The sequence below is a fragment of the Mustela putorius genome, unplaced genomic scaffold (genome assembly GCF_011764305.1).
Source record: "Mustela putorius furo isolate JIRA1106 unplaced genomic scaffold, ASM1176430v1.1 tig00000151_pilon_pilon_pilon, whole genome shotgun sequence".
Classification (NCBI taxonomy): domain Eukaryota; kingdom Metazoa; phylum Chordata; class Mammalia; order Carnivora; family Mustelidae; genus Mustela; species Mustela putorius.
Window position 1 is genome coordinate 10,775,246 of NW_025421296.1, and position 212,049 is coordinate 10,987,294.

Genomic DNA, 212,049 nt, shown 5'->3' on the forward strand with positions numbered 1-212,049 from the left:
GGATGCACAGGATAATCCCGGCAGCCAGGCATTTTTGCCCTCAATTTCCTCCCACGGAAAGAACCCAAGTTCGTTCTAGAAACGGATTAGATGGATCTGCCGCTCTGGGAAGCCAGAAGGCGAAATATCCCGAAAATGTGTTTCAGGCTATGAAAAAGGTGTGAAACAACACGACCAGGTGGTCAGTCCTTTTCCCCAGTATCTACGTGAGTTAAACTCAGAGTAAGTTACCCACCTGCTCATAGAAAGAGTGCTTCGGTTTGTATAGGAAGCAACATGTGCAGTGTTAAAAACTACACGAGTCTTTGCAGAGGCCAGGGGTAGGTGCATCAGGAAGAGGAGTTTCTCGGGTTTTAGGTCAGAGTCTCCCTGTCATCTCTCGCAGGTGGCCAGAGGACCTTGGTAACTGCAGGGGCGGGGACGCCGCCTCCGGGGCTCTAAGTCCTCCCAGCCGAAAGGGGGCACCCACAGCCACGCCTTTCCCGCCAACTCCACGAGTGCTCCAGCCCCGACTCGCGCGGCCGCCTCTGGAGCCCTCAGGACAATTCCTCTTCCGGGGCAGCGCGGAGGCGCGTGCGGGACCCGGATGCAGACGGGAGAGCAGCTATATAAGCGCCACGCAGGCCTTACGGCTTTCTCTTTGAGGAAGACGCGGTCGCAGGTTCGGCGGTCCTTTGGTGGCCCTGCTTCTGCTCCTGACTCACCGCTGTTCGCTCTCACCGAGGAACAAGTCGGTCAGGAAGCCGCGCCGCAGCCATGGTGAGGCGGGAACCGGCACCGCGCGGTTGGGGACGCGGAGGGACACGGTCCCTTCTGGGGACTGATTCCGGGATGGGAGGAAGCGGTGGGAATACGATCCTCACTTACTCTGTGGAGGAGGTTGTGAGATGGGAAGGAGCCTGGGAAGTCCCTTAAAGTCGTTTCCAGGCTTTTAAAGGAATCTGTTTCCGTTTGTGTAATGATAGGCTTTTAAAGACACCGGGAAGACACCCGTGGAACCGGAGGTGGCGATTCACCGAATTAGAATAACTCTCACCAGCCGCAACGTAAAATCTTTGGAAAAGGGTCAGTATGGTATTTTCATGGTGAGACCTTTGGGCAAAAAGTAGAATGAATTTGTTTTTGTTGCTGTACAGGATTGATTCAGGAGTCAAGTGACAAGTTTCTTAACTTAGAAAAGGCAAAGAAGGGTCTATCCTTATCTGTTAACTGTGTTTTTTAAATCCTTGTTGGCGATGAGGAGACAACTACTGTGTTGAACGATGATGACAGTTTTATACGCTATTCTGAGCCAGCATCAGCTAAAATTACTAACGCTTTGACTCTTTTGAAAGAACTGAAAAGATGCTTTTATTTCTCTGTAGTATGTGCTGATTTGATCAGGGGCGCCAAGGAAAAGAATCTGAAAGTGAAAGGACCAGTTCGGATGCCTACCAAGGTGAAGTAAATCAGGGGAGAGGGGGGAACACGACTAAAGAAAAATTGTTGGTAAAATTTGGTTCATGTCCAGTGCCCAGTTTTCACAGCTTTGCTGCTCGTTTTCTTGGGTGGGGTAAGGTGCTTTTATAAGGGCATTGTCTTGGCTGAGGAAAACTAATTTGCGGTCATAAATTGATGGTGATTTCGGTAAAAAGGAATGATGCTCTGGGAAGTATTTACAAATGAAATAAGCAGTGGTTTTGTAGGTGTCCTAGGGATAAGCATAAAACCATAAATGCTTGGTTTCCTTTGTCTTTTGTTGCAGACTCTGAGAATCACTACAAGAAAAACTCCTTGTGGTGAAGGCTCTAAGACTTGGGATCGGTTTCAAATGAGGATCCACAAGCGGCTCATTGATTTGCACAGTCCTTCTGAGATTGTTAAGCAGATTACATCCATCAGTATTGAGCCAGGAGTTGAGGTTGAAGTCACCATTGCAGATGCTTAAATCAACCTTTTTAATAAATTGATAATCTGTTGTTAAGGCTTGTTGACTTTTTTCCTAAATACCAACGTATTTTAGGAGTACAGAGTTGTACTAAAAAATCCTTGTCCACGTTTTGAGTACTCAAAATTAGGTTAATATTCTAGGGATGGGTGGTCTATCCTGTTTTCATTGTATCTCTTAAGAGGCCACTAAAGCAGTCGGTGCTTGACATCACCTGAAAACTAAGTTGTATTAATTAAATACATGGAGACCTTAGCATTGATGAATGTATGCAATGTGGTGGTTCATAACTGGCTGCATATTAGAGCTTTTCCAAGACATTTGGGTTTTAATTCCAAAAATTCTAATTTTAAGTAGATACAGGGTGCTTTTGTGGGCAGGTAACTAACATGGGAAATACTAAGTTCTGCCAACTAATACACCCTTTCTCTTAACATTATTACACTAGAGTAAACTCAGCAAATTGTTAAATATTTTGGAAATATTGACCTTTATATTAAGCAGTTTTGCAGAGAAGTGGTTTAATTTTAGATTAACAGATCAAAAAAAGACCCAGTATTTAGGTTATATTTATAGAACTGTATATACAGGCCTTGGAGTTTCTTTTAATGTGGAGCTATACTAATGTGTAGTTTATATATAAACATTTAATAGATGTATGTTAAGAGAAAAGCGTGTCATTAGTAGAGCAAATTTATTTAGGCGGACCCCTATGACACCGTAATGGATAACATTGTTTAGCTATTAGACTCTATGCCTTTTTTTTATTTTTAAAAATTTAGAGAGCAAGACTGCTTGGGGGGCAGGGTAGTGGGAGAATCCCAAGCAGACCCCACTGAATGTGGAGTCTTACAGGGCTTAATATCACAACCCCAAGATCTTGACCTGAGGAAAATCAAGAGTCAGATGTTCAATTGCCTGAGTCACCTAGGCAGTCCACTGTTTATACTTTATTTTCTTAAATGCTGTTCTTGTGCAAATCTGGAAACTGGCTGAGGTTTGGCTTGCCTGATGACTGGAGCATTATTAGTAGCACAGATGAAATTTAACATCCTCTTGATGTCCCATAGAAGTATTGAAATGTTTGCTTTTTAGGTTGTATAATCCTCTGGATATCCTCAATAGGCCTAATTCTCTACTAGAGAAAATTTTGTAGAAATACTTAACAAGAAAATTTCTGCAAATTACAAAGTTGACCAGAAAAAGTCATTGTGACTAGAATTACAGTCATGAAACATGCCTTTTTCCTGGGTTTGGACTTAGATCTTCACTTCTCTGTGAACTATGTTGTCCACTATCCTCAGTTACCATGTGTATTTAAACTTTGGCTGAGATTGCTCTGTACATCCACTAGACAGCCTGCACCTCACGCAGCTCAAACCTGACATGTTTAAGATGAAAATCCTCTTCCCTCCTGCAAACTTGTTTTCTTTCTCAATCCATGGTCCACCACACAGCCACGGGGGTCACTCAAACATTGATTCCACGTCTATCTCTTCCAGTATCCAAGTCCTCTTGATTCTACTTGTTTTAGACTTCAAAAAATAATTCAGACATCAGTGATTTGAGTGGGACTGAATCTGGAAAGAACTATGCCAAGTTGATAAGCTCAAAATCCCAGGTATTTTTTTTTTTTTTACTAATTATAATTTAACGAACCAATTAGCTTGGGAAACTAAAAAGATTTTACTGTAACTGCTGAATAAACACTGCCATAGGCATAGTACTTGAGAAATTCCACAATATGAGTCTAGTTAAGGTAAGCATATAGATAAGCTGTATGAGGTAAGCAGTGATCCATTCTTAGAAGCTAGTGTTTTTGGTATACATATGAAAGAATTATTAATCAGAAGCCAGGTAATGAGCTACTAGCCTGTTTTCCAGTTTTCTAAGCTGAAGAGAGCTGTTCAGGTAGTGTTAAAATCGTTTTAAAACAAGTACCTGGTATGTGGCCCCCACATAGAAGTACTTAGAAGCTTGTTTTGATGATCCAAATGTACTCCAACACAGAAATCTGGAATACACTCAGTACCCAGAGAACTGGTTGAGAAAATGCCAGTCCTGTGAAAAAAAGGCCACTTAGGACTAAAGAATAGGGAAAGGGGTGCCTCAGTAGATCAGAAGATGTTGAACGGTTCTGTGGCCTTAATAACACTTGTGAATTTTAGCTGATATGTGCCAAAGTAATATATCAGCAATTGTAATTTTCCCCTTCAGATTGTTGGGGTTGTATTTAAACTATAGGTAATACTTAGAGCTTGTAATAAACCCGAAATATAACACTTAAAATATTAAAACTACTATTATCTTTGATTCTTCAAACATTTAAAAACTACTTGGAAACAAAAGCCCTGCAGGATCTTGGGATACATAGAAACCAACTAAAGGTAGGTTAAATAGTGCTAATGGTGCCAACGATTCAGAGTTAGAGGCCAGCTTGTATGGATTAGCGATGTAAAGAAATACTGAAAGTGGGAGGTCTCCAGTCCTCTCCATGTCTGTGCCATTTGCTGATCCCATTTCCTTACCTGACCGGGATACCAAAGTGCAAATGTGCAAGCGCTAGATACAGAGCGAACAGGCAAGAGAAGTAAAAATTCATGGCCATGCTGTCAGATCTGCTCAAAAGGTTATTTGGGTATGTGAGCTTGATACAATACTTCTTTGGGCCTCAGTTCTGTGTAAAATACTTAAAAGTATCTGAGTATATATGCGTGTCCTTTGTCTGTCTCTGGGACATACTCCTACCAAACCAAGACTGGCTTGCTAAGGGCATAGGTTTCTCACACCAGGACCTCAATTCCCACAGGGTGGGGCACACTGCTGGCCAGTGGTATTAGGTCAAATGACATTTGCAGAAGTATACATGAATCCTTGGGGGCATGGCCTTTACGTGTCCTTCACCCAAAAAGTGACCATGTAGGTCTAACTATGGCTGGAGAAACTGGCAAAGCCAAAGTTTTATCTTTTGAAAGTAAGATGAATTATTTCCTTCATCCTAGGAATAGTATATTTCACTTTTATAGCAAGTTAAACTCAGAGAAGTGAATCCTTCCATATATTTTGTTTGGTAAACTTTTTCTTTACATAGAACCCAACCTAAGAAATAGTTAACATTGTATTATTTGAAACTTCATATACATAAAAGTAATTGTAGTCTTCCTTTAGCTATATAAAATTTGTATCTTTTTAAATATAATTGAGAATATTCAACATTCTGTAAATTATTTTTATCATTAATTATGTATCTGGGAGATATTTTTATATTTGCACATACTTCATTTCTTTCAGGGAATTTTACATTATATGGATGCGCCTGAATTTAACCAGAATTTATTTAGTAATTAGTTAATTTCAAGAATGAATCATTTATTTAAGAACATTTACTATATGCAGCTCTTATTCTAGGGTAGTTAGAAGAGAGTTCAGTCATAGAATACCAATTTTCAATTTTAAGATACTAAAATTGCTGCCTTATATATTTCTGCCCATTTATATTCCTACCAGTAATGAAAGTGCAATAACATCTATCTGATAATAAATATTTTATCCCTACCCTCCATTTGTTTATTTTCTCTTTCTGGTGCTCCTATCGGTTGGATGACCTGGAGGCCCTGTATGTCTCTCAGCTTTCTTTCACATGCTCTTTTAGTCTTTTTTCATTATCAAATGTGGGATATTTCCTTGAATTTCTCATCTAGCACTTTTATTGTTAGTTTTTCATTTTGATACCCTTTTCTATTTCCAGAAAATTTCAAACATACATAGTTGTAGAAGGAATGGTATAATGAACCCACTCAACTTTAAGTTGATGTCAAACTGATGCCAGTTGACCCAATTTTCACCCTCTCCCCCAAGCAACCTTCAGATTATTTTGAAGTTAATCCCAGACATCATAATATTTCATATACAAATTTTTCAGTGTCTAAATTGAAAAGATAGGACTCTGATTTTTTTTTCAGTTTAGTAGTGTTAAATATGTTCACATTGCTGTGCAACAGATCTCCAGAAATTTTCCATCTTGTTTAATAAAATCTATATCCATTGAACAACTCCTCATTCTCCCCTCCCCCCCAGCCCTTGGCAACCACCATTCTAGTTTGTTCCTAAACCTTGACAACTTTAGGTACCTCATATAAGTGGAGTCATAGAGTATTTCTTTTTGTGACTGACTGGCTTATTTCATTCAACATGTCCTTACGCTTCATCCTCGTCCCATATAAGATTTCTTTCTTCTTGAAGTCTGAATAATATTTCATGTATATGCCACATTTATTCATTCTTTATTCATTTATCCCTCCATGAACATTTGAGTGACTTCTACCTCTTGACTATTGTGAACAATACTGCAGTGAACCACAGGAGTACTACTATCTTTCAAGACCCAACTTTCAAATTCTTTTAGGTAAACACTAAGAAGTAGGATTGCTGGATCATATGGTATAACTGTATTTTTAATTTTTTGACTTTTCCATAGTGGCAGCACCATTTTACATTCCCACAAGGATTGGTTTTTTTGTTTGTTTTTATTTTTTATTTTTTTAGACATCCTAATGGATGTGAGGCAGTATTACATTGTGTTTTGATTTGCATTTCTCTAATGATTAGTGAAGTTGAGCATCTTTTCTTAGATTTGTTAGCCATTTCTGTGTCTTTTTTTGGAGAAATATCTGTACAAGTTCTTTGCCCGTGTTTTCGTCAGGTTATTTTGTTCTTGTTGGGCAGTAGGAGTTCTTTCTATATTCTGAATATTTAACTCATTATTAGATATGTAATTTGCAAATATTTTCTCCCATTCTGTAGGTTGCTTTTTCACTGTTGATTGTTTCCTTTAATGCGCAGGCTTTTTAAAGTTTGATATAGTCCCATTTGTCTATTTTTGCTTTTGTTTCCTATGCTTTTGGTGTCCTATCCAAGAAATCATTGCCAAATCCTATGCCATGAAGATTTTCATTGGTGTTTTCTTCTGGGATTTTTGTTTTTTAGGCATTAGTTTAAGTCTGATCAATTTTGAGTTAGTTTTTTTAAAAGATTTAAGGAAATTTTTGTATATGTCTTCATTCTTTTGCATTTGATATCTAGTTTTCCCACCACCGTTTGTTAAGGAGGCTCTCCTTTCCCCCACTGAAGAGTCTTGGCACCCTGATTGAAAACCATTTGACCCAATGTGTGAGGGTCGAAGCATCTTTGCATTCCAGGAAAAAATCCCACTTTGTCATAGTGTATAATTCTTTTCATGTCCTGATGAACTTGGTTGGCTAGTATTTTGCTGAGGATTTTTGCATCAGTATTTATCAAGGATATTGGTCTATAGTTTTCTTTTTTTATTGAGGTATAATTGACCTTTAACTTGTTAAATGTGTTTCAGGTGTACCAGGTAATGATTCAATTTTGTATAGAGTCTGTAGTTTTCTTAACGGTGTTTTTGGCTTTGGTATTGGGATGATTCTGTCCTCACAGAAGGAGTCTGGAAGTGTTCACTTCTCCAGTTTTTTAGAGGAATTTAAGAAGGATTGGTGTTAATTCTTTAAATGTTTGGTAACATTCCCCAGTGAAGCAGTCTGATTCTGGGGTTTTGTTTGTTGGCAGATTTTTTATTACAGATTCAATCTCCTTACTAGTCTGTTCAAATATTTTATTTCTTCATGATTCAGTCTTAGCAGGTTGTATATTTCTAGGAATTGATCCATTTCTTATAGTTTATTCAATTTGTTGGCATATAAGTGTTAGTAGTATTCTCTTATAATCCTTTTCATTTCTGTGGGATTAGTTGTAATGTCCCATATTTCAATTCTAATTTTAGTTATTGAAGTAGTCTTTTTTTTCAAGTGATCTAGCTCAGGGTATTTCAATTTTGTTGATCATTTCAACCATCCAACTCTTAGTTTTGTGGGTTTTTTTTTTTTTCTGTTCTCTATTTTGTTTATGCTCTGATCTTTAGTATTATTTTCCTCATGCTAACTTTGAGTTTCTTCTTCTTTCTCTAGTTGATATAAAATTAGGATACTGATATGAGACTTTCTTATTTCTTAATGTAAGCATTTACACCTATAATATTCCCTGTGGTACTGCATTCACTTCATCTCATAACTTTTGGCTTACCGTTTTTCCATTCTCCTTTGTCTCACAATAGTTTGTAATTTCCCCTGTGAATTCCTCGACCAAAGAATTTGGCCAAATTGGTTTTTCTGAATTCCAGAAAGTTGTTGAACTCACAAGTCTGTTTCCATTTTCTATTTTGTTATTTATTTATTCCTTGGTTTTCCTCTATGATAATTTTAGTGAGGTCTCTAGGCAGAGTTGAAGCAACTCTCTTTGCTCAGTCTGCAATCCTGGCTGAAAGTTAACTGATTCTTAAACTTTCTTGAGCATCTATTTTATATAGATAACCCATCTAGGATAGTTCTCGTTAAAAAGAAAGAATAGCATTGTGCCGAAGGGTAGGGGCTCCTGAACCAGATCATCTGGGTTCCAAATTTGGCTGTGCTCTTTTCTAACTGAGATTTTGAGTATGTTACTTACACTCTTGTATCTTAATTTTCTCATCAGTCAAATGAGAATAAAAATAATAAATGCCTCAGAGAGTTATTGGAAGGTGAAATGAGTTAATATTTTTAATGTGCTTAGGTCAGTGCTTGGCATAACTATTTTAATATTTGGAAATTAATAAATTTGAATTTCAGAAAATGAAATGTATCTGAAAATGTGGCCCCTTGAATTTGTCTCACTCATATCTGCTGCAGAGTACCCTGAATACCATTGCATTAAAAAAATTTTTTTTTCTGCCTAGGAATCTACTAAAATTCATGGTGACCACTTTCACAGTTAAGTGGATAGTTAATACAAAGCAAATATATAAGTTTAAATGACTGTGTGTATGCCTGACAAGATACACAGACATCATAGTCACAAGTGAAATAAATTCGTAGAAAGTCCAACTCTTGCCTCAGAGGCAAGAGGAACAACTTGGCAAAAGAAACACTCAAGGAAACAGATTCCAAACATTTGTTTCCTTTTATTTTTACTAATTATTGCATTCTCACAGCAAAGCTTGAGGAGAGTAAGAACTCTACCTAGTTAAAGCCCAACCAAAAGATCATAATAAATAGTGAAAAATATAGTTCTACAACATTGCAGTATTTTTTAGAAAGAACTTTTGACATTGTTTTCCTATAAGCATTTTGACAGGTGTTTTTAATCATATAATATTCATTATTTGTTCACTTAAAATTTAGCACATTGTACATTATCAAGTCTCAAGTGTTTTCATTTCTTCAAGAGTCAACACCGTGAGCTTAAGTGTTTTCCAAAGGCAAATTCCATTAAACTTTGCTTTAAAATGAGGGAAGACCCACAAGAGCAGAAAGTATTTTTGTCTCTTAAAACTGAGAAAGAAATAAACCAGCACACTAAAACCAGTAAGCCTGATTTATCACTATTCAGTCAATAGCTGCCATAATGCCAGAAAATGAGGTGGACATATGATTCCTCTTTTTGTTTTTCTTTTGAAATAATCTCAAACCTACATAAAAGCTACAAGAACAGTACAAAGACCATTTTGTCAACCATTTGGGTAAAAGTCAACAGGACACTCCATCACCCCCAAACACTTCAATGTATTATTTCCCACACAAAACCGCATTCTCCAACACAATCATAATACACCCATCAAAATTAGGATACATTAGTTCCATCTAATCCTCATATCTCATTCAAATTTTGTCAGTTGTCCTAGTTTTACAAGGATCCAGAAGAGAATCAGGCACCCCCTTGAGTTAACAGGTCTGGTTAGTCTCATTTAGACCACGACAGTTCCTTGGTGTTCCCTTGACCTTCATGACCTTGATGTTTCTGAAAGTTACAGGTGCTGAAATTTGGATACCTTACTTACCCAACTCAGGATGCAGCACCACATGCAGAGCTGACTCTACTGAGGACCTCCCACTTGGGCTGGATGCCCTAAGTTGTGCCACTGTTGCCACTGCCACCACAGTGACATTACCTCATCCTGCTTAGACTTCAACACCCTTGCACTGGGGCCCCCACCCATGCAGGCACCCCTCTCACTCTACTGAGGCACTAGTACCCTGCACTTGGATGTCCCACCACAGATACCCACTTCACCCTGTTCAGGCACTGATACCCTGCAATGGGAGCATTGCAGCTCCCAACCCCCTGCGTGGGTGGTCTCACACAAAGGCTGAATTGCTCAGGGAGTGAGGGATAATGGGGAAAAAAAGACGACAGCTTTAGACAGTGTTAAGAAACGTTTTAGTATCTGTCTAAACATGAATTGTAGCAGACAAAAATCTGAACCAGTTGATGAGCTAAAGTCATTTTACTAAGCAGAAATCACAAATTTTAAACAAAAATCTTTTAGTTTATATCAAGAATCCCAAAGGATTGTTTTGGTATATTAACATGGATGGTTACATTTGACTACAATTATTGTAAAAACATGCAAAGAGAATTCACTCAGCCTTAAACATTTTACGTGTATACACAAAAACTGATATTCAATCTACTTTGCTCAAACTAAAAATGAAATCAATAAAAATTACTACATAAAACATTTAAATTAGTATGATATAAAATTTGGTTTATTGTTTTATAGTGACATGTTAGTGTTCTCTAGAGAAACAGAACCAATAACATATATATGTGAAATTTATTGAAATATATGAAATTTACTGTAAGGAATTGGCTCATATTATTATGAATGCCGAGAAGTCCCAAGATCTGCTGTGTGAGTCAGCAAGCACAGACCCAGGAGAGCCAATGGTTTAGTTCTAGTCTCAGTCCAAAGGCCTGAGAACCAGGAGATTCTATGGTATTAGTTCCAGTCTGTAGGCCAACAGGTTCGAAAATAGGCCAGGAAGAGGCTCAAGTCTGAAGGCAGGAAGAAGACAATGTCACTGCTCAAAAGCAGTCAAGAGGGAGGACATCCTTCTTACTCCCAGGAAGGACAGCATTTTTGTTCTATTTGGGCATTCCACTGTTTGGATGAGGCCCACATATATTGGGGTGAGGGGCAATCTGTTTTACTCAGTGTACTGATTTAAATGTTAATCTCATTCAAAAACAGCCTTGTAGGAGCTCCTGGGAGGCTCAGTGGGTTAAAGCCTCTGCTCAGGTCATGATCTCAGGGTCCTGGGATCAAGCCCTGCATTGGGCTCTCTGCTCAGCGGGGACCCTGCTTCCCCATCTCTCTCTGCCTGCCTCTCTGTCTACTTGTGATCTCTCTGTCAAATAAATAAATAAGTAAATAAATAATAAATAAAATCTTAAAAAAAAAAAAAAAAGCCTTGTAGAAGCACCCAGAATAATATTAAGCCAAATATCTGAGCCCCTCATGGTCTAGTCAAGTTGACATATGAAATTAGCCATCGCAGGGACACCTGGTTGTTTCATTCTGACTCTTGATTTCAGTTCAGTCCCAGTCTCAGGGTTGTGAGATCAAAATTAACCATTAGAAATGGCAACCTGAATGTTCCTACTGGAAGCCCTCTTTCCTACAGGAAACTGCTAGTCCATGCTAGTCCAAATGTCCAATTACCTTATCACTTCTTTTTTTCTCTTGCACCTATAACATAAAAATTTAACATCTTAACTGCTTATAAGTATGCAGCTCAGTATGTCAAATATATGCACATTGTGGTGAAGCAGAGCTCCAGAATTGTCATTTTGCAAAACTGAAATTCTACACTCCTTAAACAACTCCCCTTCCCCCTGCCCCTAACCTCTTGATCACCATGCTACTTTCTGTTTCTCAGAGTATAACAATGTCACATATCTCACAGTAGTGGAATCATAATACTATTTGTCATTTTGTGACTGGCTTATGTCACTTAACAGAATGTCCTCAAGGTCCACCCATGTTGTAGTATTTGACAGGATTTTCTTTCTTGTTAAGACTGGGTAATATTCCACTGCATACATACCACATTTTCTTTATCTGTTTATCTATTAATGGACATTTAGGTTGTTTCCACCTCTTGGCTATGAACATGCATGTTCAAAACCCTACTTTCAATTCTTTGGGGTCAATTTCCAGAAGTGGGATTGCTAGATTGTGTGGTCTATCATCACTTCTTACCCAGGCTATTGCAAGAGCCTCCCTACTTTCCCTTTGCCCCAGGCTCATTCTGTTTTTTTTTTTTTTCCATAAGTGCTAAAACTATCTTTCAAATATTTAAATCAGGTCATGTCATTTTTTTCTGTTTAAATTTCTCCAACAGAGACACCTAGTTTCTGCTTAGAATGTACAGAACTAGAAGAAGTGCCACTCCCAATCTTACAACAATAACAAAGAAAAAACCTCAAGTTCATGGCTTTTATTGAACTCACCAAGCTGCTGAGGTCTTAATGCAACCAGTTATCTAAGGAGAGACAGGCATTTTCTGGGAGAGACTAGATGCAAGCATTTGCTTATCTGGGGGAAGACACAGCTGCTAAGAAGAGTCAAATATTTTTTAATCTTTTGTTATTTATCAGTTTCAGAAAAACCTCCTTTAGGGAATATTACATTCCAAAAAATAATTTTACAGATAATTAAAATGTAATGCTTGAGTTATTTTTTAAGGTTTTATTTATTTATTTGACAGAGAGAGACAGCCAGAAAGGGAACACAAGGAAGGGAAGTGGAAGAGGAAGAAGCAGGCTTTTTTCCTTCCCGATGGAGGGCTGGATCCCAGGACCCTGGGATCATGACCTGAGCCAAAGGCAGATGCTTAACGACTGAGCCACCCAGGCACCCCTAATGCTTGAATTTCTAAAGCTTTTCTTTTATCCATTTACAATGAAACCTTTCTAAAATATGCTCTACTTTACCCCGCTTTAATAAATAGAGTATACATACCATTATCGGTCTTTTTTTAGGCTAGAGGATCACTCTGAAACCCAGGTGTTACCCTGTGCTAGAAGACCATCATGTTCTCAAGGACCATCACATCAGGAGAGGCTCTTGAGTTCATTTAAAGAGATGCTCTTCTAACTGATCTGTTCCTTCGGAAAAGTCCTTCAAGGCTGTCCTTTCCAGTGGCATAATGCCTACTGGAAAACCTTCTCTTTGGAAAGAGCAAGGCAAATGTCCAATTACCTTAGCTCTCAGATGAAAGCTACCAGTAGACCCAGTAGGAATGGAGTGGACTGGAATCTATCTAGGTCCCTGGTCAATCTTATACCCATATGATTGAACTCATCTGCCCTTTCAAGACTTTGAGAACATATCTGAGGAGTGACATGCCCACTAAACTCAAGAGAGTGTGCAAGCCTATCCAGATCTAGTTATAATGCTTTACTAGAATTCACACTTGAGTGATAATGCTCCCCACACAGTGTCCTTCACCTTCCTTTTCTTCACTGGTATATCATGGACATCATTTTAGGCATTTTATTTTTGTGTTTATGGAACTACGCTAATCTTTTTAATGATTACGTAGGATTCTGCTGTGTAGCTATACCACAATTTACTTATCTGGCATCCCTTTGATAGATACTTAGATCTTTTTATTCTAGTTTTGTTGCTGTTGTTGTTGTTGTGAACAATGCAGCACTGTATATTTTTGTACTTTTGACTTTGCATAATGTGCCATAGTGCCTTTTTGCTCATTCCCCTCTTACACAGGACATTCTTATCATCTTTGGGCATTTTCCAGAATGAAAGGTGAAAACTGTATCTTGTACGTTTGCTTTTTATTTATTCCCTTAAAGATTTCCATATATTTATGGAGTATTTTTATTTGTTTTTCCATGAAATATACATTTCCATTTGCCTCAGTAAGTATATATTTACAGTCTTAAGTGTTATAAAAGTGAGAAGCCCAGAGTGCTAAGGGCTACAGCCCCTACCCGCCAGTGGATATGTAATTTGATCCTACTCTAGAACAAATTACTCATGTCTCTATTTTCATTCCTCAATTTTTTTTTTTAAGATTTATTTGAGAGAGAGTGCATAGGCAAATAAGTGGGGCAGGGAAAGGGGAGAGGTAGAGAGAATCTCAAGTGCAGAACCTGAAGACAGGGCCCCATCTTACATCCCCAAGATCATGACCTGAGCTGAAATCAAGAGTTGGATGCTCAACCATCTGAGCCACTCAGGTGCCCCCCTTTTCAATTATTTTTTGCAGGATCAGTTAAGGGTAGCTAGAAATCTGATAGAAAAGTCATTGCCAAAAAAGTAATGAGGCACCGATGCACTGAGTAAATGTGTATTAATATCCAAGGTGACATTTCTGGATATACTGGGAAAAGAGGAAATTAGGAGATAAAAATTTCTATAACATGACATCAACTTAAGTATGAGCCTACTTAAGGAAATATTCATAGTGATTGCCTATTTCTGTTTTCTTTTTTTAAGGCAAACAATGCTTTCTTGTACACTTTCATCATTATCTATAGAAAAATAATTTTATGTCCTACACTGAAAACTTATAAAACTTTGAAAAGGTTGTGATTTTTAAATGTGAACTTCGAAGTTTTATTCTTAAAGTAATCTTTCTGCAAGTTTTTGGCAGTTGTACTATTTCTTTTAATATTTTACTTGATTCTTTGAGAGTATATTAAGAATGTGGTTCCATATGCAGAAGACAGTCAAGCTCTATGATGAAGGCAATGCTCAGTAGATCATGTTTTTCTGCGAATTTCAATATTGTTTTGATAAAATCATGGTTTCGATTCAAGGAGTATTTGTTTTATTATCTGCACAGCTCTAAGCTAGATGTTTCACCTAACTCACTTGGGAGTTTGCCAAGGACCCACTACCAATGTGAAATATAAGTAGGAATATATTACATTGAGGGCCTGGAGGTGGGGCCAAGGAGCTGCCAAGGAAGAGGAATTAAACAGGAAAAAGAGTGTTCTAGGTAGAAGGACCAGCTCATAGGTGAGAAAGAGCCTGGCATATGAAAGGGTCTGAGAGAAGTTGAGAGTAGATGAAATATCTAGCCAGGGATTCATGTGAGAAGAGAGATAGGGCTGGAGAGGTAAGACAGGTCAGGTCATGCAGGGGCTTTATTCTATGCTAAGGACTATGGACTATCTTCAGAGAAAGAAGAGAGCATAAGAGGGTTCTGGTCAGGGAAGTAAGATGATGAGATACCATATAAAAATGGATTGGAGGGGAGGAAGAAGCCCAAAGACTGGAAGACCATTTCAAGAGCCCAGATAAGACATGATTGCAACTTTAACTAAAATAGTGGAAATTGGAATGGAGAGAGTTCTATCACTGTGAGAAGTTTTCAGAAGGTAGAATCTACCACATTTGTAAATAGGGTGAACAGGAGGAAGAAGGTAAGTGAAGAGCAATGTGGAGTCTCCAGCATCAGAGAGCTGATAGAGCATTTACAAAGAATACTAGAGAAGACTTGGAGGGCTGAACTGACAGGCTTGAGGCGGCCATGTGACATCCATGTGCAGATACTGGGTAGACAGCTAGATAAAGTGGATTGGAAGATTAATAGAGAAATCTAGAGTGGAGATCAGACATGGGAGCATCAGCGCAAAGATAACTGCAGTCATAGAAACAGATAAGATAGCCCAGGGCATGTGTCAAGTGAGATAAGGTGGGCTGGATGGAACCCTGGAGATGGCAAATCCTGATCAAGAAAACCAAGGGACTGTGGAATAAGGGAAGCCAAGGAAACTGTAAGAATGAGGGAGATACCAACTGGGTCAAATAAGATACAAGTCAAATAAGATGAGTCCATTCGATTTAGCAGAAACTTACACAACAATAGCTTCAAAAAGCTAGTGGAAATGGGAGGGAGGTTGGGGGTGGAGGATGAGAAGTGGGAGGAGGGTGAGACAATAGGTGGCAGAGCACACACAAAAAATAGTTCTGGAAAGTCTGAATGTAATGGAGATAAAGGTCTAGAGGCCAGCAGCATGTGGTTGAGCAGGCTTTGTGTTCTTCAGGTGAAATTAGGTGTGTTTAAAGACCAATGGGAAGAGAGACAAGAGTTGAACACATGAGAGAAAGGGGTGGCAAGTGAAGGAGAAAGTGGTAAAGGATGAAATCATCATGGGAGCGGGCAATGGTGGGGTTCACGAGAAGGTGGGAGGGATGGAATCCAGAGACAGAGGGATTAGCTTGAGAAGAGGAGGGGCACCTTACCCTTTTCTATTGTAAGCAGAAGGAAAGAGGTAAGGACAAGGCCTATTGGCTGCTAAGGGCATTTGTTCAGTACCTGAAGTTCAGTAATTGCTCGTATGTCAATTCCTAGTGTCTCTGGGAATAACAGAAAGAGTCATGAGCACATAAGAAGGAAACTGTGGAATCTAAGACTTGAAGAGAGTGAGGAAAGTATGAGAAAGCTTTAAGGAGACCAGGAGAGAGAGAGAGAGCCTATCAGAAAAGAAGAATTTGGACTTGGTAAGGCTGATTTTGTAATGGCACCAATTCAAGCCATTTTATTACTTTTTCTGTAGTTGCATTCTCAAGATTTAGAAATGGGGAAAGCAAATGGTTGTGTTGATCCAGGATTAGGGTTTTCCAGAACACAACAATGGTGGGAGATATGACAAGAGACTGGAGAATATTATCAAGAATATTACCAATAGTAAAAACACCCCCAAAAATTCCATTAAAAAATAAGCCAAGAACTTAAATAGACATTTTTCCAAAGAATATATATAAATGATCAGCAGATATATGAAAAGATACTCAACATCCTTAATCATCTGGGAAATGTAAGTTAAAACCACAGTAAGATTTTATCTCATATCTGTTAGGATAGCTAATGATCAAAAATATCAAAGACACCAGTGTTGGTGAGAGTGTGGAGAATTGATACCTTCATGCACTATTGGTGGGAATGCAAACAGGGAAAGCCACTATGAAAAACAGTATGGAAGCATCTCAAAAACTTAAAAATAGGATTACCATATGATCCAGCAATCCCACTTCTTGATATTTATCTAAAGGAATTGAAATCAGGATCTCAAAGAGATATTGGTACTTATATGTTCATTGCAACACTGCTTGTAGTAGCCAAGATGAAGAAACATCCTAAATGTTTTTGATGATGAGTGAATGGATTTTTTAAAATGCAGTATATGTACACACAATGGAATATTATTCAGCCTTAAAAAAGAAGGAAATCCTGGGATATGTGACAACATAGATGAATCTTGAGGACGCTGTGCTGAGTGAAGTAAGCCAGTCACAGGATAAATACTGTATGATTTCACTTATCCTACACAGCCAAACTTGTTAACAGACACATGAAAAAGTGTTCAAGTTCATTAATCATCAGGGAAATGTAAATCAAAACTACAATGAGCTATCACCTCACACCTGTCAGAATGGCAAAAATCAAAAATACAAGGAACAAACAAATGTTTACAAGGATGTGGAGAAAAAGGAACCCTTGTGCAGTGTTGGTGGGAAAAGGAACTGGAGCAATCACTGTGAAAAACAGTATGGAGTTTCCTCAAAAGGTCAAAAAATGGAGCCACCTTATGATCCAGCACTCACGCTACTGGATATTTACCTAAAAAATCTACAGGAATACTAATTCAAAGGGATACCTGCACCCCTTTGTTTAAGCAGCATTATTTATAATAGGCAAGAAATGGAAGCAGCCCATTAACAACTGGATAAAGAAGATGCAGTATATAAATAATGGAATATTATTTAGCCATAAAAAGCATAAAATCTTGGCATTTACAAGGATATGGATGGAGTTAGAGAATATAATGCTAAGTAAAATAAGTCAGAGAAAGACAACATATGATTTAACTATGTGGAATTTAAGAAACAAAACAAATCAGCAAGGGAAAATAAAGAGAGAGAAAGACAAACCAAGCAACAGAATCCTAACTGTTGGAGAACAAACTGATGGTTACCAGAGGGGAGGAGGTGGGTGGGGGGGGTGAATATGTGATGGGGATTAAAGAGGGAGCTTGTGATGAGCACTGGTGATGTCTGGAAGTGGTGAATCACTATATTGTACACGTGAAACTAATATAACACCATCTTTTTTGTTTGTTTGTTCTTTAAAGATTTTATTTATTTATTTGACAGACCACAAGTAGGCAGAGGCAGGCAGAGGCAGGCAGAGAGAGGAAGGGAAGCAGTCTCCCTGCCGAGCAGAAAGCCCGATGTGGGGCTCGATCCCAGGACTCTGAGATCATGACCTGAGCTGAAGGCAGAGGCTTTAACCCACTGAGCCACCCAGGCGCCCCCACCATATGTTAACTATATTGGAATTAAAATAAAAACTTTAAAAAATTTTAAAAAGGGAAATGCAAATCAAAACCACATAAACTATCACCTAACACCTGTTAGAATGGCTGTTATCAAAAAGACAAGAAATAACAAGTGTTGGCAAGGTTGTTAGAGCAAAGGAATCCTCATACACTGTTGATGGGAATGTAAATTGGTGTAGCTATTATTCAAAAAATTAAAAAATAGAACTACCATATTACCCAGCAGTTCCACTTCTGGGTATTTATCCAAAGAGTGCAAAAACATTGAGCTGGAAATATGTGCACACCCCCTCGTTCACTGCAGCATTATCTACAATAGTCAAGACATGGGAACAGCGTAAATTTCCACTGATGGATGAAAGGATAAAGAAAATTATATATATATATATATATACACAATATGTACATTATATATATAAAATAAAATAAAAGCCATATATATATATATTCCACAATTGAATATTATTCATCCATTAAAAAGAATGAAATCTTGGCATTTGGGATAAAATGGACAGAACTTGAGGGCATTATGCTAAGTGAAATAAGTCAGACAGAGAAAGATAAATACCATATGATCTTATTTATATGTGAACATAAGAAACAAAGAAGCAATCAAAATCAAAAACCAAATCCACAGATACTGAGAATAGATTGGTGGTTGCCAGAGGCAGGGGTAGGGGGTGGGCAAAATGGATGAAGTGGTCAAAAGGTACAAACTTCCAGCTATAAAATAAACAAGTCCTGTGGATGCCATGAGCAGCATGTGACTATAGTTAACAAAACTCTATTGTATATTTGAAAGTTGCTAAGAGAGTAGAACTTTCAAGTTCACATCACAAGAAAAAAAATTCTTAACTATGTATGATGATGGATGTTAAGAAGACTGGATGTGATCAGTTTGAGATATTTACATATATTGAATAATTATGTCATACACCTGAAACTAATATAATGTTATAGGTTAATTATATGTCAGTAAAAAAAGAAAATACTTCTGGAATAAAATCGACAAATTCAATTAAACCTTACACTTCATCTGTAGAAGGACTTCTAAAATTTTGCCTTCATAAGTCACATGGTTTGCTTTTACATATGGAAAGTCACTTATCAAGTTACAAACATCCCATGTGAGGAAATAATTAGTGAAAAATCCTGTTAGAAGAATAAATGGATTTTCATATTTATAGAGGTGACAAAAGAAATAACATCTGAATAATACAGTGGTTTAAAATGGAGAAGCTAAAAAATAACAAAAATAAAGTAAATAAAATAAAAAATAAATAAAAATAAAATGGAGCGGCTAGGAACACCTGGGTGGCTCAGTCAGTGAAGCAGGGTCCCTGCTCAGTGAGGAGCCTCCTTCTCCCTTGCCGTCTCCTTTTGCAGTCCCCCCTGCTTGTGCTCTCTTAAACAAACAAACAAACAAACAGATAAATAAAATTTAAAAATGGAAACACTATTCACTCCGCTGAGCAAGAAAGGTGCTCTCTGACCCTTCTTCCTCCCCTGAAACCCTAACCTGCTCTTCTTTCCAAACCCTGGTCCCTCACCACCACCCACCTGATCTGTCTCAATAGCCACACATACAAACATACATGCTTCTCCTCTGTGGCAAGTGAGGTCTCAGCTAGGATTCAACTAGGATAGAGGGGGCGGTCTCTCCAGTAGATTATTTTCATCCACTGCTAAGATGTACCACTAAGGGGGAAAGGAGAACCCCATCCAAAGCCAGGAGCTGGTGCCAGAGAAAAATTATTTTTAAGTACAGCACGTAATTTATTGCTAAGTTTCTCAACTACCCAACTTCCTCAAACACCTGGATTGCAGTGAAAAGGGAGATTGCTACAAAAAGCTGAAGAGAAATCTCAGTAGGACATTGAGAACAAAGGGAAGCCTTGTTTCCTAAATCAGATAACCACTGGAAGTGAGGAGTGCTCCCCACTTGAGGATACAGCTGCCTTAGTGGCAAGCGAGTCCTGCCCATGTTGGTGCCTCTGACTGGCAGCAGCAGCCTTGGCTGTTGCTCAGCACCTGTGCCAAGTTCTGCAGCATCTGCTTACTCACCTGGTGGCACCAGAGGCGGGAAGAATTTGAAAGCACTGCAGGTTGTAGAACAGTTGATTGAGAAGACAAAAACATATCTATTATTTTGTTATTGTTGTTTTCATCCTATTTTTTTTTTTTCCTGGGCTGGTATATTCTAGGGAACTATGGATTATAAGAACTTCACATGCCATCCCTTCTATTTCTTTCTCCATGTCACTGCTCAAGACTTCTTGAGCTGTCATTTGGACTATTGCAGTAGCGTCCCAATTGGTCTGCCTGCCTCCCCCATTTCTAACCCACCAAATGCACCTTCACCAGATTGTCTTCCTGACAAATCAGTGTCGCCATGTCACTACATGATCAGATTAAGTACAAACAGCTCCCTGTCTCCCTGGTAATTTGGTTGCAGCCCACCTCTCCACCTTGAGCTCTGAATAAACAGCCTCTTTGCCAGTATCCTACCCCTAAGTCTCTGCCTCTTCCTCATCTGGGTGCACTATGATCCTGCCACTTCTTCAAGGTTTGTCTCAAAGAGCACCTTCTCCGTGGAGCTCTTCCCGACTCCCAGCATTGCTGTGTTCTCACCCGCTTGCGTCCCCACAGCACACTGTTCACACCTCTCCTCTGTCAGTGAGGATTTATAGAGCATCCCCTCTGTGCCAGGCAAGATTACATAGGGATGACCTCGAGGAGGTTGTGTCTAGAAAAGGAGACAGACACTGCAACAGATGTTATGTATAATGATCTTGTAACTGATGCATCAGAACTGAAACACACTTTTTTTCTTTTTTAAAGATTTTATTTGTTTGTCAGAGAGAGAGAGAGAGAGAGAGCGAGCAGCTTGGCAAGGAGCCTGAGGCAGGACTCAATCGCAGGACCCCGGGATCACCACTTGAGCTGAAGGCAGATGCCCAACTGACTGAGCCACCCAGGCACCCCTGAAACAAACTTTTATCAACACCTGGCAATACTTTCAGATAAATGGTAAATTTAGTCTGGTACTGAGTAATCTGTGTATCTCCCACACCTCCCATCACCAATTGATTGCACTTTGCCTAAGAAGGTGTCTTACTCTGTCTAGATCCAAAGAAGTAATTCATACACTCCTGGCATACAGACACTTTTTTTTCCCCCATCCAAATGAATTTCAGTTTGAAAGAAGAAGCAGAAAGTCTTGTTCATCTCCAGTCCACATCCTTCTGTCATCCTCAGTGGATCAGGCCCGGGACACCTACATTCACCTTACTCTCCCAGCAGGAGAAACAATAGAATTTGACCATTTACGGGGGTACTGAGTAGCCTCAACCCCCAACTACATCCCTGCCTAAATTTGAAAAGCCATTATCAAAATCTTCCCTGGAAACTATTTTCCCCAGTCTCCAATATCTTCAAGGTCCTTGAAATAGGAACAAGAAGCAAAACATAAAACATGGCAAACAAGAAACAAAACTAAATAATTACATCAGAGACAAAACATAACCTATTTCAATTCTAGTGCTGGCATTGAGTAAAATAAGAGGATTATAAAAAAGAATTAAAATAGTCAAGGTCATGGGAGCAAAGAATTTTGGTAGCTAGGGATGAGAGGATGGGGAAATAGAGAATTGCTAATCAATGGGTATAACGGTTCAGTTACACAAGGTAAGTAAATTCTAGATATCTGTTGTACAACATTGTGTCTATCAGTAAAAACACTGTGTTGTGCACTTTAAAATCTGTTAAGAAGGTTGATCTCATGTTAAGTGCTTTCACTATAATTTAAAGAAATTACCAAGTGCTACATTATGAAATTCACGAATGAAAGGGAAAGTGTCAAACAAAGGCAGATTCTGATAATTACATTCTGGCAGAATGAAAGAAAGTCAAAGTATGGCTGATAATCTCACAGCAGCATTCAAATTATACACACATGTACACATACACACAATGTACAGTTGAAAAGGGTACTGGACTCGATGTCAGAAGATGTGGATTCCAATTCCTGTTTGTCCCTCTTTCTTGATCTTGAGCAAGTAAACTGACCTCTGGGACTCAGATACTCTTCTGTATAAAGGTTTAGACTAAAATGAGCTTAGAAGTCCCCTTCAGCTTTGAAATTCTAGAATTCTGGGATTATATTGAAAAGAAATCATTTTCCCATGATTCTACATGGATGTGATGCTAATTTCCAGCTATGGCTATAAACCATAACTAGTAGAAATGATGTTACACTTCACAATCACTAGAGAACTTTCTGTTTAACTTTTTTTTTTTTTTAAGATTTTTATTTATTTATTTGACAGAGAGATCACAAGTAGGCAGAGAGGCAGGCAGGCGGCGGGGAGCAGGCTCCCCACCAAGCAGAGAGCCAGACTTGGGGACTCGATCCCAAAACCCTGAGATCATGACCTGAGCCCAAGGTAGAGGCTTAACCCACTGAGCCACCCAGGAGCCCCTTTCTGTTGTTTTAATTCAGACTAGGGATCTGAGAATATTGGCATGACAAGTTTAGAGAAGTATGAGGATTTTTACTTTAAAGTGGCTACAGCAAAAACTCTATTAACATTCCATAACACAAAGTTTTTTGTTTGAAAGGAGTGTTACAAAATAATAACTGCTAACTCATTTTTCATTTTTAAATAAATGCATGCAGCACTGCAAATCCAAGGAGATATGCAAAACTATAAACGTAATAAGGAGTCAGTGTGAAGAGATAAAGGGATTATTATAAACTGGTCTCCTGCCCTCTATTGTCTTTTATGTTATGACTGTGGCTGTAGGTAAGGTTACCCATATATCATAGTTTGTCTGGGACAGTCCTAGTTTACGTTTTTGTTCTTATGTAATTCAGGGTATTTCTCGCTTTTACTCTCGAAAAAGTCCCAGTTTGGATGCTAAGTTGTAAGGTCACCGTATTGTTAGTAGATTCATTTCTGCTTTGCTTAATTCCTGAAACCACTTCAAAGATATTCTTCATCTGGTTCTCAAATGTTTCTTCAGATGGGCCTTATGAAAACTGATTGCAGCCAGAAGAGTTGGTTTTCCCCTTTCTTTTTCATTTCCTCACTGCAGCATTATGAAGAGCCACATTTGTCACAGTGATTTAAATTGCTGATGTTAGAATGATTTCTCTCTGACATATAAAGAGCTCAGAAGTCATTGCTCCTTGTCTTATGACAAGAAAAAGCTGGGCAAACTAAAAATCAAGGAATTTTCTTGTACTGAGGTCACAGGGCAAACCACCTCCCCTAAATCTGGAAAGTCAATAACAGCCAGAAAGATACCTGGAGCAGGAGCTGCCAGATGCCAAGCTGGTCAGAATATTAAATAATAATTTTGGCAAATTTACTGGAGGCTGAGAATAGACTAGCAAGGCAGTGAAAAAACTCCTGGGTCTACAGTCATGGAGTGGGGCCCACACACTCACAGGCCTCTCCTCCAAGGACCCCAGCAGGTTCTCACAAACAGGATTCTAAAAAGCTCCCCAAGTGAATTATTAGGAGTAGAGAAAGAGTTGCCACAACGAAGCCCTCTCAGATTCTTCTCCTTGACAAAAGACTGACCTCCAACGGAAGGACTGACAAGAATTCTGAAACCTTATCCTCACTGAAGAAGGAAACAAGCCACTCCCACCTACTGCAGCTTTCCCGTCTCACCTAAGGAAAAACAGGCACAAAAACCCATAGTCAACAGGGCAGAGGATTTCATGGAAAGTACCTAGAGATGCTGAAGTCAAGAGAAGAACAGGGGGCAAAGAAGGGGGAGAGCTCTGCTTGGGAGAAGGGAAAGAAACACTTCTGAGTTGCTCCTGAGATGAGACAACTAAAACATGGAGACTTAATTACAGAATTAGAGAATGCCCTTTCCCCCACAGCCTTTATGATGTTATCAGCAATAGTAACTGTAGTCATAATGGATAGGAGCTTCAGGACAAAGCAGGTCAAAAGAAACCCCCAAAAGCAAGAAGGGAGAAAAAGACAAACCCACTACCAGAATGTGAAGCCTCTAGTGTTTATAGTTGAAACAAACACCAAACCCAGTCCAAATCCTAGCCAGAGTAAGATAGATTTTTACCAAAATAGCCTTTACCTCAGTTCTTATTAACAGATAATACAAATTTCAAAAAAAAAAAATTGAAGGTGTGCCAAAAGACAAGAAAAACAGGTATAGAGACAAAGCAAGTATCAGAATCAGACTCATATAGGACCAATTTTCATAAGGGTAAATAAAAATAATTATGATGAATATGTGAAATGCTCAATAGAAAAAGTAGATAACATGTATGAATGGATGGGTAATGTAAACAGAGAGATGGAAACTCTAACGAAAAATCAAAAGGAGGTGCCAGAAGTCAAAAGCACAGAAACATAAATAAAGAATGTCTTTGATGGGCTCATAGGTGGACTAGATACAGCTGAGGGAAGAATCAGTGACCTTGCAGGTAGGTCAATGAATAGTTCTTGAGCCAAAATTCAAAGGAGAAAAAAAAAAAGGATGAAAAAATCGGGCAGAACATCCAAGAACCATGGGAAAATTATAAAAGGTATAAGTAACATGCATAATTGGAATATCAGAGATAAAATTAAAGAGTGGAGTAGAAGAGATATTTGAGGGAATGTCTGACAATTTTCCAAAATTATTGACAGACACCAAACCACAAATCCAATAATTTCAGGAGACACCATGTCAGTTAAATACCAAGAAATCTACAGGAAGACATTACCATATTCAAAATGCAGAAAACAAAAAACAAAGAGAAAACTGGAAGACATCATAGTAAGGATAAACGTTTTGTTTCTGGAAGAATAAAGATAAAAATGACAGCCGAGGGACACTCTATTTTGCATTTGGATCTGACATATGCGCCGCACACAGAAGTGTTAAGGGTAAGTGAAGATAAAGACGTTTTGTGGACTTGCTCAGAGACTAATGGGCTCTGGAGGACTAATGGTGAGAAAGAACAATGGCTGGAGAAAGGTGGGCACCCAACAAATGGATGGCCTGCTGGGCTGGATGGGAACAAACTTACTTTCATGTGGAAATAGCTGGTAAAAGCAATCCCCACCTCACCACTTCCACAAACAATGATACAGATATAGAAACAGGATGGGGATCAGCACCATCATTTCTGTACTGTTTTATTGTCCTGAAATGCTATTTGACATCAGGCAGGAATCTGAGCCAGGTTAAGAGGATGTCAAAGAAGAAATATTCTCTTCTGGTGGAAGCTACATATAGAGGAAAGTTTTATGACTTAGAACCCAGGAGTTCCGAATCCTTTATAGAAGATCTGTATTTCGGTGTGCCTGGGTGGCTCAGTCATTAGGCATCTGCCTTTAGCTCAGGTCATGGTCCCAGGGTGCTGGGATCAAGCCCTGAATCAGGCTCCCTGCTCAGCAGGAAGTTTGCTTCTCCCTCTCCCACTCTCCCTGCTTGTATTCCCTTTCTTACTCTCTCTCTCTCTGTCAAATAAAATATAAAATCTTCAAAAAAACTATAGAAGGTCTGTATCCTCTGGACCGGTCCACAAATAACCATGTCATTTGTGATCCATTCCAGTGAGAATAAGAAACTAAACATTTTATATAATGGGTTGTCAAAAAGAAGATTATGTATGTTATGTACAAGGACACCGGCTGTTGCAATTAATTATTATTCCCATGAAAAATGAGTATTAACCAATGTCTTGACTCCTTACTCCTTTTCCCTTGCCTTCTCAGATCTCTCTTTTCTTGACTTGTTTGGCTTTCTCTGCCTCTCTCTTTGACAATGACTAGCTCGGCTACTCTTCGACACTGTTTCTATTTTTTTTTCCTACAATTACCCTGAAAAAAGCTCAACCTTCCTTGAATTGGATCTAAAAATTCTATCATTCATCAGTGGATCCTACTGAATTAATTTGGCCAACACATAGAGGAGCATCAGCACATACTTGCCCTGATAATCTGTAAACTTTACACATGTATAAACACTTAGCATTTTTCATTCTCTTCTTACTCTTTTGTTACTTTTCTTTAAAAGATCCCTTTTCTTTTCATTCCCATGTCGGCTTCTCCCTTTTCAAAAAAGACTGGAAAAAATTTTATAATTTGTTCTTTCTTTTTCATGAGAACATGGATCTAAAGCACTTAACATGGTACCTGACACTGAATAGATAGACAAGAAATACTGACTTTCATGTCCTTCCCTAGGAAAGATTCAAACAAACACCCTCTTGCTTTCTGGCTTTCTTTATTGATGCCTTTTTGGAAGAAGGTACATCTCTAGGAGTCTGGATGATCTGATTTTATCAAGGGAAACTTCTCTCTCCCTTTTTTTTTTAGGCCTTCATGTAGTTCTTTACCTCCAGCCCCCAGGTTGAACCCATCTCATCCCAGGGATGTTTTGTTCTTTTCTGAGGACCCAACCAGTGGTGCTGAGTATAGGACCTACACTGGCTGAGTCTGAAGAAATACTCTTGTTCAGATGACATCACTCTTCTCCTCTCCCCCAGTATCCCTTCACAGACTTAGCCCTAAGGAAGAATTTTCCTTCCACTCTTTTGGTCCAGGACAAGTCTTTGAAAAAGTGTATTATTTGAAGAAAATTCAAGCTGACATGGGATTTGGGGGAAAACAAACAAATAAACCCAATTTATGTGGTGGGATTTTATTCTCTCCCCTACCACACACACACCACAATCTCAACCTTATCATGGCTTTCAATGTTTCTTCCCACCAGTGGGAAATACTTGTGTCAGGACTCTCCCTCCTCATGCTTGGTTGGAAAGGGAGACCTTTAAAAGGCATGGTGAAGAAATGTCCAAGTTATGCTATGATAGTCCTAGAAACTCTTCTAGTTGCTTCCTTCTGACAAATATGCAAGACCCCCGTCTACTTTCTGGTGCACAGTAAGGGTCCATTACTGACCTTGCAAGATGGTCAGCTGTCAACCTGACCAGAAGGCCTTTGCAGCCACATAGGTGGAGTTGCCAGAAACCCAGGGACTACTGAGGGCAAAAGGGAACCAGGGAAGGACAGGTTAGCCCACAAGGTAATTCATCTTCTGAAAGCAAAAGTCTTTATGCCACATGATTCCATTTATATGAGATGATAGAAAGGGTGAACCTATGGTCACAGAACGTACATTGACAGTTGACTGGTACAGCGGTAGGCGCTGAGGTGCAAAGGAATGTGAGGGAACTTTCAGAGATGATAGACATGTTCTACATATTGGTTGTGGTTGTAGTTAGATGACATGTCAAAGCTCATTGAAGTGTACCTTTGAAATTACACTGCAATAAGAAGCTAATAAAAAAAATATTGTAAGATACCCTCATTTAAAATGGGTGAGAAGGCCAAGGGTACAAGCTAAACCAGTCCCCTCCATTCCTTTCTTCCCCGTATCTCCCAGGGGACCTCCTCCTTTGGAGATCCATGGTCTGGATATCCTGATTATTGTCTTGTAGAGAAGGGGCCCCACCAAGTGGTACAGATTACCTTACTTATTTTCTCTTTCTCATTCTCCTTGAGGCTCCAAGGGTACTGTGGTGGATGATGGCAGTGCATGGTGATAATGAAATAAATCTGGAGTCATGTTCAAATCTCTTCCCCTCCTAACTGGACCTTCTTGAGAACCCAGGGTAATCATGCCTAAATCCCCAGCTTCTATTTCTTCATGTCCATCTCAACAGAGGTGCTATAGCATTCCTTCTTTTCCATTATGCTGGGACTGAAGAATATGGCGTTTCCTCTGATACTGCCTGATCCTTTGTAGAAAGTGGTACCATTAGACCAGCCCCCAGGACCCTCTTCAGCCTCTAATGCCCAGCTCTTTTCTTTAAGAATGTCTTTTCAGTTTTTCAGGAAGTTCCAGAACTCACAGCATAATATATCTCTATATGGTTTTATTAATCCCAGGGACTCAGGATTAGGCTGAAATTTATAAGAGAAATTTTAAATCATTGCACAATTTAATTGCAACTTTGAAGAGATTCCTGAGGGACATTTATTTTAACTTATACTTGAAAATTTAATGAAATAACCCCTTGGTCGTTAATCTGCCTGGGTAGTTTGTGGGGAATGTGTTCACACCTGCAGTGACATATACTCCAGACTTCACTCAATTATAAATCTCTGTGACCTTTCACTGAAAGTCATTAAAATACTTTAAATCCACTCAAGCCCAAGGGATATCTTTGTAATTACAGTTATGTATACAATTTTGTGAAGTAGGTGAACAATTCTGAAGTCGATATCCAACAAACATTAAAATGGAGAAGAGGTGCATTAAAACTGAAATCCTATTTCCTTTAGCCAACAAGGAAATGCATTTATTGCCTATAGCTTTTATTTCTTTTTAAACAAATTTATAACCATTATGAAAAGACATTTCTCTAAGAAAATCCTACCAAATCCAGCATCTTTTTTGATATTGCAGGTGGGCATGGTTATTCACCGGAACCTCACGCCCTCAGAAGAAACTGAAGGGAGAGCAGGATCCCATTGGGGCTTCTGTTTGTTGAGTCAGGTTCTGGACGTAGAGGACCAGGTGCCACTGTGGCTAGACTTTGTGACTTCTTATCTCATAACGTGTGTTTCTCTCTGAAAAACTCTTAAAGTGGAAGGGGCTTATATTCATCTTTGAAGAGAACAAGAAAGCAAGAACTGAAGAGAATCCTGTTTTGGAGACAAAAATCCCAATAGATAGGGCCAGCGGTGGCCACCATTGAGACGAAAGCATCCTTGGGACCCTCAGCAAAGAAGAAAGGAGAGTATGGGAGCTGGTTTGCCTCTAAGGTAACAGAAGTAGAAAGTGACCCCCACGCCATGGCCTGAGGGTTCCTGGTTGTCCCATGGGGGAGTGGGGCAAGTCTTATGTCACTTGGTGGTAGCCCCACACAATACTTGGAATATGCCTATCGAATGCCCAGCATTTCTTTCCTTTTTTTTTTTTTTTTTTAAGATTTTATTTATTTGGCAGAGACAGAGAGAGATCACAGGTAGGCAGAGAGGAAAGGGGTGAGAAGTAGGCTCCCTGCTGAGCAGAGAGCCCAATGTGGGGCTTGATCCAAGGACCCTGAGATCATGACCTGAGCTGAAGGCAGAGGCTTAACCCACTGAGCCACCCAGGTGCCCCAAATGCGAGCATTTCTAACTTGCAAGTATTCTTAATGTTATTTTTGAGATATGAAAAATAAAATCATTATTGAGTGCTCATTCTGTGTCAGACACTGTGGTAAACATCTTCATGCATATCGACTCATTGATTCCTAAATATAGCCTCCTGAAGCAGATGGCCTTACCCTCAGTTTACAGACGGTGTTTGACTAATGAAGTCCAGTAGGAACAACTGTCATTTTGCCTTCCATTGACAGCAGGGGAGAGTCCACAGAGCCTGCAGGTCACTGCAGCTGAGCCCCCTTCCACCAGGGGCTTGTTCCCATGACTCATCCTGATGGGACAGCTCTCCTGGCTCTTTCTGGGTGCTCCTCTGCTGTCTAGGGGATAATTCTGTCTTCCTCAGCCAAGGACATATTAATGTTCATGAGAACATATCAGCACGGAAGAAAGCTATTGCTTCCCAGCACCACTAGATTCCACCCCCTCCTCATAAGGTTCTGGCTAGTGATTTATTTTGTTTTCTATTTTTGTTGGAGTTAGTGGTGGCATATCACTTCTCCTCACGGTGCTTTGTCTCTGGTAAAACTGCCTCTCCTTCACATGCCTTGGAGGCTAGTTGCCTGTTCTCCTCTCCAAGTACCAATACATTGTGCTAAGAGATCTGAAGATAAAGCTCTAAATCTGTGAAAACTATCACAGTACAGAACATTTATGATACAGACTTGTAAAGAAATGCACCATGTCCCAAGCTTTTTAGACTGATAACAATAATTCTATTCTTTGTCATGTCCTAGATTTTGAGAGGGAAAAAAAGCAACATTTGCAGAATCATAAAACCTTCCTGCCGTAAAATAAAAATCTGCCTGTCTTTGGTCATCGTAAAATGCAGGCTTTTCTTCTTCCAGAGCACAGAGGGTCATGTAAGTGATCTCTTGAAACACAGGCTAGTTTCTGTCTATGCTGAACATTTGCTCTAGTTGGTCCTTGCTCTGCTTCAGCTCATGAAGGAAAGCAACATGATAATTATCCTAGTAAGTTCATGTTGTGAAAGGGAAAATATTTCCAGAGTATCTGACATAATTGTGCCCAGTATATGTTGGCAGGAGGAAGACCTAGCCAGTTGTCCTGAGGACCTCTCCAACCTTGTGCCTGACCGCTCTGTTGTAGGTCATCTACTTCTTGTGCACATCTTTTACAGAAGTTTCCTTATTGTTTAGAGCCTCTGTTTAGAGCCCTGAGGACAAAGGCTTATGAACTGCTGCTTCTTATTCCTGAATATTCCTAGCACAGATGAGAGCCACTGTCGGATGACTGTTGACTCTGTCCCAGTCAACAGAGTCAGTTTCTGGAACTGGAACAGTTTCTCTTCCAGTGTCATCATTTCCTTAGATGATTTCTGTTTGTTTTTATCACCAGAAAAAGTACTTGGTTTTTTCTTGCTGTACCGGGGCAAACCAATTCTGTTTTATCTCCTAAGCGTCACTATTGGTAAGAGGCGACCTGGGAACAACGAAGCATGGCTGAGCCAGGACTGCTGGACGATGAAAAGGCACCTGGCTTACTCCACTTTGCAGCCATGATTCCAGGTTAGAGCTGCATAGGGCAGGTGTGGTGGTGCATGTCGGGAGGGAGTTACCTGCTCAAGGGAAGAAGGGGTAACCATTTCTGGTTACCACAATGTTTATTGTCAGAGTCAATTTTTTCCAAATTCTTGTGCTGTGGTTTATTACTACATAGTTCTCTTGAGGCTAACCCTTGTAGGAGAAAATACTCTACACCTCTCTGTTTTATGTCTTACATTTCAGACATTTTCTGTTTTCTAGCTGTTGCTGCTTTGTTTTATAGCTGGGCAGTTTGGTATTTCCAGAGCAAAGACATCAACCAATAAAATGGGGTAAATCCTCTGTAGGCACATCGTAACTCAGATATCATCATTGAAGTTGGGTAATAATTTGCTTGTTTTCAGGAAAACTTTGAAGGCCCAAACCCAAGAGAAGTTCTTATATGAAAAAGCAAACCAAAGCACTAGAAAAAAATTCTCACCTAGCTAAGTTGTTATCAGTGCTTTATGCTCTCTACTAACTATGAAGTCTGAAAAGCAAAACCCAGAACCAATCTTACCTGAGAGGTGACTTCTTCTTACAAGGACACAACTCTTAATTCAAGGGATGTTGGAGATAATTGCTTTTTGGGCCTATCTTAATTTTATTTCCATGGCTAGAAGAGAATAAGAAGCATCATTCAAATTAATAACTTGAGTGGGATTTTGCCCCCCACCTATCCTATATGCCAAGCACAGAGGAAATTAGGGGTGGAAAGTAAATTTTTGCCATTTATATAATAGACTAACTACCTCTTAGGTTATTTGCAATTGGAAGGTGCCAGTTATTTCAGCTGTGTTCCTTTCTTTTTGTGACACATTTTGAAAAATCATTCAGGCTCAAAAACAATATATACTAACTAACTAACAATATATACTAATCATTTGAGTCTTTTCACTTGAGACATTTAAGACCTTAATTGATCCCATTTTTCCTTTTTTATTGCTTATTCTTGATTAAGACATAACCTTATGAAAAACAGTCTCATTAAAACAGGCTATATTTTAGGACTTATTAAGTAAGGGGACTTGATGTAAGGGTTGGATTAAAGTTAACACAATAGGAATTTGTCACAGCTTTGTAGTTTTTAGAACTAACAGCTGGAAAGGAGATTTGTTGTTTTATAAGGCATAAGTCATTTTATAACTTTGAAACAGTGACTACATTATTAGACACTTTCATTAGTTTGTACTTCTAATAAAATCTCTTTCATACACATTATTTTTGGACTGTCTGGAAATAGCTTGTACACATTTTATAAACCAAAAGATTCAAGGCTGAAGTTGTAAATGTAACCTGGTTATTCCAGTTGGATTACTCAGGTCATTTGAGCTTATGAGCACTCTCTGCGGGTGTGTGTGGGGTATATTTCCAGTTCATTGTTCCTTTCAGCTTTGAAATAGGACTTAAGGTTAATGTATAGCCTCCCACAGAGAAAGAACCAGAACCACGATTGGTTCATTTATATAACTAAACACTAGATGGCGCTGTCCTCCGAAGGAATTAACTGGAATAGTAATTTTTTTAAAAGTCTACACTATTAGGGGTTGGTTTGTTATTTTGTTTTCCAGAAGTCAGATAAAAATATTCCCTTTCCTTTTTGTTCTTAATGAAGCTTTAACTTTATGAATAAGTATCTACACTTGAAAAAAAACATGGACTTCTTGAGCAATGGAACTCTAAGGAAGGTCTCAGGTATAGGTAAATGACAGCATGGTAACTCTTACAGCTTCACGGGACCAACAACACACTCAAGGAACTTACTTATCTTTCTGTTGCTGTTATTAACAAACTTTTAAAAAAAATTAAAAATTTTATTTACTTGAGAGAGAGCATGAGCGGGGTGAGGGGCAGAGGGAAAAGCAGAATCTCCTCTGAGTGGGGAACCAGACGTGGAGCTCTATCCCAGGACCCTTGAATCATGACCTGAGACCAAGGCAGATGCATAACTGACTGAACCACCCAGACAACCCACAAACTTCATTTGTAGAACAGTTTTAGATTTACAGAAAAATTTCGTAGTTAGTACAACAATGGGATCCCATATTCCTTGCATCCAGTTTCCCCTACTATGGTACATTAGTTACAACTAATGAATTGATATTGACATATTATTATTATTAAGCTGAGTCCGCACTTTATTCAGATTTCCTTCATTTTTACGTAACGTCCTTTTTCTGCTCCAGGATACCATGTCAGATTTAGACCTCATGTCTCCGTAGGCTCCTTGGCTGTGACAGTTTCTGCCGCTGTCTTCATTTTTGATGACCATGAAATTGTTACTGGTTGGGTATCTTATAAGATGCCCCTGCATTGGAATGTGCCCGGTGTTTCCTAAAGATTAGTTTGGGGTGATATGTGGGGGAGGAAGACCACAGATGTTAAGTGCCATTTTATCCTATCAAGGATACATACTATCAAAGAGACTAATCACTGTTGCTAATGTTGACTTTATCACCTGGCTGAGGCAGACTTGGTCAGGTTTCTTCACTCTCAAATTAACTTTTCCCTCTTCTTCTATACTGTCCTCCTTGGAAGGAAGTTGTTTTGTACAGTGGCCACTTAAAGAGTGAGGTGCGATGCCTCACCTCTTTGAAGGTGAAATATTTACATAAATTATTTGGAATTCTTCTGCATGGAAAAATTTTCTCTTCTCCACTTACTTGTTGAATTGTTTATTTAACCCAGTGTAGACTCATGAAGTTTTATTTTACCATCTGGTTTATAATCCAATATTTCTTGATTTATTTGGTTACTCAAATTGTTCCAGCTTCGATCCCTGGGAGCTCTTTCAGTTGGCTCCTGTGTCCCTTTAACATGTCCCCATTCCTGTGGGTTTTGTTTTGTTTTGTTTTAAGCAATCTGTTTGCTTTTCAATAGATTTTGTTTGGTCTACAAATAGTATTTAGCTCCATTATTCTTTGAGCATTTCTCTCTCCATTATTAAAATGATAGATGATAATGAAAATTGAGAGGTAAAAGAAAAATCAAAGCACAGTTCAATCTTTATTACTTGAGTGTGTTCCCCTGAAGAGCCTTCTTTTCCTTCTTTCTTACTTTACATACCTTTCACCATTTCTTTTATTAAAAATAGGTCTAATCATTCTTTGTAAATAATTCATCCTTAGGTTATTTCTAGTTGACAATACATTACGAACATTTTCCTGTCTTATTAATATATATCACTTAAAGTGTTCTACATAGATCAATTAACCATTCCTTTTAATTGATTAAAATTGGCTCATAAATATCCTCAGTGTATTGCATAATTCTGGATACATAGCAGGTCTTTAATACATGGGGACTGAATAGAGAGTTTAGATACTTTTAGAGAGTTTCGATACTTTTGAACTATAAATAGTGCTGAAAGGAGTGTGTTTGAGTCTACGAGTTACTTAAGTACTTTTACATATTTAAGATTTCTAGAAGTGGAGCTTAGTCCAATCATAGCATCAATATTTTTGAAGCTCTTAATTCACGACTAGATTTTGCAAATTGGGCAAATTGCATGAGGCTAATCATTGAAAGAAAGGGAAAAATATTGTCAAGACTATCCCAATAAACAAGGGGTCACTGGTTGAGAATCTCAACATAATGGGCTGACTAATGAAACAAAAGACTTATCATGTCTAGGATGTCTAATTCAGAGTCCGAGAACTGCCCTTTTCTACACATATTCTCATTGCTATGCTGAAACTCAGGGAAGTTGTGTAATCAGTTTTTTTATTTTCCAACTTTCAACAGAAGGCAGTAGGAGAGGAATCCATATCCTGGAAAGCACTGGCCACGTAACCCTCTCAGCACCCTCGTAAGTGGGCAGACCACTGAGAATTTGTATTTGTCCTTAAGGTCTCTGCTTATACACTACGGTGCTACCCACAGTGTTCATTAAGAAGTTAACAGTAGCCTGAAAACCCCAGAAAATACCAGAAGCCAGACTCTTACATTTGATCCATTAAAAGAATGAAACGAGATTTCCTTCTGTTCTTTTTAAAAAAGTTTTACAATTATTATTTTTATTCCCACAGGACAGAGTTCAGTCCTTGTTTTGCATCACTGGGTGCAATAACACGGGAGTTTCTTTGTGGGGTTGCAAGTTCAGTTTTGTTTTGTTTTGTTTTTTTAAGATCTTTTTTATTTATTTGAGAGAGAGAGACAGAGAGACTAGGGAGGAGCAGAGGGAGTGGGACAAGCTGACTCTCCACTGAGAGCAGAGCCCAATGTAGGGCTTAATCCCAGAAGCCTGAGATCATGACCTGAGCTGAAAACCAGAGAAGACACTTCACTGACTTAGTCACCTGGATGCCCCTGCACACTCAGAATTTAAACCTCCAGCCTATTGTTGAATGTTGGTTTGGGGATATGTGTCTGGTGCGGATTTCACCATTTTCAAATTCTGCTCTGTGAGGAGCCTGAGGTGCTCTCACATCTTCCTTTGCCGCGAGTTCAGTCTTCTGGACAGAGAACGTTATTTTCTAATCCACAGCATGCCTCCCAGAGGCTTGCGTATGGGGGAAATTCTCTCCTTAAACGGACTCTTTGTTACATTATTCATAAAGACGGAAAGTCTTTCTTTCTTTTAAAGATTTTATTTATCCATTTGACAGAGATCACAAGTAGGCAGAGAGGCAGGCAGAGGGAGAGGAGGAAGCAGAGAGCCCGATGTAGGGCTCCTACCGAGGACCCTGGGATCATGACCTGAGCCGAAGGCAGAGGCTTTAACCCACTGAGCCACCCAGACAACCCAAGTCTTTCTTTTTTATCTGACTCTTTGGAGTTGAAAGTTTTAAGCTGATTCATAAGTTTTTCATTCTCTTCTTTTCTTCATCTCCTCCCACAGCCTGAGCAGCTCTCTGCAATATGGTTTGGCTATTTTTAAAGCTGTTGACAGATGGGAAGCTGCTGTTGAGAGAGATAAGTGATAACAGAATCACTCTGGGTGTGTGTGTGTGTGTGTGTGTGTGTGCGCGCGCGCGCACGCGCATGTGTGTGCAATGGGGTTGAGGTGTGTGTCTAGGTGTTCTTTAATATGAACTACACTCTAGCTAGTCCAGCACCTAGCATGGCCTGTGATCGATAATATTAGTGGTTGGAATACATGGGTGAACAGCTGGTATCTTATCGTTACACATTTCCCATAGTTGAGATCAACTCCTATTTCTTATCCGCAAGTTCTGGTTTCTTTAGGGATAAACGTCATTTAAAATGACATTGACAACAAAATACCACAACAGTTGAAGATTCTGGCAAGTAATAATAGGAAAGCATTCTGTCTCTGAAATAATTTTATGTTTAAAAAAATCAAAGCTTGGCACACGTACATGTCCCTTGGAATAAAGATGCGGAGGAAGATGATCGCCCCTGATGATTACGGCCTGTGCGCGTACGCATGTGCCGGCCCCGGACCGCGGCTGCGATCTCACCGCCAACACGCTTTCCCATCCTAAAAATCAGATTACTCTGGCCTGCTGCTGCTCCACAGCTCTCCATCCAGTGCAGTTCCCCCTCTGGTGCAGCCTTCAGAAGCTTGGGATGGGGGGGTTGAGAGGAGGGAGTTGGTCCCAGGGACAGGTTCAACAAGGCCATTGCTCTGTGTGCCCGGTGGGGCGCTCCTTTGCAGCCCTGACAAGTCATTGAAGCACAGCAGCTTTTCACTGCTGATGCTCCAATTCTCGCCTCTCCTTTTACTCTCTGGCTCCCACTGTCCTTTTAAGCACCACCCAGCTGCCATTTGGAAACCACACCCTGCACCTCATGTCTCAGTAAACTCAGCTTCCAGCACGAAGTCTGTTTCTGCACAAGGGAGCCTTCCCCACCTCCCAGCCCGGGTCATCTGCTGCAGACGGGGAGGCACTTCCAAATAGTTTTCTTCCCTGATTACTTAACCACCCTGCGCACCGCACTGGGCACAGGAGGCTTGAGCAAACTAAGGCTGGGGAGGTTCAAAGGGTCTTAGGGTGGGGCAAGCCAAGGCATGGGTCAGGGAGGGGGGCCCCTGTCTAGAGCCCTGAAGCTGCATGAAGGGGCCGGAAGCAGCATGTGGGCTTTGATGCTTTCTATAAGGGAACAGGGACATCATAACTGCTCTCCGCCCTTGATGCAGCTTGATGTCATCTGGTTACCTCTTTACTTCATATTCTCCACGAACAGACTGAGTGTTGCAGTTGAATTGTGTCCCCTTCAAAGTACATTGACTATAAACTCCAGGAACTCAAAACCAGAGTGTTATTGGAGAGAAGGTCTTTACCGAAGAAATTAAGGTATGATGAGCTCATGAGGTGGGCCCTATTCCAATATAACTAGTATCTTTATAAGAATAGGAGATTAGGTCACAGACGCATGCAGAGGGAAGACTGCTTAAGGACACAGGCAGAAGGCAGGCATCTGCAAGCCAAGGAGAGGGGCCTCAGAAGGAACCAGGCCTACCAACACCTTGATCTTGGATGTTTAGCCTCCAGAATGGTGAGCCATAAATTTCTGTTGCTCAAGCCCCCAGTTGGTGGTGTTTTGTGATGGCAGCTCTCGCAGACTCATGCATACAGCTTTAACAACAGTCCTCGGTTGCTTTGCATTCTTTAGACCAGAAGCATCCCTTGGGCTGGAGCAGGAGCTCTGTCCTGGAGGTGGAGCAGAGCACAGCAGCCAGGCTCCGAGGGGCAGGTGGCTCAGAACACTGAGGGGCCTTCTCCCGGGTGAGCCAGGATGCATGGCGGCTCTGTAGGGCAGGACATCCTCTCGGCCCTCTCCTTTGCACTCACCTCAGCTCTTCTGAACCCTGCTTACTGTCTTCACCGCTCACTTGCATCAGCCAGGACATTGCACTGCTGCCTCTTCAGCTGGATTAACCAAGCCATGAGCTGGGCCCCCACCACATGCCCAGCCACTTCGCCCTCTGTCTCCGTCCCTGTTAGCTCATGGGGAACATCCTTTCACCCCCTTCTCTCTAACTCTTTGCAATCCTTTCTCCCCCACCACTTTCCGATGCAGCTGGAGTTTAAAAGGGCTCTTCTGGGCACTCGGGATGGGGTGCCAGTGGGGCACGAGTCTTGCACTCAGGGAGCTTCTGCTCTTGTTGAGACAAAAGACCTACCTGCTCTGCCCTGTTTTTTTTTTTTTTAATCTTCCTCCATTTTTAAAAAAAGATATATTTATTTATTTGAGAGAGAGAACGAGAGCGTGAGAATGTGTGAGTTGGGGGAGGCGCAGAGGGGAAGAATCTCAAGCACATTCTGCACTGAATGTGGAGCCCGACAGGGGGCTCGATCTCACATCCCTGAGCAGAAACCCAGAGTCGACGCTCAACCGACTGAGCCCCCCACCCCAACTATCTATTCAATGGCAATTGTCTCTTCATCTGTTGGCCTCACTACACTAGAGTACACTAAGTAAAAAACCTACATTTTGAAACACACTGCTGCTGGGTTTCTGGACTCTGGATGACATACCAGGTTAGCTCTACCTCTTGCCTGCAGACACTTCTTCGTCTGGTTTGCTGGCCCAGCTCTCCTCTCCCTGACTGCAGATTCTCCCTATTTGTGTTTTCCACAGTTTTCCCTTTTATCAGCCACTCTTACAACTTCACAAGACTGATACATTAATTTTCTAGGGTTGTGATAACAAGGTGCCACAGACAGGGTTTCGACAAGAGAAGTGTATCACCTCCCAGTGCTGGATGTCAGAATTCCGAGATTAAGGTGTTGGCAGGTGGGTTCCTTCAGACAGTGTGAGGGGAGGAGCTGTTCCAGGCCTCCTGGGCTTCTGGATGGTCTTCTCCCCCATGCTGCTGACATAATCCTCCCTCTATGTGTGATCTATTTCTTCCCACATCAGAAACCCAGTCTCGGGGTGCCAGGCAAGGCCCTCAGAGGGTCTGCATCCGCATTGTCTTCCAAAGCACACCAGTCACAGCCAGCGAGCTTTATTCCCCAGCACTGGGACAGCCATCCCAGCCTCCTCGTTGGTTTCCCATCCACCCGACCCCCACCGGATTTCATGCTCTGCTTTTCTGACATTGCATTTTATTTAACATCTTTTTAAAAAAAAATATTATTTATTTGAGAGAGAGAGCAGAGCAAGCAAGAGAGAACAGGAGTGCGGGGGAGGCGTAGAGGGAGAGGGACAAGCAGACTCCCTGCAGAGCAGGGAGCCTGATGAAGACGTGGGACTCAATCCCGGGACTCAGGGATCATGACCTGAGCTAAAGGCAGATGCTTAACCGACTGAGCCACCCAGGCACCCCTTTATTTAATGTCTTGATCACCAACCATCTTGATCTCATATTGTATTTTCACAAACATATCAGCTTGACTCGGTGCCTCATTCATCAAGAAATATTATATCATTTATTCCCCATAACAACCCTACACAATAAACAGAGCTGGGCTAGGAAGCCAGGCAATGTGGTTCCGCAGTCTCTGGGCCACTGGCTCCGTGCTGCTCTGCCTCCCGTGAGGCTCCCCCAAATGTGTAGGGCAGCCACAAGCATGCTCAAATAAAAGCCATACCCCTCACTTGGGATTCCGTATGTTCTCCACATTGTGGCCTCATCCTGATTCCTCAGGTTACCCAGCAGCTGAGAACCTGCATTTCCAGTGGGACTCAAAGAGTGGTCCAGACCCAGGTAGAACAGCTGCTGTTCTTGGGTCCTTCCCCGGACCTATGTAGACCCCAGAATGAGAAACCCAGGGCGGAGGGCAGTGATCTGTTATGGGGACCCTTCCAGGCGACTCTGATACAATCTCAGGTTTGAGTATCAGCTCCCTACTGTTCCCAGTCGGGGGGCTCTGTCCTTCACTGCTTCCCACGCTGCTCTAGCCTTGCCGCACCCTCTTTCTGAAACTTCTCGCCGCAGACTCCTTTCCACCTGCTAGCACCCTGCAGCACTCCCCACAAAGTCCCTCTCGGAGGCTTCTTTTCTTCACTTCCACGCCTTTTCCTGTAACCAGCTTTGCCATCTCTCCTCAGAATGATCCTCTTCCTATTCTGAACCTATTTTTCCCCCTTATGATGGTTTTCTTGCACTCCTTGTATCATCCCTGTACTTGCCCCCTTAAAGCAGCCAATCTGAGACTAACAGTCTGTGTCCCTTGCACGTCTACTACCTTCTCTGTCCTCAGGGAAGTGTTCCGTAAAGCGCTATATTGAATGACTACTATTAACCCACAGAACACCTTATTTAAAGTGAAGTATGTTGACAAAAAAGAGATGAGGAGTGATGAGCCCCTTTCAGAATGTCTTACAAAGTAGGATTCAAAATATAATTCTTAGACAGAGCAAATGTTTTAAAATGATTCCATTTTTCTCTCCCATCAAAACATCTGTGCTGTGGCTTCCCTTCCCCCGACTGCCCAAAGACTTCCACACTTGACATGCTCCCAGTTCTTTCACGCATACCCCTTCGCCCACATCAAAGTGACTTTTCCAGAGCAGTGAGGATCTGAGAATTTGCCATCAGGCGTTCAGAATATGTAATGCTTCCACATGGTCTCAGTTGTGTCTGATGAAGAAAGAACATCTTTCTTCTTTTGTTGTTGTTGGAGCCCTTTGTGAGCTCGTAACAGAACTCACTCCTGCACTGCTTAACTAGTTTAGCCACCACACCACCTTTGGTAACTCTTGTGGTCAACTAAAACCACTAGGTATTTTTCCTCACTGGAACTGCTAAGTGTCAGACCTCCCTGAGGTGAATTGGAGCAGAGATTATTTTCATGACTGTGTTGTTTCAAAGGGACTCAAAACTATGCTGCATCTTGAAACATGGCTGCATGAAATGAGCTCTGAGGACCCAGAGTCCCAAAGTCCTCCATCCAAATGGGACACACCACTGATACTCAAAGGTCCTGTGGTCTTATACATTCTTTAAGATCTCGGAGTACAGGACTATCCCCTACCTATAATTCCAAAGTCCAAACTCTGAAAACCAAATTGGTTCTTTTTGTTTTTGTTGTTTGATTTTCTTAAGAAATCATTTGATGGCAGAACTTGACCTGAAGCTATTTACAGGCTATATTCTTCCCACCTAGTGTGAGTTCAGGCATTTTTCTGCAGAAATGTTTTATTTGACTAAAGGTATTTTCTCCAATGTTCATCGAAGGTTTACTGCCAAATATTCAATATGTTTATTGCAGTAAACTTTTTAAAAAAGATTTTATTTAATTGAGAGAGCATGAGAGAGAGAGAGATATCTTGAGCAGGGGGGAGGGGTAGAGGGAGAAGCAGACTCCCCACTGAGCAGGGAGCCCAATGTGGTACTCAACCCCAGGACTCCTGGTTCATGATCTGTGCTGAAGGCAGATGCTTAACTGACTGAGCCACCCAGGTGTCCCACTGCATTAACCTTTTAAATAAAAAACAAAATCAAATTTGAAATCAGAAACACATCTTACCTTAAGGGTAGCAGATGAGGGATTAAGGACTTTTGTCCAAGCCCTACATAAGTGTGAAAAAAAACAATTTGGGTATTGTTTTTCTGTTTTGTGACATGGTATCTACTTGGAGTGCTGTAAATAAAGCCACCTTTGATTGGAGAAGTCTTGTGGTAACATTGAACACTGCCAATCCCGATTATTTCTGACTAATCTTTCCAATGACCTAGCGACGGAGGCCACCAAGAGTGCCCCTATTATTTCCACATGTAAGTGAAATCCCCAAGATCACGTCAAGGCCATCTTGGGAACCTGGTGACGCTTCTGGCACTCACTTCCACCTGAAGTATTTAGATTCATAAAAACACAGGAAATTAAATTGGAAGGCTTTCCTCTTATACATGTGTCACATTAGAACTTTCTGGAATAAAATGTTCACCCATTTAATACAACTTCATGTTATACAATGAAGCATAAATGGTATCAAAGCCTTTTTATTCTAAAGTGTAGTCTCAGGGGGCCTGGCTGGTTCAGATGGTATAGCATGCAATCTTGATCTCAGGGTCATGAGTTTGAGCTCCATACTGGGCACAGAGATTACTTAAAAAAAAAAAAAAAAGAAAAAAGAAAAGAGGAAAAAAGATATAGTCTCTATTAATTGTCTTTTTATTTTTTATTTTTAAATTATTTGACAGAGTGAGAGAGAGGGAGAGAGAGAGTGTAAGAGCACACAAGCGGGGCAAAGAGAGAGGGAGAAGCAGACTCACCACTGAGCAGGGAGCCCAAGGTGGGGCTTGATTCCAGGACTCTGGGGTCATGACCTGAGCTGAAAGGAGATGCTGAACTGATTGAGCCACCCAGGGGGCCCTATACATTGTCTTTTTTAAAACGTGTGAGTAGTGAGTTGAATTCTTGCATGACTTGATTTTTCAGCCATGAAATAGTCGTAGCACTGTTCATACCTTCAAGGGTTGTGATGTGTTTCAGGTTTTTTTAAGATTTTTTTTTTTTTTTTTTTTTTTTTTTTTTTGATTTGACAGAGAGAGAGAGATCACAAGTAGGCAGAGAGGCAGGCAGAGAGGGAGGGGGAGGCAGGCTCCCTGCTGAGCAGAGAGCCTGATGAGGGACTCGACCCGAGGATCTTGAGATCATGACCTGAGCGGAAGGCAGACGCTTAACCCACTGAGCCACCTGGCACCCCTACAGGTTGTTTTATAAAGTGCGGAAGTGCAAAAGAGCACTGAGCAAATGGTGGGTGTATAGTTGGCTTTATGTATTTATAACCACCAGTTCCATCAGGAAAAATGGCAAAGCTCTTCCCTTAACCTAGTAACTTCAGGTAGTCAAAATGTAGTTAATAGAGAACTGGAACCTCCATTCAACCAGGCAGAAGTAGAAAGCAAAGACACGGAGAGGAGAGGTGGGTGTGGTGATCACCTCTGAGTGTCTTTGGACATGGAGGGACTCATGGTTGCTGTTATGATGGTGAAGGTTGCCTGAGCTCAATGAGGGGAGGAGCATCTGCTTTACTTCCATCCAGAGTACCAGATGCTGGTGTTTCAGGGCTGACTGCTTTGCCAGAGGCTACTTCTCCAATGAGGCAGTTCCAGCAAAGGGAAAGATAAAAGGAGAGCCATCATCACAGGCAACATTGGAAAAGAGTTTATAGTTAGATTTCAGTGCCCTTAATCTGTCCCACTGTGTAAGTAAATAAATACGGTCCCTTCTTCTATTGACCTCTTTTACGTCTTGGGGACAGGAATTGAGGTTTCTGCAGTATAATATCTTCCATAGGAGAAGGCCTGGGCTTTCCCGGTGTGATTCTGACAGAACCCAGGGAGGTCTGCATAGAGGGGCTGTGGAGTGTCCCTCCTACTGAGGACACCTTGTCAAGCTTATGAGTTTTACCTCAGATTTAGTGAGCTTCATGGTTGTAAGAAAGGAAAAAGGCAACTTTTCTCCTTTTCCTTCCTCCTGCATTCTTCCACCTTCCAGTGGCAACCCAACCATCTGAGGAAAGAGAGGACTGGCCTTCCCTTGAGCAGTTAACTTTGCAATGTTGGGTCAAAGTGAGGGAGTGACTCTCAAGCCTGGGCACACAGTATATCCATGGGAAAGCTTTTTGAGTAGTGACACAAACACCTCACAGCAGAACCACAAAGGCAGGGTCTGAGAGGGTAGAGGAGCAGGCATTCTACCTTTCAACTCCCCCATAACAATCAGGGATGTGACGATATCAAGCATTCTGTACTCCACGGGAGACCCTATTGTGACACAAACACCTACCCAGCCTCTCATTCTGCCCACCAGTCATGAGGATGCTGAAATCCTCCTGATGAGGAAAGAGACTGAGCTTGCTGTCCCTTGGGTATGATGTGGCTGGAGCACATCCTGGGAGTGACGAGGCCCAAGGTGACAGAGGAAAGTCTCATAGACTTGAGAGGAAAAGCTGAATTAAAATGGCAAAAGAAAGCAGAATTCAGAGAAGAAAAACAAGGTGAAGATAAACTTACTAATTTTCTAGAGATTTCTTTTTGCCTTAGGGATTCTTTACACTCTCTCTCCACATAACATGCTGGGTCATATGCGTGATTCTGAAATGAAATGTGAGCAGGTGGGTGTGTGCAGAAGACTGACCATTGTGAATCAAGTTAGCAGCTTTGCAGACATCATATGGTGATAATATTCCATCTTCGTGAGGTGGCATTTGTGAATCAAGAACTTCAGAATATTTTAAGGAAGGGCATTTTAAAAAATGCACAGGAAAATGGGTGAAAATTTAGGGAATAGTAGAATATTTTGTCCCTTCCTCTAGGTACCCACAGCTAGGCAACACACATAAAATGAAATCCTAATGATGCCTGCTAAGCCTATTTGAAAACAAATCCTATTTGGCTCTATTAAGGGATATTCAGACTATCAACTCCTGGTTTTCACTTCTTTTCTTTCTTTCTTTCTTTCTTTCTTTCTTTCTTTCTTTCTTTCTTTCTTTTTTTTTTTTTTGATCAAAGGATGGAGGTAGAACTTATACAAGTTCTTTAAACAGTGTAACTATATGGAATCCCCTTCCATTTCCCCCCAAATGATACTCATTTTTATGATGATGACAACTGAAAATGTTAAACACAAGGAAAAAGCTCAAGATGTTATTGGGCCAGGTGTATTAAAATAAAATCGAAAAAATAGAAATATTAGGCATATACACAAGAGCGTAAGTGAAACATGAGGTGACATAGCATTTTCTATTAAAAACTTACAGTAGAAAACTTTAGTAAACAGAACCTCTCGTATCCTGTGTTACGGGGGGCTCTTTCCAGCCTCATTAGTCACTTATTCTGCTTTCATATCTTTGTATAAATAATCTCTCACATGCCTTACACAATTTAGAAAAGATTGCTGAATCACAAAAATAGACCCAAAGATCGCATTTTTACTTTTCTCAAGTACAACTAAAATTAACATTTCATCATTAAAATAACGTTCAAATCATTGGAAGCAATAAAGAAAATTCTTACATTTTTAAGGACCCAAGAGGCCCTGCAGAGATTAGAATCTTATTACTCTCCCAAAGTAAACTGTCAAGAAAGTGTCTATATAAGAAATTGTGGAATTGAAAAGGTGGACTGTTAAAGATATTCCTTCTTAGGGTAGAGCCATTCCCGAGGCCCTGGTCCCTGTCCTGAGAGATCTGGGCCAGCCCTGGCGGTCGGCAGGGTCCACGCTGGGACACACAGCAGCTCTGCATGCTCACAAGGGACATTTCTACAGGGACAGATCAGAAAGAGCATTGTGACTGTTCTGCTTCATGTGTGGGGGTCCTGAGCAGTCTCCATGGAAGGAAAATGTTTAACAGTCTCAGATTTCAGGGGAAGGGGATCTCACCGAAATCTCGGAGAGACGATTTTAAGGTTCGGACTTCACCTGCAAAATGTAACAGATTGGATTAGTAATTTTTTTTTTTAACAGATAAGCCAAAGCATAGAGAAAATGCAAAGAAGGGTCATGATTTGCATCTGGTTATTTTACTTTTATAAATGAGTTTAAGTCTGTTACTAATTGAGATTCACTGCAATGGCCTCTGAACCTTGGAGTCACATATCGAGCTGTAAACAAGAGGCCAGAGTGGGTGCATTTTGGACAGAACAAGTGTTTTCTTCTCAGAAGGCTGTCTGCAGATGTTGGTCGAGAAAACCAAGATTGCCAGCTGGGACGGGTCCAAGTGGCAATCAGTGGGCATCAGCCAATGAGAACGAGAATACTTTTCTTCCATGTGGAGAGTGTCCTTCCTGAGTAACCTAGCCTCACTTTCAGGAAGCAGGGACGGTGGATGGTCCTAGTGCGTGAGATTCTAGCGCAAACAGGGATTGTCCCGTTTTCTTTTTGTAGGAGGCAGCTGTCCCAGTGAACGGCCTTGAGTCTTCCTGTGCTTTAAGGCTGCTGCTGATACTGCCCTTCCGTGGCGGTGTAGAAATCATCCAGGACGCTCTGCAAGTAATCAAATGTTGGCCTCTCTTCTGCCTTTTCCTTCCAGCACATTTTCATGATGTCATAGAGCTCGTCTGGGCAGTTCTCCATGCGGGGCATCCTGTAGCCCTGGGATAGGGCGGTCATCACATCGGCATTAGTTCTCCCTAAAGCAAAAGAAATGTACCATTGAGAAATCTGACCCAGGGTCAGAGCGCTGCAGTGGGCTTTCTGATCCTCACATCCCGAATCTTTTTTTTTTTTTTTTTTTTTAAATTTTACTTATTTGAGAGAGAGTGAGAGTGAGCACAGAAGGAGAAGCAGACTCCCTGATGAGGGACTCAATCCCAGGACCCTGAGATCAGGGCCAAAGCTGACAGCAGACGCTTAACCAACTGAGCCACCCAGACACCCCATCTGGCATCCATTCTTGAAGCAAGCTTTAGAGGTGGTTATGGGCTGAATTGTGCCCCGCCTCCCATAAATTCATATGTTGGAGTCCTCGGAACCGTGAACTCCTCAGTTCTCAGCCTTGGAGCATGACTGCCTGTAGAGATAGGGTTTTTAAAGAGGTAATCAAGTTAAAATGAGGCCTTGAGGGTGAACCTTAACCCAATCTGACGGATGCCCATAGAAGAAGAGATTAGGACACAGAGACCTGGGATGTGTGGGCATTGTGTGGGCACCAAGGAAATGCCCGTGTGAAGACACAGACAGAAGGTGGCCATCTATAGGCCAACAAGGAGCCTCAGGAAAAGCCAAACTTGCCAACACCTTGTTGCAGATGTCTGGCCTCCAAAACTGAGAAAATTAATTTAAACTTTTCAGTCTGTGGTATTTTGTTATGACAGCCCTCACAAATGGATAGGGAGGCTAAGGAGACATCTGTGAGCAACTAAATAATGTAAATTTTAGTATGAAGGGGATCAAGACAGTATTGTTTGTCTGAGTGAGAAGAGGCCAAATGGGAAGTAGAAGACAGAGCAAGTTCGTAATGGCAGAGGCATAATGGACTTGACTGACTCTTAAATGAACTACTCAAACCCAATCCTAATCCTCAGTCTCAATTCCTTTTGTAGTATTGTTTCCAGCTTCTACCTGCAATACATATACCAAAAAATTATCTTCATATATGTTATCTCATACCAATATATATATATTTTTAAATCAGCTTCTCCCTGTAAGTTTACTAGAAGAAGTCAAAATCTTTAAATCAGCTAGTCCAATGGATTATGTCCCAATCATTAAATTGTCCCCTACAAAGTCTTCAATACAGGCGAGTCAGAGCTCACACTGATTTTGGATATGCATGTTCTCAGCACCCAGTGAGGGAAGCGGGGTGTTCATTATTCTTACTGAGCTCTACAAGAGGACTGGTAATGAAGGGCAGCTTTTAATATGGCCAAATGACTCAGGGTAGTTCAGAAGCTGAAATGTCCACCTTTGATATCAAGAACAGGTTTAAGGGAAAAAAAGATCATTTTCCTCCATGATTAAAATGGGACAGAGGAATATGCTCATTTAGTGGTTCAGCAGGACCTATCCACATCTGCATGTTTTGTGTGTTTTGTGGATACCTCGTTCTGTAGGGAAAAAGGTATTACATGCAGCGTATTTTCAGGCAGAATATGTCTGATGCCTGGCACATGGAGAATTCCATTTATCACAATCAATTTCCATTCCACAGCCATAGATTTTTACCACTGGTGGTCACTGGGAAGATTCTAAAAGAGAGCTATTTTACTAGATTTGAAACAGAGCCTTCTTTTGAATTTATCCTCTAATCTGTGTTTCTCAAATTGTGGGTCACTACCCATTTGAGATCAACAAATTGATTTTTTAGGCAGCTACAAGTATTCTTAAAAATAAATCAAAACAAAATGAAATAGCAAAGACCAGAATGCATCGCATATAGTGAGAGTTAGTGAGATTTTGTGAAACTTTTATCCTATTTGTGGAGTGGGTTTCTGTTTATTTCTTAACCATGGGGCATGATCAGTGACCTTTGAACTCCTCTGCCCTTATCTAAGCTCTCTTTTTCTAAGAACAGTGACTGAAGGCCCTGCCTACATTTAAACCCTTGAAAGAAGACCTGATTACTTCTGTCTTGGAAGAGTCCTTCTTTTTTGAAATGGAAAGTTCCAAGCACACTTGATAAATGCGGAGATCTCTTGAAAGTTGTTTACATGGTGAATTAATTTTGCTGAAGTCTTCCGAACCACAATCTTTAGATATTTGTGTAACTGGAATGTTCTAATGAAAAGACTTCAATTTATTCTCATTGCTTGAAGCCAACAGACTGATTTGCAGCCCTTTCTTCATTTGGGGTTCCAGTCTCCAGAAAGTATGTGGTTTTAGCATATTTCTGGCTCTTGCCATGAACCCTGCTCACTTGGATAAATATCAGGTGAAATCCCTCTATATGCTTTTACATGGGCACTGGGTGAAGCTCTAGGATCCTGGGAGAAGAACTAACATTCAAGATGACAGAAAATGGCAGCCTGATGGCTGCCTTCTGGAATATCTCTTTCACTTTCTGCCTGGAGAACCCCCAGCTGAGATGATTTTTCTAGCCCCACCCCGGCCTTGTCCCACTGCAGATTTCTCCTTCCTCATTCTCATATGTTTTCCCAACTCTGCAGGACTCTCCATGGTGCAGATAAAGGCCAGGTGTGCTCCATCCTGTCTGGGGGAATCTGACTTGGTAAGAGGACTAATAAGAAAGAAATTTGAATGCCTGAGTAAATAAGGCTATTAAGTGACAAGTCTTATGGAAGAAAGAAAGAGAAGGGGAGGGAGACCTCAACCAAACCCTAAGATTAAACTTGATACTTGGTCATTGCTCTGTTGCTAGATTAAAGAAAGCAAACACCCACTGGCCCATAATCGGAAAAGCAAGCAGTTTCATATTCCAGCCCCCATTCTCTCCACAAGCATTTCCTGAGCGCCTACCCTGGGACACAGGCTAACACTAAGCTCTGACAGATACAAAGACGATTAAGACTGAGCGATGTCCACAAATGGCTCACAGCCCAGTGGGGGAGATACCCCAGAAGAGGGAGGTGGGTGGGGGGCAGGAAGTGGTATCTGGAGTGGATAGGAATTAGCAGAGACTAGAAGTTGGTGATGGAGGAGGAGAAAAGTGCAGTATGGCAGAGAAGAGAAAAGAAATAGAGAGTGAGCAACTCTCCTCTGGATGGGAATCTAGCAGCTCCAGAAACAAAGTCTTTAGAGACAAGGGGCCTTTTTGTGTGTGAGAGCAAGAAGTAGGGGCTGCCATGAGACATAGTCTCCCACCTGGTAGTACTTCCAAAAAGGCGAGTTTTTCAATGTTTTGAGCACTGCCTGTGATCAAAGTAAGCATTTACAGAAGACTGAGTTCTCTGATTCCAATTTACATGTGTTACTAAGATGGTGGACATGTCTGGGAAGAAACAGCCAGAGAAGACATGAAGCTTCAGAAAATTTTGTCACTTTCAAGCCTCCTTTTTCTCTGTAAGAGCAAAGCAAAACAAACCCCCAACCACAAAGATCCCCTCTATTTTCCTCAGAAAATTCATATATGGACATTATCATAGCTTGCTTTTAAGCTAGTGAGGTAAGGATCTTTGGCCTCCCTTCCTTCCCCCCGCTTTAATTCATCCTAAAACAACGAAAACAAAAAGCAAAAACTTAAACTCCATCTTTGGTGTCATGCAGAGGTAGAAGCCGGTTGAGCCAAGAAGAGGAACATGAAACTGAAGTGCCATCAAGAGAGGAACCCCATCAACAGGCAGGATGCTTCACCCCACCCTGGGAAGGGTCCCCATGGAGCCACACCATGGAGTGAAGGGAGAGGTTGGTGGCTGCAGACAGACTGTACCCAGAACCCACCTGGCAGGTGCCCCAGGTTAATGCTGGGGAACCTGCAGGAGAAGAACCCCCCCTCCCCCGCCCCGCTCAGGAATGCCAGTGGAGGTGGAGTCAAGTGGGGGATGGAAAAAAGTCAAGTGTGCGATGGAGAAAGGCAGAACATGGAAAAAATGAGACCCTTCTAACACACACCACAACCTGAATGAACCTTGAGGACACCACCTTCAGGGACAGAAGTCAGACACAAAAGGACAAATACTGTATGATTCCACTCAGAAGAACTGCCTAGAGTTGTCAAATTCACAGACACAAAAAATAAAATAGAAGTTACCAGGGGCTGGAGGGTAAAGGAATGGGGAGTAATTGATTTATGGCTATAGTTTAAGGTTGTGATGATGAGAAAGTTGGGGAAACTAGGGGTGAGGATGGTTGTGTGCCAATGTGAGTATGTTTACTGCTACTGAACGATACACCCGAGTGATGGTACATTTTACTCTGTGTATGTTTTACAATAAAAAAAATACAATGACAACAACTAAAGACACTGACGCCCCCTCCCTAGTGCACCTCCAGAATGCTGACAGCCAGGCTCGTCCCCCACAGGCAGGACCTGGAAACGCTGACCCAGGAGGGTGCTAACAAGGAAGCCAGGGACCACCACAGACCCTCATTCCCATAAAACATCTCATCAAAGGAAGGGTGAGGAGATAAGCCTTCGAGCAGTGCTGAGGGCAGAGTGAGAGAAACAGAAGAGCTGACAGGAGACTCAGAGCGGCTTCCACCTTCCAGCATGGAACTCAGAGAACAGAAAATGGAGAAGAGGATATTTTCAAACTTCCCAGAATTCATGGCTACAGGTTTCCAAATAGAAGGGACAAAACAAGTACCCAGCCTAACATAACAACAACCAGTGAAAGTTCAGTCATAAAGAGAGATGCTGAGTTCTTCCACAGAAGAAACAGGATCCGAGACACAGCACAGGATTCAGAAGCCATCTGCTTTGGCCCAGCTGCACAAGAAGCCAGATCCAGGGCAGGAATTTGTTTAAAATTCTAGGCGAAAGGTTGGTATACTAGTATTCACAACATAAGCAAAACTGATAATGATACCTACTTAGCAATTTAATTCTATCTAGGTCGTGAGTCTCTCAAGAAAAAGTCCTATTTGGGCGAAGTCCCAAGTATGAATTAGAAGTAGAATACTAACTTTGATGCCTCAAATTTTCATGAGGACCAACTCCGAAGTCAAGTACAGCAGGAACCATGATGAACTGTCTTTAGTCATTCTGTGCTCACTTATCAATGAGAAAAAGAGAAGCCTTAAGAATAGGATTCCTCATAGTTTTGAGCCTGGGTGGGGGGAAACTAAAGATTTTAAAACTCAACAGAAAATTACTGAAATGGACTAACAGTAGTTGAAAACAAAGGGTTTGGGGCATTTGCCAAAATTATGATTGATAGGCACAGGCCTCTTTCTTAAAAATGTGTTAAGAAAAAGACTTCTCCTGAATTACATTTGGTGTGCACAGAAGCTCAGGATATTAGATGTACCTGTCTGACTAATCTCTTTCAACACAGAGGACTGCAAATGGGAAATGACACTCCTACCCTCTACTGTCCCATATTTAGTATTTGACTACTAGGATTTTGACAGGTAACTTTCACTGACAAAATTGTGTATTTTACTCTCTTATTCCCAGAAGTTTGCTCTCCATTGGAGATAGCAGTTTTGGCAACCAGCCAACATGTGTATTTGGTATACCTCTAATTGTGCCTCCATGGATATTTCTAGAATATTTCTGTTCAATTCGCCATAAATAATAATGGTTCCAATGATAATAATGGTTCCAGTGGGGGCAAGGGGAGGAGGGGTGACTGGAGATGAGGAATAAAAGGCACACCACTTCCACCATACATTTCTTTGTATCCCTTGAATTAGAACCATGGTATCATACTCTTAATGATACGTAAAATGGGAAAATTTTTTACTTAAGAGATAATAGTATAATGTTTTGAATTCTGAGCAACAAATATTAAAACAAATAACTAAAATTCCTGAAAGTAAATGCCTTTGAGGAGCATGAAGCCAGGGAGGCAATTTTTCATTAAAAGTCATTTCGTGGGACGCCTGGGTGGCTCAGTTGGTTGAGCGGCTGCCTTCGGCTCAGGTCATGATCCCAGCATCCTGGGATCGAGTCCCACATCGGGCTCCTTGCTTGGCGGGGAGCCTGCTTCTCCCTCTGTCTCTGCCTGCCATTCTGTCTGCCTGTGCTCGCTCTCTCCCCCTCTCTCTCTCTGATAAATAAATAAAATCTTTAAAAAAAAAAAAAGTCATTTCATACTACCTGATTTTTTTGAAGCATGTATATTACTTAAAGATGAACTGAAATATTTAATAAAGACATAATTTTTTAAAAATTAGAAAAAAATTAAAACTGGAAACTTCAGAAGCTTATCAAAAAGAAAATTAATAAAACCTATCATTTTATTGCCCAAGGATAGTAACATCTTGGCATATTTCATCTTTTAGTCTTTTATTTCCTTTAAAAAAGGAATGTGCACTTTATATTTGCTTTCCTTATTTCCTCTTTGTTTTGTCCTCTCCTCTCTCTTATTTCCATTATTTTGCAAAGCTAGGCATATGGTTTCTAAACCACTTAAAAAAAAAAAAAAAAACTTAACAAATCCAGCACTCTTCTGGGTAAAGAAAATATGCCCAGATAACTCAATCATCAGTGGGGTCTCTCCCACTTGTGGCTTTCTAACTGATGGACATAGCCTGTGTTGGCATCATTCACCAATTTCTGTGGGACCTGTGAATCGAATCCTTTGATATTTATGTAAGTAGGATTGTTCAGTTCTGTTTGCATCTCCTAATGCTAGAGGCTTTTCTCATGACTAGAATACATCACCAATCTAGAGCTCCCGATGGTATCTTAAAGGACAAGCTACCAGGGTAGCTAGTAGATTGTATTACTTATTATGTTATTTTAGTCACCATACAGTACATCATTAGTTTATTTTTTATTTATTTTTTTTAAAGATTTTATTTATTTATTTGACACAGAGAGAGATCACAAGTAGGCAGAGAGGCAAGCAGACAGAGAGAGGGGGAAGCAGGTTTCCCGCTGAGCAGAGAGCCTGATGTGGGGCTCAAGCTCAGGACTCTGAGGTCATGACCTGAGCCCAAGGCAGAGGCTTAACCCACTGAGCCACCCAGGTGTCCCCATCATTAGTTTTTGATGTAGTGTACCATGATTCATTGTTTACTTATAAGGCCCAGTGCTCCACGCAATACGTGCCCTTCTTAATACCCATCACTAGGCTCACTCACCCCCCCACCCCCCAAAACCCTCAGTTTGTTTCTCAGAGTCCATAGTCTCTCATGCTTCATCTCCCCCTCCGATTTCCCTCCCTTCACTTTTCCCTTCCTTCTCCTAATTGTCCTCCATGTTATTCCTTATGTTCCACAAGGAAGTGAAACCATATGATAACTGACTTTCTCTGCTTGACTTATTTCACTCAGCATAGTCTCCTCCAGTCCCATCCATGTTGATGCAAAAGTTGGGTATTCATCCTTTCTGATGCCTGAATAATCTTCCATTGTATATATGGACCACATCTTCTTTATCCATTTTATTTTATTTTATTTTTTACCATTTTTCTATTGCTTTTTTCTTTTTTTAAACAATTTTTTTTTACCCTAACATTTTAAAATCCTGGACATTGAGCACAGTGGATGAGAATAAGGTTTTTGGGAGGCATAAGGGCCTGGGGTTCAGAAGCAGCTCTGCCAGGAGCTAGTGGTTTTCAGTTCTGGTCAAGAGTCTCCTTCTCTGAGTCTCATGGGTATCATTTGTGTGTCATTCTGGAGCACGTCAGAAATATCACAGATCATTTGATGAAGTTAAATGCTTATCTGATCCAATATCGGATTATATATGTAATCTGAACAGACAATCATTATAGACAGATATAGGTCATAGACACAGATGCATAATATCAGGCATCAGGACTGATCAAGAAATATTTTCCCTATTTTATAGATAGAGATTATAGATATAGATATATAATGTCAGATTCATCAGGACTGATCAAGAAAGTATTTCTTTTTCCTGGTTTTCCCTATTTTCCAGTAATGTTTCCATTCATTCAGCATCCAGAGCAGAGTGGCAGTCAGATTATGAAGTGTTGGCACGGGGGATTTCAAGGCACAGTTGACCAGCTGTGTAGGTGCCACCCAAAGGCTCTCCCCTCCCCGCTGGCCCCTGGTCCCCGACTTCTCTGTGGCTCCTTTCCAAACAGCACTGAGGGTGATCAGGGGCATGAAGGACACACTGAGGCTCTTTCCACAAGGCTTTGTCATCCATAGCATGGTATCTATCTAGATGTTAAATGGCTTAACCACGTCATTCATTCATCCAGCAAATTCTCATCGAGACCCAAGCCACGGGGCCTCGGAATCCCATACAGTGCCTGTTTCCTCTACGGGATGCTCAGCCCCCCAAACTGCCCTGTGGCTCTCTCCTCAAACCTGCTGCTGCCAGGATCACAGCAGAAAACCAGCAACCCCCCTCCTCCTCCTCGCTAATCTTTAACCCACTTGATAGGGCGCTGTGCCATCTCATAGCCTGTCGCCTGACTGTTACCAGTCTCCTCCCACTCTTTAGAATATCAGCTCTCAAAGGCAGCACCTGGGACTGCTGCATCGGGACCCCTTGCAGGTGCCCAGCAACCTCAGATACTTTTTGAAAGAGAGAATGAGTTGGCCATTAAAGATTTAATTTTAAATTCATCATGTCCATCAATTTAGTAAAAAGCCTAACATTAACTAGAAGACTTTGGGAGAAATCCTCCTTGCAAACTGAGGCACAGATCCCAGTGAAAGGGAGGGCTGGTGCAATCTGGCTCCAAGGGCTTTCTGTTTTCACAATCTAGAGACACTGAATGGACGTCCTCACATTTGTTAAGTAACAGACGGGAAAGACCTTTCACTGATTAACAGAGATGGTTATTTCCCAAAGAGGCAGAGGCTCCAACGTACTTTGTATAAAACTCAGTTTCAAAACTAATCCAAAAGCACTGGGAATCCTCATTTCTGTGTCTGTTTCCTCCCTCATCAGGTGCCCTGCTTTGGAGAAGCACCCGTGTCTCACCTTGAAATCCCGCCTCGTATATGCAACACCTATGACGGTGCCAGGCACTTTCTGGGCACTAAGAGGTGGCATTCGTTAGGGGAGGAAAAAGAAGATGCACTCAATAAAATAAGAAGGCAGAGAAATGTCTAAGCATTTTTAGAACACTTTCCACTCAAGACGGTCTTTTGGAACAAAGGGCTTATTACTCCTAGCTTTTGGATATGGGTTCATGTCTTTAAGCCTCCTGCCACTTTCTTTTTTTTCTCCTGCAGACCTCTTGAATGGAAATAGGTAAGAAAACAGTACCTGGGTAGGGAATTTTCCCATAGGTGACGATTTCATACAGGAGAATTCCGAAGGACCACACATCAGACTTAATCGTGAAACATCCAAAGTTGATGGCTTCTGGAGCTGTCCACTTAATGGGGAATTTGGCACCTAAGGGAGAAGACATGTCTTACTTGGGCCTCTGAGCCGAACCAAAAAAGTCATGGGCATGTGGGTTTCATACTTTCTTTCTTTTGGGGAAAATTTTAACTATTTCTTTTGAATAGGTAGTGCACACACATAGCACAGAACAGAGATGGCACAAAAATGCCATACTGAAAATAGTTGCCTCCCTCCCCTACTTCCCTTTTGGGCATTCCCCCTATGAGAAGCAAAGTTTCTTGTGTATCTTCCCAGAGACATCATAACGAGCCCACTTTAAACAAAAGAATATGGCACAGAATGTAAAGGCATTTGTTCTTAGCTTGTGTATTTGTCCCTCAACAGCAGCTCCTAAAGCATGTATCTTCAGTGTTCAAATGTTCTCCAATGAGCCCATACTATGTTTATATGGAATATAAATTATCTCTTGATGCGCACATTCTTTCGGACATCTCTGTAAGCCCATACCAATAGGAAATTTAGATACTACTTCACAGGTTAAGGTATCTCCTGCTTTCACTTGCTGAGCCCAAACAGCACTACTTTTAGGAATTGGGTAGCATCATGATCTGCACACAGAGAGAGAGAGAGAGTAATGACACCAAGATTCACACGGGAAGCTGGGCCTAAGGGACAAACCTGGCTCAGGGGTAACTTGCAGGGACACCTCGAGGAAGGGACTCAGGCACAGAATGCCATCCCTATATGCTGGAAAGGTTAGGCTTCCACCAACTATTATTAAAGATTTTAAACACGCTTGCCTTTATTAGGTCTTTGCTTTAGAATTTCTTGTGGTGTTAGACCCAAACTGGAAATCTGAACAAGATCACTAAGGACAGCAGACAGCCTCATGGACCTGCTAGGTACGGCACGTAGGGTACTCACTGTTGCACGATCTGGGGATTGACCCCGCATGCTGGGCGTCAGCAAGGGGGCAGGGTGGGGGGATGGGACAGGGTGGCTCCAGGGTGGCCCTCGCTGGCGGGGGGGTGGTGGTGGTGTCACACAACTTGGTGTGAACCTGGCAGGCCACTTACTACTGTCTCTGGGGGTTCTCGGCACCTTCATCTATAAAACGTGGAGACAGAACTTCCCTAAGGTTGGTGCCAGAGTTAAGTGGGTTTACCTGCATGCGTGGCATGCCTCAGGCTTCCTGCTCAGCAGAGAGCCTGCTTCTCCCTCTTCCTCTGTCTGCGCTCACTCTGCCTACTTGTGTTCTCTCTCTCTCTGTCAAGTAAATAAATAAAATCTTCAGAAAAAAAAGAATAGTTAAGTTATTTTTGTGAGGCACCAGGCTTCTCTAATTCAACAGAGCCAGTGGACTATGTTCCAGCTGGTGAACTTTGAGGTTACATCTCCTGGCTTTGGTTCTTGGCTCTCCCTCTTACCATCGGACCTTAGAAGCCGCTGAATCTCTCTGTGGCCTCACTTATAAGGTGGGAATGATAATAATAATAGCAACAACAATAGGGCTTATTACATAGGGTTATTGTAAACATAATGAGATAACATATGAAAACCACTTAGAGGGGCGCCTGGGTGGCTCAGTCAGTTAAGAATCTGACTCCTGATTTTGGCTCAAGGCATGATTTCAGGGTCCTGGGATCGAGCCCCACGTTGGGTTCCACAATTAGTGGGCAGCCTGCTTGAGATTCTCTCTCTCCTTCCCCCTCTCCCTCTGCCCCTCCCTGCTTTGTGCTTTCTCCGTCTAAAATAAATAAATAAATCTTTAAAATTAAAAAGAAAGAAAAGCACTTAGAATAGTGACCACCATACTGCAACTACTCACTACATTTTAGCTATTATTTTTCACTCCCCTTCCTCAAACTGTTTTCCTTCATCTGCCTTTTTGCTGAGAACCAGTTGTCACCCACCTAAGAGAATGCAATCTTGAGGCAGGAGGAGAACCGCTCGAAACATCATGGGCACAAGAGATGCTAAACAAATCAAAATGATGTTCTCAAGCTGCCATCTTATTTCTTTATATTTTAGTCACTTATTTGTCAGAGAGCAAGAGAGAGGTCACAGGCAGGGGGAGCAGCAGGGGGAGAAGCGGACTCCCTGCTCAGCCCAATGTGGGACTCAATCTCAGGACCCTGGGATCATGACCTGAGCCGAAGGCAGACGCCCAACCTACTGAGCCACCCAGGCGCCCTCTCCGCGTGTTTTAATATGTGTGGAATATGGAACATGGTTAAATCAAGGAGTGCATTACATTTACTTCTCTGTATGTGATAATTTCCGAGTTTTAATTTGCAATGAAAAGGCCAGAATACAGGATACAGAATTATTGTTGCAAATGTCTTCTCTACAGTTAGGAACAGTGTACTTCTTTGTTTGGGTAAAAAGCTTGAACATACAATATAAACAAAGAATTCTGAACTTGCCAAGCCTCTTTTTGTTTTCCCTTGCTTAAGTGAAATACAAATGACAACATCTGTAAACTTTACAAACAGTATGTGGAGTTAATCGGGAGAGTAATTTCTAAGAACAGATATGAGAACAAACCCACAAACAGCAACTATGGTCCATTGTGAACATTTTGCCAAATGAGTTCTTTTTAAGGATGACTACTGTAATTGCTTTGTAAAAAACAAAACCTAACAGACAAAAACAGAACTAAGTAACCAAACATGGAAAGACGGTAAAGACGGTGAGGATGCCGTACCTTCCCTTGCTGTGTACTCATTATCTTCGATCACTCGGGCAAGGCCAAAATCTGCAATTTTGCACATGAGCGACTCAGAGACCAGAACGTTAGCCGCTCGGAGGTCTCGGTGAATGTAGTTCTTCCTCTCGATGTATGCCATTCCCTCTGCAATCTGAAACCAGAAAGAGGCTCTCATTTTCAGTTTAGGGTCGGCTATCACAGAGGACCATCAAGGAAAACCAAAATATGTACGAGTTCCTGAAACCCTTCATGGATTGTTCATCCCAAGTTTTAAGCACAGTAGGTACATGACAATATTTTGAGTCCTTTTTAAAATAGCTGCCCCCACCCCAAATCTCCAATATAGGGGTCACATCTCCATGTGATTTTTAACACAGCTGCATGCCTTGACATTTTCTAACTGAGGGGGTCTTTTTAAGACCCTGCTATATTCTTGCACGGAGATACACAGGTATCATGATCCCAGGGTTTCAAATGAGAAAACAGAGCTGGAGAAGGCGACATGCGAATATGATTAAGTGATTGGGGTATCAAGAACAGGATGTCCTTGGTCAGCAGCATCCATGCGGGCCGGTTAATCAACAGCAGCCCACAGAACCGGTTCTCTGAGTTCTCCCCACTCCACGTTCCAGAAGGAACAGATTCACTCTGACCACAGAGCAGGACAGCAGGAAAGCATCCAAGATTTAAACAGAACCATAAAGTAGGGGAGGTGAAACTCCTCCTTCATTGCATGCTAGAAAATTGGTTTTTTAAGGAAATCAAAAAGCGATGTTTAGGGAGCATGAAGATGAAGATCTGTAAGGAAGGCAGGCAAGATCGATGTCCCCGGCTCTGGTGAGCAGTGACAAGGCAGCTCTAATTAGGATTCTGTCACAGAGGAATGAGTGTATACATCTGGATTCTACAGAGGATTCGATTATACATCGAATTCCGGCAGTCTCAGCTTGGAGGACCTGATTTCCCCCACTGGTGCCCTCCGTTCACACCCCCTTTCAGTGAGGCCCTGCTGCTTTGCTTTCTAGGGAGCTCGGCTTCCTGGCTGTGCTTCTCCTGGACCCTCACCTCCCCTTGGCCGATCCCTTCATTTACCTTCCGCCCACAAGGCCTTCCCTGAACTCCTCTTGGCTGACTTCTCTTCGCTCTCTGCCCACCCTCAATGGTGGATTCGTAGGAAAACCATCGGCCCCTACTGATCAGAGCCCTGTCTGTATTTTCCTGCGGTTCCGCGAGCTTACCGCTGTCATGCCTGCCTCCGGGACAGAGACCGCCCCTTGGACCTTGTCAGTATTCACGTGTACCTATCGGAACCCTCAACCTTGTCACCAGACTGCTTCTCAGAAAGTTCTTCAGGAAATGCGCTGGGTTTTCAGCACTACCAGAGTACTACGTTGCCAGCACACTGGCTGCAGGAATTGGGCAGATGAGATTTTCACGGCTGCAAAAGTCTGGCGTGTAATAATCAGCACAACAGGAGGGCAGTCTCTCAGTGTCCCTTCAGCCCGACAGCTTGCATCTGACCAACCCCGAGGAACACCGTTTTGAACCGAGAAAATCGTACATCAGGAAGAACAACAGAGGTCAGATCTTTTGTTTCTGCAGAATGACAATTTAATAACGTACAGCGTTTCCAAGCAAAAGTAGCACGTGCGGCCCTAGAACAGTGCTGGTCAAGTGCAGAAGACCCAGGCTGTGTGACCCCGACCAGTGACGCTGGAGTCAGGTCCCTGCCCTCACCCTGGGTCACGGCATCCCTCGGCAAGAATACTTTAATCCTCTGTGCGAGTCCGACCAGGTCACTCTCTGCTTAAAGCTAGCTTCAGGATAAGTCTGAACTTTTTTTTTTTTTTTAAACAATTTTACTTAATTATTTGTAGAGAGAGAGAGTGAGCACAAGCAGGGGAAGCTGGAGAGGGAGAAGCAGAGCAGGGAGCCCCACTTGGGGCTTGGTCCCGGGACCCTGGGATCACAACCTGAGTTAGAGAGAAGGGAGTTGGGGGAAGTTGGAAGGGGAGGTGAACCATGAGAGACTGGACTCTGAAAAACAATCTGAGGGGTTTGAATTCACGGGTGGGTGGGAGGTCGGGGTACCAGGTGGTGGGTATTATAGAGGGCACAGATTGCATGGAGCACTGGGAGTGGTGAAAAAATAATGAATACTGTTATGCCAAAAAAAAAAAAAAAAGGCAGACGCTTAATTGACTGAGCTACCAGGGGCCCAGCGTCGGAACTCCTTACCACTGCTCTGCAGCCCTGTGTGACCCGGCCCCTGCTCAGCTCTCCCGCCTTCTCCCCGGGGCCCAGCTCCTGTCCTGTATCCTGTAACCTGGTTCCACAGCTGCCTCTGCTTGGAACATTCAGTCTTGGCCCTTGGGCTAGGCCAACTCATTCTGTAGGCCTCAGTGGAGATGTCACTTCTTCCAGGGAGCCTTCCTGGACACCCGCTCCTCCTGTTTACCTGCAGGAATGTAAATCCCTCAGAGCAGGTGTAATGCGTGCACATTCCTGTCCTTGGGCCCTTAGGTCACATATATAGCTATGGGAACATAGCTATATATAGACAGGGGCAGAAACCCCAAAGAGCCAAAGCTGGCTGCCATCTCAGGCAGGGCCTGCACCTGCATTTGGCTGTAGCTGTGAGGAGCCTGTGCTGGGCCCTTCTCTAGGGATGCAGAATGACCCACACAGACGCGTGCTGGTGGCATGGACAGAGCCTCCAGGACACAGCACCAACTATCCACGTCTCACTTATTCTTGCTGGTGGATTTTAATGACCTACCTATTATATCTTTCATTCTCCTCAGAACTCTGAAGAGACTGAAAGGAAATTTCTTTCCCAGAGTCACACCACAGGTTAGTGCAGTGGTTTGAAGTCAGCTGAATTTCCCTTCTGTGCATTTAGCAGTTAAGTCTCAATCCTATGCTAGTATTTCTTTCTTTCTTTTTTTTTTTTAAAGATTTTATTTATTTATTTGACAGACAGAGATCACAAGTAGGCAGAGAGGCAGGCAGAGAGAGAGGAAGGGAAGCAGGCTCCCTGCTAAGCAGAGAGCCCAATGCGGGGCTCAATCTCAGGACCCTGAGATCATGACCTGAACCAAAGGCAGAGGCCTTAACCCTCTGAGCCACCCAGGCGCCCCCCTATGCTAGTATTTCTTAACTTTGGCTCACCTAGGCCTCACTCTCACTCAATTAAACCTGAACTATGGGAGTGGGGCCTCCCCAGGTGATTTCAACAGACAACCCAGGTGCAGAACGGCTCTAGACCCTTGTGATACGAAGTATGGCCTTCAGGCCAGGAGCAGCCTTAACATCCAGTGTTAGCTTGGCAGAAGTGTGGCATTTTGGACTTGGACCCAGATGTGTTCATTCAGAATCCGAATTTTAACAAGATTCCTAGGTGATGTGCCTGCACATTAAAGTTTCAGAAGTACCACACTAGATCATACGCTTTTAAACTTAAGCTATTTTATGATTCAAAGTTCTACATGGTGGGGGCGCCTGGGTGGTTCAGTTGGTTAAGTATCTGCCTTTGGCTCAGGTCATGATCCCTGGGTTCTGGCATCAAGCCCTGCATCAGACTCCGTGCTCAGTGGGGAGCCTGCTTCTCCCTCTCCCCTGCTCGTGTTCTTTTTCGCTGTCTCTTTTAAGATCTAAAAGAAAAAAAATTCTACTTACAACTGGAAGGAGCTCTTGGTCTCAACACGTTACCTACAACCTCATAATGCCTGCGAAAGGAAGCTCACACAACTCCGCTTAAGCCACAGAATGAGCAGGGTGAGCACAGATGGCAGTAACGAGCCTGGGCTAGGAGCAAGCCTGCTAAGGTTCGGGGCCTGATGACAGAGGTGCTGGGAATGCCCTGGCTGAAGACCTAGTCCATCAACAGCTCAACATGTGTGTGCTGAGCCTCTGTGTTTCCTATCACCCAGGGAGAGGTGATAGGAAACTACTACCAATCTATGCCTTAGGGACAGGGGACCGTGGCATCACTCTCTCTGTATCTTGCTTCTGGGGCTGGGCCATTACCTCGAGGACTTGGGAATGATTTGATCTTTATGTTTTGAATCATATGAAAAGATTGTCTTCATCCTGGACCACAGCGGCCTCACACGGCCAGGCCTGGTGAGGTACAAACTCGAGAAGACCTCAACTCTTGTAAACTCCCTGCTCAGGCTACCAAAGGAATGAAACAAGTCTCTCATGATCATGTGCTCATTCCTAACTCTGTAGGAGAGAGTCTGCATGTGATGCTACTGGAAAGTTGAAATAAAAAGTGCCCCCCCACCATTTACCCAAGACGAGAACACTCGTATAAGAAGACAACGTTAGTGATGTTTTCCGATTCTGGGTTTAAAGCTGATTTACGTTTAGGTGTGCTTTGCATTTCTCAGGTCCTTCAGCTCACAGACATGGCGAATATACATTTCCTAGTTCCTCTTTTTGCCCCTTCAGTGGAATATACGATGAGGACATTTCTCCCTTGTGTGTGTGTGTGTGTGTTGTGTTGTGTTCTGCCATCCTGGGAGGGCCAAGAGGAATTATTAAAATAGTGTCCCTGAGCCAGTAACCCCACATGGACTCTGGTGAACTTTTAGGCATCCACTACCTGGTGCAAGTTCTAGGCACAGGGGCCATATTAAAAACGCTACTCCCCAAGATTAAGGACAGTCTCCTTGTCAGGGGCTCCAGGAGCAGACTTCCAGGCCCATGCACTGCAAGTTTTTCTGAGGCTGTTTGGATGCTGTGTTAGAAGAAAAGGAATTGCTCATCTGGTCCCAGCAGATGTACTCTCCACGGCCCACAACAAGGTTGAGGGCGCCATGTCCTCTGGGGGTGGTGACCCAGCTGTCTTTGCTGGTGGGGTAGCTGGATCAGGGGTGGATTTCAGACCCTCCTCAGCCTCTCAGAGGGCCCCTACTGGCACACTCCACACGGTAACGTTGCTAGCATGTGTCTATTTCCTGATATATTCCTATCTACAGATGCTATTTTACACACACGCAAATACGTAGATGCATACGGCCAGCTTTCAGAATGCCAACATTCTGTAAAGCACTGAGGCCTCTGTGTCCTCTGCTTATCACGTTCGACGACACAAACATGCATACACCCATCACGCCTGTGTGCATGCTGACGATGCCCATAGTGGGGATGGAACACAAAATCTAGAGTTCTATTTACTTTGCAAATACATTTCTTTCCCCAGAGTACAAGGTCAGAAATCAGACCAAAGTTGTCAGACGCATGTGAGCTGAACTAACAAATATGAATTCCTTTTCCCGCATGAACATTCAGATGGAAGGTCTGCGTTCCTCTTCCTAAAACGAGGAGTAAACATGGCGGGCAGCTCAGCAGACCCACTTCACACATCCCTGCCTGGGCTGCTCTGAGGAAGGCAACAGGGCTCCCGCTCTCTGAGTGACGCATACCTTCCCTTGTCAAATACGTTGACTGAGAAGTGAGTTGCCAGTGGTCAATTGGGGACCTCAGTACAGTTCTGCTTGGGGCAGGAAATACCTAAGGACTTCAGCTTCTGGATAAGTGCCCAATGGGCTTATTTTATGGGGAATACAACCCTAGAGGGGAAAAAAAATCTCAGTTATGTTTTTGCATACCAAAGCGGAGCTCAAATAATTCTCCTCGCAAGTGACCTTCCTTGCTAGCAATGACCACAGAGGTCACTCATCTCTTCCTGCTTTTCTCAGAGGACCAATCCGAAGTGTGTCAACCCAGCATCTCACACAGTGCACACGATCCCGTTTCCAGCAGGCTCTCTCCCATTCAGATGCTCGGGCTCCGAGCCTTCAGTGGCCTGTCCCAAGCCTGTGCTCTGTGGATGGGTTGCTTGGCACCCACACTGGGTTGCTTTCCCCAGAGAATCTGAGTGATGACTTGGACAAATAACAAAATGTTTGTGTGGACTGCCTTGCTCTGGAAGTCTTGCTCTGGTGTTCTTATGATTCATCCTAATTACTATCACTTTTCTGCGAAATTGGCAAATAACAAGCTATCTTGCTTAGTGTTATTTATTATTTTAATGAGAAGAAGCCCACATTTGAGTCAGACGACGGAGGAAATAAAGGAATGAAAGGAACCTAATTGAGGGACTCAATGTGATCTCTCAAGCAAAGCTAAAATCTGCCCCAGGAAATTCCAGCCTAAATGAGAATCTGGAACTGAAAATACAACCTGTCTTAGAATTGGCTGGTTGGAAAACATTTGTCATCTCGACAAGCAATGAGAGAAATTAAACAAGAAAAGTGCCAAAAGGCAGGAAAGAGTAAAAATCTGGTTTAATTGCTTTACCTGTTCTAGTAGGCATCAATAACTTTATTCTTTAGATATGTATTACCTTCCTACACTTTGGAAAAATAGAATTCAAATACTTAATCCCTTTCCAAAGTCCTAGGAAGCGTGTGAAATAATGATAATGATAATATTAGTCAGCTGGAATGGAACCAATGAAAAGAAATTGGGTAAAACCTACAGTCTATGTGAAGGACCCTTTGTGTCAGGGGGCCCCCTGGGGTCAGTCTGACCTAAAGACCATTTAATGACCACAGTAAAATAGACTGTAAAGACAACAGGGAACTTTCGGGAAAAAAAAAAAAAAAAGCCTAAGGAAGAACACATCTCCTCTGTACTACAAATACGACAGCATTTGTTTTGTAGCCCTTGATAGTTTTTGTAGAAACACTTTTCTATTTATATTCATTGAACTTTCCGTACTGGAGTCCTACGCTCTTCAATCTGTAATTTGGTAGAGGAAGGGATGGGACAGAGAGCCCATTGGGGTGAAAATTCCTTAGAAATGTTTTAGCTTTATTTGGTTATTATATTTTTCTTTACTCTTCTCTTTCAAGTGAAACTGCTAAGAAGCAGTGGAGTATATCCCTTTGATGGGGGTGGTGACAGTGATGATTATAGCTAGCACCCTAACTCTGCCCAGGCACATGGCCAGGCATTTATAATCCCTAAAACAAGCCTAGGAGGCAGGCAATATTCACAGATAAGGAAGCTGAGTCTTGGAGAAGGCAATTTTTTTTTTCTTGGATAAACTTGGATTTGAATCCAAGTTTGGCTGGTCTCACCATCTGTGTTCTTAACCATTCATCCAAACTGGCTTCTTTCTTTACAAAGAGGTACAAACAGTGGAATGCTCACGGGAAAGTACAAGGAGGGAAAAGAGAAATTAAGAAACAGGATAATTTATAGAGTGGCCAAGTTCAAGTTTGCAGTCTGTCAGACTACCTTCAAAGCTCAAAGATGAGGGCAGTTTCCTATATGCAAACTTAGGGCTGGTGAGGTTCCTGTGACTGGTCAACATTTAATTCATGCAACAGTATGCAAGGATGTATCAGGGGGACACCGACAGTATCAATGAATATCATATTCAAATCAGTAAGTTTCCATGAAGGAAACTTCTTTTGCTTCTTTAGCAAAAAAGGAAAACACGTTTTTCAACTAATACCCATAGATGTTCTCTTATGGAAACTTGTTTGAGTACTTCACACCCATGAGGATGGCTATTACAAAGACAAACAAACAAGCAAAAAACAAACAAAAAAGCAGAAAATAAGTGTTGGTGAGTATGTGGAAAAACTGGAGCCCTTGTGTAATGCTGGTGGGAATGTAAAATGGTACAGCCATACGGAAAACAGAATGGGTATTCTTCAAAAAAATTACCATACAAACATGGAATTACCCTGTGATCCATCAATTCCACTTCTGGGTATATCCCCCCCACCACCACCAAAATTAAAAGCAGGTTTTTGTATAATATGTAACAGATATTTGTACACCTCTGTTTATAGTAACATTTTTCACAAAAGCCAAAAGGTGGAAACCACCTAAGTGTCCACTGATGAAAGAATGGATAACCAAAATGTGATCTATTATTATTTAGCTTTAAAAAGGAATGGAACTTTGACACATGTGTGGATGAAAATTAAGGACATTATATTAAAGGAAATAAGCCAGTCACAAAATGGCAAATACTGTACGATCCACTCATAGTACATACTTCGAGCAATTGAATTCATAGAGACAGAAGAGAACGGTTGTCAAAGGGCAGTGGGAGGGAGAATGGGAAGGTGTTTAGTGGGTATAGAGTTTTATTTTTGCCAGATGAAGAGAGTTCTGGAGATGGACGATGGTAATGATTGCACAACAACATGAATGTACTTATTGCCATTGAACTGGGCCCCTAAAAATGATGAAAATGGTGAATTTTATGTTCTGTGTATTTTAGCCCCCCTCTGCTCTCAAACACACACACATAAAACTGTCCTAGAAGCCTCCCACTGTAGGAAAGCAGGATGAGCACCCAGCAAAGGCTCTTTTGCCTTTGGCAGCTCATGGTGGCACACCAGATGGGCGCACGCACGTACACCGGGTGGGACCAGACCAAAGTGCCAAGCAGCCGCAGCTCCTCCCATGTCACTTCTTCCCCCTTGGCAGTTCCTCAGTCCAGCCTCAGCTAAACCTGGCTACGATGAGAATGCGTAACTAGGGACTGGCAGGAAGCAGAGGGTTACCGATGATGCCACAGGAGAGTGGGACAGATGTGATGAGGGTTCTGAAACTTTAGACTGACTCAGGTTGGGTTTATATAAAACGGGGGGTGAGTTTCTTCTTGAAGCCTCAAGCTTTCCATTCTGTTAAATGGTGCTAATAATAGTAGCAACCTGGTAAAGCCCAGATGAGAATGACAAGGAGTATGGAAAAATGCTCAATGAGAGATTATTACTCTCATGACTACTCCTGCTGCTAATCTTAATCTCAGAAAGACCCAAATCCAGATTTGGCTCATAATGGCAAACTGACAAACAGCAGAGCTGATCTTGATTTTGGAGAGCCACGGGGCCAGTGGCGGGAAGCTGCCAACGCGGTACGCCAGGGCAGCCCTGAGCACGCCAGCTGGCAGTCCTCCGCCGGCCAGCTCTCTCTGGCTGAGAGGCTGCCACCAACCTTGGCAGAAGCTGACTTCCGGACTCTGCGTGACCAGCCAGCTCCCTTCTACCAAATGCCTGAGAAGGTAAAGGGATGATCTGCCAAAGATCACAACCTGCCCTGGCCGTTGGATAAATGGCACTCGGGGATTGGAAATAGCCTTTGCTTATTGTCCCCTCTGCTGCATTAATTTTGCTGTTACTACGACAATCTAAGTGAACTATTCCTTGATCTGCGGCTAATAAGCCACGAAACTGCTCATCAGCTTGAAAAGAGAAGGAACCACATAGTTCACGACTTCTCCCACTGAGGGAGGAAAAGAAAGAGAGAGAAAAAAAATTGCTCTGCTCTCATTTCTGAGCTCGAATGTGGATAGCCTCTGCGGTGGAGTGTGAACCAACCCAGATATTTGCCCCCAAAAAACTCAAACTGAAAAACAATTCACTCCACTCACATGCCAGGTTTTGCCCAGTGAAAACAAGTTGGGAATATTAAGAGACTTACAAACATTCATGTTCTGATCTGGTTATCTGGCTACCAGGGGCAGAGGAAGGACAGGGGAAATAAAATAAGTAAAGGTTTGTCCATAGAAATGGTTTGTATTGTTATTTGTACTAGTGAGCACTGGAGACTCTTCTTATGTTATCTGTAAAGGACTGTTAAGGAAATTGCAATACAATCGCAGGAGTAGAGTAGTGTACTATAAAGATACAGATGTATTAGTGAAGGCTTTTTCATAACATGAAAAATTATAATATTCAGTCCAATACATATAAAACAGCACATACAGAACAAATCGAATGTGTAATTAGAAATACTTAAATGGATGGTGATGAGCTAACTGAAAAAATGAGCAAAAGTTTAAAGAAAGAGTTTCCAGAAAAATGAACTGCAAAGAATAAATATAGAAAAAGCTGTCTGACCTCATCTATGTTGAATAAACACAAGTTGTAATAAAGACTGCTAAATCTGACTTATCAGACTGGATCAGAAAATGCTAACAAAACTCAGTTTGGGCAAGGGGATGAAGCTAAAGATACCCTCATGTTTTTGGAAAGACGTTCAGAGATAACTATTAAAGCTGAAAATGTATACACACTTTTGGCAGATCTACAACCTACAACTTATCATCCAAGCACACTTGCACAAGTATACAAACATGCAGAGAAGGCTCTTCCCCATATACATTTTCCTACAGTAAAAACAAAAACAAGAAAGCCCCAGAAAATAACACAAATGTCCATCAATAAGGCAATAGTTAAATAAATCATAGGACATCTAGAGAGGAACAGAAATAAATGGCTTTAAAAGAATGAGAAGGGATCGTTCTACACTGATATAAAAAAAAAATAGTTCAGATATGTTACAGAATTGCAGCATGGTACATATGGTGGATTTCCATGGGGGCTGGGGAGGAATGGCCATAATCTATGCTGGTACCTGGAAAGATGCATTTGAGTTGTTAAAATTAGGACCAAGGAATTGGCGTATAAGGTTTTTAGTTTCTAAGCTATAGTATAATTCGACTTTTCTTTTCTTTTTAAAGATTTTATTTATTTATCAGAGAGAGAGAGGGAGAGAGAGCGAGCACAGGCAGACAGAATGGCAGGCAGAGGCAGAGGGAGAAGCAGGCTCCCTGCCGAGCAAGGAGCCCCACTGGGACTCGATCCCAGGATGCTGGGATCATGACCTGCTTAACCAACTAAGCCACCCAGGCATCCCTCGACTTTTCTTTTTTAACCCACTATTGATATGATATTTAAGAAGTCATTGAACAAATAAAACAAAACTGAAATATAGCATAAGAACACACAAAAATGCTTACAAGAGAATAATAAGATCTGAATACTCTTTTCTTTTTTTTTTCAATAATTCTATCATAAGTATGAATTGACTTAAAAAAAAGATTTTATTTATTTATTTGAGAGAGGGGAAAAGTACTAGTGAGCACTGGAGACTCTTCTTATGTTATCTGTAAAGGACTGTTAAGGAAATTGCACAGACTTCCACACAAATAAAAGAATAAAACATTTATTAAATGATGGAACTTCTGAAACACAGTCTATGGCAAGACTACCACTGCAGGCAGATAGCCACTGTGGGGTCTTCGGCCCATTTTACATTGAGGCAAAGAGCAACTGGAGGCTGAGAAGAGGAGGATGTTGATCTGACTTAGGTTTTGAGGGAACACGTGGGCTCTGGAGGAAGCAAGAGCTGAAGCACAAGACCAATCAGGCAGCGCCTCAGTAATTTGTTTTGAGAGAGAGCGTGGGACTTGGGTCAGAGTGACAGCGGTGGAGGAGTTAGGAATATGAATCTGTGGTAAAGGTAGAATCACCCAATTTGCAGAAGGACTGGATATGCAACATAGGAGAAGAGGGTCAACAATGACTTCAAGTCTGGGCCCTAGAAGGATGAAGTTACCTCCACCAGAAGGGAAGAAAGCTCTGGATGGGCAGGTTCTGGAGGTGCTCAGCTCAGGCTGTGCTGAGTTGGACATGCCTGATACACATCCATGTGGAGATGCTGAGTAAGCACTCAGCTTGGGGAGCAGATCAAGCTAGAGAGGAGCACTTCAGAGAGCTCAGAGTATAACCAACTGTGTTGGGTCAGATAGAGTCCCCCCTCGAATTCATGACCACCTGGGCCCTCTACTTGGCAACAGAGTCTTTGTGGATTCAATTAGTTAAGGATCTCACCATGGAGTCCCACCCTGGGTTTAGAGCAGGTCCTAAAGCCAATGACTGGTGTCTAAGACTGGTGTCTACAGGTAATGGCAGAGGGGGATTTGAGACACGGATGCAGAGGACCAGGCCTGTGAGGAAAGAGATAGACTGAAGCACTGTTGCAACAAGCCAGGGAGCGCAAGGAACCAGGAGGTGGACAGGCAGCTAAGGGTTCTCCCCTAGAACCTTCAGAGTGAGTGGAGTCGGACCGACATCTTTATTTACAACTTCTGGTGCTCAGAACTGTGAGAGAATAAATTTCTGATGTTTTAGGCCACCCGGTGGGGGGACTTAGTTTTGGAGGCTCCAGGAAAGTAACACAACACTTTCAGTGAGATCACTTGGAAGGTCAATGTGGAGAAAAAGAAGGTCCTAGGGCTGAGCTCTGGGACCCTCCCATGTTTAAATGTTGGGAGATGAAGAAGAAATGGCCAGGGGAATGGCATCCCAGAAGCCAAATGAAGAGAGCATGTCTGGGAGGAGGGAAGGACCAGCTGCACCAACCACTGCCAATGGGCCACCAGAGAAGAGGCAGAGGAACGCCCTTGAACTCAGTCTGGTGGGATCACCTACGACCTGCCGGGACCTGTTTGGCTGAACGGTGCTGAGTTCAAGAGGAGAGTGAGGAAAAGAATCGGGGGAAATGAGGACGACCTTCCAGGGCTTTTGATCCTACAAAACGGGAGGAGAAAAACAGAAGTGGAGCTAGCTGAGGAAAGAGACGGAGGAGAGGGAGAACTTCTTTCAATTCCCTGAGAATGGCACCGAAATGAGGTGGAAATGCTAATGCAGAATTTCTAGAACAATGTCTTGAAATGGCAGGAGGGGATAGGACCTGGTGCCTGCTGCAGAGTGCTGTCACACCAGGAAGGAGGAGCTGGGGCGGCTTTCTGCTGCTGGTGAAAAAGACAGCAAGCGAGGGAGGGAAGGGGTTGGAGGTAAGGCTTGGGGGTGGAGGAGAAGGAGAAGGTGAGAAACAGTTGTCTAGAAGCCCGAGGAGGCACCTCCATCACTGGCCTTGAATTACACATGTGAAAAGCCAGCATGTCACATCAGCGCTGGTGACAGCTGTGACTCATGGGGCCAAAACAGGTAAAGAGTTGGACTTACAGCACGTATGACAAAGGGAGAGGCCTAAGTGGGTCTACAGAAGTCAGCTCAGGACAGAAGAGAAACACGAGGGTAATGGAGATGTGGGAAGAGTTGGAGGCTCTGACTGGCCAGGGGTGCTGGGAAGCAATTGCTGGAGGTGGAGTCCCGGGCGGGGTGGCGGGGGGGGGGGAGGCAGGGCGGGGAGCGAGACAGATGGGGGCTGGTGGACCAGCTGGGACTTGAGGGGTGCAGCTTTTGGTCGTCGGCATGGAGTGGGCTGCATGGGACAGTGGAGGAGAGAGGACAGAGTCCTGGAGGAGAAAAGTCAAGAGACAGAGAGGCCTGAGTCTGAAGGCCTAGGTTCCTACAAACAATGGCAGGGTCTCCAGGGGCTAGAGCGAGAAAGTGCTGAAGTATGGCAGTGACAAGTGTCCAGGGGTCCGAGGACAGCTACAATGAAGAGGGAGGGTGGACCTCAGAGGTGGCGTCCTGGCAGTGGGTGGGGGTGGTGAGGGCAGGGAGATAGAAGATCTAGATCTTCCACAGGGAGAAGGTATGAAAATGATTTTCATTAGCAAATGTGCAAGCAGTCGGTTCTGTAACATAAAGCCTCGCCTAGACAATTATGTTCTGGATACGGGAGGGAGATGTGGATAGAATGCTTAACAGGAGCTGGAAACCCTGATGTTGGAAGAAGATTCAGCCAGCTCCACTGCCACTGAATTCCAGCATACTCACCTCTGCCAGCTGCTGTAGGCACAGACACAGGGCTCTCCCCAGCCCCAGGGAAAGGCCACCAAAGGACCCAAAAGGCACCTCGGGAGGAAAGCCTTACTCGGTGCTCCCCCTCCCCAAGTTAAATGCATCTGCCTCTGCCTACTGGCTTCAGTGTTAAATGTTTTGCTGATCCTTTCTCATTCCTCCTGGCATTCTTCTCTATTCCATCGACAAGGAGAAACAAAGCAGTTCTTTGTCTTTGCATCAAGGCCCAGATATTTGTATTTTACTTCCTTTTTCTTTTCTCACTTCTATTTAGGCCAACAAGGTAAGTCTTGGGCAGGAAAGTAAACATACTTGGAGGAAGAGGAAGAATAAAATGTATCAGGAAAATATTTTACGTTGAAATACACCTGCATCGTGACCCAGAGCTTATAAAGCAGAGAATAAAGAGTTTATTGTCTTCAACTGATTAGAGGCAGTCCCTACTTGGGTCGATATAGTCATTCAACATGTATTACTGAGCACCTACTACTTAGCTGCACCAAGTGCTGCGGATACAAAAGGTAAACATGAACTTATCAAAACATTCAAATTGCTGTTAAGTGTTTGAAAAAAAGGAACAAGAGGCCAAGATGGAGAAGAATGGAGTGAGCAGGGGCTTGGGATGGAATTGTTTTAGGAGAGATGGCTGGGGAAGGTGTCCCTGAACAGGAGGTGGGGGGAGGCATGGAGCAGAAGGGGTAGCTTCTGGGAGGGGGCCTAGGAGAGGCAGTAAGATAGGACAGAGCATGGTGGGTGCCCGGTGGGAGTAAGGCAAGATGCTAGGGAGCTGGGCTCATAGGCCATCAGGGCATTTTACAAATGGGATGAGAATCCATGGAAGGTGCGAAGCAGGGATGCAGAATCATCGTACTGGTGAGAGCCCTCAAACGGTCTACTGCGTAGGGACAGAGAAGAAACGGGCGGGGGGAGAGGGCAATGGGGAGTCAGGGCTCAATGGGTGGGACTTCCAGTTCGTGAAGATGGAGAAGTTCTGGGACGGATACTGGGAGCAGGTTCCTAACAGTGTGGAAGCATTTCATGCCACTGAACTGTACACTTAAAAATAGTTAAAGTGGTAAAATCTTATGTTACGTGTATCTGACCGCAAAACAAAATGCACACATATGTTTATCTAACTGGCCTTGCCTCCTCTGTGCGGCTTGGGAGGAAGAAGCCAGAAAGACCTTGAGAAGAGGTTGCCAGGTAAAATACAAAGGGAGCACTGCTCCTGCAACATTGTTCCTTGTTTACCGGAAAGTCACATGCCCCCAGGAGCCCTGTATTTCTACTCCCTCAGTCCAGCAACACAGTTAACAGGCAACCACCATTGTTCAGAAGAGACTTGATGGTGAGTGTGGGGGAGGGAGATACATTTCAGAAGAAGGAATGAGAGGGTTTGTTTACCAGCTGTCTATCAGGGCAGGCGGTGGAAAGAAGAGAGGCTCAGGAGTTGCCCCCAGAGTGAGGGAGGTATGGCGGGAAGAAGCCTGGCTGGGAGGCCCCTGCAGGCCTGCACCCTGGGGACTGCAACCTCGTGGCTGCCTGAGGGCAGGAGTTCTGGGGGCTGCAGGAGGGGGACAGCAAGGGGTTTCCTTGCTAGAAAGGGGTGTCCTCCTGAGGCGAGGGTGAGACCACACAGCGGCACCTGCGGCTCAGCTGCCCTCCAGAGGCCCCTTGCTTGCTGCGGCATCCCGGCCCCTCTGTTCCTGGGGCAGAAACTCAGTCCTGCTTCTGAGCTGCACCGGGGGATCAGAAGTGCAGTTTTCTGGGTGGGAGACAGTGAATCGGGCCTCTGGTTTTGCTGGCCAGAGGCTGTGAAGCCACCACAATGAAACCGGGGAAATGCATTCCAGCTGCCAAACTGACCGCAGAATAAACTCTAAAGACACCAAACCATTCTTAAGTTGGGGAGGGAGGATGACTTTTGATGACACAATTTAAAACAATTTTTATATTTTACGAAACCCCATGAACAATGTTAACAGTCTTAAGGTCCACATTCCAAGGATAGGGGAAGAAAGTTTTTTTGTTTTGTTTTGTATTTTTTTGGTACAGTACCCTACACAAGCATTTTTTTAATAAAAAAGATCAATCATTTGAAAATCTCTCTTTAAGTAATTTTATTTCCACTTTTTTACCTTCATAGAAAAAAAAATCAGTAGGAACTTACATTTGAAAATAAGGACTATCCAACTGCATTGAATGACAGAAATTGGCTGTTTGTAGAGTGTGGCTGGGAACAACGGCGCGGGGAAGATGGAGAGAGAAGGAGGGAGAGTGAGGAGCCAATCAAGCTGTGAGAGGAAGCTGCAGAGACAAAGAAAAGGATGCAGAGAACTGGGAGCTGTGGAGGAGAGGCAGGAATAGAGAGGGATGATGAGGCCAGGCGCCTGGCTTCCACCTAAACTGCTATACTCACAGGGTGCAACCAAGTTCTAAGTTCTCCAAGGACTTCCTCTTTGCAAAATCCAATGGACGTTCCCTCCCTCCCCCCTTACAGGGCTGTCTCCCAGGATGATGCTCCTGCTGTCCCCGGCTGGACTCTGCTGTCTCCCTGGGGCTCTGCTCCCTTCACCCATTCTCCCTGGAAGTCATCAAATCCCCACTGAAAGGATGGTCTCCAGCTCCTGTCCACCCTCCAGCTCCCGGCTACAGCAAGCGCCGTGAGGACATGTGTGTAGTGGGTGTGGAGGCACAAATATATCTTTCTAGAGTCAGTCAGAAAATAGTTAACTGTGCCTCCTATGTAACTCAAGAGAGGACAGTATTTCCAGTCTCTCTCAGCTCCGTGCTCCCTCTCCCATTCTTACCACACACCCCATTTGCATCCCCTCACGCCCCCTTTCTGTCCTTGTGCATCAAATTCCCTCAAAGACGCCTCCCTGCATCAAACCCCTTCCAGGCTAGCAGGGCCAACCCTGGCTTTTAGGGTCACCTCCTCCAGGAAGCCTACCTCTTCCTGTGACCTTGTCCCAGAATGGGTTCCATTCCGCTGCACCCATCCCAGAAAGCCCTGACCTATTCCTTGTGCAGTGATCTGCCAGGCTGCTCTCTCTAGATGCTCATGGGTGAAAAAGGGGGAGGTGTCCCAAGAGGGTGAGGGGAACATGCGGAAAGCAAGCCAAGGGCTTCCGACAAAGATCAACTGGAATTCACACTCTGCGGCTCCTTTCAAAGTGCTCCCATCTCCTTTTTTAAATTGTGAGCAGCTGGCAATAAACTCTGCCCTCTTCTAAACTACTTCAATTTAATTCTGGCCTTGCAGGCTTCTGCAATGAGTCCCTAAAGAGGAAATTATTCTGTGACTTACAGTAGCACTGCCCAGAAATTGCCACTCCTGGACAAAATATTTGAGCTAAGAGGAAGATCTGGCATGCAGACCAGAAGGACCATTTACATTAGCTTAATGCTTGTCACTGCTGCTAGAAAGTCTTCCAATCAAAATTGAAACAAGAGGGGCACCTGGGTGGCTCAGTGGGTTAAAGTCTCTGCCTTCGGTTCAGGTCATGATCCCAGGGTCCTGGGATCGAGCCCCACATCGGGCTCTCTGCTCAGCAGGGAGCCTGCTTCCTCCTCTCTCTCTCTCTCTGCCTCTCTGCCTGCTTGTGATATCTGTCAAATAAATAAAATCTTTAAAAAAAAAAATTGAAACGAGTAACGCTGTCTGCCTTCCTTGCTATTTTGAACAACCAGTCATATAGTTCCTCCATGTAAACCCACCAAACATCCCCACCCCCACCTAGCAAAGTGGGAAAAAAGAGAGTTCTCGTTTTATACTATTTTTAAATGGCAGTTTCCCATTCTTTCAACTTTTTCAGAAGGAAACTGCATACGGTCCAGTTTTGCAATTCTCACAGGACCTCTGGTTTCATTTGCCCACTTTGCAAGTTTTCTTTTTTTTTTCCCCCAAAGATTCTTATTTATTTGATACACAGAGAGAGAGAGAGAGAGCGAGAGAGCGAGAGAGCGCGTGCGCACAAACAGGAGCAGCAGGCAGAGGGAGAACAGACTTCCCGCTGAGCAGGGAATCTGATTCAGGGCTCATCCCAGGACTGGGCTCATGACCTGAGACGAAGGCAGACACTTAAGGGACTAAGCCACCCCGGTGTGCCTTTGCAAGTTTTCATAGTCAAAGTTCAAGTCTCAGACATAAAACTCACAATGAAAAACAGATACAGAGCATTTGCAGGCCCCAGAGTACTACATCCCTGTGATACATTCATCGTCCTTTAGGTACAGCCATGTCAAAATCTTACATCAGTGTCATCTGAACACACCCCAAAAATCATTCATTTCACTTTGGGTGATGATTCACACAGATGGTCTCCGTAGATTTTCTTAGTCGTGGAATTTTAGAGTTAGAGCATCAGGCTGTGGGAGACCCAACCTGTGCCTCTCATTTTAGAGATGAGGGCCGGGCCTATGAAATGACTGCCCCCAGGCAGCAGCAAGTTCCCTCAATGCCGTGTCACGCAGGAGAATCCCAGGATAAGATTGGGGAGGGTATGTGCTTTGGTGAGTGCTGTGAAGTGTGTAAACATGGTGATTCACAGACCTGTACCCCTGGGGATAAAAATATATGTTTATAAAAAATTAAAAATTAAAAATTAAAAAAAAAAAAAAGAAAGGGAGACCAAATATGGAGTGGAAAGGACATCTGCACGCCCGATGCCGGGGGAACCAAGTCTGTGACCTGAGGCTTTCTCTTGCTCCTGGATCTGATTCATTATCTCTACATAATTTTTCCTCCAGTTTAAGTAAAGTAAATGGGATGACACTATCAATGAGGAGTTGATTAATAAAGGTTTGGGAAATAAAGTAGTTGCTTCCTTATATTTCATGGTGGGGAGAGGGGTGAAGGTAGCCATGCGCTGCAGAATGAGAACCTATCTTTTAGGTTCTTTATGAAGAGGGAAGATGAGCAGACACATTACCTGATGGTATTGGCAAATGCTCTGCAAACTTCTGCGGCAAATTCCCTCCAGACACTCATTTACCACTAACAGACGGGTGGGTCCCAAACCAGAGTTAATGCAAGAGATTCCAGTCTAGTCTTGTTTCCTCAGTCAGCAGACATTATAGTGAGCAGGTACTTAAGAAGCTCTGGTGGCGAGTGGCCTTCCTTCTCAAAAAGGTTGAGATTTACACGGACAGAGATTTCCAACCTTCCTCAGTTTACCAAATTCCAACTTAAAATGTGTGTTAAATGTAATGTAGGAGGAAATATAGTTAAGCATAATTACTATGTGAAAGAAAGATCTATGTTTGGCAATAGAGATTTTTGGGGGGTGGGGAAGGAGCTAGATATCAAGCAAAACCCATCAAGGGGTAAAAATGCGCTATCAGCACGGTGTCAGGTACAAAACCATCCTAGGAGCAACTCCAACCTTGGAATACAAGTGTGAAACAGTGCAGAGGAAAGAACAAGTTATCTGAAGTCAGAAGACCCAGGACTGAGTGCAGCAATTCCAGCCACTAGCTCTGTAAGCTTAGACAAACCCAAGGTCACCTCCTCATTTGTAAAATGCAGTAAATAAAGACGTGAATGCTTTCAAAGTAGTCGGGTTCAAATTAGATAATGGACTGAGAAGTGCTTTATCAACTAGAAGGAGCTAAAGAAAGGGTACTTGTTATCACGACTGTAATAAACACGGACTTTTCTGTTTCTCCTGCAGTTTTACTCACACACAATTGTCCATTGCATTTCTGGTAACTCTTGGCCTTCAGTGATGTTGCCCCCGAAGAGCAAGAAAACGTTTTGGTTCACTTGGCAGGAATTACAAGATGATTTCTTTGACCATCCATCTTGCAACTGTGAATTTCCCCCTTCTGTCCCCTCAGTTGTACAAGTCTATGATTCCACTTCCACTTCCCTTGAAGGGAATTCCCGCAGATTTCAACCTCTGGCCTTAACAAGTTCATTTTTCTTCTCCTGCTGGAGGCAAAGGCTAGGAGGGAATGAGGCGGTCTCTCTGCTCTCAAAGTATCAGATTTCCTCCACAAAGGGGTGATTTTCCGATGTTAGCACGAAGAGCACAATATCGCTTCATCTCACACCAGAGGGAAAGGACTGGTAAAACTACTTTAGTTGGGATTTCTTCATCTCCACTAAATGCCCAGGAAGGTGAGTGAGCTGAGAGAGAGGGTGCACAGAGTGAATTACACTTGGGCTCAGAAGAGCTTTTTAGGACTCATCCTGAGACAGGAAGTGATGAAATCAGCTCTCACATGAACTGAGAGGCTGTCATGTGCACTCACCCACTTCCTGTCTCGACTGGTGTAAGAGGAGGTTGGTGAGGGGAAAGCAGAGCTTGGGGAAGTAGGTTGTGGGGAGAGGGAAGAAGAAGCTGATGAGAGGCTGTGGGAAAAGTCCCAGCGCTGTCCCTTACCCCTGTTCCCTCAGCCTTCTGGGGCTGAGATAAGTAAGCTGGTTTGTTTCTACTCTCCACCCCTTATTGTGCAAAGCAGCTAAGTTGAATTATATCCTCTTGTGCTACTGAAAATACTAACAGAAGAAAATACAAACTACAGCCTGCTTGTTTTTTAGTTTAGAGTTCAAGTGTGAACGTTAATGAATCTTCTGCTTTACCCTAAGTCCACTCCGAAGAGTCAAGCGGAAGAAGGTATAGAAAGGACGGATGATTCCAGTAGGCGGGCTCCAGGTTTCCTCTATCTCCCTGGGCCAACGTTATTAATATTTATTATTCTCATCTCATCCATTAGGGAGAAGTGATAGAGTTAACAGAGAAATAATTTCAGAGGAATGTTGTAGTACTATCCCAAAGGGAACAGACAGGATCACAGTGGAAATGCGTACCGAGTATAGTCAACAGGAAGCCGATGTGTAAGGTACATGATTTCAGGCCTGTAGGCCTTACTCATTCTTGCCAAGGTTCAGGCCCTCTTCTCGTGGTATCAATATCATAACAAGAAAAGCCACAAGCAAACGAAGCAGATGGTAAGCAAAGGTGGGGCAACATGGGGTCTCAGGAAGTCCACCTTGAGGGAAGGATTGGGAAGAGTCTGGGTGAGATTTGCACCGTGAACAAAGATGGACTCAAAAGGAAATTCTATTTGGTTGGAAAAAAAATTTTTGAATTTTGTGAAGAACCACGTGCTTAGTGACATCCTGGGTGATGCTGACTGGCTGACCATCCCACTGTCACTTCACCCCCCCCATGCACTTTGGATGTCCCACCAGTTCTACCCAGTGGCCACTGCTGGGAAAGAGACCCTGGCAGGGAAACAAGAGCTTATCCAGCAGGAGCTGGATTTGGAACACTGGTTTGGTGGCGGCATTGATTATCCCAGGCCCCTCCCATTACTGCCAGAGGTGTGTGCTCAGCCCCACCACAACTGACAGAGGAGTCAACTGAAGCCACCTGGAACCTACAATTTGAAAGTCATGGTCAATGCTAGGCTCTGGGATAATCTTCCTGGCAAACTACAAAGTTTTAGAAAGAAACTTTTTTCCCCAACACACTTGTAAGTTAGACAAAGTTACCTTTTTTTGCACAGTAGTAAAGTAGAAAGTTAAAGGATACAGAGGCCCCAAGTTGGACCTTAAAAACTTGGACTATGTCAAGATAAGGCTTTATGAGGTAAGCCACGCAAAATCAAATAAAAAATACCCATGTGACAAATTAAAGTCCTTCTCCAGGTATGGTACACACCCCGATGGGCACAATTTCCATATAACCGTACACCCTATACAACCCTATAGAATTGCGGGCACACACAGATCCGACCCTCCGCCGCACTTGAGCTAGGACCACTCGGGCCTCCAGGCCACATGGCCCACTTTTCCATATTCCTATCAACCCCCTTCCCTTTCTGAGCAGTGGATACAACCAACCTTCACTATATTCCTCAAGTGTCTCATCCATGTGGGATACCTAACTTGCCGCCCCAATCGAGGGCCTTCTTGATCAATGTCAATTGTGACAATTTCTGCTTTCTCCATTTATGACTCCCTATCTACATAGGATCTAGAGCTGCATCCATCCAAGTAATCATCCTCTTACCATAGAACAGTGGTTTTCAAACTATGGTCTTGGAACCTTTGGAGTCTACAGATCTTCTCAGGGGCCAGTGTAGAGAGTCTGAGTAAAGTCAGGACTCTACCATAGCAATCTTGCTTCATTCCACATTACAGGTTGGGATTCCAGACCACCTTTGAATTTCTTACTCAGATAAGGAACCTCTGAAAGCTTGCCAGGTTTGGGTAGATGAGCTGGGGGCTGAGCTGGGGGACTTCATCACACACCTTTACCAGAATGATAAAGGTGGGGACTGTCATCCCTAAGATTCCCTCAGCTTCCACCAAGAGGCTCTGAAGCGCTCGTGTGCATGCTACTCTGTGATCAGATTAGACCCTCAACAACATCTCCTAAAAACAGGAATTACCATTCCAATATTTGATGTGTGAATAAACGGACTTCCTAAGTGGTTATGGCTATTGAGTCAGAGCCACGAGCCACGACACACGCCAGTTTTCGAACATTGATCCCCAACTCAGCCCACGATACGCTACTGTAGAACATGGGTTCTGATCCTCTCTTTCTTGAAGTACTTTACCGCGTACTAATTCTTTCCTTTGAGCTCATCTTGCCAAGAAGGCCTTATCAATTTCCCAACTTAAGGAGGGTCTGAGGGAAGAAATGGAGTAAGAAATGAAGATCATAAAGGCAACCCTTTTCAAAAGGAACTTCTGGAAATCTCTTGGGCCACTTCAGGCTTTATGGCACATGGCCTTCCCAACATGAACTGCCCATGGCCAGTATCAAGAAACAAAACAAGCAAATTACTGAAAATGACTATCAGATACAATTAGACTATTAATATTCAGTAGCTGGCATCATTCAAACGCACATTTCCTTGACACACCAGGTAAATTGCTGGGTTTCTGGGTAACTTCCCTCTGCCCTTAAATGCGCTCCAGGAAATGTATGGTTCCAAATGAAACAAACTTGCAACTTCTAGGCTAGGACTAGAAATATTATAAATGAATATTTCTTAGAACCCAAAAGATGTATCCAGCAAGAAGAATAAGGAAAAGAATATAGTTCCTCTGTTTTCAAGAATACTAAGGACTTAAAACACCTGTACCTTAGGTTAGTAACTTACTACTGCGTGCTCATCACTTAGAATGTGCTGTGCTCAGACCGCTTGGGACTGCGTCTCCAGAAAGCAGCAACAAGTGACCCCTTCCCTCGCACTGTCTCTCTAGCTGGTGCAGGTGTGAACATAAGAGGCTGCCTTGTTTTAGGGAAGGTGACACCCAAGCCAGAGCCAGACACACGCACACACATGTGCCTTCAGTGTGAAACACCCATCATTCTCTCCAAGGAAGTGCACTTTGCAAGGCCTTTTTCTGGGAACTACTACTAGGAAACAGCCAGCACAAATGCCTTCTCCCTGGAACATCGTGACTCGGAAGCGGGGAGTCTCGGCGAACTTACATGCACCCTGGATTTTTAATACTTCACCTGGGCAGAGAAGTCAATTAGCTTGGGAAGCAGCACCTTGCCCCCTTCGTCACTCTTCAGGAAATCCAGCAAACTGCCTGTTGGTAGGGGAGGGACCAGTGAGTGTAGTTCAAACACACAAGACCAAAAGCCGAACAAAAGTCAAAGGATCATGACTATTAGTGAGGGAGCGCACACAATGATTGCCTTTGCGATTCTGTATGGCCATAGTGCCTTTTCCAGAAGTTGGTCAAATCCAGGCCCCTCTAACCTGTTACCTTCGACCTGATGTGAAATGTAGCATGTGGGCCAGGTAAAAAAGGGTGACAGGGGGTGGGGGGACAGTGTTTCTCTAGCTCTGTATTTTAGGGCACTTTGCACCTGCCACCACAATCCACCTAGAGCAGCTGTCTGATCTTCAGAGCTGCCCAGAGACAGAAACCAGCAGGTCCTCCCAAGGGGCCTGCCTGGAGCAGCACTGGGTGAGGCTCTCTCCTATCCATGTCCAGCCTAAGCACAGAAGCCAGCGCCTGTGACAGGGGCTCAATGAGTAGCTGGTGAACATACTGTACTTTGTACCTAAAAGAAAGTGTGTTGATAAACCCTCCTACTTCCTACGGCTTCATCGCTAAAACAAGCCCTGCTTTTTCTCCTAGAACTTAAAGTGTCAACCTTGGACAAGCTGCTTACCCATAACGCCTTTGTGCCTGTAAAGAGGGCATGTCCTACCAGCTATTGTCAGAGGTCTTGTGGGGACAGATCTAAAAAGCACGTGCCATGGTACCTGGCGAGTGGCTAAGTACTCAGTAAATGTTCTGCTACTTCATCCTCAACACAGAACAGTGGCACTTAGCTCTGAGACTGCTAAGAAGATTATGGGAGATCACTCAAGGAACACATCAAGAACACTCTGGTATACAGTAAGTACTCAGTAGAGGCTAAGTGATGTTATGAGGAGAAATTCGTATTTACATTTATGATTCAAATACTTCCAGCCGCTTAATTCAACAAATACTTACTGAACCACAAAGTTCGGTTTCCAGGTTATGGCAACCTAAGCCACAGGGGTAGTTTTTTGTTTGTTTTTTGGAAGGACTCTCAGTGACTGATACTCTGAAATATTTACATATATTAAATAAGAAAATGTTATATTGATCTTTCTAATCTACTCAGTGGAGACATCACAGTATGATCTCCATGATGCAGGATTCTTAATTTGGTACTATTTTTTTTCCCCCTTTCTTCCTTCATTCCTTCTAAAGAATTTTAAAGAACCATTTGGTAGTTTGGTAGTATGTCTACCTGATCTGGAGGAAGAAGGGTAGTAACTCACACCCTGTTATCTGAAGGTAATATCAGCCAGAGAAAACATGGTTGCTGGACACCTCTTGGTTAGTGATTCTGATTACAGAGGAATATAACCTCCAACAGTTTCAAAAATGTTCCCATTTTAAAGTGACACCCTGAACACATAGATAATATTAGAGAGGAAAATGAATGCATTTTAGGATCCTGAGAACTCCCACTTTAAAGGCATAACAAAAATATTCTTATTTGAGATACATATTTTTTTGACAAATATTTATTAGGGGGCTTCTACATTTTGCGTGCGATTCTTATGCCTAATATGACTAAGAAGACAAACGCAGAGAATATAGAAAGATCATGTATTATTTCTACAATATAGATAACACTCAACAATATTTCTGGTGAGGTGGTTTATGAAAATGCTTTGTTTCCCCATGGGTTCTGATTTTTCACTAGTGGGCATGCTGTTTTGGAATTAAAATTATTGGAATATTCTGTGAACATTTAAACTTTTTACTTTGGGACACTGGAGTGGCTAGGTCCGTTAAGCATCTGCTTTTGGCTCCGGTCAGGATCCCAGGGTCCTGGGATTGAGGCCCACATGGGGCTCTCTGCTTAGTGAGGAGTCTGCTTCTTCCTCTACTCCTCCCCTCACTCGCTGTTTGTGATCTCTCTCTCTCAAATAAATAAAGAAAAAAATAAAAGAAAAAATTTAAAGAAAAATAAACGTTTTACTTTTGGAGCCTGAAGCCTTTCAAAAGCCCTGGGTTAGGGGGATGCACTTACCCTTGGCCATATACTCGGTGATGATGTAGATAGGCTCTTCTCTGGTAACCACGGCATAGAGCCTCACGAGCTTGTCGTGCTGAAGGGTTTTCATGAGGTTGGCTTCCTCCAGGAATGCTTGCACAGACATAGTGCCTGGTTTCAGGGTTTTCACAGCCACTTTGGTACTATTGTTATAGTAACCTAGCAAGACAGCAGAAGAGAGGGCATGTTTGATCCAACTGAAAACCAAAAAGTTCATGCAGGGTTAAAAGAGAAAAAAAAACTGACACAAAACTCTAGACAGTGTTAACATGAGGGGAGGCCAAGTCAAGGGTGTATGAGAATTCTCTGTACCATCTTTACAAAAAATCCAAAATTATTGCAAAATCAACAAGGTTTCATAAAGCATTATTTTGGAAAAATAAAACCCCACAAGCTTCTGTATGCAATCCATCATGGGGACAAAGATTTTCCTCTAATGAATAAAATGTTCTTTATCCAAGAACAACAACAACAAAAAAATGCATAGCACAGCTCTCTTACACACACACACACACACACACACACTCACAGGTCTGGAAGAAAACAGTAAAATATGCCAAGTGCCAGCCATCTCCAATGGCACAATTAGAGTGACTTCATTTGTGTTCATGATACTTTTAACTACCAAATTTTCTACATTGAATATGTATTATTTTTGTAATCAGGGAAAAAAAGGTTTGCATTTTAAGAAATTGTATATACTAACTTTGAAGTATAATATACTAGAGTTAAATAAGCGCTTCCTCAAGCTTCCCAAGAGAACTGGACTTGGGTGACTCTCCATGAGCAAAGGCTTCTGTATCAAAATGTCTAGGACCTACCACTTGCCACTCCCTCCCATGCCCAGGAGCAGAGAGTCCTGCAGTAAAGAAACCTGTCAGGCCTGGCTAACCTCAGCGCTTTCCACACCTTCTTGATCACAGGACACACTGTCATGTACCTTTTCACACCCTGCGAAATGCACTTTGGGAAATACTAACTCCTTCATATAGTTTCCCCAAGGTCCCTTTTTCTGGAACCTGCCCCCAGTGGTGTGCTTAATTCTGAACCTCATTTTCTCCTGGGGCTCCCTCTTCTCAGTGGTTTGACAAAGCAGAAATCGAGATAATCACATTCCCCTTTCCTTTCCTCTCTTTCTGTACTTGTCTTAGAAGTGCAAGAAAAAGGTGAGGGGAGGAGTGGCAGCAGGTTCCCTGCGGGTTGTTCTACCCCTATTACAGTTTTTGTTTTGTTTAACTTGCGCTATGAAATGGTGATGTCTAGGGTCTAGTGTCTGGTCTCTTTGTTAGATCATATAACTATCTGAGTCTGTACAGAACACACAATGACTGGAAGCATGCTCAATAAAACATCAACAGTGATGAGGATCTCTGGGTGGCAGAAATTGGAGTGACTTTTACTTTCTTTTGTTCTGTTCCATTTTGATTCAGTTTGTGAATGAGTATGTATCTTTCTTTACAAAGGGAATTTTTTTTTAAAGGAAATGATGTCTCTATTTCCACACTTCCAAATGTGTCAGAAAAAGTTATTAGTTTACAGCTAACAGTTGACCATACTTCCTAACTTTTCTTCTGATCATTGATACTTATTACTCTGTTAAAACTTTTCCCTTGATATTTTACTTTGATTTGTATTTAATAGTCGCTTATAGTGTTGTACAGGAAAATGAAAAAATGTAATATGCGAAGTAAAGTAAGTATTAGAATTATGGATAGGCCAGTAATAGAAAGCTGACAAAATAGAAAACTGTACTAGGTTATTTTCAAAAGCCACAACCTATAAAAAATAATGGAATCATGAATCTATTAAATTTATTTTCCATTTAAATGCATAATTACACACAATATGATCTTTCTTACAGATCTTAAGTGTAAATTTAGAGTAAATGCCACCAATAAAAGTCCTGCATTTGAACCAAGAAAAGTCATTATCTCAAAACTACAGTAAGATTCACCTCACACTTGTCAGAATGGCTAAAATAAAAAAGAAAAACATCAAGCGTTGGCCAGGATGTGGGGAAAAGCGAACCCTATTGCACAGTTGGTGGGAATGCAAACTGGTGTAGCCACTATGGAAAATGGTATGGGGGTTCCTAAAAAAAATAAATAAATAAAAATAAATAAATATGAAACTACCCCATGATCCAGGAATCGCACTATTGGATATCTACCCCTAAAATATAAAAACACTAATTCAAAGGGAAACATGCACCCCTATGTCCATAGTAGCATTATTTAAACAGCCAAACAATGGAAGCAGCCCAAGTGTTCATTGATAGATTAATAGATAAAGAAGATATCTCATATCTTCTTTACACACACACACACACACACACACACACACAATGGGATACTATACAGTCATAAAAAAGAATGCAATCTTGCCATCTGCAACAACATGGATGGAGCTAGAGGGTATAATGCTAACTGAAATAAGTCAGAGAGAGAAAATAGCATATGATTTCACTCATATGTGGAATTAAGGAAACAAAACAAACAAGCAAAGAAAAAAAAAAGAGAGAGAGACAAATCAAGAAATAGACTCTTAACTGTTGAGAACAAACTGGGGGTTACCAGAGGGGGGAGGAATGGTGGGAAGGATGAAATAGGTGATGGGGATTAAGAGCACACTCATCATAAAAAAATTAAAAATTAAAAAAAAATTAAAATAAAAAAGATTCATTATAAATTTGTATAAAGGTTTATATACAGGTATTCAGTTACAGGAATAAATCTAATAAATAAATTTAGGAAGTAAGAGGATACAAAGTTAATAAACAGAAATCTGTTGTATCTCTATATACTATTAGTGAAGTAGCAGGAAGAGTAATTAAGGAAACAATCCCACTTATAATTGTACCAAAAAGAATAAAATATCTAGGAATAAATTTAATCAAGGAGGTAAAAGACCTATACTCTGAATACTATAAAACACGGATGAAAGAAATTAAAGATGATATAAACCAACAGAAAGATACACTGTGCTCATGGATTAGAAGAATTAATATTGTTAAAATGAACTTACTATGCAAAGCAATCTACAGATTCAATGTAATCTCAATCAAAATGCCAATAACATTTTTTATAGAAGTGGAACAAATAACCTGAAAATTTGTATGGAACCACAAAAGACCCTGAATAGCCAAAACAATTCTGAGAAAAAACAAAGCTGGAGGCATCACAATCCCAGGTTTCAAGGTATAGCATAAAGTTATAGTAATCAAAACAGTATGGTACTGGCACAAAAACAGACATACACATCAACAGAACAGAATAGAGAGCCCAGAAATAAACTCATACTTGTATGGTCAATTAATCTATGACAAAGAAGGCAAGAATTTATACAATGGAGAAAAGGTAGTTTTTATAATAAATGGAGTTAAGAGAATTGGACAGCTACAGACAAAACAATGAAACTGGAATACTTTCTTATACCATACACAAAAGTAAACTCAAAATGGATTAAAGACTTAGATATAAGACCTAAAACTATAAAACTCCTAAAAGAAAATATAGCCAGTCAACACTTGGACATCAGCCTTCACAACATATTTATAAAAATGTCTCCTCAGGAAAGGAAAACAAAAGCAAAACTAATCTACTGGGACTACATCAAAATAAACAGCTTTTGCATAGCAAAGGAAACCATCAACAAAATGAAAAGACAGCTACTCAATGGGAGAAGATATTTGCAAGTGATATATCCAATAAGGGGTTAATATTCAAATATATAAGAAACTTCTATAGCTCAACACCAGAAAAACCAAATAATCTGATTAAAAATGGGTAGGGGGCCTGAACAGACATTTTTTCAAAGACTTACAGACATATGAAAAGATGCTCAACATCACTAATTAACAGGAAAATGCAAATCAAAACTACAGTTAGATCTCACTTCACATTCTGACACCTGTCAGAATGGCTAGTATCAAAAAGACAAGAAACAGTAAGTGTTGGTGAGGATGTGGAGAAAAAGGAACCCTCATGCACTGTTGGTAGGGATGTAAATTTCTGCAGCCACTGTGGAAAACAGCATGGAGGTTTCTCAAAAAATTAAAAATAGAAATACTGTATGATCCAGCAACTCCACTTTTGGGTATTTACCCAGAGAAAATGAAACACGAATTGTAAAAGACAAATGCATGCCTATGTTTCTTACAGAATTATTTACAATAGCCAAGATATGGAAGCAACCTAAGTGTCCATCAGTAGATGAATAGATTAGGAAGTGGTAGACACACGTACACACACACACACACACACGTACACACACACAGGAATTTACTCGGCCATAAAAAAGATTAGATCTTGCCATCAGCGACAGCATAAATGGACCTAGAGAGCATTATGCTAAGTGAAATATGTCAGACAAAGAAAGACAAATACTGTATGATTTCTCTTAGATGTGGAATCTAAAAAAACAAAACAAATAAACAAACAAACAACAACAAAAAATAGGCTCAACAGAGAACAAACTGATGGTTGCCAGAGGGGAAGGAGTGTGAGGAAGCAATAAGTGTAGAGAATAAAGAGGTACAACGTCCAGTTATAAAATATGTAAGTCACAGAGATGAAAAGGAGAGCACAGGGAATATTGTCGATAATATTGTAATTACATTACGTGGTGACAGATGGTGACTGCACTTACCAGGGTGAGCAGTGAGTAATACACAGAATGGTCAAATCACTATTTTGTGCATCGACAAGCAATGTAACATTGTGTGACAACTATCCTCCAATAACAAATACAAGAAATAAATTACATAAAATGCAAAAAAAAAAATTTATACATGGATCCTCAGTTACATGATTGTACCAGTGGCAAAACAGCAAGAAAATACATTCTTGACACATGTAAATAACAAAGGACTAGTGTCCAGAATATATAAAGAATTCCTATAAATCAATAAGAAAAATTGGAAAATAGGCAAAGACTTGCAGACATTTTAAAAAGAAGTCCACTGGGTGATGGACCTTAAGTAGGGCAAGTGATGTAATGGACACTGGGTCTTATATAAGACTGATGAATCATGAACTCTACCTCTGCAACTAACAATACACTATGTGTTAATTAATTGAATTTAAATTTAAAAAAAAAAAAAGAAGTCCCAATGGCTAAGAAACATGTAAAAAGAACTCAATCTTATTAGTAATCAGAGACATACAAACAAAGCCATAGGAAGACACACCACCACCCAGATATCAACCACTGACCATGTGAGTGCTGGTGAGCACACGACCCTAGCGGGGAAACTGGGACAGCTCCCCAAGGCTGCCTTCATCTGTGCTCTTTTCTGAACATCAGTGAAGTTCAGCTGGTAAGCTTCTATCTTTACCAACATTCCCAGGGGCCCATAACAGATGTTGACAGAGCTGCCTTCTTTCAAGTGCAATTACCTTGAGTAACCACACACACACACACACCCCAAAGGCTGTGCTGACCTGCGGCCCACCTCCTTCTAGATACAATTCTGTTGATCAGGAAATGGCACACTGAGATCTCTTGAACATTTTGCTGGGACAAGCACTTTGGAAACAGAGTTGGCAGTATTTAGGAGAGCGGAAGATTCATACTCCCATGATCCAGCAAAAGAATTCCTGGCCACCCTAGAGAAAACCATGTACCCTCGCACCAGTACGAAAATGTTCTTGGCAGAATTGTTCATAGAGGCTTAAAACTGGGAACATGTCCAGTTCCATCAATAAACAGTGAAATCAATGGATAAGCCACCGTACTATGTATGTACCGATATAACACGGCCCTATAGAGCAACGAAGGTAAATGAACTCTAGCGACACCCCCAAAACATGGATGAATCTCATAAGGATAATGCTGAACACAAGAGGCACGACTAATACAAGAGTCCATTTGGTAGGATTCATTCACATAAAGTTTAAAAACAGGCAAAACTAAACTACATTGTTTGAGGATGCACACTCCCACATACAAAAGTAGCAGAAGTGTAAAGAAATGGAAATTGCCACAAAAGTCAGAATGGCAGCTGCCTTCGGGGGACGGCGAGGTTGGGGTTGGGAAGGGGTTGGGAAGGGGTAAGTGGGGTCTTTTGGGTGCTGGCAAGTTTCCAGCATGTTATCTCAGTCAGTATCGACCGCACCAGTTTTCCTTTTGTGATATTGAGTATTTGTGTTGTATATACTTTCCAGTCTGCTTGTTATATTACACAGCAATAAAAGCGAGAGAAACAAAACTGTTCTCTCTCTCTGTCATCAAACAATGGAATTCACCGAGACTTTTGCATCATATAAAATTATGGGTAAAGGATGAAGGAAAAAATGCGTTCCAAGGGTAGGGGAAAAGTTACCAGGAAACAGCACTGCTGCTAAAGATATTAAAAGTGCTGATAAGGAGTTTGAGATGAACAGTGACTAAAACAGCTGTGTCGAGTGGAGCTCAAGAATGGCAACAACTCCCCTTTACTGGTGTCTTGGGGCTGTGGGATTTAAACAACAGGGCAGGTTTCCAACTTGCACTAAAGGTATGATTTTTATTTGGAGCTACGGATTGAGTCGTACTTTACAAAGATATTCTCCAGTAGGGTGTAGGTTCAATTAACCTAGTCATGGATATTTGGGTTGGCATTACAGATTGCAATTTTTTTTTTAAATCATTTGAAAGTAAAGAATATCTTGAAGAGTGCCACTTTGGCACAGTTGAAGAAAGTTGGGGTGACAATTTGAGAAAGCTCTCAAATTTTCAGGGGTGACTAATTTGCTAAAGAGCACCTAAGTACCACAAAATGAAAGCTGGTTTTTAAAAAAGATGCACAGGGTTGATTTTGCAAGTTGGCTGGTGATTAATTTCAACGTAGTTGTTCAAATGACAATATATTAAGCAAAATTCAATTGAAAACAAGTTCCCTTTTTTCTATAAAGTCTCTTCATAGACCAAGTGGTAACAGGAAACATCATCCTTGGCTTCACTGACCAGTCAGTTCCCTTGGAATCCAATAATCCACGGGAGGGGGGGGGGCGTGTCACCAAGCCAGATGTCAAGAGGATCACACGAACGAGAGGAAACAGCTTGAGGGAGAAACTCCTTTCTTTTATCCCCACCCCTCCTCCCCCAGAACAGGTCACTTCCTAGTATTTTTCACTGCATTTCAGACCAAAAAGATCTGGACCATAAATGTGACTGGTGGTCTATGAACCTCAAGCTTCACAAAAACATTAATTTACTTGGTTAACAGGAATATCATTTTAAATTTGTTCTTCTTTTTCTATCATTGAGAAAAACTGTCCTGCCCATCTCTTGAGAAATAAAACAGAGAAATAAAAAGAGAAATAAAAACAAAATTCAGGCAGTTCTAAATGGCAGACTTTGCTATTACACCAGCCCTCACACAGCTGGACTGAGACACACGGACACGCCTAGAAGAGGGGGCATCTTTGACCTCTGATGCATAATATAATGTCACCAATCATTATTCTTTTGGTTTTATTCCCGGTATTCTTCTGCTAAATGCACAACATACTGACGTTATTTCAAGAGCTAAGGAAGAGCTCCCTGACAGCCAAATTCCCAAAACTGTATCTACAAAAGAGCCCAGATCAAAATTTCAATGTTGTTCTTTTCTTTCTTTTTTTTCTTCCTTCTTTCCTCCCTTCCTGCCCCACCCTGTTACTACCTCCTCTTCCTTCCTTTCTTTAATACAAGACTAGAAAGAGAAAAGCACAATTAAAAAATAATCATCAATGTCAGTGTCCTGGCTATGATATCATACTGCAGTTTTGCAAGATGTTAGTACTGGGGAAACTGGATAAAGATTACAAGGGATCTCTCTGTAATATATATATATATATATATATATATATATATATATATAACATATATATGAAAGCTTTGTTGAAATATAATCCATATACCATACCATGGGCCCATTTAAATTATATAATTCATTGGTTCCCATATATTCAGAGTTGTGAGCCCAAGAGCACAATTATTGAAACATCTGCATCACCCCCAAAAGAAACCCCATATCCACTGACAGTCATACCCCCATCCTTCCAGTCTCTCACTTGAGGCAACCACTCATTTCCTTTGTCTTTACAGATTTGCCTATTCACAACATTTCACATACATGGAATCACACAATATGTGGTCCTTTCTGTCTGTCTGGCCTCTGTCATTCAACATAGTGTTTTCAAGGGTTAGCCACATTGTAGCATGTGTCAGTACTTTATTTCTTTTTATTGCTGAATAATATTCCATGGTATGGATACATCACATTTTGTCTATCCATTCAACTGATGGACATGTGGGTTGTTTACATTCTTTTTTTTTTTTTTTTTTTTAAGATTTTATTTGCTTGACAGAGATCACAGTAGGCAGAGAGGCAGGCAGGGAGCTGGGGTGGGGAACAGGAGCCCTGCTGAGCAGGGAACCCCCCCAATGTAGGGCTTGATCCCAGGGATCAGGACCTAAGCCAAAGGCAGAGGCTTAACCCACAGAGCCACCCAGACACCCCTTTTTACACTCCTTAATGATTATGAATAATAATATTCTCACAAATATTCATGTAAAAGTGTTTGAATGGACCTGTTTTAATTTCTGTATCATTTCTTACAATTGCATATAAACCTATAATATCTCAAAATAAAAAGTTTAATTAAAAAACCCCAAGAAAAGGGGTACCTGTGTTGCTCAGTCAGTTAAATGTCTGACTCTTGGTTTCAGCTCAGGTTAACATCTCTTTCGTTGTGTGATTGAGCCCTACATGGGGCTCCACACTCAGCAGAGAGTCTGCTTGAAGATTCTCTCCCACTACCCCTCCCCACACTTGTGCACACATACATGCATGTGTGAGCTCGCTCTCTCTCTCAAATAAATAAATAAATCTTAAAAAAAAAAAAACAAGAAACTTTGTTGAGTGAGGAAATCCTGGGTAATCTTTCCTATTTCAGTCTTTGCACTAATGTTACCATACTTTCTTTATAAAAAAATTCAGTATTTAATAATAACAATAGTTCTCTGAATGCTGTCAACTAAGCGCTTACCTGAATCACCTCATTTGATCCTCACACGATACCTACAAAAGCTAGGTTGTACTATATGTTTTTAGATGAGCTTCTGCTACCTCTGTCTTGTAAAACATTATTAGCAAATCAAACAACCCGACTGAAACCTGAGCAAAGGACTTGAAAAGATATTTCACCAAAGAAGATATATAAATGGCCAGTAAACACACGAAAAGATAAACACATATGCTCAACATAACTAATCACTGGGGAAATGCAAATCAAAACCACAGTAAGATACAACTAACACCCATTAGGATGGCTACCTTAGAAAAGCAAAAGAGAGAGAGAAGTAAAGGGTAAGTGCTGGTGAAGGTGTGGAGAGATCAGAATCCTTGTGCACTGTTGGTAGGAATGTAAAGTGTAGCCACCATGGAAAACAGTATGGCAGTTCCTCAGAAAAATTAAATACAGCATTTCCCTGTGATCCAGTGATCCCACTCCTGGGTATATACCCCAAAGAATTGGGAGCAGGGTCTCAAAGAGACATTTGTGCATGCATAGCAGCATTATTCACAATAGCCAAAAAGGTGGAATCAACCCAGTGTCTACCAGTGGATGAATGGATCAACAAAACATGGTATATACATACAATGGAATGTAAGTCAGCTTTAGAATGGAAAGAAATTCTGTCACAGGCTACAACATGGATGAACGTGGAGGCCGTGCTAAGTGAAAGAAGCCAGTCACACGAAATACATGCTTTATGATTCTGCTTATTTGAGGTACTGAGGCTGGTCATATTTACAAAAACAGAAAGTAGAATGGTGGTTGACAGGGTCTGTGAAGAGCATTAAGGGGAATTGTTGTTTAAAGAGTAAAGAAGCTCAATTTTGCAAGACAAAAAGAGCTTTGGAAATTGGCTGTCTAATGGGAATGTCTGTAACAGTACTGAAATTGTACACTTAAAAATGACTGAGATGGATATTTTTATATTATATGCATTTTACCCACCCACAAACACAATTATTAGTAATCTATTCACATGATGAATTTTCACCAGATATTTACCTCTTTCAAACAGTTTAAATCCAAATAACACTCTAGAGAGAACAATTACATATTTTCCAATGCCACATTTCTCCTCTCCTCGAAAGCTCAGTTTCTCCCTCCACCTGGGCACATGCTAAATAATGTTCTCTAAAATCGGAGTGAAGACTTATCAGATGGCCAGTGGAAGTGCAGGAACAGGAAAAGGTGAGAAACGGGCAGGAGGATCTTGTGTATCTGGAATTGGACATCGAGGTTTTTCCTAATCTCCGAAGGACCAATGAGCTTGATCTGCAGGTGATGCTTGGGCCACTCAGGACAGAAATGTACTGTGAGCCGGTGACTCAGGCTTGTGCCCTCCCTCACCCCCGTGCTATGGTAGCTCACCCCCTCGTCAGTTTCTCTGGCTGAGCTGGGCTGGCAAATGGCCCCTGTGACCACCACCATGGCCAAGGTGGCAAAGAGATTACCAAAGGGATTTCTTGAGCCAGTAGTGCTCAAGAAAATTTTAAGAAGGGGCACCTGGGTGGCTCACTGGGTTAAGCATCTGTCTTCGGCTCAGGTCATGATCCCAGGGTCCCGGGACTGAGTCCCGAGTTTGGGGGGGGGGGGTGAAAGTGGCGGGGGGGGGGTGGTCCTTGCTCAGCAGTGAGTCTGCTTCTCCCTCTGCCCACCACTCCCTCTGCTTGTGCTCTCTCTCTCTCTCTCTCTCTGAGAAATAAGTAAAGAATAAATCTTTAATATTTAAAAAAGAAGAAAATTTTAAGAAAACACAAAAGGACTAGCATAGTCTCTTCCCCTCAAAGCAATAACTTCCCAGACTAGCGGTTCTTCTCCTTATCTCGCCGGTGCAAAAAGCATGTCATTTGATGCCTTTATCCTAGCTTCACAGCTGAACACGAGGAGGCTGGAACAAAACTCCAAACCATCACTTCATATGCAGGGTTACTGTTTTATAGCAGATGAATACACCCCCTTAAGCTGCTTCTACTTTTCTCTTCATGACAGGTATGCAATTCCTTTGCTGGCAAATATTCACAGGAAGGTCTAACTGGGTTATTCATAGTTTGAACTCATGACTGAAATTGGGGAAAATCCACTGAAATATAGCTTCCAGTGACTATGGTCAAATATAATAAAATAAAGAAAATAAAATTAGAGTGCACAGAACCATATTGTATAAGAAACACAACAGCTATATAAATCTCATTCTCTTTTCAGCAACTGAGAAGGTGGCTGCTTACCCATTTTACTGATGAGGAAAGTGAGGAGGTCAAATTAATTTGTGTAAATAGCTTATTAGCAAGCAAGAGAGTCCAGGTCTCTGGGATGCCAAAGCAACGGGCTTCTTCACTGCCTTGAATGACTTTGGGCAAGACACTTGTCTGAATCTAGAGTCCTTGCTCTAGATTACAAATGATTACAATAATTCCTATCGCACAGTGTTACTGTGGTGACTATGAGGGATAATCGATGAGTATGGACCTAGAAGGGGGCCAGTGAACAATGTACAGCTTCCTCTTCTCCTCCTGTCCTTCTCCCTCATCCCCCACTTCATCGCCTCCTCCCACTCAAAGACATGGTCAATACAGGGAGGAAAGAGCACTCCGATGGCCGGAGGGAGAAAGCAGGTATCTGGTTCCCTCAGTGAGCCAGTGGGCGAGAGAAGACATGTTTGGGGGAGAATGAAGGAACACAGGGGCAGCTTCTCCTTAGAGAAGTGATAGCTTCTAAGAAGAAAGAGAACTCAACATGAGCAGATAATGCTGAAACCATGTGATGAAAGTTCTTTTGGAGCAGAGGATATTTGTATGATCTTAAACGATCTCCCCACAGACTATTAATTAATCATGAAAAGGAACTAAAAAGTAATATATACAATGGAGAAATCTGGCAGACCTCCTTAAAACCAAACAGACCATGAGCAATAATGGGACCAACTAATATTTCGTGCCTCCTGGTAGATGCCCTGAGGACAGAACATCGCTAACTACTCAGATACTATTCATACACAAAGGCATCGCCTGAGCCAAACCCTGGAGAAATCCAAACAAGGAACATTCTACAGAGCAACTGACCCATGTTCTGTAAAATGTCAGTATCATAAAGGATGAAGAATGACTGAGGGACTGTTCCAGATTAGAGGATAGTGAAGACATGTCAACTCAATGCAAACACATGATCCTAGGAGCTCAAGGGAATTACTGGGTCAACGAAAGAAATTCTAGACTCTGTACTGGTAATAGTATGTATCCGTGTTAGATTGCTAAATGTGGACAATACATCATCTAAGATAATGGTCCTGCTCTTAGGAGACACATATTTCAGTATTTAGGGGTGAAAAGTCATCACATCTGCAACTCACTCTCAAGTGGTTCAACAACAACAAGAAAAATAAAATACGTGTGTGTATGTAGAAGAGAGAAAAAGCAAATAGAGCAAACTACTAACTGGTGGATCCAGGTGAAGGGTCTGCACTGTTTGTTATACAATTCCAACCCCTCCCCTGTGGATTTGCAAGAAAAAAAAACATATTAAGAAATAAATACAAATACCTCAGAGGAATAAAGAAGGTGGCTTTTTTCTTTTTTAATGAGCAGATAACAGCTTGATGATCCCTCAAAAATTTAATGATAGAATTACTGTCTGACTCGGCAATTTCACTTCTACAAGAACATACACACCCAAGAGAAATAAAATCATTTGTCTACACAACTTGTACATGAATATTTGCAGCAGCACTATTCACAATAGCCAAAAGGTAGAAACAACCCAAATATCCAATGGCAGATAAATAAATAAAGTGTGGTGTAGCCATATGGTAGGACATTATTCGGCCATAAAAAAAAGATAAATTCTGACATATGCTACAACATGGATGAGTCTCGAGGATATTCTGTTAAGTGACATAAGCCAGTCACAAGGGCAAATGAACTATGATTCCACTTCCATGAGGGACCTAGACTAGTCAAGTTCATTGAGACAGAAAGTACAATGGTGGCTGCCAGGGTCTGGGGGGACCGGGGAAGGGAAAATGGGAAATAACTGCTTCACGGGTGCAGTGCTTCCTTATGGGGAGATGAACCTATTCTGAACTAGATGGAGGTGGTGGTTACACAACAATGTGAATGTAGTAAATGTCACTGAATCGTTTACTTTAAAATTACTGATTTTATGTGACACAAATGTTACCTCAATAAAAAGCAAAAGGGCAGGCAGGTAAAGGCGAGGTTTGATTCTATGACCTGGGCCACAGAGTGCGAATGAGAAGCGGCCGCGTCCGGAGAGCACACTCACACCGACGAATCTGCTGACTGGGATGGCGTGCCTGACGGGGGCTACTGACTGGTTCTGGAATATGCCAAGCAAAAATGAAGACTGTCCAATTGTGTAATAATCATTTACCTGGATTCCTTAACAAGTTCACAAACAGTGCGGCGAGAGCTCATTCTCCTCTGGTTCAGTATCTGCCGTATTTAAAAGATGCTTCAGCTAAAGCAACAGCAACAGGACAAAGGAGGCAATACGGCAATCCCAGAGGCAAACATGTTAGAGGAGAAACCTCTCCCTCGACAGACCCCTGGATGCAGGTGCCTACATGGTCACAGCAGGCTGAGTCTCTAGCTTCTGCTCGGCTGGGACTGCACGGGGTTAAAAGCTGCCTCCCCCTCATCTCTCTGGAAATCACAGCTGCTTTTCACTCAGAGCTGGCATGGATAAGGTGATCTAGTAAGAATGTGTGCGACCCCACAGGTTATCCTTCACAAGAGCAACGGCGTTTTTCAGTTAGAACCTCGAGGAGAGCATGGCTTTTTTAAAAAGGGTTTTAAAAATTCTATCACAAAAGAAAAAGAAAATTCACATTCACTACAAAAACTTTAGAAAAGGCACGGGGGGATAAATCCCTGAAGAAGTCACTGCTCTAATTTCGTCATTATCTCTCGTCAGCCTAAGAAGGCAGGACTTAACGTAAGGAATGATTCATTAACGGCAGCACCTGGAGCATCTTTAGAAGCTTTCTTGGTGAGGAAGTGCAATAAATTGATGCTTCCAATTAGGCCCACTAGTAAGGACAATCCTCACCCCAAATATAATTTTCCCTGAGATGGAAACCAATTTCTTGCCCTTAAAATATGTGTACTGAGAATCTGGTGATGAGAGAATCATGAACAAGTAGACAGAACGTCAGGATAAAAACCCACTGTCCTCTTCCTTATAAACGTTCATTCTAAAAGAGCTACTATGGCGGGGGGTAGGCAGGGAGGAGAAGTGAAGCAGGAGACAGAGAGAAAGAGATATGAACACCCAGTTATAAAACAATTAAGTTCCCAGGATGAAAAGTACAGCACGGAAGACAGAGTCAATAACACTGTAATAATGTCATATGGTGACAGGTGGCTACTACACTTCTCGGGGTGAGCAAAGCACAACATACAGAATTGTCAAATCACTGTTATACATCTGAAACGAACATAACATTGTGTGTCAACTGTGATTCACTAAAAATTTTAAAAAGTTGTTTTTTAGAAAATTTTTTAAAAGAGGAGCGTTGCAAGGAAGAGAGTCCGATCAAACCATTCTGTAGCCCTTGGTGCCACGTGGGCAGAGCAAAACAAAAGAAGTGATGCTTCGGACATGGTTTAATGTTTGGCTGAGAACACGGCTGGACATTGGCTTGAGCCCTTAATTCCCTGGTTGCCTCCTCCAGAGCCCCACACTCACCCATCCAGACTTCCCCGAACTGCCCAGCACCGAGCCTTTTCACCAACTTGATGGAATCCCGTGGGATCTCCCAGGCATCTTTGTCCCATGGCTTTTGTGGTTTGGGGCTAATGCATGCCTTTTCCAATCTTCTGCATAAGCCATCCGACTGCTCTAATGTGAAAGAGGGGGAAAAAAAGTTACAAAATGTCCTACTTTGTAATTTACCAGTATCTATGAAGAAATTTTGGCTACTAGTGGGATCATTTCCAGCTCAATGTAGTCTGTGAACCTAAAATTCTATGGGGGTATCTTTTGTATAATCGTGATTTTGGAAATTCTTACCTGAAAGACAATTCTGAAAATACTTGATTTTATCCATTAGTACTGTTTGCAAACCTACAATGTGTATCCCTTGAGAGTGGGTGGCAGAAGTACACAGTACCAGCAGCTACCCACCACAACCGACTTCAATCACACCGGGAATGAACCTAAAGGCCACCCATGGGTTTGGCTTCACAGGGCAAAATGAGAAGCGCTGGAGACAGAGGACCATGGACTCGTCACCTCTAAATATTTTCCTGTCATTGTTATTTCTGTTTTCTTTTACCCAGACTATGGATTACTTTTACACACATATACACACACATATATATATATAAAGACACAGATCTGCAAATCTGCATTCTGATTCCAAAGCGCTGGAGACAGAGGACCATGGACTCGTCACCTCTAAATATTTTCCTATCATTGTTATTTCTGTTTTCTTTTACCCAGACTATGGATTACTTTTACACACATATACACACACACACATATATATAAAGACACAGATCTGCAAATCTGCATTCTGATTCCAAAGCGCTGGAGACAGAGGACCATGGACTCGTCACCTCTAAATATTTTCCTATCATTGTTATTTCTGTTTTCTTTTACCCAGACTATGGATTACTTTTACACACATATACACACACACACATATATATAAAGACACAGATCTGCAAATCTGCATTCTGATTCCAAATATTTAAAGATGTATTGTAAAAATATGCACTACATGAAAAGAATATTCACTTTTCTCTTCTCAGTTTTGGAACATTAACTGTCAAACAGCACGGATTGGGTGGGAAGAACTGGGATAATTATTCACTAAGATCCATTCTGAATTCACATGCATAGGTAATTATAGATTAATTTAGAATCAATTACAGAATATGATCCTCCAACTTCATCCAAAAGAAATGTAAGGTAGAAGAATTTTAATATAAAAGAGAGTTTGAACCCTGCATTTCATAATAAATCTGTTTTGTCTTGTCCGACCTTTAGTTTTTACTTACTTTGGTAATGTTTAATCATGTCACTGATACAAGGGAAAGTGATTCGTGGAGAAATGTAATACCCTCCATTGTCCAGACTTCTAATTTTGTAGTGCTTAATAACATCACCATGCACAGGGTCATAATCTCTGACAGAAAGAGAGTAGCTTCCTGTGGGGGAAAGCACAAGGAAAGATTATGCTTATATTTTATAAGTAAGATCTGCCTTATAAACACCATGGTACACAATTTGCAATAAAATATGCAAAATGTAAAATAAGTATGTATGTAGTGCATAATTTAAGTCCTATAAGAAGTCTACTTGACAAATGAAGCTACCATTTTGTTGCTATGAAGCTTACCAACACACCGTTTTCCTTCTTTGTGCTAGTTTTTTTTTTAATTATTTCACTGAATTGAAAAGTCATTTTGATTTTCTTTCTCTTAAAATTTCAAGATTTACTCTCAATCATAATGTAAGAAGCTCCGCAACAAACTTAAAGCATGGTGAGAAATGGCCATAATTATGTCTGCTATGGTACTTTTCATAGCAACACTATTGAGTTTATTTGTTATCAAGCCATTAAAGCTTTCACTACCAGAATATAATGTATCTTTTTCTTAAAAAAAGATATATTATGCTAGTTTCTAAGAATGAATTTCTAAATAGTCATTTAGAGGGGGACTTAAACCACTTCTTACCTTTTAAGGTTTCGCTTTCTCTGATCAGAAAAGCTCCAGGACCGTTCCCTGGTGCCAGCAGCTGCCTTTCTGCATCCTTCCTGGTTATGTCCTTGAAAAACCACCTGAGAAGACATTGTTACATTTCATGGATGTTATGCTCCAGGGAAGGAAAAAGGTACGAATGCATAAGAAAGCCCAGGCAGCAAGCAAAGCCATCCAAGATGACAATGGGTAAGGACTCACTCTTCTGTTTCCAGGGTGTTGACTTTGGCGACGTAGTTGCTGGGGATGAACCCTTCTCTCTTTGTTGAAAGGGATTTAGCTTTCCACCATTCTCCATGCCTGGAAGAGAAACAGACATCAAAAAGCATTTGTATCCAGGGGCACCTGGCTGGCTCTGTTGGTAAAGCATGGGACTCTTGTCCTTGGGCTTGTGGGTAGATTACTTTTTTTTTTTTAAGTTTTTAAAGAAATAAGTGTGTGTATCCGATGAGTCAAGAACTGCAATAGCAATTGTCTGAAGGTGTCTGTTTTGGGGGGGGTAAGGGAATATGGGAAGATCCCTGGAACCCCAGAATCCAGCAGAAAAAATTCACTCCTTTTGCTGAAATAAAACTATGTTTAGAGACTAAGGCAAAGGGAAACAGCTTCACAACTGAGTCCCTGTGCTCAGTGCTGCACACACAAGAGTTGGTAAAAATGGTTCCTATCTTGCAGAAGCAACACGTTTGTAATTTCCCTCAGGATCTCTAAGAAATGCTGTGGGATCCTTATAGAAACAGGATGCAAGGGAACAACGAAGCATAGCTCTCATATTATAAACTCCTTTGTTGAAACATCTAATATCAATAGAGAGAGGCTGTGAAGAAAATAAATGGAAAACCAAAACTAATCCCAAGCAGGTAGGCTCATTCCCACGTTCTTGCCCTCAACATGGAGCCGAGGAGGAGGCTGGGGGCTGAGGCAGGAGGCAGGAATGGAAGGGTCCCCATGAGCCTCAACTATGATGTTCAAATTCCCACACACAGTCGGGTTTCTTGTTTGCAAGACGTGAAGGACAGCCACACGGACACAGAGCTGCTGCCTACTGTACGTCTATGCTGTGTTCACATACATGCACACACACCACATTGTCACATCAACCCCATGACACGGCCGCTGCTGCTCCCATTTCCTAAGTGAAAAAATGAAGGCACGGAGCAGACGTGGCTTATCAAGGTCACACAACTATCAAGAGGCAGGGCCAGGATTAGGCCGGAGTTCACACTCACCAGTAAGCAGAAACTCCTCTTAACCACTTAGTACCTTGTACTTACTAAGGAGTCTCCCTCCTCCAACCCTGGTGGGTGGGGCCAGGGTGACAACGAATGCAAGATTAGGGGGAAATCCTTGGGAAATCCTTGTTCTCAGTTCCAAGTCCCTGTGGTCTGAGCCACAGGTCTGTGAGTCAGTAAGGCACGGGGAAGGGTGGACCAAGGACATGACGACGTCTAAGTGTCTTGCAGAAGGACTACAACTGCTGAGTAGGGGCTTTTCCAAAATGATGGCTGCTTCAGCACAGTGCCCTTACAAATCAAACTAACTCAGACCCATAAACCCAGTCTGAATTTGAGCAATATAACTAGATAAACATGGCATTAAAATAACACGCCAATACCCACAGACACAAACTTCTTAAGCTGGCACAGATGGATAAGGAAAGAAACCAGTGTCTTTATTCAAAGGGGAAACTGAAGAATGTGAGAGAAGATTCCTGCGGCCCCAATCCTCGCACTCCCAAAGCGCTGCTAGCAGCCAGGAGGCTTCGAGGCCGCTTGTTGCTGCTACGCTGCTGGGAGCGGAAGGAAGGGGCCAGGACTCAGGAGCCTGAGTAAAGGGCCAGCAGGCACAGGGTGTGTGGGCACACTTACTCCTCCAGGACCTTCATCTTCTCTCCTTTCTTGAAAGACAAGTCATCTGGATGGATGCCATCATAGGGGTACAAGGCTATCACGATGTCTCCTTGCTCCTCCGGATCTATAAGGAAGGACGAAAGGGAAGACCTTCAAGAATCCATCAATGGAAACGTTTTAACAAGTCTTTACCTGGCACAAAAGATGGATGATGACATGTGTTTCCTGCCTAGTGGGGCTCACAGCCCACATGGTCTACAGTAAACAACGTATTAACCACACTGGCTACAGTTTGTGTTATCCCCAGGCATACAGACCTACAACTATAACTAATTCCCGCCCTGTATTTTGGAAATGATATAGCCATGTTCAGAGCAGCATTATTTTCAAGAGCTGAAAGGAAAAGTCCAAATGTTCAGTGACAAATGAGGATAAGCAAAATACGGTGTGTCCACACAACAGGACTCATTCAACATGGATGAACCCTGAAGACATTATGAGGAGTGAAATACACCAGACACGAAAAGACAAACACTTTATGATGCCACTTTTTGAGGTACCTGAAGTGGCCAAACGCATTGAGACGGACAGTGGAATGGTGGCTGGCAGGGGCTGAGGGGAGTAGGGGGACGGGGAGTTCGTGTTAAACTTGGACAGAGTTTCAGCTCAGGGAGATGAAGAAGTTGGAGATGGATGGGGATGCTGGCTGTCCAGTAACGGAATGTACTTAACTACTCAATTGGACACGTAAAAATAGTTACAATGATAAATTTTATATCCCATGTATTTTTTGGCAATGAAAGTATAAATAAAAACACCCACGCTGACTCCCTTACAGCATCTGTAACAGTAAAGAAAGGAAAACGACCGTGTTGCTATGGAAACATACCTTTAGTCTGAAACCTCTGTCCTGGTAAAAGCTGAGATTCTGGAACCTACGAGAGAATATTGGTTAGGAAAAGGATTTTGACGTTTAGCTTTTCTTCCTCACAGTCATGTTGTGTGTTATGTCATTTTTCTCACAGTAGCAAATGAGGTTTAGAACGGCTAATTGAGGGGACGCCTGGGTGGCTCAGTTGGTTGGACGACTGCCTTTGCTCAGGTCATGGTCCCGGAGTCCCGGGATCGAGTCCCACATCGGGCTCCCAGCTCCATGGGGAGTCTGCTTCGCTCTCTGACTCGCTCATGCTCTCTCTCACTGTCTCTCTCTCAAATAGAACGGCTAATTGAGGAAGCCGGAAAGAAGAGAAGGACAGAGCAAACATTTTGCGGAGCTGCGCCCCATCCCACACAGCTCAGCAGAATGGCTCCCCCTTCTAAAAAGCAGTCATTTGTCGGGGGTAGCAGGAAGTGAGCAGGTGAAGGCTGGAGTCTCAGCATGGAAACCCAGAGCGAAAGATGGAAATGGCTTGAGCCCCTGCTGGCTTGGTAGGACTTTGGCCAGAACTGCTGATCTCCGGGTTTCCCAGACTTGTTCAGAAAATGAGTCAGGGTTCTGTCACTAGACACTGAGAATAGGTCCTAACGGATCCAGGCTTCCTAAGGCTGACCCTGCTCCTGTCACGGGACAGATGGCATCCCGTTACTTCAGCTTTGAGGTGGATTAGCAGGAAGGGTCTGTGGGACAAAAGGCCACCTCAATGACCTTTCAAATCAAATTCCTTTTTCTCCCAGTGACCATGGGGAGGATGATAAGACCTCGTGGGCCCTTTTTCAGGAAAGTACTGTCCAAGGCCTATATCCACAAATCATGCAACTTTTGCCTTTGATTCAGTGGCTCAAAGGAATGGACCAAACCAGTTTGCACTGAAATTTAAATTATTTTTTTAATTTAAATTTCGGGTGAAAGCCCATAAAATCTCCAATTATGAGGCTGGGCCAGTGGGGGAAGGAACATTATTCTGTGTCCTGCTATCTGAAAATCGGAGGTCCGTGTTATCCTTAAATACTTACTTTAAGAAGTCCTACACTGATTTTTTAATCATGGGGATTTGCATAATTAGGATTACATGATAAATTATAAATGATTTAGAGGAAATAATCAGAAGATGAGAAACTAATTAAATCACTTTGAAAGCAGCAAGCTGATTGTCAAATATCAAAGAGTCCTTAATTTACAAATGTTTTAATAGACTTTCTAGAAGACCAACACACATATAGGCCAACTCATCTGCCATTTAACTCTTTCCTTAAAATGTCTTTTCCTCGGAGCTTTGCTGAATTTCATCAATCCCACCTCACCAGCTCATCACAGTTCCGCTGTCGCGGAGCCAGGGCGTCCAATTTTGGTACATCTGGCCACACCTGGGACTGTTATCTATGGCCATGGGATAAGGCAACCCTCCGGGCGCAGGAAACAAGGGCAGCCAGAGAAGGCACAGACTAACAGACGGAATCCAGGAGGGACTGCCGTATTGCAAACCTGTTTACTACTTCACCTTCCAACCCCATGTTTAACCTCCCTTACTCTGAGGAGGAGGAAAAATGGCACGTTTATATGATTTGCCTTTGTTTTTCTGAATCAAGGTATCTCGTTGATCATTTCAAAAAGAGAACTTGGGTTCTAAGCAAGTAAAATACCTAGCACGTGATATCAGGAAAAGCCAGATTCTTTCCATGAGAGCTCTTCAAGTCTATAATGAGGAAACCACCTATGACTCCAATTTTTCCAATCGTTTTCTTTTCTATTAAGCATTTTTATGTAATATAGTCCTATACTTATACTGGTTTATATAATGTTATTAAAGACTATATTTATATGTATATCACTAAATTATTAAAGCAATCGTCTTATACCTTTTGGTTTTTTCTATATAACATTAATTTATCTATCTAGAAACATCATGTACAATAATTAACAGCAATAATATATTCACTTTTCATCTCCACTGTTTGAGAATGCCAACAGTAACTTCTCAATTTCAGCAATGGCATGAGACTTTGACATACATGTGTGTATACGTGTGTGTGTGTGTGTGTGTGTGTGTATACATATATATATGTATATATGTTGATGGGAAGGATAAAAGATCGGAAGTAAATTACATTTAATGTAGCAACTATCCAAAGCTCTGGTCCTCTTCTCCATGAAATTAGATAGAGTATTAGGTCTTCCTTGGCCAAGCAGTGCCCAACTGAATTGAATAGCACATCACTCATATGAAATTTCTGGTACAGATATTTGTCCAAGGTTAGGGGGCAGAATTAGCTGTGTACTTTTTTAATCATTTAATTCTCTATAATAAGTCATGACAACTTCAGAATCTACTGTTTGGAGTTAACTGAAGAATGATAAAATATGGGATAAAATATGATACACTACAAGGAGCATATCAGCATTTATTTTAGCTTCTGACTCAAATCCAAAATTTCCTTTGCCTCCAGACCACTGCGCTAATCTCACTACCTATCCTAAGTCACAGAAGTTCAAATAGACAGATCAATTTATCTTTATATATATATATATATATATATATATATATATATATATATATAAACTGGGTCTTCGCACCAGTGATATGAAAGATTTTTTCTTTACACATGAGAAGGTGATCAAAGGCCATTAATTGTACAAAAAGTGGTCTGGTAAAATCTCTAAAATGTTTACAAACTCTTTAAAAGATTAAGTTATAAAGCAAATCAAAAATTATTTGAGGCCCAAGAAATGGATGTAATTTTTTTGCATGCACATGTTACAGATTTGGTGTTTAAATTAAGCAGCCATGCGTTGATCTTGCTGTGGGAATTCTCCCCTGAGACTATCTACTTACTGGCCTTTGCTGTTTATTGGACGTTGGATCTCTCACATAAATAGTTCGGTCAGTATTACGTACTGGTTGAGTCTTCAAATCTATTCCATCGTCATTCAGATTGTCTTTCCTTTTTGATTTTATACATCCCATATTTCCTGTAGGAATATAAAGGCAATGACATTGTTTTACCATTTTAGAAATGGCTTCAAGCGACCAAAATATCTCCATTCATGAAGAATAAAAATAATACATTTTTATTTTTTATTATAGATAGCTTAACAAACTCAAATGTGAATACAGTTCACATACCCATTTGCTTATTCATTCATTCATTTATTCATTCAACAACTATTAATTGAGCACCAATCTTAGGTCAGAAGACATCGTTCATGCCCTAAAGTTGCTCCTATTCTCGTGACAGAAATTCTAGAATTAAAATTATAGTAGAATCAGTGACAGAGGATGCACAGGACCTAGAAAAGAGTACCTAACTCAGGCAAGTGGAAAAAGAGGTAGAGAGGGGAAACATCCCCAAGAAAATCTCTAGAAGTCACAATGGGAGGGATGTCAGTCACAGTCACGTGGCAGAGGCAGTAAAGGGATTCCAGGAAGAAGGAACTTCATATGCAAAATACTGATCCAGAGATAACAAGGCCGTTCAGGGAACTAGTTCCTCACTGGCCTCTGGGGAACTGGTTCATCTCATTCCTTTGCGGAACAGGTTCAAACAGATCCCTTCAGGGAACTAGGTCTATGATGAGAAACCCTGGAGGCCAGGAGCAGGTAGGGAAGGCCAGGAGCTGGGATGGACACAGAAACACACCTTGGGTGCCAGGCTGGGGAGCTGTTTTTCTTACTTCGTCATTGCACGAGGACACAATGGACAGGATCAAGTGAGGGGGCTGAGGCGTCAAAGGCAAGCGTGATTAAGAGCTAGATGGTGCAGAACCTGCCTCCAAATGAAGGTGGCTTGGGGCCTCGGAAAATGGTAGTGCCCCTCCACCAAGACTGGAAATAAACGAGGAGATGCCCATGTGGGAGAGGCGATGCCTGGAGGAACATGAGCGGATCAGCTCCCGTGGGCTTCCCAGTAAGGTATGTGACTGTGGAAACCAGGAGAGATGGTAGAGCTGGAGGCACAAATGAAGGCATCAGCACACTGTGACTGTGCCTACTAACCCAGAGGAAGAACGTGACAGCCGGGGCTGGCGCCTGACCAGGGCAGAACAACATTAACCGTGCTTCCGAACGTTGAACTCCTTTATTTGTTTCTCTGGTTAATACTAGGATATATAGAGCACTGCACCAAGCACTCTGGGGACTAAAGAGATGAATTTAAAAACTAAAATCAGGTTATGAATCTTGCCTTACAGCATAGTCTCATGGTTAAATCTGTACATTAAAAACAAAAAAAATCTGTTTGAGCTCCGTTAGAACATCTCGCAAGGCAGTGGTTCTAAAAGCTCAAGGAACACCAGGATCACCAAACTCAACAGAACAGATTTCCTGGATGCACTCCAGTTAATTCCTTGGGGCCCAATCATGTCCCCTCCCCCGGGAGGGGCGTAATCTGTGGAATTCCGAAGCACTGCCACTGGGGGACCACTGCTTAGAACTTTAGAGGAGGGAGAGATGACTCGGAGTTTGGGGAGGCGGTGGTGGGAATCCGGAAATAACTCCCGGAGGAGGAATTGTTCTAGGAAACCTCAAGATCTCCAAACTGTCCAACTGTCAGACTGTCAACCACAGGCCACAGTCGGATTCTGCACCTTGTCCTGCGAGATTCCAGTGGGCCTGCAGCCTTCAACTTGTTTATCATCTCATCACGGAGATACACCGCCTCTAAAGGACAGTCACACCTCTTTCCGAAACTAGTAAGCTGCAGTTCCCAAAATAAAGGGGAAGCAAGTGCTTCTTTGATTCAAAACAGCCTTTTTTTTTTTTTTTTTTTTTTTAAATAAGCTAAAGTGCTTAAGTTGATCTGTAAATAAGCGAGATGGGTTATAGAGCTGATTTGTAACTAAACAGACAAGCTCTTTTTCACTAGTCTCAACCCCCACCCACTTCCCAAAAAGCTGTTTCACTGATCATTCAATAAGATGATGCTGTTCAAGAAGGGAAAATGGAACTGGCTGCTGAGCACACAGCTGGCTCCAAGAGGAAGCCCTGGAGGGTCCACCTGACCGCCACTGCCCGTTGCTCTTCCCCTCACACTGATGCACCCCCACTCTGGGGACTCACTCTCTTGTCGCCTGGCCAGCTGCCCCACTGCAGAGCACACTCCAGATCTCTCCTTGTCTCCATCTCTCTGTCTCTCTCTCTGTCTCTGTCTCTTCCTGTCTCTCTCTCTTTCCCTCTCAGTGTGTCTCTGTCTCTTCATCTCTGTCCCTCACTCCCACCCCCATCTGGATACAATGTGATTTGCCCAGACTAGTCTTCACTAAGGATCCTACGGAAAAGATCACCCCTCTGCCCATGCCGCAGGCTTTTCACTCTTCTTTTTTAAATTGTGACCGACATCCCATAACATTTTGGCTAATTCCCGGTCAGTCCCTACCAGAATTGAGGCAGATGGGGAGATCCCCAGCCTGTTTCTTCCGGGCAGTATTCCCAGCAACTGCAGAGCACCTGCGGAGAGCAGGTGCTCAGGGGACATGCGGGGCGGGAATGAAGGGATGGACCCGCTCTGCCTCAGCCTTCCCACATGCTCATCCCGAGACCCCCTTGCAAAACGCGGACAAGAAAAATGAAAGGCGGTGAAACCCACCTCAGTTGTTTTAAAAGGACAGAAACCTCTAGAACTAACTTCTAGTTGATAGGAAACACAGAGGTCAGAGGAACAAAATTATCAGCCAAGTCCATGGTCTGTAACTAGCCTGGATACTCTGAAAAGGGGGTTGGGGGGCTAGGACAGAACTATTCAAAATTAAGAGATTAAAGAAACACAATGGGCGAACATTGAATGAATCCTGGATGGTGGGGGTAGAGGAGGACACAGATTGGGATAATTGGGGACATCTGAATATATTTGATCATGGTGTTAGGGAATTGCTGGGTTTCATAGGTGATATGATGATAGCACTGTGGTTGTGCAGAAGAATGTCCGTGTTTTAGGAGATGCCTACAGTTGTGTGCAGAGATGGAGTCTCATGGTGTCTGCAAGTTACAACACTTTGGCCAAAGATGAAAAAGACAAGGGAGTGGGGAGACAAAAGTGGCATAACATTAAAAAAATCAGTGAATCCAAAAAAAAAAAAAAAAAAATCAGTGAATCTAGGTGAGGATGTTCTTTCATCTCCCCCCACCCCGCCACCGGGGCTTTGTTATTTTCAAAATAAAATGTTGGAGTTGGGGGAAAATAAAGAAATATTATACTACTTTTTTTTCATAAAATTGTTCAAAATGTTAGAAACCCCTGCTGTGTGTGTGTGTGTGTGTGTGTGTGTGTGTGCGCACATGCGCGGGTACACAGGGTCATAGGGGATGAGATAAGAAAAGTCCTCTGAGGGCTATTGTTTCTAGATCATGCCAAGGAGTTCAGACTTGATTTCAGTAGGAAGCCATGGAGAGTTTGTTACCCAGGGAAAGGATACAATGAGATCACTCCTTCCCAGAGAGAACTCTGTAAGAGCCAGAGGGGAGAAGAGAGCTGGATGGGGACATCTGCGACCCAGACCTCTGAGAGAATGAGACAAAGAGACAGTGGTGACTGTCCAAGGGCAGGGTCCCTGGGAAGAAGACAAAGGATAGAAATAGAAAGCAGGTAGATGTGTGAGGGGTGGAGAGAGTCCATGGATTATCATTTCTTTATGCTTATTTCATATTTCCCCTTCCCCACCACCATGGATCTCTGAGAACGAATGCATGGGCCATAGATGGAAATAATTACAACACTGCTCCACGTGGAGAACTCCACACGGAGAATCCGTCCTTGGTCGCTCAGGCTGAGCCACCCTCTGCTGACTGCCCACCCAGCAGGGAGCTGTGGGTTGGGACCCTACAGTTGTTCACAATACAGCAAGAAAGCTCACAGAGCTCCTTGCTGTGACACAGGGATGAACTCAGACCAGGTTTACCAATGCTTTCTACTCTGGTAAGGTACCAGAAAGAAAATGCACCCCCAACAAAAAAAACCAGAAAGTGGTTATACCTTTGCAAATGATATGAGCTACAATGTACAATGACTCGCCACTTAGTATTTTTTAATTAGACATTAATCATTTTCTAAGCACTTCATTTATGGCTTGAAGAAACCCTCTGACTCAGGTATTACTAACCCCACTCTACAGAGGAGTACACTGAGGCCTACAGAGGTCATATGACCAGTTCCCATAGCACTGGGGAATGCTGGCTCCAGGACTCACACACAGCTTTAGCTCAAAGTCCATGCTCCACCCTCCATTTTGCCATATGATGGCTATTTTGAAACTTGTGCTTTATCTGTGTACTAACACTGTTCAATGAAGGGGTTATTTTTGTGGCTTGCTTCTTTCTCAGAAGGACTTGAAATGCTTTCACCAAAAAAGGACAATAATGAGTTTTTAAAAAATGAAAACAGAAAAAACTGAACCCAGGAAAAGAAGGGAATGGAGATGGGGTAACATGGCGGGCACCAGATTTGCTAGAATAGGTTTCCTGTCAGGAACAGCTAGAGTGCAGGGTGGGTGACGGTGCTTTCAGGAAGGGAAGAGGAAGTGGACCCGAGCTTGTCAGAGGAGGGCGAGGCCCCGGCACAAATGCTTAAGGTTTCTTATGACGGGCTTTACATCAAGTCCTTCAGATGTAAATATCATCAAGTCCTATGGCAATATCTTCAATTTTTTTAGCAGTAAATGAAGGCACATTTCCTATGTAGAGATCTTCATTTAATAATGATAATAACAGGGGGGTTGACATGCAAATACAGTCCTGGGATATTCATTTCATGAGCTCCACTATACCGTCTGGAGAGACACAAACAGCTGGGCAACCATTCGCTCACAAAGGGACTTCCACCCACACATCCAGGAAATGGGAGGCAGGTAACTTTTCTTTCCCAAAAATGTCTGTTGGTCACTGGAACAAATATCCACTGGGAGGTTTATCCTCACAGAAGGGACTTAGAATACCAAAATCCTTAATTAAAAAAAAAAAAAAAGATTTTGGAGAAAAGACTAAGTATGAGTCTTCATTCATCACCCCCGCTGCCTGTGGTCAGATCCAATAATGCCTTACAATTACCCACGTGCTCAAAAAAGAAGGAACAGTCCACTCAGAATTCTACTTCCGGGGATCGATTTGTTCTTTTTTTCCCCCTCCAGCTTTATGGAGCTAAAACTGACACATGACTTTGTGTAAGTTTAAGGTACATGACATAGTGATTTCATAAACTATGTATTGTGAAGTGCTGGCCACAGTCAAGTTAGCTAACACATTCATCACTTCATGCGACTGTCAGGTTTAGTTTATTTTTTTTTTTACGGTAAGGAGTTTAAAAAAGGTTTTGTTCTTGAGATACACTTGAATAGGGCACGAGGATGTTCACATGAATGTTATTTGTATTACACAGAGGGACAATCTAGACATCCATAAATAGGGGAGAGTTCATTAGATTGGGTCAAACTGACTTATTCTATTCTGAGACCAGGGTGAATTAAAAAGAGATTTATATAATTTGGGCATTCTTGACCATTAATCATTATGGATTGGAAAAATGCACATATACATAGTTACACACACATATCCACATGAAAGCAATCCACATATCCACAGAAGAAGAAAGGATTCCCACCACCCTGGTGGTTAGGTTCTAAAGTCCACTTAAAGCCACAAGATCCTATACAGAAGTTCTCTCTTAAAAACTGCTAAGGAAGACACTCCAATTTATAAAGTATTTTGGAGTAAGGACTATAGACCTCAAATCCTGGGTCCATCAATCATTAACTGTATGATCTTTGGCAAACTGCCAAACCTCTCCCTCTCTCAATATCCTTCTAAACAATGGAGATGACTGGCTTGTTGCATTGTTATGATGATTAAATGAATTAAATTAGCTGATATTTGCAAAGTGCTTAAAAGGATGCTTTAAACAGCACACAGTAAGAGCTATATACATGTTTGTTAAACACATAAATAAACGAGGTCTAAGTACTAGTTTTCCCTGCAACATTGCAAGAGAAACACTCCCATTGTTGAGAAGCACACATATAACCCCCTCCCACCCCAAAGAGGGAACAGTAGGAGCACATCTTCCATCCCGCCCTCAGGGGGGCACCCAGACCACTTGGACCCTCTAAAGGAAGGATTTCTTCCACCTCCCCCCCCAACCCCCCACCCTTCCTCCTCACTTCTGGGCAGGCACTTGCTACTCTGTTGTATACTTTGGTATTGCAGAATGACCTGAATGTAAATGTATGCATTACTCTGTAACTGAAATGGGGGGTGGGAAGCTGTGCAGTGAGAAAGGTTCCTAATACTAAATGTATGTAATTAGTATTACATACATTTTGGGTAATACTTTGTTTGTCATAGATTTCCTAAGCTTGAAAAGTATTACATCCCACCGTATGCCACCCCCCCTATGGAAGCTGAATCCGTGTGTTGACACACGATCATTCCACATACATGACATACAATGATTCCACACAATCATAGATCTTAAAATTTAAAAACAAAGTTACTAGAATTTAACTTCCCAGAACCTCTATTTCTAGCCTTTACAAAATGCTACAAAGAAACTGTGTTGGTATCATATTTGGTTCTTCTTATGACTTGTAAATTTTCTCTCTTTATTTCAGCAGCCACCAAAAAGAAACTAGAAACTTTTGGGGGGCATTGAATTTCACCACCACTTCCCAAACTGACGGCTTCAATTTGCATTGAGTTTTCCGGCAATAAGCCAATTACTCATCCAAAGACTCACTGGGAGCTCTGAAATCTTTCTCTTGTTAGCGACTTTTTGCCTGACCTTGCAATATCAAGTGGTCATTCTGGAGTTACTGGAAATATCTGTGCTGGTAGGGAAAAAAGAGAAGAACATGTAAGTACTTACTTTGTCCCTGGCATTGCCCAGATGAGGAAAGAAAGCCCTGATGTGAACCTGTGCCAGGCTATCAAAGGTTTTAGGTAAAAGTGAAACTTGATCCATCGGCGGCTGCTGCTTCTTCTTCTTCTTCCTCCTCTTCTTCTTCTTCTTTTTAAGATTTTATTTATTTATTTGTCAGAGAGCGCACAAGCAGGAGGAGCAGCAGGCAGAGGGAAAAGCCGACTCCCTGCTGAGCGAGGAGCCCTATGCATGCTCCATCCCAGGACCCTGGGATCATGACCTGAGCCGAAGGCGGAGGCTTAACCAACTGAGCCATCCAAGCATTCCCAAAGCTGCATTTCTTTACCTACCCAAAGATTTGCAACCTCTCCATGGAGTGAGTTTTATCTTGGAATTAGGGAGCTTAGAAAAACAGGAGCAAGGGAAAGGAAGTCCCAAGGACTTAGAGATGGGTGGTAACAAACCCAAACAAAAGTGATCTTGAGCTTCCAAAGTAGGCTGAGTTTGGTTCAAGGGTCCTTCAGAGGAATGTATGCCTAAAACAAAGTCCACACCTCACGCTTGCATTCCAAGACCAGCTAGTTAACTTAAGAGCCTCACTTTGCCTGCCCAAGTAGAAGTCTTATCGACACCCTTTGATTGTTTTCTTCCTTTCTTTACTTTCAAGAAGGAGACCTCAGAGAAGCAAAGTCTAGTACGGAAAAGTTGCAATGTTTCTTCAAATAACCTATCAGAGAGGAAAGGGGTCTGAGAAGCCTCAGAAGCAGCCTCAGGACAGCAGAGAAGGAGAAAACTCCAGAACTAAACTCCACAGTCAATTCCATTGGTTCCTGCCTTAAGTGACTTTCTTTTCTTTTGCCCAAGTTCCTAAAAAAAATTTTTTTTTAAAAGATAAAACTGAAAAGGGTATAGCCAGGCTCTCTACTTAGACAACTAAGATTTCTCTCCTATGTATGTCATGGTAATCATTTTCAAACGTTCTCAATCTTCTTCTTCTGTGAAATCTCCCAGAAAGCCATTGTTGACATGGTTAGTAAGCTGATAACCCAGGTCCACCTGGGTCCAGACCCTGGCTTTGACCAGCCTCCAATATGATGTCCCTAAGGTTTAAATACCATATGTAACAGGAACAGTATCTTGGGGCAATTAAGTCAATGTCATTTTGGTATCTGGTAATCCTAGCTCCGGGTGTTCCTCTGGGTTCCATTTTTTTTTTTTTTTAAGATTTTATTTATTTATCAGAGAGAGAGAAGGAGAGAGAGCGAGCACAGGCAGACAGAGTGGCAGGCAGAGGCAGAGGGAGAAGCAGGCTCCCTGCTGAGCAAGGAGCCCCATGTGGGACTCGATCCCAGGACGCTGGGATCATGACCTGAGCCCAAGGCAGCTGCTTAACCAACTGAGCCACCCAGGCATCCCCTCTGGGTTCCATATTAAGAGCAAATCCTTGACAACTCAGATCCCGGGGCTCCTCTATGATGCGATATCCTCTCTAGTCTGAGAGAAAGGTTGGGTGCCCCCTAGAAGGGAGGGAGGTGTGCTTTACAAGTACTTCTTGAGTTAGAAAACGTGACCAAGAGGAGCCCGAAGGAGCATTAGAAACAGCATGAATGGGACAGAATGTGTGTCCAAGGGTGCCACCCCCAACAACGCTGAATAGGAAATGCCAATTGGGAAAGTGAGGGTGGCTTGAAGAACATTTATTTACTAGTTTTAGGTCCACACACCTAGACCCAGCCTGCAGGAGGCTATAGAGAAATCTCAAAGAGCCGCTGCCTCCCACCTCACATGGAGAGAAGCACGCAGAGCGGCTGTCTCCAGGCTCCCCTCACTCAGCCTGTTCAAGGTATACGGGGCCTCTGGAACTTTTCAAGTGTCCCGATGTGATCTGTTGGCTTTGGGGGCACTGTTAGGGTGACACTCCCCACAATCAGCAGTGCCCAGTCATATGTCAGCAGACATACAAAGAATATGGAGAGAATCTGTGGCTTTTTCTCTGCAAACAGCACAACAGAAACCTTTTATCTACTTAGGTACCATCTCAGACGGGAGCAGAAGACACGTGAAGGACGAAGCTCCTAGGTTAAAGAAGCAGTGGCATGATGGAAAAAAGATTAAACGGGAAAAAATTCAAACCCTGTTGGCAAACTTAAGGCTGTTTTCCCACCTGCTGCTATTCAGAGGGATGAAGAGAGATAGTTAAAGAATGTGAAAGCTTTTTTCACCTTTGTTTTTGCACAGCTGAACTGCAGTGTGTACATTCTGCAAGCACGCTCCACACGAGATGCGGAGGATTGTGGAATTAGAGAGTGGTGATGGTGTAACAAGCGTGTGAGTACGCTAAAACCCACTGAACTGTACACTTTGAAAGCATGAATTTATTAATTTTTAATAAAAAATTAATTCAAAAATACGCTCCCCCCCCCCCCCAGAGAGATGTAGTGCAGTAGGCTGGCTTCCTTCTCATTATATTTTGTTTTTTGTGATCTGATCTGATCAGATGAATCTGATACATGTTAATTTACCTTGTGTTTGCCAATGTCTTCACCTGGTTTGAAAGCATCTTTTTTTTCTCTATTATACGCTGTAGGACATATGCATAGCAGCAGGAAGACTTAGGTACTATGCACTTAGCTGTACCAGGAATGTGTAGCATAACTAATGCTAAGCCGATACTGAGATATTCTGAAATAATGATGCATAAAAGAGCAAACTGACTGCATTTATCAGCACCCTAATAGGCCAGTACAGTTTTAGTCACGGATTTTATTACAGTGAGTCCGAAAAAGACATTTAAGAGGTAGGTGAGGGTTCAAATACCTGACAGTTTGGAATCTAGAGCACAGAAGTTGAAGGGTAATTTGACTCCTGCTTGGAAGAAGGCCATGGATAATGACAGATGCAGCAAATTAGGAATTGGGAAGCAGGGCTATGGACAAAACCACTTTCTTTTCTCAGCTCTAATTTCCTCACCATAAAATGAAATGGTTGAGCTTGACATGAGAGAGTAAATGACACTACCTTTAATTTGACAATACATATTAAAGTACTTTAATATGTATGCACGTTTTAATACTTCACTTCTAGCAACACATTGTTTCTACAGAAATAACTGGTCAGTTACACAAAGCTCTGTAGCAAAGGGTATTTTTTATGGGACTGCTTAAGTTTACAACTGTATATTAGTTGAAGTGGTTTAATAGCTTAAGGATATAACAATTCTTATCAAATGTAATTGTTTTAAAAGCTTTTGAAAGTTTCTATGAAGCCTTTTTTAAAAAATTTATTTATTTATTTGACAGAGAGAGAGAGAGAGATCACAAGTAGGCAGAGAGGCAGGCAGAGGGAGGGGGGAATCAGGCTCCCTGCTGAGCAGAGAGCCAGATGCTGCTTGATCCCAGAACCGTGAGACCATGACCTGAGCCCAAGGCAGAGGCTTAACCCACTGAGCCACCCAGGTGTTCCATCTCTGATGCTTTTTAAGAAATTTTGTTTTTTTTTTAAGGAGGAGAGGGGCAGAGGAAGAAGGAAAGAGAATGTTCAGCAGGCTTCATGCCCAGCGCAGACCCTGACTCGGGGCTTAATCTCACAACCCTGAGATCATGACCTGAGCTGAAATCAAAAGTTGGATGCTTAACCGACTGAGCCACCCAGGCACCTCAAAATGTTCTATTTTTAAAAACAAGACTGTTGAATCTTCTTAGGACTATATTAACATTAGTTGATAGTAATAAGTAGCTTAATTATTAAAAATAACTCTAAGATAAATGGATAAACTAGATCATTTACTGGCTACTTGATTATAAGGAATTATTATCACTTTTATGTTTAATATATTGGTATTAAATTTATATTTAAAAAGAGCTTTTTCTTTTAGAGATTAAAATGAAAATATTTATAGACATAATTTTTCAAATTTTAACAAGTAGCTTAAGTGTCTTCTGAGATATGGTTGTTTCTTTAGATTCCTAGTTCATTCTTTTCTTACTTTACTCATCCTTACATTTTTAGGATTCTAAACTAATTTCTAAAAATTCATCAACCCTGGTGACATGTTTTTGTTACATCTGAGGTGCAAATCTCCTGCTTCTGTCCAGAAATTCCTCTATACATCCTCACTTTTCCTTCCTTATCTCAAGACAGTGTTATCCTTCTGTGTCAGACGGTTTTGCAAACAGTTTCTGGGTCAACACATCCTAATTTCTTTTTAGAAACTACAGCATTAGCCTGTCATATGTGGTGGGAATGTTTTGGTCACTTGTAATTTCTTTTGAATGCTTCTAAATTTAAATTTAAGCTTAAATTAAAATTTTATTCTTTTAAGTACAGAAACAACAAGGTTGATATGCCATTTGAAAACTAGCAAGAGAAACATTAAAAAGTGAATATGCTTTTTTAAAAAATGGACATAATATTCGATAAGTTAAAAAAAAAAAGTCTTCTGGTATATTGGAAAATCTGATTAAATATATCAGACTGGCCTTTAGGCAACTGACTTTTGGAAAACTGACCCAGAAGATGATACATTAACACAAAAGAATACTATGTAGTTATTAAAATAATGTGTGTGTGTGTATATAGGAGAGAGAGAAAGACAAAAAGATATTCACAGTACGGTGCACTTGGGTGGTGGGTGGTGCAGCTGGTGAAGAGCCTGACTCTGGCTCAGGTCATTCTAGCCTTGCCTCGGATTCTGAGCTCAGCTTGGAGTCTGCTTAACACTCTCTCTCTCCCTGGGGCCTCTGGGTGGCTCAGTGGGTTAAAGCCTCTGCCTTTAACTCAGGTCATGATCCCAGGGTCCTGGGATTAAGTCCCGCACTGGGATTGCTTGCCAGGGTACCTGCTGCCCCTCTCTCTCTGTCTGCCTCTCTGCCTATTTGTGATCTCTGTCTGTCAAATAAATAAAAATCTTAAAAAAAAAAAAACCTCTTTCTGCCTCTCCCTCTCCTCTGTGTGCGCATTCTCTCTCTCTCAAATAAATGAATCTTTAAAAAAAAGATATTCACATATATACAGCATGACAGCATTTTTGTTGGGGGAAATTGAGCAAAAAAAAGTCTAGGAAGAAATACCCTAAAATATCACAATGTTCCCAATGATAGGACTGCAAGCATTTTTGGTTTCTCCTTTCCAAGTTTTAAATTTTACACACACACACAAATATGATTTTCCGAATATATATACATATATAAGAGTTTGAAGGACCTTAGGTCATGTATTCCGTTACCCTTATTCAAAAATTTTTAAAGCTGTTTCTGTTTTATATAAAGTATATATATATATATATATATAATTATATATATATATACACACAATGCATTTTTATTATACATATATGTGTATTTTTTTTTTTTTAGATTTTTTTATTTGACAGACAGAAATCACAAGTAGGCAGAGAGAGAGGAGGAAGCAGGTTCCCCGCCGAGCAGAGAGCCTGACGCAGGGCTCGATCCCAGGACCCCGGGACCATGACCTGAGCTGAAGGCAGAGGCTTTAACCCACTGAGCCACCCAGGCGCCCCTATATGTGTATTTTTATATTTTTATTATACATCTATAATATGTAATATATGTACATATATGAACTTGTACAAAAATGAAAAACATTTTTTAGAAATTTAAAACAAAATACACATAGGTCAATGGAACAGAGCAGAGAGTCCAGAAATAAACCCATGCTTATATGGTCAATTTATCTATGATAAAGAAGGCAAGAAAATACAATGAAGAAAATACAGTCTCTTCAACAAATGCTGTTGGGAAAACTGGACAACTATGTGCAGAAGAATAAAATTGGACCCCTTTCTTACACCATGCACAAAAATAAACCCAAAATGAATTAGAGACCTAAATGTAAGACTTGAAACCTTACAAAACTTCCCTGAGAAAACTTAGGCAATAAACTCTTGGACATCAGAATTAGCATTATTTTTCTGTCTTTCCAAGGAAGTGAAATGAAAGCAAAAATAAACAATTGGGACTACACAAAGCTAAAAAGTTTTGGTACAGTGAAAGAGATCATCAACAAAATGAAAAGGCAACCTACTGAATGGGAGAAGTGTTTGTAAATGATATATCCAGTGAGGGTTTAATATCCAAAATATATAAAGAATTCCTACAACTCAACACCAAAAAAATAAACAATTTGATTTAAAAATGGGCAGGGCACTAGACATTTTTCCAAAGAAGACATCCAGATGGCTAAAAACAGACACATGAAAAGATGCTCAACATCACTCATGATGTCAGGGGAATAGAAATCAGAACCCGAACGAGATATCACCTTATACCATTCAGAATGGCTAAAATAAAAAATGCAAGAAATAACAAGCGTTGGTGAGGATGTTGAGAAAAAGGAATGCTTGTGTACTATTGGTGGAATGTAAATTTGTGGAGCCACTGTGGAAAACAGTATGGAAATTCCTCAAATAATTTAAAATAGAAATACCATATGATCCAACAATTCCTCTTCTGGATATTTACCCAAAGAAAATGAAAACACTAATTCAAAAAGAAACATGCACCCCTCTGTTTTTACTGCTTCATTATTTACAACAGCCAAGATATGAAAGCAACTGAAATGTCCATCAGTGGATAAATGGATAAGGAAGTGGTGTGTAAACACACACACACACACACACACACACACACACACACACAAAGGAATATTACCCAGCCATAAAAAAGAATGAGATCTTGCTATTCGCAACAGCATAGATGGACCTAGAAGGTATTATGTTAAGTGAAGTAAGTCAGACAGAAAGACGAATACCATATGATTTCACTTACATCTGGATTCTAAAATATAAAACAAATGAACAAACAGATACGGACTCATAAATTCAGAAAACTGGTGGTTAGCAGAGGAGGGGGGTTAGGGGATAGGCAAAATAAGTGAAGAAGGTTAAAAGGTACAAAATTCCAATTTGTACCAATTTGTCCAATTTGCATAAGCCACAGGGATGAAAAGTACAGCATAGGAAATAAACAACTGAACAAACAAGAGAATCTGAACCCATGGCCTAAGATCTTTCAAACTCTGGAAATCTGTGGGAATAAAGAATTTGGAGTCACAGTCTGGAGTGACTGGAGTCACAGTCTTTGCTAAGAATTCAAACAGAAATAAACTGTCAATCATGAAGATTTTTACTAGACATAAAGAAAACTGCTCAACGTCCAGGAGATGCACTGAAGTGGGCCCTGAAGAGACAGCAAGGGCTCTCTCAGGTGTCTCAAGAGGTGACAGCCACTCAGGCCCCCATGTGAACAGAAGAAGCGATTCTCTTCAACTTCTAGCAAAGTTGGGAGGTCTTGGAGAAGGGAGCTGGAGGCCATGCAAAGGTCTTGTGGCTGGAATGAGGTGAGGTGCAGAAAAGGAAGCTGGTTTGGCTGTAGGGAAGCAAGCAAGGGGCTGAGTGGTCAGAAATGCCTGGGTCCTGATCTTCTTATGACCAGTGCGTGGCTGATGGCAAATACACCAGAGACTGGTGACATTTCCCTGGATCAATGTGCAGTAAGAAGCCTCACTCGCAGGGCTCATCCTGATTTGCATAACTCTTAGTTGAGCAATTTCACACAAAGGAAGGCAACGGGGGATTGCTGAAACAATGGGGTTTTTGGTTTTGTTTCTCTTAACAATAAAAGGGAACACACTGAAAACAAGATGAGCTAATGGAAACTTATGTATCATAGAAACTTATGTATCAAACGTGTCATTTAAAGGACCAGAAGAGGAAATGAGAAGCAGAGTCTGAACTACTATGTATGTACAACCAACTAAGAAGCAGTATAAACATCGACTTTGTATCTAGCATCAGATTTCTGTGATCAAGAATTCTGCCACATATATTCAAAATTATATAAAATTACGTATTTATATTCCAGTTTCAGAGTTAAGGCAGCTTTATGTAGGCTACTATGCAGGCTATGTAGGCCTTATGTAGGCATAATGCAGGCTACTGTGAAATCAGAAAAAAAGTGAAACTAAGCCCAAGACATCTGAAGGCAGCTGAATGCTACAGCACACCATTAAAAGTAAAAAAGTAAAAATGAGCCATTAAGTTTTGGTACAACTGTAAATCTACAAAAATGTAGGTTTTCTAGAGGTTAATGCAAAGAAAACATGCCACGGATATAAATAAATCAGGTACTCTTCAATAGAATTTCTCAACCTCGGCACTACTGACATTTTGAGCCCAGAAAATTACTTGTCGTGGGGTCTGTCCTGTACACTGTAGGGCAGTTCTCCACATCCTTGGCCTCTACACAAGAAGCTAGTAACACCCTTCTCCCCCGCCTCCTCACAACCGGCGAGAACCAAAATATCTCCAGACATTGCCAAATGTCCCCCAATGAAAGCTGCATGGACAGGAAATCAGATGTTTTAATTACTGGCAATGACCTTAAGTATATTTTCTGTTACAGATTGAGGTAGAACAAAATGCTTTGTTAGTCAACAGTGCAAGACAGGTTTAACAACCCATTATAAAACTTCAAGGGCATCCCCAGAAATCTTGTGCAGTTCACGTCTGTCACCTGGCCTATACACACAAGGACATACACACACCGATGTGGAGTTTGTTGGAGGTGACCCAGAAACTTTTTACAAGAAAATCACTGGCCTGATTCTGTACCTCAATGGAAACTAGTCTCACGAGATAAAGCTAGAATAAGAATGACCTATTCTACCTACCCCCTCTTATTAAAATGTATTTTATTTTCACTGAAGTTAACACAAAACTTCCTTTAAAAGTTTACTGTGAACAGAATAGAGAGTCCAGATCTAGACCTACAGATAAATGGTCAACTGATCTTTAACAGAGGGGCACATACAATCCAATGGAGAAATGAATCTTTTCAGAAAATGGTGTTGAACAACTGGACATCTGCATGAAAAAGAAATTAACCTACACCCAGATCTTAAATCTTTTACAAAAATTAGCTCAACATGAATAACAGAACTAAATGTAAAATGCGAAAGCATCAGACTCCTTAGACGATAACACAGGAGAAAATCTAGATGACCTTGGGTTTGGTGATGACTTTTAGATACAACACCCAAAGCACAATCCATGAAAAAAAATGGTAAGGTGGATTTCTTTAAATTTAAAACTTCTGTTCTGTAAAAAACACTGGAGAAAATAAAAAGGCAAACTACAGACTGGGAGGAAATCTTCGCAAAATGCAAACAAAGAACTGGTAGCCAAAAGTTACAAAAACTCTTAAAACTCAATAATAAGAAAACAAAAAATCCAACTTAAAAACGTGCAAATGATCTGAATAGACAAGAGTGAAGCAGATATAGTCAATAAGCATCTGAAAAGATGCTAAACACCACACATCATGAAGGAATTGCAAATTAAAACAATAATGATATGTACCAACACACACCTATTCAAATGGCAAAAATCCAAAACACTGACAACAACAAATGCTGCTGAAGATCTGAAGTAAAAGGAACTCTCACTCCCAGCTGGGGGAATGTAAAATGGCACGACCATTTACAAAACTAAAAATTTTCTCTTAACATATGATTCAGTAATTGTACTTCTTTGCATTTACCCAAATGAATTGAAAACTTAAGTTCACACAAGAAATTGCACATGGATGTTTATAGCAACTTTATTCACAACCGCCAAGCAGGTGTGATGCAACTAGGAAGTTGCATCATTGTGGGAATGAATAAAGAAACGATGGTACGTCCATGCAGAAAATATTACTCATAAATTAAAAGAAATGGACCATCAAACTACAAAGAGACATGGAGAAACGGTAAATGCATAATGATACATGAAAGAAGCCAATCTGAAAAGGCTACATATTGCATGATTGCAGCTATATGACATTCTGAAAAAGGCAAAACAGCGCTGTTTACTGGAAACAGGAAGATCAGTGCTCACCCAGAGTTAAGAGGGAGGAAGGAATAACTAGGTGGAGCACAGGGGATTTTTAGGGCAGTGAACTATGCCATACAGTGCTGCAATGATGGATACATGTCATTAGGTATTGGTCAAAACCCACAGAATGCACAACACAAAGAACAAACCTAATGAAAACCAGACTTTCATTAATAACAATGTATCAATATTGGCTCCTTATTTGTAATAAACGTACACACAAATGCAAGATGGTCATAATTTGGGGAAGCTGGGGAGTGGTGAGTGATACATGGGAAAGTCTCTGTACTTTCCATTCCATAAACCACTCTGTAAGCCTACAACTGCCTGGAAAAAAGTAATCTATTAATTTGTTAAGTATATTGTAACAGAATAGGTACCATTTTGAGTCAGTATTTCAGAAAACAGATCCTCAATTTTGAAAAGATGATTGCCTTAAAATATGGAAGTCTAGTTGAAAAAATGTGCATATATCCATATACTATGCTCCTTCCCAACACCCCAAATTTTTCGATTACCAAGGGCAGGCTGTTACCTGCTTAATGAGTATGGTGTAAAATGCAATAGAATTTCATTAAATCTTCTCAGCTGAATTCCTAAACTCCTACATTAACTTGGGAAAATAACTGGTAAAAGATGGGAGCTCTGATAATGTTTAATAAAAAGCCACGAATCCTAACAACATGCCTATGGCCAGTGATGATAAATGAAAGGTGAAACTGAGTTAGGCTTATAAAAATGGCAGGGCAAAGTACATATGGTAATGTATGTACATATGATATGAGTTTACCCATATACATTTGCGCAGTGAACAGGATTTTATCAGCAATTAGTAATCCTGAAGAATCACTGTCAATTGATAGTTCACTTAAGTCAAAAAGTAAAAATGGGCCAGGTAGCAGGTACATAAATGATGTGGTCCATTTAAGGGACTATTACAGAGCCACTGAAATTGAGGACAAGAAAGTGGTTGGTTCTATCCAGTAAAACTGAATCGGGGACTTTAGGAAGGTGGGGTAGGAGTCTGCTGTTTTTTGTTAAAGCTTTTTAGCTGTTTTGGTTTTCAAATTATATGCAAGTATTACCTTGATAGTGATTTCAGAATTTTTTTAGAATAGCTAAAGAATTATGTACCTAAACTAAAAAAAAAAATTGTTTATAATGTAACTTTTTTAAAAAGTAAGACTGGTGTTATATACATTACGATTTCATATGTAGAAAAAAGTTTGGAAAGAATATTAAAATCAAATTAAAATTAGAACTAAAAACACTTTAATGCTTCTATGGTTGGTCAGTTTTTAATCTTCTCTTTCTGCATTGACACAATGTCTACAAAAAGCTAGTGCTGGGCTGCCTGAGTGGCGCAGTCAGTTAAGCATCAACTTTTGATTTCTGCTGAGGTCATGATCTCAGGGTTGTGGGATCGAGCCCCTCAAAGGGCTCCGCACTCAATGGGGAGTCTGCTTACTATTTTCTCTCTCCCTCTGCCCCTCTTCCACCCCCACTCATGTGTGCTCTCTCTCTAAAATAAATTAATAAATATCTTAATTTTTTAAAAAAAGCTACAGTGGGGACACCTGGGTGGCTCAGTAGGTTAAGCATCTACCCTCGGCCGCAGGTCATGATCCCAGAGTCCTGGGATGGAGTTCCGCATCCGGCTCCTTGCTCAGCAGGGAGTCTGCTTCTCCCTCTCTCTGCCACTCCCCTGGCTCTCTCTGACAAATAAAAAAAATCTTTAAAAAAAAAAAACACTCAGAGTTCTACTTTTATAAAAGTAAAGCTGTAAAATTAAAAATCAAACATGGTGAGCCATTCATTTGTATTAGTTACCTCCACCCAGAGTGACCTCTGGGGCTTTCTCATTACCTGGGAGACAAGCAACACCCATATGATGTTCTGTCCTGCTGCAATGCCTTGATGTCAGCCTGCCTCAGTTTCCTCAGATAGGAATGGACTGGTAATGGTATTCATCCCCATGGCATTGTGGTGGACTCTCAATGTTTTCAAGAGAGCTAAAGGTACTGGAAGCCCATCTTCCCTATGGCCTGGCACCCATGTGAGCCTGTGGTCAATAAAGTATGATGGTTCAAAGCCAGGCTTTTATGAATCATGGTTAAAATAATTGATTCAAAGCCATGATTCTAAGCCAGAAAACCAGAGGTCACAAGGTCATGATTTTATTTATAAAAGATGTGAGGATGAAGAACTGGAAACAATTCCTTGGACTAAACTTGAAGTCAAAGCAATGACTTATCAAGTGTGATGTAAGATACCAGGAATGGACTTGAGAGAGTGACTTTAAGCTCACGCCTGGAGTCTGCAAGTGAAAAAGAGGAGATGAGGCCATGGCTGAGTCTAAAGTTACTTTCTTGGGCACTTGGGTGACTCAGTTGGTTAAGCGACTGCCTTTGGCTCAGGTCATGATCCTGGAGTCCCAGGATGGAGTCCCACATCGGGCTCCCTGCTCGGCAGGGAGTCTGCTTCTCCCACTGACCTCTCCTCTCATGCTCTCTTTCTCTCATTCTGTCTCTCTCTCTCTCTCAAATAAATAAAATCTTAAAAACAATAAAGTTACTTTTTTAATTAAAATGGGTATGGCCAAGAAGTGTCATAAGGGTGGGGAAAAGATAAAGAGATGCTAGAGAACAGGTCAGTACCACAGTTCCCAAACTGTGTGCCAAAGCACCCAGGGTGCATTAGCAAACTCAAGGGGTGCCTGGGGATACTTCAAATTTTCAAGGGAAACATAATGACATCTGTTGGACACCAGGAGAGCTAACAGCTCAAGGTAGTTCACTTTCAACACTAGATTGTACTGTATTCCTTTCAACAACTTTGTATCTGGGTGAAACAGGGTTTTCTGTGGTTACTGTGATAAAAAGGAAGTATCACACGGAACAGAAATATGAAGATAAACATGGAACAGAAAGTAAGGGTGGTGGTGTCCAAATATATTTCCAAAACTTGAGAGACTGCACGACATAGGTATATACATCTTAAATGAGCACACACTTGTGTTCATTTAAGAATAACATAAAATAATATTTTTTGCTTTCAGTGTGTGTACTGTTTTTTCAAATGGTACTAAGTTGTTACAACAAATATGTATTAAGTTCTTTAGACCCAACAACCCAACAAATGGAACTCTGGGGTGTTTCTTCTGCTCTAGGATGGCCATGTAAAAATTACCGTCAGTCAGGGTCAGTAATCTTTAAAATGTGAGCAGCAGCAGATGGCAGGTTAAGACAGACTAGGTGGGTGTCGTCGGGCTGAGCAGCGAGGCAGAAAGACAGCTGAGGGTGGGGAGGCTGGCCAGGTGCACCGGGGAGGAGAGGCAAGGTCTCCTGGCCCTGGAACCCAGCACCTTAACTTCATCTTGCCTACCCCGTTATAAGGAGAAGCCACTGATTCTTAGTTCGAATACACCAGAGGATGCCCCAATTAATCTCAAAATTTTCAAATCGTGGAAACAGCATGACAAATACTCTGTTGAATTTCCATTTTCCTTAATGAAATCTCCTTTTTCTGTGCATCCTACTCACCCACGCTCAGAACCTCTGTCATCTTTGTGACCTCCATATCACACTTTATGCAGCAGAAACAACTCCCCACCAAGCCCTGTCCCTTCTGCAATATACATTGTGCTTGGTTTCAAAGCTTAGGGAAAGGCGGGATCAGAAAAACTGTGTATTGCGGTGGTTTTTCCTACATGAGTTTTCTTTCTCTACGAAAACCTACATGATGTTAATTACTAACATCATAGCATTTTAGGGAAAACTCGTCTTGATCATTGCAGTCGCCTCCTCCGGACTAGTCCCTACAGCATCAGTCCTTCCCCTGCTCCCTGCTCATCTTTGCAAATGACGTCATCTTTGAGTCCCTCTCAATCAGCGTTCCTCAGACCACCTTCTAACAGTTCACCATTTCAATGAGTTAGTACATATCTGCAGTTTTACAATGGCGATGTCCTATCAGTCATCCCCACCCTGCTCACTTCCCCATTTCCGTTTCTCTGCAGCATCATTACAAGAATTCAGATTACAAGATCTATTTTATCATCTGTCTGTCTCTCCTCTCGGGAGAGCAGGGATTTTTATTAATTCTGGACACTGGCATATTGCCAGAACAGAGAACAGGGCTGGGCACTTGGAAGTGTTCTATAAATGTTCATTTGTTGAATAGAGCACCCCACAGAACAAACACTCAACAAATGTTACATGTGGGTTTACAGTTACTGATGGTACACCATTGCCTCTAATACAGCCATCAGCCCCACTGCCAAAGCCATAAGATAAAATCTCAAATATTTAATTTGCCACACAGCCCCCCACAGCCTGACAACGGTCCACCTTGCCAGCACTTGTGTTACTCCCAACGGAACGCTCCTGATGGACACAGGTATGTATTGGCCCCTGATGGACACAGGTATGTATTGGCATGGTAGCCTGAGCCTGCCTTGATTGGCATCTTGGCTCTTACCTATACGCGCAAATCCTGTGTACCCTCCAAACCCTAACTCACACCCCATCTTGCCTGATCCCCTCAGAACACATCCTTCTCTTCCTCTGACTGCTTCTCTCTATAATCAGTTTGGAACTTAGGCGCAAGCCCCAAGACATCTCTTATAGTACTATTTGATATTGTTACCTAACTCTTCAATTGCCTGTCTGAGACTGTGTGTAGAGCTCTCCTTGCTAGACTAGAAACTCCTTGAGGGCAGAAAGTCCATATTCTGTCTTTCTGTAGACACCTTGCTTCCACCACCCAAACTCACACAGAACCACTATCCAGTTACTGAGTCATCAATAAAACACCATTTTCTGAATAAAAGCTGAACTTAGAAATCCCAATCGAAGCAGTTCTCTAAGTAAGACTAATTACCGGTACTTTTTTAGTTTTTAATAGGTGATCAGTAAATGTTAGTCCCCAAAACCGTTCCAGTTTCAGACCTATCTAGACCGTGAAAACAACCAAAAAGCTCTCATTAACTGGGAGTCTGTGACCATTCAAAGAATTTGGACTGTAAATCTCTCCATTAAAAAAAGAATTTTTCTGAAGTGAAGTAGCAAAGGGCTTTGGGATGAGGAAACCTGGATCCAATCTGTTTCCTCTATTTATTAATAGCCATATAAACATCAGCAAGTTACTCAATTTTTTTTTTAAAGATTTTACTTATTTATTTGATGGACAGATCACAAGTAGGCAGAGAGGCAGGCAGAGAGAGAAGAGGAAGCAGGCTCCCTGCTGAGCAGAGAGCCCAATGCGGGGCTTGATCCCAGGACCCTGGGATCATGACCTGGGCTGAATCAGGCAGAGGCTTTAACCCACTGAGCCTCCCAGGAACCCCAAGTTACTCAATTTTTAAACTTCATTTTCACTTTACTCATCTATAAAATGTAAATAATATTCCTCCTTCAAGGGTTGCTGTGAGGATTAAACGAAACAGCATCTGTTGAATGCTCCTCCCAAAACAAGTAAACAATGTGTTACTTCCCGTTTTCCCTCCCTGTCCCCTAAAACAAGGAGGGCCAGATTATAGTGACATTATCATACTTAAGCAAAGAATACGTCCTGCAACCTTTGGCACAAACAAAATTGTTAAATAAAAATTGCTAAGGAGTCTTCCTGAGTGTGGATTCCACTCACAACTAAAGCCACTCCAATTTCCACAGTACCCCAGATAACTTCTAATGAACCCCCTCATCTCCACCTCAGTTCTTACCCTCTGTGTGCTTTACTGAAATCTAAGTGGCCCCGACTGCAGACCTTTCCCCAGCTCACACGGGGCTCCCCCCAATTAACCTGCTAAACCGCTTTACTGGACTGAACAGCACACACTGGCATATTTGGCAGGAAAATGAGCTCTGTGTTTGCGGATATTTCTTTTTTTACTTGGCCTTGGCTCTTCTTGGATTCTGTCACCAAGCAAGTAAGAAATGAAGAATCCGATTTTTCGGCTTCAAGATGTGTTAGACGAAAGGGCAGAAGAGGCAGGGGAGCAAGGAGGGGGCACTCGGCAGTCACTACCGTCCTTTGTTCCCCCAGCAGCTCGCACAGCCAGAAGGGCGCCTCTCACCAGTTTCTTTGCCTTGAGAACCACGTTCCAAACCTACCTCTGGGCCAAAGTGTATTCAGTTACTTATCCAAGCTGGCGTGCTCTCTCTCACTCACTCTCTCTCTCTCTCTCTCTCTCTCTCACTCACTCACTGCCTCTTGGATGCCTCCCCAACCAGCATCATGCTGAGCAGGAAAGGGACTCATGACAGGCAGATTAGGGTTTTCAAGCAGCCCCAGGAGGAGGAAGTTACTTGTTCCCACGGGCCTGGGTTTTTCTTTTTGTGGGTGTGTTTTCTCTTTCTGAAACCAGGAAGCTAAATTTGCCTAATGGTTAAACCCAAAAGGATTACAGATTCTTTCTTCAAGAACCCTCAGAAGCCTGTTGTCCATCCCTGGGTGTTAAAAGCAGTCCATTTCCAAATCACCCAGGCAGAGGCGAGGCTGGCTGTCTAGGCTCTCCAGTGAAGTCTCTTCTATTCCGTTATTTTTATGACAAGCACTATATCAACAGACCATTCATATTCATGTTTCCCATTCTCCTCACCAAACACTACACGACATCTCGATTTCCTAAAAAAGATAAAATTCAAAATTTCATCCCCCCCACCCCACCCCCACGACTTATTTCTCTTCTCTGAACTAAACTACTTTTAGGTTCAGGCTCTCCCTCACTCACATTCTTCCCATTTCCGTTAATGAGCCTTGAACTCCCAGCATGTTCTGCTTTTCTTGCAATAATTGAGATCCTCTTTCTCGCCCAGCATCTTTACTAAAGATGTGTTCTCCCTTGACAACGTATCCCAACAATCAGCCGTCGTCCTGTCAGAGATGGGTCATGGTTGGCTGTTTGAACCTCCAGACGGGTGGAGGATCCTCACCACCGCCCCTGTGTCATCCCACAGGGGAACGCAGGACAGAGGCCCTCAGGATCTCGGCACTCTCAGCGTAATGGTCACTTTTGTCCAAGAACTGTGGGTACAGGCTGAGCTTGGATCCCAAGCTACTGGTCGATCTTAGGACGTTCTTCAACCCCTCGGTCTCCATTCAGTCATTTGGAAAATGAAAATGTTGCCACTGTAGTAAGGCCACTGTGAAGGACCACCTAGCAGGCACTCAGGAGGAGAGGGCTCTTGTCAATTTCATTCCTTGGTGGTTATATACAAGTAACTCCCTCACTATTCCTTAATGATCCTTAATTCTTTTAAGCGTATTTTCAGCAGCAGTGGTTAGGGCAACAAAGACAGGTTAGAGCACTCTGTCTTTGGTCTAGAAATGCATCAAGGCCACGATTCTTATTAACCTTGTCTGCGCCTTAGAACACAATGTGGGGGCTTTAAAAAATAAGTGCCCAGATCAGGTATGTCAGAATCTTTGGGGGTTAGGCCTGGGCATCAGTATCTGAAAATCTCCAAAGGCAGACATGTAAATGGAAGACTGGTAGGTGATGGTACATACAGTGAAGAAAAGACAGGGTCACAGGAGAGGGAGAGTTGGGAGGGTTGGTCAGCAAGGCCCGTGTTAGCAGACCACGCTCAAGGTGAGGCCAGCCTTGCGAAGTCTTACATCTGGATCAGAGGCAGAGGAGTGGCCAGGGAGCAGGGCTGAGGCAGCAGCAGCAGGAGATCCATGAGCTGGACTGTCCAGAGGCCACCCAGGTTCCTTCCCACTGCAGCTCTGTTTGCTCAGCGTTTCCTTCGGTTCGGGGCAATTCTGGACAATGTCTCGCAGCTTCCTTCCAATAATTCCCCATTTCTGCTTAAGCCAGCCAAAGGAGGTCTCCATGGAAACCCAACAAACTTCTACCAAGACAAAGGTTATTCAGTTTAAGTCACTCTTTTTTATGTAACCATCTCTGACAAACATGGAACTTCAAGATATTTGGGAGGAATCTCCTTAAAGTCTCGATCACTGAGCATCTCAAATATATTCCTTAACTGTTTCTGGACCTACACCATCTCCTCATTGGTAAAACACATGGGTCAAACAAAATAGCCATCTCTTCCAGCTCGAGTTTTACCCATCCATGAATCTGGTATCTTTTTTATTTGTTGAACATAGAAGAGAGACACTGGAGGCATAAATATTGTAAGACATGGCCATCTCCTAGGAGTCGAGTACATCTTCATATTAATGGAAGGTAATTACCCAGTGCGTGCATATTTAGGAAAGTCTTTTCCTTTCCTTCTGTCTTTAGTTCACATCATCAGCCCATTAACACCAGCTTCTCCTTTCTCACTCCCGCAACTTCGCATGTTTGACAAAATGTTATTATTAGTGTCTCCGGCATATCAAACGTTTAAAAGGGCAGTTTCAAAATAACAACTCTCCCTGACCTTAACCATCACCCCAAGTTAAATTTTTATTTTTTAATTTTCTCTGATAATTTGTAAGTCTTCTCTCTGATATAACACACACACATGCCTGCACACACACCGCCTGAGGCTGCATTTAATCATTCTGCACAGTCTCCAGAAGGGTCACTATACCCACATTCCTAGGATAGAGCCAGAGAGAGGTCAGTCCGTGCTCTTCTCTCAGGGGTGGGGCATTGGGAAATTCAGCACATGATGAGGGATTTATATCTTCCTTCACATCTGGTGCTCAGGAATCATCATCAAAGACAGGATACCCATCCAGAACAATTGTTCCAGGGTAAGAGTCTACATCATTGCCCTGTGATGTAAATACAGGTCTCCACTGCTCTGTGATCTACATTTTGCCTACATCCTTCCACACTGGCCTTATGTTTGGAAATCAGGTCTTATGTTTGGAAATCTTATGTTTGGAAATCCAATTCACCCAAAGTAATCTGACGAAGTCTAGAAGAAATAGATTTAACCTTAGAAGCACTATTTTTAAATGAAATAGGACTGTTTAATAGTATACATTGGAAACATAGCCTCATCAGCTGCAATTTATTGAAATTAAAAGCACACTAATGTTCAACACACCCAATATTTCTCTCCAACATTTTCCCTTTCTGCCCTCAAAAACCAAAATAAAATATTTATTTAAAACCAGTACTTCTTTAACCAATGATCGACTCAATAAAATCTTCTCTCAAGACTTAGCTAACAAATGGGACTATCACAGAAATAATTTACATAAAATAGAATTACCAAATTGATTTGCTCAAAGTGTTATGTTTTCCTGAACCTAAAATACTGTCGACTTTTACATCATTATATTATGTACTGTTAAATAAAACAAAATAGGGGGCACCTGAGTCGCTCAATTTGGTAAGCATCTGACTCTTGATTTCGGCTCAGGTCATGATGTCAGGGTTGTAGGATCGAGCCCCGTGTGAGGCTCCACACTTCCTGTAGACTCTGCTTGAGATTCTCTCTCTCCCTCGCCCTCTGCCTTTCCCCCTGCTTGTGTGGTCTCTCTCTCTCTTTCAAAATAAATAAAATCTTAAAAAAACAAAACAAAACAGAATGGCTACCCTTCAAATTATTAAGATGTCTTTAATTTCAGAGGTATTAAAATGTAAAAATATGCTTGCCTTAGAGCTTGTGAGATATAGTAAGTACGTGCTTACTGAATATCCACTTATTTTAGAAATCATAATCCACATTCTGCTTTACCCTTACCTTTTTCTGGTAGTGCTGCTTCACATTCTTTTTAAATACAGAGAATTTAATTATTATTAAAGAAATTTTAATAAATTTAAGCGAGAAGGTCTCTTTTTCCCATTTAAGGGTGAAATGAGTAGTATTTCAAAAGCCTGCTGCCTGGTTCATGCAGGGTAATGGTATTATCATCTCTAATCCATGAGGAACTTGTTTTCCCATGTAAACATTGCTGCTGACCACACCTGAGAAAAGTTAACATCTACGTAATGCTTGCTAGGTACCTGGTACTGCATCAAGCACTTTACGTGGATTGTTTCACTCAATCCTTAGAACAATCCTGTGGATACTATTATTCATCCCATTTAACAGATGAGAAAGTTGCAGCTCAGAGAGGTAAAGAGACTTTTTCAAGGTGACCGAAACAGTAAGCAATGGAGCCAGAGTTGAGACGTGAGCTGTTAGGTAAGCACCATCTGCTCTCCAGGGTGTACTGCAAAAAAACTCCAAGAGTCCTCACTTCAGACTACAGAAGTGAGGGCCACTGGGTGCCACCATCCGCCCCAGGATGGCTGCACACTGTGAATGTGGTGTGCCTTGGCCTCTGGGTGCTGCCAGGTAAAGGGTGTTTTAGGGGCTGGAGGGAGCTGTTGGAGCAGAGACCCAGGGCCCCAGGCCTGTGACTGGCAGAAGTCTGCAGGAGAAAGAAGGAGAAATTAGAGAAAACACCCATGAAGTTGAGGGCAGAAATGGGAAGACACCATCCCCCATTTGAGAAATGTTACCAGGCGCCACTTGGTGCTTTATAGAGGAAAACAGAATCAAAATTCTTGAGCTAAAGAAGATCTCTGAAAGGTCAGTCGAGACCAGCAAGCTCAGGACCCCCTGGGAATGGGCAAAAAATGCAAATACTCTGGCCCAACTGGGACCTTTGGAATCAGAGTCTCTGGGTGGAGCTGCGATCTGGATTGGGAAGCCTGGGTGGCTCAGTCATTAATCTGCCTTCGGCTCGGCTCAGGATCACAGGGCCCAGAGATTGAGCCCCTCATTGAGCCCCATATCAGGCTCCCTGCTCAGTGGGGAGCATGCTTCTCCCTCTCCCACTCCTCTTGCTTGTGCTCCCTCTCTTGCTCTCTGTTAAATAAATAAATGAAATCTAAAAAAAAAAAAAAAAAAAAAAAGGCCTGAGGACATCTGGAATCACAGAGAGAACGTTCACAGAAGATCCAGCAAAGAGCATAAGAGTTATAGCACCCAATTCTAGAATGCTGGAGACTACACAGCCCCAACACAGCGTGACAGAAATTAAATAAGACAGAGACAGAAGGACAGCTAATAGATAGTGCTTTAAGACAAGGTATGGCCTCAGCCATCAACCCGCGGTTAGCCTAAGTATCATAAAGTATAATTTTTTCATCTAATTAACAAACCCATTAGTACTCTCCCACTCTAATTGGACTTTATTAAATTATCCTAATTCAAAGCAGGTGAAATCTCAGGCATACAAGCAGATGGCGGAGAGCCCATGTTAAGTTTAACTGGCCCAGATCCCATTAGCATTGTTCACCTTTTCTGCATTTGTTTGAAACTTGGCTTCACTGTTACAAACAAAATGAACAGGGATGGGGGAGTTCACAGAACAGCAACTTCCTGGATCCTTCTTATTTTACCAAGTAGGTCAGTCTACTGGATTTCGTTCTGAAACAGTGTATCCTTGTGTCTGGAACGGGAGACTGAGGCTGACCGGAAGGAGGTACAAGGAACACAACTGCCATGATGATTCCACTGCCTGGATGGCCACCCAAAGTCCTGGCAACCTCAGGGAAAGGTCCCAGAGCTCAGGCTACTCCTGGGAGTGCATGCAGATGGCTGGAAGGGCCGCGGTCTCCCCAGGGCTGGCTGGGGACAGGGGATGGGGCCTGATCCACCCATGCAGTCAGTCCCTCCCTTAACTCCAAGGGAACGGAGCGCATCTTCCATCAGGGAATCAGAACATTCCCGCCTTTGCCTTTTCACTCTCATCTTAAGAAAACGCTTGTACCCAAAAGTTTGGGGTCATCTCAGCATACTTCACGTTAAATACATAAAACGCTTGTGGAGGCAGCAGGGTTGCCTGTGAGCACACACACAGGGTTCCCCCAATCCTGTTAGAATGAGTGCCCGAATCCTGCTGGCTTACTTCAGGACCCCCTCTGACCTCACAGAACTGTACTAGAAACTCTCCAACCCGGCTTTCCTTCCTCCTGCGTTCCCGTTCCTGTTCTCCCCAGTGTCCCCTACACACACGCACACGCACACGCACACGCACACGCACACACTCCGTCACCACCACCTTCCATTCCCCACACTACACGCTCCTGGGCTGCCCCAAGCATCTTTCCAAAAACAACTACAATTCTTTCCCTCCCCTCTGCCTCCTCGTTCCGCAGAGCCTGGCAAGAAGCTCCTTCCACAGTGACCTACTTTCCTGGTTTTACAGGCCACTCTTCCCCTTCCCATCGATCCTACCCACCAGCCACCTCCAGGACCCTGCAGCCTTTCATCCCTTGTCCACCTCCTCTTCCTCCTCCTTGCCTGGGCACCTGCCCCCCCTGCAATACCCCCCTCTACAAGCAGCCTCCTTCTTGTTACCATGCACCCGTCTCAAGCACACGTCCTGCAGGAAACACTGACCTCCCCCTTTAGGCCGAAGGGCACCTCCGTCCTTCCCTCTCCCCAGCCGTCTCGGGCCCAGCCCTCACTTCACTGTTCAGTCCACCGGAGTGTCCTCAGTGCCCAAGATGCTGTCAAGTCCATGAGAAGACACGGATAAACTTGGCTGAACCTTGTAACTAATGAAATCATTTGAGTCCAATTATTTCTCCTCCAGCCTCTCCAAAGGCTTCCCCACTCATACCTCTACCCTAGCTGGAATCTAACTGTGACACCGTAATCCCCTCATGCAAGCCAGTGCATTCCAGACCTGCCTGTTCACAGGAATGACCCGCACGTTGGTGAGAAAGATTCTTGGGCCCTGCACTCGACAGACCATGGAAGTAGCATCCGTATGGGAGTTGAGGGCATAGGTAGCAAACAATACAGGTAATTCTTACAGTGATTTGACTTAGGTGATACTGAGTCCCCTACAAAATGTGAGATTCTTTGGAAAGAGAATGACATAGTAAACTTCATTAACTCTTTGTACTTTAATGTGAATTTTTGGTAAAATTCCTACCTAAAAGATTTGAATAGAAGGGGTAGAGGGGAAAAAACGAGAGACAGAGAGAGAAAAGAATGGGTAGGAAAAACAGAAAAAGTCATGGAATACATCCGATTTTGGTTTATAACATTCTCTGGGGGTGTCAGAGAATAGCTCAGTTGGTTAAGTCTCTGCTTTCAGTTCAGGTCATGATCCTGGGGTCTTGGCATGGGACCAGTCTTTGGACTCCCCGCTCAGCAGGGAGTCTGCTTGAGGCTCCCACTCTGCTCAAATAAATAAAGAAAAAATCTTAAAAAACAAACAAACAAACAACAAAAAAAACCATTCTCTGGATCCGAAGCCATCTTACATCCAAATCCTCTCTAATCAAAATGCTTATATGCTAAAGTGCTATTATACTATAAAGAAAAAAGTCAAGGGATGCCTGGGTGGCTCAGTGGATTAGGCCTCTGCCTTCGGCTCAGGTCATGGTCCCAGGTCCTGGGATCGAGCCCCGCACAGAAAAAAATAATAATTGTAATAATAAAGTCAAGGTGAATAAACTTTTTACAATGGCCACCTTAAAGGAAATTATAATATTTATAGTCCATTTTTTCAAAAGATATTTTTTATCAGGAAATTCATTTTTGCAGCTGTGCTTATAAACTCTTGCTTTTTACTCCAAATGAAAGAATTTCCTATTTGAGCTACAGTTTCAGAAAGCACTTAAGTGCAACCATGGTCGGGTCTAGTTGTAATGTTGGATTTTGTAAATGTTGTAACTCCGACACTTTGAGCCTGGTTTATCTTCTCTTTCACCGCCCACATAACCTCTTTGTTGCAAAAATCATTTTCCTTCACTAAGCCTATCAAGGTATCCCTAAAGGTACATGACAAAAGAGGCACACAGAAATCTGTTACACAGTGAAACAGAAATATACTTTAGGCTCCTATGAAGTGCACTGACTTTTCCCATTTTGGGGTTCATTTAGAAAGTGGCTTGTGCCCGTCATGCTATTCTCTGAATAGAAATAGATGGGGAAAGGGAAGAGAAAATGCTGGAGGAGATGAGGACGGACGGGGAACAAATCACAATGACATTCAGCTCACTCAGAATCAGGCTTCTGTGTCTCCACTTCCTGTTTGCTATACCCTTAAATAAGACATGTCCTCATCACACACACACAAGACCACTCCCACCATCTCCATCTCAGTGAAGGGCACCCTCAACTCTTGAGGATGAAAACCAACTCACCCTGATTCTTCTTTTTCTCAGTCCCCAAACCCAACTCAGCAGCAAGGTTTTGTCATCGACAAGCATAAACTGTCCCCAGTCTGACCCTCCTCAGCTCCAAGGGCACAGGTGCCCCAACCACCAGATAAAACACAAGACACCCAGTGACATCGGAATTTCACAGTTACGGTAATTCATTTTTGCACGGGACACACTTACACTAAAAAATGATTCATCGTTTACCTGATAAGTAAATTGAATCTTACATCCTGTATTTTCTTACATCCTATATTTTCTTTGCTCAATCACCCAGCCTTGTCTGCCCCTGTATTCCCCACATAGCCAAATCTTTACAGATTAAAACCCTCCCACAGCTTTCTTCAGAATTTAGAATAAAAACTAAGTTCTTTACCAAAGTCTTGAAGGCCTGTGATCAGAGAATGTGGGAGTACTTGGAGAGGGCCCTCTGCTTGCCTCTCCAAAGTCTCCCACCCCCTGGCTTCAGCCATAGGAGATGTCCTTCTTCCCTGCAGACACTCAAGTTCATCCCCACCTCAGGACCTTTGCACTTGCCATCCCCTTTCTCTAAAATCCTCTTCCTCTCCTTGTCTTCCACATCATGCAGATCACAACTCAAAAGAGATCCTCCCCCCACCAACCTAGCTAAACTAGTGCCCTTCTCAACATGCTCTCTGTCACATTACCCAGTCTTACTTTCCTCAGAGCCCCTTCATCCAGCTTGAAAGCATTTATTAGCATACTGTCTTTCCATCCTATTGGCAATGTATGCATCATTAGAGCAGAACCCTCTGTCTTTTGTTCACTGTCTCCAGAACGGAACCTGGCATTTAACAATCTCTCTTTATGTATTTGCTGATGAATAAATAAATGAGTTGAATAAACGAGATGAAATAAATGAGGTGAATAAATAAATGAAACAAATTTCCTTAAATTCCAAATGGTCTTCACTTCCACATGTTCAACGTCTACGGTAAAATGGTGGCATCCCTGAATGACCTTTCCTGCACCAAATGCAGACTTTCTCCTAACAGCCAGCAAATACGCCTTTCCAACGATTGCACGGTGGTGCTGCCCACCGGTCCAAGTTCAGAGTCATCAGGAGCAGTGTCTTACTCAGTACACGATGATAGTGGAGGGTTTCATTATATTTTAAATCTGTAATTCAAAAAATTTAGGAGCAAGCCAAAAGACCCAAGTGTTGATATGAATGCTATAAAAAGCAGAGATGCCATAAGCCTAATTCAAAGGTAACAAGATGAAAATCACAAGACAGGTTGAAAACAAGGACCCTTTGAGCCCTAAGCAAATCACTTTTTTAAAATCTAAGCTGATAGCCTTATTGTGAAGAAAATGCATAAAATTGGAGATCCAGGATAAAATGCTTAATCTATATTGAAAATTATATCCAAACGGGAATGCACAATTAGAAATGGTACAAATTGTTCAGCTGCCTGGAGATGGAAGCCCTTATCACGTTTAACCCTATTTTTGGCTTTTAGGCTCAGAAGAGGGAGAAGGGGCTGCCAGTAGACCATCTGTGGCACAGCCCAAGAGAACCATGGCCGTGGCCTTAAACAGCATCGTATGGTTACCCTCCACGAGTTTATGCTCCTCCTTATTCCTGGGAAATCGTGGAGTTTCTAAAGAAGAAAAACCTTAAGTTTTAGTTTCAACCCTTCTGAGCTGTTAGGAGGATAAAATATTTTCAGTGGTCGCTCAGGCTCTTTTGTGTTGTTTAGATAGATGATTTGGAGGCAGGACAGGAAACCACAGGGCACAGGAGAAAGGGAAGTTCCTAAGTCATGGTGTTGGGTGTGGGAGTCCAGAAGCAGACTCCGGCAAGAAGGAAGAAAAGAGATAAAACACGCATGTTAAACAGAATCAAGCAGTTCCAGGAAGTCCTACTAAATATTCCCCATTTCAAAATTCTAAGTTCTCAGTTTCTTTAACCATTTTACAGAGGGAGTTGTGAAAAATACAGACTCATATTTTCTTTAAGACAAGCGTGGAGAGGGCACCTGTGTGGCTCAGTCGGTTAAGCGTCTGCCTTTGGCTCGGGTCAGGATCTCAGGCACTGGGATCAAAGCCCTGCGTTGGGCTCCCTGCTCAGCAGGGAACCCGTTTCTCCCTCTCCCTCTGCCTGCCACTCCACCTGCTTGTGCTCTCTCTCTCTCTCTCTGCCTGTCAAATAAGTAAATAAAATTTTAAAAAGAAGAAGAAGAGCATGGAAGTGTACCAAGCCAAAATCTGCATTGGGACCATTTGGCGTTCAGCACACTTTCACGAAAACCTCACTTACATGGATGCTGGGGAAAAGAGGATGAGCAAGACACTCTCCACCCTCGGGAATTCAGGGACCAGCAGGAGAAACAGGCAAATCAATGCTAATGTTGGTAAAATATGACAGATACCACAGCAGACATATGCTCAACATGCTTCGGGGCCACAGACAAAAGTAGCATCAGGGTTGGCTTCACCCATGCACCAGGTTACTACCTCAGTTAGAGCTTAACTGGACCTAACCACATGACATTATCTTCAGTTTGCTTTTCTTATTGAAGCAAAATGTATTCATATCGTGTTCTGGAGATGAACGGTGGTGATGGCTGCCCAAGAGTATGAATGTACTTAATGCCACAGCACACTTAAAAATGGATACAATGCTAAATGTTGCATTTATGTATATTCTACCACAATTGTAAAAAATCAAGAAAAATAAATTCTGATGATCCACCCAAACAAGTATGTATATCTAATGAAATGCACAGTTCTTCAATGCTATCTGAGATTGATATCGGTGTATGTCCACATCCACCTACCCAGCTTCCAAAACAAGATACAAAACATTCCTGTCACCTCAGACAGTCCCCTCTGTCCTTTCCCAAGTCACACTCTCCCTGGGAGCACTTCTCTTGAACTTCACGCAAATGCAATCATCCAGGATGTGCATTTCTTTTCCTTAACATGTTTGTGAGCCTCCCCCAGTTCTTGCATGTGTCGGCATCTCTTTTTTTTTGGTCTCGTCGTACTCCATGTTATGAGTCTGCGATCCAAATGTATTGAACCACTCTTCTGATGATGGGTATTCAAGACATTTCTAGGGTTTTTGGTTCTTTTAGACATATTATGAAAAAGGGTGCTACATACATCTTTGCACATGTCATTTTGCGGATGTATGTTTTCATTCCTCCTGCATAAATACCTAGGCGTGGAGATGTTGGATTGTGAGGCAGATGGATGTTGAATTTTATATGAAGCTGCCAAAGGGTGTCTGGCAGGAGCTGTCCCATTTTTTACTCTTGTGTCCCTACATCCTTGCTAGCATTTTGGGATGATTTTTTTTTTAATGGACACTGATGGCTCACTGAACCACCATGAATGCTGCAGAAAGAGGAAAGTAACCCCTCTTGGACAGGGTTACTGGTTTCCCAGAGGGCTGTTCCTTCTCTCTCAGGCAGGAGGTTTCTTACCACAGCTCAGCTGGAGATTAAATAGGATTTATTTCATTCCTTACTTTTTCAACAAAGCGCATTCATATACTCTTTCAGAATGAATCCTGAGGGCGCCTGGGTGGCTCAGTTGGTAGGGTGTCTGCCTTCAGCTCAGGTCATGATCCCGGGGTCCTGGGACTGAGTCCCACATCAGGCTTCCTGCTCATCACAGAGTCTGTTTCTCCCTCTACCCCTCCCCCCATCATGCTCACTCTCACTCTCTCTCTCAAATAAATAAATAAAATCTTAAAACAAAAACAGAAACGAATCTTGATCATGAATTCTAACATCTGACAAAAGAGTAGCTCTGAGATGGGGTAAGGTGCCCTGGGTTCACAGGGCAGACCTTGTCATCCCATGCCTCTGACTAAACAGGTTCCCTATTTCTGAGCCCAACAGTCAACCTGTTGCATGTTGAAAGAGAAGAAAAAAAAAATCCTACTGAATGATGATTTCTGATGGAACTATGCTATTGTAGTTTCCTACACATACTCCCTTCTCACTCATGGGTCACTTTGACAGAAGTCAAGACCAGTGTAAAACCTTCAGGACTGCTGGAGCCATGTCCTGAAGGAAAAGGGAGTGAGCCCCTTGCACATGGGAGACACTCCATGCCTGAATGTGAGGTCCCTGAGTGACGGAAGCTCTGTGGACCCCATACACCTTAAAACACAGCCAAGACAAAGCTGTTTTGGTGAATGAGACTGTCCCAGCAGGTGGTATGTCCCTGTACCATTCCAGATGCTTCTAAGTGTGTGGGGGAGATAGTGGAACAAGCACTCTGAACCCCGGAAACTGTCCACCCTCCTAATTCGTGCCCACTGCAGTTACTTTCTGCGAAGGGGGAACTCCTAGCTAGGCAGCTTCCCTGGGCATGTCTCCACACTGCAGGACATAAGTCATTCGTCTGGAAAATGACCAGGCATTAACAGTTCCACCCTAATTCATTGATCTGAATGTTTTCTTACAATAGCCCAAAAAATCTATGATGGCCAGATCTAGTGAAATGGTTGTCAACCTTGATACGTAAGCAGAATCTTGAGAACTCTCAAAAGGACAGAACCTGGATTTCCCACTATTCCCATCTAATTGGAGGTCCAGCTTGGCATGGGAAGGTTTAAATGCCTTCCCACTGATTCCCATGAGCAGCCAGGATTGAGAACTAACTACAAAACCCCCACACTACAACCTCACTTGCTTCTTTTTTTTTTTTTTTTAATCTTATTTATTTGACAGAGAGAGAGAGAGAGATCACAGGTAGGCAGAGAGAGAGGTGGAAGCAGGCTCCCTACTGAGCAGAGAGGCCCAGGCAGGGCTTGATCCCAGGACCCTGAGATCATGACTTGAGCCGAAGGCAGAGGCTTAACCCACTGAGCCACCCAGGCACCCCCTCACCTGCTTTTGAAAAGAAAGGCACTATCCAATTTTGTTAGGAAACTTTAGCAAATCCTGAACTCCATGCCAGGACTGAAATCACAGCAATGGGAATGCCATGGATGATTGAATTTCAGTTGCCCTGCCGGTTAACTACAACAATAACGATCCCAAATGGCATTACAATTCCTTGCCCTTATTCAGGAATGGGGATTAGGATTTATCTACTGCCAGTCTGACCCCATACCTGACCGCAAAACAGAAAACAGTGCTCAGGAAAGAAAGTAAAGCTCTAATTTATCTACAGAGTCCATAATTATGATGTATTTGCTAGTATGCTGGAGAGTTGTCTTCTAATTATATTTTTGCTGCTGTGAACTTTATCTCAGTTCTTATAAACCTGACAGCCAACAGTAAGGTTATACTATAGCCATTAAAAAAAAATTACAAAGGATTAGCTTTGGGGTACATTTTAGGAAAAACAGAATTCTTATACTTATCTCAGATTTATCTATTATAAAACTATTGCTATCATTTTCCTTTATGTCAAGAGTCATTCAACCTCATTGTTTATAATCAGTCAGAGAACAAATGCTTTTATGACTGATAAAACAAAGCCACTTCATGTTTGAGACCTCAAAATCTGCATAAAGGATAAAACACTCTACATTCTACATTAGCAAACAATGGGCTAACCATAAATAGGTAGAAATCACTTTTAAACGGGAGGGTCTCAATAAACTCCAATGTCCTTACATTAAAACTATCAACACAGAAATAAAAAGAAGCTTCCACAGAAATAATTTCTCCCCTGACCTTAAAAATAAAATGTAGAACAGTAGAAAATTTCCAACCTGTTCATTTCCTGAAGCACTGGCTGTCAAAACCAGAAGTAATCCAGTGCATCACTGTTCTCTTATTAAAGTATACTTCATCTTTTTCAACTTTGTCCCACAAGTCATGCGCGCAGAAGCCTTACCATTTTCACTCTTCGTCACGAGGTCACTTGGTTCTTTCAACGGCTTGAAAGAAATATCTCAAAGTAGGGCTCTACTCTTCTCTTTGCTCCAATGTGAAGACACCTTCCCATTCATATCAATACAAGACACTTTTTAAATGACGATATGTAATCAGTGACTCATCTGGCTTTTCTAACCCCAGATTCCCCGCTATGTCTGTCCTGGAATGAATCCGTCATTGCCCTGGGGAAGTATATTAACCCAAATCACAGTCCTCAGCCTGTTTTGGCTTTGGCTGTTCTCATCTGTTGTCTTGGTTGAGTTAGGAACCCAGATAAGGACTCAGCACCAGCTATTAGGCTGGGAGCTCCCTCCTTGCTGCCTCCAACTCAGGTTCAGGATGGCGCAGTGGTTTTATGGCCCAAAGGTTCCCGAAGGTTCTCGAAGGTCTAGCAAGGATTCTGAACCATCAGTCGATGAAGTTTATTTAAATGTACGCCCGGTGTTTCTTCTGTATTGGCATGAAAAATGTTGGCGCCAAGACCTTCACCCCACAGAAAACAAGCATAACACAGCACCTTTACTCAACATCAAGCCTGAAGCTGCTATATTTAGAGACTGTTAGTCCAGGGAAATCACCAGAAGTGTTTCCGGTTAGCCACAGGGTGTACCAAGAAAAAATCCTGCACGAGTTCAAGAATGAGCACAAGGGCTGGCCTTGAGAGTTAAGAGCTCTGCTTCTGTTAAAGTCAATGTCAAAGCACTTTTACTTAGACCGACTTCCTCAAGACAAATCTGGGGTTTACTCAAAGAACCAGCTGACACCCCAGCAGTGAAAGAAAGCAAAAAGAGTCCAAAGTGTTTTCCTTTTTTAAAGGAAAAGGAAGTCTTATCCATTTTTTAAAAATTCCTTTCAGAGAGCCACCATTCAGAAATGGAAAAAGCTAGGTAGGGGACAGTCCACCATGATGTGCCCAAGTGATGAGCAAATGTACTGGCCCTATAGTTCCCACAGCCTCCCAGGGAATAAAGCAGCTTGACTCAGGCATCGAGACCCATGGCATGAAGGCCACAAAGAAAAGCGAAGGGGAACGAGCTGGAGATGGCCGTACAACTCCCCTGTCTGAAGTTCTCTATTATCCCACCCATTGCCACTCGTCATCTATTAACCACAGTCTTAACCTTCCTAACGGTGAGGATTTGCAGCAGCATTTCAAGGTATAGAGTCAGCAAGTAAGTGTGTGATACTGAAGAGTTACTGCTTAATGGCAAGAAAAATGCAAGCTACGGAAGTAATTAGCAAAAGAAAAATGTGAGCTAAGTACTGAAGAAAAGCCTTAATCCAATCATGGTTCAACAAATTATTTGCTTTGCTTTGGTGGAAGAGGAAAATTATTCCTTCCCAGCAAGGGGTGGCAACTCTAATAGATCTGACTGAGTCGCCAGCTGAAGTTAATGTGGATAAATTCAACCGGCTTAATCTTGATGGAGCTTTTTTTTTTTCTTAATTTTTTATTCATGTATTTGACAGAGATCACAAGTAGGCAGGCAGGCAGAGAGAAGGGAAAGCAGGCCCCCTGCTGAGCAGAGAGCCCGATGGATGCGCTTGATCCCAGGACCCTGAGATCATGACCTGAGCTGAAGGCAGAGGCTTAACCCACTGAGCCATCCAGGCGCCCCTTGATGGAGCTTTAAACTTCTAATGTGATGTTCATATAAAGTTTCAGTGCAATTCCAACACAATTTTTGCTCTTCATCATTTCAAGCGGTGGCCATAGTAAAAGCCACACCAGACTGGCAGAACTGGGGGCAGGGGCTCTCTCTTGCTCTGGCTGGTTTCTAGTGTCCAGGCTTCTGTCTTCTGCAAGATCAAATAGTTAGACATTAGATTCAGCCGCAGCGCTGAGCTTGACAGCCAGACTTTCTGGGTTCAAGTTCCAGCTCCAGCCAGCAGAGCCATGTGATGCTGTGGTTAATTAATCTTTATTTGTCTGCAAAAACGGGAAGATAACTGTACCGATTTCAAAAGGTTTGTTGTGAGGATTAAAAGAAGAAGAACTTAGCAAGTGTTAATGACGCACCGTGTGTGCTCAAAAAATGTCTGCCGTGTCATTTTTATTATTAATCTCTCAGGAGCAACCATGTTCCTCTATTTTCATTTAAGTAAATGTATAAAGTCCACTTGATAAGCTAAAGTGAACATTACCTTCTACATGTTATAGTCACAATTTTAAAAAAATAATAATAGCCTTTCAGGTATGGCGAGGTGGCTCAATGAAGCATCTGCGTTTGGCTCAAACAAGGATCCCAGGGCTGTCAGCTCCCTGCTCAGCAGGGAGTCTGCTTCTCCCTCTCTCTCTCTGAACTAAATAAATAAAATCTTTAAAAAATAAATAAATGAAAATAAACTTTCAAAGTTAAATACAGGTATCTCATTTTATTACACTTTGCTTTTTCCAACAACATTTACTGATTCCATGCCCCTATGTCACACTTTGGTAATTCTCACAATATTTTAAACTTTTTCATTATGATTATACCTGTTAGGGCAATCTGTGAGCAGTGATTATAACTCACTGAAAGCTCAGATGATGGTTAGCATTTTTTAACAATAAGTATTCTTTCACTAAGGTATGTACATTCTTTTTAGACATATGCTATTGCACACCTAAAAGACCACAGTATAGTGTGAACAGAACTTTTTTATGCACTGGGAAAGCAAAAAATTCATTTGACTCTCTTGATTGCAATTTGCGCCTTACTGCGGTGGTTGGGAACTGAACTTGGAGTATCTCTGAGGTATGCCTCCGAAACATACCAACTTGGGAGTCAAGCTGGATCAGGTTCTATTTACTTAGGAGCTTAGCTAAAGGAGCTAACAAAGATAATTTGTTATCTCTGAGCCTTGGTTTCCTTATCAATAACAAGAATATCAATAACACACCTTGTAAGGAATCAGTCACCTAAAAGAGGACACATTGTCAATAAAATTGCTATTTCCATTATATTTTCTGTGAAAGGCAAATATTGTTTGATACAAAAGTAAAACAAGTCATAACTGTGCTGGCATAATTATAAAACTCTTGGAATTAAGAACCCTTCTGCACCAAAACTAATCATTTCCAGCTCCTTTTCCTCCCTGATTCTGAAAGGTCAGTCTTCTGTCTAAAAAAAATGATTGCAAATTGGATCCTGTGTCTCATCATTAGCTCTTGTTCAGTAAGACGGTCTGGATTTGAAGACCTAAAGACCAGAAAGTTCCTTTTGCTCCCTAAAGACTCTAAGCAATGCATGGAAAACTTTAAGTCATCCTGGTATGGGTTTCTCCTTTGTCCATCGTTCATCCAAACATTCTTTCCCTTTTGGCAACACACTGTGCTTCTAAGCCTCAACAAACATTTCAAAACGCAGTGTTGGCTCAAGTCCAAGCATGCATCTAAGTTCAGACTGCCACAGCCTTTGCAAAATCTTTTCAGTAATTTACATCGAGTTGCAAGGAATAAGCTCCCTGAAGACTCTGATGGCCAAAAATGATTACTTTACCAAAAGAAAAGCAATATTAAATATTGTTACAACTCTATTATGTTTTGAGTATATCCACATAAATGATCACAGCTAAACTTCCAAAGACCATCTATAATTAATCGTCACAGAACAGATGGCCACATGGAGATGACCAGAAGTCAAGTGCCTTGCCCAAGATTATACCTCCCACAGTGAGAATTTATACCTGCAAATGTAGAGCCAGGTCATGTGACCAGGTCCTCTATCCACTGTCCCTACATGACATTACCTCTCACTAAGAAGCACTGGCTCAAATGATCATATTTCACTTGATGCTTCTGAGAGTCTGTGAGAAGCAACCGTCACGGCCATTCTCCAGGTGGGGAAGCTGGGGCTTCCAGATACCATCTCCCCACAAAGTAAACCTGGTAGTTAAAAGCATCGTCATCGCCCTCGGGCAGCAGGGAGGGCTGGACAGCAGAATGTGGCAGGGCAAAATGCCCAGTTTACCCTCAGAATTTAAAGCTCAGCTTTCCAGGATTCCCTCCCAAATGATTTATGTTCCAGTGTTAATAACACTGCCCTTTACAATCTTAGAGTCTTCTCTTGGAGAGGAACTTTATTTATTTTAGGTTGAAGATCTAAAAGGGAAAAAACTACTTTGAGTATCCTTCTTGATAAAAGACAGAATAAAGGTTCTCACCCAGCTAACAATATTGAGCTTTACAGAAACTGCATTATGAATTACACAGAAATTCTGCAATGTTAAATTAATAAAACTGTAAACAGTTCAGTCTGGGAAACATCAAAAGCCATGCACAAAATATCATTAAAAACAGTTGCCTGGAATCTATATGAAAAGAAAGTGGATGAGTGGTGGCTGCCCAGGGCAAGGGAAGTTCAGGGGCTTGGGGGAAATGGCAGTGACTGTTCATGGGTACAGTATTTCTCTAAGGTGTTATCAAAATATTCTTCAATTGACTGTGGTAATGGTAACTCACTTCTGTGAATGAATTAAAACTCCCTGAATTGCATACCTTACTTAAATGGGTAAATTATATGGTACATGAATTATATCTCAATAAGGCCATACTGTAAAAAAGGTCACAGACATTAGGATTCAATTTCTATTACATTCTGAAAAAGGCAAAACAGTGACAGAGAGCAGATCAACAGTTGTCAGACGCCGGGGGCAGACAGAACATTCTGCAACCTTATTAAGATGGTGGTTGAATGAATCTATATACATTTATTTAAAATCAGAACTGTAGAGCAAAATTTTAAAAGTCAACTTAAAAAAAAACACACAAAAAAACATTAGTTGTTTCTTTTTTTTAAGATTTTATTTATTTATTTGACAGAGAGAGGTCACAAATAGATGGAGAGGCAGGCAGAGAGAGAGAGAGGGAAGCAGGCTCCCCGCTGAGCAGAGAGCCCGATGCGGGACTCGATCCCAGGACCCTGAGATCACGACCTGAGCCGAAGGCAGTGGCCTAACCCACTGAGCCACCCAGGCACCCAAAACTTAATTGTCTCTTAAAAGCAAATCTATTTTCATTTAAATTTGTTACTCTTAAAATAATGTTTATTGATCTTAAAAGTTATTCTGATGGCTTAGAGTGCTGTATCTCTCTACCAAAGGGATTTTTTAAATATTTTGGAGCACATATTAAATAGTACACTTTTTATTACATGGGGAGAAAGCCAAAGTAGTAAGGTGGGGTGGGGGTTTACCAGCCCTTCTACTGTTAGAACTGGAGGGTCCCATGCAGTCAAGACCCTCCTGAATGCCACAGGTGAACTCAGAGGTCTGCTTAGCATCTGAGAAGCTTGTTCTGATCTCAAAGTGTTTCTAATTCAGCAAGATGTCAAACATCATGTAATCTATTATTAGAAGGAGAAAAAGTATCTTTTAAGATACAATAGAGAAGACCATTTTCCTTAGCCTAAAATCTGGATTTATATGGCATGATAGAAGTCACATGAATCAAGGCCAATGTACTAACACTTGTCCCTCATCTCCTTGTCGGGAAGGTCAAGGTTGCTCCAAGGTCAATGAGAAGGTTTGCATGGAGGGAGAGCCTGCATGGAACCCCCTCTCCGGCCAGGGCACAGGGGTCCCTGGAACTACTCACACCATTGATTTCACTGGGGTCCTGCAACCAGGGCATTTAAATCGAGATGAGGGAGCCTAAGGATGAATCCCGACCAAATTTGGCAAGGTTTTTATTCCCTCTGTTTCTTTACCCATAAAACTAGCTCTTTTTTTTTTTTTTTAACTGCTTTACTTCCCATGCTTAAGGACAGCCTAATAATAAAGGAAATGTTTTCCCTTTGCCTTTTGCCTGAAAAGAAGGAAAAGAAAGAAAGAAAGAAAGAAAGAAAGACAGACAGACAGAAAGAAAGAAAGAAAGAAAGAAAAGAAAAGAAAAGGCCAGGGGTAGTAAAGTTGAGCCCCAAACAACAGCCACAAGTGTGTGGTGAGTTAGATTTAGCCCAGGCCTATCAGGTCTATTACCCCATTTCATCTCTGCAACAATGGGCTGGAGTAGGAGACAAAAGTATCATTACTGACTTGGGAATGGAAAAGGGCTTCAGCTCCGGCCTTGAGCCAAGAGCAGGACATCCGTGGATTAGAACCCAAGTCCTGATTCCCGAATCTATGAAACCATGACATCACCCTGTTCCTCAGACACTCCAAGTTCATGCCATGGCCACCCCATTCCTCGCAAGTGACCATGCTTCCACTGGTGCACACCCCTAGTTCTTCAGTTGGGTAAGTAAGGAATACCACGAAGTTGCTTCTCCACTTTTTTTGTCCTCAAGTGAAGAACACACGTCTCACCCGAAAATGGTCCTGCTGTGGTCAGACTCCTGCGCCTAGCCCTGCCCTCCCTCCGTTTCCAGGCTCAGTCTGTCTTCAACTCTTCTGTAGTGCCCGCAGCTGCCAGGAGATGTACGTGGTGAGAGCACTGAGGGGCCATGCTCAGACGCTGTGGCCAAAGGCTGTGGGCTGCAGGCAGTCAATCCTTGGGTTCCTCCTGGCCTCCCAGCATGTGGTTCCCCCGGACCTTGACCCAGACCACAGCCTGTGACCTTCTCGCAGGAAGACCTCACTTCAGTACTGCACGTGTTCTTCCTTTTTCACATGAGCTAGAAACTTGTACTCCTCAGTCTAGTTTTTAAAATATTTGTACTTCTTGAGTCTATATGGCACGATCCTGCCACTTAGAGCAAAATGGATGTGACCATGGGTCATATGCTTACATATCATGACTGCTGAATGTCCAAGAACTGTTTTCTGAATGATGAATAAACGAAGCATTCCTTCATGGGTTAATATATTCCACAGGTCAAATCTTGGCTTTCTCTCCCCTCCAGCAAAAATAAATGTCAAAACTACGTGAGCCAGAACAGTCAGTAATGAGGGTACTGTGCACCTTCATGTCAGAAAAAGAAGTCCTATTTTCCTGAGGAATAGCATCACAGAATTCCCAAAACTACTAGTTCTTTCCAATGTCTGTGCACAGGTGGGTTTTGTGGCACACAGCACGATGTTTGATTACATGAAAGTCACTGGAAACTACGTTTATCACACCCACATTTACATCTTTGTATTTATAAATTCTCTTAACTGGGCAGAGATGGGCAGAAAAGCAAGCTGTACGTGGCTAGGGCCGCCTCATTTTACTAACTAATGGTTGAATAAAAAGGTCTTTAAATGAGGCTCTGATCAAACTCCCCTGTGAGAATTTTTGCAGCTGAATAGCCAGGGTCTGAAACAGGACAAGGACTTGCTCTCTGACTGAACTGCAGTCATTCCACACACGGGGGAGAGAGGCCAGTGCCTGCCAAACCCACAGCTTGAAAATCTGTTTATCTGCCAAACCAAATGGCTTTGTACCGCTTTTCAGTTGCTTACACCTTATTGTTAAAAAGCCGACACTGGAAACTAAATTAAAACTAGGAGCGGGACGAGATGCCTTTGAGGGAAACAAGTATTCTTTGGGGGTGCCACAGGGAGACGCTGGGATGGGCACCGATCTGCTTTTTGAGCTGGGCTGTGGGGTTGGTTACACAAGGGTTGGCCTTAAGCTGCTTTGCTACATGTACGTTAATCTCCAGTTAAAAGAAAAAGACCACTCCTGCCTGGGGAAAGCTTTTAAAAAAGCTCCCCTTTGAACCTAGGAGAAAAAATTCCATCAGTAATAGTCCTCCCTATCAGTATCGGTGAGTACGTGGCCAGAAAAAAAAACAGCATGATCAAATCAGAAAGCACCTTTTAAAGCTATCTAGTCCAACCTGTTCTAAAAGGTCCTGCAGGGGACCCAATGAGGGTCCTGGGTGGCTCAGTCGGGTAACGGTCTACCTTCTGTTCAGGCCATGATCCCAGAGTTTCAGGATCAAGCCCTGTGTTGGGCTCCCCGCTCCGCAGAGAGTCTGCTTCTCCCTCAGACCCTCTCCCCTCTTCGGCTCTCTCTCTCTCAAATAAATAAATAAAAGATATTAAAAAAAATTTTTTTTAATTGTGATAAAATACACATATTGACATCTTAACAGTTCTTAAGTGTTCAATTCAGCAGCATTAAGCTCATTCCTCTTGTGTTACTATCACCACCATCCACTTCCAGAACTCCTTTCATCTTGCAAAACTAAAACTCTAAAGCTGTTAAACATATACTCCTGTGTCCTCCTCCCCCAGCCCCTGATAACCACCATTCTACTTTCTGTCTCTATGAATCTGACTTCTCCAGGAGGACCTCAGGTGAGCGAAATCATACAATACAGTTGGTCCCTGACCTATGATTTTTATTTTTTACTCTACAATGGTGCCAAAATAATATGCATTCAGTAGAAACTGCACCTGGAATCGTGAACTGGGATCATTTCACAGGCTAGCAACAAGTAGTACATAATTCAATACATTACATGAGATATTCAACACCTTATTATGAAAGAGACTTTCATTAAATGATATCGGCCAATGTTAAGTGTTCTGAGTACATTTCAGGCAGGCGAGGCTCAGCTCTGAAGTTCAGCAGGTTAGTGCATATGAAATGCATGGGTTTATTTGGATGTAACTCCAACTTAAGTCAGAGAAATCTGTCTTTGTCCTTTTGTGACTGGCTCTTACCCTCTCTTAACCCTCCTATTCTATTCTCGCAAGGTTCATCCACCATTTAGCACATGTCAGAATGTTCTTTTTAGGGCTGAATAATATTCCAGTGTATGTACATCCCACATTTTGTTTGTCCACGCATCTGCTGATGGACACTTGGGTTTCTTCCACCCCTCAGCTCTTGAGAATAATGCTGCTATGAACACAGGTGTACAAATAATCCTTTGAGACCCTGCTTTCAATTTTGGGGGTGTATATACCAAAATAGAATTGCTGGATCATATGGTAATTCTATGTTTAATTTTTTGAGGAACTGCCGCCATGTTTTCCACAGTGGCTGCACCAACCCACATTCCCACTAGCAGTGCACAAGAGTTCCAGTTTTTCCACATCCTCACTGACACTTGCTATCTTCTGGTTTCTGTTTTTGTTGTTCTGATAGCAGCTATGTAATTTCTTTTGATACTAACGATTTCACAGCAACCACTGACTCTGTGCTTCACGTGTAACTAGTTCTGAATCCATTGCATCTTGGAATCCTCACAACCGGCGGCGGGGGGGGGGGGTGCCTGGGGCTAGCAAGGCCAGCAGCTTGTCAGCAGTCCCACAGTTAGGAAGGGACAGAACTGGAATTTGAGCCCAAAGGTGATAATTCCACATCCTGTGTTCTATCCACCTCATATGCTGCCTTCTTTCTTCCCAAAGGTATTGGTTTCTGGGCACTGATTAAGATGCCCAGGGACCTCCTGAGCAAGGTTCCTGTCCTGCCTTATGGCATATTAATTTGTCAGCCTTGTGATCGGTGAACCAGCCAGAGAGAAAAGAGTACAATAAACTCTTAAGGATAGGAATCTCACACATCCAATGTTTGTTTTCCCCAGAGCACCCACTAAAATGTTCAACACACAATACTCAATAAATAGACATTTGAAAAATAAATTGTAGTTATGGAAACCCAGTAATTACTAATAATCCCATGCCAGTCTGTGTGACTAGAGAAAAAAGAATACAGAGTGAACAACCACATACTGTGCACATTACAAATTAGTAATCAAGATAACATAGTATTTTTCTTCCAATTTCTTGACTCTCCAGTGAGGTTTATTTTGTTTCTTTATTCCCCATTTATCTCTCACTTCTCTTCTCTTCCCCCCTTCCACTCCTTTTCTACTTATATCTTGGGACCATCTATGGAACATTACTTTGCTTTACTGATTTTGTCCATACCAAAGTACACCCATTTATGAAACAACCAGAGTAGGAGCCTCTGACCAGTTAGGGCCACCCTATCAATGGGGATGGAGAAAACTTCTGCTGAGCCTTCCACAGAGAAGATGGATCCTGAAACAATCTGGGTTCTGTTAGCAAGAGAGGTGCTTGCCGGGTGGACAGGCAATCGATAATGTCCTTCCATATCCCAAAGTGACAGCCACAGCTTCAAATGTATCAAAACAGTGCTAGAAGGCAGAACTAGAAGCAGAAGGCAGAAATTATGGAGATGAAAAATTATAGCATGATAGAGAGAGCTTTCTAATACCTACAGCTGTCCACAAATGAAATGGGCCACTTTGAGCACCTTATCCTGGTCCTGGTGCTTCTCATTATGTGGCTTCCACCACCTGCATTAGGGATAAACCTGGGAAGAAACTAACATTTGAGACCTTAGGTTCAAGGGAAAGTGACTACCTGCTAAGGGTTATCTTAAGACACACCACCAGAATCTCCTCCTTCTACAAGATTCTATGATTCAACTATCAAATAACAAGGCAGAGAGGTGGCGTCAAGAGCCCAAGGGTTGACACGTGACACTGGATGGGTCATGTCATTTGTTTAATTGTATAGTCCTATCTTTGCTGAAGACTTATAACCATAGCAACAAAGTAACATTTGAGGGTCATTCACTAAAGTGTTCAGAAATTTTTTTTCTACTAGACTTTAGAAAGATTATCCACATGTAAACAAATTTAAGGAAAATTACAATTCTCATTTAGTGGTTATATTAATTCATTTGGTAATATATTCATAATAATTCATTTAAAACTTTAAAAAATAACTGAACTCCATAAAGTAAAAGATACACAGGCAGTTAGGAGATTTAATTTGTTAGAGTTTCTTTTTTATATACATTTTAATCTATTAAGTTTGGAACAATTCAAAAAGCCAATGTGGCCCATTATCCAGAGAGACAACAACCAGGCTTTTGTTTAGAAAGACAAAAACCAACTCTTAACAGTGCTCATTTGATTATACTGATGACCATGAATTCCGTATTAAAATTTCATTTGAAGCCAGGGACTGTGTCTATAATACTATATGTCTGTCACTCTCTCATGAAGCCTCTCATTATTTAAGGATGCAGTCCCTTTTATTCTGTACCTACTGTGTACCAGAAACAGCATTAGGAGATTAGAACTCTGCCAATCACCACCACAGACTTGGGTATTATAAATGGTGAGCTTAAGTAACTTACCTAAAGTCCTAAGCAGGGGAACCAAGACAGGCACTCAGATCTGTTTAACTTGGAAGCCCATTTTCTTTTTACCATTTTATATTATTTCCCGTCAAATTAATCATCCCTCAAAGGCACTGAATACAACAGATGATCAGTCTGACATATCTGATTATGCAAGGTAGTTAGTTGCTGGCATCTTTGCCATTTGTCAGATACTGCCATTCCTAGTTATGGTAATTCTTCTGATAAACTAATTTATATATCATAAACATGATCCCAATACCAAGCTGCTGCTTTACAACATATTCTCCTTTTAAATATCACAGAAACTTAGACCTTAAATTAACTGCTTACTTCTTCAACAGTGCTACCATTACCAAGAGTATGTTGGGTAAGATGACCATTTAGGACTGGGACCAAATACCTAAGTGTTTGTGACTAATAGCTTACGCCTTCCAATGTCATGTAAAACAACAATAAATGTTACTTTTCGACCCCAAATTAATCTCTGTGGAAGTGCCTGTTAGCTCCTGGGCAAATCATCCACCTAATTCAGAGCAGTCAACAAGTGCTTATTATCTCTTCATCATTTGGCAGCACCATATGCAGCCAAGAGTCTAGGTAGTAAGTTGATTGTGATGGAAACAAAACTGGCTTCTCACCAAAAGGCTCCAATAAGTTTCCCTTTTACACAATAAAATCCAACATTTCATATTCTGGGCAATGATTTTCCACGCCAACTGCCACCTTACTAGAACAAGTTCTTGGGCCTTGGAATGACTCCTGAACAAATTACTCAAGAAATAAGTTCCATACTAAATACAACTAAACATAAGAAGTGGACATTCCCTTAAGAAAATGTTGTATCTGGGGCACCTGGGTGGCTCAGTGGGTTAGGCGTCTGCCATCAGCTCAGGTGGTGACCTAGAGATGGAGCCCCACCTTTCCCCTTCCCTCTGCCCCATTATGCGCACACACTTTCTTTGTTTCAAATAAATAAATAAATAAAATCTTTTTAAAAAGTAAGAAAGAAAAAGAAAATATTATATCTATTTACAACATTCATAATGCATAAATTCCTCCAGGGGCAGGTCTGCTTACAATTATATCCACACAAGAGCCATAACGGCCACTTTTGCCCCAGTGTTTTCTGATTGCTCTTCCCTTTCCCTTGCACTCACACTGGCTTCGTGTCATCACTCATTATACTGCTATTTTCAAATCATGTAAGTGATTCTCTTTTTAAAAAAATAAAGATGTGGGCACCTGGGTAGTTCACTCAGTTAAGTGGCTGCCTTCAGCTCAGGCCATGGTCCCAGGATGCTGGGGTCTTGGGGCCAAGCCTTGCATCAGGCTCCCTTTTCCCTCTTTCTGTTCCTGCTCCCACTCATGCTCTCGCTCTCTCTCTATCTGAAATACATACATACATACATAAAATATTTTTAAAAATAAATAAAAATTTTAGAAAAATTTAAAAAATTTAAAAATAAAAAGATGTACAAAAGCAAAAAAAAAAAACCCCAGCATTCACCGATAACGCAGAAATAATCCCTATTAAAACTTTAGTATAATTACTGATATACATAGCTTACAGATTAGTGTCCCACCAATGCATATTTTATTTCAAAAATAGTACCATAGTTACCTACACATATGTGTTAAACCTTTTATTTTTTTTTAATTTGTTAATTTATTTATTTTTATTTTTTAAATTTTAATTCTAGTAGAGCTAACATACAATGTTATATTAGTTTCTGGTGTACAATATAGTGATTCAACTTTTTAAAAACACTTTTCATTTTAGCAATGTAATTTAATACTATGTTTAAAGATATATTCAAGGTGTTCCATTGTTATGGATGTATCTGAATTTGTATTTGCTTAATAAGTCTCCTAACGGACTGGAGCTTGTGGAATTCTGGGCTCCTCCATGGGTTTATTTATTTATTTTTCAAAGATTTTATTTATTTATTAGAGACAGGCAGAGAGAGGGGGGAAGCAGGCTCCCTGCTGCACAGAGGGCCCACAGGATGCAGGGCTCCATCTTAGAACCCTGAGATCATGACCAGAGAGGAAGACAGAGGCTTAACCCACTGAGACACCCAGGTGCCCCTCCCCCATTGGTTTTAAACTCTAATAGACTCTTCCATGCTGCTGGTCTCAAAGGGACTGCTCTGGGTAATACTACCCAATGAGCTAGAAGGAGGCATTCTTTACCAAATTGTGTTTCTTTCTTTCTCTTTTCTTCTTTGCATTCGGGCACAAGATAAAACCTATTTTTTGATGTGGGGTGTGGTCAAAGAAGCATGAAAGTCACTGTTCTATCCCCAAAAATTAGAGGATAGAGCTTAAATAATTTTAAAAATAGAACTGAACCATTATAACTAGATTAAGAAACTATTTTATTGCCTGAATATTAAAAGATTTCAAAACACCCACTAAGATTTTCACAATGGTTTCCACCATGATGAATATCAAAAGGTACATCTTTCTGATGTTGAAAATCAAGCATGGCCACCATGGGTTTCACCTCAGAAGGCTCTCCAGCGATGACTACATTCATTCTTTTCCTTCCACCCCCTCTCTCAGGGGCAAGCTGAAAATGAACAGAGTAGAGGGTGGTAGAAAAAACCCTGAGGAAAAAGCCTCGTTCTATGGTATGGAAGGTGGGGCTGCAGGCAAATGACTGGGTCTGGGGCCTTTGAAGCAGGAGGAAGTATCACTTCCTTGCCGGCCCCCTCCCTCGGGCCTCCTGTCAGGCTGCTGGCTACAGTTCTGCTCTCCGTGACACAGCTTCCCCTTGGAAAGCAGAAGTGGTCCTCCCTCTCCAGAGGGTCTCTCTCAGACGAGCTTCTCTGTTCCCCTCACCCCCGTGGGGATTAACATTTACAGGAAGAGCAGAGGCACCCTGAAGGCCCAAAAGCCAAGAAGAACGTCATTGCATCAGTTGGATGCAGATCACCTCACCAGTGCTGAAAAGTGGGCCCAAGGAAGTCGTGACAGCTCCCCACCAGATGTTGTACCAACAGATAGAGGAAGGAGGGCTGGAGCGACATGTTGGCAAAGACCTTTCAATCAGCATGGCTTGGGATCAAGAATGAGTTCAGATGTTCACGGAAGGGTGGGAGTGTGGGCAGACACTGCATTACTTGACTTGCCTGAGGTGTGAACTGTCAAAAGGAGAGAAGACAGATTTAAAAGACCCTCTGAGCTGCAGGAATAGCTCAGACCTCTGCCCAGTGTTCTACAAGCCAATGGGGGCAGAGCCTAGAACATTAAGAAACACCCTCTCAGGTGGATTCTGTAAAGGGATCCTCCTTATTCATATAATTTTACTGGACATCATTTATATAAGTCAGCATCACAAGAAATGAACAGTTACAACAACACAAACAAACTAATAATCTCTTCCCATAAATGCTCAGCTCCTCTTGTGTCAATTCATGGTTTGGGGACCTTGAAAGGAGACAGGCAGAGAGCTGAGGAGAGGGGCCAGAGAAGGGAGACTGGGAATACGTGAAGGTTAACAAAGACAGTCAAATAATAAAACTCTGAACGAATTCTATATAAATGAAAATGACATCCCCATGGCAAACAGAACTTTCAAGAAATAGTTTTGTGGCAGATAAGGAACGTTGACAGTACTAAGAGAAAGTGAAGCACAGAACAAGGTTGAGGAAAAAGTCCAAGAATAAAGAACAAAGGCTATATTCTCTGGCCCTGCAACTTGTCAGCATGGACGTACATTTTTAACACATCATCCCAAGTCATTATTCGAACTTGCTCTTCTAAATTACAAGACAGCCCTTCCAGCTAACTTAAGCCAAAGATATCCAAAAGAAGGTCCAAGTCTTAAAATGGGACTGTTCCAAAAATTCTAATTCCTCAACTGGCAGATTCCCATACATTGTCTACACTTGGGCTTCTCCCCTAAATGGGAACTTACTCAAAATAAATTTCAGAAATGATGATAGCGTCAACTCAACATTTCACAATTTAAGTATCAGGAAACTGGACAGCTGTAAGAAATCTTTCAATAGTTCTGACTGGAAAAAAAAAAAAAAGGAACTTCCTCTTGTATGTCCTTCTCTTCATCACCAATCTTTAGAGATGGTAGGCAGTGTGTGTCCATTGTAAAAGTGTGGGCTTTGAGGGGCGCCTGGCCCATAGCAGGTGCTCAGTAAAGGAATGCATACTTTAATGAGCATCTTATGGATCCTGTCTCCCCTACTTTATATTTTCACTGCAAATGATGCTCTCACTGTTCTAACCACCACACAAGGAGGCCTGCATGGTTCAGGGAAGGAACTTCTAGTCGCGGCTGCAGATAACCCTTTGGTAAAGTGTTACCTGGGTGTTTCTTTTTGAACCAGTAAGCCCTGATAGCCCCAAGACAGTCACTAGAGCTGTTTGGGCAACAGCCCATATAGCTGTCACCTTGGCTGTTACTAGGGCTACTCCCTCCCCAAGCAGGAAGCAGTGCTGAAAGGCACAGAAACTCACCTCCTGAGTATGCCTTTAATGCCCAGCTTGACGATACAATTACCAAGTCATAAAAGAAAATTACCTTGTGGTTCCCTGTTTAAAAATGTTTATTAAGTGATAATTTCTTTTATGTAATTGAATACCTATTACAGAAGCAAAGGCAGAAAAGTGGGGAACACTCTAAAGTTAGAGCCAGAAAACATACCTACTCTGCCCAGTGGTGCCACTTAACCAGGTCTATAACCTTGGACATGACACCAAGCCTCTTTTTTTTTGTACCTGTCCCTGCCTACCCTGGGATCCATGGGAGGTTCAAATGAAATCAGAGCTCAGTATGCTTTTGAGACTGGAATCAGCAATTCTCAGGAATCGCTTCCAACAAGCAAAAGGTGTGAGCACAGTCACTGCCAGGTAGAGCCCAAGAGTGATCTGAGGCCACCTCTGTCATCAATGAGTCATTGGTCAGTGTCCCAACTAATGACTGTAGTGACCTTTCAATGTTAATACTATCCATGCCTGAGGACATGGAGGTCATGGGATCAGCAGTGTGATTGAGATGTAACAACTTTTCATACCGTAGACATGTACACATTGTATTCTTATTTATACCGATTTACATTTGTATGGGTTTATGGACAATATCCTTTAAGGTTGTTAAATTATATCTCTGTGTATTCATTTGAACCAACTGACATCTCAGATGTTTTGGTGATTTATTTTTTAATACAAATAGAATGGAACTAAGGGGGTTTTGAGAGTCATAGCTTCACAAAACTGTGGACCACTTTTCTACTAAAAAAAAAAAAATCAACAATAACACCCTGGTGTTTGGCGGGGGGGTGGGGGGGGATATTGCAAAGTCTTCATATATCTTGGCAACATCTATGACTCTAAAATAAAGTAGGTCTTTTTGATTAGATGAACTACTTTTGCAAGTTACACCTCACCACTCCAGGTCAAACCCTTGGCCCCAGGAAAACAGCAGAATAAATTGTCCTGTGTAAAGATTCCCACTTAGAACACTGACACTGGGTTAACTAGACAGTCAAAAATCCCTGTTTTAGAAACCAGGAGAGAGGCCAGAGGGCTTCAAATGCCTAAGGAACCAGCCTTGTTCCTTGGCCTTGCGCAGAGCCAAACTCAGAGCCAACCTTCATTCCCTCTTCCAAGTAAGCCTGACTGCATGATAGGCATTGGGGTTAGCTAGCGTTTTGGACAAGACAGAGCTGTTTTCAGAGAGCATTCACTGCAGTGGTGAAAACACTAGACACACACGGACAAATCAGAATATAACTCTGGTTACTGCTGTGAAGGAAATGTTGGCTGCATAAATGACCCAAGTCATTAACCCAACTTATTCTGTATCACAGCTCTAGTCAATGATGGGAGAGACCCAAATTTAGGTTTTCCGGCTCCTGTTCTCTCTTTCCTTACATGGGCTGACCTCTACCCTTCACTCAGGAAGAGGGTTTTACCCTACTCTGCATCCAAAGAGGCCTGGTCACCAAAAGTCCCTTGGGATCAAATTAAATTTCTTCAAGCCTCAAGACATTTATCTCCTTACCTCAAAAGGAAAATCCAGGACTAACTAAACCCCACCGTTTTCCAGCAAAGTTCGCTTCCTCAGGAAGGACTTCTGGGGACTTAGGAAATTCCTATACTCCTTCAGTGCCTGTTCCCCTTAGCTTTCACCTATACCGGGACAAATAGGTCTGCCCTCCTAAACGCTACAGGCAGCATGAGGAGCAGCCAACAAATCAGAAAAAAAGCCAAACATCCTTAAGTGCAAGTGCTCAGGGTGAGTGAGATTCCCAGACGTAGCTTCGCAGACAGCAAATCTCTGGTGTATTTATTAAGCAGCTTTACTAGGAAGGTCAGATGGCTGAATCAGACACAAAGTTCCAGCTTTAAAATCAACAAACTGCAAAGAACCAGAGAACCCTTGCTTTAATGGATAGAATTATTTGCAATGTATTAATAACAGCGCCATTTATGGAAAGCCTGTGTATGCGCTTGGGGCTTTACATGCAATAAATAGCTCCGAAGGTAAACATGTTCTCCCAGAGATGAAAAAAACCCACAAAGGTAATTTCAATAATAGGCCCAAGTTGACGTGCAGCTAGGAAACTGCAAGGCCCAGACTCAACTGGAGTTTCTGGCAAAGAAGCTGGGTGGGTTTGGGATAATTCAAACACACACACATACAAACACTCAAGGAAATACAACCAGACGACCACGTCAGTTATTAGCAGGAACGTTACAAACGCACAGCTTGGAGAAGACGCCGCGCTGGGCTGAGATAACGCCGGAAAGCGGGAACTGACGCTTTCACCCTTCCCCCAGGGCGAAGGAAAGGCAACCCCTGAATTCTTAAAATAACTCTCGCTTCCTCTCGGCGGGCTAAGGCACCGGACTGCCGGTCTGCAGGCCGGGAGGCGCCGGGCTCCACGGGAGGGTGCGCACCAGCCTTTGCCGCAGCCCCTCGACGTCACGCTCCCGCCCGGGGCTCCCGAGGAGTGGAACTGCCCGCGGGCCGGGCAGACAGCCCAAGCCGAGTCCCATCCCTCACCTCGGGGAGCCCGGAGCCCAGAGGGGAGACCGGATTGTGCAACCCGAGGAGTCCCTGCCAGGATCCCCGCCGCGCGCCCGCTCTGCGCGGAGATGGGCTTCCCCGAGGCGCACCGATAGTGGCCAGAACTGGGACCGCAACCAGCCCTCTGGTCGGCGCCCACACCTCCCACCGCCCCCGTGTGCGCCGCCGCGGGAAGGACACCTGCGGAGCTGCCCGCCCCCGCGTCCCCCGCTCTCCAGGGCCCGGCCACCCACAGGCTGGAGGCACCTGGGTGCCCTCACGGCCCGGGTCCGCGCCCGTGCTGCCAGGAGGCGGCGCGCGCTGGCGGCCACCCCAACCCCCGGCCCAGGGCCGCCCGGGCACACGGGACTCCGGCCAGTGGCACCGCCGCCTCTCCCGCCCGCCCCGCCCCGGCGCCGGAGCCCACCCCAGGGCTCGCCCTTGGGACTCACCAGCTCCGGGTGAAAGTTGCGGGGCGGCGGCGGCGGCGCTCCACGGTGACTCGAGTTCAGAGCCGGGGGCGCGACGGGGCGGCCCCGCGGGGCCCGCGCAGGGCAGGCTGCGGGCTCGGGGCCCTGGGTGGCGCGGCCGCCGCGCCTGCCGCGGGCTGGAGGCTGCAGCGCGTCGGGCCCGGCGGCGCCACGGCAGGGGATCGAGCGGCGGACTGGCCGGAGCGGCGGGAGAGGAACTGGCTGTCGCAGGGCTCCGCCGAGAGGTCCCAGCTACTTCCTGGTGCTCGGATTTGCATACTGCGCCGGGAGGGCGGGGAAGTGACCGTTTGGCCCCTGCCCAAGGTTTGGGTCTTTGGTGTGGCCGTCGCGCGAGCTTTGATGGCAGAGAAACTTAGCCTCTCATCGTGGTGCTCGAGAATGTGGAGCCGCTGGGGCCCAGCATCCTCCTGTTTCCTCCTGTTACGGGGACAGAAGGATCTTCCAAGGAGATCTCTGGAGCCTGGACGTGGTAGCCTGGCGAGAAAACCTCTCGCGTCTCCTTTGCTTCTTTAACATCCTACTCCGTATTGTCAGGAAGCTGGGTGGCCCTGGCAGCAGAGGGGGCGCGCTCTGATCCCCCACATCTGGAGTTCTCAAACAAGAGGGATGAGTTGTGCCGAGTGGGTGTTCAGGGTCTCACTGAGTTCTTAGTAATCAGTACAGAATAAGCTGCCTAAGGTTGTGCACGGGGATGTTCCGTGTGTAGAGTTGGGGGCGGAGGGTGACTATGGAGTTGAATGGCCTGTCAATTCCTCAAAACTTCGATGTCCTCCCAGGAAAATGGAGATGAGGGTGCCTACCTCGGAGGGCCACTGGGAGGATGAAATGCCTTTGTAAAGGGTTCTCACTGTGCCTAGAACACAGTGATAGTAGCTGTTACCCGTTCATTCCTGCGCTCTCTCCCTCCCGGCATGAAGCACAGTGCTGGGCACACAGCAAGCGCATAATCAATGTTTGTGGAAAGAATGAGTGCATCGTCAAGCCCATGTTCTACTCGGTAAAAGCCACATAGAAATCCAAAATTATAATATTAGTCCCAGTCACAGCGGATGACCAATTGTTCTAAGCGAGAGTCACTAGTATCCCAACATTACACTGCAGTGTAGAATTTACAGGGAAATAAACAGTGCCCTGTAGGAGATTTCCTCTTTGTATTAATAACAGCAAACACATAGGGCCTATCAGGTGCCAGACATTTCACTAAGCCCTTTAGATTGATTACCTTTCATTAATATGTTCTTTCTTTAAATTACTATTCTTTTAAATTAAAGTATAGGGGCGCCTGGGTGGCCAAGTCGGTTAAGTGTCTGCCTTCAGCTGGAGTCTTGATCCCAGGGTCCTGGGATTGAGCCCCTCCTAAGGATTCCTGCTCAGCCAGGAATCTGCTTCTTCCTCTCCCCTCTGCCCCTCCCCCCTGCTTGTGCACCACGCACCCGCAGGCATGCTCTCTCTGTCTCAAATTATTGAATAAATAATCCTAAATTTTTTTTTAAATTAAAAATCAAACTGTAGTTGACACACAATGTTACATTTATGGTAATTCAACAAGTCTATACGTTAATGCTATGCTCACCACTAGTGTAGTTACAATCTGCTATCATATAACACTATTGCAATATTATTGACTATATTCCCTATGCTGTACTTTTCATTCCCATGACTTATTCATTCCATAACTGAAAGCCTGTTAGTTCCCACTCCCCTTCACCTCTTTTGCCCAACACCACCCCCATCTCCTCTGGCAACCATCAGTTTGTCCTCTGTATTTAGGGGTCTGTTTCTGCTTTGTTTGTTCACTTGTTTTATCTTTTAGATCCCACATATAAGTGAAATCATATGGTATTTGTCTTTCTCAGTCTGACTTATTTCACTTAGCACAATGCTCTATAGATCCATCCATGTTGTCACAAATGACAAGATCTTATCCTATTTTTATGGCTGAATGATGTTCTATTGTGTGCGTGCACACACAAACTATTTTTAATTTTTTGAGGAACCTCCATACTGTTTTCCACAGTGGGTGCATCAGTTTACATTCCCACCAACAGTGTATGAAGGTTCCTTTTTCTCCACATCCTCCCCAACATCTGTTATTTCTTGCTTTATTTATTTTCTTTTCTTTTTTTTATTAATTTTTAATTTTTTTATAAACATGTATTTTTATCCCCAGGGGTACAGGTCTGTGAATCACCAGGTTTACACACTTCACAGCACTCACCAAAGCACATACCCTCCCCAATGTCCATAACCCCACCCCCCCTTCTCCCAACCCCCTTCCCCCCAGCAATCCTCAGTTTGTTTTGTGAGATTAAGAGTCACTTATGGTTTGTCTCCCTCCCAATCCCATCTTGTTTCATTGATTCTTCTCCTACCCACTTAAGTCCCCATGTTGCATCACCTCTTCCTCATATCAGGGAGATCATATTATAGTTGTCTTTCTCTGCTTGACTTATTTCGCTAAGCATGATACGCTCTAGTTCCATCCATGTTGTTGCAAATGGCAAGATTTCATTTCTTTTGATGGCTGCATAGTATCCCATTGTGTATATATACCACATCTTCTTGATCCATTCATCTGTTGATGGACATCTAGGTTCTTTCCATAGTTGGGCTATTGTGGACATTGCTGCTATAAACATTCGGGTGCACGTGCCCCTTTGGATCACTACGTTTGTATCTTTAGGGTAAATACCCAGTAGTGTGATTGCTGGGTCATAGGGTAGCTCTATTTTCAACATTTTGAGGAACCTCCATGCTATTTTCCAGAGTGGCTGCACCAGCTTGCATTCCCACCAACAGTGTTATTTCTTGCTTTTTTGATTTTAGCCATTCTTACAGGTGTGAGGTGCTCTCATTGGGGTTTTAATTTTATTTCCCTGAAGATTAGTGATGCTGAGCATCTTTTCATGTGTCTGCTGGCCATCTGGATGTCTTCTTTGGAAAAATACCTGTTCAGTTTCCTGTACATTTTTTTTTTAAATTTTACTTTTTCAGTGTTCCAAAATTCATTGTTTACGTACGGCACCTAGTGCTCCAGTGCGCTCCTTAATACCCACCAGCAGGCTCACCCCTACCTTTTTTTAATCAGATTATTTGGGGTGGGTTTTTGTTTTGTTTTGGGGTTTTTGGTGTTGAGTTGTATAAGTTTTTTATAGATTTTGAATCAGGTATATCATCTGCAAATATCCTTTTCTCTTCAAGAGGTTGCCTTTTCATCATGATGATGGCTTCCTTTGCTGTGCAGAGGCTTTTTATTTTGATGAAGTCCCAATAGTTTGTTTTTGCTTTTGTTTCCCTTGTTTCAGGAGACATATCTAGAAAAACAGCTCTAGCTGATGTCCAAGAGTTTACTGCCTATGTTTTCTCCTAGGAGTTTTATGGGTTCAGGTCTTACATTTAGGTCTTTAATCCATTTTGAGTTCATTTTTGTGTATGATGTAAGAAAGTGGACCAGTTTCATTCTTTTGCATGTAGCTGTTTCTTTTTCCCAGCACAATTTATTGAAGAGGCTGTCTTTTCCCACAATGAATATTCTTACCCTCTTTACTGTAGATTAATTGACCATGTAAGTGTGGGTTATTAACAACATTCTTAGGAGGCTGGTCCCCGCCCCCCCCCCCCCCCCCGCGAGGCTAGGGCCATGGTCATGTAGCCACTATAACAGAATCCTCTACAGCAGTAGTTGATTACTGGTAACAGACAGTGAAGGTTTGCAAAGTATTGCCTCAGGCAACAAGAGGAGGTAGGATGGTTTATACCTGTGATGTTCACTAGTATGTAGCTGCTTAGTTTACTGCTAAAGAGGAGGGAGTGGGTTACGTGTTGGAAAGTATTGAATGTGTGAATGAAATATGTTACGGATCCTATGGAGTAACGCACTACCTTAGACCCCGTTTCTTGGATCTTTCTTCAGGATGACCTCTCAAATATAACGGCCCTAAATTAAAATAGCTCCTATTACCAATGAGTCCTTGAGATCCTGACAAAAGACATGTGATTGGGACACAAAATGTTTGGTGCTGGTTCATCCATCTGGAGTGTCCTGTCAGTGGTTTTGGGAAAATGTCTGACAGAACAAGGAACAAAGCATCATCAGGCAGAGCGGGGCTTACACTCAGCTCTATCACTTCTAACTCCTTACATCAAGCATGTATATAGGTTCCTGTTCCTAGGTTCCTGTCATTATTCTTATTTGGGGTGGGGGAAGAAATCAATATCTATTCCCACTTCTCAGGCTGCATTCATATATCCTGAAAATTTCCCCACCTACTCTCCATATGTGTCTCTCTTAAGTCCCATGAAAGTTCTAGGGGCTTCTGTGTGGTTCAGATGGTCAGGTGTCTGCCTTCAGCTCAGGTCATGATCTCAGGATCCTGGGATCGAGTCCTGCATCGGGGTCCCTGCTCAGCGGGAGTCTGCTCCTTCTCCCTCTGGTATTCTCCCTGCTTGTGCTCTCTTGCTCTGTCAAATAAATAAAATATAACATTTTTTAAAAGTCCCATGAAAGTTCCATGTCTTAGAAAAGCTTTATTTAAAGACTTCATTGGTATCTTTCTTTTCTAGACATCTAGAGCACCTGTAGTGTGCAACATTCTCTGTAAACTAGACGTAGGTCCTTTCCAACATGTTTTGCCTTTGTTTCACATGGTAACTTTCTCTCCTCAACTGCTAGTAAATAGCAAACCACTCTTTGGAAGTCATTGCTTCTTGTATTTATCTTTCTCCCACCATACTTCTCAAAAGTTCTATTCGCTCAGATAGTAAAGCATGCGACTGTTGTTCTCGGAATTGTGAGTTCAAGCCTCACATTGGGTGTAAAGATTACTTAAAAATAAAATCTTGAAACAGAAAAGTTCTGTTGGGTGCTTTAAAATACTTCATTAGTATTGGTTGGTTCATTGACTGATGGACTGAGTTGTCTCAAGGGTATTCTCAGATGGGAATTGAACACACAAATGATCAGAGGAAGGTTGTAAATCAACAAAGATCCCTCTTGGCAGGGAAAGCAGACTTTTGAAGAAAGTGAGGGATATGACTGAGCAGGACAAGAGGAAGAAGTAGTGGAAATGGCACCAAGTATGGATAGGCAATCCTCGTTCTTTCAAATTCCATATCTGCAAATTCACCTACTCACAAAAACTTAAGCATAACCCCAAAATCAATACTCAAAGTGCTCTCACAGCCAGGCATGGGCATGAGCACAGCAGTGAGAATCTTCATCTCCTCATGCACACGTACCCCGCAGAGGTCAAAGAAGGCGATGCTCTGCCTTTTTGTTCAAGCTCTTGTACCATAAACCCATATCCTTTGAGGATTTGTTTAGTGCCAGGTTTTTTGCATTTTTGTGCTTTGTGTTGATTTCACTGTTTAAAATGTCTCCTGAGGGTAGTGCCGAAATGCTGTCTAGTGCTCTGAGCACAAGAAAGCTGGGATGTACTTTATGGATGAAAGGCATGTGTTAGATAAGCTTTATTCAGGCGTGAGTTATGGTGCTGTTGGCCATGAGTTCAATGTCAGTGCGTCAACCGTATACATTAAATAAAGTGTCTTTAAACAGAACCACACAAAATGAGATCGCTTATCCATCAATTGATGAACATGCGATGGCCAGAGGCTCTCAGCAACTGAACCCTGTCTTCCTCCCAGGAACAGTGGTTCAATATTAGCTAATTCACTGTGTGTGGCAACTTTACAGACTGTGATGACCACAAACAATGAGAATCGATTGTGCATAAGACCATCCAAAATCCACTGAGAGGAAAATAAAATGTCTGACTTCAAGGAAATGTTCCTCCAACACAATCTTCATCTTTCTGTGCCCGATCGTGGCACTTTAGGGCTGATGAGGAATGACAATCTCAGCCCATACTCTCATGCCATCCTACCCATCCTGCCATCTGATCTGCCGCTTGTCCCACTGCCATGGCGTGGACTGTCCCAATGCCCCTTTTACTTTTCTGGGAGCTGCCTTCCAGGAGATCAGACTCCTTCCAACAACTCAGGGAGTCTTACCGATTTTCTCCACAAGCTCCCTTCCGGGTTGGCTTTGCAGGGAGGAACAGAGTGGAGGCTAAGACTCTTCATCTGACTCTCGCAAAGATGGTCACAGACTTGAGGCCCACGTTGCAAATCATACAGAGCAGTGGTCCCTCACCCTGGTGGCACATGAGAATCACCTACCCAGGCCCTACTCAGATAATTGAATCAAAGTCCCGGGATGGAGTGAGAGGGACTAGATCATCAGAGCTCCCCAGCTTGTGCTGATGAGCAGCAAAGATGAGGAACCACTGGGAAGGAGCCCAGTCAACACCCTCGGAGAATACGGGCTACTTGTATATGCCCAAAAAATGGTTTCTACCTACCAGCAGTGTTCCTAATAAAATACATCAGAAGGCCTTTCATCTAATGTGTACTAAGGGACTAATTAGTCTAAGGGACTAATGAATCAAAAAAGATGTTTAAAGGGGGGGAAATTTAAAAAAAAAAGTAATGTAAATGTGCCTTAGATATTTGACTTGAACTTCAACCTAAAATTGCATTCACATTCCTTCCCTCACTGCCCATCTCTCAGGTGATGCCAGGAGATTGCCCCTGAGTATGAATCCCCAGCTTGGCCTTCTGTGTCATCTTTCTTCCCTAAACCACACCCATGAACCCTCCTCTCTGATTTACAGTTACAGCTTTGTGGAAGCAGAGGAAGGATTCCCAAAGCCATCTCTCCCACAGTCTCTGGCCAGAGCCTCTTCACCCTCACCTAAATAATTCCTAAATCAGCAGAATTATTATTTTTACCATTTTACCTGTAACTCTTTCCAAATATTCAGCTTAGTTTACATAGAAACAACTCTTTCACTCATTTTTCTAAGTTTCAATTTAATTAAACTGTCTATTTATCATATCAGGCATCCACTGACCTAAAAACAGCTGGAAAGGTTGCAGGCCGGAGAGGGTTCACTTTGCTGGAGGGATCCTGCAGGTGTTTACAGAGGCAAGCTTGAGTGCTGACTCATCCAGAGTTCGCTGGGAAGAGGGTGATTTCCAGGCATTTCTGTCACAACTAGCAGTGAAGAACCAGACAGGTTGGGCTGTTTTATGTTAACACTTACCTACCACTCCTCACAACAACTGGGCTTTCTTTTCTGTGTTTGATAGATAAGAAGAGAGCCTCAAAAAGGGAAGATGACCCACCCAACTTCACCTTGAAGTGGTACACACTGGATTTAAACTCCATTCTCTCCACCTGACATCATAGCTCAAGCTCCAACACTTGGCTTACAATGCCTTCTGGAAAGTCCCAGCTTCTCAGCCTGGAATACCACAGAAGCAATGCAACGTGCCTGAGCTGAATCCTTATCAATCCTTGGACTTTCTAAAGGAATAACCAAACTACCTGAACGAGCAGTTATTTAAAAAACTGAGTTAAATAATAATGGCAAGCATACCAATAACCTAATTGAGGTTAGAATCTTGTCAAATTTATAATAAAATTATTTGTCACTTGATGAAACACAAGATTGTGATACATGACAATTAGACCACAATAGTAAACTATGTGTACAAAAAAGTCTTGTGTGGTCAGATTGGGGGTCTGGGGGTTTACTGGGGAATGTCCAGAAGGTAAGAGGGAGAATTGCCTGTGACTTCATTTCTGTTTTCTCTTGGAGGGAGGAGGCTCCAGTGCCACATTCCCCTCCTTCCAGACCTTTGATCTTTAGGAAGGGTGCCTAGCCCCTCAAACCAAGCTGGTCTCCCAATCTGGGATATGCCCTGTCCCCAGTTCTAATTCTAGAGAGCCCAAACTTCCTTTCTAGGTGCTCTTATGGTATCTAGGTACTCGTGTATTTAGCTTTTCATAACCTCAGACTTAAAGAAAAGTTCCAAAATGAGCACAAAGAATCACGATCTGTCCTTCAGTCAGATTCTCCAAATGATTTGTGCTCTTTATCAATCGGTAAGTTTTTCTGAACTGTTGTTTGAGAGTAAGTTACAGACCTGATGCCCTTTTACTCCTAAATCCTTTGGTGGGTATTTCCTAAAAACATTATCTTATCATGAAAATAACAGTGATATGACACTATTAATTAATCTGCAGACATTCATATCTCAGCAATTGTCCCACAAATACACTTCATAGCAAAAGAACATCCCGGATCACGCTTTGTTTTGGACTTATGTGGTATTTCCTCATAATTAGGTTCAGGCTATGCATATCTGGCAGAAGCATCCCTCAAATGAAGCGCTGCTCATTCTTGTCAGTGCAGCTATCAGGAGTCACAGATGGCTCATTTCTGTCCTTGCCAGTGAGGTGAAGTTTGGTCACTTAATTAAGGTGGTATCTGCCTAGTTTTTCTACTCTAAAGTCACTATTTTTCCCTTTATAATGAGTCAGTATCTTGTAGGGAAATACCTTGATAATTGTATAAGTCTCCTGTTTTTCATCAAACTTTACCCACTAGCTTAGCATCACCCGTTGATGATTCTTGCCTGAGTCAATAACTGCTGTGATGGTTGCCAAATGATGGAACTTACGACATTCGAACAGAAAGAACTTTCTGGAATTGGATTGTGTCTGTCAAAGGAGTTATAGAGCTTTGAAAAATAAGTAGCAAGTATCAAACAAAAAAGCATAAAAACCACTTAATTTTCAGAGCAGCCTCATGAGGCAGTTTGTTTATTTATTTATTTATTTATTTATTGTAATCTCTACACTTGGTGTGGGACTTGAATTCACAACCCTGAGATCAAGAGTCACATGCTCTACCAACTGAGCCAACCAAGGTACCCCATGAGGTAGCTGAATCAGAAAGTTCTTAGGATGTTTTGAGCATTAAGCCTGACAGTTTGGATGAAGGTGGTGGTGGGAGGACTGATGGTAAGGGGTCACATGGTGCCTGGGACATCATGCAGGAAGAGGTGGGCTTTGAGGGAAGAAGAGTGTAGAAGCAGGGCTGGAGCCTGGGGAGGTGCTGGGTAGGAAAGAGCTGCAGAAAGAGACTCCCTCTCCCCCACCTCCTGACCCAGGGCAAGTGTGGCCTGTCGCTTTGGAAGTCCAGGGGAGCAACATAGAGATACCAAGCTTGAAAGCTTGGTTGAAAACTTAATTTCCTCTGGAAGATCCAGCTCTCCTAATCACATTTAATGTTAGAGCAACAAACAAGCCATTAACAAAGGGGGCAGAGGTTGGGGTGCTGGTCTCAAAGGGCAAGCAGAGGCCAGCAAGCCCACTGTCAGAAACTGGGCAGCATCCGGCTCAAGTGGGTTGAGCCGTGGGGGCAGACAAGGTGTAGCAGTCAGTGTTCAGCTGCGGTGCTTTGAGGCCCTCCCAACTGTTTCTACACCATCTTCTTTTAAGTTCTTCTCCTCATCCAGAAAGCACAGGCTACCTGAGTTGGGTTGGGTACCACCATGACGTAAGTGTGTCTGAAAGAGGGCTTGCCCAGTAGGCTGGATTCCAGCCCCAGAGCTGTGGGTGTAGGCTTTGGTCCAGGCTTAGGACCTGAATTTTCCTCCTTCCTGGATACACGGCTCTGCCCATTCCATCCTTTCTCCCCTTGTCTCTTCTCTGTGTCTCAGAGGTTCACTTCTAGTCTTGTAGTGGGCTCCACCATGCTCCGCATCTGAAAACCGGCCATCCTCATAGCAACAACTTCACCCAGGGCCTCCCCGTCGCCCCAGCACCTCCATTTGTAACAGAATTGCTTGTATACATAAAAATGGGTGAGTAAAACAGTAAGCTTTTAAAAAAGTCAATCCTGTGTTACCAGAAAAAGAAAAAAAAAAGAAGTGAGTTTAGCACAAATGCTTCTTAATAAAAAGGGAATAAATAAGGAAAAAGAAAAATAATAAAAACCCTTTCAGGTTTCAAAAGATTTTCATAAAATATTGTTTATGCGTAAATTACCGCAAAGCAGAATTTCTCAAACTGTTCATCAAATATGAATAGGCGTTACATGTAGAAAGTTGTCATGATTAAATTATTTGGGGGATCTTGAGATGAAACCAGCCTCACAGGCTCCAAGTAACACAGTGATGTCACTGTGGGTCTTTAGGAAGGGGCCCAAGTGTGCCTGTGTCCCAACTCATGGGCGTAGGGGATGCGTGTCCCGAGAAATGCACTTGGGACCAGCTGTCAGAGAGAACACAGCTGCTCCTGATCACCAAGAGCCCTCACTGTCGCCTGGTGCGAGCAGTGCAATGTGTCTGAGGCAGGACCCTGGGACTATGCTGCTGCCTTGCCCACAATCATAGACATGACAGTGAACTAGTTTAAATCGTGAGCATGAATGACATGCCTGTGGATGTTTGCACTCCTTTCCCAGTATGAAAACAAACCCAGCCTTCTTCCCAGAACTCTATGTCACTCTGTGTTGACAGAATTGTCCCTCAGAAACTTTGATGATGTGCTGGTCCCCTGGGGTCTAGCTATTGCTATCACCTGTCATTCATCCCCCTACCGTTTCAGTCCCCCCCCCCATATTTCTGTTCACCAAGTACTCGTCACAGACCAGAAAGAAGACATATGCTGAATACAATTCCTCCCGAACGGCTGTCGTGTGCAGACATAGGCAGATGAAGATGAAGATGATTGTGTCAAGTTGATCACGATTTCATGTTCTGGTGACATTCTTTATCTGCATTGACCAATGTTAATGTCATTTTTATGGAAATTATGGTCACTGGTGACCGCCTTGGATGTTGTCTCTCTGTCTGTGCTGCCTTTGAATGAATTTAGTTCCAAAGGCTACTTCTGTTCTTCGCCCTAAGTCCTCCCAGCTGAGTACTCCCAGTTCTCTGGAGAGCCTGCCTGATAACATGATTTGGTTATTACCACTGCTGTGAGAAGGGGAGTATTTCAGTGGACTCTAAGATTCTAACTATGTGGAAAGAGGTGTTGGTGTGCTTTATTTTTTATTTGTTTGGGGTTTTTTAGAAATGATTTTATTAATTTATTTGACAGAGAGAGAGAGCAAGAGCATGAGTGGGGTGGGGGCAGAGGGAGAGGCAGAAGCAGGCTCCCCACTGAGCAGGGAGATCAACGTAGAGCTTGATCCCAAGACCCTGAGATCATGACCTAAGCTGAAGACAGACACTTAACCAACTGAGCCACCCAGGCACCCCTTTTGGTGTGCTTTAATTTAAACCCCATTGACTTGTCTTCACAGAACAGCACAGACCAACAAGCTAGTGATAGCTGAACTCTTATGGGGGACCTCCGTGGCCTCACTGTGGTCATTATTCAACTGCACCTGCACATTATTCAAATGTCCACAAAATGCAGAGGATTCCTGCAGGTCCCTTGGGAAAATCTCAACCATCCTCTAAAGGTAGAGTTCATTCCAGGGTGGGTTTATGATTTTCTCTGACACTGGGTGTGACTTTTTGTTGATCTAAATAGTTTATGTGTGTCTGTTCCTTTCAAGTCCTGTTTATTTTGATTCGCTATTGTTAAGCTCTGAGGATACCACTATCCTAAAAATATACTGTCCTATGAGATATAATATTTGGTTCTTACTTAAGAATTCTTCAGATCTGATTGTAGATAAGATTCAAAGTCATAAGAGAAAAAAATCACATTAATTCAGGACTTAAGAGTATATGTATTTGTCTTACTACCCAATGGGAGAGTTTTGATTAAAAGATATAATTTTGAGCCTGAATTGCTCATTTACATGACCCAAGGATATCAAAAGAGGTCCTTTGTGATTACTGGGTAGACTATACTTAATTTGATTTGGTTTGCACATCTATAAAGTGAGTCATATCTAGCTCATCTAGGTCCTGTGAAGTCTGGCAAATGACTCGATTTTCCTAGTCTCTGCATAAAGCGATGGTGCGAGGGGAAGAGGTGGGAAGGAGGAACAGAAGCCCAGCTAAGACTTGAAGTGCACGAGATACTGAGGACATTTTTATGTGTCTTAGTTCACACGGACATACAGCTTTATGTCCTCCTTTTCATGTGTCGCCTTTTCCCTCCATCTTTACCTGGCCAATTTGTAACCATCTTTCAAGGACCGGTTCAAATGCCAGCTCCTCAAAAATTCCCTAAACCTTCTTTAGATTCATTGCATCTCTTCAGACCTTAGAATCCTGTGGGAAGTCACCTCTAGCTCTGTTGACACTTGTCACTTTATGCCTTTCTTCTAATATTGTTATTTATCTACATGGAGCTCCTACACCAGAGCTCCTTCCTACAGAAGGCGAGCTCCTGATGGAGGGTCCAGGTCTGTTTCTTGTTTTTTGATTTTGTGTGCTGTTACCCTTAGCACTGAGCACAGCGCATGGAAGCAGCAGGTCTTGAGAGCGAGTTTGCCAAATGAAGAGTTAATATGGCAGGAGAGGCTACTGCTGCTCTGTTGGAACCCAGAGAAGCAGTATTTTACTTTGGCTCATAGGTAACAGCTGCTAATAGTTGTTGTTCTGGGTTGAATCATGTCCTCCAAAAGATGTTGAAGTCCTTATCTCCAGTGCCCATGGATGTGACATTATTTGGAAACAGGATCTTTGTAGATAATCAAGTTAAGAGAGGTCCCTAGGGTGGGCCCCAATTCAATATGACTGTCCTTGTAAGAAAAGAAAAAAGGAAAATGTGAATAGATAGCCATGCCTACACACAGGGAGAATGCTGCATAAAGATGAAGCCAAGGATTGCCAGATGTTGCCAGGAAGCCAGCAGAAGCTAGGAAGGAGGCACCGTGCAGGCTCTTCCTCGCAGCCTCAGAAGGAATCAAGCCTGTCAAAACCTTGATCTTGGACTTCTGGCCTCCAGAACTGTGAGCCAGCAGATTTCTACTGCTTAAGCCACTAGTTTGTAGGCCTTTGTTACAGCAGCCCTAGCAAAGTATCTAGTTCTTGGGTCCCTACTCTGCTTCAGGAGCTGGGCAAGTCACTTAGAGATATCACATATGTAGTTTTCACAACAATCTTTGAGACCCATCTTGTTTCCTCTGTCTTCCACATGATGAAAACGATGCCACAGAGGAGTTACAAGCCATTTTCACGTGGATCATTCACTCACACCTTGTGGATAACAGAAGCACAATTTGGCTCTAGGTTTAATTAGCCAAGTCTACGGCCTTTCCACCGCACCCTACTACTTCTTCCTATTGCCTTCTTTTCTTGATTCTTCTGTAGATTTAATGTCAAGGTTTGACCATCTGGTAGCAATGGGGATCTACACAGCACTCGCTGTACTTAGCTAAAGCACACATATTTAGGACCTCTGTGTTCACAATGTGGGAACTGCAGACATATTCAGGCTCAGCCCTAATATTTGTGGGACCATTTGTGAGAGGTCCAAATAATACATGTCTAATATATATATATATATATATATAATCTCTATAAATTCAGTGCTGGATAAAATATGATCTATCCTCTTCCCTTGAAAAGTAAACCTTTGTATTAGATACTTCAGAGAATCAGAATCAATATCATATAGTATGAGAGCAGAAGAGAGAAATTTATTTTAGGGAAATCAGCTCATGCAGTTATGGAAGATAGAAGTCCCAAATCTCCAGTTGCAGCTCAAGTTCAAAGGCAATGTAGGAGCAGAATTCCTCCTTTCTCAGGGGACCACAGTCTTTGCCATTAAGGACTTCAACTGCTTGGAAAAGGCCCACCCATGGCAGAAAGGGTAATCTACTTTACTCAAAATCCACTAATTGAAATTGTCACCACATCTTAAAAATGCCCTCACAGCAACATTTACACTGGTGTGTGACCAGATATCTGGGTACATGGCCTAGCCAAGATGACACATGAGAACCTTCAAAAGGACTTATGACATTAGAATTCTCAGACCCCTAGAAGGAGTGCATCAGAGTGTGGCAGTACCAGGGCTGGCTGAAGCCCCTTCCTGTGCACTGCCACCCACCCTGCTCCTCTCCCCTCTGGTCCTCACTCTGGGCAGTCTTCATGTAGCAGTGTGGTCTTTCTAACCCACATATCCACATGGATCTGCATCTCCGCAGACAATGGTCTCGGCCACCTCTCCACATAGGGCAGTGCATGCTGCCATGCACTGTTCCCTGGGGGTGGAGATCTGAGCAGGGACTCTGTGGTTTGTGGTACTTGGAACATGGGTTGGGAGGAGGCACAAGCTCCAGGAAAGCATGAACTCACAGACTCCTCTTGGGAGGGACAAGGTGTGCCGGGGCAGGGCCTCTACCATGTAGAGGCAGGCCAGGCTCTTCTTGCCCGACTCCAAGAAATAGGCAGAGCCATGCATTCAAGGTTTCTTCTACTGGGTGTGAGGACCTGTGATTCAGAGAGCTTCCATGATATGACTCAGGGATTCAACTCATCCAGTGCATGACAGGCACTGCTACCTGCATATCCTAATTCCCAACTAGTACAACCTCCATTATTTCATTTAGCATTCCACTCTAGACACTGGGCTTAGTTTCATCCCAAATGGATTGCTTGAAAGATCCCTATAAGCTGCCCTCAGGTATGTGTTATGAAACCATCTTATAGCTAAATGTTTATCAAGGGAGAGTCTTTCTTTTTAAAGATTTTATTTATTTATTTGAGAGAGAGACCACAAGCCGGCAGAGGGGCAGAGGGTGAGGAAGAAACAGACTCTCCACCGAGCAGGGAACCTGATGTGGGACTTGATCCCGGAATCCTGAGATCATGACCTGAGTGAAAGGCAGACACTCAACTGACTGAGCCACCTAGGCACCCCAAGACACTTTCTAATATTCCTATGATCACTGCTCTTGAATAAATATTGGGTTTGAGGGGCATCTGGGTGGCTCAGTGGGTTAAGCCTCTGCCTTCAGCTCTGGTCATGATCTCAGGGTCCTGGAATGGAGCCCCGTGTCAGGCTCTCTGCTCAGCAGGGAGCCCACTTCCCCCTCTCTCTCTCTGCCTGCCTCTCTACCTAGTTGTGATCTCTCTCTCTGTCAAATAAATATATAAAATCTTAAAAAAAATTTGGGTTTGACCATATGAAACTGCCATTTTTACATATCCAAACATGGTTGAATATTGGCAATTTTACATGGTTCAACATGTTACAAAAGTATTAATATCTTTATTAATCCTTAATATCTTAGTATCTTTAATATATTTATGACAAATATAGATTAATGTTTCAGTAAACACCACAGAGATAAAACAAAAAACAAAAACAAAATCTTGATATGATCAAAGACTGGAATTACCACCTAAATTCTCTGGGAGCTTAGTGAATGCAAAAATGACTTTGAACCAATAGCAACGAAGTCAGGCAGACAGAAACACAACTTCTTCCTTAAATTATCCTCTCCTTATTCTGGTCTTTGTGGTTTTTGGAAGGTGGACAGATGGATTTTGGTTAAGTGCTTGGAATGCTTGAATTAGAAAGAAACGAGTAAGCTAACGGTCATGATAATATTGGGGTAAAAGAAACATAACAATAATATTTTACAAATTATTTTGGAACACATTGTTTCATTCAACTTAAAAGCAGAGAGAGGCTAATCATAAGAGACTCTTAATTATATGGAACAAACTGAGGTGTTTTGTCGGGGGGAAGGTGGAGGGTTGGGCTAACTGGGTGATGGGCATTAAGGAGGGCATTTGGTGTGGTGAGCACTGGGCGTTAAATGCAACTGATGAATCACTAAATTTTACCTCTGAAACTAATAATACACTATATGTTAACTAACTTGAAATTTTAAAAAAGTCTTTTAAGTACAGAAGGTAGATGTGATTTCTACATCTGCTTTTCAACAACAGGGAATGTAAGTAACAATTAATGAGTTCAAGAGTCATTGCATGTATTATATCATTTAGCCCTCAAAATCACTATGGCTACTCTGACCCTTATTCTACAAATGAAGGAAGTGTGACACAGAAAGATTAAAGAGTCTTGCTCCAAGTCATGTAACTCATGAATGAGAGACTGGGACTCAACTCATGTCTTCTGAACCAGAACAGGGGGCATTCCATTGCTTTCCATGATGCACTAGTCTTTAATGACAACCTACCTTACCTGTCTGTTTCCAGCTTCAAATGCAGATGGACATGAACATCCCAAGTCGTGTTCAACAGGTATATCCAGGAGGACCCTGAGCTTCTTTCAGCTGAGGATGCTGTCTTCCAAACCTTTCTGTCCCCGTGTCTGGTGCAATGCCAGACATGTGAAGCTGCTCAATGAATAGTTCTTAGATATGAGTTTTCCAGTATATTAAAAATTAATTTTATAAACAAAATAATGTTATGTTTTGGTGTATCAATAAAGCCCAAGTTCTCTGGGATTTAAGCTGGTGATAAAAAATAACCCGTCTTTGAGTGCCTGGGTGACTTAGTCGGTTAAGTGCCTGTCTTTGGCTCACATCATGATCTGGGGTCTTGGGATAGAGTCCTGCATCAGGCTCCTTGCTCAGTGGGGAGTCTGCTTCTCCCTCTCCCTCTGCCCCCAACCCCCCTACTCCTGCACAGTCTTTCTCATAAATAAATTTAAAATTCTTTAAAAAATATAACCTTTCTTTGAAAGGCAACCCTCCTACACTGTTGGTGGGAATGCAAGCTGGTGCAGCCACTCTGGAAAACAGCATGGAGGTTCCTCAAAATGTTGAAAATAGAACTGCCCTATGACCCAGCAATTGCACTATTGGGTATTTACCCTAAAGATACAAATGTAGTGATCCAAAGGGGCACGTGCACCCGAATGTTTATAGCAGCAATGTCCACAATAGCCAAACTATGGAAAGAACCTAGATGTCCATCAACAGATGAATGGATCAAGAAGATGTGGTATATATACACAATGGGATACTATGCAGCCATCAAAAGAAATGAAATCTTGCAACAACATGGATGGAACTAGAGCGTATCATGCTTAGCGAAATAAGTCAAGCAGAGAAAGACAACTATCATATGATCTCCCTGATATGAGGAAGTGGTGATGCAACATGGGGGCTTAAGTGGGTAGGAGAAGAATCAATGAAACAAGATGGGATTGGGAGGGAGACAAACCATAAGTGACTCTTAATCTCACAAAACAAACTGAGGGTTGCTGGGGGGAGGGGGGTGGGAGAAGGGGGTGGGATTATGGACATTGGGGAGAGTATGTGCTTTGGTGAGTGCTGTGAAGTGTGTAAACCTGGCGATTCACAGACCTGTACCCCTGGGGATAAAAATATATGTTTATAAAAAATAAAAAATTAAATAAAAAAAATATAACCTTTCTTTAAAAGAAAGGACATTGCATAGGACTTGTAAGATTTCTGTTTCAGCTCTGGCTTCACCATTCATTAGCTATGAAACCTTGGTTTCCTCACTTAAACTAAGAGGCTGGTCTGTATGGCATCTGGAGGAACTTCCAGGTTTCAGAGTCTATGCCTCTGATAGCAAGACGTGGTCAGAGGACTTCTCTTGCCTGTTCAGAGCATTTTCCCTGAGAAGATAATTCCGGGAGACCAACCTGCAGCAATTATGTGAGCAGCATAAAACCCCATTTTTGCCTAGACCAATCAGAAGCAGCTTTTGGCTTCAATAAGGAAAATCATTTGAGGGGCATCTGCATGCAAAAGAGGTGGTAAGAAGATTACTCATATTAGGGAGATTAAATCTTCACTAACTATTATGAATTCATATAAACTAGTGCACCTAGATGCTTCTGTTAAATGGAAACAAAGAAAACTTTATGGGATGACTGGAAAACTAAGGCCACATCTTCTCAAGTTCCTTTACATGTGAATGTTTTTGTGATCTGAACTTGAAAGTTTAGAATACTGCTCCAGTACATGGTTGATTAGGGCATATTCCCAAGAGAACAAAAATGACCCCAAGAGATCAGGCTTAATGTTTACTTATTCCTCTGTCAGTCTGCCTGGCTTTCAGCCCTGAGAAAAGGGGGCTGCAAAGAAACAGGCTCAGGAAATGATTGAGAACCAATCATGCTAGAGCCATCAAATATGTTAGGCTAACAGACAGGTGGAGAGGTGGAATTCAAATTTTAGGACAATTTATTAAATGAGGTTGAAGAGACTGTAAGTGTGTATCTGTGTACATATGTGTGTTCGGCCTGTATTATGACATATGTGCGGTATAAGATTGGAAACAGGAATAAGAAATACCCCCACAAACCCCCATTCTCCACCCTGACCCCCAGGAAGAGGGTCCATTGGAAGTGGCCAGAAAGTATAGCAGGTCTTAAGTCTAAGACCCTCATTGGCACAACTCTGTTGGAAGTGAGAAATTCAAGGATGTGATGAGATTTCTGAAAACTGGATTCTGTTTCCAGACTTTTTTTACTTACTTTTTTTCTTTTTAAGATTTTGTTTATTTATTTGACAGAGAGAGAGAGCACATGTGCATGCACAGAGGGAGAAGCAGGCTCCCCACTGAGCAAGAAGCCTGATGAGGGACTTGATCCCAGGACCCTGGAATCATGACCTGAGCCAAAGGCAGATGCTTAACTGACTGAGCCACCCAGGCGCCCCGGTTTCCAGCTTTAGGATCAGTGTATACATCTTGCACCCCTCTCATTGCACTAACCAGCGAATAGCAACCCAATTCCCATAAGTGAGGCTGAGTCCGTTAAATGAGCTAGCTATAGGATCAGTGATGGTGTGGATGTGGAAGCCGTAGCTACCATTCCATCTCGCTAGGGTGATTGTGCTGCATTTGCCACACGCATCCTCTTAGGCAGCTCTGAGATGCCACCTATTTTTCACAAAGGCTTCCTTTGTGTAAAACTGTGATTTATCTCAGGGAATACCACCATTCTTACAGTCTGAAATCACCTATATACACTGATGACACTACTTATTTCCTCTCCTCAGTAGAAATCTGTCAAGCTTTTTGCTATTGTCCCCTTGAATGTTATAGTAAATAGAGAGCCAGGAGGGGTCAGGAAAGGGAATCCGGTAGCTGCCTACCAACGGCCAGCCGTACGCAGGGGACTTCACGTGTTCATTTTGTTTCATCTCAACGTAAGAAAGCTGGGAGTCAGGAAAGAGAAAATCCTTGCCCAGTATCAAACTTGTAAATTGGTGGTTCCTGGCCAGAACACAGGTGTTCTGACTCCAGAACTTGCTGGTCATTTGACCTGCCGTGATTGCTTTGCTTTCATTCTGTGCTAAGCAGGACACATGCTGGATGTTGTTTTATTTACCTCTCAAAGCAATGATTTGCTGTTGGTATTGTTAATCCCTAGGTAGCTGATTGGGAAAGTAAGGCTCAGAGAAGCTAAGTAACTTGCCCACTATCCCACAGCCAGTCAGAAAGAATAATTATCATGTAGTACTTAAGTAAATATGTTAATACTTGTAGTTAAATGTTGCATGAAGCTCAACTAATTGCACGTTTATCTTTGTTTTTTTTTTTTTTTTTAAGATTTTATTTGACAGAGAGAGAGAGATTACAAGTAGGCTGAGAGGCAGGCAGAGAGGGGGGGGGGAAGCAGGCTTCCCACTGAGCAGAGAGCCCGATGTGGGACTCCATTCCAGGACGCTGAGATCATGACCTGAGCTGAAGGCAGAGGCTTAACCCACTGAGCCACCCAAGTGCCCCACACGTTTATCTTTTAGGTTAGATTGATGATTATCATTTTTTGATATGAAATAAAATACTTCAGCTATTTGAGGACACTTGCAAAAACCAATTACAATTCAATTTGTTAATGTTTACTAAGGGTCATTCTTGCTAAAGAAACCCCAAAGTTTATTCTTTAAAGAAAACCTAAATAATAAACTTATTAATTTCTTAATTGTTCATCTTGTTTATACATATTAGCTGGCTTTTGTTCTATTCTGGTGAAGCCTACACCATTTTCATTAGTGGCCCATGGTCTACTGTCTACTTGATCTGAGGAGTCTGTCAGCATTCTGTTGGGAAGAAATGTAAAATCATTTCAAAGTAGATGTGAGAACTCTGTAGAAAACAGCACGTTACCAAACAAAATTATATCCCCTTTAGCCTTTTAGAGAAGTCTCTTATTTTTGAGTAAAAGTAAAAAAAAAAAAAAAAAAAAAAAAGTAGCCAATACCAAGCACCTGGGAAGGCAAGAGTAGAAGTAAGGGTAGAAAAAGTACAAATGAATAAATGTCACCAGAAAGAGGATTTGTGCTCTAAAATAAAAATCTACTTTGCAGAGATGTTATCAAACACAAAGTCCTTCCAGAGTATCTTTACAATTCTTTCTTTTTGTACATAATTGCAGCTATCATTAGCACATATTTTAGTATTCGGTAAAATTTGGGTTGCCTTTGTGTCTCATGCAGAGCCAGAAAAAAAAATAAGGAAAGAAAAGAAAAGAAAAAAAGAAAAACTTAGAAGCATTCGAAAAACTGCATGGTGCCTACAGGATGTCCTGTTAACATTTATCTGGTTAGACAGACCCATGACTCACTATAAAACTTGACATATCGGAAATGGTTTTATTGTGCAGAGTTCTTTTCTCCTCATAAATATTAATACATAGATTTGAGGATAACAAAGTATATTTGTCCTAATATAAAAGTATCTACTCTAATTCTTTTACAAATGAAAGAAATTGAACCTCACACATACAGTTGATGAGAACCCAGAATGTATAAAGAGCATGAAGTCAAGCCTGCTGTCTGAACTCTCGAAAGCTCTCATAGTTCTACCTCTGTGAATGGTTGATAGTAAGTGGTCTGAGGAAGATATCTCTTGATGGAATCTCTGTGTTTCATCATTGCTTTGCAAAGCTAGGATAGCACTTGCTCTACTAAAGAATTTCTTAATCCTGGAGCCATACAAAAGTGACATATTGCAAAAATTCATCAGTAACTGAATAAGAAGAAAAACAGCCTCACATCATAAGGAATGGCAACACTTTCTCATTGTGATGAAGAAGAACAAATTCCATATACTATTCAGCCATCAAAAAGAACGAAATCTTGTCATATCAACGATATGGATAGACTTAGAGAGAATTATGCTAAGGGAAATAACTCAGTCAGAGAAGGACAAAATACCACGTGATTTCACTTACATGTGAAATTTAAGAAACAAAATGGATGAACATTCCCGGAGGGGGACAAAGAGGGTGAGAGGGAAATAAATAACAGGAGACTTTTAACTGTAGAGAATAAACTGGGGGTATGCTGGACGGGAGGTGGGCAGGGAGATGAGCTAGTTGGGCCATGGGCATTAAGAAGGGCGCTTGTGGGATGCCTGGGTGGCTCAGTTGGCTGAGCAGCTGCCTTCGGCTCAGGTCATGATCCCAGCGTCCTGGGATCGAGTCCCACATGGGGCTCCTTGCTCGGCGGGGAGCCTGCTTCTCCCTCTGCCTCTGCCTGCCATTCTGTCTGCCTGTGCTCGCTCTCTCTCCCTCTCTCTCTCTGATAAATAAATAAAATCTTTAAAAAAAAAAGAAGGGCGCTTGTGATGATGAACACTGGATGTTATATGTAAATGATGAAACACTGAACTTTACTCCTGAAACCAAAATTGAACTATATGTTAACTAACTAGAGTTTAAATTAAAAAAATAAAATAAAATTAAGAAATTTTACAGATTTTCTTTATTAATTTATTGGAGAGAAAGAAAGAGAATGGAAGGAAGAACAGAGGAAGAGAGACAAGCAGACTCCACGTTAAGCCTGGAGCCTGATGCGGGGCTCGATCTCATGATCCTGAGATCATGACCTGAGCAGAAATCAAGAGTGAGATGCTTAACCACCTGAGCCACCCAGGTATCCCAAAATAAAATTTTAAATTAAAAAATTCAGTTCCATAATCTTTTTAAAAAGAAAAACAAAATGAAGACACACAAAGGTGCTTCTTCTTCCTCTTTTTTAAAAAAATGCAGTAATTTACACCATCTTACTTAGGTGGCCTAAAATGTCTCCACCGCACAAAAACTTCTTGACTACATTCCCTGAAGTGATCTTTCTCCTCTTCGTATATATTAATTGCCAAATAACATTATGAAAATAATTTAACAAAGAGAAAATTTCCCTTAGTCCCATCATTGGAAATGTAAAATGATAACATGTAACCCTAGTTTCTTCCACTTTCATCTGTTTTCAGATAGTGGCCGAACGCATGCATGTGTGTTGGGTGTGTATGTGCTTGCATGTACATGTGTGTCTATAGAGTATGTATTTAGGTGTATGTGTATGGGAATGCTATTTGTATGTGTATAAGGGTGTGTGTATGTAGGGGAAAGTGTGTGTACAGAGGAATGCATGTACATAGATGAGTGTGTAAGGTGTGAGTATGTGCAAAGACATTTGTGTGTGTAGGATGCCTGTTGTGCTCAGGGGTGTGTGGGTAAGGACGTGTATGTAAGAGTGTGTTGTAAGGATGTCTGTGTCTGTTTATGTAGGAGTACATACACATACACACACATACACAGATGTGTGTGTATGGTATGTTATATTGCATATGTATGTTTGCACGCAGGCATATACGTGTGTGTGTGTGTGTGTGTGTGTGTGTGTGGAGTGTCATATCTGGGGAAGAAATATTGAAATGTGGGTCCACCATGGGGAGGCATTGAGGGAAGTCTGGAAAATAAAGAAGATGGGATGGCTGAGGTCTGATTACGCTGTCTTGAATACTAAGGCAAGGAGTTGTGACTTCATTTAGTGGACAGTAGAGAGTCACTGACCAATGCTAGGAAGACAGGGAGGGGATGACATAAAGCAGCTTTGGGAATTACTGCAGTCCTGATGCTTCTTGTGGGTTAAGGGGCTGGAATTTGATGGCAGGGTTGGGAAGCTAGGGTGAAGGAAGGTGGACCCTGCTCATCGTATCTGAGTGCTCACAATATGGAGGGCAGGGGCAGGGGCTCTGTTATGTCTCAGCCAGAACTCAAGTTTGGGAACCTTTGAACTCACTAAACTTCAGTATCTTTTGTATCTTGGCTCATGGGAAATTCTCAATAGATGATCGCAAAAGAGAAGAAGAAGAGGTAGAAGAGGAAGAAGAAATTTCAGGGAAATGCAAGGAATGCTTTATTTTGGTACCGAAAGGGGAACAGTTCTGTTTTCGACCTTTCAAACTCTTTCTGCTGTGTCTAATTCAGAGTCCATGGATGAATGGCTCCAGATCACGGGGCGGAAAACTTACAACATAGCTCAGATAGGAGTTACTGGCGAAGGGTAGGAGAACAGCGGGGAGTTCCAGTGCACATTCACGCAGGAAGGTGCACATTGGCCATCCTGGGGGAGTGTGTCCCCCAAAATACTTCTTACAGCTGTAGCAGGGTAGATGTGACTCACAAGGGAATTAGTAGGAACTGGAAATGCATCTCCAGGGGGAAGAGCTGGATCTGAAGACTAGATGTCTGTCCAGTGTGTGAAATAGGATAAAAGAAAAGGGTGAAGGTTTGTTAATCTACCAAATCAATATAAAGATACAGTAGGGCTTATCTAAAGAAAATGAGTTGCAGTTCCCCTAATTTTTTACTGACGTTCTTCCGCACTGATTACTTAATCCTTCATCCTATAGATCTACTGATAGAAATAATTAAACTTGCCCTGTATTTCTCTTTTTCTACTGCTTTTTTTCTAGATCCTTCTCTTGGGCTAAGAAGTACTGTTGCAGAGGATTTTGCACACATTATCTCTTTTACATTCCCACATTTGTTCGACATTGTTTTTGAGAGCGTTTTCCATTTGCGAGGAGCCCTACAGATAGTGGCAATGATCCCATTTTACAGCAGAGGATACTGACTCTTAACATGATCATGAGTCTTGCCCCAAATGGTCCAGCTGGAAGGTGGGGGAGCCCAGCTCTGCTGCCTGAGCCCTAACACTGTACACTCATCCTCCCTGAGCTTGTTCAATGGAGCCTGACACTGAGAAGCTTTGTGAAAATCCCTTGTGAAAAACATCCATTACTGCTGGCCAGAGGAAGATCAGGTAACATACCAGTGATAGCCAGCATAAAATGCCCATGGGTGTGGGGACCACTCCAGACAGTCCCCTCACGACCTTTATTTCCCACCCTCTGCGCCAAATGCTGCCTGATTAGAAAACTGAAACCCAAGTGGGAGGGAATATCCTCCAGTCTTTTTCAAACATTGTGCCACATGAAGGAAAAAAGAGATTGGGAAAGAAAAGGAACGAACAATGTGGTTAACCAGAAAATCAAGTTTTAAATTCATTGTAAGATGAAATTACTTTTTTCCCTAAAAATCACATTCTGGTTGACTTTGAGGTTGCTGGCGCATTTCAGATTAATGAATACTAATTTGTGAAAAAAGTAAGATGGAAATAAGTAGAGAAGAAATCTGTTTCTGCTCTAATCCAGTTTAGATGTTAAGAAAAAAGTAGATTTTTTAAAAAGATTTTATTTCTTTATTTATTTGACAGAGAGAGAGAGACCACAAGTAGGCAGAACAGCAGAGGGAGAGAGAGAAACAGGCTCTCTGCTGAGCAGGGAATCTGTTGTGGGGCTCAATCACAGGATGCTGGGATCATGACCTGAATCAAAGGCAGCCGCTCAACTGAGCCACCCAGGCATCCCCCCAGAAGTGGATCTTTTGGCTAAATGTAGAACCAATGCTACTGTAAAACAAAGAATGGGATTTTTGAGAAATAAGAAGATCTCAATGTTGTTTTTGCTTAGCTTGAGAGTCAACCTTAAAAAAAAAAAAAGACTTTTTAACAAATTAGCAAAGTCTAAAAGGACTTTTTTTTCAGGGCATTACAAGTAAAATCAAAATTAAAAATTGAATATAACTGCGTGACAGATGTTATGAAGAATAGAGCCCCCACAGCCCTATGGGAAGAGCCTATAAGGAAAGGTCATTAACTGAGGGCAGATGTGGCCCATTGCAATTCAGACAGTCTTTCCACTAAAGAGGGGGACCTTTGATGTTTTTTATTATTTTTTTAAAATCTTCATTACTGTTTGTTTTGTTTAAGCTTGACTTCTCTAGATTTAGAACATACAGACTTTTGCCAAGTTGCATGCTGATTTTTCTGGCAAATTAACTTTTATAGGGTAAATTGTATCCCTTCTCCTTCAAATTCATATGTTGAAGCGCAAACCGTTAGTACCTCAGAATGTGACTGTATTTGGGGATAGGGCCCTTAAAGAGGTATTTAAGTTAAAATAAAGTTATGGGGGTGGGCCTTCATCTGATTTATAAGAGGATTAGGACACAGACACGCACAGAGGGAAGACCATGTGAGGACACAGGAGAAGGCGGCCATCTTCTAGCCAGGGAGAGAGATCTTGGGAGAAACCAACCCTGCCAACACCTTGATCTCAGACTTTAGCCTCCACAACTGTGAGAACATAAAATGCTATTGTATAAACCATCCAGTCTGTGGTATTTTGTTATGGTAGCCCAAACAGATTAGTATACCAACCAACAAATATACAAACGAAAACCAGGAAAGAACCAAATTTTCAGGATCCCACACCTGTTGGCAGTATCCACCCTATCACATCCTTCGCCAAAGATAGAACCTCAGGTTAGAGAGATGTGGAGAGAGAAACAATTTATAAACATAGTGTGTGTGTGTGTGTGTGTGTGTGTGTATGTGCACATAATGTACACGTGCATATAGACACCTCACAATGCTTCCTATTCTGCTCACCAAGAAGGCCTATGAGCAGCAACACCCCCATAAAAATTAACACATCCAGTGCCAAGATTTTGACTTCTAAATACCATTATCCTTTAAAAAGATATAGGACTCCTCAGAGAGAAAGTCACCTCCTGAACTGGGGCAAGGGAAGTACAAGACAGGGCTGGAACATCATGTTGAGAGAGCAAGCCAGGAAGTACTGGAAACAATTATGGGGGCATGGCAAATGGATATTGAGGCCACTTTTTAAAAGCACACACTTGCTACATTTGGGTCAATCTGTATATAAAATGAATAATGAGAGTAACAAGTTATAATGGACTCGATGTATAAATTAGAACCTATTGAATAAAACAGAAAGCAAGAGTTTGTGCAGATATGTAAATGGGAAGTTTGATGAGGGACAGGATATTTACATAGTTTCAGCGTTTTTTTCTCCACAAAATACTGATTAATTATAAAGGGAAGAAGAGTAACTGTTTCATGGAAAAGCCTGGCAGACACCAGTTTCATCGAGTGACCAAAGTCATCGGGCAAGCTGAGGCTGTCGTGACCCTGCCGGGACACGCTGTGGACATGGCATTACTTCTGTGATATTTCACCAGAGATGCAGACTCTGAGTCTAGTCATGAGGACAAACAGCTGATAGGTCCAAATAAAATAACTGGCCTGTAATCTTCTAAAAGGTCAAAGTCGTGAAAGCCAAGGAAACAATGAGGAACTGTTCTGGTCTAAATGATACTAAAGAGGCCTGATAACTAAATGTGATGTCTGATTCTGGTCTGGATCCTTTGGCTCTAAAGGACATGACTGGGATAACTGGCAAAACACCTCAAAAGGAGTCTGAAGATTAGATGGTAGTAATGTTATCGATGTTAAATTCAAAATTTTAAGTGTGGTTTTGGGGGCACCTGGGTGGCTCAATCAGTTAAGCATCTGCATTTGGCTCAGGTCATGATCCCAGGGCCCTGGGATTGAGCTGGACATCAGGTTCCCTGGTCAGCGGGGAGTCCGCTTCTCCCTCTCCCTCTGCCACCCACCCCCCACTCATGCTCTCTTCCCCCCTCTCTCTCACTTGCTCTCCCTCTAATAAATGAATAAAATCTTTTTAAATAAAAAAGTAGTTTTGTAATTATATAGGAATTATACACAAAGTACTCACAGATGATTGTGGTTTAATAGGTTTTATTTTTATTATTTAAGTATGGTAACAGTAACAATCAGGAAATTACCGCCATTGAAAAGATAGTTTGTTACCATTTCCAGAAGGCCAGGCCACCACACCACATAGGCCCACAAGAGAAGGACCCCCAGGGTGTAAGGAGGCGGAGGGAGCAAAGGGGAAATGTCAGCGAAAGGTTTTAATGTGGTTTCCGTGCGCAAAACAGGTAAGGCAAGGCAAGCAGTTGTGGGGTTAGCTATTCTGAATTATTTTAGTGGGCTCCAGGGCATAGGAGAAGTCCTTGCTTGTCTAGTACCTGCCTTGGGGGAGATCAGGGTAGGTGTTTAGTAGCCCAGAGTGCAGGAGTTGTGGGTGTGGATTCTGGCTTGGTTGGTTTGCATTGAAAAGCATGCTGTACGGCAAGTTGTTTGTTATCTTGAGGAAGGAGGCTACCCTGATAGGGCCAGTCCCTCCAAGATAAGCAAGACCCCAGCTGTCAAAACATCAAAATACACAGGGCACCTGTGTGGCTCAGTGGGTTAAGCCTTTGCCTTCAGCTCAGGGCATGGTCTCAGGGTCCTAGGATTAAACCCTGTATTGGGCTCTCTGCTCAGCGGGGAGCCTGCTTCCCCCTCTTTCTCTGCCTGCCTCTCTGCCTGCTTGTGATCTCTCTCTCTCTGTCAAAGAAATAAATAAAATCTTTAAAAAACCCACATCAGAATACAGAAGATAAGAGACATGGTTATTACAGATGGGACAACAGATCAGCAACTTAGTGTAAACCAATGGAAGAAAAATGTCTTCCTATGGTACCTGAAACATTTCTGTAAGGTTCCGATTTTTTTGAAATTTAAAAAGAGAGAGAGAGAGAGAGAGAGAGAGAAGATGATATGCCGATGTGTCCACCTCCCCTACTGTGAAGGGCAAAAGAAATGTTTTATTGACTTTGCATTCCCAAGGTGCCCAGAACAGTCTAGCAGTTAGCCAGTGTTCAACAAAAGAGTAGATGCATTAATGAATGAAACAAAAAGGTCTTGACACTTCCCTTTGTGTGTTCCCTCCTCTGATGCCTCACATTAAATAATCTGTCCTCTTCATTTAGGTGGAGGACAGTTTGAAGTTAAAAATTGTGCTTGCCTCCAAAATCAAAGTCTGCCACTTTCTTAAGATTCTCAAGCAAGGACAAGAACGCAAATGTAAAATCATTGCACCTTAACTTTGTTACTCCCTCCTTATTCTTTGCTCGGCATTTACTTAAACCCTTAAAAGTACAAAATCAGAATTACTCTTACAGGTGCTAACAACAGGGTTCCATTATTTTCTGTACTAGACAAGTGGTTGTATTTTCTCAAAGGGGAGTTAGGTCTTGGCAAACAGAAAATTTTAAATTAGAACTTTCTGGAAAATCTGTTCATTGTATTTACATGAGATGGAGACAATTCTCTGGCATAATTTATAGAACAGTCACTGTGGAAAAAGGGACATGAGGGACAGAGATGCTGTGACATGCCAACTTTGAGGCTGTGAGAAGGCAGAAGGGAAGGTGATTGGTGGAGGGTTAACCATCTTCCTTTTGCACTGACCTCCCCTCTGCTGGTCCTGAGGATGGCATGGACTCAGAAAGAAGGGGGAGAAGGAGGAAAAGACACTCCAAGATGCTGAGAAAGGGAAGCAAAGAAAGTCCTGTGGTCATCAAGCTACCTGATTGGAACCCCACTCCCTGGTCTATGACTGTTTAAAGATGATGATGGGCTGGGACCTGGAAGTCAGAGGCCACCAGAGCTAATAGGGTACCATAGCGCCTCCTCTGGAGATACCAGGGATGAAGGAAACCAATGAACAGTTTCCTTTTCTGTGAAGTAAGGAATATGAATAGGTGATTTTTCTCACTGTAGGTACATTTGTGGGAGATAAAAACCATGAGATATGCAGGGAGTTAGAGTTTGGGGTGGGTGGTTCTTTGAAGGAGACACCAAAGCTGGATTATTCAATAGGCAGACTCTATGGGTGCAGGGGCACCAACAAAGGTGGGGGGGCAGTGTCAAGAAGGAAGAAAGATGGGGAGGAAAGGAAGGAGAGAGGGAGGAGGGGGGAAGGGAAGGTTTACTCCAAATTTGACAATAGAGAAATTTAGAATGAAGCCATTTGTTTCAGCATACACGTATTTTTCTATTGTATGGCTTACTTATCTCTCATTGTTTTGCATGACATGTGAAGTGTGAGCTGAACTTTTTGGTGCGGAGGGACGTGGAGACAGGAGGAGATGAATGCCAGAGCCCTTCGAGGCGTGGCCAGGGATGAGGGAGTTCAGACGTCCCACTGGTGTGACCTGGGGAAGCACGGCTTACGTTTACAAAAATAACTCTGGCCTTTCAAGCATTTAGAACGAAAACTTCCCATTTAGGTTTGAAAAGATCTGAACTTGGCTTTCCTCAAGCCTTTGGAAAATTGAAGTTACTTGCCATGCGTTGTCATTCTTGTCCAGTTCATCTTGAACCATCACTCCCGGGCCTGCCTGCTCACATACTCTTAATATGAGACTATTCTTTGAAACACTTGCTTGGAAAAAGATACAGTCCTCTGGTCCTGAAAACAGACATCAAGGCAACATGTCCCAGATTCCCAGACACAGGGACCACGGAGGCCTGACAGAGGCCCAGCAGACCTCTGCCACCGTGGAGGCCCCTGAGATTCATCCCTCAGACGTGCGAGAATCCTTGGAGCTCTGAGCCCTTCTCTTGCCATCAGCTTCGGGTGTCCAGGGACCTCTGGGGTGTCCCATGGCCGTGCTGGAATTCTGACTCATTTTCTGTGCTCTCCATGTCTGGCCAACTGAAGCTTCTCCCAGAACCTCCACAAAAGGGTTTGCTCTGTGCTCTGCTCCTGAAATAACACTCTTGGTTGGCCACTGGGAAGAAAGATGGCCAGTTATCAGGAGCCCTCGTGTGTGGGTGTTGCCATCCACTTCCTCCAACGTCTGTAATCAGGGACGGCCCCGGACTGCACTGCATTATCAGTGGTTGGTGTAAATCTAGTATCCTCCAGCTTTCTCTGATAACTCGCTCATGTTCATAAATCTACAGCTGTCTTTATGTCAGGCCTATACATTTGAACGAGAAGTTCAGACACTTCATCTGTTGGTCAGATTTTTTAGCATAATAACACCAACCGTGGTGTTCTCACGGGTCTTCTCACGGTCCAGCTGCTTGGTATCATGTGGCTGCATCCTAAGATCTTGTTGTTTCCGTCTGTCTTTCATCATTTACCAGATACTGTATCCCTTACGAGGTAGGGAGAGTCTTATCCCATGGGAAAGAGGATTGCTCTTTATAAGCATCAAAATGAGGCGAAGTTTGTTTTCCTCTTTTATAGGCACCAAAGGAATATGAAGCAGATAGAAATCTAGATAAGATTTGAGCCAAGAGACTGGTTGGTGGAGTCTGTGTTTCTTTTCCTCAGCTCTGGGATGCTGGGCAAGCCACAGCCTCCATTGATCAAAGGAAAGGTTATGCCATGAGATCTGTGATTCTTCTGGGTAGAAATGGTCAGATGTGGGGCGCCTGGGTGGCTCAGTGGGTTAAAGCCTCTGCTTTTGGCTCAGGTCATGGTCCCAGGGTCCTTGGATCGAGCCCCGCATCGGCTCTCTGCTCAGCAGGGAGCCTGCTCCTCTGCCTACCTCTCTGCCTGCTTGTGATCTCTGTCTATCAAATAAATAAATAAAATCTTAAAAAAAAAATAAAAAGAAATGGTCAGATGCAAAGACCGACTCAGGGAAGTGTGCCTCTTACCTGTTTAGCAAAAAATACTCATTCTGGATATTACATTATCTTTGGAAAAGACCTGAGATGGATGTGAAGTTACGATGGAGGGAGATGTTATTATTCTCATGATAAAGCCTGAAACTATTATTGCACAGTGAAGTTGGCAAGTCCATTCCTCCTCGCTGTAGGAGAGGGTCCTATCTGACTATGATGTACTGTTTGGTTGGCTGTGGTTGAGGTGGGTGACTGACTCAGACTGAAGAACAAATTGAATGGGAAGGATATGGGAGGTGAGAGACTCAGAGAACTTCTGTCCCAGACTGGTGCAAGGAGGTAAGCGGGTCCCCTGGAGAAGGCTCCCGCAAGGCAGGAGATAAGGCCGTTATTTGAGAAGCCACGTCTAGTGGAAATGTAGTCACACACCTCACCGTGAATGTTCTAGTAGGCACCGTAAGGAAGGCACAAAGAAGCAGGTGAAATTAATTTTAACCATATATTTTGGTTATCTTCAAATATCCAAAATACTATCATTAAACATGTAATTAATATAAAAATTTTTTATATATTTTGGATTCTTTTTTGGTACTGTTTTGAAATCATGTGGGTGTCTTCCAATCAGAGTTCTGATCACCCACATTTTCTCATTGTCCTCAGCCACGTGCATACCGGACAGGGAAGCACTGCAGACTTGCACAAAGCTGAGTTAGTGACCCTGGGAATCTGCGCTTGTCCCCTGAAAGCAGAGACTATATCCTTGCCACTTTCAGCAGTCTGGGTGTCGGTGGTTTTTTTTGTTTCTTTGTTTTTGGGTGTTATTCCTTCTTTGGTCGTCCTTCCCTTTGTTTTCAAAATGCCAGACTGCTGTGTTACACTAAGTAGAATTTTGAAAATTCATCTGTTTGAGACCCCAATGGGAATATTTAAGATAATGTAAAGAGAAGGAAAGAGAAGTGGATGAGGAGGGAGTCACAGAGAGAGATACCCTGCCTTTCCTGGTCACTCGGAGCTCTTCCCAAATTTTCTGCGGCTGTGGCCAGGACAGCAGCAGAACTGGTGCTTTGCTAGGGGTCCGTTTACTGGGGTCTGGAAATAGATGAAGATGGCAGGAAGAGAGCACGAAATATCTGGTCGCTGATGGAAGATACAGATACAGAAGCATCAAGCTGTGGGTTGTGACTCGAAGCCACATGCTGGAACTGCCCTGCCCGTGGCACTATAATACAGTGTGTGTTGTTAGCCGTTGGGAAATGAGAAGAACAGATCCATCCTTACAACAGAAGATCCCGTCCTGTCCTGGGCCAGCGCAGGCAGGAGCAGCCCCGGGTGCCTTGGATCCGCCATTCAGCATGAGAGCATCTGGTGGGGTGTGGGGGGTGGTCGGAGATTAAAACTGGAAGGATTTTCATTGTCAGTAATAAAGGGAATAATTACAGGACTCAGCTGGTTTGGGGCAAGACTTTTGACATGTCTCTGGTAATCAAAAATAGTATCATGGGCAATTGAATGGATAGAATACAAACAATGACAAAATACAATCCCGTTGAGAAAGAAAATCCTTTTCATCCAAACTTCACTGCAGCCAGGTAGTTTTTTAAAAAAGTCCTAAGCCCCATAAGCAGTGCTTATAGGGAGCAGGCCTTGGGATTAGAATGCTTCTTAGCAAACCAGCTCATTAGGGCTGGGGCTCCTCCTGGAGAAGTTCCGCTCCCGCCTAGAGCCCTCCCGCGGCTGGTGAACGGACACTTGCGGGCAGGCGGCCTCAGTGTGCAGCATGGCCTTTCAGAGAAGCCAGTGTGTGTGTGCGTGTGTGTGCGTGTGTGTGCATGTGTGTGTGTGTGTGTGCGCACGCAAAGATTCCAGTGAAGTCCTGCCCCTGGCGTGGAGAAGGTCCCCTGGTTGTGCCAAGTACTTCCTCACCGGAGTTCACATTCTTGGGGAACAACAGAGCCTTGTGGGGTGGGTCACAATGGGGAGCTTGTAGGGAAGACAGGGATACCGTTGACACCTCATTGGGGTTTCCCTTTGAAATCCCTCTAGGATCGGAGTCTGAAAGTGAAAGTGCAAGATGGTGGGATAGGGCTGGGGTGTAAGGGGTAGGCTCAGGTGGGCGCAGGAGGGTGCTACAGGGGAGGCTTTCGGAAAGCCAAGCTTATCTTCACTGGCCTCCACCCTCTCCCTGGAAGCCCGTGTGAGCAGCAGTTGGAGCCACTGTCTTCCCTGTGCTATCTCTCCACCCCTGCCCTGGATGCCTCTCCACTCCGCCTGAGGCTGTGAGATTAACACTAGGAATTGGGCCATTACCTCTGCCTTAAAGTGCATTTTTGCATATTTCAGATAAGTGTGCAGAGAAAGGCAGATCGTAGAGACAGATGCTGAGTGGGAAGGGCCTATGGTAGCTGCTGCTGTGTTTTGTTTTTTGTTTTTTGTTTTTTTAACAACCTCCCTTTCCTTCCCAGCCATACTTCACACAGAAATCTTGCTCAGACTTTATTCATTCAGCAGCCTTTCATGAGATCGACCTTATTGGAGGGACTAGGCCTGTGCGAGGCTTTGGGGACACAAAGACACCCGCTACCCTACCTGGAGAGGAGCCAGCTCTTCTCAGAATAAAGTCTCCATGAGTGACAGTACTGAAGGTGCCTGTGCGTTATGGTAGACATGCGGTCCTCACACTTCCCTATTACAGGTGCAATGTCATAGCTGTGCAACATATTTTTGATGGGTGACTAGGTTAGGAAAATAAAGGTAGAGCCCTAATAATGGAACAGAGTGGAAGCGTTCAGCTGCAAGTTCCATAGTGTTGGACTTGTATTTTTAAGAAACTTGCAAGGCCCTTCATATTAGACCCTAGAGACAGAAGGCTGCAATGGGAAAGGTAATTTATTGATAAACTACATGCTTTCATCCAAATTCGGAACAAACCCAAGAAGTCAAGGCTGGGGAGGGGGAGGGCATGACTGTGACAATCTTGAAGAGCACGGGAGCCTTCCTGGAGTTCCCCGTCTGTTCCTCATGGCTTGCATTTTTACATCTCCAGGAGTGGGGAGGGCATGTGGCATTGGGTTTTCTGACAGCACCTTGGGTGGCTCTGAGGTCTCCCTCATTCCACAACCGGGGGCAGAGATCTAAGTTTCATTCATTTTCCCAAATAGTTCACTAATATTTGAAGGAGCACCGGTCTCCTCCACCAGCGTGTCAGTCCTTCCCTGCCTCATGCGTTTAGCAGCTTCTAGCCATCTGTTTACAGTTTGTGGTGGGAGGAAAGCTTGCGGCCAAGCAGAAAGGGTGCACGGACCCGCAGGAGCTGGGGGCCTCGGTGCCTTCCCACCAGCCCAGAGGTAGAGCATCATTAAGTCAGATAAGGCCTTCTGCCTGGAGGGCCTTATCAGGTTTACAGAGAAAGGGCCAGCTGTTAGCCAGCGGGTCAGCCAGGAGGAAGCCCAGTGAATGGAGAAGTGAGAAGTTTCAGCACTGTAACGAAGGGCACAGCTCCTCTGACCGTGGCCGGAAAACCACAAATGGAAAAAGAAAAACTGCCCTGAGAAAACTTTGAGAACTTGCACAAAGTGCGCACCAGCAGTGCCTGGGCTGCATTTCCTTACCCGAATCTGACCAGGCAACCACACACTTTTCTTTTGGACTGCAGAGACCCCACTGCCTGGCTAGTCCCAGCTTCTGAATCACCCGACAATGGGCTTCCATGAGAAGAACCGGACTTGTGGGTACTCCTCAGTTCGGTTCCCAGGAGGGCTTCGGGGCATTTGGACCTGTGGCTTAGCTGAGGCCCTGACTGGGACCCTCCAGCTCTGTGCTGGAGCCCTGCCCTTCCAGGCCCCCAGCCCCCTGGTTTTTTGTGACCTGCCAAGTTCTGTGCCAGCTCTGAGCTCAGTTTCCTCGTCTGCGGAGCGTAGCTGCGGCTGGTGCTTCTGTCCCAGGCTGTTGTGAAGAGTACAGCAGATTAGGTCCAAGAAAATCATTTTGGAAAGCCTTAAAGCAGGATTTCAATCTTTGGGTTAACTATTACACTAAACAAATCACTACATAGAAATGTCAGTGTCTACCCCAAACTAACTTTCCCCACTCTTTTCTCACTTCTTCTTTTTCATAGAATCGTTACACATTTTGTTATTAGATGAAGTCAGTAAACATCTATTGAGTTCTACAAGGACACTGGGCTATATAGGTTTGGGTTGAAGTGCCCCCTCAAGAACCTCACCGTCTAGTTGGGAAAAAACACAAACACACTAGAAGTTTTATTTTTATTTTTTTTAAAGATTCTATTTATTTATTTGGCAGACAGATCACAAGTGGGCAGAGAGGCAGGGGGAGACAGAGAGAGGGGGAGGCAGGCTCCCCGCTGAGCAGAGAGCCCGATGCGGGGCTTGATCCCAGGACCCTGGGATCATGACTTGAGCTGAAGGCAGAGGCTTTAACCCACTGAGCCACCCAGGTGCCCCCACACTAGATGTTTTAAATGGTACTCATGACCAATTACATAAAAACGGGTAAAATGTAAAAAAAAATTAAAATTATGTTTTAAAAAATCCCCTAATGCATGATGAATTAGTCTATTAGTTTGCTAGAGCTGTCATAACAAAAATACTGGGGGGCTTTGAGACTACAGAAATTAATTTTCTCTTGGTGCCAGAGGTTAGAAGTCCAAGGTTTAAGTGTTGGCAGTTTCTTCTGAGGCCTCTCTCCTTGGCTTGTAGATGGCTTTCTTCTCCTTGTGTCTTCACCTGCTCTGTCATCTTTGTGTGTCTATGCCCTAATCTTTTCATGTAAGGACACTAGTCTTCTGAAATTAGAGTCCACCCTAATGATCTCATGGCTACTTAATTACCACTTTAAAGACCCTATCTCCAAATACAGTCACAGTCGGAGGTACTGGGGACTAGTATTTCAAAATAACGATTGTGGGGACATAGTTTAGCTTATAGCAGTAGCTAAGTAAATGGTGCAAATGAGAGAACCATATGCTACCAGGGGAGTCTCAACGAGCCGCAAATGGACTTCCGACAGCAAGCAGGGACAGACCCAAATGCACAAACCCTTCTTTGGTTCTCTTGGTGATAGGCTGCCTGCAAATTAGTGCTATTGAAATAAATTGCTGTCTTCTAGTTCAATATGTTTGATAAAATGTGTAATTTATTTTTATCTCTACAAATAAAATATTGTATCAAATATTCAAATCCAAGGAGGAAGTTCAAATAATCATTTGAATACATGACTTTGCTTGCAGAAAACAGTAAATAAGTTTATTGCAATATCATTAATTTTGTCTCTCCCCCTCTTATTCTTTTTCTTTTAAAGATTTATTTATTTATTTGAGAGAGAGAAAAAGAGAGAGAGTGAGCACAGAGGGGAGGTGCAGAGGGAGAGAGGGAGAGTTTCAAGCAGACTCCCCAGCGAGTGCGGAGCCTGAAACGGGGCTTGATCTCACAACTTTGAGATCATGACCTCAGCTGAAAGCAAGAGTCAGATGTTGGCTTAACTGGCTGGGCCATCCAGGGACCCTCTCCCTTATTCCTTGGAATGAGGATGGTCCAAAGGCTGTGGAGACTTTTCTGGAAGCAGGCCATGGTTACAAAGGAGGCAGGCAGTAAAACCAATGTGGGGCAGGAGAGATCTGGGGAACCTCGGTGAGGGGGTGGGAGCCTCCTTATAGAGGAGGTAGCCCTGACCTGGGGACCGGAGGGGACCCATATATCAGTAGATTCCGTTCCACTAGCTTGTCACAAGATGGCACAGAACTTCTCTACCAAGTTTTACAGACTACTCCTACAATAATTCTACATGGCTCTAAATTGTGTTTTTCTAGGTGTATGTACCATGGTCTATTTAAAAATTCAGTTTTTTAGATTTTTTTTTTGATATCTAAACTGTTTTCAACTGTTCACTCAGAAGATCACTGCAGTAAACATCTACATGATGAGTTTGATTTGCATTTAAATTCTTACTCTCATGTAGCTGGACTTTTTTGTTAGTACAAGCAAAGTTTTCTGTTCTGTGGACCTATGATAGCTTGCTTCTGGTACTGAGTCATCAAGGGTATACTCAGTTACTGAGCCTATGTGGCTCTTACACTCTTTCTCTCCTGGTACACACACACACACACACACACACACACACACACACAGACACTTCACTGACTACTTTCTTCTGCAGGGGGAGACAAGGAGAAGGAAGGAGCAGCAAAATCAAGGCTAAAGTCTCCATCCCAGAGCCTGGAGCACTGCTGTAAGCCCCAGGAGACTTGTAAAGGAAAGGCTTTGAAAGTCTAGATTAGATTTAATAATCAACTGCAGTCTACAATAAGGCCTGCCTTGCCACCAGAGTAAAATAGAGAATTAAGGGAATTATTTCAGCAGCTGCTAAAATCTTGAATAACTTAGCCAAAGCCCTTAATTTCAAAAGCATCCATTTCAGCTTAATGTCTATCCTAGAACAATTGTTTTGTTTTGTTTTGTGTTTTGTTTTGTTTTTGCATAAGTATTTCAGAGACAACCATGGGATAGCGAATGCATGCTTGGCACTTGGTTTAGAAAATAAAGATTAAATACGATACTTTTTGACATGGTTTCCCCCTTTGTTTGAGCCAGTTCCTAAATATTTCTAGATTAAAGTCTGAAATTAATTTCTAACTTCTAGCACTACTGGAAAATCAGAATTTGTCATATTCAAAGGCAAGTATTTCTTGTTTTACTCATTCATTCTGTTTTTGTTCAACTAAAATGTAATGGGAACTTCCCGACTAATAGAGCTCTGCCCCTGCAGCGCGAAAAGTTCTCATAAACAGTGTGTAAATGAATGGCTTGTGTTCCAATAAAACTTTATTTATAGACACTGCAGTTTGAATTTCATTTCATTTTCATTTGTCATGAAATAAAATACTCTTCTCCTTTAAGAACCCATTTATAAATGTAAAAACTATTCTTCTCTGACAAGCCTTACCAAAAAAGGTGCTGGGCCAGATTTAGCTGATGGAGCATAGTTTGCTGACCCCTGACCTAGAAGAACTGAGAAATTCCTAATATTCACCACTGTCCTTTGGTTAGTTATAGGAAATTGAGGGACGGTTGCTGTAAGATAAGTGAGATGAGGTGTATGAGCCAGGGAGTGAAGTTTTCTTGCTTTCAGAATTTCTAGAGACTGTCTAGAGCCCTAGGAAGTCCACGGTTGTCGTGTCTGTCCCAGGCTGCACTGGTTACTTATTGCATGGTAGCTCTCAACAAGGGCCACAACATGTTTTGAATGAAAAAACACCTGCTTACAATGCTAACCAGACTCAAAAGCAGAAAGCATAGCAAATGAAATTTTTCCATCCAAGCAGGCTTTTCCGGTAGTGAAACTAAAAACGCAGCAGCAGATACTGTTGAATCTGTTTTCACATTTGTACTTGAGGGCACAACACGGTGACCCCACCTGGGAACTCTGCTGCTCTGAGTGGCTGCGCAGTAGAAACTGTCAGACTTCCCAAACAGGGAAACTAGCTCAAGAATGTATCATGTGGTGGGCCCACACCACAACTGACTTGAACCTTGAATCTTTTTTAAAATGGGATTTTAAGTCACGTTACTTTAGGAAGTAACAGAAATAATAACTTGTACTTTCTAAGCACTTTCACAACACACAGCATCATTTCATCAATATCCCCCTAACAGTTCTGATGTTTGGAGACAATACTGTTTCTGGAGCAGTTATGTGCTGAGCCCTACACCACCTATGAGAACCTCTGAAGCCAAGGGCCTTCAGTAAGACCCTGGGCTGTAAATATGTGTACGAATGACTCTATGACCTTAGCCATTCTGTGACACCATCTCTTCATTTCTTCTCCCAATTATTTTACTAACCTGCAATTGTTAGTTCCACTTTAATATGTGAAGAGTCAGAGATGCTGAATCGCTTGTCCAAACTGGATCACATTACCGTCTTATGACCTCAAGTCCAATATCATCACTTCTTTATGATTAAAACAATGTGATCAGGAAGGTGAAGGTTTTAGGTTCAAAAATGGGAAGCCCTAATGACCTTAATGTTCATGCCTCTAACTTTACTCATTTGCAAAAAGAAGAAAATTGAGATTTACAAAATTCTTAAGAAGGTAGTTTTCATGTAACAAAAATAAAAGTTTCTCATCAACATCCTGACAACCATTTTTTGTATATTGAGATATAACTGATATAAAATATTGTATTAGGTGGACAAAATGATGATCTGATAGATATATATATTGCGAAATGATCACCAAAATGAGTTCCATCGCCACACATGGATACAACTCTTTTCTTGTGACGAAATTTAAGTCTACTCTCTTAGCAACTTTTTTTTTTTTTTTAGCATTTTGTTCTTTTCTTAAATTGAGATTTAATCGATATAGCCCATGATATTTATTTCAGGTACACAACATAATGATTTGATATTTGTATACATTGTGCAGTGATCACAATGAGTCTCATTACCATGTCACCATTGTTACAAATTTTTTTTCCAGATTTATTCTCATAGTAATTTTCAAATATACAATATGGTATTGTTATCGTAGTCAATATGCTGTACATTACTATATCTCTGGGACTTCTTTATCTTACAGCTGGAAGTTTGTACCTTTTGACCACCTTCCTTATTTTGCTCACCCCCTATCTCCGACACAATCTGTTTTTTGCATCTATGAGTTTGGTTTATTTTTAGATTGCACATATAAGCGACAAGCATATAATTTTATCTTTTTCTGTATAATTTCACTTAGCATAATGCCCTCAAAGTTCATCCATATAAATGGCTGAATAATATGGCATTATCTATAGCTATCTATCTATCTATCTATCTATATCTAGCTATATCATCTAGCTATCTCACGCTTTTTTTTTTTAAAGATTTTATTTATTTATTTGACAGACCGAGATCACAAGTAGGCAGAGAGGCAGGCAGAGAGAGAGAGAGAGAAAGAGGGAAGCAGGCTTCCTGCGGAGCAGAGAGCCCGATGCGGGGCTCGATCCCAGGACCCTGAGATCATGACCCGAGCCGAAGGCAGCAGCCCAAACCACTGAGCCACCCAGGCGCCCCTCACGCTTTATTTTTTTTTTTTTGTCCATTTATCTATTGATGTATCCTTAGGTTGTTTCCTTTTCCTGGCTATTGTGAATAAAACTGCAATGAACCCTAGAGTACAGGTTTTTTGATATGTTGATCTTGTTTCCTACAGATAGATACCCAGAAGTAGAAAGGCTGGATCATATGTTAGTTCTACTTTAAAATTTCTGAGGCATCTCCATATTGTTTTCTAGAGTGGTTGCTACAATTTACATTCTTACCAATGGTCCACAACTGTGTCCTTTACTCCAAATCCTCACAGATACTTGCTAATTCTTGACTTTTTGATAATAGCCATTCTAACAGGTATGAAGTGATATCTCATTGTGGTTTTGATCTTCATTTCCCAGATGATTAATGATGTTGAGCACAATTTCATGTACATGTTGGCCATTGGGATGTTTTCTTTGGAAAATATCTATTCAGATTCTTTGCTCATTTTTTTTATTGGATTTTTTTCTTTGAGTTTTATGGGTTCTTTTTATATTTGGATATCAAACACTTACCAGAAATACAATTTGCAAATATTTTCTCCCATTCAGTGGGTTGCGTTTTCATTTTGTTGGTTTCCTTTGCTGTGCAGAAGCTTTTTGTTTTTTTGTAGTCTCTCCTGTATATTTTTGCTTTTGACCTCAGGTCCAAAAAATCATTGCCAAGATCTGTCAACAAGCTTACCCTTATGTTTGTGTCTGCCTTTATGTTTTCAGGTCTTATGTTTAAGTCTTTAATCTGTTTTGAGTTGATTTTTGTGTACGATGTAAGAAAGTGATCTTTTTCTTTTCTTTTTTTTTTTGCATGTGGCTATCAAGTTTTACCAGTCAAGATTTCCCACTGATTGAGGAGACTGTCTTTAGGATGCCTGGGTGCCTCAGTTGGTAGGGAATCAGCCTTCGGCTCATGATCTCAGGGTTCTAGGATTGAGCCTTGTGCTGGGCTCCCTGCTCAGTGGAGAGCCTGTTTCTCTCTCTCCCTCTGCTGCTCCCTTTGTTTGTGTGTTTGCACTCTCTCACTCTTTCTCTGTCAAATAAATAAATAAATAATCTTAAAAAAAAAAACCTTAAAAAAAAAGAAGAGACTATCCTTTCCCTGGTGTATATTCTTGGCTCTTTTGTTGTAAATAAATTGACCACATGGGTGGACTTCTTTCTGGGTTCTTATGCTGTTCTATTGATCTATGTATCTGTTTTTATGCCAATACCATACTGTTTTGACTACTATAACTTTATAGTATAGTTCGAAATCACAAAGTATGATGCCTCCAGCTCTGTTCTTCCTTCTCAAGATCGCTTTGGCTCTTCAGGGTCATTTGTAGTTCCACCAAATTTTAGGATTGTTTGTTCTATTTCTGTGAAAAATGCCATTAAAATTTTGATAGGGCTTGCATTCAATCTGTACATTGCTATGAATATTATGGACATTTTAATGGTATTAATTCTTCTGGTCCACAAGTATTTCCACTTATTTGTCTTCTTCATTTTCCTTCATCAGCTCTTGTAGTTATCAGTGTACAGGTGTTTTATCTCCTTGCCTAATTTATTCCTAGGTATTTTATTCTTTTGATTCTTTTATTCTTTTTGATGCAAGTATAAATAAAATTGTTTTCTTGGTATTTCTTGGTATCTTCTGATATTTCCTTATTGGTATATAGAAATGCAACTGATTCTTGCATGTTGATTTTGTATCTTGCCACTTTACTGAATTTATTAGTTCTAACAGTTTTTTATAGGGTTTTGGGGGTTTTCTACATATGATATCATAATATCTACAAATAGAAACAGTTTCATTTCTTCCTTCCTGATTTGGATGTCTTTTATTTCTTCTCGTCAAATGCTCTGCCTAGGTTTTCAGTAGTATGTTGAAGAGAAGTGGCTAGAGTGGACATCCTTGTCATGTTCTTGATCTTAGAGGAAAAGTTTTCATCACTTTATTGTTTAATATGATGTTACCTGTGGGCTTGTCACATATGGCCTAATTTTGTTGAGGTACACTCTTTGTATACCTGGTTTATTGAGAGTCTTTATCATGACAACCATCTTTGATTCCTAAATACATATTCGATTTTTCCTTAAGAACAATGACTAATAATAGCTAGTCCTTACCGCATGCCAGACATACACAGTACTTTACAAAGTCATGTCCATTAACTCATTTAATCTTCATGACAACTCTATGAGACAGGTGTCATTATTATCTGTTTTTCAGGTGGAGAAACCAAGGCACAGAGAAGGAAGGTCCATTTCTAGACACATCTCTGTATTCTTTTTTATCTTTTTTTTTTTTAATTTTGTTTATTTATTTGACAGGCAGAGATCCCAAGTAGGCAGAGAGGCAGGTAGAGAGAGAGGAAGAAGCAGGCTCCCAGCTAAGCAGAGAGCCTGATGCGGGGCTCGATCTCAGGACCCTGGGATCATGACCTAAGCCGAAGGCAGAGGCTTTAACCCACTGAGCCACCCAGGTACCCAGACACATCTCTGTATTCTTATAGGCCTGGGGCATAGAGAGATCCCCAGATTGTTAAGTTTCATTTGAGCAGAAGAGTGTAATAATTCTGGAGACCGAATACCTGGATTTGAATTTCAGTTACCTTGTTTACTAGTTCTCTGAACGTGGGAGAAGTTACTTAGTCTTCCAGTACTTCAGTTTCTTGATCTACAAAATGGGCAAAATACTACCTATATCTTACAATTCTTGTATGTGTTAATGAGTTAATATACACAGAGTTTTTACAAAGCTATAATCGTCAAGACAGTATGGTACTGGCACAAAATCAGACACAGAAGTCAATGGAACAGAATAGAAAACCCAGAAATGGATCCTCAGTTTTATTTTCAACTAATCTTTGATAAAGCGGAAAAGAATATCTAATGGAAAAAAGTCTCTTCAATAAATGGTGTTGGGAAAATTGGACGGCCCCATGCAGAAGAATTAAACTGGACCATTTTTATTACACCATACACTGAAATAATCTAAAAATGGATGGAAGACCTAAATATGAGACAGAAATCCATCAAAATCTTGAAGAAGAACACAGACAACAACTTCTTGCTAGACACATTTTCAAAAGCAAGGGAAACAAAAGCAAAAATGAACTATTGGGACTTCATCAAGATTAAAATCTTTTGCACAGCAAAGGAAACAGTTGACAAAACCAAAAGACAACCTACTGAATGGGAGAAGATATTTGCAAATGTCTTATCAGATAAAGGGCCAGTATCCAGAATTTATAAAGAACTTATCAATCTCAATGCAGTAATAATAATAATAATAATCCAGTCAAGAAATGGGCAGAGGACATGAACAGACATTTATATGTTTCTGGAGAAGACATATAAATGGCCCACAGACACATGAAAAAATACTCAACATCAGTCAGCATCAGGGAAATATAAATCAAAACCACTGTGTGATACCCCCTCACATCAGTCAGAATGGCTGAAATTAACAAGTTAAGAGATGACAGGTGTTGGGGAGGATGCAGAGAAAGGGGAACCCTCTTACACTGCTGGTGGGAATACAAGGTAATACAGTTACTCTGGAAAACAATATAGAGGTTCCTCATGAAGTTAAAAATAGAGCTATCCTGGAAAGAGCTCTGTTGTCTGTCAACAGATGGATGAAGAAGATATGGTGTATATATACACAACAAAATATTATTTAGCTATCAAAAAATGAAAATTTACCATTTGCAATGATATGGATGGAACTAGAGGGTATTATGTATGCTAAGCAAAATAAGTCAATCAGAGAAAGACAATTATGTGATTTCACTCATATGTGGAATTTAAGAAACAAAATACAGGATCAAGAGGAAGGGAGGGAAAAATAAAATAAGACAAAATTAGAAAGAGAAAGAAACCATAAGAAATTCTTTACTATAGGAAATAAACTGAGAGTTGCTGGAAGGGAGGTGGGTGGGGGATGGGGTAACTGGGTGATGGGCATTAAAGAGGGCACTTGGTATAATAAGCACTGGGTGTTATATGCAGCTGATGAACCACTAAACTTTACCTCTGAAACTAATAATACACTTTATGTTAATTGAATTTAAATAATAATAGTAATGTGGGGTGCCTGGGTCTCAGTAGGTTTAGCATCTGTCTTTGGCTCAGGTCATGATCCCAGGGTCCACCTTCCTGCTCAGCAGGGAGCCTGCTTCTCCCTCTCCATCTGCCTGGAGCTCCCCCTGCTTGTGCTCTTTCTGTCAAATAAATAACGAAAATCTTAAAAATATATATATGTAAACACAGAGCTTTTGGAGCATGTGAGTACTGCAATATTTCCTTTACCACGGTAAAGGAAATACTGCATTATTGTGAGTACTGCATTATTTCCTTTACCACGGTAGGGGTTGGCTCTGTGGAGCTGTTTCCCAGCTCCCACAAGATGACTTGTGTTGATGTCATTTTGAGTCTGCTCTCTGGAATGATTGAGGGCTGGGCTGGCAAATAGTTTAATGAGGAAGTGAGATAGATAAAGCCACATTAAAAATGATAGTTATATAATTATGCAACTAATACTACATATTGATGTAAATATAATTATGTAATAAACACCACATACTGATGTATGATATGTATATACACAAACACACTTTTTCATTTTTTATGTGGTAAAGTATAATAAAACTTACCATTTAAAATATGCAGTTCAGTGGCATTAAGTACATTCACATTGTTGTATAATCAACACAATTGTCCATCTCCAGATTTTTTCCTCATCTCCATCATCCAGTATTTATACATACTATAAAGATAAATATATTACAGTATGTAATATAAATATACAGTATTTATAAACAGTAACTCTCCATTTCTCCCTTCTCCTAGCCCCCAGTAACCATCATTCTACTTCCTGTCTCTATGAGTTTGACTGCTCTAAGTGCCTCGCATAAGTGGAATCATTCAATATTTTATATTTAGATACATAGATTGAGTACCAAGAACTGTGTACATGAGTTAGAGATGATCCATATGCTACACACCCATTTTTTTCCTTTCCTCTTTTTCTTCCTCTTCTACATTGTAAAAATAAACCATCTTTCTTTTTGTGTGTGTGAAAAAAAGATCCCTCACATCTGGGGAGGAGACACATAGACTTTGGGGCAGGGAAACTGTGGCAGAGGAGAAACATGAGCCTCACAGAAGAGGAGGAACAGGAAATCATTGACATGAAAGTTGTCCCTCTAAAAAGAGTAGTAACTAAAAAGAGTCTTAGCCATTTTGCTGATTGAAGTGACGCCGACTGTGAGTCCGCTTCTAATCCAGTTGTTGTGACAGGGCAGATGTGACCATACTGATTTGCTTTGGCTACTCTCAGCCCACCCTTAGAACAAAGGCTGGGGCCATTTACCTAAATCCCATGACAGGGAAATTGCAGATCCTTTCAGAATGACTGGGAGGTTGGTAACCATTAATAAAATTCTTTATGATAGTTCATGGGTTATGAACATGAGACAGTGTGTATTATACTTCATAGGCCAATTTAGGGGATAAGAGCTTAAAATGCCCCAAGTTCAACTGGCCCTGTTTTGATTCAAGTGCTGACTTGAGATCCTTGCCCTTGGCTATGATGTGACTCTGCTAATTGAATGTTTGATCTGGTTTTAAAAGATCCATGTTGTGGCTCTAGTTCTTAATAACAAATCTGTTCTTAGAACCATTCCATAACCCCCAAGCTTTAGAGACATCATAAATCACCAACACCAAAAGACACACAGTGTGTGGACCTCCACTGGTATTCTTGGCCTGGGTCCTGCAAATGGTAGGTGGGACAAGCCATGAATTCACTGAAACTCTCTTGACTTCTGCTCATGTGTAAGACAGGGATGATCACAGCTGTCATACATCATCCTAGAATGTCAGGCAGACCAACTGAGGCAGTAGCTATCTGGAGGTACATGATGAACTGTGAAAGCACTACACACAGATATGAATTGCTACAACATACAGTTGCTGCTATATTCTCTGGAAAGATATAGATTGCTTTATAGGTTTTGTTTTTTCCAAGTGTCCAAATATTTAGTTTTGATTACAGATTTTTTAAAAAAAATTATTTATGGTTCACTTTTTCTGCTGGAGTTTGTTGCTTCCCTCTAAGGTGAGTGAGAGAGAAGCAATTTTTAAAACTTGTCACATTGAAGGCTTCCAAATTAAAAAGCTAAAAAATTGTTTTAAAAAGAAATTAAAATTAAAAAGTTAATGTAAGTTTAAAGTCATTTAAAAAGCAGCAAATAGTAAAATTTGATCTTTAAAACTCTCCTTTCATGTACAGACAGTAAATAAATCTGACAGAGCTAGACTAGAAAGTAAACTCAAAATTGACATTTAGTATCACATGGTGAAGTGAAAATCTAATTTTTTATTATCATTTTCAACAATAGAATAGAAAAAGTGAGTTTATCATTCAGATAAACTTGGATGGATATGAGTTTTCGAGATATGGTAAAAATGTTTATGTAAAGACTTCCGTGAGCAAATGTATTTGTGGCATATGTAGTGTTCTGTAATGCTGGCTGGGTGTCGCCTTCCTCATAGGCAAAGGAGAAGTCATTGGATTTGAGAGATAGAGGAAATGTTCATAAGAGCTCAGGGCAGAAGTCAGAGATTCGAGAATTGTATGTGTTGTTCTGGATTGTGAAACTAACTGATCACGTGATTGTGGGTCAGTCTCAATTTCTATAAATGGAAAGATTAGATGATGCTATAAATTCTTACCATATATTGGATGGAGTAATTTGTAAGAAGAGTTTTTTTGCCATCTTCCCACAAAAGTAAAAGGACAATGACAACCTAACTATTTTAGCTGAGAACACAAAATTCTGTGATTAATAGAGGGTTTTTTTATGTTTTCGTAGAGGTTTTCTGCTCAATGCTTCAACTCAATCTGTCCTCGGACAGTGCCAGGGGTCTGCAGGTGAGTAAGGCAGAGAGTCACAGGAGCCCAAGGAAGGGACTTGTCCACAGAAGTGACAAGAGGGGACTGAAAGGCAAGGGGATGACAAGGTAGGCCTCTGAGCTCCGAGAGCTAGGTTGACTTGGTGTTAGTCAGAAGACTATTGTGTGTTGAGGGGATGTCTTAGCCGAGGGAATGGCCTGTGCAAAAGCTGGAACTGAACAGTAGCCTCAGGGCTGGACGGTAGACTGAGTGGAGAATAAATGGTATGGCTGGGAGATGAGCAAGAGTGGGCTGGCCATGATGGCCTTTAGATCACAGGAAGACATTTGAGCTTTATTTGGAGGGTACCCTGAGGGAGGGTTCAGGAGTGACACAGGGTTTTCTTTTGGATAGAATAGTCACTAAAGAGTTTTAAGTTTAAGTTAATCAGATTTGGAATTTGGAAAACCTTGCTCTGGTTGCAGAGTTAGAAGACAGATGGATGGGAACAGCCCTAGAGCCAGAAATAACTGTTAGGGGGCCATTGTAGAAGTTGATGCTAAAGATGAGGGTGGCCTAAACTAGGATATTTTCCATGAGAATCAGTAGAGGAAAGGTGATTCACTGGTTATTTAGAAATTTGGAATTCTTGCTTATAAGCCATTAACAAGAAGTCAAAAGGCATTTGGTCAACCACGTGGCCATAGCAGCCTTCATTGCTTGTTTACTGTGTTAATATCTATTGCCTTGTAACTAATTTTCCCAAACTCAGAAGGTTTAAACAACATACATATTTACCTTACAGTTTCTGTGGGCCGAGAAGCTGAGTGCAGCTGGCTGTCTGTGATTCAGGGTGTCTCCTGAGATCACAGTTAAGCCACAGGCTATGGCTGTGGTCTCACTGGAAGGCTCTGTTGGGGAGGGATGTGCTTCCAAGCTCACTCATGTACTTTTTGGCAGGCCTCAGTGGCTTGCCACAACTGCCTCTCAACATGGCTGCTGGTTTCTCTCAGGGTGAGCAAACCAAGAGTGAAAAACAGTGCCCAAATGGAAGCATGCTTTTTTTCAACCTAATCTTAGAAACAGATTTTTTCACTTCTGCCAAATTCTATTTATCCCCTCACACTAAAGGGGAGGGTATTTACACAAGGGTGTGAATGCCAGGCAGGGATCACTAAGAGGCCATCACAGAGGCAGCTTACTAGTTAGCAATTATACTTTACATTAAAGACATCACTTTAGGGGGGCCTGGGTGTTTTTGTCAGTTAAGTATGGGCCTTTGGCTCAGGTCATGACCCCAGGGTCCTTGCTCAGTGGGAAGCCTGTTTCTCCCTCTCCCTTTGCCCCTCCTACCTTCTTGTTCTTTCTCTCTCTATCTCTCTCTCTCTCTCTATCAAATACACAAATAAATCTTAAAAAGAGTTAAGACATCATTTTGGGTTGTCCAACAGTAAAAATTTTAGAAGGTACTACTTTAAAATGATGCAAAACTCCAAAGGAAAGTAATTATGAAGATGCAAGTCAGTTTTTAATGTCTCATTATTGGTGTTACTAAGAAGCACTGATGATTATCTGATGACAGTGCAAAGATCTACCTCTCATACCCTTTACAGCCTTTTATCCATGTTTTCTATGTCTTTTCCTGCTACACTGCTTGCCTGATTTATTATCATATGTTATAGTATCAAATCTCAGAACAGATGGTGTCTCAACTGTTATAGCTGTCTGGTAAAAATGCAACTAGAAACCACTTTTCTCTGGAGAGAATCCTGATACCAAATGGTGAGACGGTCAGTAGAACCTGGTGAACAATTTAAAACAAAATTAAAAACTTTGTTTGCCAATTCCCTTCTGGGGAAGTCCTTTAAACTGTGCTTTTCATTTTACGCAAGAGAAGGGCATGGGACTCTTCTGAGGAATGCTATCTTCTCTAGCCCAGGTGTTAACTTTGTGGATGTAAATCAATACATACAGTGGGGTACAGAGAATCCATGGTGTGGGGCGCAGGAAGAAGAACAAATGGCCCAAATGGGCTTCAGTCCCAAAGAGTAGAACTTGAGATACCCTTTACAGCCCACTCTCAGTTCTCTAGGGCTTGTCTTGAGGTTGAACCAGAACAGAGCAAGACAATATAGTTGTGCTGGCTCCTGCGAGGCTGAGCAGACAGGACTCATGGGATCCACTCTGATCAATGGAGAGAGGGTAGCAAGACCTAAGAAGGGGGCCTCAAAGTGCATTATTTTTTTGTTAGAAAGTATGCTGTAGAGAGTCTCTTGAGCTGTAAATGGATTTATGTGCTTTCATAGTCTTAATAGGCACAGCGTCAATAACCCTTCCTCTTTACGAAATATTTGGGTTGTTCTCAATTTTTTCCTTTATGCAATGGACATCTTCACGTATATGTCTGCCCCCCACACCTCAAGTATTTATTTCCATAGGGCAGATCCTCAGGAGTCTGGTAAGTGACAGAGGGAGTATGTTCAGCCTAGAGTGAGGGCTGAGGATGAAGAGGCCAGGATGGAGCAAGACCATGTCTTGACGTGAAATGGAAAGGAAGAACTGTGAGGCCAAGCAGAACTCAGGGATAAGCGGTTGGATCCGAGGAACACAAGACGAGAGACTGTGTATTTGAACTAGAGGTACCTGTGGGAACTTAAATTCTCAAGCTGTAGCCACCAGGTTGGGTAGGCAGTGAGCGCTAATGGACTCTGAGTCATCTCAGATCCCATTCCGTTGCTTTTGCAAAAAGCGTTAATGATGAACAGCTACTGAATGAGTGAATTATTTATCATAACAAACTAGCATGGGATGCTACTACTTTAAAATAGCTTACCGATGAGATAAAATCAGGTATCTAAAGGGTTTTTTTTAATTTTATTTTATTTATTTATTTGACAGACAGAGATCACAAGTAGGCAGAGAGGCAGGCAGAGAGAGAGGAAGGGAAGCAGGCTCCCTGCTGAGCAGAGAGCCTGATGTGGGGCTTGATCCCAGGACCCTGGGAACATGACCTGAGCCAAAGGTAGAGGCTTTAACCCACTGAGCCACCAAGGCACACCTCTACAGGTTGTTTTAACTGGGATTGTGAGTTCCCAACATCTAGCAGTGCCTAGCATACTTATTTGTTTAACAGATGATTATTAGGGAGAAGTACATTTCTTGTGTTTGCATACAATTTGCATTTCCTCATGTACATTCATGTGTAGTTGCTTTTTTTCTATTTATTTAGTAGAAAGGTAATTTAAAGAAAATGGATTTGGATAAAGGGAGCATATGTCTTAAAACTTGAGTAAAATGCTTCTGTCTCTGGCCATGGTGCAAGCTGAGAAGGGATTCCCCAAAATGGCAAATTCCCCAGAGTTCTCGTGGAGCCCAAGCTCTTCATCAGCTCCTGGAGAGAGGCTGTCAGGCCTAAAAGAATTAAAGCAAACTCATCCAAGATCCATAGCCAGTCTAGGCTCAGAGGCAAGTGACTGTAACAGTTACAACAAAAAACTTCAGCATATAGGTTCATTATGTTTAATCTCAGCTATATTTTTGCTAATTATTTAAAGGATTAAAATCATGATTATACTTCATCTGGGACAATTAAACTATCATAACCTTAATGTAGGACTTCCTAAGCTCTTATTTGAAATACTGTAGAAGAATCTCCATATTCTTAGTTGGAAGGAGGAAGACCTGGGCACTATTTCATCCTATGTAATAACATGCAAAATTGGTTATTTCTCTTTCCAGCTTCAATTTCTATGTCTTCCTGTCAGCTGAGGATGAAATCTGAATTCCTAAACATTTGAGATTTAATTACTAGATACCAAGGCCTCAAAATGAAAGTGTTCTTTTTTATTCTCTAGAAATCTAGATCCACACTATCTGAATGGAAGCCATTGGCAACTGGCCCCACAGAGGTACTGAACACAAGGTGTAGCTGGTACTAGTGAGATGTACTGTAAATTTAAAATATGTACTGGATACTGGAAACTTAGTGAGAAAGAAAAATATCTCATTAATAAGGGTTTATGTCATTTACATGTTGAAATGATAATATTTTCAATATAAATATATTATTAAATTAATTTCACCTGTGTATGTCTACCTTTAAATGTAGTCACTAGAAAATTTAAAATGACGTTTGTGGCTCATATACTTCTATTGGACAGTGCTGATCTGGATGGTCCCCATTAATCCTCTTCACTATCTCCACAGGGCATCTTACTTAATTACAGAATGCCTTCTCCATTTGAAGCTGGAGAACAAACCCACTTTTCTCTTGCAGAAAGGAAAGTTTTGTCTCCAGGAACTGAGTGTCTCTTAGGGAAAGTAAGGAATTGCCCAGGGGGCTGATACTAATTTGCCTCTCTCCTGTGAGCTCTACCTCCTAAACCTTTCTTGGATTTGCCTCTGCCTTGGTCCTCCTAGCCACACGCACATCATTGATGTGGGTGAGCTTCCTCCCTTGCCTCTGGCTGCCTCAGGCTAGTTCCTTAGTCGAAGACCTCTATCTGGAAGGGAGTTCCTCATCCAGGAGTCTGTCCCCCCACAGGGATCAGGGTTAGAATTCAGGCCCTCTGTGAGGCTGTGAAGCAGTACCTGAACTCTGCCACCAAGACATTAGACATGTTTTAATGTAATATTTTAGTTGTTGCAGCTTTCTTGAAATAACCATTTACAGTTCTCACTACTTGGAAACTGCAGCAGCTGGTAGACCCTCCATCAGATTTTATTTGATGTGTTAAGAAAAAGCTACACTGTGTTCAGGATGTAGCAGGTACTCCTTAGCACAGCATAAAGCAGCATGCTTACTCTTCAGCCACTCCGGCATGGGCTTGACATTTACTGATGCCTAAATAGACTCTGCTTCTGCCTTTGTGCCTTCTAAATGCTGTTTCCATCCTTGGAGTCTTGTCCTGATTTGTTTACCTGTGATAACTTACCAAGCTGTTCAAAGGGCAGC

The 212,049-nt window shown here is 42.2% G+C and overlaps 2 protein-coding genes and 1 non-coding gene across 9 annotated transcripts; 2 read left to right on the top strand and 1 right to left on the bottom strand.

The window, feature by feature from the left end:
• Nucleotides 1-567: 567 nt before the first annotated feature.
• RPS20 (ribosomal protein S20) lies at nucleotides 568-1,963 on the top strand. Its single transcript, XM_004768802.1, has 4 exons — nucleotides 568-759; nucleotides 966-1,065; nucleotides 1,365-1,438; nucleotides 1,745-1,963. The coding sequence occupies exons 1-4, from the start codon at nucleotides 757-759 to the stop codon at nucleotides 1,925-1,927; spliced, it is 360 nt and encodes a 119-aa protein (XP_004768859.1). The 5' UTR covers nucleotides 568-756; the 3' UTR covers nucleotides 1,928-1,963.
• On the top strand, nucleotides 1,231-1,297 carry LOC123390923. The gene has a single exon (XR_006605510.1). It is a non-coding gene; the product is annotated as a small nucleolar RNA U54 (small nucleolar RNA).
• A 42,408-nt stretch (nucleotides 1,964-44,371) lies between the features above and the next one.
• On the bottom strand, nucleotides 44,372-160,739 carry LYN (LYN proto-oncogene, Src family tyrosine kinase). Of its 7 annotated transcripts, none has more exons than XM_045075772.1 (13): nucleotides 160,657-160,739; nucleotides 105,352-105,425; nucleotides 102,408-102,453; nucleotides 101,537-101,642; nucleotides 99,870-99,968; nucleotides 99,645-99,748; nucleotides 98,964-99,113; nucleotides 97,648-97,800; nucleotides 82,877-83,059; nucleotides 80,804-80,880; nucleotides 57,778-57,931; nucleotides 54,987-55,118; nucleotides 44,372-45,858 (listed from the first exon to the last, which is right to left on the bottom strand). In XM_045075772.1, exons 2-13 carry the CDS (start codon nucleotides 105,418-105,420, stop codon nucleotides 45,656-45,658), a joined length of 1,476 nt encoding a protein of 491 aa, XP_044931707.1. In that variant the 5' UTR covers nucleotides 105,421-105,425; nucleotides 160,657-160,739; the 3' UTR covers nucleotides 44,372-45,655. The 7 variants fall into 7 exon arrangements, with proteins under 7 accessions (XP_044931707.1, XP_044931705.1, XP_044931706.1 ...); XM_045075770.1 differs by having other exon boundaries at nucleotides 105,289-105,425; XM_045075771.1 differs by lacking the exon at nucleotides 160,657-160,739 and adding an exon at nucleotides 128,300-128,319 and having other exon boundaries at nucleotides 105,289-105,425.
• Between the last annotated feature and the right edge of the window lie 51,310 nt (nucleotides 160,740-212,049).

Bases quoted from the DNA above. Each gene is read 5' to 3' on its own strand.
- RPS20 (XM_004768802.1), top strand. The intron at 1,066-1,364 runs GTCAGTATGGTA...ATTTCTCTGTAG, and splicing joins CGTAAAATCTTTGGAAAAGG to TATGTGCTGATTTGATCAGG. The intron at 1,439-1,744 runs GTGAAGTAAATC...CTTTTGTTGCAG, and splicing joins CAGTTCGGATGCCTACCAAG to ACTCTGAGAATCACTACAAG.
- LYN (XM_045075770.1), bottom strand. From the start codon at position 105,420: ATGGGATGTATAAAATCAAAAAGGAAAGACAATCTGAATGACGATGGA. The intron at 102,454-105,288 runs GTAAGTAGATAG...ATTCTCTCGTAG, and splicing joins CCAATAAACAGCAAAGGCCA to GTTCCAGAATCTCAGCTTTT. The intron at 57,932-80,803 runs GTGAAGTATTAA...TTCTGGTTTCAG, and splicing joins TAATTGACTTCTCTGCCCAG to ATTGCAGAGGGAATGGCATA.